Genomic DNA, 243,167 nt, shown 5'->3' on the forward strand with positions numbered 1-243,167 from the left:
GTACCATTTTCAGACCCAGTACATTTAAGAGTGTATATGTAGGAGGAAGGCTGGAGTAAATTAAGTCAAATCCACAAGAGGAAAGGTGCAACCTCACCTGCTAAACTGATCCAGCAGCTACCCAACATAATGATAAAATAAGGTCCACTCTTACATATTCTCCTTTCTTCATCATTTTTAGATATGCTGTGGTGATGTATCTAAATATGCCTGCCTGGAGTAAGCAGGAAGGCAGGCCTCTCCATATAACATGATATAAAGTGAAGCAGGACAGACCTTGTCTTTGTAAATTTAATTACTCCTCCAGGGAGCTCTGCCTGAGTGTTCCATGTTGCTGAAGGTATCATCTAATTTATTTTTTTAACTCATTCTTGCCCCCCAACAAGCTTCATACCACCCGACATTGTAAATAAGGAGTGAGAGCACACAGTGGAGCGGTGGGGTGATTTTTGGCTATTCTCATGAGACGGACTGTAAATGTGTTTTCATTGCTCATCTCCAATGACACATATCAACTCATTGTGTGTTTCAGATTATTATTCTACTATAAGATTACAGTTGCTGCATTAAACCTTCGATTATTATTAGCTAAATTTATTTATTCATTTATTTAAATAGCCAGCCCCTCCCTCAAATATGAACTTTTAAATTAAACGTTTTTGCATCTTAAAATATAGAACACCTGCTAGTCCAGAATGGAGATAAAAATGTTTATGATATCATAGAAGCCAATTGCGAACAATGCTATATGATGGCAAATGAATGAAAAACGTCCATGGAAAAAAGAAAAAAAAACGTGTGTACTTGTGTCAGATAACCCAGCTGTCAGTTATCCAGTCCTATGCTCAAAACATGCAAAATGCAGGCATTTTTTGCTAAAGTGTTATTAAAAAGATACTTCTGTTTTGAACTGAAAAGCTGCATCTCCCCCTTATTCATTGGTCAAGAGTCAAAAGACAATCCCATCTGATTTGCAATTTCTGTTTATGATGTGCTCTGATTTTTGTGGAAGTATTTATCAGCCTTAAAAGGATAAGTGCCTGTGTATCTTTAACACTTAATCCTTTGTTTTTTTTTAAACATACATATCCACACACAACTAATGCTGGCCTAAAATGAACATCTATTCATCTTTCATTAAAGCTAATTAAAAATAATAAAAACCCTCATGCTATATTAGGTTAATAAGGCAAGATAAAAAAAATCTGCAAATTCGTGTAACTTGGTTTTATTAGTGAGTGCCAAGCTGTAGTTTTCCCCAAACTTGAGACACCGAAAAAATGTTTCTATGCCTCAGTGATAGAAACTGCACAGCAGATCTGCATTAAAAGCTCATTTTTGCATTGAGTGTCTAATATTCTTTGCTTTAATGGCTCTCTGGGCTTCTCTGAGCTATGAAGTAACTCTTGCTGTGTAACATACTCCATTATTTTTACTTTTTTTTTCAATTCAATACCTTAAGCAAGGTCATCATATACATTGTTACAGTGCACTCTTGTTTCTTCAAGCTGAAAGGGCATGGCAGATGCTAGAGGCAGCAGGTGATGTCTCCATCCCATTGTAATAGACATGGCCAGGCAGGATGACCAGAAGAGGATGGGCAACAGCACTAGTCAAGAAGGACGTGGAGTAAAAAATGAGGGTTACACCTTCCACTAATACCAATAGAGCAAGAGAGAATATGGGGCACTTCACCTGTACTGTCTGAGAGTCTGCACTGGACATTTCAGAGAGAAAACTGAACTATGTGGGAGGCAGATAAATGTTATGATAAAAAGAAAGACTTCATTACACATGCCTGGACTAAAAATAAAGCTTGGTTGCTTTGACAATTTTGCTACCTTAAGAGATGAAGTCAAGCAAAAGCTCACTAACAGTGCTCATTTGCTAGAAATGCAAAACAAATTCAGCAAACATGCCCTCAGCAAGCAGCAAACAACCAACATAGAAAAGCAAAAAACACAGAGGGAGAAGAAGAGACAAAATGCGCACATTCCATCTACATCATCCAAAGTTGTAAATCACCACAAAAGAGTTCACAGTGTAGTGAATGAGAAAATGCCTGAACTCAGTGCAGAAGAGGATTCACTGCCATGCTGGAAGACAAATGACAAAACCTTACCTCATCCTCCTCGATTTGCAAGGGAGTATCTGTACCTTGCTTCATCCAGCTGTGCTTCCTGGTGTGTATTTAGTACGTCAGAGCTCATTTGCAGGCCAACAACGGCACACCTCACAGAACACCATGGTGACATGCTAAACATCCTTGCAAAAAACGTGTAAGTTACAAAGACATGGCACTCACTTTACAAAAGAATGGAATGTACACGGTTTGCATTTATGCAGAAACTTTAAGTGTGTTAGTCATCTGTTTGTGTTACTTTCTGAACAATTGCACTACCTCTGTAGGAGTATTTACTTTCATCAATGTAAAAGATTGTTCCAGCTGTTCAAAAGATTGCACTACTAGCAGTATGTGCATTTAATTATGAAAATGTATAGCATTTGTTTTCTATCAATGGCTTTAATGCATACAGAACTGCAATACTGTATGCAGAATTTATTTATTTTTTATTATTTTTTATTGAATTTATTAAAAGCAAGTAACATTCCATTCAAATAAGTCAAACTTAACAAAACTAGATTAAATTCAATCCCCACCCATGAGAAAGAGAAGAAGGCCAATAGCCAGAGTAAAACTTTAACCGTAGAAAAGAAGGAAGAGAATCCTTTTCGCCAATATAAAAGCTTATTCTAAAATGTTATTGATTAGATCCTGGCTGGTTTTAAAAAGTTTTGAACAGATACTCTGAGTGAGAATTTGATTTTTTCCAATTTCCAATAGTATATAACATCATTTATCCACTGACTTAAAAGAGGTGGGCTAGGATTCTTCCAGTTGAGCAAGAGAAGTCTACGTGTCAAAAGTGTAGTAAAGGCAATCACAGTTTGTTTGTCCTTCTCCACTTTGACCCCAGCTGGAAGTACCCCAAACACAGCTGTTAATAGATCAGGGGGTGATTGTGACACCAAGGCTGTCTGATAGGCATGCAAAGATTTTTGTTCAAAATTATGTTAATTTGGTACACACCCAAAACATGTGGCCTACTGAGGCTGGAGCTTGATTGTAATGTTCTCAGGTTGAATCTTGCCCTGGAAACATTTTGGACAATTATAACAAGACAGATGTGCTTGATATAAGATTTTAAGTTGAATAATTGTATGCTTTGCACATATGGAGCTAGAGTGAATTCTGCGCATGGCTGCCTTCCACTCTTCCACAACTTCTTTTTGCTGTTTTGAGTATTTTGCTGTATTTTTTAATTTTTTATTAAAATATTCTAATTTATACAGATTCTTTGTTGGATCTTTTGAGCACAAGCTGTGTGGTTTACAGTAATTCTTCTTCACTAGGGGCTTATTGCTTTATTTTTTGACTTTTGTAGGTATTTTCCAAGCTCTCCTTCTTTGGCTCCTGCTTGGTCATAAGCCAGCAGTTAGCAGGGAGGAATAGCTGGATTGGTGTGATCCTCTTCTGAGGTACCTATTGAAGGTCCTAGCCTGGGGTGTGGCTATATTTTGTAGGCCTCACACCCATTTTATTATGCTTGAGACTCTACAACAGAACAAAGATGACGGAGAGAGGGGTTTGGCCCACCTTCTTCTATGAAAACAAACTATTAATAGCCACTGGAGCACTACTGCTTGCGCTATCAACAGTCATTGAATAACCGTAGATGGTACTGGATACTGGCTATCATTCCATCCTGAAGTTTTAAGTAAGAGGAGAAATCATCTCAGCCCAGCCTCTGCTAAACAGATTGTATTTCTTAATAAAAAAATACCCAGTGATTCCCCAAACCCAGTTGCACAAGCACTCTCCCACATATCAAAATAAATGTATATACAGTGTATAAAACACACATACACATAACACATATACAATATATAGACAAACTATATAGCAATAAAAAGTTAAAAAGTCTGTGAATCTGTCACATGATTATTCATAAACTAATCAAGCTAGAGCTTTGTTCAAGGTCTTAATCAAAGGGTTATGATGAGATAGCTTCTGTAAATTAAAAAAAATGAAGTAGTGGCAACCTTGGTAAAGGAACCTCTGCTTGCAGATTTTTTTTTTCTGGCAAAGTGATCACAAAACCAAGTGACATGGCAGAAAGAGAAAGAAGAGTAGAGGCTGATTACATGATGAAGAAGAAGAAGAAAAAGAAGACAAGACATTGCATAGACAAACAAGTAGCAGTCTGGTGGCCACTTTACAGAAAAGTTTACTTTAATTAAAAACACGGTCCCTATAACCTTATCTACCGACAATTCCCCAGGACACAATATTTACATGCTCAGAATTCAATCAAGTGTAAGTATTGTCTTTATTGATCATTGAACATCAAACTTAATTAAAAGTAAATAAAGAAAGACAAAGTGACCTGTGTTTATGGCAAAGTGATCTAAAAACCATTGATAACCACCAGATAGATAGATAGATAGATAGATAGATAGATAGATAGATAGATAGATAGATACTTTATTAATCCCAATGGGAAATTCACATTCACATACCATAACAGCAGAAAGAAAATGAAGAGCAACAACACCTGCTGAGCATCAAGCACATCACAGAAAGCACTAAAACGATGAAGAATGAGAAAGAATAAGAAGACAAGATGCTGAATCACATTGACAAGTAAGACGTAATTCTGAATATTCAACAATTAATTAAGCAGCGGGCAAACGTGACGGTTAATGGGCATGCAAAGCAAACACCAGGGTACAGAATGCAGGAACACCTGAGAGACAGGAATGCACAGTGACAATCAAGAGGATTGTCAAGCAGTCAAAACTTCCCTTCATATGAAAGAATTGCTTTTATGTCCATACATCGAAGTTTCTTTGAAGACAACTACTTAGCAAAGTTATGTGATCAACATTAAGAAGTACCTGGATAAGATATTGAGACAGTTTAGCTGTTAGATAAACAAATGAACTAAAAGATCTCCTCTTGTTTGTCATATTTCTTACTGTATATTCTTAAGCTGTATTTTAATGGTTAAACAAAAGAATGTGCTGATAAAATAGAAAAGTTCCATTTGCTTTATATGACCCACCATAAATAAGACACAATATAACTTTTAGAGGAACAGATTTTTATTTGCATGTTATTTTAGGACTGTAGGTCAGCGTGTTTCACTAGTATAAGATAAGTCTCAGAATGAATGCAAACACAGTGCAGACATGTAAACATTGACTAAAGGAGTGCAATAGAAAAACAATTATAATGTGGCAAATCATGTAGTTGTTTTCCAAGGTGTACAGATATATGCAGACATCTCAAGACTCCCTTAAACTGCGTCTTCAGTCTCCTGGAAACTCTTATTGGAACCCATAAGGCTGAAAATGGTGCCAATTGGATTGGAAACCCCAAAGGGGTCCCCCTTCCCACAAGGGTGCCCATAATAATGGGCAACCCCACACACCCCAAAAGACTACCCATTAGACAAGGACAGCAATACAAGCAACTCCTCATCTAGAAATCCCGGTAATTAGTTCTAAATGGGAGAAATTTCAGTATATGTATTTGCCATATAAAGTTCAAATCAAGCAAAAAAAACATATTGGCTTGTCCAGAATATGACGTCAGCAAATGATTTTTATTAAATACTGAAAAACAAACATTGATTCTGATTTTTGCATACGTTTCTCCACACCACTTCCCTAACTAGTGCCTCTTTCATTCTGTCGATAAGATGTCGAATGTCTGACGGTTGGGTTTCTTTACTGACACCATCTGACCACCAGATGGCCCTGCAATGCAATGTTTCAAACGGTTCAAATGACGGAATCTTTTTTCCCCAAATCAATCGTTTAATTCGCTTCGGGATTTCTTTTTCCTGACTGTCTCCTTGGCTAGTGGCAGTGAGGCCGCTGCACTTCTGCCACCGACGCAGCTACGGTAGCGACTGACGCGACGCGCACTCCGAGGTGCAGCTGTCATTTTTTTCCGGCCGGCTCCTTTCCTGTTCCGCATTCATTGACACCCAAGGCTGCCGAGACTTCCGCTTGTAAAGTTGGTTCCGCGATATTCAAGTGCTGCCGCCGTTCCTCCGCTGTCAGCTCTCTCGACTTCTGATGGTGCCTTTCGCAGAGTTCGTTCACGGCTTCGAGAATGCAGGCCAAACCGGAGGCCGCTGACAGGATGGTCAGGGAGTTTCTGCGAACGGGTTCCACAGTCAGGTCAGAACATTAATTAGTAATAAAGTGACGGGAAAAAACCGAGTCTGTAACAGGACACGCGTTCGGGCAGGTAGTGAGTGCGAGGGGCGGGGGTCTTGCATCTGTCATGCGGATCAAAAAGGCCGTGTCTGCTTACCTGTCCAAGCCAGTCGAGCACTTCCAGCTGCGACAGGTCCCCTCTCTCTACGCTCCGTGTGCAACGCCTCGGCCGCGCCATTTTTCGCAGTTCGATCCCGGCAAATGCGAGAGGCTGCATCTGCCCGAGATCAAGAAGGGGACAAGAGCCGCGAGAAGTGCGGGACGGGCCTGCCAAAGCCGAGGGTGCCGGCTGGACTGAACAGAGCAGAACAGAACGGAGCAGAGCGAGGAAAGGCTTGTGTCAAAGCACCTGCTGGTGACCTTGTGTAGAGTTGCATTCTCTGTACTTAACATTTTCAGAGATTGTTTTGGTTTAATATGAATTGTAATCAAGAGGGAGCATAATCTGAAAATGAACAAAGTATCTAGACAAGTATCAGAGAGTATACCGTACATCAATACGAAAAATCCAATGCACTTAACACAGCGTACATTTAAACGATGACTTTATTATTACACGAATAAATAGGCTGCGATGAGCTCGAGTGAGCAGACCGATGCGCACGGGTGAGGTCCAGGCAGCTGACATCGGTGTGGCCCGTTGAGTATCGTACATTCTTAACCAGATTTAGAATTAAAAAAAAAAAAAACTAAGTTCTTATGACTAAATTTTAAAATGCTAAAATGAAAACAACGACACTAAAGGTAAACAATCTCATCTTTAAGGTAATTTATTCCAAACCAGGCGTACTCAACTCCCTGGATGTCCACAGTGGCTGCAGGTTTCAGTCGTTGCCTGTTTTTTTTTACTTAACCAGCCATCAGTTAATAATGAGATGCAAATGTATAAAAGTGTATACGCATCATGAAGTATATGTGTTAATACAGCGTTTTGAATTAATTGGGAGAGAGGGGGATGGACCAAGAGGTACAAATCGTCTCTGGATCACAAAATAAATAGATAACATTCTCAGAAAATGAAAAAATCTACAGTATGAAAAAGATTTGTCTTGAAAGCACTACCACATATGCCATATAATTAAATATCACTATCTGCTAGGCCTGCCTTCTAATTACAAAAGTGGTTGGAATGAAAATCTGCGCACACTACAGACCCCGAAGATGAGAACCCCATTGTAAATGATACCCGCAATTACAGCAGTCTGACGTGTCGCGTTTTAACAAAAAGATGTGCAGGTTAGGTGGATTGTTGGGTGTGTGAGTGTGTGTTCACTCTTCAATGTCCTGGGGTATTGTTCCTGCCTTGCGCTTTATGCTTGCTGGTTTAGGCTCCAGCCCCCAAAGACCATGCTCAGGATTAAGTGGATTTAGAAGATGGTATGGTAATCCCATGATATTGCAGTGAAATATTGTTAAGACACTGACTGGGGGGTGGGGGGGGTGGTAATGGGGATTAGTTTGATTTAGCGTAAATGCCCTTATTCGAGGTGTTCATAAGAAATGTAATGAGCTACTTCATAAGGTAAAAGTACATAATAAACAAGAATAGTTGGATATTTGACATATTAAAATGTGTGCTTCAGTTTAAATGTTTAAAGTCAAAATATTCTTGATTGTAATAGAAACTTGCCCATTTTTTTACTCTTTTGGTCTAGATTCCAAACAAAGGAAACCCCAAAATAACCCCATATTTGTCATACTAAAACAATACCCATGTGCTCATGTTTGAAATATGTCATTATTTTAACCTTCTGTGGGTGGCTTTTTAGAGGGCTGGGACCGCCAGTAAAGAATCCGATCTCAAATGATCACTTTCATGATCAGCAACCTCGAAATAGCATTAAAATGGTACTCTACGTGTCTATATTGCCAGTCCCCATTTTTCTGATGTTTTTCTTAAAAGAAGTAACTGACTCCTTGTATCCCACTGCCGTTGCACTGGTTTAACTCAGGCCTCTGTGCATGTCAGGGTTTGGTCGTCTCTCCTACTTGTGCCACCCTTGATTTCTCTTCTTTGCCCACCAGCTAGGCCTCCTCACTGCCTTTCTAGACATTTTAATCCACATTTGTCTGTTCATAAACTCGTTGTTCCATGGCACCATAGACCCCTCATCATACATACATTAACCTCTTAATCCCTGCCTCCCCCACCCAACATTCTCCTTTCCCAATGGCTTTTAATTCACAAAACAATTCTAACTTGGTCGTTTATTCTTTTGATTATTTCAAGCTGAGTAATGCTAAACATATATTTTATAATCTTTAAGCTGTTGTTGAATTCCATTTTAATTTTGGTAGTAGATTTTAATTATCAATAAATACCTGTCTACTATATAATAAAACACTAAGGTCTGTGTGTGTGTGTGTGCCCTGGCCCTTAGAGCAGTATGACTGGTCAGTTTGGCTTTGGTGACATGCTAGAAAGAGAAAATGCGACTGTAGCCACAGGTTGATGAGAAACAGCATAGGAGGCACCCAGAGAGAGTGACCTTCAAAGATAGTAAATATAAAAGCAGACAGGAGGCGAGAAAGGCATCTTGAAAATCATGGCCAAGTCTGAGAAGCAGACTTTATGCAGACACCCTTGAGACAGGGGGGTGCAAGTCAAGAAAGGTTGAAACACACGCAGATACCGAGGGAAGGCACTGGAGGTGCACCCATGGGTTACAGATAGCAGATATTTTTAAATTATTCCATTCCTGTCTTCAATGGGTAGCATGGCTAGTTTTAGATAAAGGGCTTCTTATACAAAGTCTGTTGGTGAACAATTGAAAATGTGGGATCTCATTTTGGTTATTAAAATATGATTATTGGTGACTCCCATCCTTGATTATAGTAGGATGGAATTACTGTTAGTGTTTTTTTTGGAAATCCCAAATAAGCAGGGGCTAAGGCCAGTAAAGCTTATTAGTTCATATGGTCATCAAGCTCCTACTCCCTTATGTGTTATTAATATGCCTCATCACATTTCATTCTAGTGTGGACATCTCTCCAAAATTCTTTTTCTCTTTTCCTATGCCATCAATCCTTAGTTTCACATCTAAAAATACATCATTTAAGAAACAAAAACTTTTTCAGCACTTTCATCCACACTGCCAGATTAGGAGTCATTGTTCATTGATTAAATGTTAAATTCAAGCCTCAACATTTTTAAAAAGCTTAAAAAAAGTAAATAGAAGTGATTTACAGTAACCATACACATAATGTAAAGATAATTGATTCTGCATAGATAAGTGAATATGTACACTGTTTAGCTCTTGTTCATATAGCCAACCACTTTGAGACATTTTTTCACTTCTCCAACTGTATCTTGTATCACTATACTTCATTCTTGTACCTTTACCCAGTGTAAGTTTCATATTTTACAACAGCTTTATGAGGCCGTAATATGTCTTGTATAACAGGGTGGGCATACACAGCCATGGACAGCTGGAGAGATTTTGTTATGACCAGATGGTAAAATAAACTCCTTGCTTCATTTAAATCTTTGTTTAGCCTGAATTGTGTACTTATTTTGGTCTTCTAACAAATCTGCAAATATACTTTTTACCTTTTCTGTTTGGCTCAGAATACTTCTTTTTCGTACTGCTTTCTTCACAGCAGCAGGTTTGTTCCATGCAGGCTGTGCTGTTTTTTTAGCGTCTGTGTCTAACGCTGGCATGTTGCTGTCTGAAACTGTGCCAAGTGAATTCAGTCATATGGCCATTACAATACAAACCTGCTTACTCCTGTTCAAGAACTGCTAAAATAGTGCAAAAGTAAAAAAATAAATAAATAAAGTGAAAACTCAACCTGCCCCAATTTTTAAAATGCAGAAATGGGTAATCAAGTACAACTGAATAAAGATGTTCCCACACAGGCTCACAGTAAACTCTGGTTGGTTGAAACAGACGCCCCACATTCTTGCAGGGCCACATTTGTCCATCCTTGGCCTGTTTCATGTTCAGTTCTGTATTAAGGATCAACTCCCAATGGTCCTTTTATACAATAAAAAATGTATTTCATGAATTCCTAATAATAATACGGTTATTCCTCACTTTTGTAGATATGCTTTTCACTAGATTTGTAGTCTGTATGCGTTATTGGTGTTGTTAACGAGACAATGACTCTCATAGTAATTGCCCATCTCTTCAATCCCTTGCTTAACTTGTTGAAGTATTAGAGACAGTTTGCTCAGTAGACAAAGTGCTAATTATTTAATGTTGTTGACATTTTCACTTCTACATTACAGCATTAGCACATGGCGAAATCTAGCTGTGGTCTTCACCGAAAGTAGCTTGTTGCAATATTTTTTTAAATGTTTTTAATGACAGTGGATAAACTGTCAGACATTTCCATTTGGTTGACAACTTTATTCAAGGCTAATCCCAATGTACACTTATGAGGACAGACGTCAATTGAATTTAAATTGTGATTGTCATATTGTGCTTTGGGCTGTTAAGTAGAAGTAGGCTTCACAGGAATAAGAGTAAATTGAGAAAATGTGTAGGGGACAAAGATAAATGAAACCTGACAAATGTGTATGATTTGTAATGAAAAGATCAGAGTAGTGGCTTCGGTGATGTCTGACTACAAAACAGCATGAACATTGACATGTAGCGATGCTAGTAAATAATAACATTTTCAAATGTAACCATTGGGGTGGTGGAGCAGCTTACAGAGCTTAGGGTTCAGATTCAGTTCTGGCTTGGATTACCAGCGCTTGGAGATAACATGTTACTCTGCAGCTGCGAAAATCAGAATAAACTCGGGTGAATGTCAAAGAAAATTACATGCTACGGTCTTTCCACAGTTTAAAAGAAGTGGAAGCCAGTGTGTTCTGCCTTTCGTCATGTTGGGAACGGTACAGAGGTCATCACCCTCATCGTTGTCATTGTCATCTGTGTTTCTGACATTACAGTACGTACTCTACGCTTTCGGTTGTGTGATTTCTTGTTGTAACTCATGTTAGGAAAAGAGCAAAGTGTATTTTTATTTGAATATGTTTTACATAACATGGAAAACACTTGGTTATGTAATCTTTGTAAGTCTGGGTTACCGTTAGGAATTCATTTCACTATTACATTTCCTGAAATCAGCTTTTCTTCTGAGTTTCATTGGCATTTCTGTTATAAAATATTAGGCAGGTTTAGATTTCCTGCAGAAACAGAAATAACCACTGCAGCCTGTGCATAAAGAGTTTTTAATTAAAAATCTCAAAAAGTGTTGGATCAGACATGTAAATGAACATTGATATTTAGCTACAACAGGGTTGAGTAGTTTCTGCATTTCGGGGGTCCTTACTTACCAGGATCTCCACTGTATATCGTAAGTCACAGTCCTGGTCAAATTATATGTTTTGTTTCATTTGCAACTGTGGTTTGGATCCGCTGCCTTTAGCATTCAGGGTGCAACCCAAGCAGTGCTAAGCAGATACTGAACATGCTTTGATGAGCCAAAGCGTTCTTTAACTCCAATTTTCAAATATTTTCTAGAAATAAAATGATGAAGAACTGGGGAGTGATTGGTGGAATCGCAGCTGCTTTGGCCGCAGGTGTGTATGTGCTTTGGGGACCAATCACTGAGAAGAAGAAACGGAAAAAAGGTACGTGTTAATGGGATGTTTGCTGCGCTTTTTTCTAAGTGTGACTGTTGTTCTTGAGCCTCTTAAATGTTTATTGAAAAGCCTGGATTATTGTTAGGAACATCTTTACTTAGAGTCAGTATAAATTTAACAGAAGCACATTCTTTGCCGTTTGTACAGTAAGGTCACTGTGAAAGTTGTTGGTTCTTTTAAACATCAGCTACCACGAGCAGCTAACCTTTTTGGATGGAAGAGGTCAGTTTATGATCACAAAGCACTGAGAGAATGGCGGCTATGTTTAACTGATGGCAAGTTGTTTGTCAAGAAAAGTATACGGTTAGCTTCAAACTAAAGAGACTCATCATAATCCTGTACTGCTAAATTCCAGGAAGTCATACAAATTTGCCATAACATATATTTGTAAGTTGTATCTGAACTTTAATGTGCAGTTCATCAAAAAAAAAGAAACAGAATATGGCTAAGGGCTCCCACATACTCCAGTGGACATGAAGTGAGCCCACTTAAGCATTTATGGAAGATGAACAGTTGTCTTTTCAGATTAGGTGGATGCCATTCAATTTACAAATTGCTAATTTCCAGGTGAATAGGATTGTGTGGGTGCCATTTGCGTGGAAAAAAAATGTGGAGGTGTACAAACAGCTCTCTGGACATTTGTGGTCGCCCAGATCAATGTCTGAGTGCACAAATGTAGTTTCAAATACATGGAAAGAATGATTTGAATTTGATTAAGAAAGGTGTTCCTTGACAGCTGCAATGACAAAATTTAACAATTGTCCTTCAGAATGAAATTTTGCTTATTTCTGGTACAGACAGCAAGGCAAAAAAAAAACCAAAACAATAGTAGCACTCATGTCACTATTTGTTTTTTTTATTGTTTTTTTGACAGGTCTGGTACCAGGTCTTCTGAATTTAGGAAATACGTGTTTTATGAACTCCCTCCTTCAGGGCTTAGCAGCATGTCCCTCCTTTATTTCTTGGTTGGAAGAGTATACTAACAGATCTAGCATGGATCAGAATCGGCAACAGCAACACCCCCAGCTGTCATCAACCCTCCTTCAACTTCTCAAAGGTATGTTTGGAGAAAGTCTGCAAGGAATCGTGTGTTGACTCTGCCATTACCACTTCATTCATGAGATGTACAATATTTATGACAAGGAAACCAGCAGTGGCACATGCTTCTCCATTTTGCTTGGGACAATGATGAATGACATTTGGAATTGTTTTTGTTGTTCAGTGGCTGGAGAGAATGCTGTAAATGTGGTGTCTTGCAAGCGGTCAATTCTTTTTCATCACTAATGTATCCTATGACAGCATTATCTAACCGGGAGGCAGTAGAAGACGATATCCTGGATGCAGGGAACCTTTTGGAGGTGTTGCGGATGAACCGGTGGCAAATCAGTTCTTTTGAAGAGCAGGTAAACACAGATATACTGGATTGTGTGTGTGTGTGTACGTGTGTGTGTGCACTTCCAGAGTGTTAGACATTATCATTATGATGTGAAGAAGTGGACAGCTGATGAACTGCTGTGATTAGCATCAGCCAACCATTATTCAGGGAAAGAGTTTCTTGATTGTATTGCAAGAAACATCTTTTATGCCTAAGGTGGAATTCTGGCTTCTGTTAAATCTGCTTGTGTTTTTTTTTTTTAACTTTGCATAGATTAACCTGAATTTATGAGGGGGTGCAGAAAACGTTAAGAGCAAAAGCAAGGTTGGGAATGAATGTTCAGAAACAGAACACAAAACAGGGCAAAATCATATTGACTAAGCAGAGTCTGGTTTTGCTTAAAAGCTTGATTGTAGTGAAACTCTGCTGGCCAGAAGTAAAAACAAGTTAGAAAAGATTACTCTAGCTATCAGGGGGTTACGCTGAGCTGTATGACAATGTGGAGAAGGCAAGTAGTGCAGCCAAGGCAACCTCTAGTGTGTGTTACGCTCCAGGTGTTTGTTGTAGATACTTTATTTAGAAACATGTAAATGTTATTTGAACATTTCAGCTTAGCTTTGCAGCAGTGGGCGTGTGTTTTAAAAAAAAAAAAGCTTTAAAATCTTCATTCACTCTTATGAATTTCCATATTTTAGGATGCTCACGAACTCTTCCATGTGCTCACATCATCACTTGAAGAAGAACGAGACCATCATCCTCACATCACACATTTGTTTGATGTCCAGTCACTGGAGGTAAGCAGGTACAGTCTGTTGAAACTGCTGTTTTGAAGCTTGCCTTCAGTGAATTAGTAAGCACACATCTTTTATAAATTTATCTCTGTAATGCTAATGAAATGTTACTGGGTAATCAATGTAATTTCAAGTTATCCACTCACATTAGACCTTTTTGTGTGGTGCAGTAAAGTGGCATGGAGGGTCATAGTTTGTGCAGATAAATTGCAGCAGGTCACTCAGTCTTTTTTATACTTGGAGATATCATGCTTTATAACATCTGTGAGAAATGAATCGCCTTCTCAGTCTTTCTGATATATTTTCTCCCCTATACTCTAAAAACAATGTTTTGTAAGCAACACAAGAAAGAACATATAATTATCTTGGAATGTCATCAGTGTCCGAAGGAAAACCAACTGTATCTGTTTTTTTTTCTTTCTTTTTTTTTTATACTAAAATTGGCAGGCCAAATAAGGAAATAGGAACATTAGTAAAACTAAGCATGGTATTTATAAACTAAGTGTTGTTTAACTGACAGTCGCCATCAGTGGACATTGGGTAGTTACATGCATTGGTGACAGAGCCTTATAAATAGGTTACATGAAACATGGTGTTGACCAACAGTGGGTGGGTGAATATTCATAACAAATGTAGTTGTTAACCTTCTTTCCTGTAAACTTTCAGTTCAGTTAAGCTCAGTATATTCTTGTAAAGAACACTTTCATTTAGAAGTCAAGCATGTTCAGTGCTAATTAGAAATGCAACACGGTAAAAATGCAGCATAAATCAATATGGGCAAAATTAAAAACACCAAATACATTTACCAAAAAATTCAGAATTAAAAATGCAGTATGAAGAACTATGTATGTGTACAGTTTTGCTTTTCTTTCTGTATTTAATAAGAGCTTTATGTAACAAAGTCCTTATTCCTAAATTAAATTGTGCTATCTTATGTCAGCCATAGTTTGTGAAGTACATCATGGCATAGGCAAACAATGAAAAATAAGGCAAAGTACCACAAACATCTCTGGTGATTAAATATCTACTCCATGGTACACCTCATGCCAGCACTGGATGTCAAGAAGAGGGAGACTTAATACAATGACATATTAAAGAATGACAGAGTAGTAAGACATGGCTTTAAAAAGTGTAACCATAAAGTATCACAGTATAGCGTTGTGCTTGAAATCAAAGGATGGCTTTCATTTTGAAAATCTTGAAAATGAAGAAACCATCTGAATTTTCCAATGGGTTTGAGAAACTGGCATAGTCAGTATTTGAATAAAAATTAATATTCTGTTAATGAAATATATAAAGAGAAAAAAAGGAGTTCTAGTATTGAATCTTGAGGGACACCATTTCAGAGTCCTCACAGGATGCCTGGATGTGGGTAGAAAACTTGGATTGGCAAAGCAAAGCCTCACAAACAAAGTGCCACATTGTAGGAGATGCAATGTACTGTAGAAAGGTTATAACTAGATTCTTAAAACACCATTATAAATTATTATACAATAATAATGTGTTCAGTAAATTTAAATGTTCATTTAATTAGCTAACAGTTTGCAGGTTGCTGTTATGGGCAGGGTGGTGGAGGCCACAATAATGTTTTATTTAGATATTATTGTAAGGGAGTATAATATCAAGCTTATTGTATCTTTTTATGGTTAACAAAAGAAGGTTTTAAACAGGCAGGAAAGTTATTGTCTGAGTATGCCATTTTAAAATGTAAAGAAGCAGGATAAACCAGCTATTGCTCTGGCACATTTATGACCCTATTAGATCAGATAAGAGTCTTTGTTAAGAGCTCCGTCTATCTGTGACAGGGAGGGGGGTAGTTGACCAGAGTGGGCCAGGTGTGCAGAACACTTTACATTCTATGAGCCATCCCTCCAGGAAGAAAGCCTGGACTGGAAGAGATAAGTACATTGGTTAGTCTGAGAGAGGCAGTTTGCAACTTAATTACCTACTGTATATATTCTTAATTGTTTGGCTGAAACTATATTTGTGCATCCTTTGATAAAATGCTGACAGGAACAAAAGATGGGCTAGACATTGGGGGGCGGTAACTACACTCACCCATTCTTGCAAGAGGCGTGTCAAGGATCATTAGAATTTGATGGATGCATGCTGTCTGTCTCTGCCATTTTCCATCCATGGAGAAAGCCTGGCCATCACATCTTCCATTCAAAAAACCAAGCTGGGCCAGAACATAAGACAGAGAATCACCTGGTTGCAAGCGTCTGCTTAGTTTGTAATAATATTTATGTCTCGCTCATTTTGCTTCCTTTATTATTTTGGCCATATTATCTATAATACATGAATACGTTTGTAACATTTCCCCTGCCTGTTCTAGTCCTCTGTCTAGGTGCATGGGGTTGTAGAATGTCCAAAAAGGGGGAGTGTTAAACTGTAGTAGCAGTCAGCCTTAACAGTGTGGTAAGAGTATGGGATATGGGGCATTCTGTTATGGTCTACGTAATAAGGAGTATAAAGGGGAAAAGGGTCACCCTAGGATCCTTCCATGACAAAAATACTTGTTCTGCAACTTTTTCAGAGTACTGAAAGCCAAGATCAAAAGAATCTCAGCTGCCGAAGTCGAGGTAACATAAGCTTTTCTCTTTTTATTTTCCTTCTTTGTAATTACTATACCTCAGAAGCATTTTTGTTAGTGGAATGTTTTTTTTAGAGTGGACACCTGTACAGTAATAAAAATATTTCATTGCTAAAGGCTATGTCACATTAGACAACTTTTCCAATGACTTTCAGTTTTAGCCTTCATTTATATAATCTTAACCAGTCAGAGGCAGTTGGCTGCATGTTCCCATAAGGTCAGTCGTGTAATGTGACATAGCCAACACCTGCGATCAACTAGTCTGCAACTGGCTAGGATTAAGTCAAAAGGGTTTGATTTTCTCTTTGGTCAGTCACCAAATCTGTCATAGTCCATGTCAAAATGTCGCGTAATGTAACATCAGCTTTAGGCGTCTCTTAACAGAAGGACACATGGCACTTTATTAGACTAGTCCAAAAAATCCGACTTTAAGTAATTTGCTTATGCTGACAGGTTTACAATTAATGCCCTTATCTTTTTTTAAACGATTTTATTTAACTTGACTCCTCTGTCTGTTGGTCTGGGTCAAATCTTGCAACTGATTTTAAATCCACTTTTGGAGAAGCGAATTTCTTCAAATTTTGCATACGTGTTCAGTATCGATGACAATACAATAATCCATCACAACCGATGCAATCATGTAACAAATTTCTCTGTAATTAATGGTTATGTAATTCTAATTAACGCACACACAACAATGACGGAGAGAGAATATCGCACAATATTACCCACTTGCCTCTTCCAGTGAGTGGAGTGGGTAAATATGTGTGCCGACTTGTTTACAATTGCGAAGTAGTAGCCGTGATGATCGTGGTGTGGAAGTACTGCCGTAAGCTTGCCGTTCTGTTGTCAATATTTTTTTTCTGCAGCGACCGAGCGCTAATCCCATAAGAGCCTGAACAGAAAACTAGAGACCAAAAAATATATATTTTTTTTAGTATGCAAATAATTCTGCAAAGAAGATATATTATGTAATACTTTTAAAGAAGCTTCCCGTTCATTAAAAATTATTAAAGAAAAATCATTTGCAAAATAAAGTAAAAAATAAAATATATAAAAAATATTTTTAAGTAAAATGATTTTATTTACTTTAGTTATAAATGCACTAAAAAGCAAAAAATGCATTTTTCTTTAACCACAATTTTCATAGCTGTATGTGGCAAAATAAAATTGTGGGGCGCACAAAAATTAATTAATTCAATCAATTAATAGAGTACTACTTTTAATGAACTAATTTCATCATAAAATATATAAAAAAAACAACAACATTATAATTCTCCACCATGCTGAACAAGTTTCAAAAATTGTTTGAATCAATTTATGAGCACCCCACGATTTTATTTAGACACATACAACCACGAAAATTGTGGTTGAAGAAAAATGTATTTCTTCTTTTTAGTGCATTTATAACTAAAGTAAATAAAATTGCTTTACTTAAAAAAAAAAAAATTTTTTTTACATACATATATGTATGTTTACATCTTTATTTTTTATGTTAACTCTTTCTTAGGTCAATTACCACCCATGCCAAATCCCTGGAAATCTCATCATCCCTTTCATGGGCGACTGACCAGTAATATGGTATGCAAACGATGTGAACATCAGGTGAGAGTTATAGCTTGCTTATTCATAAGCTCTTGTATTGAATTAATATTTTAAGGTGCTCATGAGGTAAATGAGCATACGGATAAGAGGACAACATACTTGTACAGCATTTCTACAAAGAGTGTTTTGTACTCTTTGTACACATTAAGAAGTCAAAGCAATAGTGCAAACAAGTTGTGTGATGGAACTAGACAATGGAGACATTTGACGAGGTCATTTCTCTGCAGTGGTGTGCATTAAAGACAAAACTGGTTACTGTCTGGGACAATTTGCATTCCCCTGGGAAAAAAAGAAGTAGTTACTGCCAAGGGGGCAACTCTATAATGTGGTATGGAGTTGGGAAGGATTTGAGGTAAGGATAGAAATGAAGATGGAGTAAATATTAACTGTGCTCTAAAGATGTTAGGGGACACACTGTGCTGTTCCTATGTTCAAATTGGCAGCTGGATAGTTGAGCAGTACAGAAACAAACGTTGTGTTCATGATACAAATATTGAGCCTCTGTTGACCATGAGGATGAAGCAGCCTCCTTCCCAGAGGGATATTGAGTGTGGAGTAAGTTTTAGCAAGCATTAGCCTGGCTGGAAGGAGGAAGAGAGAGAAAGAAGAAAGGTCCTAGGGAGCTTATGAGAGACATATTGGTGGTATGTGGATGCACCACCGACTCTGTTAGAAGGACAGGACCGACATAGGTGGGCTTAGGAAGGCAGTAGGGCTTTCTTTGTATTTCTTATTTTTTCTATATTGTGTTTCTCCAGTGGTAAACCAGATTTTAAGTTCAGTCAAATATCCTTTGTATATAAAGCCACTGCCAACAATATTTGGATAGAGGGTTACTATGAGCGTGCCCCCTAGTGGTTAACAAACTGATACAAATTCAGCAATGTATATCACAATTTAACATTACAGACTGCGCACAGTGCTCTCCATATTTTATTTCCTATTTTAGACAAGTTATATGTTGTAAAAAAAAGTATAATTAAACAACTGTATAGATTTTAACAGCAGATCTGTTCACTAGGAAGAAAAATAAAAGTAATGCAAAAAAGAAAATAAAAATTAGAGAAAAGTATTTTTTCTATATCATTTGGAAAGCAGGTTGTATTAACTATTTTTTCATTTACAAAAAGCTTATTATTTCAACACAATTTCTTAGTCTAATTTTTAGAGATGATAAATAAACAGGGTAATTTTCAGTGTGTATTCTGAGATATGTTTTTATTATTCTTTTTCTCACATGTAGAGCCCAATCCGGTACGACTCATTTGACAGCCTTTCTCTTTCTATTCCCACTGCAGTTTGGGTAAGCATTATCTACCACTTAATGAGCCGACTATGTGGAGGTTGACAAAATGTCAAAAGCTATGGCCCAGGGCTGACAATATGCTGTGTCATTTAAAACTGCAGCTTTATCCACTTAACATGTTTTTCTTTGACAGGGTCGACCTGTGACATTGGACCAGTGTCTCCAACATTTCATCTCCTCAGAGACTATTAAAGATGTGGAGTGTGAGAATTGCACTAAGGTGAGTGACAGAAAAGCCTGTATAAGATTCTGGTCTTTGGCATGTAAAAATAAATCTCATTCCCCTTTCACATATATACAGCAGGCCCTCCTAAGCCGGAAGCTCCCCAAGTCAAAGCCTAACATGAATCTCTAAATCTACAGTGTTAACTTATATATGAACAGAACTATAAAATTAGCAGTCACTACAACTTTATATAAGATACAAGACAGCTGGTTATAGGATAGTCAATAAATTCCATAGAAATCTGTGACTAGCTTTAGAGTCTAAGTTAAGAATTTAAGATTTATTTTGCAAGGTTAACTATTTGAACAAATGCAAATTTTATCAACTATGACATAAGGAATTTACTTGCCTTCTGTGCCAAATAAGACATTTGTTTATTATATAACATTCAGGAACAATTGAAAACATGATGATTCTTCTTTCGGCTGCTCCCGTTAGGGGTTGCCACAGTGGATCATCTTCTTCCATATCTTTCTGTCCTCTGCATCTTGTTCTGTTACACCCATCACCTGCATGTCCTCTCTCACCACATCCATAAACCTTCTCTTAGGCCTTCCTCTTTTCCTCTTTCCTGGCAGCTCTATCCTTAGTGCCCTTCTCCCAACATACCCAGCATCTCTCCTCTGCACATGTCCAAACCAACGTAATCTCACCTCTCTGACTTTGTCTCCCACTCGTCCAACTTGAGCTGACCCTTTAATGTACTCATTTCTAATCCTATCCATCCTCGTCACACCCAGTGTGAATCTTAGCATCTTTAACTCTGCTACCTCCAGCTCTGTCTCATGCTTTCTGGTCAGTGTCAGTGTCTCCATCCCATATAACATAGCTGGTCTCACTACCGTCCTGTAGACCTTCCCTTTCATTCTTACTGATATCCGTCTGTCAAAAATCACTCCTGACACTCTTCTCCACCCATTCCACCCGGCCTGCACTCTCTTCTTCACCTCTCTTCCACAATCCCCGTTACTCTGTACTGTTGATCCCAAGTATTTAAACTCCTCCACCTTCGCCAACTCTACTCCCTGCATCCTCACCATTCTACTGACCTCGCTCTCATTTACACACATGTACTCGGTCTTGTTCCTACTGATCTTCATTCCTCTCCTCTCTAGAGCATATCTCCACCTCTCCAGGGTCTCCTCAACCTGCTCCCTACTATCGCTACAAATCACAATGTCATCAGCAAACATTATAGTCCACGAGGACTCCTGTCTAATCTCGTCTGTCAACCTGTCCATCACCATTGCAAATAAGAAAGGGCTCAGAGCCGATCCCTGATGCAATCCCACCTCCAACTTGAATGCATTTGTCACTCCTACTGGTGATACACTGCTGAATTTAAAAAAAGGCCTGAATGTATGTGGTATAATGAAACAAAGTTTATACTGAAAACTGTTAGGATGTCACTTGCCACTGACTTTTTGCCAGAATTACGGCATTCGCAGCCCTTTGGCTCTGTGAACGATAATACACTTTGTAAATGGGAACAAATAAACAACACTAAATTCTAGGTGTGAGCAAACTAATTATATAATTGCATGATGTGTAAAATTAGCTTAATAAAAATTGATTAATTAAATGCTCTGTGCAATATATAGTAATTGTCCAGATTTGCAACTTAACCTTTATATGTTACAAGAATTAAATGGTATTGTTAGGCGTCACTGTAGTTCTCTCTGTTTACTTTTAATCAAAAAAGCAGGTACTTAAAATACTAAATCGACCAAAATCATGCCTATCTCTAACTGTAATAATAAAACACTGGAAAAAAGTGTATTTTTTTAATAATAGTCCCAAATGGCCATAAATAAAATGGATAAATGTGTAATTTGTAATCATCAATATGGCAAAATGTTTGCTCAGTATGAGAACAGTTTATTAGGCAATGCATCAGAGTATAAATCAAAAGGTATTTAATTACACAATTTTGTTCTTTCCAAAAAAACATTAGTCCAGTAACCCTTTATTTCTTTCCACTATTTATGCAGACAGACAGGATGATAAATGGCCAGATTGTTGGAAGCCAGAGGACAACTTTTATCAAGCATCTTAAGTTGGGAAAGGTATGATAATGATAATTGAAATGAAAGTATGAAAGTTAGAGAAGAAACAAGTTGCTTTTGAAACTGTTGATGTGAAATTTGGTGCCAACAAGTTGATATGTATTTTATTTTAAAAACCATTGAGGAAAGGTAAGGCAGATGATTTTAGCTTTTGACTGGCCAGCTCCACAATGGTTTACGTTTTACTTAATCATTAATGGCACCCTAAAAATGTGAACTCCTGTTCATTGATACAGTAACATTCAAAATTACTGGAATACTATCTCATTCTAAACCATTATAGTTCTACTCTTGTAAAAGGCATTATAATTATTTTTGTCTGTTGAAAAAATATATGTGGGATACAACATTTTGAATATTCACAGAAAAAAACACTGTAGTATGGTATACAATTTTATAAATGTCATAACTGCAGAGAAAGCGAAGTAATAATAAAATGAATATTCTTACAGCATTTCGGCAACGATGACACAGATTCACACCTTCAAGTAGATCTGTCTTTTTAATTTTCATTCTGCTTGTTTTAGAAATTTCTCCTCCATATTGTTCATGTCCTCCTACTTCCAAATTTTTGTCCCTCTTGGACGTTCCCACCTAGGATGATATGTCTTTTTTATAATTAACAGTTTATTTTTATGTCTAACAACCCATAACACATAATTAAAAACATTTCTTTGCACTAGTAATTAATATTAAGTAATATAAAGTAATATTTATCATAAATATTTCTAATTTTTATTTCTGCTTGCATGTATTATAAACTAAGCATAATTTGAATTAAATAGTCTTATTAACTACTAGTCGTCCCCTGTGGCTCCACCTGTATAGTAGTGAAACAGGACAAACTTTAAAAATGAGTAAACAAACAGGTATGGCTAGCTAAACAGAGGCAAGGTTTGCTCCAAAACATGGCCAGAGGTAGGCGGTTCAAACAGAGGCTGGCACGTGAGTGAGGAGGGCCCTGCCCGGCTCCCCTCTTCTGACATCACGCTTCCTGACATCACGCTTCCCCCTCCCCTCATCCTGCAGCCTCTCTCTTGGATTCACACGAATAAATTAGTACTGCAATCGATGAGAGAAGTTGCAAAATCAAATGGAATGTTCAAGCAAATTCTAGGAAAAGAACCCAATCTAAATCTGTTAAGTAGTTCTCTCGTGAAAAGCGGACATACAGACAGATGTTGGATTTTACATATATATATATAATATATATAGAGAGAGAAATTTGAGCAAATCTTTACAGAACAAAAAATTGAAAAACTTCTTACTCCGGAGGTTCAAATCTTTTAAGTAGATTTTGACACAACAACCACCTAAGTTCAAAAGTTCTGACCAAGAAAAAAAATGATTTGAAGAATAAGGTGTTAAAATTAACTGCAGCACAGCTATTTAGTCTCCCTTTTACATTTACTAACATACTGCCAAATTATCATTTCAGTGTATTTAAAAATACACATATGGTCTAATATACTGAGTGCTTTGTTTAAAGCGAATTACAGTATAAACCAAGTAGTATTAGTAAAATAATAGAAGTTTGTCAGATATTCCTTTTGTAGAACATGCAAAACGTTAATGATTATTCTGATTCAGTCAGGCAGTGTAAAGATTGTGTTTTGACGTGATGGCTTCTTTAAGCTGCTGATTTGTGTCATTAGAAGCACTGCTGCAGCACAGCTGTGTTTCTCAAAGGCTTGCTTTGCACCCTCAGCTTCCCCAGTGCCTCTGCATACACCTTCAGAGACTGACATGGTCTAACCAGGGCACACCAATCAAGCACCAAGAGCATGTGCAGTTCTCGGAGTTCTTGTCCATGGACTGCTATAAGCACCGGGTTTCAGGTCAAAAATCACAACAGAAACCTCCCATGTTGGGATCAGAGAAGCTGTCTTCCAGAACGTCAGGTAATGTTTGTCCAAATTCAGTTGTTAACTGTTATTTCATGATCCCAAAGAGTTTTGTGGGGGGAAAACAAACAACATTGTACAGTTGTATGTGTAATGACAGCCTCATTTGAATCTGCAGATCAGGATGCTCCAAAAAGCACTAAGAAGCCAATGACTAATGGAGCTTGTTCAGCCAGAATGTTGAACCTTCCAGGGGGAAGTCCAGGATTCAGCTTCTCTCACGATTTCAGGTGTCTTTTTTTTTCTTTCCATTTTTGAATACACACAGGTCTGTTTGTCAGCTAGCTAAATATTATGCAGTCATTTACAATTACCTGTCCAAATATGACTGACATATATAAACTTGCACCTGGAAGTCACCTGTTCCAGACAGAGGCTCTTTGCTGTCTCTCACTTGTTTTGAGGAACTCTCCCTCATGCTCACTCCCATAACCCATTTGTTTGGTTACTGCCCATAGAACAATTGCTTCTGTGTTACTTTCTAAACATTTTTGCTCCCTGAATGGTTGCATACCCATCCTGTGGGCTCCCTTGAACATAATTTCCACAGCCCTGCAGTGGCACTAATGAAGTTCAGACAACTCCTGATCTGTGCTGGTACCAGTTCTCAGTCTGCTTCGCTTTTCTAACTCTAGTACCACCTTCTCGTAACCCTGTATACTTACTGGACAATAGGTGTATTACCTTAACAAAGCCACATTTTCTGCTTTGTGAAACAGGATTGAACTAGAAATCCAACTGTGTAGTTAAATTGAAATTGCAGGAGTGAATGCGCTAGAAACACTTATTTTAAATTTTTCCATTCCATCCCTGAATAGCTGTGTTAGGCTTGATGTATAGAGTCATTACTGCCACATGTGCAGAATATTATGAAATTTTTTCTTGCATGTCATAATCTACATGCAGCATATCGTCACTATTTGGCACCATGATTACTAAGTATACTTTACCTAGCTTACCTCAAAGGTTCTTTATTCCTTTTGTGAAAAATCTCGGGATGTGTTTGTCATTAAGATGCAAACAGAATAAGAACATTTTTATCATATAATGGCCAACTGCAGTTGCTCTTGTAAAATATAACTTGCCGGAAAATTCTATCTTAAGAAATTCCTATTTACCAAATAAGACAGGTACACACATGTTGAAAACGGGACTAATCCTAAATGTCTTCTACTTACAGTTTATCTGTGTACTTATTCAAGCTGACAGCTGTACTGGTCCATCATGGAGATATGCACTCTGGACACTTTGTGACATACCGCCGATCTCCATCATCTTCCAGAAGCTCATCTGCTCTCAGCAGTCAGTGGCTATGGGTGTCTGATGACTCTGTGCGAAAAGCCACCCTCCAAGAGGTCCTGTCCTCTAACGCTTACCTGCTGTTTTACGAAAGAGTCCGGACAGCTGCACTGACACGTTTGCATTGCAGTCCAGGGCATGGCATAGAAGAGTGAGACATGTTTTCAATGAGTAGCAGCACCAAGACAATCTCTGTATTGGCTGACCTGCCCTCATCTCCCTCTCCCTGCATGTCAGTGTGAGCAGGATGCTTGTTAATAGCCAGTCTTTGGGCTCCACCATTAGTAAGCTATGCAGAAGGCCATCGTGTACAGCATGGATTTCTCTCACCATGTAGACAAGTATGACAGAGTTGCGAAGAGCGTTACTGCCCTTGTCTGCTTTAGCGGAGGCTAAATTTTAAACCTGTCTGTGGCTTTTTGCAATACTTTCTGGATATCAAGGTAAATCCAAATATTTGTGTACTGTTTAGGTATACAGTACCTACTTTTATGGTTTTATCTAGAGAAAAGTGCATCAATGCACATTTAGGTACAAACAGTTAATTTCCCTCTATATCGAAATACATTTAAATTCCCTAAACTCCTGGCGTTGCTCTCCATGAACAGAGTGCCAGCAGTTTCATACTGTAAATGTGTTACAATGTGCCAAAGGTTTGCTCAGTTACTTGTCTTTCCAGAGTATAAACATAAAGCTGACTACTATTTCCTCTGTTCCTGGCTTAAAACTCAAATTTCCAATCTTGGGCCCAAAGCTGAAAAAGGAAGACTACAATCCACCGTAAAAGTGCCTGTCAACCCCTCTCCTACAAAAGGGCAACTTCTGTTTTTTTCCCATAGAGCATTTGTCAAAAGGAGTAAGCTGTTTAATAATAAATTAGGAAGAGATGGAGGCTTAGATATTGCACTCATGTAAAAGAAAAATACAAGTAAGTTAAAAAGAGGACAAATGATTATATGAAATTTCTTTACATATGATATTTCATTTATTGCTCTATTTTATTTACTGACCAGTAAAGGTGAGTAAAGTACCTGTGATGACATTGGTTGAAGAACAGAAAGAAAATTAGCTATGTGGTGTAAAAATGATTCATTGTGCAACTGTACTGTACATAATTTGGCAAGAGTTTTTAAATTCAAGTCATGAGTGTGCATGTACAGGACTAATATTTCTTACTTATCTCCAGTATTATTTCTGGGGCTGTGTGTGCTTGGAATAAATGGAGGACGGGTTATTGTTTTATACAATCCAAATATTGGACAAATCTACAAAATGAGGAAAGTCTACAGAGAAAGTGGCCACAAAAACTGCCTAAGAGTTATTTTATTTTCAGATATAGTGAAAGTTTCATTGCCACTTTTTAACAAAATTGTTACTTCCATAATTCGGTTAAAGCCCACTGTACGGTTCTTTACCCACCATATTGAATGTTTTGTTTGGTTGCCTGTTAAATGAATCAGTGTTGTTGATCTTTGATACTGCAAAAAAATGATAATAAATCCTTATTTTTTATCCATTTGTACAATTGACTTGCACTAGATGTGTGTGTTAGGGATAAATGTGTCTGGAGTCTGTATGAATGTAAATATATAAATGTGATTGAACTGTAATAATGTTTTCATAGTTTAAAATGTGAAATCAAAAATAAAAGTAATTCAGCACCATCTCTGCCTGCTCAGTCCTATGTGACTTCAAATCTTGTATTTATATGTGCCTGTCGTACTGTATGTCAGACAGTTTGAGCTACATTGATCACAATGGTGGGGAGTAAGCTTGACTGAAGGCTTTTCATCCTCCACACGTACATCAGCTTATAAAGTTGCACATCATCAAATTGCTCTTTCCGATTGGACAGGGCTGCAACATATGATATGACATACAGTTATACAAAGTAATTGGTGGATGCTCTACACTCCTGAGAAGGTGCCCCTCTGGTATTCCTGTTAATAGTGTTACGTTAAGTTTGGCAGATTTACAAAGCATTACCAGTTTTAAAGAACCCAGGCCTAGTGCCCTCATTTCAAATATGATCATTTTTGTGATATATCACTTCAGTCTTATACAGTCTATTGTTTCCATTTGGCTTTTAGACCACTTACCGGACATATGTTCAGACTGGATTTTGGTTTTCCCGTAACTATAAAACAGTTACATAGTCAGTTGTCTTTGGTGTTGAGATGCGTCATTGTCTCTTTACAGTACATGCTGAAATACACAACTCACCAGCACTGTGTTATATTCCTTTTATGGTGGTATCCAGCTCTGTGTTAAGATTGTCACTAGAGAACCATTGGCCAGACACAAGCTCACAGCCTCTGTATTAGATCACGAAAGTCTGTCAACTTCCCAAACTTGCATACGAACAAAACTGAAGTGCTTCTTATGATAACTCATTCCCACCAATTTACTTTTTGTACAAAAATGTCCATATTTTAATTTGTCACTGGTTTTAAACCAATACTTAATGGCCCTCTGATATCATATGGTTGAAGTTAATGTTTATATCACCCACAAGACATTGCAGGACTCATAATTCTCACATGGATAACATTCATAAACTCTTTGGTTGGATTACCACAGTTGTCTTCACAAAACATGAATAGGTTCCAAATCCTGCTGTCAAAGCTGTGACTTTTCCTGAAGCAGGTTTCATTTGTGCCTAAAAACCCAACTTTTGTCTGTTACATTTAGATCACCTCCTTTTGGACATGTTCTACTGTCGGACTTTAGTGTTCTTATTGTACTAATATATTACTGTGTGTCATCAGTCAGCCTCTACTACTATTCTTCTGTTCTGTACATTCTGTTAAGTCTTGTCATTTTCATTGTTCTCTCAGTAATTAGTTGACCATGCTGTTTCAATTACCTTATAGTGTACTTCATCTTTAAAATGTTATCCTTTGAGAAATATGCTGTACTAAATAAAGATTTGACTGTTTACGCTTCCACATCGATGTGTTAGCAACAGTATTTAATTCAGCTTTTAAATTCTCTTTCTTCAGTTCAGATTGTGCATTACACGTGCATAAAAGATATTACTAATTTGCTGTACAGATCCTAACAATCCTGTCCTGAACTGGCTCATTTTTCCGCAAGATATTTTACAATTCTTTTTGCAGTGTACAGTCAAACTTTGTTTTTTTGAATTAGCAGTCTTGTTTGCAAGCAGCTTAAATGACTGATTAAGGCTGAAGCTTGGGAGAGAAACAGCCCAGTGCTTTAAAATGACGCAACAAATTTCTTTCATCTGTGTGAATAGAATTTTCCACGTGTCCCACTACTTATGTTTTGAAACTAAAGTTTAATGAATACAAAATCTCCACAGACAAAATCCATCAAGGCAGTAACAACATACAATGAAAAGGTTCTTCTCAGGAGGTTTTCTGTGTTTTGTTCAGCCCCACAATCTTACGGAAGGTTAGGTTAACCCTAGGCAAGAGGACCTTCTTCCTAACAGGCAGGCTGTGATACCAGTAGACATTGGTGGGCCAATTCATCAGAAGCAGACTGCCATGCTGTAGTTCTATACAGACAGGTTCAATTTTCCTAGAAGCTTTTTTACCCCGTGATGAGCAGTGGCGGAAGACAAATTCCCTGCTGGCCCCAAATGACACTGAGGCAATGGGAGATGCTGAATCCAGCTCTCTTTCATCATCCCGGTGTTCTCCAATATGGTCATTGCCATCTTGGTATCTAATGAGGAATGATAATTAGAGGTGTGTGAACTTAAATCAATGCAGATTTCTAACTTACCTCAAACTACAGAATCATAATTAAACAAAAAGAACAAATCCCTAAATATCCTGAAGGCACTGGATATATGCATTAAAGGGTAAAATAGACCTTATTAGTATCTTAAAAACTTTTCATACTGTAACACGCTAAAAAAGACAAATGACATACATACATTCTTAAACCTGCTCGATCTAATTGGTGTAGTTGGTTAAGGCTTTGGACTTCAAACCCTGAGGTTGTGGGTTCAAATCCTGCTACTGACAGTGTGACCATGGGCAAGTCACATGACCTGCCTGTGCTCCAAATGGAAAAACCAAAAAGAAATGTAACCAATTGTATCATAAATGTTTTAAGTTGCCTTGGATAAAGGTGTCAGCCAAATAAGTAAATGCAAATGTGAATGTGAATTCAAAATGTCAGGGGCTTAAGCATCTCCTAAAAACACAGGGCACACACGAGCGAGCCCTGGATGTGGCCTTGCAAGGCCCACTCACTCACACACAGCCAGTTTTGAATCAGCAGTTCAGCTACTTTGTATCTTTGAAGATGTGAAAGGAAATCCATTCAGATCAAAACTGGGCATGCGATTTGAATGCAAGGTGCCAGACTCCTACAAGAAGACCAGAGTTTAATAATATTTACAGTATATTGTAATTTGTGCATGTAGTTGATTGTCTGTAGTAAAAGCTGCTTACACATCACCATCAACCAATAAAATAGGTCCTTTATTTCTGCTGTGACAACTCTGGCAGGGTAAGTGCCTTCTTTAGGGTCATGTGGTGGTAGGAGTAGCAACTGGAGGCTTTATAGTCTATATATGCCTACCCATAAATAATCTGTGGTAATGCACTGGCTCTAAAGCTCCTCCTCAAGGGTTACAATTTATGTTTTTATTAAGGGCTTTTGAATTTCCTTGGACTTGTACATTCATACTTCTGAGACAGACAATGTTCTTGTTTGCTTTTGCTAATATTAAACAAAGACAGACATTCTCATTAGTGCTTTATACAGAGCTGGGTACGAATTGAGTGACAGCTGTTACTGCTCTCATGCTGACAATTGTTCACATGTAGGGTTTTTTGTCTGGGAGTCCATTGATAACAGCCATTTGCACTCTTGCCTCCCCAATGGCTGGTGGAGGACACATGACGTGGAAACTACTCTAGCAACACAGAGTGTCAGTGGCTGAACAGACTGCTGTGCAAAGCGGACTTTCTGCTCTAACGTTTATCACACAGCTAGGCTTCACATAACATGAGTATTAAATGACACTATGAATTGCCAATACCTGTTAATCAATACAAAGTTGAAGCTGTGCCCTGTTGCCTCTGTCACACGGTCTCTGATCATCACCAGCGTGGGTGTCCATGGCCTGGCAGACAGCTGTAGTCCTGAAAAAGTGTACTTTAACCCTTGGTCTCCATACGTGGCTTGCCTTCTAGGTATATTGTGAAGCTTTCCAAAAACATGAACCTTAGCTAGATCCCCTGCAAGAAAAAATGAAATAAAAAGACCAATTTCAGAGGCAATAATGTGGTAACTGCTCTAAAAATAAAGGCATAAAGTTAAATGACTTTTGGTGCAAAATGCATTTGAAATACCGCAATTCAAAACTCACCAAACAATATGAAGGGTTATTTGAGGGATTGGGTAAATCATGAAATACCCCATGTAAATTAAATAATACACTTAGTGATTGGGAGACATGCTGCCCATCACCAAACACAAGTTTACAGGCTCAGTCCTCACTACTGAAACTCTTTTAGACCCAAGTGAGTCATTTAGCCTGCCAGTGCTCATAGTTTTAAACAAACCCTTAAAGTAGTGGGATGGTCATTCAAAATATGAGGTGCATGCATAATACAATGCAGTAATAGGGCCTTTCAGCACCTTGTAATGCCAAAGGAAGCTGTTTTATTAAGGACTGGATGCGTTTCCTCGCCAGGGTCATATATGTACAGTATATTAAAAAAAAAATGTACTGGGGGGGCGCTGAAGCTTGTGTGTCCATATTTAGTAAAGAATGGTCCTACACCCCAAGAACTTCTAGATGGAGTTTAACCTGGTTATCCTGGACCAAATGTAAACTCCGCCCCAACCATAGAAGGGAAAACAGAGCAATCTCCACCTCAGAACCAAGTGAGCTTAGAGTCAGGGGGATAACTTTTGCTAAGGGTCACCAGACAACTTTCTGAGGTTTTCATGCACAATTGTGACATGTGTGCACTGAAAATTCTTCGGGCTTGGAAAAAGAATATTGATTAAAGGAGATGACAAAGGTTGTGGAGTAATAGACAGGCTTCAACAGTCAAGTAATGGCTGAACACAACTGAGATACTAAAAAGTACATATAATTCTCATTATTTTTTTTAAGTGTTATCTCTAGAGTTGTTTTAATAGAGAAAGACAGTATAATAACTGCTTGAACGGTGATGATACAAATGTGTGGGGAATTATTATTCTGTCTTTCATTATGTGTGTGCTGCACAAAACAGAAATGAGAACAAAGTGCCATAAATGGCCATTAATGACATTACAGCTTACAAGAGCATATGCATGTACATATGTCACTGGACTTAGGGTTCATTCAAAACCCAAAGTGTACTCTGTTTGTTACTTTCATAATTTTAAAACTAAAACAACAACCTCACAAGAGCATCACTTACTAATGTGCATTACCTGAAAAATATTCCACCTCCTTTTCCAGTTCTTTCAGGACTATGTCTGCCTCACTTCTTTGGAAAAGCAAAGTGTAGTCACAATCCAAACCCTCGGCTTCAATTTTCTTCCAGGTTAAGGCATGTGCAAAATCTTTGTCCTCCTCTTCTGTAGCAGACAGAGATGCTTCATCTTTGAAATTGCTCTCAAGCCGACGTCTTTTCACCTGCCCAGACTGGCAAGCCACTTCCACTATCTTCTTCTTTTCCTCATCAGGAGATTCTAATGTTTTTTTTCTTGTTTTGGTCACAAACCTATCCATTTCCAGGCCAGGGCAAAATTACCAAACTGACAAGAAAAACAAAAATAGTAATGTTTTGGAAAATTGATAATTAGTAGGTTGAAAGAGCAGTGTAGAGTAAAGATCAGCTATCTATAGAAGAAAAGGTGGTGTCTGACTAGTATGCAGGGTACAGAGAGCAGCCAGGATTGTAAGTAACTCAAACCGATGGTCTGCCAGATGCCTGTCGTAATAAACCAGCATCACATCAGGGCACACTAGGGCTCTGGGCAGTCATCTGGCAGAATAATGTTAATAGTATATTGTAAAAACATGCAGAAAGTATTTTTTTTTAATATGCTAATTATTAACCTGACTACATAAACATACTAAGATTTTTGACTTCAGCTTACTCTAAAATGATAAAGGTCTCAGAAATTCCAGTACAGTCATTCTTGAGCAGCCACTCCGAGTCACTACATATAGTAACGAAGACAAACATGTCATTTAGGTGAACTTTGGACTTGCTCTTTACCTGGTGATGGGGCCAAAGACACTTATACCAGATGTTCACAGATAGTTCAACATATAAACTTAAGTGTAAACCAATGTTTCTTTCTACTGACACCATTATCCCTGCTAGCTTACACACATCCTTGGTACTCTTTTTTTTTTTTCTCCCATCATAAAATGCACATATGAAATTACTTAGATTTTTGAAATTAAGCCTATGAAAATCTGGGCATGGCATCCCTTCTGGGAACGGTCTCTTACTTGTACCTACATAAGGCATTTAACAAACTAGAGGTGACCATTAAGTCCATCAATCTTGTTTGTTGAGCCTATACCTCATAGCTAACCTGTCCCAATATCTCATCCAGAGCCTTCTTAAAGGTGCTCAAGGTTTCTCCTTCAATTGCATGTCTTGGTAGTTTGTTCCCGTTTTGCATAAAGAAGCACTTTGTGGTTTAGACTTAAATGCACTTCCCACTGGTGTCCTAAAATATGTCACTCACTCTTAAGCTGCTAAGATAGGCTACAGCATCCACACCCTTGAACTGGGAGTAACTGGCTTGTTGAATTTTTGTGTTTATACTATCTCAACCTAGCAAATTGTTAGATGCCACCTCGGTGTCATTCACTTATCCATACCTATGATGCCACAAATTGAATTATATGGCCTCACAGTAGCTGCAACAACAATCATCAAAATGCTTTAAAAATGTGGTGGGACTGGGATTCAAAATTATCATTTATTATGCATCTCTTATGCAATAGCACGCCCTCATCTAAAAAAATACAATTTTATTTGGCTAGGAAAACATTTAAATACCTGTAATCAGTTATTAATAAATCGGTGCATGCATGGAAAAAATGTGTTTTTTATTGCTTTGATTTATTTAATGACAAATGTTGGACATCCTCTTAAAGCCATAGCCACGATTTCAGTCAGACCTTTATGAGAGATATTATTACATTTATGTCAGCATAATTTTAATATTCATTACACTAAATGTGGACGTTTGACTATTGATGACCTACTGTGATTCCTGCAACAAGGTCAAAGGTTCAATGAACTTACCTGTTTTAGGGCAACACTGAGCACGCTTAAAGTAACATTTATATCTGTGTGTCAAGGTGTGGCTCTGTGGAAATCACAAGTGAGTCGCTCAATTCGAATGACACTTGGCACCATTATTAATACTGTAAAATGCCAGAAGCCTAATGATTTGGAGTTAAAAAACAGTCCTTTAGCAAGGCAGAAACCATCCCTAGATGGCGCACCGGATATACTGTATGTACTAATGCTACAGAATTACAAGGTGTACTCACAGTGAACTCTTCATTTATATATCGCCTTTAGTGATGTACACCCACAAGAAACAATATATTCACAATCCATGTTAATGTCCGCTCTTCGCCACAAAAAGAATTAGGATTACAAATGCACGTACCTTGCTGAAAGTGGACAAATATACACAACCGGGCGCTCCATTCGGGGAGCAGCGCCATCGGGATTGGCCACTTGAAGCTCTTTTGCATTTTTTTTTTATTTTCCCTCTGCACTTGCGCAGATAAGTGGCGCGAAACACAGTCTCCAGGATTTTTATCACACTCGCACCCGGAGCAAGTTCGTCATCAAGCAAGCAGTAAAATAGCTTTTAGACATGATTGGGCAAAAAACTATCAACTCTTACTTCTCCCCAATAAACAAAAAGCGACTGTCGGAAAATGACGAAGAGACAAAAAATATTAGCATCCAAGAACCAGAAGAGGTAAGCAAAAAACATTTGTTTTTTTTTTCCTTCCGAGCACGCCAGTTTGCGTAGAACGCCGAGTGATTATTGGATTACTTTAACAGTTGGAACGACGTACTGTATTCTTTTGCTTGTAAATTAATGTTTTTACATAAACGTGCTTCGGGTTGTGAAAAATTTATATTTTCACGATTTAACTTTTAGGTGTCTGTGGCGTGCAGTTTTAACTATTTTATGTCACTTTAATATATAAAACAACAAATAATAATTCGACTGCATGTTGCTTCAGTTATTGCTTTAAAGGACTTTTGCTTACCGCCAGCGTCCCGCTTTTCAATTTTATGTTAAGTCCTCGTATATTTGTCGACATGTGTCGGTGTCCAATCCCATTGTAGGATTTAAAGGGGGTTGGCGATTAGCGTCAGTATTAGCCAATGGCTTTTGCAGGTCGAGGGTTAAAGAGGCGTGCAAATCCAATAATATTGTAGGATTAACCAAAAGGCGTGTGTTAGGAGGCGGGCGAAGCTGGCACTTTTCACATGGTGTTGGGGGTTGGTAGTACTTTTACACGATTGGCTGTAAAATGGAAAGTGTCGTTCTAGGAAGCCAATCGCTTCTTGTATAGTCTTTGCACGCTCTGATTTACCGCGAAAATCCTGCGTGCTACTGCTTTGTAACGACTACAAAAGAGCGCCGTAATGACGTGAAGGCGGAAGAACTTTAAATGCCGTGTTGTGGGTTGATGGAATGAGGCTTAACTGTACAGATACAGTTGCAGAAAAATATATGCTCGTGGAGGGAAAATGCATTAAGCAAAAAGAGTGTACTCCATGATTATTTGAATTTTATTTCGATTCCAATTTTTTCCCCACGTAGAGACTCCCTCATCCCCATATACTACTTAAAATCTTTTCAGCTCAGTAAATAATTTAAACATACAGATGCGCCCTATATACGGACTTACCCTCACTGCGTCTCGTTGTCTTTTTCGCTATAAGATCCTTACGCCAGTCAAAAGACGCAAGGTTGAAGAAAATGGCACCCCGATCTCGCCACCTCTCAGTCCGGAGCAACTTCAGCGGATGGAAAAAAATAAGCGTGCTGCCCTCGAAAAGCTGGCGTCGCGCGGCGTCCCGGAGGGCTTTGGGAATGGCTGGAAAGAGGAGCTGCAACCCGAATTCAACAAGTCTTACTTCACAAAAGTGAGTGATTGGCCTTGCGATTTTGTCAAGAAGCAAGCCCCGTAGCATTTCTATCACATCTCCTCTGTTTGGTATTTTCCCACGTTAACTACCTAATGCTTTTTACCTTAGTTCTGATATTCTTTATGTGTGAGCTCCCATTACATAAATGTTCCAGAATGAGGGAGAGCTCTCTTCCCTATTATTTTTACTAATACTCAGAATGTGCATCTGTTCATTACTAGAATTTATTCTGGATAATGAAATATGGCTTGTTTTGGCCATATACATTAATATATGCCGCCTTAACGGGTAGATTTTGAATTAATAAAATTGTGAAAACTTTTTATCAGATACAGAGCAATGAATTATGTAAAGTTGTACTATCTATCCCTTTTATTTATTTTTTTGGAACTGACGTGTTCAGCTCATGGCCTTTGTAGCAGAGGAAAGGAAGCGTCATACAGTGTATCCACCAGCCCATCAAGTATTCACCTGGACTCAGATGTGTGACATTTGGGATGTAAGTTGTCTTGCTGCAAAACTATCAAGCTATCAGTGGATCTAACATGTGGCCAAAGGGGAAATGTAGGTTAAGAATACATGTCCTCCATGTGGAGAAGGTTGATGTTTCAACATACAGTAAGCCTTTCTTTGAGGTTAAGTCAGTCAAATTTACTTTAACAAAAATTGAAGATATTCAGTAAAATAGTGTAGTTTTTCAATCATACTTTTAACTTTAGCATGTGATATATGTTACTGATGTGACTGCAGGTGAAAGTTGTGATCTTGGGTCAGGACCCTTATCATGGTCCCAGCCAGGCACATGGGTTGTGCTTCAGCGTCCAGAGACCTGTTCCACCTCCACCCAGGTAAGTGACACCTCAGATCCTTTACTTGGTCATTTTTGTTAGAATGCAAGTGGCTGTTAGTTGAACTTTTGTTATAGCTGTATTTTGGAGTTTTATTCTTTATTTTTGTCACTGTATATTGATAGTTTTTCCTTTCCCAGCCACTCTGTTGTTCATGTGGAATGAGGTAAAGAGGAAATCATCTTCCTTTTGGCACTGAGTTATGGATCACTGAGGCCCTTTCAATGCCATGGGTCATATACACTGTCATTGCTCGTATTACAGGCTTATATAGAACTTTCCTAAAGATGGCTATTACAGCCGAATCATTGTCTTTTAACCTTGTTTCCTTTTCGTCACAGAAAATCTTTTGGTATGCTGTTTCATTAGTTTCACTTTTATTTCAGAACTTCTGTAAAAACAATATTTGTAATCTTGCGAGTCCCAATATACTGAATCTTTTTAATGAGGTCAGGACAGGTGTCAGTGTTTGGAATTTCAGCACAGACAAAACGATCTACATCATCAGCAGTTAATTTTTTTTTTTTTTTACAAAGTCTGTAAAGTCGTGCTATTTTCCTCTCAAATTTCCAAAAGTACATGGGGTTACCAAGGTGATACCCCAGCTTTTGTCTAGGTTTTTGTACAAGAGCTAGACAGAATGTTTTTGACTCATGGGGTAAATTTAGCTTTTTAAATAAGCAGACAGATAAATATATATACATTAACAAAGTAACCGTATAGTAGAACGTAATAAATAAGTACAATTATGTGAATAAAGTAGAATTAAGTGTTAAGGTGCAATAGTGTAGTAATTATTGTGCAAAACCAAAGTTAGACTGGTGCATAGTTACATGAGGCAGTTTGTTTGTTTGTGCTACTGCGATCTTTACTTTTCTTTCTTTTTTTATATTTTCTAATTTTCCTACTTTCATATCCTTTAACTTTATCCACATGTGTACAGCGTTTTTTTTTGTTTTTTTTGAGCCTTTCTAATTTCACTGGTTTCATAGTCTCTAACCTGCTCTGCATGTGTTTAGTGCCAACGTTTGTAAACGTCTTTATGAAGTTCTACTTTGTCATTTTACTCATACTGCTCGTGTTGTGGCTGAACGTATGCTAAGGATATGCCTTTGGATCATTTGCTGTCTTTTTGCTGATTGCTAGCTGCCTCTTCTGCCTGTCGCATGTTGTTGTTTTAAGAGCTGGGAACACATGATGCTTGCCTGCCAAAAGCAATCCAACAACTGCTAGGTTAGAGGTCTGTTGACTTGTTTTAAATGATGGCTCACTGCCTGGTCTCACATGACGTTGTAAAAGCAATACCTGTCTTTTATTACTGGTGTGGTTGAATTCTTTCTTGCAGGATGTATAACGCTGCTCGCGTTTGGTTGGGGTAGCTGCTGTTGCGCTGCCTTTTGATCTTTTTAAAGCCTGTACAGCCACTGTCCTTTTTGCTACGGCCCTGGGACAATCTCTTGGCACCAAGTCTCATGTTTACGGTCCCTGCGAGACGCACCGTGGCAAGTCTCCTTGGTCTCGCGGGTCTTTAAAATGTATTTCGAGATTATCACGTATCATAGCCTTGCGTTTGTTTTCCATTCCAGGATTTTCTTTTATACAGTGCATCCGGAAAGTATTCACAGTGCATCACTTTTTCCACATTTTGTTATGTTACAGCCTTATTCCAAAATTGATTAAATTCATTTTTTTCCTCAGAATTCTACACACAACACCCCATAATGACAATGTGATAAAAGATTACTTGTGGTTTTTGCAAATTTATTAAAAAATAAACTGAGAAATCCCATGTACAAACAGTAAGTATTCACAGCCTTTGTTCAATACTTTGTCGATGCACCTTTGGCAGCAATTCCAGCCTCAAGTCTTTTTGAATATGATGCCACAAGCTTGGCACACCTATCCTTGGCCAGTTTCGCCCATTCCTCTTTGCAGCACCTCTCAAGCTCCATCAGGTTGGATGGGAAGCGTCGGTGCACAGCCATTTTAAGATCTCTCCAGAGATGTTCAATCGGATTCAAGTCTGGGCTCTGGCTGGGTCACTCAAGAACATTCACAGAGTTGTCCTGAAGCCACTCCTTTGATATCTTGGCTGTGTGCTTTGGGTTGTTGTCCTGCTGAAAGATGAACCGTCGCCCCAGTCTGAGGTCAAGAGTGCTCTGGAGCAGGTTTTCATCCACGATGTCTCTGTACATTGTTGCAGTCATCTTTCCCTTTATCCTAACTAGTCTCTCAGTCCCTGCCACTGAAAAACATCCCCACAGCATGATGCTGCCACCATCATGCTTCACTGTAGGGATGGTATTGGCCTGGTGATGAGCGGTGCCTGGTTTCCTCCAAACATGACGCCTGGCATTCACACCAAAGAGTTTAATCTCTTTTTTTAATCTAATTTTCTTTCTCATGGTCTGAGAGTCCTTCAGGTGCCTTTTGGCAAACTCCAGGCGGGCTGCCATGTGCCTTTTACTAAGGAGTGGTTTCCGTCTGGCCACACTACCATACAGGCCTGATTGGTCCATCGGGTTCTTGGTCACCTCCCTGACTAAGGCCCTTTTCCCCGATCGCTCAGTTTAGATGGCCGGCCAGCTCTAGGAAGAGTCCTGGTGGTTTTGAACTTCCTCCACTTATGGATGATGGAGGCCACTGTGCTCATTGGGACTTTCAAAGCAGCAGAAATTTTTCTGTAACCTTCCCCAGATTTGTGCCTCGAGACAATCCTGTCTCGGAGGTCTACAGACAATTCCTTTGACTTCATGCTTGGTTTGTGTTCTGACATGAACTATCAACTGTGGGACCTTATATAGACAGGTGTGTGCCTTTCCAAATCATGTCCAGTCAACTGAATTTACCACAGGTGGACTCGAATTAAGTGGACTCGAATTAACATCTCAAGGATGATCAGGGGAAACAGGATGCAGCTGAGCTCAATTTTGAGCTTCATGGCAAAGGCTGTGAATACTTATGTAAATGTGCTTTCTCAATTTTTTTATTTTTAATAAGTTAGCAAAAATCTCAAACTTTTTTCATGTTGTCATTATGGGGTGTTGTGTGTAGAATTCTGAGTTAAAAAATGGATTTAATGCATTTTGGAATAAGGCTGTAACATAACAAAATGTGGAAAAAGTGATGTGCTGTGAATACTTTCTGGATGCACTGTATATAAAGAGATTATTTAAATTCCTCCGTTTGTGTTTAATTTATATGGCACCATTCCTAATGACAAGTTTGATATGACATGGGTTACTAATGTCATTTAAACTAATTTCAAAATAACATTCAAATGTTTTTTACAATCTAGGTATTCTTTATTTATAGTGGTAATAATAAATAGTAATGAAAGAAATTTATGAAATTATGTTGTGCTCTTTGTGCCTTATTTTATTTGTGTTGAGCCCACTTTAGTGTCTTAGATTGTCCCTGAGAACATTTTTTTTTTTTTTCTTTCCTCCCAGTTTAGAAAATATGTACAAAGAACTGGAATCGGACATAGAAGGGTTTAAACATCCAGGACATGGCGACCTTACAGGATGGGCCAAACAAGGTACTGTGCAGCATTTTTGTAATTTGACCAGGTGAGGTGTCATTTCAGCACATAGAGCACCACAGTACAATTTAACTTGCACGACTGCATTGTTTTTCTGCACAGTCCTTCTCCTGACACTTAACAAGATGGATGCAGATTGCCTTTCTTTGTTTTTTTTTTTTTTTGTTTGTTTTTTTTTATAAAAATAACCTTGCCCAGAAGCATACTTTTGGTAGAATAGTAGTCACAACTGCCCTACTGTACATGCTGATTGTTTTACTTGTATATGTTTACTAATTGGGATTTTTTTTATTTTTCCCCTGCTATGACTGTCCTAAATCCAGGTGTTCTGCTTCTCAATGCGGTCCTTACCGTCCGAGCTCATCAAGCCAATTCTCACAAGGATCGAGGCTGGGAGCAGTTCACTGATGCAGTTATACAGTGGCTTAATAATAACCAGGAGGGTCTTGTCTTCATGCTTTGGGGAGCATATGCCCAGAAGAAAGGCTCTTGTATTGAACGGGTAGGCCACTGTCTATTTCAGACTTCAGTATAATCTAAACACTTGACATCACAGATAAAATAAATATGAAGAAGTTGCATGCACCCACACAGGTGGAGTAGCGCCATTACTGCTTGCACTGGAGTAATAATGTTTGCTGACTGTGATTTGTCATGCAGCAGTTGGGTGAAAAGTAATGCTGTGATAAAAGCATAGAAGTTTCTAAGGTTTGCACTTTGTTTTCTTGCAGAAGCGACATCATGTTCTCCAGGCCGTTCATCCATCTCCTCTCTCTGCCCATAGAGGATTTTTTGGTTGCAAGCATTTTTCCAAGACTAATGATTTCCTCAAGAAATTGGGAAAGAAGCCGATTAATTGGAGGGCTCTATGAACCCTTTCTTAGGTGGATGTTCTGAGTTTGTAGTTCCATGCACTGTGTTCTTTTTACCTCTGGGGGGGGAAGCAATTTTTTGTCGCTGCTACAGTACATTGATGTAAAAGGAAGAGATTTGTGTTGTTGCCTAGAACTGCATTTGGAATGATTACGGAGGAAAAATTTCAGGTGCAACCTTTGGGGAAAATTCTGAAATTTTCAACAGATTTGATCTTAACATTTTACGATTGGTTTGGATATTACTTTGTTAAACTATAAGAAACAGATGGACAGACCTGTTCTTGCAGAATCAACAAAAAATGAGAACTTTAGGCTAATTATGCAGTTTGAGATGGCTCTCTATACTGTCCTGTTTCTGCCAAATTTTGACTTTCTCTGTTGCCATCTTTAACTCGCCTGTTTTAGGATATTTGAATGTTTTACTTTTTTGCCCTGTTATTTAGGGAAGAACTTATTTTCTCAAAGAGAGAGTTTTGTTAGAATAGAATAAGCTTTTATTTTTTTCTGATCACTTGTATATTTAAAATAAATATTTTTTTTCAAAATTTTTTTTGTTTTGTTTTTTTGTTTCCCCCCTAGCTTTTCAAATGGTATACTAGTGCCCAGGTAGCCTGTCCTTTTGTATATTTCTCTAGCAGTTTTTGTAAAGTTTACTTTTAGGAAAGACTTTTTGGGATGAAACTAAAGTGAAGAAAACTATTCCCGGTAAGGTAAAAATATAAAAAGTATGGGTAAGTTGTACAAATATTTAGGATTGTGTGCTGTCAAGAATTTCAGGGATATTCCTTCTTTTTGTTTTTAAATATCAAGTTTAAGGATTGTCATAACTGAGAGAGAACTTGGAGGAGCAGTAAGTGGCCTAAAGAAATTCACTAAGATTGCATTTAAAACTAACTTTTGCACCAGTGAAAACCACACTACATAATGCCTGGGGTGCTGGTACAAGTTATGGGGAGCTGTAGCTTTGTAATGGGACCCAGGGAGTATACTGTTATTATTTTTTAAATATACTGACAAAATGGATTGATTCTTTTATTGAACCAGGTCAATCCAGGTTAGGGTTGCAGGAATCGTGCAGTTGTGGACTCCTCTCTGGCCAGTCCATCAGGGGCCAAATCTACACACCTGCATTAGTGGTCAATTTATTTGCCAATTAGATCTTTGGGTTGTTAAAGGGAAAATTAGCGTAGACATGAGAGACCATACTGCGAGTGATCCAGAAAGAATCTCTGTCCAGTCTCCTGGAGGTGTGACACAGCAGTACTGACCAGTAGACCTCATAAAGAATATTTTAGATTAATCTGTTCTTTGGTGACATCGTGGTAAAGTCAAGACAGGATCAACAATACAGCCAGTAGAGCACTTTAATATGGCCTGGGAGACAGGTTTAGAATTTCTTAAATAATTTGGCCATCCACGACTTTGTTCTGTTTGTTCAAATGGCAATCTTTCTAACATTAAGGTGAAAAGTTACCTTTTTTATTTTTTAATTTCAAATAGACAATTGCTCACAGTCTCTCTGAAAGTGTTGTAAAATTGAGTGCAGCTAAAAAGAGACTTATTTCATATTTTAACTAATCATGGATATCAAATATTGCACATAAAGCATTATGTTTTGAGATAGAATTGTAGTTTTTAAGGAGCATTGCAGCACAGATTTTTTCAACAAAGCGTTCAGTTTGCTTGTTTAAAATTGAACTTTATTACTTGTAGAAAAGGAAAGCAAGGTGCTTTAAATCTTGAAAGAACATCAATATTTGACAGTATTTCAGCCAGCAGCCTTTAACTAAAGACTGTGAAGGCAAATTTTGGCAACTTGCATATTTTGTATTTCTAAGGAATTCAGCGAATGTCTCTGCTTTTTTCCTCTGTCTCATTAAAAAGCAATTCGCTACCTATGCTCAAAACTTTTTTTGCTATTCTGAGTATAAATGTGTGTAAAGAGAAATCGGCTGTGGATATGCTGTTCCTCTTTAGGACAGACTGCTATAAGACCAAGGGTCTCCTGTTTGTTAAGCATCAGCTCAAAAATAAACTATTTTTAAACAAGGATTAAGGAAGAGGGCCTAGTCTGTCGTTGGTTTTAAGATCTCGTTCTACTACCTCAAAAAATATCTCCTACCTGAACTATGCCTACATACTGAAAATGGATATAGGTGTTGTTATCAAGGGAGTCGATTAAAACCGTATTGGATGAATAATGAGGCTGGCAGGATTATACAGGGAGTTTTAAACTATTCACACATCGGTCTATATTTCTTTAGAAAGTGTTATTCATAATACTACTTAGTGATTTCAGTAATAGAGATGCAGAGATTCTCAATAAATGGGATTCTGTTACAGAAAAAATGTTGGATGCTTAAGTGAAAACAAGAAACCGCCTAAGAATGGCCACAGCACAGGACTGAATGTTGAGCACGAGGTGTTTGTTATTTTCCATTAATGTGTTTCACAGGACACATTAAGCATTGGGATGAATGCCATGTATACACTTATTTGTCCAGTATGTAATGTACATTACAAAGAATGGTGTGTAAACTTGCTTTACTTAAGCATTGTAGCCAGCAGTGAAGAAGATGCTAACCAGCACAACATTAGTTTACTGTTCATTACTATTGCATTTTGTAAATTTGCATAAACAATTTACCTATCACTGTACACTTGTAGAAATATGGCAATGGTAGTGGCAAAATAATTTGGGATAAAATGCCTGTAGTGTGTAGTTTCTGTAGTGTGGATCCCTCACTAATGTTTAAGATGTTAGAAAACTTAAACGGCATGGTTTTCTTTTTTCTTTTATTGTAGATGAATGGTGGATGCACTAATTCTTCCAGTTCTACAATTTTAAAAATCTGAAAATATTAGTATTAATACAAAGAAACTCTGCATAACCTTGGATATACTAAGGTATTTTCTATAGGTTTGTGTTGGTGATCACTTCAATCCCACACAGTTATTAAGTAGTGGACAAATGTAGTGCACATTTGTATAAATCATGTGTGACCCCAATGTCAATCTACCATTGTCCTGAATTTGGAAAATAATTGTGATAGGCCACACTTTTCTGCAACATTAGCTCTAATTAAATAAATCTACATATACCTTCTTTTGCACAAAGACCGTTTAGAAATCCTAAGAAATGTACACTATACATTACTAATTGAACATTCATTGGAGAATGGCACAGGGCAGGAACTTATAATGTGGGGACCAGTCCATCACAAAGTGATGCACATTTACAGCTTTTCTTTTTATAAAATTATATGTAAAATACTATTTATATTCCTACACTCTTGTCAGTATAATCAGTTTTTATTTAAAAAAAAAAAAAAAGTGCAACCTCTAATGGAGGATGTAATTGATTAAAGTGGTAGGTGGTGAATATAACAAATATAGTTGTTGCTGTGAAGTCTGTGTGCTGTCCCTATATTCTGACTATCCTGCCACATTCATAAGGTTATCTGATAACTTTAGTCATCTGTGAGTATGAACATGTACGTGTGTTTGCCCAGCTATGGCTTGGCACCCTATTCAGGGCTGGTACATGTTTTGCCCTCAATGCCTCCCAGCACTCGTAGGTTTGAACTTCTTAACCTAAAGATGAAGGGATGCATGCGTGCCTACCAGAGGAGCAGCTTTTAATTATTCTCACCTGTGCCTGTCTCATGCAAAGTAACCTCTTTTATAAAGCCATTCAGGCACAATCTACAAGTAAAAAAGATTGTGCGGTATGTCGAGCAGTGAGATTTCACCAAGTCATCTGCATCCCATTGTTCCAGGATGAGTGCACAACAGTTCAATCTGATTTGTTTTTCTAGAAACTTTTAGGGTGAGCCCTACATAAGGCAGTGGGTCTCAAGTTCATTCCTCCAGTGCTTGCAGGTTTCTGCACCAATCAACGTCTGCTTTTAATTTGCTTTCTTTAAACAAGCAAACCGTTATTTTCCAGTTTATGCATTTTGGTGTCAATCTAAAAATTACAAACTAGATTGCTAAATTGTTTTTGTAATGGACCGAGCATTTATGTATGTTACATTGGGATAATTTAAGTCGTCCCCCCCCCCCCCCCCGATTTGTAAGCTCACTAGTTGCCCACTTGACTTTGTCTTTACTATGATACATTGAAGAAGCTAAACTCGAAAGAAAAAGGCGAATTAACAGGAAAAGTACGGATGAACGTTAAGCAGTCAAATTAGGTGAAACATGCAGATCTTTATGACTATTAATGTGAACTTTAAAGGGCATAAGAGGAGAGTAAAGCAGCTAGGTAAAAGCAAAATTAACTCCGAATTGCAGCAAAGTTTTACGGCCATTGGGGACTGTCTGAACTGAACTTGTAAAACACTGATCAAAGTCACTACAGCTCAAATAAAATACAACACGAGACATTTTGAGGGTATTTAAAAACAGACTTGCTTCTGGCTGTAGAATTCGCTGCCAGCACCAGAAGGCACATTGTAATGTTTTGTCTAGTAGTTATGTCTTTAATGTTCTGCTAATTATCTAATTGGCTAATAATATGCTGATTTCCGTAAACTTTTTTTTTTTATCTAGAAAATACAGATATACTTTTAGTAAAATTGATTACCAGATAAATGAGTGTTCGTGTTAAATGATATGATTAAATTTGGCGCTATAATAATATATTGAATAAAGGGGTGGAGAGAGAGATTTAAATATCGTACCTCTAATCATGTCGGTAATAGCATTAGGTAACGTCCTGCATTTCGTGCCGTTGTAGCCAGCGTCTCGTTGCTATGGCAATACTTGCCTCTCGCCCTAAGCTGCCTTAAGTCGCGCTCCCTGTTGAGTTTTTCGTCTCGGTGCCTCGAGCCTCCGCTTCACATTTCATTTATCACGACGTTGTATCCGAGGGCTTCTTCCGAGGAGCATCGCGTGCGTTGAACTTGTTACTACACCATTAATTCCGAATTTCCGGTATGTCTAATGCCGCACTTGGTTGATTAAAGCGCTGCTCGTTCTTTCCCGTGTCTGGCTTGAAGCGGGGCTCCTCCTGTAGCTCTTCAAGCGCAGATTGGATGAACTCAGTCAGATTTGCATATCACCGCCCCGTCCTCGGCGTAACAATTCCATCCAGCCTGTAGTAGGTTGTTTGACGCTTTGCACTGGATATGCTGCCAGTAAAGTCACCGGCTCCCTGCTGTCTTGAACGAAATTACGTAGATTCAGAAAATGGATAGATATCAACGAATTTTTATCCAGTTAAATTAAGGTTTGTGCAGACCCGTAGACTGTATCTCCAAGCTAAGTCCGGGCATTCTCCTTAGTCTGGCGATCTCCAAACACCTGCGTGCACCGCTTTTGTGTAATTTACAAGATTCTCGTTTTTTTGAGTTTTGCAGCCTACCGAGTTGTTTTCCGGCTCCTTCTTATTAAATTGCTTGTGTTGTTTCTGGTGTATATTCATCTTGTGATGTCTGTACGGTTTACATATTTCAGTGTACTGTTCATTTTTATTTTCTTCTAAAAGATGCGCTTCTTGTTCGGTCACTCTGAATTTTGCAGTGGACCGTTGTTCTCTGTCTTAGTTCTGATCCCGTACGTCTTCGTTAAGAACACGGAGATGTGTCCATGAAATTCTTGCCTATTGATTGACATTGAGTTGAAGGTGTATTGTCCGTTTTGACTGTTTAAAAGCCCTGGTTTTTTTCCTGAGGTGTGACATTATCCATCGTTAATATCGAGAAATCCTAAAGCACTTTTACTGAGCATGGTTGACTTATTTTAAATCTAAAGATACACGTCTTTGCTATGAGAAAGTGATTCAGAGCTCACTAGAATGCTGCAGAGACCGCCTTCTGTTAAGGTCAGATATAACACTTGCTGTCTTAGGTCACACGATGTATCATTAAAGATCTTAACCATCCTGCACATCGATTTTCTTGTTACTAGCTTTTCTGTCACACGTATAAGACCATTAGCGCTCGTAGCAGCAGCAGATTCACATGTAGCTTCTGTGTGCAGGTTGTATGATTGCTAATAATAACAAATAGTAAAGGTGTTTTTGAATGCAGGGTTATAAATGAATATATGTGTTTATCTTTTTGGTGTTCTTGTCTTACTGCCACTATTCTGTTGAGACATGAAAGTAAGAATTTCATCGTACTGCTGTATGCACACATGGCAGTGAATCTGAACCTGACACCAGCCTGGTGAGTCTAAGAAAGTTGTATGGACCACTACATCCCATCAGCCCTGAGCATGCCCTTTCTATATAAATGAAGAGGGTAATTTTTGAATTTATTTTTTTTTAATCTGTCTGTATAGGCCACAATGTGTTAGAATGCCATCACCAGTTTAATTTCGGGGCCTGTATTGGGATATTTATTTATAGAAATGTATCTTATGTAGTATAGTTGTTTCCATATTTCTGTCATTGAAATGACTTCTTGGAGACTCACAGTAAGGCCGTAATAGAGCTTTGCTTAGAACCTTTTGCTTTACAGTCCAATTTCTTGGCTGTTAGGTTACTCCACTTCTCAATTAAACAAGGAGCATGGAGCGCTATAACACTGATTAAGAGTAATTATTTTAATTATAACAATTCATAAGCTGTTCTCACTGGCTTTGTGTTTTAATCATGAAGTAGTTTTGCATTTCTTTTACATGACATGGACGCTTTCACCCTGCTGGCAGACACTTCTGTTCCCTTGCTGTGAAACTGGAACAGTCAATAGGTACTCGTGGCAATGTGGGTGAAAGGTTGCATTTGTGAAAGGAGGGAGCCAAAAGAGAGAGAGTGTGTGTAGGGGGGGTGGGATTAAAGCTGTTCATCTCTTGATTGTTAGCTCTGAATTAGAATGGCATGGTGTCACACATGTTCAGAGACGTAGGTTTGATATTTAGCACAGATGCTTTTGCACTGTCCATATCAAGGTTACTCTGGAGTCTTTTTTGTTTGTCCCTTCAGCTACTGATTATCTTGTGATGAATATGTAAAGTGACTAAAGTAACACTGATGAGCAACATATTCTAGCTAGACTCAATGTGCACATGAGAATGTAGTCAAAATAAGCTGAATATTTCAGGGCTCTCCCCTAGAAAAGTGCTAAATAAGATTAGGTGAGTTTTGCCCATAAGCACACATTTATTGATTCCTGTTTTTGAACTATGGTTTAGCAAACTGACCAATGGAAACCAACACTTAGTCTTTGTGTCTCTTTCCTATGCATATAAAATGTAAGGAATGCATAGGAAATACTAAGAAAACTCTTCAGTGTGTTAATAGTCAGCCTGGTATAGTGAGTACTGATCAGATAGAGCCAAACTGAAAAGTGGACTTAGACCTGGGAAGATTTTCTTAAAGACTAGAAGCACTGGATCTGAAAAAAGCATGCACCTTACGCCCTCTCAATCAGAGGACATCATTGCACAGGGTATTTTCTGTTGGATTTCATTTTTGTTTGGCTTAATGCTATCCAATGGTATTTTCAGTCTTGCCAGGGCAGTTCTTACAACCTACCGGCAATGAAAGGAATTAAGAGGTTTTGAGAATATAACCATATAATTCTTAAATGATTTATTTTCCTAGTCAACATCTATCCATCCATGTGGTGTCAGTTAATCCCCACTGTACTGGATAAAATATAGGAACACACTGTCAATGAGAATGTTAGTCCAGTTTGACCTTACATGTATGCCTTATAGTTTTAAAATTTTAACAATCTATGAACCCAGATGTGTTAAAGAACAGAACTCACTTTATCTTATTTGCTATATTTAGTGGGTAGCTGCTTTTGGTGAATGACATCATATTCAAGCACTGCACTTTGACCCAGTAAGACACTTACACCACCACAAGGAGGAAAGAGAAGAAATGGTGAACTTTGGAACAGGTAGGTCTATTAAACTTTCTTCCTTGCATTCATTTTTTTGACATTATGCTTCCTGTAGCTGGCATGCATACAAACACAGTTAATTCACCCATTTGTTTGCTTTCAAAGCCATGTTTTCAGCAGTTAAATAAATGTTCAGTAGTGGATTTCTGAAGGAGAATGCCAATCATCATTAATTATGTTGTGCACCAAGGGATGGTTCTGGTCATTGTTTGATGGAGTACAGACATTGAAACATCTCATTTTATTACAAATACTGTGCTCTGTTAGTGGCTTTATCAATTTGTGACTTAAACTCTAATGAAAATTAATGTATGATTATGGGTTGTGCAGAGCTAAAAAATCTCCACAGGTTAGACAGGAAACAACTCCATACACAGCACCAGTCCATTGCAAAGGTGTGTGTGTATATATGTGTATATATATATATATATATATATATATATACACACACACTGCTTAAGTAAAATCAAGTTATATTTATGAGTAAGCAATTATATAAGTGGGAAAGGCTCTATAACAATATTTTCTGTCACGTGAAACATTAAGTACTGTAATAGCAGACTCTTTCCAGGCAGAGTGCCAGTGTTTCCGAAGAGATGGGACTTTTAAAACACAAGGTATTTGTTTTGTGGTCCAGGATGAAGGCTTCCGAGTCATGGTAGTTTAAGGATCAGAGTTGTCTATGGGTAGCATTTTAAATCTCCCAATAGAGCAAATCTCTGTGTAGATCCCCCCCTATTTGGCTATTCATTCCCTCATTAAGATGAACACATTTACTGCTCTTGTTCTCCTATCAATTTACTCCTTAGTTTTCACAGATTTCCTGCCTGTCTTATGTCCTTTTTGAAGTATCTGACCTTGCCTGTTTGCCTTGAAGAGTTTTTTGTCTTTGGGGTGTGCTGAAGTGGATAGCACGCTCTTTTGCTTTTTGCTAGCATGCTGTTTACAGGCAGCAGAAGTGAATGTTTGTACTGTAGCTCTTAATTCTTGGCAAGTAACCTTGCAGCTGTTGGTGTCTTGAAAACTGCCTGACCTAACAGACATTCTGTGCTACTTGGTTTAGCCATGTGTGTTTCCACTCCCCCTTTCCCTCCTCCCCCTCTTGGATTACTTTCTATACTGTGAACTTTGTATACAGTGGCTGAAGATGTCTGTTTTTCATTTGCTGTGCCTGCTAATGAGAGGTAAAGTACTTTATAAATATGGCGGTATTTGTGTACTTTAAGACTTTGAGTAATTTTAAGGATTACAACATCCACCTTAAACAAGTACAACAGTAGTACTTGTCAGATGAACCAAGTATAGCAAAATTCTTACTTGCATGTCTGACTGTGTAAATTATAAATAGGATTATTTCAATAGATAAATTACTTTCAGTGTCAATTTAGGTCATTATTGTAAATTCAGAATTATGTATTATAGTTCAAGGCAGTGGGATCTAATGGTTTCTTAAATGTGCTTAGTTTATAAGAAAAGATGCATACACTTTATGTTAATGTAGTGTTATTAGTAAATTAATCTGTATACATGTTAAAATGTGTTCAGCTCAATGGCGACTTTTTTAGCTTCTGGGATAGTAAACTTGTAAGTGTGAATGCACTCTGCCATCCTACTTCTTGAATGTTACTTGGCCTACCAGTTGTTGGTCTGGTGTAATATGCTGTTTACCTTGGAGGCAAGAAGCTTTATTGGTTGTCTGGACAGCAAGATACCTCTGCCACAGTTCATAGAGCATACTTGTTTTGGGAGGGCAAAGGTGTTCCAAATAGCTTTTTCTTAATAGAGAAGAAAGATCTAGATCATTTAGGCAAGGGATGGGAAAAAAACATTAAAATCAGAAATAGGCAGATCCAGTTAAATGACGGTGGCCACTGTGACAACTGTGTTTTGTTGCATCCGTGTGTGAACATGGTAGGTCTGCTTGCTTCAGGAGGCATATGGCATCATATGACAGTATGAGATGGGCATGTCAATCAAAATCCCTGTGTTCAGTGAACTGTTTTGGCATTTTTAGATATAAAGATTCTGCTTGTAAGCACTGTGGCACAACAGGTACTCGTATTATTAGTGTTGTGGATATCTCCATCATGTTATGGAGTCATTCTGTAAAAGGTTTGGTGTAAATATATTTATTTTAAAATATCAATAGATCTTAAGGAGAGCAGCAAGTGAACTTTTTGTTCCTCTAGAGCCATTCTGATTAAACACAGACATGCACTCTGATTAGACAAAGACATTCCTAAGCCTATGAAGATATAGATTTGAAGGACCACTAAAATCCTGTAGATTTTAAAAAGGAAACTTAAAGTACACAAACTATCACATGATTACACCCACACCATCTTTTAGGCAGGGCTAAAGAAAATGCTTTGTTCTATAATAATACTAGGTGGCTCCGCCCCCTGCTCGCTTCGCTCGCCAACCCCTGGTGTTGGGAATGACAAAGAGCGTGATGTATGAATGAGATATAGAATAGTGTGAAGGTGTAGATGATGCAAATAGAAAGCAAACAATAAAGTGTGTGGCACAGTGTAAAGGTTTATTGGAAAATTTCTTTGTACACGCCGTTTAAGTGTAAAAGGTAATTCCAGGTCAGAACTTGTAATGTCAATGAAGATGGTTATTGTTGTGATCAGAGTCAAGTTTGTCAGAGCTTAGAAAGAGTTGTGTCTCTCCAGGAAGTAATGGAATGACTTGGGTATTTATGTTTTCCACATTAATATTTTTTGGATATAATATAGTGCGTTTTGTTAAAAGGGGCATTTGGTCTAATGAGATTGCTGTTCCAAATCTGTCTGTAACTAAGTCGTCGCGGATAAAGGCTTGAGGAATTGTAATAATATGTGGGTGAAGTCCATCTGTATTGGTGAGTGTACCATCTCCCAGTTGTAATAAGCAATTGTTATGATCTGGTTCTGGACATCGTATCTTTTTTACTAACTGTATCTTTTGAAAGCAATGCCAATTGTCTGCGTATTTTAAGGTGCACTGAACAATAGCTGAGCGCATGGCATGTGGAAGAATAGCTAAGCACTGTCTAAATTCTCCTCCTAATAAAAGTACCTTTACTCCAAAGCGAATATTATTATTCATAAACGTTTGTAGAAGTTTATGAATGGTGTTGAGTAAGTGACTGGATGCCATTGTACATTCATCAAGAATTAACATTTTTGCAAGACGGATGTCACGTGCAGTGCCACCGTTAATGTTCATAGTGGATACCGATTTGTAGGATCTAATGCAGTTGATAAAGATTTCACTTTCAGGTACATCGTTAGTTAGAAGCTTCTGTAGATATTCAGGATATGAATGTAAAGGAGGCAGTCTAATTTGAACCTTTTGACAACAACGTGTAAATGTATTACTTGTATTGCCAGTTGTTTCTTCAGGGAAGTGAACTGAATGACAATGATTGCAAATGACATTCATTAATCCGAATGAATTTTCCTGGTGTATGTTTTTGCTTGGGCCGTTTGAGAGGCGCGTTGTTGCATGTGTAGTATTTGGGACGTGTTGTTTTGGAGCTGTATTCGATTTGCTTGTGCTGTGTGAGAAGCCCGTTGTAGCCTTCCTTGCCGTTAACGTATGTCTGAGACGGGAGGTGTTTCGTTTTGAATCCGTGCCTGTTGCGATGCAGCACTTTGATTGATAGATTGCGTCATGTGGATCTAGGATGTAGATTTGTGCATATTTGCGTTGTTGATTTGTTTCAGGGTGCACTGTTCCAATGCGATGCAGTATTTGTGCACATATGCGAAAGCAGTTTGTTCCATTGTCTTTTGGTGGCCTGATATTTACTCCTTTAGATGCAAAAGCAAATGAACTATTGTAGGATCTAATGCAGTTCATAAAGTTTTTTACTTTTAGGTACATCGTTAGTTAGAAGCTTTAGTTGAGCTTTGCGTTTTTGGAGCCGAGACATTTTTTCTTCTAGAATTATGGATAAGTAATAAGGAGTATTGCACTCACTTTTAATATGGAGCCTTTTCTGCGGTTGAACGGTTAATAGTGCCTCATTGTAATGAGATCTACCTATGCTGCATATTGTGAATGTGTTGAGATGACGTATGTTTAATACGGATGGTTCATTTAGAAATGGGGCTTTGTGTGTCATTTGTTATTTATGTTACTGTGGTCGTGGGTCTGAATCGTCGTTTTTGTGTATGTTTCGTTTGCTATGTCGTTGCATGTGTAGTATTTGGGACGTGTTGTTTTGGAGCTGTATTCGATTTGCCTGTGCTGTGTGAGAAGCCCGTTGTAGCCTTTCTTGCCGTTAACGTGTGTCTGAGACGGGAGGTGTTTCGTTTTGAATCCGTGCCTGTTGCGATGCAGCACTTTGATTGATAGATTGCGTCATGTGGATCTAGGATGTAGATTTGTGCATATTTGCGTTGTTGATTTGTTTCAGGGTGCACTGTTCCAATGCGATGCAGTATTTGTGCACATATGCGAAAGCAGTATGGGCCATTGCCTTTTGTTGGCCTGATATTTACTCCGGTAGATGCAAAAGCAAATGAACTATTGTAGGATCTAATGCAGTTCATAAAGTTTTTACTTTTAGGTACATCGTCAGTTAGAAGCTTTAGTTGAGCTTTGCGTTTTTGGAGCCGAGACATTTTTTCTTCTAGAATTATGGATAAGTAATAAGGAGTATTGCACTCACTGTTAATATGGAGCCTTTTCTGCGGTTGAACGGTTAATAGTGCCTTATTTTAATGAGATCCACCTATGCTGCATAGTGTGAATTGTGTTTGGTCCCGTTATCCGAGCGGTATCGTTTTGTACCTGTGATCGTGAATTCATGACTTGTTTGTTCTTGAGCGTGAGAAATATGGATAAGTAATAAGGAGGATCGCACTCACTGTTAATATGGAGCTTTTTCTGCGGTTGAACGGTTAATAGTGCCTCATTGTAATGAGATCTACCTATGCTGCATATTGTGAACGTGTTGAGATGACGTATGTTTAATACGGACGGTTCATTTAGAAATGTGGCTTTGTGTGTCATTTGTTATTTATGTTACTGTGGTCATGGGTCTGAATCGTCGTTTTTGTGTACGTTTCGTTTGCTATGTCCGTAGTCTGTCCCGTTTCGTGTCCAATGGGCTTTGTGTGGTGCTCGCGGCTTCTTTTTTTTTGTGTGCTTGTGGCTTGTTGAATCCTCCTCTTTGTGTGCGTCCCGTTTCGTGTGCAATGGGATTAAATCCTCCTCTTTGTGTGTGTCCCGTCCGTTGCTTGTGTGTGTGTGTGGGGGGGGTTTCGGGCTCTTGTTTTTTGTGTGCCAGGGGCTTGTTGAATCGTCCTCTTTGTGTGTGTCCCGTCCGTTGTTTGTATGTGTGTGTTTGGGGGGGGGGGGGGGTTTTGCTCGTGCGGCGCTGTGTGCGTCGCCTGCGTTTGACTCCTTTTTTCTGTGCTCACTCCTTTTTTCTGTGGTCTTGTCCGCCTCTCGCGGCGCCTCATTTCTTGTTGCGCCTGCGCAGTACGTCTTTTTGCGGCTACGGCCCATGGCCGGATGTCCCTGCGTCCATCCGGTTTAGCATTCTCGGTTAGTAATATGGATATGGATTGTATATGAGTGTGCATATATACAACTGGTTATATAAAGATACAGGAAAAAATGCATAAAAATCCTTCCTTAGTACCCCCAAATTGCACTTCAACGGCTCTTAAAGCTAAAGTTTGAGTCAAACACTTCCTGAGTGTGCATGTTCACCCATTTTATTTTACAAGTTCCCTTTCGTAGTCTAAAGACTTGCTGGTTGACTGACTGGAACCTTAAAGTTTTGCACACTTGAATATGGCTATGTGATGTAATCCTGTTTATTCGCTTTTTACCACACTCCTTGTAGTGTAATGGGGTTGGAATTGCTTAAATAATGTTAAGGAGTTTTGTTGGCTGGCGTAATACAGCACATCACACCATCCTCATTTTTTTCCTGGAATATCAGATATTGGGGACATGTGCTGATAGCGTGTTGCTGCACCCAGCATATGACGAACCACCTGGATTGGGACCCGAGCATAAGGTATTACACTAGCTTAAACTTTTGGTTCTGAGTTAGTCATCCATTCATTTTATAGTCCTGCAATGCAGAGTGATGGCACTGGAGCCTGTCCTGACACACCATCATCCCCTTGTTTGGTGTTCCAGTCTATAACAGGCCACAAGTATACACATACTACACCCCACATGGGTCAATCCATGTACCACTCAACTTTTATTTTATAGCAATTCTCCCGTCACAAACAGCCTTGAACTGGATAAGCAAACTTGGAAAGGTTATGTTGCTTTTAAATTCAGCATTTTTAGAGGGCGTCATGAGGCGATTGATGTGATTGTATAAACCAAGCGCTACAGTGGAATGCATGCATGATGCTTTTGCCACATGGACTTCATTACAATATAACCAGTATTTTAGTCAGATACACAGTGCATCTGCCCAATGAAGATGCCAAGGCCTGGGGGAATCTTCCATTCCACTATCGAAGATTACTTTCCTGAATTTGAATGCATTCCTTATGCCTGCTGCTATGAACTTTTTAACTGACTTACTGATGATGACCTTCATTGCATTCTCTTCCATTGCTCCTTGTCCAGTGAGAATAAAAATTACATTGTTTCTACTGTGCAGGTTAACCTTTCCTCAGGTGGGATGTCTAACTTGCCTGAAAAAATTGTTTCAAAAAAACATCATAAAACAAAGCTGATACATTAGTGCTTGGGGATATTACTGTGTCCATTGACATGACATATTAATGGAACTTACGTGTGAGTTTGCCCACCAGCTAAGTGTAAATTATACTTTTAACTTATGTGGCTAAAGTGCATGCAGTATGTGTATAACTTCTTGTGTCTTCACAATGTCTTTATGAACTGCTTCTCTCCAGATTGGAGGTAAACAAGATGGCCAAAGAGGTGCTAGAATGCTGCATCAGACTGGGCAAAGTGTTTTGATGTAGAGTGGTTTGCTTTCTTATGCAGCATATCTGCTAATTCATGTCTGCAAGTGCTCTTCTTACTTGCCCAGTGTTTTAAATGACAAATAGGAGACTAAAACAAGACATTTGTATTTATGCTAATTTGAATTTCTTGTATTTCCAAGTATAGTAAGGCTGTCTTGAACAAGCGTTAGAGAGGTAGATTCCTATTGTTTTGTGTAATCAACTGTAGATACATTAATTTATCTGTCTGCCTATAATATGTTTTAGATAGAGACAACTACGCACATTTTTCTGCTCAACAATAGATAGTTGGATTTTGCAAGAAGTCCATCTGTCTAAGGCCATGCTGCTACCCAATGTACTGTGATATTTCCCTTTATGTAAGTAAGTGGTTCTGTGCTTTTTGATTACCACATCCCAGTAGCAGTTTTGCTGTAGTGTTTGGTGCTTCTGCCTTGCAGAGGCACCGTTTTTTTTGTAGAAATTTGCACCGAGTCACTGTCTTTCTTGATTTGACGTGTTCTCACAATTCCTATACAAGTTTTTCCTCAGGGTATGTAGTTTCAAAGATATGCTGGTTAATTTAACTGGCGACTCCATATTGGTCCTATGAATGTGCCTTGTGATTGACTAGCACGCCATTGAGGGTTGGTTCCTGAATTGTGCTCTGTGCTGCTGGGATAGGCTCTGGCTCACTGCAACCCTGCACTAAATAAGGTTAAAAAATGAAAGGATAGGTTGTGTTTATTGTGGGCAGAATGGTTGGCTTACACGGTTTAGATCCCTGTTCTGTTTCTAGCTCTTCATTGGGAATATTTTGTATTCATTTGGTTTTACCGCTGGGACTCTGGTTTCTTTCCAAGATAGAAGTACATATTGACAATCTACCATAAACTAGCCTGGTATTAAAATGCTGAGACATTCCAGCCATCCTGGGTTAAGTTCTTCCTTGTGGAACCCATATGTAAAAGTTAAAAAGGCACAATTGTATTATGATGCCTTACTGGTAAGGTCAGTTGTCTGATGATTTGAGTGTGCTGTCACTTATTTTATGCATCATTCTAGACTGAAAGTCGATTGACAGCATGGTAGTTCGCACTATTGCTTCACCAGTTCAATCAGTATGTCTATGACATTGACACGTTCTGCCAGTGCCTGTGTATGGTTGTTTACAGTGTGGCCTCATGAACCCAAAATAAAACCAAGAAGGTCCAATTATATGAAAGAGTGTTTATTACATCCAAAAGATGGTCCCTGGATTTGGACATAGTAGGTACGAAATAAATCTTGTAAATACAGTGGACCTAACTAAAAACACAAATTCAAACCCAATTACCCTCAAAGGGTAGCTATTTCACCTTCCTGTACCTTTTTAGTGTCCTGCTACCTTTTTTTTTACCCTTCCTGTGGTCTCTATTTCAGTTGAGCCATTGTTTACCTAAATTGTTCCAGTTCCAAACTCAATTGCCATATGGCCCACATAGGTTTTTGGGGTCTGGCAGACTCCTGTGGTTGTACACCTATAGGTCCCACAACCCTGAAATACCTAATCCACCATCCACTACCTGTGCAACTTTGACAAAGTGCTTAATATTTTTTAGAAACTGGATAAGTAAGTGGGAGACCCTAAGCAAGGAGTTCACTGACAGGCATGAATTAAAAAAAAAATGATAAAATTGAAATAATCTTGGCTATAATGAAATATCTGTGTATCTCTAAGATAGAGTGTTAGTTCCTGCTCCTTGGCTCTTAACTTCTGAGTTCTAATCTCCTTGTTCAAAAACATTTTTTCCTAGTAAAGAAAAATACGTTTTAGTATGAGTGACATGAGATGCTGTAGGTTTCCTCAGTTATGACAGTTTTCTAACTTTTATTTTTTTCATTATAGGTTTAAAAGTCAATTACGTGCCAATTCTGTTCTTTTAATGCCTTGCTTCCTTGGAATTATTGAAGATTAGCAAGAAGCCTTTAAGATCTTATGTAACTAGACAGGTTAAGAACATGGCTCAAGAGCCCCGCCAAGAACATTGCACAGAAGACTCTTCCGAACATACTGACTTTCCTTCATGTTCCTTGATGACTTTAAGTGAGTGTGCAGCACGTGAAGCTGCCCCTCCACTGGATGGATCTGTCCCACTTCCTGGAAATGCCCCTCTTTCTTCATCTCCATGGCAATCTCCAATATCTTCCAGTGTGGACCACCCATCAGATATTCAGCTTGTGGGTGACACATACAGGGTCCATTCCCAGGCCAGCAATCGAGGGAAGGAGCGTCTTAAGTTCATCATTGGTTCTTCAGAAGACAATTCCTCGGATGAAGAGCTGACTGCTCCTGAAAATGTGACATCTCACTTCCAATCTCTGGCACGGCCCACCATTTTGTTAGAGCAACATCCCATACCAAGTACCTCTAGCATGTGCAGCCAGTTGAGGTAGGAGCACATTCTCTTTCTATTTGCAAATGTGTATTATTTGGCTGATACCTTTTATCCAAGAAAACTTAACAACAGGTCAGGATACTTTACAACTATTTACAGATTTTAATAGTTGGAGCACAGGCAGGTTAACTGGCCCACTCCCAGTGTGTCAGAGGTGGCACTGAACTGTTTTTTTTTTTATTGAATTTGTTTAAAAATACCACAGCTCTCCAAAGTTCACATTTCTATCCTTATGGGGGTATTGTGGTTATGAAATAACCAGTGTAAATTGTGTAGCATCTTTATTTTCATTTTGGCTTTTAAGTTCAGTGCTTCCTTTTAAGGCTCACATGCAAATTACATCAAATATGTTGTGGCTGGACGTTTGCAAGACCTGACTTGCTGGACGTCAGCCACCTTGGAGGTGTGGTCATCTGTCACTGGGAAAGCCCAGAGGCTAATCCCTTCACTGGTGTAAAGATTCTAAATTTTTGCTGCATTCTTGAGGTGGCTTCACTTACAGTGAGAGGATAAGTGAATAATTGGCATTGACTGTAGTGCAGCAGAGGTAAGTGTAATTAAAATATACATATTGTTGGGCAGCATGCTATGGGAAAGCTTTAGTGAAATGTGCCTTTCGTGAGTGTGGTTGAGGATGTCTTGCCTTATTAGGAACTCTTTTCATTGTGTTTCTCTGACTCCTGTGGATTGTGTAGTGGTCTTTTGATTACTTATGCTCTTTGTTTATTTCAAGCTTCTGACAGTGACAGCAAAGTTGGGAAAACCTGAGTCCTAAGGAAAGCAAATGTATAGTAAGAAAACAACTTGACTTACTGTCTTCAGAATAAGAGTCTTTGTTTGTATGACAAATCAAAAACCAAAGAACTGAGTACTGAACAAGGGAGAAGCCTGTAAAGGCACATTCTCATCTTAAGCATAAACAGTACTAAAGAATGACAACTGCAGATCTGTGTTAGCAGAAGTTGCATTAGCCGGACTGCTAGGGCTGGCAGTGGAGCAAGTGCTGCACTATATCACTTCTCCAGGCACATCATACTCTACAAGGTGGCTGCTGGTTTCTTCACACTATATATAATTTATCAATGGCTTTACATTGATGTTTAAGTTTTAGGCGTCTTTTTACTACTCCGTCTGTCTGGTTGCATCAGTATCCTTGAGTGTGGGTACTGAAATGTAATTGAGGAGCTCCTTTACATAATTGGTCATTTAAGGACAAATCCAAGTGTTGCACTTTCCACCTCCTATTCTCAAGCAAGTCGTGAGTTGATGGAGTAAGACTGGATGTGCAGGTTATTGCCAAGTGTTGTTTTTTGCATTGCTAATTACTCCTTACCAGCTTTTCTGGTTGAGTGTGTACTACTGTTGTGCTTCCATTTGTTGTTCTTTCTTTGTTATTAACAAGATGTCAATAGCAAAACTTTACTAAGTAGTCAAGTATCTGCCTAGAAATATGGAAGAATGCTAAATGAAACTTGTACATTGAGATTCTGCAGTACATATTAGGTCAGTAAGATTGCCCTAATGGTTACTGTCTGCACCTTACATATTCTTCCTGTGTCCATTCTGTTATGTGCAACTTAGTGTAGTTACTTTATACATCCCAAAGATGATGTATATTTGAGAATTTTAGAATTTTTGCATTCTTTCAATTTGTATCCTCTTCACATCATCCATATGTTGTCTCCAAATTTCTGAGCATTTTATTGACAAGTGCAACATGACTAAAATGAGTATTGAGTCTCAATCTGACATTTTCTCCATTGTGATGTTTGGTAGAGTCGGGTCTTGTTAATTTGTACCCTACAGTTAGCATGGGAAAACCAGCATTTTGAGGGAATGTAATGTGGCTAAAGGTTAAGTAAGAAATCTGGTGAACTGTGTTCCATTCTTTGCCAACACAGCCTCTACTAGGACACATGGAGTAAATGGACAGGACACAAGGGGATGCATGGAGTAAATGGGTTGAAATTCTTTAGACCTGGATAGTGTCCATTTATTTGTCACTTAACACCAGATACAATCCTGGAGTGTAGATATTCCCAAAGAGGGGCAGATCAATAAGTTCATCATATTTAAATTCTTCTGTATTCCTGCTTATCTTGTTGTTGTACAGTCTTGACATGTTGTCAACTCCATTTTCTGTATATTTTTTGAGCTATGTGTTTTCACAGTGTTTTTTTTTTTTTTTTTTTTCAGTTTGGATGCGCTGTGCAGATTTCCTTGTAATTTCTTCCTTGACTGTAACTAACTTACTTTGCATTGTAGCAGTTACGCAGTCACATGGCTGAGTACAAATCTTGGGCCTTTAATTATCTGTGTGGAGTTTATACTTTTTCCTGGTGTTGGCATGGCCTTTGCATTGTGACAGTCTTGCTTTACCTCCAGAACAGAGACCCATATTAGTTTGATTGGCATCTGTAGTTTTGCAGAATGCATTTGTGTGAATGTGCCTAGCAGTGGACTGATGCTGTCTAGGTTTGTTGCTAATTTGTTGTGGATATTGCTGAAATAGGCCCCACAACCTTATAAATGCATAGATGGTAACTTTACAATTAAAAAGAAAGAAAGTTTAGCATTGCATACATAATTGAGATATAATGCTTTTTTTTATGTTTGTAATGAGATGCTGTATGCATGATGTTCATCCTACGACTATAAGACTTCAAGCTACAGATGAACCACTGTGTTGTGTTTTTACTTCATTGTCCTTCCAGCTCCAGATTCTTAAGTTCATTTGGTATTTTGTGTGTCATCTTACAAGGCAAATTCCCGTTTCTTTGTCTATGGGTAGTTGGGAGAAAGATACCATAATGTTTAGCCTATATCAGAACCATAAGCCATTGTATTGACCGCATTGTATTATTGTGTTACAAATATGCATGCAATTTGGGGTTACCTAATGAAAATGAGGGGAAACCTCTCATTGCCTGGAAAGCAAGCTCAATGTCCATACAGTGCATCCGGAAAGTATTCACAGCGCATCACTTTTTCCACATTTTGTTATGTTACAGCCTTATTCCAAAATGGATTAAATTAATTTTTTTCCCTCAGAATTCTACACACAACACCCCATAATGACAACGTGAAAAAAGTTTACTTGAGGTTTTTGCAAATTTATTAAAAATAAAAAAACTGACAAATCACATGTACATAAGTATTCACAGCCTTTGCTCAATACTTTCTCGATGCACCTTTGGCAGCAATTACAGCCTCAAGTCTTTTTGAATATGATGCCACAAGCTTGGCACACTTATCCTTGGCCAGTTTCGCCCATTCCTCTTTGCAGCACCTCTCTAGCTCCATCAGGCTGGATGGGAAGCGTCGGTGCACAGCCATTTTAAGATCTCTCCAGAGATGTTCAATCGGATTCAAGTCTGGGCTCTGGCTGGGCCACTCAAGGACATTCACAGAGTTGTCCTGAAGCCACTCCTTTGATATCTTGGCTGTGTGCTTAGGGTCGTTGTCCTGCTGAAAGATGAACCGTCACCCCAGTCTAAGGGCAAGAGCGCTCTGGTGCAGGTTTTCATCCAGGATGTCTCTGTACATTGCTAGTCATCTTTCCCTTTATCCTGACTAGTCTCCCAGTCCCTGCCGCAGAAAAACATCCCCACAGCATGATGCTACCACCACCATGCTTCACTGTAGGGATGGTATTAGCCTGGTGATGAGCGGTGCCTAGTTTCCTCCAAACGTGATGCCTGGCATTCACACCAAAGAGTTCAATCTTTGTCTCATCAGACCAGAGAATTTTCTTTCTCATGGTCTGAGAGTCCTTCATGTGCCTTTTGGCCAACTCCAGGCGGGCTGCCATGTGCCTTTTACTAAGGAGTGGTTTCCGTCTGGCCACACTACCATACAGGCCTGATTGGTGGATTGCTGCAGAGATGGTTGTCCTTTCTGGAAGGTTCTCCTCTCTCCACAGAGGACCTCTGGAGCTCTGACAGAGTGACCATCGGGTTCTTGGTCACCTCCCTGACTAAGGCCCTTCTTCCCCGATCGCTCAGTTTAGATGGCCAGCCAGCTCTAGGAAGAGTCGTCGTGGTTTCGAACTTCTTCCACTTATGGATGATGGAGGCCACTGTGCTCATTGGGACCTTCAAAGCAGCAGAAATTTTTCTGTAACCTTCCCCAGATTTGTGCTGCAAGACAATCCTGTCTCTGAGATCTACAGACAATTCCTTTGACTTCATGCTTGGTTTGTGCTCTGACATGAACTGTCCACTGTGGGACCTTATATAGACAGGTGTGTGCCTTTCCAAATCATGTCCAATCAACTGAATTTACCACAGATGGACTCCAATTAAGCTGCAGAAACATCTCAAGGATGATCAGGGGAAACAGGATGCACCTGCGCTCAATTTTGAGTTTCATGGCAAAGGCTGTGAATACTTATGTACATGTGCATTCTCAATTTTTTTATTTTTAATAAGTTTGCAAAAATATCAAGTAAACTTTTTTCACGTTGTCATTATGGGGTGTTGTGTGTAGAATTCTGAGGGAAAAAATGAATTTAATCCATTTTGGAATAAGGCTGTAACATAACAAAATGTGGAAAAAGTGATGCGCTGTGAATACTTTCCGGATGCACTCTATGTGCTTTTGTTAAGTCTGCATAATTATGTTCTGTCATTGACCTGAAAAATGAATAACAAAAGAGATAAAAGGCGTCTCAAAAACTATACTGGCTGCAGCTTGTGGTAATATTCTGGCAGGCTAGTTAGAGTACCCACAATGGGGATGAGCACTGCCATCTGTTCTAGATTGGTTGGCATGTTGAAGCATTTGTGGAGGTATGGGGATGTAGTAACACACATCAAGCTGCATTTTTTTATGTATAAGAAGTTCAACTCTTCCCTCAAGAAGACTGAAAGTTAGCATTAACCATTTTTAAACATTTGAAGAGATTTTATCCTCTCAGACATTCTCAATATGTAATTTGATATGACACAATAATGTTTCTTGTTGTTCTTTTGTATTTGATAACTTTTGTAGTGCTCCCAATGTTACAAGGTGATTTAAACAAAAAATAAGTCTGTGTAGAAAAACTGCTTCATTGTTTTGTTTTGTTTCCTGCCTCTGTGATCTCCTGATTCCCTCTGCTGGTGGCCTGCTGCCTTTTAAGCTTGTTTTGCATGCATTGACTGAATTTGTACCTAGCCAGGTTAGCACTTATTTTTTAACTATTGTTTTTGCAGATACAATGCTGCAGTCTGTTACACAAATTGTGGTATAGTTTAAGTTTAATTAAAAAAAAAAAACTATTTAGTGGTGTGAAACCAATGGCTTCATTTAAATGTGCTATTTGTTAAAGGGTAAACATCCATTAACTTAACTGGCAACTGAAGGTTATCCCAGCAGCATTATACATGCTAAGAATTTGCTTGGGGCAAGAACAGCAATTTTTTTAGCAACCCCTGCCCCCTCCTCTCTCACACACACTTAGTTTGCTTATAATCTACCCTAAAAAGACGCCAAAAAAAATAGTGAAGCAGTTAAATGGAGAGCCCCAGAGTTAGACCTGAAAAACAAAGGCGATGCATGACAGCTCACCATCTAAAACATCCCAGCCAACAAATAACTGGATCTGGAATGATTTGGTAACTGTTTTTTTCATACCTTTTCATTGTTGCAAAGCTGTTAGTGTTGTAAAGTAGTTTTGATGCTGTCACACAACTGTAGGGACCCCTTTTTCTTTGGGTGCTCCCGTTTCCTCCCATCTCCCAGTCATCAACGTGTTGTTAATGTCTGTCTTCTTTGTAAAGGCTTTGTATATGCAAGAGTACACTGTGATGGAGTGTCTTACAATATAAATCTCTTGTGTGAACTCCTAGGTTGAACTGAGCCCTTCCTCAAATTTGTAACAGAAGCCAGATTTTAAATATTGTTTTTAATGTCTTCTGTTGTATCCCTAAAATAATCTTGTAAATTGTTGGGCAGAAGGAGTGTGCAGCCTAAAAGTCAACACAACAGTTTTTGTCTGTTTTTCTAAATACCATCAATAAATCATTTTGCTCGGGAACTTTTTATTGTTCTTCCAAACTTTTTTTCCATACCCCCAAAAAACAACAGTGAGAAAGCCACATTTTTTTTTTTCTAGGTGAAAGTGCTAATTCATCACACTTCACTGTGAGGTAGCACACAGCCTTATGAGAACATCATCATCATCATCATCATCATCATCTGTAAGGATGCAGTTCTTGAGTTGTCAAATTAGACACACTCCTCAAACTGAAGCTCTACAGTTTATTGTTGAGATCAAGATAACGGAAGATGCATATAGACAAATATATGCAGATACACAGCAGTAACTAAACAACACGAAGCAGAAACCTACATTAGCTTACTTTGTTTACTATCCTATATATAAAAAAACAAACTTGCAAATTCTGTTCTTAATATTGTACTACTAAACCTGTACCTGATAGGTGTTGCTCAGTCTTTCTTTTAATAATTTTTTGATCAATTTACCTTGGATACTATTTTACCTATCCGTTAAGTCAAACAGATTTTAGGTAGGAAAGACAAAATTTAAGATTTTGAGGTAAGGTAGTTCTGCTCACTAGTCTTAGTGCTAGAAACGGGAGTCTTTATGATTGTTGTTAAGCATATAAAAGTAAGAATTTTACAGTACTCTTTATATGTGTGTCTGTTTGCACACTGTGTAATTCTTAGGGACTGGAAAATAGCAAATTTTATCCCTTGATTAGCAGACTATAGGCCAGTAAGATTAACATTCATCATAGGTCAATTAAAGGAGCAAATATATAGAGAAGATTGGAAATGTGCTTTTCTAGCCATGTCTTGCTCAGACTTCACTGCTTCCTATTCCATATTCAAGTACCTTTCTCTTGACTTGAAGTCTGCTGTTAAAATGGGGAGTGAGTTCTGAATAGGAAAGTGAAGGAGTGGGAAAAAAAAATTAATTCATACTGAAAAACTGGAGCCTTTCAATTGAGCACTGGGCATACAGAGGAAAACAGACCTAAAAAACATCCAGATAAGGTCAATTTAAAACTTCAGATTAATTTAACTAAAGGTGCATCTTTGAAAAAATGGAGGAATGCCCACATAAATTCAGGGTGAACATACTAGCCCCAATAAGACATCATTTATAAAATTTAAACCCTGTACTCTGGATCACAGAATTTCCCGCTGTACCTCCACAATATGAGATTAGTAACTGTAGTAGTTTTATCACATGTACAAAGTACAGTATAAAGAAATTCTTAATTGTGTGTCCAACCAACATGCAACAAATTGCCATTATCTGATGCCGTGATAAGATTTTGATAATTAAAGCTAAACCCAACCATGTAGTCACAGACGATTGCTCCCCCACTCCATTTTTTCCATTAATAGAAGAAATAATAGTCTGGGCATTTTAGGTATACACCTAATCCAGTAATTACAGCATGCAGTTTATCATGTGAGAAATTTTCAAAAAATTGAGACGCATAGCTAATGTTGCTGCCATCCAATCCAATTTGGGTTTAAATTGTGAGAAGAGGATTTCCGCAGCTTGGAACAAATCACTTCGTACTGGGTATTCTCATGGAATTTCTATAGAATTTTATATGCTTATCCATACACTTGTTTGCTCTGTAAAGTGGCACATAAAGCTGCATTACTCTCTCAGGGTGCCCCAGTTTTTGCTCTACATTACAAAGATTGTGTGTTAGGTTACTTGTCGAATGATTGTGTGATGGACTAGTGTTCTGACCTGGGTTTTTTTTTTTTTTCCTGCAAGTGCCCAGTGCTGCCAGAATAAGTTTTAACCCTTGTGGCTGAGTAAGTGGATTGCAAAGTGAATGAAAAAATTGATAGCAACAACAAGAAACACAAGAGCAGGACAAAGCAGAATGCTACCTCAGTCCGACAACACTCTGACACACAGTGTAGAGCCCTACACACTGGCAGATGCTGTGCCAGCTATGACTGAGCTAATGTTTCCTGATAATAGTGTGGGAAAAAACTGCCAAACGGATGCCCAGTAACTGACAGATGGAAAAGGAAAAGTGCTTCTTGCTGGGTCCCAACAGCAATAGTATTGGAAGGTCATTTCAGGTGAGGAAGTGATGGCATGCATTTTTGAGGATTTTTTTTTATAAATCATATATTTTAACTAAACTTGTGAGGTTGCGTATGTGTAAGTGGACGGACAGGTTCAGATTTGGGGATACTGTGGCACCTTCGGAGCCACTAAGTGACTCACATGACCACCAAAGCAATGTCGGAGCTTCCAGCACTAAGTCGAGCATTTACCAGACAAAACCACAGGTCTTATTTGGTGGCTGGGCGGTCTCTAGTGTGATTTCAGGACAGAGAATTGCCTGGGGACCGGCGAAGGGAAAGGGGCGGGGCTAAATAAGTGGAGCGCTCTGGAGGACAGGGCGTGGTTTAGTTGTCATGGGGCGGTGACATGGTTTCTTTATTTCCTTCCACTATTACAAAGGTTGATAGGTTCGCTTTTTGCCCCGATAATGGACGGGGACGAGAGGTTGAACTGGTTCCAATGCCTAAAGAGGTTAGTGCACAGCACTTTTAAACTCTATTATCATAACCTCCTTCACCCTCGGCATGCATTTCCTGATCGTGGTCTTGTCGTACCCATTTCTATAGAGCCCCCTTTCATAACAATGGTGTCCCGACCTGAGAGATCCGGGTTGCAGAAGTTCTCGTAGTCCGCCGAGCTCTCGATTGCACTTCCATAATGTACGTTACGCGGAGCGGCTGCTGGGCTGTTTTCGCTGGAGATGTGACCTTGTGGATCCCCTTTTCTTTCAATGCCAGTGTGGTACCGGGACTTGATTGCACCTAATTGTTTGTCTTTGAAATCGCTCTCCTAATCTCCCGGCGGCGGAGGGTCCGAAATACAAAATTGTGTCCCATAGCAACTGGTCATGTTCCTCAAGTCAAGTCATTCACCCCATTGCTGACAGCTTAATCGACCCGCATGTCGAGTTGTTCTAATTTAATTCGCGAGGGACTCTGGATAGCATTTAGTTTCAGCTGCCCGAAAAAACGTGGCTACGAATCCTATGCACGAAGTCCCGCTTTTCATGTTTTCATCGCCTCGTTTCATTTATCATGGCCACATTTTAAAATGCCACCCTCTCTGTTCAGGGGGAAGTCATGAGGCCGATTAGAAAAGTACATAAAAACTGAGTGTGACTGCAGGGCCGATGATAAGCACAGCCCAACAAACGGCTGCTGCCGAAATGTTTCGAATAGGAAGGAACCGCTGTTTTTGGGGGAAAAAGAAGCCCATGAAGAACGCTTTGCGGAATCCAGTGGTGCTTTGCAGGCCTGGAGAGATCAGATGTAGAGAACGCGTGTAAACGTCCAAAGATAACGGTAAAATGCGCCGAGGCCGTCGTTTGAAGTAATGTACATTCTTCGCTCTCTCATGCAGTCGTTGTCATAGTTTATACCAGAAAAAACGCTACATTACTAAGCGCTCTGTCTAGTGTGGGACTTGCTATAAATAGGAAATGCCTGCCTTGCACCAAGGACCCTTTGGTGTCCTATCCAGTGCTTAGTTTGGCTTTGCCATGGTGGGGAGCCATAGCTGGTTCAGAAAGTGGATGGACAGACATTTTGCCTTCCTAATTTTGTTACACATCCTTTTTGTTTTGACTTGTACAGCCCAGAGACACAATGTTTTTTAGTTAATTTGCAGGGAGTGTTTTGTGGTCACTGTTTCCTTCATGGGCACTTACAATAATGGGGCTTGCAACATTTTTTGAGCATGGTAATGCAGTTGTTTAAGTGCCTTGGAATGTCTTTGTGTAGTAAATGTGGTGACTTGTCACTTTACATAACAAAGTGCTTTAAACTACTCAGTCATCTAGCTAAAGCTATGATCCTGGCAACTTTCAGGAACTTTCTGAATATTAGCAAGTAAAACAGTAAGTCTGATTGACATCTCATCGTTTTTTGGAGAAAAAAAGTGTTTTTGTAGTAGTGTGTAAGATCTGCATTATTCATAACACTGGTCAACAAGCATTTTGCTACTGGGATTCTTTCATCTGTACTTTAACAAATTTCACTTGCTGACTCCCAATCTGAAAACCGTTTTCGTCCAGCACGTCCCATTTTTTAGTTATGATGTTCCAGGTCTTGGACAACTAGGTTGACTGGACAGTAAAGGCGATGCGTTTCAGCATTTAAGAAATACGGTTGGTCTCAAAGTGAAGCCAAAATTAAGGAAGGTGTTTTTGTTGTCCCTGAAATATATGAACTGATGCTTGATGATGAGTTCAAAAGGAAACTGAAGCCCACTGAATCAGCACCCTCATTCGTGCAGGTTGTCCAGAATTTTCTTGACAGTCACAGAGCAGAGAATTATACTGAGCTTGTGGAGAATATGCTGAAAACTATATTAGCTTATGGGAGCCAGAATGTCACTGAAGACACATTTTTTACATTCTCATCTTGACTTTTTTCCACCAAATCTAAGCGATGTCAGAGATGAGCATGGGGAAAGATTTCATCAAGATATAAAGGTAATGGAAAACTCATATCGGGGAAAAATGATGGGTGACTACTGTTGGTTCTTGCAAAGAGAGACGGATGTGCAGTACAAGCGCAAAAGCGAGTGCCTCCATCATTTTTGGGCACGCTGACCTCCCTTTTATACTGAGGTAAATTGACATAAATATGTTTTAATGTGTCTCTGGTATCGTCTTCTGGTTTGTTTTCAGAATAAACACATCAAAACAATTTTGGTGGGACATAGTCCAAACTCCAGATATCGTGTTGATATATTATATTGATATTCAAAAGTGTCAAAACGTCAATGATGTGTATTTCAAAAACCTGACGTGCTAGCTTAATTCCGATTTCATGTATGAAATCAGTGTAAAAAACTTAATAAAGAGCTGCTCTGAAGGTCCCAGAAGCAAACAAATATTTTTTTGTAGATCAGTGTAATGTGTTGTTGGACTGTCACACTGCAGCACTCGCAATTTTTGTTTCCTACCTTGCTCAAAAAAAAAAAAAAAGAATAAAAATATACAATGTTTGGATCCAGTTTTAATTCAAAATCACTCCCTTAGTTTTGGGTGTCATGTTGGCATAGTAGTTAGCGCCGTTTCGTCCCCCTGAGACACTCTGGTATGAAGTTTACTTCACCTCTCTTTGTCCCCATGGGTGTTTCTGTGGTTTTCCTTGAACATGACTTGCATGTTTGACCAGTTTAGAGTTGTCATTTAGCCTAGCCCTAGTGAGTGCATGTGTGTACCCCATTCAGAGATGGCTTCCATCTTGTACCCAGTGCTTTCTTCGAACAACCATGAATAAGACAGGAAGGTTAGAAAGTGATTAAGAAACTAAACCAATAACAAGTATAACTTGTGTAAAGTAGGCAAAGTTGGTCTTTTATCACTTTGGTTAAAAAGGTAAATTAGAAGCAGTTACTGTATTAATATTTTTGCAATCATGATTTAGCAATTTTTTAAAGTTCTGATAGTAATGGAACATTTCCTGTATTCCATTTTTCATTTCAGCCTAGTTTTAAATTGGAGAATATCTGCTACTTCTAAAATGTGACCTGACATGACACAGTTTAAATTGTTTTCTATTTCTCTATTCAATTCATTCATCCTTCCATCCTCTAAACCTGCTAGTTTCTACTACAGCATTTCTGAGAGCCAGCACTGTTTGCATGTCAGGAAACATCCCTTAGAATACCCTCTTGCACAGTGAATGCCTACAGTTGCTTACATCTGACCTGTTTTATGTTCAGTTTTAACCTGGTATCTTTGACATGAAAATTAAGTATCTGGAGAAAATATAGTCTCATATGGGAAGGTGCAGGTTACACTTAAACCCATTCTCTTTGGAATGTAGTAAGAAAATTAAGTATCTGAAGAAAATGCACCTCAAGTTGTACGTGAGCTGTCAGGTGTGATTGGAGTTTCAATCCAGTTAATGAAAAAGCAGGTACAGTATGTGAAGTTCCTGAGTGCTTTGCATAAAGATGCAGTTGATTGCTGTGGATGCTGTCCACATACATTCACTTTTGCTAGAGTGCTACCCTTCCAGAATACTGACAAAGTTAAAAGTCTGCTTTAAGATTCTCCAGTTCACCATCGCAGCAGCTGGTGCTTGTCACTGTGTGCCGGTTCACCACAGGGGATAATTGAGCACAAACCCATATGAGGTCTGTTAACCCATTCTGCATATCTGTGGGCATGTGGGAGGAAAAAACATCACCCACCCAGACACAGGGAGAATGTGCAAAAGTCACACTGGCAGTGAACTGAGACACAAGTTAAACCTTGGGTGCTGCACCTGTGAAAGCTAATTCCTAGACCATCCACTGGCCAGTCTCCCATCTGCCTTGTAGAAAACACTGCCTTCACTTGACACTAGTTTTATTAATTTCTTAAATACTTAACTCTTAATTCTTAACTTATAATTTTCTTTCTCACATATGAAAGTGTTTTCACAGTCAAAGTGACAAACTGTCATCCATTTTTTACTGTACCTCTAAAAGCCATTACCACTTAGTGTAACTAAACAAAAGTAACTGGGATTGAAACAACAAGGTGCAATGCAGTCATGACAATCTGTGTGCGTGTTTAGCATGCTGTTAAATGGAAATCACTGTTTAAAATGAAGGCTCTCATTGTTAATCACATTTCACCAGCTCTTTTATTCATCTGCTACTGATGTTTGCATATGTAGGTAAGTTACAGGCTACCTTCATACTATCCTATTTCAGACTGTCATTTACAGTTTGTTTGATTTCCTAGTGTGTATTCAAACTGTAGACCACATCACAAAGTGGTGTAAAAGGACAAAAAACAACGTGGGCTTCTGGTGCTTTTCTTATTCTGCTCCTCTCTTAGACTACAAAATTTTGTCAAAAGGATAGAAAGTACTACTTGACTGGCTAGAAGAAAGTTTTCTTTATTTTTGTTTTGCCAATGCATAACTTTGAAAGTTTAATCATTGACTTAACCTTGTTAAGTATGGGGGTTGAATGATCAAGGTGCTATTGGCTCTGTGACTTCAATAAAGCTTGTCCTGCAGACTCTCACCTTTTCATGTTTTTGTTTTCCTCTTTTGAGAAGCATGACACAGACCTCTTACTCTTTTTACTAGAGCTTGTTCTTGCCATTGTCCTACTTGCACTCCTCTCCCTCCATATTCCCATAATTATGCCAAGGTCATAAGTAAATTATATAATTTTGGTTGGTTGTACCCTTCTTATTTTTGTCTGTTGCTATACAACCATGAGGCAATTTTTATTACCCTGAAGACTGTATTGCTTCAAAATAATATCTTGTTTAGCTATATTATTGTCAGAAATGCATGGAGCTTTTCTCCTTGTTTTAGCAAAAGAACAGATGGTATAAATCCACCTACTGTAATTTGATTTTTGCTTAGAATGCAATGCTGAGACTATCCTAGATGGGCCGCCACTCTGTTGTAGAACTTGCATTGATATCCACCATTATTCACTCACTCCCACCAGGCCAGTCTAGAGTTGTTGATTTATTCATTTAACACTTGATATGTTTGGAATGCGAGTTCCAAACTGGAGTACTTTGTGAGGAGCTGTCATCTACATAGTCATGGGAGGTGCACAAATTCCACACAGATGCCACTTTGGTGGCCCCCAAGTTAAGGCAGCTGCATTAACTTTTGTGCCATTGTGCTGCATTCTTTATAACACAAAAATAATGAAATAATCCTATACTTGTTCACTTTAATACCACTGTGTGCCCTCATGAGCAAATAATCTGTAAATAAACATTAGCTTAAGCAGAGGTTGAAATGTATTTCTTTGACAGTGCTTTACAAACAAAGCTGCTTGCTTAAAAAAACATCCTCATCTTTTTTTTACAGGACGGCTTAGGGGTTTAATGGCGCCGCACAAATGTCTTTGCCTCCCTGTGATAACTTTGACAGTTGCTCCAGACACTAAAGATATACTTTTTTTGTGTGTATGTGTTATGAAATGTATAAAAATCAATACAATGTCTATCCAAATCAAGTTTACTGTGTGTGTGTATGTATATATATATATATATATATATATATATATATATATATATATATATATATATATATATATATATATATATATATATAATATATATACAGTGGAACCTCTAGATACGAGTTTAATTCGTTCCAGAACTGAGCTTGTATAGCGAATTTCTCGTATCTAGAACAAACTTCCCCATTGAAAATAATGGAAATCCAGTTAATCCGTTCTGCACCCCAAATATATTAACATAAAAATCAATTTTCCTAACAAATAACACTGGTAAATAATATAACTGATTATTAAAAGAATCAAAACAGGTGTCCAAAGTGCAGTAGAGCATTCAATAAATCTTTAAATAAATAATACTTAAAACAGTTGTGAAGTGGAGGTTTAAAATACACAAGAATAACAATCCTTTAACACGAGGTTAAAACGTCAAAAGGATGCCGTCTTTAAAAAACAGATGACAATCGCCGGTGCTTCTTCTCTGTTAGCGTCTCACCTGCGGGCTCTGCAACAGGCGAGACACTCTTAATGCAGCTGACCTTCTCTACACCGTCCTGCTTCAGCTGTTTGGCTCGCCTGTTCAGCTACACGCGAGCCTGCACTTGCCTGCCTGCCTGCCTGCCTGCCTTCTCTCTCTCTCTCTCTCTCTCTCTCTCTCTCTCTCTCTCTCTCTCTCTCTCTCTCTCTCTCTCTCTCTCTCTCTCTCTCTTTTCTTTTACTTTTTCTCCCCCTTAACCGGCTCGCGCTTCTCTATATATGCGGGGAGGACATGGCAGCTGCAGCCCATCAGCCACAGGAACAATCATGGATGTGGGCAGTTTCCCACCTGTGCATTTAAGTGAGAAACGCAGACACCGCAGATCGCGGCCCCCAACTGCTACCACGCCCCCTTGCTAAGCCACGAGCTATACCCACAGCCTGGCTCCTGGCTCGTTACGCGAACCAATGCTCGTATTTAGAGCTGAATTTTTTGCTCATACTTTCCTCGTATTTTGAATTTCTCGTATACAGAGGTGCTCGTATCTCGAGGTTCCACTGTATATAATATTTATCTGTAAAAATGAACATATTTTGTACTCTTTATTTCCATACTATGAACAGGGAGTAATTTCATCTGCTCAGTTTAGTAATTTTTATGATCATCTAAATCCTAGAAGCAAATATAGACAATTAATTGAAGCCATTGACATGGTGTATAGTCACAAATTGATTTATTTGTAGAAGAGCTCTATGATTTAAAGGTTTTAAATTCATAAGTTCATTTTAAGTGTGTCATTAAATTAATATTGTGCTGTGTTTTACTTTGGTGTTGCCATTTTGGCTCTGTTGCTACTTATTTGGTCCGCTGCCTTTTGATGTTATTGGGCCGATGCTGTTAATAGATGGTGGTATGCCATTCCCGATGTTCAAGTTTCTGAATTTTTTTTTTTTTGTTAGGAGTACTTATACTAGCAATTTTAAATTACTTTAAGTAGTGTGGATCTGCCAGTTTTTTTTACTTTACTCTTTAGACCAGTCTGCCTTTTCAAAATGAAGATTGAGTTATCTAGCTTGATATTTCTCATTTTTTTCATGTTTACTATTTTACTCTTTGAGGACTTGATTCTTTTATGAACAGATTTTTATTTGTATAAAACTGGGAAATTTTGGAAGCCTGTGACTTGACTACAATAAAAATGTCTAAAGATAAAAACGAAAGTGGTTTACAGTACTATACATTAATGAGGAAAGGGTAGAGGAGCAGTATTTTGTTTTAATTTCATGGTTTTGTTGGTTGCTGAATTGTGCCGAACTATAAGTATAAATAGAAGACAAAGGTTGTGTTTAATGACTGATTACAGTGGGCCTCTTTTACAAAGCCGGAGGAGTAATTTTGGGTGTGTATTTACTGTATGCAATATACTCATATTCAGCTTGTGTATTACTGGTAGTGACTGATTATAGAAGTATTGTCCTGGGAACAGAGTAGAGTGAAATTCTTGCTTGCCCACTACTCAACATGCGCACACTCTCTGGCTCCATAATCTGCTAGTAAAACTACACAACCGGTCAAACATTTTAGAACACCTCAGTTTTCCTTCATATGTAATCAGCTGAAATGCAATGAATGGCATAAAATGCTGAAAAGGTAAACAATAAACTGCCAGAGGTTTAAATTTAAAGTTTAGGTTAGCGAAAACTGAAAAATATTTCAAAACATTACAAATGGACTTTCTTCAGGGAACAACTAATAGGTTTCAACTTACAGATGTTCTGCAGCAATTAAAGTAAATGAAGCTATGCACGTTAAAGCAAACAATTTTCACAGGATTCCCAATTTCTGTTGATTACTTAAAAACCCTGTCTGTCTTAAAGCAGAGTTGGAACAGACTGTGTTACTACACCCTCTAAAGTGCTACTTGGAGAATATTTCAGTGATAATGACAAGAAAATGACAATTAACAAATGAAATGAGACCAAGCATTATTACACTTAGAAGTGTAGGCCTTTCATGAGAAACTGTAAAAAAAAATATATATATATCAAAGTGTCAGCGAGTCCGGTGGTGCCCAACACAATCCTAAAGCAGTTGGAAACTGGAAGATATCTGACAGACCCAAAGTTTCTGAGGGTTACCATTTTGTGTGATTACAGGCGCTTCACAGCACAAGAGCTTCAAGCAAAGCTTAACAGTGCAGGTTGAAAAAAGCAAGTGTCAGTTTCTACTGTGAAGAGGAGACTTTGTGCTGCTGGTCTGGCAGGGTGAATGGCATTAAGAAAGTCATTCCTTAAAAGATAGGGCCTTGAAATAACGGCTGTGGACTACTGAAGATGCCAAACAAGTTTTATGGACCGATTTAATCAAATTTTGAAATCTTCGGGTCATCAAGCAGGGTGTTTGTATGCCATCCAATTGGTGAAAGGATGGTTCTTCTGTGTGTGACTCCAACTATCAAACATGGAGGAGGAAGTGTGATGGTCTGGGGTTCTTTTTGCTGGAGGCAGAGTTGGTGACTTGCACAGAGTGACTGGCATTCTGAATCACAAGTGTTGCCACAGCATTTTGCAGCACCACTCAATAGATAGATAGATAGATACTTTATTAATCCCAATGGGAAATTCACATTCTTCAGCAGCAGCATACTGATACAATAAATAATATTAAATTAAAGAATGATAACAATGCAGGTGAAAAACAGACAATAACTATGTATAATGTTGAATGTTAACGTTTACCCCTCTGGGTGGAATTAAAGAGTCGCATAGTTTGGGGGAGAAACGATCTCCTCAATCTGTCAGTGGAGCAGGACAGTGACAGCAGTCTGTCGCTGAAGCTGCTCTTCTGTCTGGAGATGATACTATTAAGTGGATGCAGTGGATTCTCCATAATTGATAGGAGCCTGCTGAGCGCCCTTTGCTCTGCCACAGATGTTAAACTGTCCAGCTCCATGCCAACAATAGAGCTTGCCTTCCTCACCAGTTTGTCCAGACGTGAGGCGTCTTTCCTCTTAATAGCTTCTGGTCTGTGACTAGTAGGTCAGGGATAACTCCGGGCAATGTCAGAACTAGACATTAAACTGTGTGCATTTCCATTAAAACTGAGGCATTCTAAAACTTTTGACTGGTGGTGTACTGTACCTTACTACTACTACTTGTGATTTCCTTAACTTAAATAACTGAATGTTTATCTTACAGTATCTCACAAAGTGAGTACACCCCTAAGTGAAAACTGTCCAAATTCTGCTCAATTAGCCATTTTCCCTCCCTGGTGTCATGTGAATCGTTAGTGTTACAAGGTCTAAGGTGTGAATGGGGAGCAGGTGTGTTAAATTCGGTGTTATCGCTCTCACACTCTCTCATACTGGTCACTGGAAGTTCAACACGGCAAAGAACTCTCTGAGGATCTGAAAAAAAGAATTGTTGCTCTACATAAAGATGGCCTCGGGTATAAGAAGATTGCCAACACCCTGAAACTGAGCTGCAGCACAGTGGCCAAGACCATACAGTGGTTTAACAGGACAGGTTCCACTCAGAACATGCCTCACCATGGTCGACCAAAGAAGTTGAATGCGCATGCTCGGCGTCATATCCAGAGGTTGTCTTTTGAAAATAGACGTAGGAGTGCTGCCAGCATTGCTGCAGAGGTTGAAGGGGTGGGGTGGGGGTCAGCCTGTCAGTGCTCAGACCATGGGCCGCACACTGCATCAAACTGGTCTGCATGGTCATCCCAGAAGGAAGCCCCTTCTAAAGATGATGCACAAGAAAGCCCGCAAACAGTTTGTTGAAGACAAGCAGACTAAAGGACATGGATTACTGGAACCATGTCCTGTGGTCTGATGAGACCAAGATAAACTTATTTGGTTCAGATGGTGTTAAGCGTGTGTGGCGGCAACCAGGTGAGGAGTACAAAGACAAGTGTGTCTTGCCTATAGTCAAGCATGGTGGTGGGAGTGTCATGGTTTGGGGCTGCATGAGTGCTGCCGGCACTGGGGAGCTACAGTTCATTGAGGGAACCATGAACGCCAACATGTACTGTGACATACTGAAGCAGAGCATGATCCCCTCCCTTTGGAAACTGGACCGTAGGCCAGTATTCATAACATGATAATGACCCCAAACACACCTCCAAGACGGCCACTGCCTTGTTAAAGAAACTGAGGGTAAAAGTGCTGGACTGGCCAAGCATGTCTCCAGACCTAAACCCGATTGAGGATCTGTGGGGCATCCTAACTCGAAAGGTGGAGAAGCGCAAGGTCTCCAACATCCACCAGCTCTGTGATGTCGTCATGGAGGAGTGGAAGAGGATTCCAGTGGCAACCTGTGAAGCTCTAGTGAACTCCATGCCCAAGAGAGCTAAGGCAGTGCTGGAAAATAATGGCGGCCACACAAAATATTGACACTTTGGGCACAATTTGGACATTTTTCACTTAGGGGTGTACTCACTTTTGTTGCCAGCGGTTTAGACATTAATGGCTGTGTGTTGAGTTATTTTGAGGGGACAGCAAATTTACACTGTTAGACAAGCTGTACACTGACTACTTTACATTGTATCAAAGTGTCATATCTTCAGTGCTGTCCCATGAAAAGATATAATAAAATATTTACAAAAATGTGAGGGGTGTACTCACTTTTGTGAGATACTGTATAATGTCATTGCCAGACTAAAGGATGAATCTGTGGGCCTATGTGTTTTTCCCTTTATTCCGGCCTTGTCTTCAGCATAAGTTCAGAAGAGCTGCTATTGTACATGATGCTGCTGCTACTTTGACTAAACTACCATTCCTAGCCATGGGTCAAGATGTCAGCGAAAATGAGAAGTTTTAGCATCTGAATACATTTATACAGCCGCTTAATCCAATTAATGTTTGCAGGTGCCATTGCCTATCCTATACACACTACCCTGAATGGGGTTTCAGTCCAAGGAAGGAAGCCATTGAGTAGAGCAAAGCAGTGTGGGCATTGAAATGGGCTGAAAGACCATTTTGGCAGCAGCACTCAGGATGAGTTTGGAGAGAGAAGCTGGAAGTTGTAGGGATTCCTGGTGGCAGTTAGTTGAGCTAGTCCAAATGACAGACAACAAAAAACCTGAAGTTAAATGGCATAAAGAATGGGGATAGTTCTTCAGGTTCAAGTTGATTGTTGCACACTTCATTTAATTTTTTCCTGTTAGTGTAATTAAGGTGGCCCTGTGTTTCTGAGTTTTGGGTTACTTTTTAACAGTTCACTTTTCCAAAAGGAAGAATCCAGCAATTTCAATGTAAGTCTATGTTTTATCTTTATATATAATCTTCATTTGGATCTTGATCTTTGTTTGTTTGCGCGAATTCACTGCCTTGTGTGGTGTTCCTGCTGTGTTCAGTAGAGGGCAGTAGTGATGGAGGAGGAGAGGAAGTGAGGGGGAGGATCGTTGGATGAGGTTGGAGTGTGGTGATTAAAGAGGATTGAACTAAAGGAGACAACATGCTGTTTGTACTGGCTGAATACACAACACCTTGGTTGTTACTTTTATTTACAAACACTGTCGATACCATTCTTTGTGGTTAGATCTGGCGTCGACACCGTGCTTTCTGTTTAGATCTGGCGTCGACACCTGCTTCGTTGTCGAGATTGTGGTTTTTTGTGTTTCTATCGACCGTCATTGGCAGCACTTTGTCCAAATCGAATGTTCACCCACTTCTTGGAGTTGGCAGTCAGAGTATATAAGTTGGACACACTTCTGTGATTTTCTATCAGTCGGCGTTTGGAGCTCAAGAAAGAAGCATTGGTTCTTCCTTACTCTTTGGATTGCCACAAAGCAACCTGCGAGATTGGAGAAAGGTTGAGAAGAGATCGTGAGAGGAAATGACAGCGTCATGAAAACGAGACGGACTGTGAACGGAGAGAAGCAGAAATGCTCCTCCACCACCACATAATTACTATTCGGACAGTGATTCCGAGTAGGCCGTTCTTATCGAATCAATGTCCAAGGGTTTTGTTTTGTAATTTTGTTTCCCTTATAAAAAATCATAATGCTGTGCGACGAAGGGCCCAGTTCACAACTGGCAGCTGCGTTTAAACAGGGAGCCCTTCACAGACAACTTTAACACACGCAACGTAGTTGGGCGCACATGGCTAGTTAGTTATATTTTCTGATCATGGTGCCAGTGGGTTTCAATACATTGCATGTTGGTAATGATGGTTGGGAGCATGCGCAGATTTACACATGGATTTGGGACCCAAATGTGGCGTGTGACACCTCAGCACCACCCTGGAAGTCTGAGGTTTTTTTATGGTGACTGGAGTGCCAATCCTGCCACCAACCCTCAGGTTTTCCCTGTATGTTGGAGGACCTGCTTGTCATTCCCAACTGCAGGTTAAGGGTCTTGCTCTAGAGCCCAATGGAGTACAGTCACTTCTGCCATTTTTGGTATTCGAACCGGCAACCTTCTGAATGCCGGCACAGACCCCTAGCCTCAGAGTCACCACTCTGCCCCTAACGATGAATCTTGTGGCTGTTGTGATGTGTATTATCATCATTTGCCTACAAGATCATTTTCAAAATATTATGGCTGACCTGGGACATCTTGAATAACACACACACACGCACACATATATTGCAGGACATTTTTTATGTATATTTTGCATTTGATTTTTCATATTGCATTTATAATTGTATAGCACTTAGCTAATAAGCTGAAGTGCACTTAATAAGAATAATTTAAATTGAATTAAGTGAATTCATTAAAAATTGTGCTTATTAAAATGAAATTAACTATGATATAAATTACATGAGCACCCTCTTTTTGCATAGTGTCTTGCTACTCCAGCGTGAGAAACAAAATAGATTGTCCTTAATAGTTTTTCTATACGCAAGATCAAAGGCTTTATCTGAGCCTGTCAGCAGAGCTGCAGTGCTTTATTGCGGGACATAATGTTGCAAAGGTGGGGGACAGGTGAATAATGTTCATTGCATTTAAAAAAAATGTAAGAATGTAAATACACCCTTTCAGGGCTTTACCATGAAGAATTCAGTTTACTAGAAAACAGAGCATTCTAATAGTTTTACTAGCTTTCCCTAATGCTGTACCTTCAAACTGTTTTGAGAACTTAATCATTGTCAGAGCTGGCCACACCCCAGTAGATAACAGCATGTATATAAGCTGATTGTGAAGTACAAAAACATGGAACATGATCACAGGTAGAGTTGTGGCGTGTGTTATTTATTTATTTTTTTTCCTTTAAGGGGGTTGAGGGGATTTCAAACATAACACCTCTTAAGAATTTAATTATTTTATATTAAGCTTATTTACTTATTAAAAGTGAACTTTAAATGCCTACTGCAGCTCAATGTTCACTTTTCTTATCTCACAGGCCAAGTTCTCATTTAAAATGACTCATGGTAATTATGTAAACTTGACTGTCTCATAAATGATTCTTTCACTTACTTTGTATTGTTTTAATTCTTTATTCTATTATTTTTATGAATCCTCTTCTAGTTTCACTTGTTTCTTCTTTTTTAATATATATGTATAAAATATGTGCCCAGGCCCAGCATGTCAGGCCCTCATCTTATGAAAAAGGGACGAGAGTATAAGAAAATGGATCCACACAGGGACTTTGCGGTGGCCTCCCCTGCTGAGTTTGTTACACGATTTGGAGGAAATCGTGTTATTGAAAAGGTGAGTTAAATTGTTGATGCATTATTGATGAATTTAATGTGTAAAAAAAAATATATATATATTTTATATATATATATATATACACAAACGGCATCTTCTATAATTTATACTCTGATATTTTTTCTGAGGTGCTTAAGGATGTTAATCATTTCCACGTTAAGGTTTTTTTCAGGAGTCATTGGTGGTTGTTACATTTGTCCTGCTTCATTTTTTTGAAGATTAAGTTGATAAATGTTCAATTAAAATGGATCAGAAAAGTTAGTGTGTTTTTTACCTCAGAAACCATTCAATACATTTCTAGCCTAATTATTATTATTTTGTTTTTTACAATTATTCAGTATATCCTAATGATTTAATTTATTTAAATTGCCTTTCAAATTACTGAAGGATATTGTGATAATAAATGTAAATCATAAAGACTGGAAGACTGTAAATTTGGGGCCATAGTGTGAAAAGCTGATCAGGTGAAGTCAACCCTTGTAACAGCATTTTGTGCAAATTAAAGGAAACAAATATACAAGACAATATAAAGAGATGGCTTTCACAATCAGGTCTCTTAACAAACAGCATGAATGTTTCACAAATATGCTGAATTGTGATGAGGAAGCAACAAAATCATTTGAGTCAAGGTGAGCATGCAACATTATGTAACTTGATGCTCAGATAGTTAGATAAAATGCTCTTAATTAGGTGTGTCATCATATCGCAGGAGATAAGGATTCAGTGGCTAGTGTGCAAACAGGAGCAAGATAGACTTAAGCATAAAAAAACAACATGCTGTAGTAAATAGGAAGTTTTTTTCTTAAATGTTTCAGGTTAAAGCTGCAAATGCTGGAGCTACCTTATTTATTTTTTAATTTATATATAACAACTCTGTAATTGTTAAAGTTTCCTTTGACACAACATAATCTGGGTTATGAGATAATTCAGAATCAATATAAGAGCCCAGATGAAATGTAGACATGGGTTTCTAGGTGACAATTGAAGTTAATTGTAAATAGAAAATTTCTGCATATTGGAAACACATAATGTTCTACTTAATTGCATAATGCTTTGTGAGATTTGCAGCAAAGAAGTGTGACTTATAAAAAAGGCTTGGTGATCCTAGTGGATGTATCGGAGTCCTCAACCAGACAGTGTACACAAATGATTAAGAAGGACAGTAGGATAGTGGGTTATATTTGCAAGTAATAAGAAGCACTTATTAGGTGGAAGCCCAGAGAGGAACTGTTAAATTTGTTTTCATGATAATACTGTGTAAATTATGAGGAAAGATTAAGAGATGAATCGCTTCATCTTGCCTAAGCAGAGGTTAGGGAGTCACATTATAGGCTATCTAACCTTATGAAGGGTGGATGCCAGTTGTTACATAATTCAGTCTTTAACTAACAAGATACAGACTGTAGAGAAAAGCCAAGCAAAATGACATCTTTTATTGGCTAACTAAAAAGATTACAATATGCAAGCTTTTGAGGCAGCTCAGGCCCCTTCTTCAGGCAAGATGTAATCATCTTACATTACATCTTGCCTGAGTTGCCTCAAAAGCTTGCATATTGTAATCTTTTTAGTTAGCCAATAAAAGGTGTCATTTTGCTTGGCTTTTCTCTACATTCATAATGGCTAACACGGTACAACACCCTAGTATTACAAGATACAGACTGAAATTGGTTAAAGAGAGTTTTGCACAAAAGTTTTGAAATCTTTCATGTAAGCAAAAATATGACCCAAGTTCCCATCCTTCTTTATGTCCTTGTACATACATACTGTCAGAAATTGGTGTCCTCATTGTGTTTAACAAAGCAAGGTTTAAGATTTCCAACAAGAACATTCATAGAAAAGTCAGGTACATGAAAAGAGTAAAAAGAGACTGGCATAGAATGATAACAGATCTTGATTCAAATAAGGTTTGTCTTTCTGAGAAGGGAGTGTGGCTAAGTCGACACTGACAGACATTCACATAGAGAACTGGTATGCACTTATAACAGGAAAAAAAAAACAATTAGCTTTTTATGCTTGATTCGTTTGTTAAATTGGGGGCTTACTTTACATTTGAGCCTATATGTGATTTCAGAGCACTTCAACAATGTGTAATAGTTGATTTGTTTTTCGAAGCTATTTTTGTAAAACTTGACTTGTGTATGGAATGTTATTTGATTTTAATAAAATCCAAAAACAAAAAACAACAATGTGTATCAGTGAATAAAGCATCAGCATAGACAAAATAACCATAAGTCGTAGGACCCGCACTTTCATTGTATGATATTGCACTGTAGCCTTCTGTGGTTGCTGTGCTATTTAATCAATATAGTGCACTACCATGTGTTACATACATTTGTATATGTAAATATTTACATGCATATTTAAAATGTTTGTGTTATATGTATTTAGTGGTGAGGTTTTCCAGGTTTGTTCAGAATTTCAAGTGACTTGTGGCTGCATTGCCATACAACAAGTCTAGCAATCCTGGTTATACCCAACAAGACATACAGTATGTGCTGTATGCGACCTGTTGCGTTCTTACCAGTGTTCATTTTCTGGTAATAGAGGATAGATATGAAATTGAAACAATGGCCATCAAAGCAAGATTTGAGTTGTACAAGCATGAAGTTTATTGTTAATGTCATCACTGATTTGCCCCCCTTTTTTCAAGGTGCTGATTGCAAACAATGGCATTGCTGCTGTCAAGTGCATGCGCTCCATTCGCCGTTGGTCATATGAGATGTTTAGGAATGAGAGAGCCATCCGGTTTGTGGTGATGGTGACTCCTGAGGACCTGAAAGCCAATGCAGGTAATGCTTTCTTTTTTTAAATGCCGATTTAGTTTATAGCAGTGCTTAACATTTTTCTTGTGTCAACACATAGAACTAAACCATAATATTTTAAACTTAAGTGATGTTTTTGTACTTTTGAAAAAAGCACATTTTATAAAGACATACTGTAAGGGTTCTATATATGGAATGGCTTATACACTAAAACTGATAACTTGTCCCGCTCAAATTTGTTCTTTTGCAGAATATATTAAAATGGCAGACCATTATGTGCCTGTTCCAGGTGGACCTAACAACAATAACTATGCTAATGTGGAGTTGATTGTGGATGTGGCCAATAGGATTCCAGTACAGGTACTCCATCTGAAATGTTGTTTACTACATAATTATTCATTTCTTTTGCCTTTTCGCCATTAATACTATATTCATGCCACATGACTGCTTCACATCTACTATAGACTACAGACCTATTGGGCCTGCAGTGAACTGGTGCCTCTCTAAGGTTGTTTCCTGTCTTGCACTCAACACTGCCGCCATAGGCTTCATCCCCTGTGACCTGATTTGGATGAAATGGGTCTGAGACCATTATACCAATAATTTAAAATGTGATTAGCATCATTCAAATTCACATTGTGTTTAGCTTGTTAGCACCACCACTGTGTTCAAGGCAGTAAACCAACCCTGGATGAGGCCACACACTAACATGGGGCCAATTTAGAGTCTTCAGTTAACCTGCACATTTTTGAGGGAGGTGAGTGGAGGGCAGAAGATACCTTTCAATGGGTAAGCAAAAGTCAAAAACTTAAATTTATTTTAAAAAAGATTAAAACAAGTACTTTTCGTATTTCTACTATCTCCAAACTGGGTGCAGTGTAGCCTCCATAGTGTTATGTTTACCCCTAGAAAATCTAGTCAAAAGCATTGAATTTTTTTCAGCAATAAAAATAGTTACTGTGTGTAACAGAAACTTGTAAATTCCAAAACGTCAACATCAGTACAGTGAGAAAGGTATGTTTAGTGTTTACTGATGCAGATTTAGTACACATTCTTCATGTGATATGTTTTTAGACAGTCACCAATGCACAGCCCAATGTTGCAGTAGAAGTGTGTTTCTTTTCGCGCTTATTTTTTTTCAGTTGCTTGTGCACGAATGGGTAGATTGTCAGAACCTAAAGTGTAAGATCGACGTGCTCCTTGGGTTATTGTAGGCTATCTCGCAGCATATGTCTTAGTGACTTTGCTGCATTGTGAATAGCGCATAAGAGTTAAGGTCTTTCTTGTCCTTCCACTTGATCACAATCATATTGCCACGTTGATAATGCACCCTGAATCATTGCATGACTAAAGACAAAAAGCATATCTCAGCGGTTCGGTTGCTCAATGCTGAATGTGTCAGTTTCAGTACCCGTGTTATTATCTGAAGACCAGTTCACATTGTCATCACTATCACTTGATTCAACAAATGGTTCAGTTTAAATCTGTTTTAAAACTGGCTTTACAGCTTCTAGGTCACGGGTGTCAAACTCCAGTCCTCAACGGCTGCAGTGGCTGCAGGTTTTCATTCTAACCATCTTCTTAATTAGTGACCAGTTTTTGCTGCTAATTAACTTCTTTTCCCTTAATTTTAATTAATTTGACTCAAGCCCCTTTGTTGTTTCTTTTACCTTAATTAGCAGCCAAATAATTGTGAGACACAAAATAAGCCTCCACATGACCAGGTCACCTGTGACTATCACACAATATCTGAAAATAAAGAAAGGTGAAGGTCTCAGTAAGGTTTATCTCTTGGGTCGCCACAATATTTTGACGGTGCTCTTTGAAAGAACAGAAAAACAAGTTTTCGAAATGTATGCTGTGGCAGAATGAGAGCAGCAACAAGCCATCGAATTAAATAACAGGTTTAATTAACCGCAAGAATCGGCTTCTCATTAAGAAAGTGATTGGAGTGAAATTGGTTGGAGTTTGAAACCCCAATTTAGCTGGTCATCTATTGGCTTGTTTCATGTCTTATTTCTGTTTGGCTGTCATTTAATGAAGAAAAGAATCATTTCAGAGCACTGAATCCTTAAAAGCAGGGCTATTAAAATGAAGGGGAAAATAATTTAATTAGCAGTGAAAACTAGTCAATGATTAGGAAAAGTGTTAGAATGATAACCTGCAACCACTGCGACCCTCTAGGCCTGGAGTTTGACACCCCTGTTCTAGGTTATACTCCAGTAGTTTTGGCTGAAGGCTCTGCCCAACTCATCAATATTGATGAGTTACCATTCATTAATTTTTGCAGAACGAGGTTATTTCATCCACTAGATGGTAGACGCTAACTGTCCAAACTTTTATTCAGGCTTAACAGTCTAAAGTGGATCATTACATGTCGCTCTGAGTCTGACTTGGTAATAGCCATATTTACATACAGTTCTGAGTTCTACTCATGCTTGGGGTTAATAGCCTTGGGATTCTATTTCAAAGTGTGTATATATATATATATATATATATATATATATATATATATATATATTGTGGGGAACAGCGCGGACACAGACAGGCAGAAATGATGGTTTTACCACACACGTGTTTATTCACAGTATATACAGTGCACATACCCAGTGCCTCGGCACCAATCACCCCTTTTAAGTCCTGGCCACCACACAATGCCTTATCAGTCTCTGGTCCGCCTCCACTCCTCTCCACCAAGCTTCGTCCTCTTCCACCCGACTCTCGCTCCTGACTGTAGGGAGGCGGCCCCTTTTATTCCCCCCGGTAGGACTCCAGGTGGATCCCGAGGGCTCATAGCCACACCCCTGTGTGGCGGAAGCTCCCATGGTGAAGCCGGAAGTCCACCGGGTGTCTTCAAGTCTCTTCCCCCCAGTACTTCCCGGTGTGGCGGAAGTACTGAGGGCCAACAATCCCAAGGCATTGGGGCGCCCCCTGGCGGTGACCACGTGCCCCTACAGGGTTGAGCTTCCAAGCTCCGTACCCGTGGTCCCCAAAGCCACCAGGGAGGACGCCCTCTCGTGTCCTGGAGGAGGCACAAGCCCTCCTCCACTCCTCCTGGGTATCCCGGCCGGGCATGGACGCCTGCCGGGCACCACAATATATATATAAAACTATTTGTCTTATTTGAATACAACTAAGTAGCGTGTGAAAACCCAATATGTTGTACCATTGACTTTGAAGTTTTTTTTTTAAGCTACATTTTTTTTGGGGGTGGGAATTAAATGTTGATATTCTTCACATTTAGCTATTAAGTGTGCAGACATCTTCTGTATTTGTTAATAATAATGAAGTTGCCTCTCACAAGCAGTAAAAGTAACCAATTCATGTGAACCTTATTCACAACTGCATTGAGGAGTTTTCACTCCAGCATTAAGCCATACATTTTACGGGTTCCATAAGACCAGGCACCAAGGTGTTAACAGTAGTAGTGTTAAATAAATCAATAAAGTTTATACCTCTGAAATGGAGGACATTGTATATCAGATGACTATTCTTTTGATCCCACCCACAGTTAAAAGGGAGTTACTGTATACTGTAGTTAACATAACTTGAGATCGGTGTTCTTGTATATGAAGACACCATATACCCTGTAAACACCATCTCTATCTCTCTGTCACAGGCAGTCTGGGCTGGATGGGGACATGCTTCTGAGAATCCCAAACTTCCTGAACTACTGCAGAAAAATGGAATAGCTTTTCTTGGTAAGACAAAAACATAAGCATGAACATTTTGGATCTGTTCTTCATTTTCCTGGATTGGATTTGTAGTTTTAAAAATACTGCTTGTACTATAAAGGACAATGTGCAGAAAACTGAACATACTTGCTTTGAACAAAAGCTTTATGTGACCTTGCAGAAGAAGTTGAAATTGATTGATTTTATATTCCTTATGTGAATATCAACCTATTGACCCATAGGAAATGTTTGCATTTGGGTTTTATGCAAATTTATTGCAGGTCCTCCAAGCAAGGCCATGTGGGCACTGGGTGACAAAGTGGCATCATCAATTGTTGCTCAGAGTGCAGATATCCCAACTCTGCCCTGGAGTGGCTCAGGTGAGTTTTTAATATTGGTTTGCTTACCTTGGCTGATTTAAGCAATTTCTTTAAAAAGATGACATTAGCTTAATGTGTTTAACATGAGTTGCCAAATTTGACAAAAAAAAACAAATCTTCTCAAACATGCTTAATCCAATTCAGCTTTGCAGGGGTCAAGTGTCTGTCCTGGCAATAATGGGCTCAAACCCAGGAACAGTCTTGGATAGGGCACTAGTCTATCGTAGGTCCTGCTTATGCTCACAATCCACTCACAATGGCTCAGAGTTCTCTGTTAACGTAACACATACATTTCTGAGTATGTGAGAGGAATATTAAGAGTACCCAGAAGATAAACCAATCGCATGGATCCACACATTGCATTATCTCCAGGTGGCCATGAAACCGGTATTTCCTTATAGCAGCCCTGAGACTGACTTTTCCAGTCCAAGTTCTCCAGTTTCTTTTGCTGCTTAATGCTCCTTCAAATGGAATATGAATTCTGGAAACAAATGATTGTTTATGTATGGTTTTTACTTGCAGAACTCAGAGTGGAATGGTCCGAACGCAACCAGCAACTTGGGCAAGTAATCAGTGTTCCTCCAGATATTTATGCCAAAGGCTGTGTCAAGGATTTTGAAGAAGGACTTTTGGTAACTTTTCTGTCATCAATACTGTAATATCTTTTTTTTTTTTTCCCCCCCAATTTCATTTTCAATTTCGATCCTTTGGAAATTTCTCTGATTTCTTAGTCAGTGCTATATGAGCTAAAATTTTACAGTAGATTCACTTGCACATTCTCCCAGTTTCGTATGTTTTCAAAAATGGAGTATTAACATGTTTAACTTTGTGGTATTTACTTTGATGTTGTTCTTGTGTTGATCACTGGCAAAATACAAATTCGATGCATTGAGCTTGTTAAAAAATTAAATATGGAAAAGTATATTTGGGGTGAATAATAGTCTCATCTAAAGTACAAGTGAGCCTCAAAACCTTACGCTGTAAATGCTGACCCTCTAGAATCTCTTCCTGAAAAGATTGATCAATGGCTGTATCTCATCATTTTCAGAGTGCAGAGAAAATTGGATATCCAGTCATGGTAAAAGCTTCAGAAGGTGGAGGTGGAAAAGGTATCAGAAAGGCTGACAATGCCGTGGATTTTGCCAATTTTTTCCGCCAGGTATTAAAATACAAAGTACATCCATTTACCAAAAAACAGTCCTAGTATGGTCACTGAGCCAGCATTTAGTTGTATAAATTACATTGAAAATATATGGTGAATGCCTACCAAGAAGCTAATTAAAATCCCGTCATTGTTGAATTCTAAGACTCCCACTCTCCCCATGCCTCTTTCTATGAACGGGGGTAACATTTTGACAGTGTAGCAGTATATATGTTGAACCTGACCCAGCAGTGCCAAGTACCACAACAGGATGCAAAGAAAAGAAACAAAATAGATGGGAGTCACTAACAGTTCATTGTTCATTTCAATTTCTTACTAAAGTAATGAATGTTTGGCTTGGAATCAAATACTTTTAAATGGATTTGAGAAGTCTTATTTTACCAAAGCTTTTCTCTGTTTTACAGGTCCAAGCAGAAGTTCCCGGCTCTCCAATCTTTGTCATGCAAGTTGCAGAACATGCACGGCACTTAGAAGTGCAGATCCTTGCTGACCAGTATGGGAATGCCATTTCTTTGTTTGGCCGAGACTGTTCCATTCAAAGACGCCACCAGAAGATCATTGAGGAGGCTCCAGCAACCATAGCTGCTCCAGCTGTGTTTGAGTTCATGGAGCAGGTTAGAATTTCCCAATTCCTCTGATTCCAAGGTGGCCATTCAGTTCTATCTTGACTCTTTATTTGCTTTGCTATCTTTTATAGGTTAGTCATACAGAACATGTATGTATGAGGTCTTTATTAGAATCAAATAACTTGAGACTTGGCCTTAGAAGCCTCAACCAGAAACATGTAGGGCAGGATTACCTTGTGCTTTTTAAACTTTAAACTACATGATTAATTCCTCTGTTTAGATTCCTGCTCTGATTTTTGTAAAATACTTTGTGTTTTCCATATCATTGCCACATTTGTGTTGCTTGGCTTGTTCTTATGGAAAAGGATGGCCAGCATGGTGTGAACTTCTAACCTCAATGTTGATGGCTTGCTTCCCTTCAGTGTGCAGTGCGAATGGCTAAGATGGTAGGCTATGTGAGTGCTGGGACAGTGGAGTACCTCTACTGTGAAGATGGCAGTTTCCATTTCCTAGAGTTGAACCCACGACTACAAGTGGAGCACCCTTGTACGGAGATGATTGCAGATGTCAACCTCCCTGCAGCACAGCTTCAGGTAATGATAAACTCTTACAATGTATTTTGTGTGTAACAGCGCTGTGATCATTTGCTCTTTTCTTTCATGATGATCTCCTCTCCTTCAGATTGCAATGGGAATTCCTCTGAACAGGATCAAAGACATTCGAGTTCTTTATGGAGAGACACCCTGGGGTGATTCACTCATTGATTTTCAGAACCCTGGTAGTACCCCCTGCCCACGTGGCCATGTCATCGCTGTGAGAATTACCAGTGAGAACCCTGATGAGGTACTAGAATACCGGTGCATTAAATGCTAAGACATGCAGTGTATAAACTAGCACTTCTGCAGACCGTATGACATCTTGTCTGCACAGGCTTTCTCCATCAGTCAAATGTCAGGTGGTCAGCATGATTAGACACTGCAAACAGGTGCAGTATGAATGAATGTGTGAACTTGTCAGTAGGCTGTGTGATTGTCTATTTACTGTTCGTTTGTAGTTAAATCAGTGATTAAATTAAATGGTTGGATGAGTTCATATTTGTTTCACAGACCTGAGCAATAGGTATTGTTTCTGTTGTTCCATGATGTTGCAGACTCCCTACATTTTCTTAATATTTTTAAAGCAAAACCTTCTTGAAACTCTGAACTAACAATTTTTTTCTCAAAACTGTGTTTTAAACTTGATGACTGAACTATGCAGATTTTTAGACCAAATTGATGCCTTCACCTCCTAATTTCTGTGTTTTCTAATATATAGGGCTTCAAACCAAGTTCAGGCACTGTGCAGGAACTGAATTTTCGCAGTAACAAAAATGTCTGGGGATATTTCAGTGTCGGCGCTGCTGGGGGTTTGCACGAATTTGCTGACTCTCAGTTTGGCCACTGCTTCTCCTGGGGAGAAAATAGGGAGGAAGCCATTTCGTAAGTGAACATTTTCAGTTATGCTTCTTAGCGGCCTTCACCAGTAAGATAACTTACCTTATAAGGATATATGAAAAGTTTGGACGAGAAAAGGATATAAGGTCAAATAAAGTTAGTCAATCCCTTCTTTACCAAAATAAAAGTTAAGATTTGATGGCCCACAAAGTACTACTATCATAAACTCTACTTGGTTACTTGTTCAGATACTGTATATGGTTACTACATATTAATAGAGTCAAGAAGTTGAGCAGGAAAAGATGAAATAATCGGGCACAAGTTGAATGTTCTTATCCCGTCTCATACCTCAAACTACTATTAGTATTGCTGCAAATTAAGAAGAAGAGAATAGGGTCAGAGAACTTTACTTTTTCTGAATGACATTATTGGTATTGATTCTGATTTAGTTAGAATATTGTAAAATGCATACTCTAAATTATGCCACATATTTTCTATTTAGCTAATTTTATGTGATTATGCCCTCTTTTAAGCTACCTGATCTGGAATTCCCTAGCATTTTAATTAGTGCTGGAACAGGTATAGAAAGACATAATCAGGATTTTGTTTCTTCAAATATATTTATTTCTAAATACTAAGCAGCAATGATATATTTTTTGAAAACAATTCTGTGGAATTCAAAAAGGGTGCAGTTTAAATTGAGAAAGGAATAAAGATGTGACCTACACCAGTATGCTTAACTGTTGCCTTTCAGTTTTATTTTCTTAACTTTTTTCCTGAGCAATATTTGCACTGTTGGTTTATTCTATATCACAAATTATCCCACTGGATGACAGGTATGTGCCTAAAGGCACAGGTTAAATGTAACCAAAAGAAAAATTGAAAATGCAGGTTGCTAATGTATCTTAAGCTAATAAACATATATTTTGAAACCCAACATTTTTCTACATCTTACATTGCTTAGTTTGTTTGCTGGATTAAACCTACATATGTCAATTCAACTTCATGCAGACTGGCAGTGAAACGTAAAAAAAGTATAATACAAAAATGGGTATGGTGCGTGAAGGACCGGGGTGCACACCTCTTACAGCAACCCTCTCACACTCATGCATGTCAAATGGTGGTGCTAGGCAGAGCGTGATGCGCTCCTTCTATACTATTGCTATATCTCACTTACTGTTTGTATTTTCTTCTGTAGATATTAGCTGGCTGACTTTTTTTTTTAATCTTCTACCATAGTATATTTGTATTAGACTTCTACAAGGTGCAGTGCTTGCCTTTACTATACAGTAGCTTTTATGTTACTGATGTACTTACATACTTCACATATTGATAGGTAGGAGAGAAACCAAGTTTGCTGTACCTTTGGAGCAGCATAAGGGGTCATCTAGGGACATTTCACTGTGTTCAGTTCTCTGCTATTAATTGAACATAGGAACACATCCTTTGTGTATGACTAAGGTTCTGTTGTAACAATTAATATTTTTTAACTTATTAATTACAAACATTATAGCCACTGCTCCTAGGCTTCCTAATAATAGGCTAAAGACATGACCTTGTCTTTAGGGCAAACATAACCACCTATTTCGCATAGCTGGATGGTCAGCCTTGTAGTGTGGCTCACTGTGGTTTTTTTTTTTTTTTGCTTTTTATATTAGAAACATGGTGGTTGCAATGAAAGAACTGTCCATCCGTGGGGATTTCCGAACAACAGTGGAATATTTGATCAAACTGTTGGAGACTGAGAGCTTCCTAAATAATGATATTGACACGGGTTGGCTTGATCACTTGATAGCAGAAAAGGTTCAGGTAAGGCGTCATGTTGTTTATATTGGTACTCAAGGAAGACACTACTGTTCTTCTTTAGAAGCCTTTTAAAGTCTCAGAAAGTGTTTCAAGAATTGTTTTGTAGTATGCATGTTTCCTAAAATGTTTTAATGTAACAAAGGAGATATCCAAAAATAAGCTTGCAGTTTTCTGACTTGGGAGACACTGCAATCAAAAGCAGTTTGTATTGAAAAATGGCCAATATTGAAATGTGGCCTCATGCTGAGTTGACCATGTAATACATCTACTATCTCTATCTATATGTGTGTATAAAGTAATAAATAGGTAATTTCTTTACAGTTAATCTAAGATAACATATTACTGCTTTCTCTTCTCTTTCAGGTTGAGCGACCTGATACTATGCTTGGAGTGGTCTGTGGAGCACTACATGTGGCTGACGCCACATTCAGAAAAAGCATGTCCGATTTCCTGCATTCACTTGAGCGGTACAGTGCATTTATAGCATTGCTCTGTATTGGTGGTGTTTTCAATGGTGGTATGGTGTTGTACAGTCACATTTTACTACCAACATGCACAAAGTCATCCAGCACCATTAGGCTCGTGGAATATGTATATTTTGACATGGTTTTAGATATATTTTGTCCTGCTCAGTTACTGTAGTGGGTTTTCTGCACATTTACAATGAGTAAAATATTCAGTTTTTTTAGTTGCTGACACCCCCTGTGCATGTAGAAGTGCATACTTTATCCACTGCATAGCACATTCACGTACACCCCCTCTACCACTCTTTCCAGGCTAAAGTAGAGTTGACAATTAATTTGACAATGCAAGTCTCTGGAATGTAGAAGGGACTTAGGAGTTTTTAGGCAAGGTGCCAATGTGCTGTCTAGATATATTACTAATATTTTAAAATATTAGTCAATCATGTCTAAGCATTTCATGAATTTAAATGCATGTTATATAGAAATTTCTTTTGACTTAGACAGCCTAGCATATTAGAGGAAAAATGGACTTGTGCCGCTGTCTCGACAGCTTACCTAGATAATCTATGTTTTGGCAGGGGCCAGGTCCTTCCTGCTGACTCCTTGGTGAACACTGTCAGTGTCAATCTGATTTATGAAAGTGTCAAGTACAATTTACAGGTAAGTAACTTGTCTATTTCCACTTTTATTTTTGACTTTTATCATATACCAAAAGACTAGACTTAACTTTGTATCTTGTAGTCCACAGAAATATTTAATCTTCATAGTTATTAAAACTGATGAAAAATAAAAAGTCCGGTTTCTCCACCTTTCATAATCTAGCTTAATGATGGATATAGATTTAAGTAGTACAAGTGTCAAGAGTTTATGGACCTGTCTTAACAATCATCACAGTGGTCTTTTGTGTTTAGTTGGGCACACTAAAGACTTGGGAATTCTCCAGTGCTTTTTACAGTCAATGATTTCTTCCTCCTGTTTAACCTTCTTTTTGCAGGTGGCTCGTCAGTCTCCCACCACATATGTGATAATCATGAATGGATCTCATATTGAGATTGATGTACACATTCTGAGTGATGGTGGTCTCCTCCTGTCCTATGATGGCAATAGCTACACCACATACATGAAGGAAGAAATAGACAAGTAGGTGCAGATTATATATATTTATATAGTAGATGTTCTGTAGTCATGGAAATGACACAAATACTGAGTGGCATTCTTCAACTATATTACACCAGTAATGCTGCTATAACTCACCTATTTGTTAATTCTGGCTTTACGGACATACTGGAGTGTGGGTCAATATTAAAAACCAAAACACATCTTTTAAGCTAAATGGAAAGTTAAGAAGGTAGCTTTGTTTAGTTCTGATTCAGAGCATAGGGACTCTTTTTTTTTTTTTTTTTCTAATTGTCATATTCTGTTCTTTTAACCCAAAATGCTTGATTATAGGTATCGCATTATCATTGGCAACAAAACCTGTGTATTTGAAAAGGAGAAAGATCCCACAATTCTCAGGGCACCCTCTGCTGGCAAACTTCTGCAGTACATGGTAGAAGATGGAGGGCATGTTTTTTCCAAGCAGTGCTATGCAGAGATTGAAGTAAATTGATATTTCTACTTGTTAAATGAATGATATTTATTTATATTTATATTAAATGAATCTTATTGTGTGGTTTTCTGTTCCCCAATGAATGCCTGAAGTGTTTTTTAGTATACTATCTACCTGCTCCAGCTTGCATTGCCTCGCTACTTTGCTTTTCCAAGGCAGCAGCCTTAATTTTACTAAATAACTCTGCAGTAGGCTTTTCATTATGAATTGTCTCAAATGTATTAACCTAATGAATGGCAAAACAAATTAATGCTAATATATAGTATCTATCCACAGGTGATGAAGATGGTGATGACCCTGACAGTTGAGGAATCAGGCTGTGTTCACTATGTTAAGAGACCTGGGGCGGTGCTGGAGGCTGGTTGTATTGTGGCTCGCATGGAGCTGGATGATCCTTCTTCTGTTCACCCAGTACGTTTTTCGTATTTTTAGTGTTTTCCTTCCAGACTTGGCAGAAGCATAATTCCCATTTAAGTGTATAAAAGCCCATTTCTGTCTTGCTACCCTGTATTTCTTTTCTAATAATTGTCAGTTTTGCAGATCTCAAAGAGCATCTGGGAGTTCAAATGGCACCAACATTAAAGGCCACTACCTGAATTCTTCAAGTAAATTGCATGATCAGGCAAAATGGTGCATTTAACCCAAGATCTGACTTCACTACTCTCCCTGCACTGTCATTGCACATTGCCCACAAAAATTACCTTGTGCACCACTGTCATGACTGGCAGCTGCCTTACTTAGTCATTGCATGCTTCAAATTTTGTCATGTGGTATGTTGGGATTCTCTTCTTTAAGCTCCTTTCTGCCCTAGCACTGTATAACCTTGTTATCTCCTTCCTATACTTGTTGTAAACAACAAGTCATCTGTGGGTCACTGTCATAAATGTCACCCATGCTGCCATTGTCTATAACTAGTCATTCTGTTGTGCTGGTAGTCCCCATATGGAGGGATTTCCCATTTGCAGGAATAGAAAACCTGCTTACACCTTTTATTTGGGACTCCTTAGACTCCATGCTGGGATTACCAAGAAATCTGCAGCATTAAGAACAGACATATCTGGGCTTTTATATACTTTATTTTAAATATGGTTAGCCAGTGATGAAAAAGATAGCTTTGTTAACTTGCAGTACTCGGACACTAGCTTAACACAAGGTTGTTTTGCCTTCCAAGTGTGTTATGTTATTATGTCTAGTAGCTTTCCTCCAGCAGTCCAAATACATACTGCATGATATAGTTTTGTCCAATTTGCCCACTTGGTATATGTGTAGTATAGGCTAACACAAGGTTTGAACAGTAATCTACAGTTTTGTGGTCACCTACTAACTTCCACTATTTCCAGGCCAGGCTTGACACAGAGACACGTCTGCTCCAGCAGCCTCCGCCAGTGCTTGGGGAGAAGCTTCATCAGGTTTTCCACAGTGTCCTGGAAAATCTCATTAAAGTTATGGATGGATACTGCTTGCCAGAGCCTTTTTTCAGCAGTAAGGTACAACTTTCTCTTTGTTTTGTGACAAATTTGCAGAACAAAATGCATGAAACTGCTTAAATTTGTGCTTTCAGAATTTTCTGCTCAAGTTTAATGGTTGATTTTTCTAGTTCCTTTTCTACTTCTCTTTCAGTAAGCATTACTATAGGAGTTGAACACTATTTTTTGGGTAAAATGATTTTTTGTTTTTAATTTCTTGCTTCAGTTCAAGGGGAATACACAATGTAAGGTTATTATTTCTATTATTTCGCTATTGTAACCTCCGTTAAAACTGCTAATCATTTATTTTTATACTTTGCATAGAAATTAAAGGCTGGCTGGCTGAAAATCTTCTAGTCTATAGAATGATTAATTTGTGGCAGTGATTTTTCCTCACTAGTAGGAAAGAAGAGTTAGTTACCCAGAAAGAGGTAGGTAGGGTGCAGTGACAGATTCAAGTGGCAGCAGGCTCATGAACATGGCATCATGTGAAGCTCCTACAGTGCACTGTGCTCTCTGACACCTTCCTCTTCAGGCCAGCATTAAGTTGTTAATTAATTTGTGATACAGTAGCTCTTCTGTGGGATCAGACCAGATTGGTTAACCTTTCCCTCCCCAAACGCATCAATGAGCCTTGGGCACCCATATGAACCCTGTCATCTATTTACTAGTTGACCTTCCTTGGACCGTTTTGGTAGGTACTAACCACTGCATACCGGCAACACCCAATAAGAACGCCGTTTTGCGCTGACCCAGTCGCCTAGCCGTTTCAATTTGGCACTTGTCAAATTACCTCAGACCCTTATGCTTCCCCATTTTTCCTGCTTCCAACACATCACCTTCAAGAACTGAGTATGCACTTGCTGCCTAATCTATCCCAGCAATTTACAGGTGCCACTGTAATTAGATCATCAATAATATTCATGTCAGCTGGCAGTGCTTTTACTGTTGTGGCTGTTCAGTGTATTTTATTTTGTTTAAACTTGAAAATGTGTAAGGAAGCAGTAGTTTAAGAAATTGCTGCAAATTCAAATCTTAAGTATCTTTAGTTTGCAACTCTGCTAAAATATAGCAACAAGTATTACTGTGTAATCTTCAATGACCTGGCTGCCTTGTCCATTAACTCTGAGTGGTCATTGATGTGACCTGCAGAGTCTGTGCTTTTTCAAAGACGAATGTCAGTGTCTAGCAAGATTAGTCAGAATATCTGAAAGGTGAACAATGTTATAATTACCATAAATGACAACTATGAGCAGCTGGTGCAGAGTCTGCCTCTTGCCCTTTTCCTTAAGATTCACTACTATTAGTCCCACCTCATCTCTTTAGTTTTAATTTTGCTCTAATGTATGTTATTTCTGTGCTTGTTAAGAGAGAATTCCTTGTTTTGCACTTTGTTGAAACACTTCAGTAGACCATTTGTCGGCACGTCTACTATCTCAGTATACTGTAGACACTAACATTTTAACTATGTGTATCTTTATACAGTATATTCTCTTGAATGATGCTAAAGCATTATATCACAAAATAGATAATTGGGTGTTGATTTGTGGATCGTCATTACAGACTGATATTAATCTTTTCATCCTTCAAAATGTAAACATGATTGTTTTTTTCGGCCTCAGGTGAAAGAGTGGGTTGGCAAGCTGATGAAAACCCTAAGGGACCCTTCTCTCCCTCTGCTAGAACTGCAGGAAATCATGACCAGCATCTCGGGTAGGATACCTGTGACTGTGGAGAAAGCAGTACGCAAAGTCATGGCGCAGTATGCCAGTAATATCACCTCAGTGCTTTGTCAGTTTCCAAGTCAGCTGGTGAGTACTCTGCTGTGGTTACTCATATTTTTGTTCAGATTGTGTTGAGAGGGTCAAGACTGTTGAAAGGTGGGGGGAAAATGCCAACAAAATGTTTCCTTCCCCACAGATAGCCAATATTCTGGATAGTCATGCTGCTACTCTCCAAAGGAAAGCTGACAGAGAGGTCTTCTTCATGAACACTCAAAGCATTGTGCAGCTTGTACAGAAGTAGGTATTAGTAGGTTTGAATCTAAGAGTCATATTTACCTTTAATATACACAAAAGCTACTTTTATACAACCTGGAAGGTATAAATTAGTATGCCTGCTACTGGAGAACCTTCTTTTCAGTTCCGTCATCCTAACTTGTTTCTGCATTCGTGTATATGTATATTTTAAGCAACAGCAGCCAATGGAAGATGCTTCTAAAGGAGTCTATAAAATAGATATTAAATGTACTAAGGACATGAACAGGACTTTTGGATCTTGACAAACATAGCCATTGTTGAAGTTGTAGGATTGGATTACTGAATAAAAGCAGTAATTAAAAAAAAAAAAAAAAAAAAAAAAACTGATCTACACTATTGCACCATTGCATTTTGCAGGGAACACATAATCCTTTATTTTTTAAGTGATTGCTACCCTAAACACACATCTCGAAACAGAAAAGTACAAAACGCTCCAACATTTGAAAAAAATAGCAGGTAGCTTGACTTTTAACGCCCTCTAGTACTTGGAAGTAATATAACAGTTTACAGGTGATTTGTGATAGCCGGCAAAATGGGTGTGTTATACTTTATTTATTGGATTCTAAATTGGAGTATTTTACATTTATGTACATAATGTTCTTTCTTGTGTGCTTATCCAGGAAAGAAGTTTGTTAAGACGTTAACAGATATATAGGCAACAGTAGTCTCGATAAGCAAAGTCTCCATAGGTCACATTTTCTGTCTTCCCATCAGGTACCGCAGTGGAATTCGTGGCTATATGAAGTCGGTGGTACTGGACCTGCTTCGACGTTACTTGCAGGTGGAAATGCAGTTCCAGCAAGGTAGTGATTTATTTTGTTCTACTACAAACAAGCCAAAGTACACTGGATGACTAACAGACCATAAGTGAACGATTTTTTTTTTTATTCTTTAAAATTAATCTTACTCATTGGGTGGTGGTTGATTTGTTTCTAACCTAATTTTGTTAAATTTGACTTGCTTGTATGGAATGTTATTTGATTTTAACAAAAATCAATAAAATGGTAAAAAAAAACAAAACAAATAAATAAAGTTAATCGCATTAAAGCATAATACTAATTTTTTTCTTCTTCTCAACTTTTTAGCACACTATGACAAATGTGTTATCAATCTACGGGAGCAGTACAAGCCAGACATGACGCCGGTTTTGGAGTGCATCTTCTCTCACTCACAAGTTGCCAAGAAGAACTTCTTGGTCATTTTGCTCATTGTGAGTGTTAGTGATAATGCTGACCTGAAAGAAATCATTGTACAGATAAGGGGCATGCAAATAGAAGAGCAGGGATTTAAAAATTTAAGCTTTTTGAATGAGCAAAACAGAGACAAAGGTCATTGGAATGGCTGACCCCTAACAGTTGTGAAGTGGTTTTATGTATAAGAAAATACAAAAAAGAGACAGACTATGTTAAGTTTATAAACTTAAGTTAGATATTTATCACAGGTTATCTCTTTAAAAATGTAGGGAAGTCCAGCTATCTTATATTCTACAGCTGAGGTTAGTCTTCATTTTACAATTCCGAGCATCAATTCCATCTTTCTACAATATTTGTAAAAAAAAAATATATATATATATATATGTTATAATTTTGTTTTTGTTTTGGCAGTCAGTGCTTTTCTCCTGAGTGCTTTGTCCTTGCTTTATATGACAGGACCAGCTCTGTGGCCGAGACCCAACTCTGGCAGATGAGCTAATGGTAATTTTGAATGAACTCACTCAGCTTAGCAAGACTGAAAACTCCAAAGTAGCTCTTCGTGCTAGACAGGTGAGCTGGCTGTCATTAATGAGATCTGAAGCATGCTCACATCACCACTTTGATTGGACAACTTTTTCTTTCCTTTAACAGGCCCTAATTGCATCCCACATGCCCTCTTATGAGTTGAGGCATAATCAGGTGGAATCCATATTCCTTTCTGCCATTGATATGTATGGTCATCAGTTTTGCCCTGAAAATCTCAAGGTGAGCTGCTTCATTGAAGTGAAAATTTGTTTGATTTAAACTTTTAATGCTTATTCAAAGTGCAGTAAGCAAGGTTATTAGCGATGTCACTACTGTTAAAGTAATATAATGTGCTTGTTTGCCTGTTGTGATATTTGCCTGGACACCACCAGTCTGAGACCACATCTTTATCAAAAGACTTCTTTTATTTGTCTTCTCCACACAACAGCACTACTCGATTCACAGTCCCGCACAACTCACAGTGCCTTCAGCCCCAGTCACCTCTCTCCTGGGCTTTCTCTCTCCTCGTCCCTGGGCCACCTGTCCTCTCTCTCCAGGAGCTTCGTCCTGCTCCTGCTCCCGACTCCAGCTCAATGACAGGAGGGAGGCGGCCCCATTTATCCTCACCTGGATGAGCTCCAGGTGCTCTACCTGATGTCACGTCCTGGTGTGGCGGAAGCGTCCGGAGATCACCCGGAAGTGTGACCCTGGAAGGATCGTCCTCCATCTGTGTGGCGGAAGTACATAAGTCCTGGACTCCATGAGGCTCGGGGCGCCCCCTGGCGGTGAACAGAGGCCCCAACGGTCCTGAGCCTTCCTGCTCCCCTTCCGTGGGCCTCTTCTACTCCAGGGCGGTTGCCCCCTCGTGGCCCGGAGGACAAATGTGCCCCGTCCTGGTCCTTCCAGGCGTCCCAGCCGAGTCTGACCCCCAGCCATGTACGACACTGTACATGCCCATTTAGTTATCAAACATTTTGTTCTATTCTGTTTTACAGAAAATTGTTAATATGATTTTTTAATTTACTTATTTTATGTTGGTGCTAATGATGAATTAGTTTTAAAAGAGGCTTACAAATATAACAAGGTACGTTTCTTCTGAGTGGTACATTGCTCACAGCTTTAAGGACCTGGGTTAGATTCCCAGATGAGTGAGTGTTTGTCTTTTTTCCTAAGTCTGCCTGTTTTTTCTGTTGGTTATCTGGTTTCCTCCTCTTTCCCAAAGACAGACCTGTTAGCTTAATTGGTGACTCTAAATGGACCCAAAATGAGTGAGCGTGAAGCTGTATTATAGGAATGCCCTGAAATGGACTTGTATATTGCAGAAGGTGATTCCTGCTTTGATATTGGAAACCTGAATGGATCTTTCTTGTTTCCACTTCTAAATAACATAATCTTCACAAAGCCACTTAATCAAAATCACCAACACTGTTGTCTGAGCCAAACAGGGTGCCAGTCCATTAAAGAACCCATCCATTCACACACCCTCACTTATTCACACATTTGATAATCAACCTGACAGCTACTTTTGGGATGAAGGAGGAAAACTAATCCAGACACAGAGCGTGCAACACTGACAGCAAACCCAGATTTCTGGATTCATGAGGCTATAATATTGGTCACTGTGCCACTTTATAAATATTCCACCACAAGACTCTACTCACTTTTTTTTTCTTTTTTCTTCAGAAACTGATACTGTCAGAGACCTCTATTTTTGATGTTCTGCCAAATTTTTTCTACCACAGTAACCAGGTTGTGTGCATGGCTGCCCTAGAGGTAAGCTGTTCCTTCTGGGAGTGTGGCTCATAAGGTGGATATGGTTGTTCTGCAGTTTCTGTGGAACATGAGCAATGCATAAATTACAGGGACTACATGTTTTTCAGTTCCCATTTGACATTTGGTGAGAGTGGGTCTTGGGTGAGATGTTTTTCTTGCAGTAAGCAATGGAACAGGAGAGATGACATCAACAGATGTATCTGGGAACTATAACTATATGCTCTTAATGATTTCACCAAAAAAAAGAGAAATGTTTTTTATTCTGTTACTGCTATACTTGTTTGAATTTGATTGTCCTTCTTTCATGAAATGTAGGTTTACGTGCGAAGAGCCTACATTGCATATGAATTAAACAGCTTGCAGCACCACCAATTGCAGGATGGCACCTGTGTTGTGGATTTTCAGTTCATGTTACCCTCATCCCATCCCAACAGGTACTGTTTATGCTCCTTGTTCCATGGTCATGATTTAAAGATCAGAGGAGGTAAACAAAGTCACGCAAGAGTTGAGTGTGCAAATTAAGGACATTTGGTGAAATTAGAAGCTCCACTGTAACTGGTCATTATTTTTTTTTTGGTTTAAGAACACCACCAAGAAGTGCTTTAAGAAATAAATAACTGAATCTCAAGTTAAATTCAACAGTCAGTGCATTGGAGGAATATTCACCCCAATTTCAAAATGTTTTCTTATGCTGAACAAAATTGAAAAGCAAGGAGCAATCAGTGCTTGCAGTCTGGTTTAGATTTCAATAATATTACTTTAACCTGCCAAGTTGTGCAGATTAATAAAGTTATAAAACAAAAGCACATTTTAGAATTGGGGGGGGGGGATCAAACCTAGACTTGTCACTTTAATTTTTATTTTTAATAGTGCCATAACTTATGTCACATATTGGATATATGTTTGTGTAATGTATGCAGCTACTTTGTGTCTTGAGGTTTAGGTTCCCTTATTACATAGCTATTTTAGCATTGAGTTGCAATTTCCAAATCTCAGCACTATTTTTTTTTTTTTTCTACTGGTCCTGCATTTCCATGTTAATTTTCTCACAAATTAATATGCAGTAGCCTAACAGCTTTACTAAAATTTATTCAGATTTGTATCCTATCAGCCAGTTTCCCTACTACACACCAATGTTAATATTTTGGCCAGAATCTTGTATCACAACATCAAGCTACATGTTTTAACAGAAATTATCAAAACGTCAGTATATGCTTCATCTAATACATACCCAGCAGCAACAGAATTTCCTGAGGTTTTGATATCTTTGGATACAAAAAAGCTTTTGATAAACTTGAATGGTGCTGCTTACTGGCCATACTACCCAACTGTGGGTTTGAATCGGCTTTAGTCCCTATGTATCTGCTTAAATTAAACTATTATATTCCAGGACATAAGTTTAATTTAGTATAAACAGAATAAGTTCTGGTCATTTCAGTTTAGTAAGTGGAATCAGCTAGTGGTGTTCTTTTTTGCAGATATCATTTGCCTTGTCTATTAAACTCCTCACTATCTGCTTATATATACAGCCAGATATTTGGGTAATTGTAAGTGCAAAATTATAAGGAACAATCCAAAACTACTTAAGATTGGGGCAGGCATTTAGTAATTTTGCCATTGATTCATCCCTCCTGCTAAATAACTAAAAATTATTTTAGTGATTACTTCATAATTATTATTTTTTTATTTCCTTGCTGTTTTAGATGGATGTTGGAAAGGGGGTATTTGTTCTGATTTCAAAAGGATCTACAATTTCACATCTCATTGATTTGTAATGAAATCCTTAAACTTGGTAAAATTTTTTTTTAAAAAAGCAGCAAGTTCTTTTGAATTATCTTGTCAAAGGAACATTGCTTTTGTGTACTCTAGTTTGTTTATTTGGTAGCCATAGTACTTGGGGGAACAAAAAATACTGAGGAAAATTCTTACATGTCTGAAGTGCACCACCTAAAGTCTAGCCTTGCAAATAAAAAATGGCTAGTTTTGTCTTAAATATTGCACAAAATATTGAATTCTTGGTTAACCAATACTTGAATGAACCTGTTGGCTGAGTACGCAATTTTAATATTAATAATTATTTAACATTATTCCATTATAGACTTGAGATCATTTTTTCCTAGTATTGAATTGTCTTTTTTTTTTTCTTTTTTTTTTTTGGGCCATTCACACTATGCTCTGTAATTTATTCTGCATCACCCTCAAGTTAGTTACTATGTTGTTGTTAAATGATAAAATTCCAAACTAACATACTTGTATTGACTGATTCAATTTCAGAGGTTGCAACCTCCCTCTGAGCAGGTAGAGTACACTTTCCAACTCTCCATAGCATATAACTGATTACATGTAATAAGAAAAGCATGCCAACATGGTGTCCGTGTGGCTGTAATATATCTAGTTTTCACATTTTCTTGTCTTAACCTGAACCCCTTAATTTAGTAAATAGCAATTCCTGTTAGAAAATCAAGGGTTGGTATTTGGAAATCTTTGCATACTTAAAACTGCTTTGGTCATCTGAAAAATTGCCTTTAACACCCTCTACTCAGACATTTGTCATCGTGCTTGCTTTAGTGTATGTTCAAACAGGCTTGTACAAGGGAAGTATATTCTTTTTTTTAGCAGAAAACAGACAATATGTTCTGCTGGAACGAGAAGAACACTGGTGTTCTGCATAATTATTCTAATGTTGTTAAATGTATTGTACATTATTTCTTTATTGTCTCGCTTTAGCTTCTGTTCATTTGCTGATTTTCATCTTGGTGAGGAAGCCACCTTAGATCTTCAGTCTTCCCACTAAGAAGCAAATGATTATCCTACAATAGAGTTATAAGCCCCTTACCTCCCCTTAAAAAAGTATGATCTCCCCTAAAGTTGGAAGAGCAAATGCGAATTGAGCTGCACTGGCCTTAAAATTGGTATTTTGAAGGACAAAGATCCATTGAATGACTGGGCCTGACACTGCAAATCACAGTAAATGGAGGTTAAGTAACAAGTTCACCCACACATTGTTTTGCGGTCTAATTTTTCCTGACCTACTGAATTTTAAATCTATAGTAAATGATAACTCATTAAAGCACAATCTTTAAATGACATTGACCAGGTTTTTTATCCATTACATAGATAAATCAGAAAGACACTATATATAATACATAAATTAGAAAGACCCAATAAAAGAGACAGTCATGGATCAATGTGTATGAATGGCACTGCCTCTGTGGCTGTCTGCCACTTTCCATTTCAATGTGCTGTTTATATTAGTGCACTTCCTGTTTTTATGGTCCGGGCAACGTACACATTTACAAATGTGAAATAATTAAAATAAAATGCAAACAAGCACAGAAACTCCTCTCTATACACACCTTTTACATTTGTACCCCAACCTCAGGGCTCCAGTGTGGTGCCTGAACCTTTATCTAACAAGTATACTTTTATCATTTTTCTTCTTTGTACAATGTTGCTTTTTGTGATTTAATGGCCAGTATGTGTGTATTTTCTTTTGCCAAAAAAAAAAAAAATCAAACATTTCAGAGTTTTGTCAAAAAAAAAAAAAAAAACTTGTTTGTTATATGTTGAAGTTAAATAAAAAATGTTCAGAGGTTTCCTTACAAACATGATTATGACCAACTCCCTGTCTTTGTCTTTGCAGGATGTCTGTACCTGTTAGTGCGGATCACTTTGATCTAAATCGCCAGGGAAGTGATCTCTTCATGGAAGGTGCCTTCTCTCCTCCCTGCCAACGGATGGGTGCTATGGTTGCTTTCGAACGCTTGGAAGATCTCACAAGGTACAACACCTTTTTCTTTAAAGAAAACGGACTAGAGTGTTTAACCCATCAGGAAATGATGTTGTGTGCCATCTGTCTTTTGTAGAGCTTAATTACTCCAAACAACTTAGTGGCCTGATACCCTATTGTGAAATACATTATATGAGCATCTGAAGATATGGTACGTGAAATGAATGTAGTGTGTAAAGCAAATCACCCAAGCCTGGAATCCACCAAGGGCATAGTATAAGACCATGATGCCCCCAGGTGCTTGACATGCCACCCTGGTTTAAATTCAGTTGCGCTTATATTTTTTTAAATTTAACCATTGCTGTGTAATTATGGCATTTTGGATCTTTTATATGAGTGTGTATTGCTTTTTCATATAGGGTCCTATGTAAACATATTTTCCCCTTTTTTTCTTTATTATGTAGACTTTGCCAAAATGCCTCAAATCCCATACACTTGCCACTCTGTGGTCAGGTACCATACTTTAGTGCTTTCTCCTCTCTTCCTTCTTTACCTATAAAAAAAGCCAATTAGATAGAGAGAAAAAATAAGCAGGAGAAGGAGCTACAAATTTAATCAATTATTTATTACAGGTATCATGCCCAAAATGATTGTGACAAAAATACCATTATTGCTTAAGTAGCGGTGCATCTTGTGTCCATTGGCGCTATCAGCTTATCTTTAGTGTGGCTAACAGTTCATGCTAGCTCAGCCTCGAGTCTAGCATTTTTTAGTTCCAAGTAAAGAGGGAAAAAAAAGAAAACAATTCAACCATGAACCTGGCCCAGTTGGTGTTTTCCTCATCAGTGAAACTCTGGGGGTAGAAACTGGTTTGTTCATCTTATTGACTCTAACATTACAAATAAATCCGTACATATATGTATCAGCTGATAATATCATCTTATATGCTGGATATCACTAATTGTACACTTCACTACATTTATAGTCATGCTTGTTTTGCAAAGTACCTTTTGGTAGTCCCTCAATTTTCCAACTTTCTTGTCTAGCTTAGTGTCATGGGGAGCTGTTGAGTATCCCAACAGCAAGGAGTGCATATTTGACTAAAACAGGTGGGTGATGATGCTGCAGTATGTACAATTTGCTTGACTTAGGCAGTCATCTCTTACATTGAAGTGTGATTTTATTATTTCACTACAATTGTGGTAAAGTTACAACTGCTTAGCCATATGTGCCTCATGAGGATGGTGGCATTGTGTATAGAATTTTTGTAGGACTACAAAAGAGAAAGTCGGGAGAGTATGCATGAAGCAAATTAACTTTTGCAGAGGAATTCAGTTACTCCACAGCAGCACAATGTATTCTGTGGTGCTCGCCTCCATATCTCTCACAACTCTTACCTTGCTAATATAAAAATACTTTTTGGATTTATTGCTGTAAGAGAAATTTTATTTGAAACTTTATATTTACAAGGCGCTTATGTTTTTGGCTGCGGTTATTTGTAGGGTAGTGTGGAGCAGCATTTTTTAATGCTGCCACCTTGTAGTTCCTACAGTCGAGTTTAATTCCCTGACCAATTGTTGTTGTTTGTATGGAATTTACGTGTCCGGGCATTCTTTTTGTATACCATAGATCTGCATATACTCTAGATTATAAAGAGATTGTACATAAGACAGTCTGGGTGTCTGTCTGAGTTAGTGATTCCTGCCTGGGGTGGATGGGATCTCCTTGAAATCCTGTAATAAACAGAATTCAGATGGACAGACCCCCACTTTTTAATAATGGGTATAACATTAACATACTGTATAGAATTAATATCCAAGCAAATTGATTATTTTATTGAGACAGATGCTTCCTCGGCGGCACGGTGGCGCAGTGGGTAGCGCTGCTGCCTCGCAGTTGGGAGATCTGGGGACCTGGGTTCGATTCCCGGGTCCTCCCTGCGTGGAGGTTGCATGTTCTCCCCGTGTCTGCGTGGGTTTCCTCCGGGCACTCCGGTTTCCTCCCACAGTCCAAAGACATGCAGGTTAGGTGGATTGGAGATTCTAAATTGGCCCTAGTGTGTGCTTGGTGTGTGGGTGCGTTTGTGTGTGTCCTGCGGTGGGTTGGCACCCTGCCCAGGATTGTTTCCTGCCTTGTGCCCTGTGTTGGCTGGGATTGGCTCCAGCAGACCCCCGTGACCCTGTGTTCGGATTCAGCGGGTTGGAAAATGGATGGATGGATGGATGCTTCCTCTGAGATCTCAGCATGTACACTCTGGGAAATTCTGAAGGCATTTTTAAGAGGACAGATTATTTCATATCTTTCTCACAGAAAAAAGTAAGAAACCAAGAAAAGGCGTCTTGATTTAATCAGCGAAATTACCAGAATAGATCTGGATTACATCAGGTCTCCAAATGAGGCACTTTATCGGAAAAGACAGGTTTTACAATTATAATTTAACCTCTTGACTACTAAAGAAATGGAACAGCTTATCTATAAATTGCAACAACATTATTATGAACACAAAGATGAGGCCAATAAGATCTTAGCCCAACAAATCCACAAGCACAAGTCCGTAATGCAATAACAGCAGTTAACAACACAGACGGAGAAAAAATTGACTACAAAAATATAACCTATACATTCAGAGAATACTACAAGTCCTTATATTCTACTCCGTTTAAAGAAGATAAGACACAATCTAATCAGTTTCTTGATTCATTACAGATACCACAGCTAGATATTCTTAGTGGAAATGGATAAACCTCTGACACTTACAGAATTACTAGATGCTATAAACTCGCTTCAAAGTGGGGAAATCAGCCGGCCCTGATGGCTACCCAGTGGAATTGTATAAAAACTTTTCAAATAAGTTATCTCCACTATTATTAGCAACATTTATAGAAGTTAGACAACACAGTTCTACCTCAAACCTTTTTCCAAGCTTTAATTACCATCTTTCCTAAGAAAAATAAGAACTTATTGCGATGTGCATCATACAGACCAATCTCTCTTCTGAATAAGAAAGTTAAGATGCTCTCCAACGTTATAGCCAGAAAGACTGAGAAAGTGCTTCCTTCTGTAATATCACAAAGGCAGACACTTCTAACCTTCAATATTTGTTTAATGTAATATATTCACCCGTTAAGTCTAACAACCTAGAGATCTTATTATCTTCAGATGCAGAAAAAGCATTTGATATGGCTGAATGGGACTACCTATTCATCACACTGCACAAATTTGGGTTTGGTCTAAACATAAGTGCATGGATCAAACTACTTTGTACTAGTCCAGAAGCCTCAGTTTGTGTTGACAACATTATTTCTGACTACTTCAAACTAGAATGTGGTGCTTGACAAGGATGCCCCTTATCACCTTTACTTTTTGTGTTCGCCATTAAACCATTGGCTGTCTGCTTTTGAAATGCACCAGAGATAAAGGGGATTCTCAGAGAAGGATTTGAACAGAAAATATCACTATATACTAATGATAAAGTACTGTATATATCTGACCAACCGAATTCTGTGCCCACAGACCTAAAAGCATTAGCAGATTATCAAAAGTTATCTGAACTCAAAATCAATTTGAATAAAAATGTACTCTTTCCAGGTAATTCTCTAGCTCACAATGTCGGACTGGATACTTTCCCATTTATTTTAGCAGATCAGTTTAAATATCTAGGGGGTAAATATCTCAAGCAAATATAAAGCTCTTTTTCAACAAACATTTTCTGTCTGCATGTAAAAAATTAAATAAGGCATGAATAGATAGTCTACCCACCATCTTGCATTAGGGAGAATGAATATTGTTAAGATGACCATCCTTCCCAAGCTTCTCTTATTTCAAAGCATCCCCATATACATTAACAAATCAATTTTTAAGACATTAAGCTCAATCATAACTTAATTTATTTAGAATTCAAAACATCCGTGCATCCAAAGGGCAACTCTACAACAACCTAAAGCAGAAGGGGGTTTGGCACTACCTAACTTTTAATTGTATTACTGGGCAGCAGTTGTACAAGCTATAAAGCCCTGGGGCCTCATGTATAAACGGTGCGTATGCACAAAAATGTTGTGTAAGCCCATTTCCACGCTCAAATCGTGATGTATAAAACCTAAACTTGGTGTAAAGCCACACACACTTTCACGGTAGCTCAAACCCTGGCGTACACAAGTTCTCCACTCGGTTTTGCAAACTGGCAGCACCCAGCGTCAAAGCAGTGTTACTGTTCCCATGTGGTTTCTCTTTCTTTTTCAGATTCTCATCCCTGACACGGCTTTATAAATACACAGAAATTAACTGCATATTGCTTATTAGTTTAAGGCATCTGATTGTAACAATATAATGGTCCACGGAATGGCCAAACTATTCCAAATACCATAGCTGCTTTAGCGTTGTTACTCTCACTGCACCTTCTTCTTCTACGTTCAGCTGCTCCCGTTAGGGGTTGCCACAGCGGATCATCTTTTTCCATATTACTCTCACTGCACCACTCGGAGCAGCTGATCGGAAGGAGAATTATTGGTATACAGCATCAAGCACACGCTGCCTATTTGAACTGCTCTCATTCAACAAACACCTCCGAGCCTTTCCTGTATGGACCTTGCGGTTCAGAAATGGTTTCATCCCAAGACGTATAAACGCACTCAATCAATCCATCAAGTGCTCCTTATAGAACTGTTTGTACTTACAATTACCTTACTGTAAACCTGCGATACATTTATAATATTGCACAACCTGCACCACTTTATAAAGCGCGTATTTACATATGATGCCGATATAATTTTTAAGATGAAATGCAGCAAAATATGTTTATTACATTATACAGATAAAATGTTAACGTCATTTAAATAATCAATATTGTTAATAATTAAACGTGAGGACACGGTGTATTGCAGCACTAGCAAGGAGCTGGCGCCCTGATTATTCCTGCCTCGCACTGTATTCTGTAAACATGTACTACGAAGAAATATTTCAATGTTCCTTAAAAGTTTTGAAGAATCGGCGTTCTAAGCTTACAGATGGCTTAACATCTATTACAGAGCTGATTGTGTGGCGCTTGGTTACTTGGAGAAAGAAAAGGAAGGACAGGAATTGGGGGTTAGTATGTTTGAAAGAGACAGTACTGCTGCAATAAATTATTTAATCAAAGGTTGCGAATGGCGCAGCAAGCATCTTGCGGGAAGCAGGAACAATCACTGCTCCACCGTGTTCCGATGTTTAATAACATGCTTTAACTCCTGTCATCATGAAAATGACATCACGTATACATCTCAGTATTTTAATTATTTAGAGAGCTGTAATATTACGAATGTAATGGATTCTGTGTCCTGTCGGAGGAAGAGAAAGCCTGTTTAAGAAGCAGGTAGTGCACATAGAAGATCAAATACAAAACAAAGCATTTAACATGCTACTTTAGTTACGATGGGATTTGAGAAACTAGTAAATTAAATGATTTTAAGATGAAGTTTATGATGTTCTACTTTAATGACAAAATAAACTACGTGATTAAAGTGGAAATTTCAAGATTAAAGTTGACATTTCGTGCTTTTTCCCCACTGTGTGCCTTTTTTTTTTTTCTCTGTACCCTAATAAGCTTTCGTATGACACTCGGACGGTGGGCTATGACTCGCCTTTACACGACGACTTCTTTTTTTATTTTGGGCACTGTGCGACTTTGTGAACTTGAGCATTCATGTTTCTCCGACACACTATGTCACTCGATCAACTTCCTTTTGTTGACTATATCACTGTTTAAACCAACAAATAGTATGTTTTTCCTTGCCTCCACTTGGTATTCGCTGAAATTCTTCTATTTTCCCCTGTGCTTTTGCCATTGTCTTTTCACAGAAGGCTGAGCTTAAGGGCTATTTATATTGATTTGCATATTCAAAGAGGCATAATTCTGGGAGGAGTTGGGGCGGGACAGCAGGCACGTGCATGTGCGTTACTTTTCATGCTGACTGGGATTTATGTAGCGGAAGAACGTGGAAGTTGACGTTTACACAGATTTATGCATCTGGATTTGTTTGTGCGTAAGCACATTTCCGCTTTTGTCTGTACGCCATGTTATAGTGTGAATTCTACGCACGGCGTTATACATGAGGCCCCTGGATATTGACACAAATCAATGAATTTACACAAGTCTGGTCTGCAATACTTCTTTATATTCCCTGCTCTGTGACCCAGTCAATAAAAATTACCATCAATACACTAATAATCCAGTTGCCCTTCATATTCTCAGAATATGGAACCAATGTAGGAAGCACTTTAAGACAGAAGTTTTTTATCAATTGCACCTCTACATGACAACCACCTTCTTCAACCCTCTCAGACTCATATGCTATTTAATGTCTGGAAAATGTCCAGGATTAAAACACTTAGAGACTTGTATGTAGATAATTTCTTAGATAATTACGCTTCAGAGTAAACTCTCATCAATACATTTCTATCACTACTTTTCAGCTTGCAATTTTGCTAAACAGACCCTGCCAAATTTTTTTCAACGCCCACCTTGTTCTATTCTAGAAGAAATACCGATCAGTCTTGAACAATAAGATAGCATTACTACAATTTATAAAAATAAAGTCCCTTCCTTTCAAATACCCCAAAATACATTGGGGAAAGCATGTGTTGCTTAATATTGCAGAAAAGGAGTGGAAGGCAGCCATTCACAGAATACACTCTAGGTCCAAATGTGCAAAGCACTCAATCATTCAACTTAAAATCTTTTATCAAGCGCATGAATCTTGTTTAAAATTGTCTAAAATGTTTCCAGAACAACATTCAATCTTTGAACTTTGCAGTCTAGCTCCAGTCTCACTGGGCCACATGTTCTGGGCATGCACCAAATTAACAACATTTTGGACAAAAGCCTATTCGACAGCCTCGGTGTCACAACCACTCTGAACCCATTAACAGCTGTGTTTGGTGGACTTCCGGACGGGGTTAAAATGAAGAAGGACAAACAAACTAATTACCTTTACTGCACTCCTAGCATGTAGACTTGTCTTGCTCACTACTTTTAAGTCAGTGGGTAACTAATATTCTATGCCAGTTGAAATTGGAAAAAATCTAATTTTCACTTAGATGATATGTTCAAAACTTTTTAAAAACATGGCAGGATCTAATCAATAACATTTTAGAATAAACTTCCACTTTGGACTCTTCCACTCTTCCTTTCTTGTTTCCTTTTATAGAGTAGCCCTGGATGCTAGCTCTCCTCTCTTTCTCTTGGGTGGGGGTTGAATTTTTAAATAAAAAAATTAATAACGATAATAATGGGAACCAGATAATGCAGTTGTCCATGTCCTCTCTTTGCAGAAACTTTGATAAATTGATTTCCTGCTTTGCTGACCCTCTACTAGAAAGCCCCCTGTTCACAGAGGCTCGCACCACTGTTTATGATGAGGAAGACTGTAAGGTAAGTTGGGAAGATTGGATGTCATTGTAATCCTGGAGAAATTTTATCTGATAACTCGCTAAATGATTTTATAAGTTATGCACGTTGATGTCCATACATCTCAATATGCACTTTGTGGATTTGATGCTTTCTTTATCTGAAATGGGATCTTGGTGACTGGGATTGCTATAGTTATAGTTAGGTCCATAAATATTTGGACAGAGACAACTTTTTTCTAATTTTGGTTCTGTACATTATCACAATGAATTTTAAATGAAACAACTCAGATGCAGTTGAAGTGCAGACTTTCAGCTTTAATTCAGTGGGGTGAACAAAACGATTGCATAAAAATGTGAGGCAACTAAAGCATATTTTTTAAACACAATCCCTTCATTTCAGGGGCTCAAAATTAATTGGACAATTGACTCAAAGGCTATTTCATGGGCAGGTGTGGGCAAATCCATTGTTATGTCATTATCAATTAGGCAGATAAAAGGCCTGGAGTTGATTTGAGGTGTGGTGCTTGCATGATGGAAGATTTTGCTGTAAACAGACAACATGCGGTCAAAGGAACTCTCCATGCAGGTGAAAGAAGCCATCCTTAAACTGTGAAAACAGAAAAAACCCATCCGAGAAATTGCTACAATATTACGAGTGGCAAAATCTACAGTTTGGTACATCCTGAGAAAGAAAGCAAGCACTGGTGGACTCAGCAATGCAAAAAGACCTGGACGTCCACGGAAGACAACAGTGGTGGGTGATCGCAGAATCATTTCCATGGTGAAGAGAAACCCCTTCACAACAGCCAACTAAGTGAACAAGACTCTCCAGGGTGTAGGCGTATCGATATCCAAGTCTACCATAAAGAGAAGACTGCATGAAAGTAAATACAGAGGGTGCACTGCAAGGTGCAAGCCACTGATAAGCCTCAAGAATAGAAAGGCTAGATTGGACTTTGCTAAAGAACATCTAAAAAAGCCAGCACAGTTCTGGAAAAACATTCTTTGGACAGATGAGACCAAGATCAACCTATACCACAATGATGGCGAGAAAAAAGTATGGAGAAGACGTGGAACAGCTCATTATCCAAAGCATACCACATCATCTGTAAAGCACGGTGGAGGCAGTGTGATGGCTTGGGCGTGCATGGCTGCCAGTGGCACTGGGACACTAGTGTTTATTGATGATGTGACACAGGACAGAAGCAGACGAATGAATTCCGAGGTGTTCAGAGACATACTGTCTGCTCAAATCCAGCTAAATGCAGTCAAATTGATTGGGCGGCGTTTCATGATACAGATGGACAATGACCCAAAACATACAGCCAAAGCAACCCAGGAGTTTATTAAAGCAAAGAAGTGGAAAATTCTTGAATGGCCAAATCAGTCACCTGCTCTTAACCCAGTTGAGCATGCATTTCACTTGTTGAAGACTAAACTTCGGACAGAAAGGCCCACAAACAAACAGCAACTGAAAGCCGCTGCAGTAAAGGCCTGGCGGAGCATTAAAAAGGAGGAAACCCAGCATCTGGTGATGTCCATGAGTTCAAGACTTCAGGCTGTCATTGCCAGCTAAGGGTTTTCAACCAAGTATTAGAAATGAACATTTTATTTCCAGTTATTTAATTTGTCCAATTACTTTTGAGCCCCTGAAATGAAGGGATTGTGTTCAAAAAATGTTTTAGTTGCCTCACATTTTTATGCAATCATTTTGTTCACCCCACTGAATTAAAGCTGAAAGTCTGCACTTCAACTGCATCTGAGTTGTTTCATTTAAAATTCATTGTGGTAATGTACAGAACCAAAATTAGAAAAAAGTTGTCTCTGTCCAAATATGTATGGACCTAACTGTATATCATTTTGACACCCTCTACATCAGCAAAGCTAAAGAACTGGCAGTGTCAAAGGGATTTACTCAACAAAGTATTTACATTTTTCTTCACTATGTCAGAGTGCTCCTTTGTAACTTTAATCATTATCATACCTATTAATGTATTATGCAAAGAAGTGATTGTTCCCTACAGTACATAATACTCTATGCCATTTTATTTTATTTCCTCATCTCTCAGAGTTTAAAGGACGACCCAATACACATCATCAATGTATCCATAAGGACGGCTGATGAGCAGAATGATGATGATTTAGTTAAAGCCTTGGGTACATACGCCCAGTCCAAGGTATTTTTTTTTTCTGTTTACCCTCTAAACAAGAAGAGATCTTAAGAAAGAGACTGAAAAACAATATTTATAAAATTAGAAAGGATGGCCCTATTAAATGATAATTAACACTGCTACCCCATCCTGTGGCCCTAAACTAGAATGAAAGAATTTGATAATGTATATATATAAAAAGGCATGTGGCCTCAGTGCTTCACAGTCCTATTTTCAAATATGCCACCTAGCACTTTCTGTGTGGAGTCTGTGTATTCTTCCTATTTCCATGTGGGTTTTGTGCAGGTACTGCAGTTTCATCCCCACATCTCAAAGATGTACAAGTTAGCCTTTATTGGTAATGCTATAATGAGTCTGAGTGTTTTTCATGAGTGGAACCAATGCTTCTGGGATAGGCACAGGTTTCGTGCATACCAATATTAAAATAAAATTGGCTTGGAAAGTGATTGAGTATTGTGTCATTCTGTAAGAGTTAAAACACCACCTTCCAAAGGAAGTTACTCATGGATGGGAATAGTCATATGTTTACATACTGCTATGGAGTGTGAAACTCTCTCCCAACTAATCATGTCGGGAAATATTGTCATGTTGGTGTCTTTCCTTGTACAAATGCAGAGCTCTAACACTCAGTGAAGGAAATGACAAGTGGCTTTCTAATGGGATGCTGTAATCTGCCAGTTTAGTGTCAAATTCTTAAATATTTGTTTTCTTCCTTTTCAGAAATCTGTCCTTTTTGAATATGGAATTCGAAGAATCACATTTCTGATTGTGCAGAAGGTAAAATCATAATTTGTCCAAATGTATATTTATATTCTATATGTATGTCTCTGTGTATTTAACATATTATACATGTGCATGTTTTCAGTTTCACAATCTCCAAATCAAGTTGGACTGTTGGAATGGGTGTTTAGTTGGGGATACCTTTTCATGTCTTCCTACTAGAATATTCCTTGCAAATTTAAAACAAAAAGGCAATCACTCACTTTTATCACATAGTTAATTGGTGTTTGCAATTGCTGGTAATCTTCTGTGTCAACTTTAATAATGTGCCTCTCTCATCTCTAATCCCTTTGCTTCTTTTCTTTGTCAGAGAGAGTTTCCTAAGTACTTTACTTTTAGAGCTAGAGACCAGGTAAGAATCTCTCTTTAATATTTCTGTCATTTCTCTTTTTTGTGTGTATAAAGCAACATTTCTTGTGCTGAATACCTCTCCTAGTTGCAGGGATCTGTCATATTTAATTTAGAGGTGTCTGCTAAATATTGACTTCACTCTAATCTTGTATACAGTAGCGATTTGTACCAATCAAAATTAGCAGTACCATCCCAATTAAGCAGCTTTACATTCCTTGTTTTGCAACAATAAACTCGGAGAGTCAACGGGATGGAAATATTTTTATAACCATTATAGCTCAAGCTGATATGCTCCAAAAGGAAGGCAATGTGGCAAAGAGAAGCTTTTCTTACGATTTGATTATCCAGGAGCTTTCATGTGTTTTTCTTTTTTTTTATTAGTTTGAAGAGGACCGTATTTACCGAAATCTTGAGCCTGCCTTAGCTTTCCAGCTTGAGCTGAACCGAATGCGAAACTTTGACTTGACAGCAGTTCCCTGTGCTAATCACAAGATGCATCTCTACCTTGGTGCAGCTCGAGTTGAGGAAGGGGCAGAGGTCACAGACTACCGTTTTTTTGTGCGGGCTATCATCCGTCATTCTGATCTCATTACCAAGGTTTGCTGCTAATTTGTCTGTTAGTTGTTTCTCCAAGCATAGAGAAGGTAAACAGAAAGTAACCTTGGTGGTGATATATAAAAAGTATTGTCTAAATATGTCCGTGTCCTTCGCCAGGAGGCATCATTTGAGTACTTGCAGAATGAAGGTGAGCGACTGCTGCTAGAAGCCATGGATGAGCTGGAGGTGGCCTTTAACAATACAACCGTTCGCACAGATTGTAATCACATCTTCCTCAATTTTGTTCCTACTGTCATTATGGACCCTTCTAAGGTTAGATCATCATCCAGGATTTCCTTTGTTGCACATTTTGGTTGTAGATAATTATATTTTGCATGTATTTAATTACTTAAATATTGTTCTTTTCTGTCATATTGTCCCACCCAGCATTTATATCCTAGATGACTCTTCTCCTACCCTCGTTTTTCACCTACTTTTATTTTCCTAGCCCACTTGTCCCAGACTTTTTCTGTACTATTTTAATTATTAAAGCTGATACTGTGCTTAAATGGCTTCCTGTCTAATGCTGATCCCTGCCTAATACTGCTGTTGAAAGAGACTCCAGCTCCATGATAAATTGGGCCCAGAAAAGTGATGAATGAACGCCACGTAATAACAGCTTAAATGATTAAAGCCTTTTTTCCTTTATGGATAAGATAAATCTTCAGTTCCAAAAATCTTCACCATCAATATGATTTTTATAATTATTTTTACTTAATTATTAAGGGAATTTATTTTAATGCTGTTTAAACGTGGGCAGCATGTTGTCTTGCAGCATATGCACCCTGGACTGATTTGCTCCATAAATGTGGAATTTGCCTTTTCGTGCAAAGTTAACGTAGTATACCATCAGGGACTGTGTTTTTCCCCAAAAAGGTAACGCTTTTGAGTTAATAAATTCCAATAAATTGCACTGTTGTGATTTGGGTGGTGTTTTCCACATAAATTTACCACGTTATAGCCTGGTACCTCATGCAGGGTTCACTAATGTGGTGTTCTCTATACTAACAGGAATGGCTCTGGATCATTCATGTTTAAAGAAGATATTATCAAATAAATATCCTTTTTCACAGTTTTAAGTTAAAACTCATGTGGAAAAGAAACACTGACACTTAAGCAGGAATCACATGGGCATTAATCAGCACCCAGGGAAGTGCTACTTATCATGGTGACTGTGTAAATCTGATCACTTGCACCTTCCACTGGCTTTTAGAGACCCTCTGTAGTAGCACCTTTTGGTACCTGCTCCATTTAATGCTATAACAACCTGACATTGACAGCAGTGAGTGAAAAGAGCATCTAATGTTACATCATACGTGTTTCTGCCATTAACATGACAGTATCACATGAAGACCTATGGCTTCTCTTGGAATCATAATATTTAGGGGAAATAGCACAAAGGGAAATCATGACATTTGCAAGAATGACATCAATTGGGCATTGATGATCAGATTATCCCACGCACTATTTGTTAAGGATCTTGTGCACCTTGGTAGAACATTTATGGCCTAGTAGATGTGTTAAGTCATGCTGCATTCTTTTAACACTAGAATTACCAGAGTCTACGAAAAAACTCGTAGATCCGGCCCACCTTAAAACCATTCTCACCTCTCCACCAGCGTCTTTTGTCTTCTAAATGTACCGATTAAGACGAGCAGCCGGCTATTCCATCCCCCACCGTCGCAGAACGTTCACTAAGTTTTCCCAGCTCATGCCTTGTTTGATTATCTGGGAGTGACTGAACTGCTAGAGTTTTAGAGTGGAAATAATAGATCGTTACTTGGAACACATGCATTTCATGTGTGTTCCATTTCTACAGTAATCTGTGTAAACACATTGTTAAAACAGAAACCTTTTCATATTTTAGTAATAAATGTTACAAAATGTAGGCATAAACTATAGAATGTGTGAAGCCTGAAGTCCAAAGATCAAATAAACACTTTCACAAAAGGTTCAAGAACGATACAACACCTTCCGTGACGTAACGTTAAGATTTACTGACTCGGAGCGCAGCAACCCTACCGTGCCTCAGAGACCCGTGTTCGATTCCCAGCTTTTTAATCTCAAACAGACATAAAATCGTTAAGTTTAAAATGTCGATCGCGGTTATTTCTGTTGATTAATTCATTCTTTTTACATAGAGTCAGAACAGGAGCTTATTCAGCTTCTGATCTGACTCTAACAGTGGCAGTATAAATTCACACCCGATCTGACACTGTTCAATTAAAAAATAATATTGCATAATAGTGCATCTTTATGTGAAAACAGCAGTGTCAGATGGGGAGTGTCTGATGATTTCATATAGCGCTGAAGTTACTGCTCTTTACTATGCTTTCCTCTGGATGTCCTGGAGTACAAAAGAAACAGCGGTAGTATGTATCGTGATACACTGCAGAGCTATAGCGCGTCTTTATGTGAAAACAGCAGTGTCAGATGGGGGAGGGGAGGGGAAGGATCCTGAATGCGACTGAGAGAATGAAAAGTGAATAAAAAAAAAAAAAAAAGACAAAGCTAACCTTTACAAGTATCATAAATTACAGCGGCTGTTACAGACTGAAATCAAACGTATGTTTTTATTCTAAAATAGTAAGAATAAGAGCAGTTCACTTCTCAAAAGGGAGTCATGCAGGATCAAACTTGTGACCTTTCGATTCCTAGTCAGCAGCTGATACTGTTGTGCCACGGTGGCAATGTCGCATGCGTGCATGCTTCCTGCAGTTATATTTTTGAATAAAAGCGCACTTGTTCTATTATATTTGTACCTTTAGTGAAAGCATTTCTTTGATATTTGGACTTCAGGCTTCATTCATTATATAGTTTATGCCTACATTTTGTCATTTACTACCAGAATATGAAAAGCATTTCTGTTTTAAAAATGTGTTTACACAGATTACTGTAGAAACGGAACACACATGAAATGCGTGTGTTCCAAATAACAATCTATTATTTCCACTCTAAAACTCCACTTCGCTCCCAGATAATCAATCAAGGCATGAGCTGGGAGAAGTTTGTGCATGTTCTAAGTCGGTGGTGGGATGGAATAGCCGGCTGCTTGCAGCTTGTCTTTATCTGCACATTTAGAAGACAAAAGACGCTGGCAGAGAACTGCGAACGGATTTAAGAAGCGATTTAAGGTGGGACGGATCTACAAGTTTTTTTCGTAGGCTCTGGTAATTCTAGTGTTAACCATCAATGATCTCCCCTCTACAGATTGAAGAGTCAGTGCGTTCAATGGTTATGCGTTATGGCAGCCGGCTGTGGAAACTGAGGGTCCTTCAAGCAGAACTCAAGATCAACATCCGTCTGACACCCACAGGCAAGGCCGTTCCCATTCGCCTTTTCCTGACCAACGAATCTGGGTACTATTTAGACATTAGTCTGTATAAGGAAGTTACTGACCCTCGCACAGGACAGGTGAGATTTTGACAACTACTGTCTGGAAAACAAAATTTAGAATTTAATCAGAGAGGGGTTTGTTTTCAAAGTTTCCTCTTTTTACTCTGAGAAATACCATTTATACTGTCAAGGATTTTGCTTGTAGCAGCACCTTAAAATGCCCTACACTGTATGATTTTGGCCCTCTTGAGGAACAGATGATTTTATTATTTAGACTTCAAAATGTTAGTATGTCACTTATGTTTATTAAATCTACTGAAAAATGTAACTTATTTTTGATGTTGTGTGCTTATTTTTGTAGAAGTCATTCAGTGCAATTGAAAAGAGAGGAGAAGAGTTTCAGTAGCCTCCCAAATTAAGCCATTTGAATCCCTATTTTTGCCCTCCAAAAAAGAACACTGGTTTGGCTTGTTGGCTTTCAAAATCTAAATGCTGTTTTTGATTAATTCTAAGAACATCTTTTTCTGAAGTTTGTTACCCGTTTAAAACACATGTTGCTGTGTTATTTTGGCCATTCCTCCCAAGATGAGGCTGTCTTGTACCCAGGAGACAGGCCATAAGATTAAAATAGCTTTGTTTACTTTTATCTGGCCCTTGGAAAGCGTGCAGAACCTCTGACCTGGTAACCCGGAGGGCATTTGCTAGGATTTAGTTGCATGTGTCCACCCCGCCACGCAGTCCAAGTGACAGTTTGGTGTGTAGTGTTTAAATCTTTGTCACTGCTCTTGTACACTTCACCATATTCATTTTCTGTCTGAGTAAACAGTGTGTCTTAACACATGCTTATTTTTTTAGATCATGTTCCAGTCCTACGGCGATAAACAAGGCCTGCTGCATGGGATGCTCATCAATACCCCATATGTCACTAAAGACTTATTGCAGTCAAAGAGGTTCCAGGCACAGTCTCTGGGTACAACATATGTGTATGACTTCCCAGAAATGTTCCGGCAGGTAAATATTGGTCATTCAGGTGCTGTTGTGTCCATATTTTAATAATATTTACCACAGCAAGTTCACTAGGTCTGTATTACTGTTTCTGTTAATTGTTTGACCACAGCATGGACGACTCGTTTTGCTTTACATTTTCTGTGATTTTAAGCTATTGGTGCTTTAATTATGATTTGGCTACATTTGTAAACGTTGTTGGTCTCGCATTTAGGCTCTGTTCAAACTTTGGGCATCAGAGGTGGATTCCCCAAAAGATGTCCTGATGTGTACAGAGTTGGTCCTGGACAATCAAGGCCAGTTGGTGCAGATGAATAGACTTCCAGGAGGCAACGATGTAAGATGAGCTCTGATAATAGTCACAGTATATTCTTAAGCAGAAATTAGTCTAGTTTGATTTTGACTGCCTTTTCACTTTTTCTTTTTGCCTTTCCTCATGTAGGTGGGAATGGTGGCCTTCCGGATGAGGATAAATACTCCAGAGTACCCTCAGGGTCGTGACCTTATTGTCATCTGCAATGACATCACTTTTAAAATTGGATCCTTTGGGCCTCAGGAAGATCTGCTGTTCCTGCGTGCCTCTGAACTGGCGAGAGCTGAGGGCATTCCACGCATCTACATTTCCGCCAACAGTGGTGCACGAATTGGTTTGGCAGAGGAGGTCAAACATATGTTCAAAATTGCCTGGATTGATCCAGGAGATCCTTACAAGGTATTCTGCAGCATATGCCATTTTGTACATTTACCTTTACTAATCAATATTATATAGGGTGGTCCAGATCTAATTATGCAATTTTCATTACGCTATAACTTATTACGTTTATTACATAGAGAGTTCACAAAAAATTATTTTTGTTGCCGATAGATGGCAGCACCTGCCCTGCATTCCAAAATGTCGGGGAGATAGTTGTCAGTCGAACAGCGGGTGCTTTCCTGCATTGCATTAAAAGTTGCATAAGTAGATCTGGACCACCCTGATACAATTTGCCACCAGTTACCAAATAGATTTAAATACTATTGCTCTGGAACCATCTGGCAATTCTCCTTTATTGAGTTTTTACCTAAAAAAAAGTATTTAATTATAATGCTGTCTTTGAATTTAAACTGATTTTTTTATGTCTGCTAATTCAGAAAATCCCACAGCTGGAGCCTCTCTTTTAATGTGTTCTTTTGAATGCTATCTCATGTTCAGGGTTTCAAATATTTGTACTTGACACCTCAAGACTACACTCGAATTAGCTCCTTGAACTCTGTGCACTGTGAGCATGTGGAGGAAGGTGGCGAATCCCGGTATGTATAAGATATTTGTTAAGCTTTTGTTTCCTCTTTTTTATAGTCAAAGTTGAAAAGTATTATTAAACAGTTTTAGTTTGCAGAAATGTGCACCATGAAGAAGTTTGAGGTGCTAGTCGGGGGGGGGTGGGGGTGGAGAAATACATTTTAATTTATGAACAAAATTCGTCACTTCAAGCATAGGATCACATCAACTCCTATGCTTTCTTGCCAGTAACAGTCTTGGAGGGCGATAGACTTGAACTTCAGTAAATGACCCAAGCACACCCTTGTGGATAGAGAGATATGCAAGTTATTCATAACATATGGGTTATAGAAGATTGATATATGCATGTATACGCAGACACTGGACAATACTTTTAAATGGCCTTGTGCCAGACTACATCAGTGATCTTCTCCATCGCTATGCACCTCTTCACCCACTAAGGTCCTCTGATTCTGGTAATCTTGTTGTGCCCCACACTAACCTGCACACTATGGGTGACAGGGTCTTCAGCTGTGTAGTGCCCAGACTTTAGAATGACCTCCCTAAATTAATTAGATCAGCTGACTCAATTCATTCATTTAAAAAACAACTTAAAACTCATCTGTTCAGAAAAGCATTTAAGTTAACATTCTGCCACTTCTTTTAGTTTTACCTCTCTGTCGAAATGCTCAGGATAATTTGTGTTTGCGTGTGCTACAGTCGTATGAAAAGTTTGGGAAACCCTCTCAGCCTGCGTAATAATTTACTCTCCTTTCAACAAAAAAGATAACAGTGGTCTGTCTTTCATTTCCTAGGAACATCTGAGTACTGGGGTGTTTTCCGAACAAAGATTTTTAGTGAAGCAGTATTTTGTTGTGTGAAATTTAATCAAATGTGAAAAACTGGCTGTGCAAAAATTTGGGTACCCTTGTAATTTTGCTGATTTGAATGCATGTAACTGCTCAATACTGATTACTTGCAACACCAAATTGTTTGGATCAGTTTCTGAAGCCTTGAACTTCATAGACATGTGTGTCCAATCACGAGAAAAGGTATTTAAGGTGGTCAATTGCAAGTTGTGCTTCCCTTTGACTCTCTTCTGAAGAGTGACAGCATGGGATCCTCAAAGCTACTTTCAAAAGATCTGAAAACAAAGATTATTCAGTCTCATGGTTTAGGGGAAGGCTACAAAAAGCTATCTCAGAGGTTTAAACTGTCAGTTTCAACTGTAAGTAATGTAATCAGGAAATGGAAGGCCACAGGCACAGTTGCTGTTAAACCCAGCAGGTCTGGCAGGCCAAGAAAAATACAGGAGTGGCATATGTGCAGGATTGTGAGAATGGTTACAGACAACCCACAGATCACCTCCAAAGACCTGCAAGAACATCTTGCTGCAGATGGTGTATCTGTACATCATTCTACAATTCAGCGCAATTTGCACAAAGAACATCTGTATGGCAGGGTGATGAGAAAGAAGCCCTTTCTGCACTCACGCCACAAACAGAGTTGCTTGTTGTATGCAAATGCTCATTTAGACAAGCCAGATTCATTTTGGAACAAAATGCTTTGGACTGATGAGACACAAATGGAGTTATTTGGTCATAACAAAAAGCACTTTGCATAGCAGAAGAAGAACACCGCATTCCAAGAAAATCACCTGCTACCTACTGTCAAATTTGGTGGAGGTTCCATCATGCTGTGGGGCTGTGTGGCTAGTTCAGGGACTGGGGCCCTTGTTAAAGTTGATGGTCGGATGAATTCAACCCAATATGAATGAATTCTTCAGGATAATGTTCTAGCATCAGTCACAAAGTTTAAGTTACGCAGGGGTTGGATATTCCAACAAGACAATGACCCAAAACACAGTTCAAAATCTACAAAGGCATTCTTACAGAGGGAGAAGTACAATATTCTGGAATGGCTATCACAGTCCCCTGACTTGAATATCATCGCAAATGTATGGGATGATTTGAAGCAGGCTGTCTATGCTTGGCAGCCATCAAATTTAACTGAACTGGAGAGATTTTGTATGGAAGAATGGTCAAAAATACCTCCATCCAGACACTCATCAAAGGCATCTAGAGGCTGTTAGTTGAGCCTTCTTTTGCAAATATAAGTATTTATGTAATATCTGTATTAAATACACTAATATCTGTGGGCACAAATTCTCTCCCACCTAGGTACATCATAACTGATATAATTGGGAAGGAGGAAGGCCTGGGAGTGGAGAATCTGAGAGGTTCTGGGACCATTGCTGGAGAATCATCCCTTGCTTATGAGGAGGTTATCACAATTAGCATGGTGAGTGTCTGTGAAGAGGGCATCACCATTTTTGATTTTAATTATGTGCCTATGGAGAAGTTGGAAGTGTATGTGCTGTGTGTATAAGGTGAGCTAAAGCTGACATTTGTGCTCATAAAGAAACGTATGATGTCAGCATTTCAGGGTCAATGTAGGTTGCAATTGGTGCTGCACTTCTGCACAACTCGGCTTTGGCACATATTTTCTGTGTAGCACAGAGATAAATCACAAGGGTCAGTCTGTACTGGAGAATAGGGGTTTAAGCCAAAAATCATAAAGTTGAGTTACTGCCCCTTGTGTTATCTCTGGCTGTGCACTCCATACAACTACAGGTAATCTGAAGTAAACACCTTTCCTCGCTGGTCCTGATGTCTTCTTCTTTAGCTGAAAAACATTGATTAACCAACTAGATCCATACACACACTGATTTCTGCACCTACTTACACCTGGCCAGGGCTATGAAACGGTTGATATCAACCCTGTCAACAATAGCTTCAACACATGTACACTGGCCTCATTGAAAGTACACAGCTGATGTATCAAAGTGCAAGTCCAATGGATTATAATGATCTATGACCATCATTTATCCTATTTTGTTTTCATACACGTCTAAGAATTATTATATTAGCCATTCTTTTATAGCTAGCAGGCTGGAAACAATTTTATTATGAAGGCGCATAAGCATTTTTAAAGTGCCCGAGATCCATGAAAAACTAATGCCATTCCTGCTCTTTAGTATCTACAACCCATGGGTAAAAGTATATGTTTTTCTTCAGTGGTCTTCATTGTTTGCCCTCAGGTGACCTGCCGAGCAATTGGAATCGGTGCCTACCTGGTCAGACTTGGGCAACGCGTCATCCAGGTAGAAAACTCCCACATCATTCTGACTGGAGCCAATGCACTCAATAAGGTACACAATCATTTAACTGTCTCTTCTTTGGTTAGTGTCTGCGTCTGCATGTGCATCACCTTCATCTTTGAAATCCCAAAAATGTGTCTTATTAAAAAAAAAAAAAAAAAAAAAAAAAAATGCTGGTCTTCAGATGTGAGCGTGCTGTAGGAATGTTAATATCGCTGGTGTTCAAGTATCCAAGATAGTAAGTATCTCAATCTGGATGTCCTGAGGACTGATGTATTTATGGTGGTCTGGATTCCTTGACAGGTTCTTGGCAGGGACGTCTACACATCAAACAATCAGCTGGGTGGAGTTCAGATCATGCACAACAATGGGGTGTCTCACGTCACTGTCCCAGATGATTTTGAAGGTGTCTTCACTATTTTGCAGTGGCTTTCTTACATGCCCAAGGTAAGTTTTTGTTTCATTGAGGGATAGCAGTAAAATGTAAAGACATTTTTTTTGTTTATGTCTGATTAAAGCTACATCAAGTCTCCAGCATGGCATCTACTAAAGTGGATGTCATGTAAATCAAACAAATTAAAAACTACATACATTTGAGTTGAGTTTACCTAACACTGCCAAATGTAATTTGTACTTGAACCGCACTAGAAAGATGGCAAGGGGTGACTGGCCCCCTTCCTCATATTTAGCCGTCTTTGTCAACCATTTGGCTTCACATTCACCATTGCCATCACAAGGACAGAATGCATTTAATGCTAAAGTTATAATATTTCTAACTGGCTTCTTTTTATGTAGCTGTTAAGGAAGAAGTTTGATATTTAAAACTAGTGTAAGTGCACCCTTTTTGTTGCAATGTCATTCTTTGGTTTTGCCTAATTCTTTAATCAATTGACTGGACTTAAGAAATTCCATAAATTAGAATTTGTTCTATGCTAAATGGGAGCTAATCAGTTTACTCCTCATTCTTTCCTATGCTCAAAAGCTCTGGACTGTGACCAGAAGAGTAGCCTTGTGGCAGAAGTGAGGCTCCTGTGCAGTATGCCATGGTAAAGCGAGGAGCTTGGCAATATGGGAGGACCTCAGAGTAAAACTATAGCTTATTTGTATTTAGACAAGCCAGTTTAGATCATTTGGGTATGTTGTTAGGTACCCCGGGTTGCCTGCTATGGGAGTTATACCAGATATGGCACACTGGAAGTATTATACCTCTTGAAAGGCTGGAAATGTTACCCAAGAAGCTGGGAGCAGGTAGAGTGGTCTGGTCTGTCAAGTTCCATAAACCTAACCATTGAAATCAGATCAATAATGACAAGCCAGTAAGTAAAGTAATGGCCTTTGGGAGTTCAGGATTTAATCTGTGTTTCCCTTTTCCGACTGACCTGCTCTTCGAAAAGAGGCAAAATGTGGAGAACCTAGCTTGGTTTCTCACATGCTAGTGGCCCAATACTGGACTGATGTAAATTTTGGCTCCCTCAATCATGTAAAAATGGTCCTTGATACTAGAAATTGCTGCTTTCTTTCAGGACAAGAAAAGTCCCCTCCCAGTGATTAAGCCAAAGGACCCAGTTGAGCGAGAGATAGAGTTCACACCAATCAAAGGACCCTATGACCCTCGATGGCTTCTGGCTGGAAGAGCTCACCCTAGTAGGCTGATAATTGTTGCCCTTAGTTTGATGTATTTGGATGGCTTAATTTTTCTAGACTTCAAGATAATTATTATGCAATGTGTGATTATGTGCTGAGTGAAAGCATTGTTCTCTGAAACACACACTGACATATTTCACATTACTTGTTTGTATTATAGATATTAGGGGCAGCTGGCAGAGTGGCTTCTTTGACCATGGTTCTTTCATGGAAGTGATGACATCTTGGGCGCGAACAGTTGTGGTAGGCAGAGCCAGGTAGGTGTGTGGACTAAAACTAAACTCTCTCAGACCCACTTCATCCAATTGAGGGTGAGAGTGTCCGAGCCTATCCCAGCTGCACTGGGCACATGGCAGAAAACAGCCCTGGAAAGGTGCCCAACCATCACAGGGCGTGTGGAACTAGTTCTGTTTTAACACCTCCCCACACTAATGACGATTAGTGAGAGTGACAAGCTGCCATTGCACCCCAATTGTCAAAATATGGGTAAACATGAAACCACAAGGTAACGAGTTCCAGTCTTACTGTTGGCTTGTTTTGTGACCTTGATCGAGTCCATCACCAATCTTGGACTGTGCCTGCAGAAGTATTTATCTTGGCAGTGTAGGTGTTTATTTTTGACATTAGCAGTATGAGCTGATGGCTGCCATGCAATGCAAATTATTAAATAAAGTTTGACCGCTCAGCCAACTGTGATCCTGAATTGCATTGAGTTCGTTTGAGATCTGTGCATGTGTAAGTAACAGTTTTATATTCATACATTAGCTATAAAGCAACAGAGCTTGCAATCATCATGAAAGGTACAAAGTAAAACTGAACTGGATTAGTTGAATTATCCGACTTTATATACAGTATGTATTGTTACATTGCCATGCAAAGGTATCACCAGCCAACACTGGGTTCTTCCTCCTTATGTATTCAGTTTTGCCCTCTTGTGGATCAGTTTGAATTATATGGACTCAAAAGGCTTTAGGCTATAACTTATAAGTTGCTAAGGACTATTTGTTAAAATGAATCAGAGTTTCACGTTGGGTGGCTACACAAACTCAGGTCATTAATTAGCAAAGGAGATGGTTTTTCGGGCTGTTAGGGTCTGTAAATGGAGCAAGATCGAAGAAGCAGGCAAAGAACATGAATCCAGATTTATTTAACAATTTTTTTTTGTCAAAGCCTTTAACAGCTCAGACATGAAACACATAAAATCCTTAAAAGAATGATTAACTTGGTTTGACCAGGAATTCTGGGAGAGTTAATGTCAGTTACAGTAATGTTGGGACTATGTTCATCTTGGTGCTGGATGTTGGTGAATCTAAACAGCTCATGTGACAAGATTAAATTTACCACTAGTATTAAACATTTGTCTGTCATGGTTTGGTTTTTTTCTCAGCTGTTGACGTCTCTTTCTTGGACTTGGGTTGTCACAGCACTGCCTAATAATGCCTACAAACCAAACCAGACATTATGATAATTTGCTTTATACAGCAACGGCATGTAACCCATTAATGGTGTTCAGGCCTCTGGCCCTGCTGCTTTCTCAGGTGGCATTAATATCATAATAGCTTGGAATGACACTTGTGGGTTTTGGTCCCATTTCCTTAGTCATTATCTCTTGATGTGTCTTATTGATCTAATTGTTACTTCCCTTTGTGAGGCTGTAACTCCACTCTACTCCACATTTTTTGCTCTTGAGAAAACTCACCAAGAAGCCATATTTGAACGGGTTTTGTGCCTGTATTGCAGGTTGGGGGGAATCCCTGTTGGTGTAATTGCAGTTGAAACACGGACAGTTGAAGTGACTATACCAGCTGATCCTGCCAACCCAGAATCAGAAGCACATGTAAGTTTGGAGAAACATTTGATAGCGTCCATACAAGTGAGCCTCCCCGAGGAGCAGAGGATAGCGGGATGGACGCTACATGTGTAGTTTACCAGCTGCAGTTGTGACCGAGTCGATGAAAATCTGCCTGTTGTAGTTACAACAAATGAACTTGCACATTTGTTTCAGAGGGTACACATAAGATGGTTGCCTCTTTCACAATTTCCCACTTCTTTTTAAAAATTTCCCCAGATTTTACAACAGGCCGGACAGGTGTGGTTTCCGGACTCTGCCTTCAAGACTGCTCAAGCTATCCGAGATTTCAACCGCGAGGGGCTGCCTCTCCTTGTATTTGCCAACTGGAGAGGATTTTCTGGAGGAATGAAAGGTAAATGTTCTCTATCTGTGATGAGTCTCATCTCGTACATTCCTCATGCTTATATGATCTATGCCCACTTCGACAGTGATACAAGGGTAGCCAGCGTGCAGCACCTAGTGATGCTTCTGAAAGAAGAAAGAGTTGTTCTTTTATTAACTTTAATCAAGATATATACCTGTTTTTGACTTCACCGCCTCTTGCTCTCACCTTCCCACACAGATATGTATGATCAAGTCCTCAAGTTTGGTGCCTACATAGTAGACAGTTTGAGGGAGTTCTTCCAGCCCGTTCTCATTTACATCCCCCCTCATGCTGAACTCCGGGGGGGCTCCTGGGTAGTAATTGATCCTACTATCAACCCACTGTGCATGGAGCTGTATGCTGACCAGGAGAGCAGGTACTCAAGCTACTGTTTTCATTTTGATAAAACGTTTTTCTTTTATTTTTCTCAAATTGGCATCTTCCTCCATTTTGTATTAAGTTTCACAGGAGCAGGTTCAAGTCAATGAAAATCTGTCACTTGTAAGTGACTTCAAATTGATATGCACATTTTTTTTCAGTGGATATACATTAAGATGATTGCATTCTTCAGAATATTCCATTTCTTTTTTAAGTGTGTGTTTTTAGCTGCAATGCCATATGCCATCACATGATCTGTGTCATGTTTTGAATGACATCAGTTATAGCTGACTCTTTACGATGCTGTTGTGATATCCTTGCTATCATAGTATTGGGCTGAACAAAGAATCCAATGAATTATCTGGTGTTATCTTTCAAATTTGGGACTTTGACTTGTTTGTGCTAGTTTTGAAATATTAGATATGTTTAATTGACAACACCTTTTGCCTTGTGTTTTGGCCTTTGGCGAGAGTTGAGTGTTTCTTGGTTATTCTGACCATTCCTTTGTCTTGGCCCCATTATTTTTGTTCCTGATCTCTGCAGTCAGTTGTTCACCTTGGTAAGACTGCTGTCACCTGTTTAGTTTTTCAAAATAAGGTTAAGAAGTGTAGCACCAAAGAATGAATACCCCTTCGCTGCTCTTGTGTACAGCCTTCTTAAAAATGTGTTAGATGCTGATTGGTTCAGGTGATGAAGTTTTGAAGGTGCCATTTTTCTTTGCAAGGTAAAGGGGCCTTCACACTTCCTACGGACAGTAAAGAGTAATGGAATAATCCAAAAGAATTCCAGCATTAGGTTTGCCACCAGGACCCTATACCTGGTTGGAGTATGGTGCATGCTCTCCCCTTTGGTAGTGATGATTTTACTCTTCAGAGTCCTAGACTCCACTGAACCTCCATAGTGGTACTTCTAGTCTATTAAGTCCAACGGGTCTGTAAAGCCCAAACATATGCTGTTAGTTGGATTAGTGATGCTAGCTTGAGTGAATGTGATTGCTTTACAGTACCATGGATTTGGCTGCTGACCTGTGTGAGGTTTCGGGTTCATGTCTTGAACCCATTGCTGTCCAAAAAGTGGCACATATAGTGAATGGAGAAGACTGGCATATTCACTAGGAGTGGCACAGTACTAGGCCAGCCAAACAGGAGAGCTGAAGGCAACTGAGAGTCTGGAGAATGGGGAAAGGGATTTAAAGAGTGAGATCTGTCTTGGTGTCAGCTCTGCACCTACTGGCCATCTTGGGCAGATGATGGCTTAGATATCATGTCTGCTTGGTTTTCAGAGGAGGGGTACTGGAAGCAGAGGGCACTGTGGAGATCCGATTCAGGAAGAAGGATTTGGTGAAGACCATGAGGCGAATTGATCCTCTCTACGCACGACTGGCTGAGCAGTTAGGTAAAGAGAGATGTGCTGAGAAGATGAATAGTGTTGATATAGTGTTGGAATTTTCCACATGAAAAGAATGGATGAGAAAATGGCTCAGAGAGGTACTCTTTAACATCAAGCCAATATTTAAAGGTCTCAAAAAAGCAGCTCTTGTTTGAAAAAAAAAAATGATTATTCAGCCTGCTTGTTGTCTGACATGAGCCAAGTGTCTTTATGTTTAACGTCCAAAATTCCAGGCATGCCTCTTTTTGACTAAAGGCCTTGATCCACTACTACCTGTCATCCTCTCATTCCTGATGAAGAGAGGACTAAGCTAAAAGCAGATTGTCTACTCTTGTTGTACCTGGAAGGTGGAGCATGGTGCCCATCAAACTAAAACAGCATGACCAATAATGAATCAGCCTTAGGGTGGAGAACATATTTTTATACTTCTCATGCAGAATATATGGTACTGCTGAACTGAGGGTCGGATGACAGGGCTAAAATGGCAGCCGCATTCTCTTTCCTTGGCTAGGCACACCAGAGCTCTCAGAGGAAGAACGCAAAAACCTAGAAAAACAACAGAAAGCACGAGAGGAGTTCTTGCTGCCCATCTACCACCAGGTTGCTGTGCACTTTGTGGATCTTCATGACACCCCAGGGCGCATGCAAGAGAAAGGTGCCATAACAGTAAGGCGCAGATGCTTTCTCCTCAATGATGACGTTTGTTTTGTATAGAAACAAGTCTGCAGGATTTCCATTTTTGCTGTAGGATATCCTCGAGTGGAAGAATGTGCGGGTCTTCTTTTATTGGCGGCTGCGGCGCCTTCTCCTGGAAGACGTGGTGAAGCGGGAGATCCTCCAAGCCAACAGCGAGCTGAGTGATGGACACATCCAGTCCATGCTGAGGCGCTGGTTTGTGGAAACAGAAGGGCCAGTCAAGGTGACGTTGTCTGCTTGGAGTTTCCTTGTTCTCTGGTTTCAGAACATTAGCCCTTCCTGTTGTGTTGTTTTATTAATAGTCAGTGCAGGGTTAAGGAGATGTATGTCTAACCAAGATGGTGGACTAGATGCAGTACGTACAGGGGTACAACTTGCTACAGAATACTTGAGACCCCTAGCTCAGTTTGTAATGACACATTTAGCCAGCCAGGACTGTTGCTTATAGTTATGACTTCTAGTGGACTCGCAAATCAAAGCCAATAATGTATGTATTGGCTTTTCCACATGGATGACCCTGGAGAATTTGTGATGGTGTCCACAGTGTGCACTGTGTCCCAGATGGCCACCTAGCCCTTTCAAGAGTGGGTAATTTCCCCCAAATGTTCAAGTTTTCAGTGAGTTTGTGCTGCTGTGTTGTAGGCATACCTCTGGGATAATAACAAGTCTATGGTGGAGTGGCTAGAGAGGCATCTGACGGAAGAAGACGGCACTCGCTCAGTCATCCGAGAGAACATCAAGTATCTGAAGAGGGATTATGCTCTGAAGCACATTCGCAGGTTAGTGTCACAAACCATACTTTCAACTAATCTAGAAGGCAGACTCCAATTGAACAGATCAGTAAGTAGCTGATTTAGGTGTCCGTAATCCTAGGCAGGTGGTGTTTAGAAAGTCAGGGACCACCAAAAGCATGAAGTAGACCAAATAAAAATAACAAAAACCTGTAAGTATCGTGGCTCATCCACTTTGAGTACCTCATACTACCACAAAGCACTTCTTTTAACTTCACGAGGCTTCTGCTTAGCCTGGCACCCCTACTTTCTGCCACAACTCATCCTTGAATTTGCAGTCCGAGGGTTGCTGGCATCTGGAAACATTAAATACCACTCTAGTTAAGTCACCAATCCCTTTTGGGGTCGGTTATGACTATAAAGTCTTGTAGAGGGGTGTCATCTGCTGCACCCTGAGCCATCAAAAAACCCATAAGAGGCCAGAAGTTGCTAAGGCTGCTTTACATAATTCTTGCTAGCACTGTATGGTTGACCATCTCTATTTCCAACAAGTGTGACATCTGCTGAGTGGCCTGCCTTTAGCAGTCCTAAGGTAGCCTTGCACATTTCTGCCCAGGTTGCACTTTCAGTGTTTCATTTATAAGGACCTTAACAGGCTATGTGACTGTTGTGTGCCACACTTTCACAGATGGCCACCTCTCACAAGTTATGCACTGATATGTGGGCTTTGTGTGATGGACATGATAAACAATAGTGATCGTCAGAAAAGGAAAACAGGTGGGTGAGCTATAAAAAGTATGGTTACTTACCCTTACTAACCTCCTGCTTCACATTTGTACAACTGTCATTTCATATTTAGCTGTACAATCTTGTTGACATTATGAAGTATACCACTAAAGGAACTGTGTGCCAGTTACTCTGTGATGCCACTAAAGATCACATTCACAAATTTAAATCCATAAAAAGAATGGGAAGCTGTGGCAGATGAGATCCAGCTTTTAAAATGTTACCCACTACATCTTTTTCTTTTGTTGCCAGCTTGGTGCAGGCCAATCCTGAAGTTGCCATGGACTGCATTATACACATGACCCAGAACATCAGTCCATCCCAGAGGGCTCAGATCAGCCGCCTGTTGGCCACAATGGACTGCACACCTTCCAGCTGAGGCCTCCAAGTAGCAATTGCCAAGTTCTGGAACACACCAAGTTGGGAGGTGCAGTCAGTCCACCTGAATACAGCAAGCTTACATATTCTTTATGGTTTGTTAGAGCCAGTGGGCCTTGTTGAACTTTTAGGCCTTTTTAATTCTGGACTGAACCTCAGTAGCTCATCTGCTCTGTGGTGTGTAAAACCTGTTTGAACTTGGAACCCTTGCCTAGTGGAATTCTGCAGGTGAAAGCTGGACCACTACTGGAGAAGGTCCAGGGAAAAAAGTATTGGAATATACATAAATATTCCGACTGCTACTCTGAGTTCAGCCTTTGGGCATTATTGTGTGACCTTAGCGAGATGTTGGAAAGGACTGTCTCAAGGACAGAAGGGAGTTCTGGTATTAAGCAGCAGTGACGCAGCTTGTTGACCTCCTCAGGGATGAATGTAACCTCTTTATGAAATTGTTGCTGGAGCCAGTTCTTTAGGATGCTGTCCCCTTTCCAGTGATGGGGGGAGTCAATGGATTGGAGGGCCCAGTTTAAGTATTTGCAGCAGGGCTGCTATGTGAAAAAAAATGGCTCGGTTATTGGAGATGAGCACTTTATTTTATTTTTGTTTTTCTTTCTGTTAATACAAGTGTAAGTGCCTACAGTTTGGTCTTCTTTTTAACAAAGGTTATATCTACAAGCCTAATATAGGTTTCCAGAAGTGACGAGATGTGTGTGTGCGTTTCTTTTTAATGGGGATCTCTCTCCATCCATTCATCCATTTTCAAATCTGTGCAGTTCAGGGAGAGTGTGTGAGTGATTGTCTCAACAAGTGGAGATTAAACTGCAGATGACAAACATGGCAGTACCATCATAGAGTAGTAGAAATTCTGTTGTGATGGCACTGTATCTCCAGGACTGGGATTGGAAACCATAGTTGAAGAGCATGAGAGTGGGGAGATGAACACAATCGAAGGCCAAATTATTGGTCACAAGTTTCTCTGAACAAATAAAGTCTGACACTGAAAGAGAAGAATCTGCTTGAGCATAGCAAAGGAGCTGTTGGAACCAAGTCTGAAGTTTCGGTGGCTTGTGAAAGGAAGCTGTGAAAGAGTGCGAGAGCCACTGTGCAGCCCAGTGAACAGCTAAGATTAACCTCCACAAATTGAGGGTGACAACTGCAGGAAGCAAACCTGAGTGAGACACCTGTCTGTCACTGGGGGAGTGACCTCCAGTGCTGACCCTCAGATGTGCACATACTGAATGTACTTCACTTCTTTGTGGTGTTCAGAAGAAGAAACAAGTGGTAAGAAGGCAACAGTCTCCAGCATGGTCACTAATGTCCCCAGGACCGTTCTTTTATCTTTATGGCTTTCCTCAAGTCACACTAACTCATTGAAAGATGTGGTAATCACTTACCAGAAGTGAAACAGGTGACATCTGTGGTGCGGGCCTAAAGGGATCCTGGACATCCCTAGACTCACCAAGCCAAAGTGATTAAATAGGAGCTATGAGTCCATTTAAGAAAACCACACACATCTCCATTTAAATATTTATTCCTAATGTCTGTACATAATTTACTATTAATGGTTCAAACCGTTTCATAACCCTAAAAATGATCTGCAAAGAAGCTGGTGGGCTGAGATAAAGACGTTCAATAGACTGCATTCATTTGTTTGTTTTTCCTGCTCCGATTTGTTGCATGAGGCCATTGTTTATGTCCTTTTGTTGTGTCCATCAAACCTGCTTAAAAGATTGAATAATAAACCGGAATCGGCATAGCCTGTAAATTTCATGTGTACTTCAGGGTTAATTCAGCAGTGTAAATAGTGCTTGATTCTCTTCCTCTCATACAAGCTCTCATATGAAGTCAATAAATATAAATAAACAAATACACAAACGTAATACTGAGCATCACGAATACAAAAGGAAAAAGAAAACAAAATCACAAAATGTGAATTGCTAACCTAATTTTTTTTTTTTTTCTTTTTGGGGAAGCTTGGTGTGCCAGTTCACTAGGGCTTGTATGTGCCCAAACCCACATGACATGATTCTTGACCTCCCCCCTTTGCCCATCCCTCCACATGCACACTTGCTTTTGTTTGTCTCACCCACACTTGGTAATACAGTCTGTGTCCCACCATTGCCCTTTCTTTTTGCTCGTCTCAGTCCTTAAAGAGTTTAAGTCATTTGGCACATGTCACTCCGTACTGATAAGCAACCTGCTGGTGGTAGAAACAGCACAGCGGCATGGTGGCCTATTGAGCATTTGCTCGGGGGTGTCTCCCACAAGTCCTGTAACCAAAAGCTTTAGATGGTAGGCTGCTGTGCAAACCTGTGGGCTGGCTGTCCTTTGTGTTTGCAAAGTCCCACAGTGTCCCTTGTCTCTTGTGATCCTTTCCGGCCATTCAGGCTACAGCAGAGCAATCGGCTTATTCCCTTGAGTGTTCATGTACTGGGGTGACACAGTATCCAGCGTTGTGTATGTGGTGTACATACCGGTGACCTGCAGGTCTGGAAAGGAGAGCTCGCTGCTGCCCGACACGGGCGTCACACCTGCCATACCCAGGTCATAGTCCGAGAGCCGCAAAGGGGAGTTGCTAAAGGCGCCTAAAGTGTCCAGATTAAAGCTCTCATCTTTCATCTCCTCCCAGAGGTTGCCTAGATTTGTAGGAAATGGAGAGAAAAAAAGTAAATGGCAGAGGTTGGTGTTGTAGTACAATGCACAAGTGCATCTGCTGTGTCGTCCTGGGCAGAACTTGGGCCGTAAATATAGCCACTGGTCGGCCATATTGTGCTTGTTGTTGTTGCAACCTTGTTAATTCTGCCATCTAATGAAACCCTTTCCCTTTAGTTGTCTTCATGCTATTAATTTGACATGTCAGTTTATTGGGAAGGTTCCCAAGTCCATTCAAGGGCTTTGGGTTGTCTGCTTGTAGTCACTTGAGTCACTCCCTCTTACACCACTTATTGACGTGCTTCCTTCATGGGCACCCCCCAGTCCATTTTTTCATGTTGGTGACTACAGAAATATTTATCAGCTTTCCGTTACTACTTAATTTTAGAAAGATGCACTTTGGAATCTTTAAAACCCCTGCTCAAGGCATTTACAATTCTTTTACTTCCTTTATAGTTAAGGGTGGCATTGTGGTTAGCAATACTGCCTCAAAATTCAAAAATCAAGGGTTCAACTCCCTGATCCTGTTAGTAGACACCCCCCCCCCAAATATGTGATATCTCCTTTCGTATGTTTGGTGATTCAAGCTTGGCCTATGTTAGTAGCAGTAACAGTGTCACATGTTTTTACTTGCATGTTTGACCATCACGTTGATGGGTTGAGAGTGTCCTCTAGTGGACTAGTGCCTAATCAAGACCTGTCTCCTGCTCTGTGTTTGATGTTGCCATAATAGACCAAGGATTACGTTAAGTGGATAACAAGGATTCCTTTAAGTTGAAATGTTTATGAGAAGTCAGCTAGTTCATCAGGCAGAAACACATTGTTATATTACCAGCTGCTGATCAGTCTATCCTATCACGTGCACCCATGTTTATATTTTGGAGAAGGCCCAGTTTGGGAGGTCCTAAGATTAAGTGCAGTACACTTTGCTGCAGCCCTGAAAAGGCACACCACATATCGGAGCTGAAATGAAATTTGGTCAAGCAGCATGTTGCACTCTTTATCTAAACCCACCGAATGAGTTTAGAAATGGGGTTAACGAGAAGGATGGATGGATGTCAGTCAGGTGACAGAATTAGCCACTTGGCTTGACTGAAGAGCTGGACTGGAATGTCCAAGGGCACATTCACATGCTATCTCTGCCAGTTTGCTTATAACACCTGTTAAAATGGTGCTTTACATTGAAAAGCTCTGAATAAAGTAAAAACTTAATGTGTAAAAATAAATGTTGGGCTGGCGTCTTGAGTGGAGACCCACTGATAACCTCCATTATTAGTGATGTGCAGTTCAAACTTTATCAGCAGCAACAAAAGTGTCAGGGACCCATTCAAATGTTACAGCATTGTGCACAAATTCCCATGTCTGCTGTGTTAGGTTTTTCTTGTCTCTTCTTTCTAAAACACTTGTCTGGGTGATGTATTTTGTATATGCCAGGCGAGTAATGTGACTTCCAGAGAGTCACATAAGGAGCCAGCCCATAAGAGGGTGGAGGTCATCATGCCCTCTGAGTGCCTAAAACACACCACCAGGTGCTACCCAGGAGGAGCTCAAGGTAAGATTTGGGGTTTCAACCAGTGTTTCTACAATGGCTGAGGTTTACATTACTTTTTTTATTCTTTTGTTTATGTTAATATTGTTGTCTGTTTATTGTATAATTAGGTATTCTTAATCAGTATTGCTGATCATTTAGTGTATATATGTCAGTTTTCTATTATGTTCCTTGTGTTTTTTTGATAGTTGCCAAAGAGACAGAGCCACCTGTCCTGTCCATCACCATCAACAGACTATGAAACCCACAGTCCCTTGTGGTTCATTGAATGCACTACAGTTGGTGAGTTTCTCTTGTGATTATACTGTGCTTTCTTCTGAATGTACTAGATTTTTGAACTTACGCTTTGAGGGGATTTTCTTACACCTTTGCATGTTTAACTGAGCCTCCAGTGTTTAATTACATTTGTTTAGACTGCAGTGCTGAATTATGTCCATCTTCTGAACATGGTGGAAAGTAGAAACCGATTGTGGTTGGACAGTACAGCTGGTATGCTGTTATGTTACATACAGGATTTTTAAAGAGTAATTGAGATAAGAAAACAGAAATACGCATATCTAGCACACAGTACAGTACATAACACTTTTTCTAGATAACGCATAATCCATAACTATTAATGCATGATATGTGAAACAACTACAGTAGTGTCTCTTATTACCCATTAAGTTCATTGATGCTCTATGTTTATATCATTAAAGTGGAAAAATTAAAACTCCTGCATCATCAGAAATGGCTCCAAAACTGTTCAAGGTTACAAAAATAATCCCATAATTTACATCCTTGTGATACCCCCCCCACACACACACACACACACACACATAAGGATCCTTGATTACCCGTTAAACTGTCCCCATCACATTTTTAGTGTCCTCTTACCTTGTAGGGCAAAGTCCATGATGCTTGGGTCAAGGGTGTCCACCTCAGTGCTCATATCAGTATTCATACTGAAGAAGTCGTGCCCATGTTTAGCATGCTGCTGCTGTTGTTCCAGGGGACTGTGGGAGAGGTCCGGTACAGAGTGCTGTGGTGGGGTCTGAGCAGGTGCTGGGGAGCCAGGAGCCAAGCGGACCTGTGTCTGGAGTTGATGGTGAAGAGGCAGCGACTGCAGGGAGAGTGACATCACAGATTGAGCCTGTGGCCGTACTGCCAATGTCAAACCCATTTGTGAGGTGGGTAGGGGAGTTGGGCCTGGCTCACAGGTTTTTCGTCTGCAAGTCTCTGGCCGGTCCGTGATTAACTTGTCCAGTTCATCTAAAGAAGGAAAAAACACACCGAAGTTACCAAAATAAATTGACATTTTAGTTTGTGGTAAAAGAAGGATCCAAATTATGCTATTAGCTGGCAACATACATGATGGAATTATACAAGTAAGAGGAGCTCTGCAGGGGACAGTCTAGCAGACCAAAGCTAAAACACCTCAGTCACACCTAAACTTTTCTGAGACAGTCTAGAGAGGAAATTTTTTTTGGTAATATGGTTCTATTTATGGATAAACAGCTCAGTCTGTCGGAGGGGAGGAGATAAGGCTCCCATTTAACATAGACTGACCATGGGGAAACAGCTGCTAAGAAGGGGGTAGTGGCCCTAAATTTACTACTCACCTGGGTTGGCCATGCTGCGCCTGATGGAGGGTAGATCCTTGCGTTTCCATTTCTGCATTTCTTCCTCCATCTTGTCAATCTTAGCTGGGTTCAGCGCCCACAAGCAGCCTTTCCGTGATGAGCTGCTCATCTTGTTCTCGACTTTCTCAAAACACTTGTTCAAGGATAGGTTATGCCGTACTGAGTTTTTCCAGCCATCAGGAGCCGTCTACAAAGACAAAAGATTGAAGGTGGCATTACTGCGGTGGTCTTGTATATTAATTTTTATACTTTTTACATTCAGAGCTTTAGGCCCCAGCAGCAGTTAAGTATTTCCTGGCTTACCTTAAAGTAGGGAAAGTGTTCCTTCATGAAGCTGTAAATCTCACTGACCGGGAGGCTGCCCGTCTTGCTGTTCTTTAGTGCCATGGCAATCAGACAGCTGCAATTCAGATGAGGTCAATGTTAAATAACTATGTGATGTAAAAAGACCTGAAAGCAAGTTTTACTCAGGGCTGTCTTATATTACTGTTTATCTACAATATATAAAAGAAATATGCAATATTTCAGAAAATTTAATTTATATTTAATATTAAGATAATTCACAAAATAGTTCTGACACGTCTTTCAAAGTAAAACAATTTAGCCAAACTTTTCAAAATAATAATTAGGTTTATCACCACTCTTAAGCAGAAGTACACTATAATAAATATATATATATACATACACACACACACACACACACTCGCTGAAACAATATGCACAGAAAATTGATAGGTAAAATTTTATTGGTGGAGTGTCTTTGAAACAGGGGTGATCCGCAGAAACTGCTGTGTTACTGTTAATATTGTATGCTTTTATTATGAAATTATTACCTTAAGTCGGTGGAATATGGCACTGCCTGCAGGCCAGATGAAGCCTGTCACATTAGGCCCACAAGTGGTATGACAGCCACATTCCTTTTAGAATTTATCATGGCTTTCTGTCCCAATAGTAAATTAAGGCTGCAATTCAGCCATGTCAGGTGTTACAACAGACATGATGTGCTTGTATGACCAGTAATGTGACCAAAGGTTCAAAAACTAGCATTGCTACAGTTTTAGTGACTGGACCCCAGTGAGCGCAGATGCAGACGGGAATCAATTTTGTGCACACCCTTAATGATAAACAAAGATTACCTGACAATTTAAGATGACGCTTTTTATTTTGTATTGTGAATGGCTATAAAATGTACAATTTCAAGTGTATGACTTTTTTTTTTTTTACATACCTGTAAGAGTAAATGGGCTTGGGGTAGGATTTGGGCTGTAGGTCCTGATTGCCATGAGGAGCGAGGCGTGGCTGGCTGAATGACGTCTGACTGGCAAAAGTGTTGCTGTAGACTGCTGCAGAAGAGCACTAATTATGGGGGAAATAAATGAGAATTTAGGACATTTCTTTAAAAATACTGTTGAACTGTTCAATGTATAAAACCACACATGTACTGCTTCCCCAACCAAACATTCACACACACACACACACACACACACACACACAGATCCAATCAAAATGAAAGTGCCAACTGAGACTGGCAGACATTTAGTGATTAGCTCTGCCTTGCTCAGATTTTTCCTAACAACAGAATAATATCACGCCCCAATGGTTTTAAAAAAAATAAATAAATTACAAAATAGAGTATTTAGAATGGAAGTCAAGAATGCTCCACAAATGTACCTGTTGGCTGGCCTGAGAGATGGCATAAACCTGCTGAGAGGCAGGCTGGTACAGGGTTTGCTGTGCCTGGTATCCTGGGGAAGGCTGCCCACTCATGGCATACTGCGTCATCTGAACACAGGGTTTAAAGAGAGACGGTGAGAGTTAGGGTTGCCTCATTAAAATAAGAATTATATGTAAACCAGTAATAATAAGTGACAAGATACTAACATTTGCTCCCTGAGCTGGGAAGGAGCTCATTCCCAACAGGCCTGTTTGCATGCTGCCTTGGATATGGATCATGGTCCCCCGTGTTCCAGCAATGCTCATGCTGCCCACTTGGGCTGAAAGAAGAAGGTGATTGAGAAAGTTAACACAATACCCAGCATCTGATTTAGTCCCCACACTGTGTTGCATACATGTACGAGGGTGCACTTGTATATACAATGCATAAGTACAGTATGTCATGTAATTTCTTCACGCCGGTACAATGAAAAAAGGAGTCTTAAAATGATCAACACCAAATAAATTGTTATGCCCCACTGGCCATCTTTGCATAGATCTTTCCCCATCACTTGGGTGTGACTTCTCGACTACCACAAGTCAAGTTTATTGTCATGTCTGTTCAGTACAGTGAACGTTTGTACTTGCACTGTACTGTCTCCTCAGACAGTTAATCAAAATGCAATACAAAAATGCAAGTATGGTAAGCATGCAACATCAGTACAAAGTGTATTTCCTTTATATATTTATACACAATGTTTGTTGAGTTATAATATTTACATTGTTATGATTGACTACAAAGTACTCTTCTGTCTTGCCTCCCTTTTTCAGGTGTCACATCACATATACAGTCCACTTGCCACTCATCCTTTACACACCTCACATACCAGTACTAAACTGAAGTGTCACGCTCACAGTAGTCGGCATTTAAAACTCTGCACAGGATGTCCCAAATTACATATGCAGCATACTGTCGATCAGCACTAGTTCACAGTGACATCTAGTGTTCACTGCTGGAAACTACACTCTCCACCCCAAGTCACTTTGGTATAAACCTGGTGTGCACTGCAAGTTCAAGCGTCCCGCTCTGTCCTTTGAGCAGCAGTGTCCTGGCACCATCCCAGCTGCCATCTGTGTGCTGGGAGGACTTAATGGGTCAGACAATCATTGCCTATGTTAGTTTGTTATTCCTGAAGTATCCTCAAGTTTATGCATGTATATGCATAAAGGCACGGACATGCATATTTATATTGACAAACTCTTGTCCGGTGCACTTCTAGAAACGTACTGTTTGCAGTGTTTAATATAAATTTAATGCTAATTATAAAGCATGCTAAATGAATAATATATTTAATTCACCATGATCAAAATAATATACTGCATCCTGTATTCTGTAGTATACTGTATATGACTTGTGTGAATGTAATAATCTAATCTTAAATACATAATCTAATTATTATTTATATATTTTTAATTAACTTACCTGTCTGCTGCTCTAGCTGTGAATTTTGGGAGTTCATGCTGAAATCCAGGCGCCCTGTTGCCATCTGCTGCAGTCGGGGGACATCCACAGAGGTAAGCCAGGACAGGGACTGTAAATCGCTGGGAATGTCATCCTCACTCAGCTGAGACGGGTCAGAGGTCATTAGCCTGCAGATATGAGATAATAAAATGTATAAAGCTGCTTTTTTGTGTCTTTTGCAGCAGACAGAGCAGGTAGAGTTTGACTGATGTAGTGTCTTAGTCTTGAGCACCTTATAAAACAGAGAGTAATGTGAATTTGATTGTGGGAGAACCTTAGAAGAGATCCCTTAGAAGCACTGTTAAAAATGTGGACAAGTGAACAATTGATTTATTGTGTTATAGTTAAAGGCATTATGCTACAATTAATTTTTTACAGTTTATGAAAAATGTAAAAATAAAATAATGCAAAATAAAGCACAGCCACAGAAAAGTTTAAGATTGTTTTAGCGCAGACACCTCATTGCAGCTTTGGATTGAACATCCGCCTCCTCCAAAGTATATTAGTCAAAGAAACTGGTGTATCGGTGACTAAAGGTTAAATGTGTCCAAAAAGAAGGAATGAGCAGGCTAAGTAATGCTAACTGATGAACAGTTTTTCTTGCTATCAGAGAACTGTGTCTTCAGAGAGGTAAGCTTGGATAAGTTCAGTACATACATTAATATGCGTGTAAACATAAATTTCCAGTGGAATAATGGGCCACATTTTCGGGAATGAAATGAGCAGCAGTTACATTCATGCAGCAGCCCCTGGCTATCTTACTTATAATTATATGATCAACAGTGAAGCACAAACAGAACTATCAACCACAAACTCAAATCTTCTTCATTTCTTGAGGTCATTGCTTTTCATTTTTCCCCCATAAGGTCACAAAGGAAAGCGTCTAATCTGTTGTGCCTCATTAATATGCCTTAAGCAGTCACACAGGTTGTATATATGTGATTCTAAGGGGATGAATTTTATTTTGTACACCTCTCTACATAATGTGACTAAACTCCAAGTTTTTGTTTTTTGAGTGATGAACATGAATGTGTGCCTCAGTGAATAAGTCTAATTTCTGTTGGGGGATATTAAGAGCCAATCCATTCACAGTCTCTGCCTTGACATCCTCTGTGAATATTTTTATGAGGTATAGCAGGTTGCTTGTAGAGAAAAAGCCATGGCTTTCCTTTTCTGTAGCTGTATCTTTTTATGTCGGTAGTTGAAATGAGCTTTCAAATTAAAAAGGAAAAAAAAAACAAAAAACAGGCTTTTAATCCTGGTCCCCCACAACAGCAGTTAGAAGTTCGGGGCGGTGGGGGGGTTAAAAAAAAAAAAACTACTGAAAATTAAGTAAACAAAAGCTAGTCTCTTGAATCCCTGCCTCTCCTCCTCTGTCTCGACTGTAGTTGCAGTACGATAATTAGAGTTGCCATAGCGACCTTTACTATTCAGTTATTTTGTGAGACTAGGCACTTGTAAAGACATCCACCCCCCAAAAAAGAAGGAGCTGTCAGGTGACCACTCTCTCCTCTTTACCATTGGCTAAATCATAAATAAACAAGAGCATGAAATAATTTGAAAACTGGGTAGGCCCCTGTCGTTTGCAACAGTTGGCTTGTCTATTGATAGATGATAACCTATTGTGTCTCAAACGACTGTTGCCCAGTGGCACGTGGCCTCATTGTTATCCTCTGCCTCTGGTCTAATTGTGTTACTGGGTTCCCCCCCCCCCCCCCTTTTTTTTTTAACCTCTTGAATTAATCTAGCGGAATGACGGCCAACACACATGGGATAAAAAAATGCCATCTGCTTTTCTGATGCTTCCCTATTCTCTTCCAACACACCCTACACCCCCACTCAACTACTAGTGCAACAGAGCCAAGGGGACAGTGGGGGTCAGGTCATACTGCACACGCCTCTTGTCACCAAATAAATCCAAAAGCTTTTACTCCACCCCAAGCGTACTGGCCCACACCACAGCGTGTGTTTATATAGAAACCGCAGGCCTTCACCTGCACGTTCGGGTGTGCATGCATGCATGTACAGTATGTGACTTTTGAACACTTACACATTCCACACCCAACAGGTATGCGTGGTACTAGTGTTACAGGGAAATGCTGAGGATTATTTTGATGCCAGTTTTACATACACACATTGGAATGGTGTGACGTGATGAATTAACCACCGTGTATTGAGTATCAAGTTATACTGAACTTGGGGATGCATGAATAGATGTTTAAGAATTAGCCATCACAGTCCTGCCTTTAAGCACTAAGAGTGATGTCTCCAACAAAAAAAAGTTTGAATTAACCTAAACTGCCCTAATTCAGGGTGTTCATAAGAAATGTGAGGATTTACTTCATGAGGTAAAGTACATAACAAGAACACTTGCATCAGTTAAAGTATTAAAATGTGTGCTTCAATTTAATGTTTAAAGTCTAAATATTCTTAATTGTTAAAGAAATTTGTCATTTTTCAGGTAGCCTAGACCCCTAGTAAAGGATCAAAAATGACATCCTATTTATAATTACTGACCTTGAAATAGTCTAAAATGATACCATCACAAGCTTATGTTTGAACAATGTCAGTTTTAACCTTCTGGGAGTGGCTCTTAGTGAGCTAGGACAACTGGTAAAGAATAAATTATCAAAAATATTACCATATTCATTGTCAGCAACCTCGGAATAGCATAAAATGGCACTTTACATGTCTATATTACCGATCTCAGTTTTTTTTTTTTGCTTATTCAGGGCAAGGCATGAGGCAGCTGGAGCCTTTACCGGCAATCAAAGGGTGCACAGTATTTTTCTCTTAATTTTATCAAATATATATTTTCTTTTTAAAGGTTTTCATAGTAAATTATGTTATAAGTGTTATAAAGCATTTGGTGGTGTATGCACAATAAAGATGTATGGAAAAAAATGATTTTAATGGGACATATGAATATGTTTGAAGCAGGAAAGCACTGTATATTTAAATGAACATCTACGACTGAGAGAATTAAAAAAAAAAAAAGTTTTTCAAATACATATTAATGATTGTCAGGATTGTGTGTTTTTTTTGACGTTCTCCACAACACCATCCCCCTCCCCCCAAATGTAAATATGACCTTGCCCAGTGACACAAGTAAATATTATACCTGAAATAATTTGGTATTTACATCTGCACCTGAATTATCAAGTAGAATGTGGACAGGTGAGTTTTGTTGATGTATTCAGGTTAGGAGCTGGGGGATGAGAGTCAGACCACTATGTGGTGATAGATAATTAGTCATATTTGTAGCTTATATTTTGTGGTTTCCTAGAAATGTGTGTGTATGTACTGTATAATGTAAATATTAAAATATAGGTTGTGTATTAACCATTTGAATCCTCTAACAGCAGAAAACCTTTGAACAAAGGTAAGAAATTCATATCCTCAGGAGACCAAATATTTTTGGTATTGCAGTTTGTGTGAAATTTGAAATATCTAATAGATACTTGGAAAATGAAATAAGATGGTAAATGCTTGATTGTGTGTATGCCTGTCTATTTACAGCAGCTTTCATTGTTGTGTAATGCCTTTCATATTTGTCTAGCATAAAGATACAAGAACAGTATGCAAGAGCGTATTGAAGAGTTAAATATTTAGCTTTATTTAGCCACTTATAACATCTGTAAAAATGTAAGTATACAATCTTGGAGTGCATAAATGTACTGCATTGCTCAGATGAAATGTTCTTACTGCTGTTTAGAGGAGGAGAGGTAGAGCCATATGATTTTTATTTCTATTAGATCACTCAAAGTGTGCAATTTAAAAAAGAATTGTTGTGTGAAAATGATTTAGCACTTCACTTTAAAGTATTTTTATTCTCTATATATTTATATTGCAAGTATAAATTATTTAACTTTGCTATATTTTGTTTACTTTGGATATTCATTTAAATCAGAGATGTGGTGGAAGAACATGGAAAGTATCTCCTTGCAGACCACAGGGCACTATAAATGTTCATGGCTGAACTAAAACTCTGACAGGTCTTGGCACAAGGTGTCCCTCTCGGCGTAAATGGGGCCCATTTTAATTCTAAGGGCAAAGAGTGCGTTCAAATGAGACAACTACTTTTTGAAGGAATTACTTTTATATTCGGTAATGGCTTGGAGGAGCTGACCAAGAGAACAGCCCCCTTCTCCTTGTTCTTTTATTTCAATATGCAGATAACGTTTTCTTGTGTTTCACCCTACTTATTATTTGGTATATAATTTTATTTTATTTTTACAAAAGGGTCATTTTTTTATGCTCATTCATTGACCAAAATAGGTTTTATTGATTAGACTATACCAAAACTTTAATTTAGCTATTGCTTATACCTCTGTTAATAGCATGTGTGATTTACATGCATCTGTTAAATATCAGAGCACAATAATTATTAATAAAAAACAAATTTAAACCAAATGCAGATGGCGGGTCCCTTTTTTCCCCCTTCTATCATAATAATTTCTTATCATGTTTGACTGGCCTCAAATTCAGCAAAAGCGGCTCAATATTTTGTAGGTGCGAATAATTCCTACATTTCTCTGATGGCCTTCTCAGGTGCATGTTTGAACAGCCACTACCACTATTATTGTTTTAATAGTAACACAACACTGGCCAGTAATGCTGAATCAGTACAAATCTTACCAAAAATGTCAGCAGTGACACTAATGCACTCCTTGTACTGTGTCAAAAGCACAGCACGGCTAGCAGAGCTGCTCTGAGGCCAATTGAAATACTTGAAGAATACAGAGAGCGGAATTCATTTGGTCTATGTGTTGTTGTTAAATCCATTTACACCCATACTGCCAACTAAGATCAGCAGGAAATACTAGTAGGAATTGTGAACTTTAACAAGTACCAACAGAAGTGATCTTATACTGTAACTGTTACGGTGTTGTTATTCCTAGCACCACTGGCAGTAATTCATGTTCTGCTGTTAGTAATACTAACAGATGCATTGTGAAAGAAGTAATATTATTATTAATAGCATCCTAGAGGTGTAATTAAGCATTGTAACAGTAGTAACACTGTAATATTGGAAATATCTAAAGAAGCAGTACTAGTAACATTACAGTTTGTGAAAATAACTAATGTGAGCAGCACTCATAGAAGTGATATCATTATAACTGTAGAAGCATTCATACCACAAACAGAAACCATAATAAGTTTTTATTAATTATGTAAAAAAAAAACATCTGTGAAGTATTAAATGTGGAAGTATTATTAGTGTCATGTGAAAATATATTAATAATACAATAAGTAGTATTCTATTAACATTATTGGTAGGACTACTGGCTGTAAAGTGTGGTGGTGATTAGAGCAATGTAGATGACAATAAGCCATTCAGCCCAACATAGCTACTCGGTTCTTGCAACCTAATTTCTCCAAAGTAACCTCAAGTCAAACTCCTCCTGTCTGCCAGGCTACTTGGTATTTCATCCCATTCTGTTTATGCTTCTGTCTGTGGCAGTTGTAGTTGGGATATGATTTGTGCTGGTAACAGCATTAAGACTTCTACTAACCAGCAACAGTATTATTTACACAATTATTAACCGTGAAGTATTATTAAGAGAAGGAGCAGCAGTTAGGTATTCTATGGGGTAGGATTAATGATACCAGCAGTAGCACGATGATGAACACAACTGTTACATTTACTAGCATTAGATTGGTGATGTTCATTATTATAAAATTAATTCTAAAAATACAGCAATGATATTAGTATGAACAAAAATATTAGTAGTATGAATGTAATCTAATTAATAACAATTGTTTATTGTGAAGGGCTGGAGTTTAAGTGGAATTGGGAATAATTTTATGTTATCGTATTAGTACAGATACAATAAATGGGAGCAGTAAACTAGTATTAACTTTATTATTAATAAATAGCCCTAAGGTATTTGCAAAAGGAGGAACATTAAGACTGTTACTTGTGATTGTAGAACTACCTGCACTACAAGTAGTTAGGAGTATTATTGTCATCATCAGAAATATATAATATAATGGCATAATTAGTTTGGCTTTGTCATGAACAAAATTAATGCAGAATTCATATTATTATTTGTGAACTCAATTATTAACCTGTGCATTGTCATTCATAGCAGTATAATGATTAATGCTGCTAGGAAGTGAAGTTGATTCAAATGATATTATTATTAAATGCAGTAAAAATAAAAACGTCGGCACTTTCATTAGTACTGCCTGTGGTATGCTCATATATAATTCACACTCATAGAGATATTGCTGGCAATGATATAACTTGGATATATCAGAGTTACAGTACAAGTTTTACTAAATACAAATAAAAGTGTACTGTGGGTTTAGCAGTAACTGTACAATGGTCTGTCCAATATTTTTTTTTTGGGATAACAGAATTCTTAAAAGCTAAAAGCACATGAAAAACACAACCAAAGTAAAGATTAAACTAAACATTGAAATATAAACAGATTTTCACACAAGTTTCAGAAGTGTGTCTCAGTCTGGTAAAACACAAGCAAGTGGTTGGACACAGTGACCGTACGCTCAAGGTCCAGTACGTATGTGTGAACTGTGGATGGGCCCAGTGGACAAAAAGATCTGTGCTCTTCAGTGGGACGTCTGACTTTTCAATTGTCTTACTGTCCGTTAATCAGAAAGCTTCAGAACAAAATGACCGTGTTGGCCATTAGTCATATCAGAACCTACGACTGTACCATGTATCTGTCCGTCTCCCAGTTTATGCTTTGCCTTTGAAGTCGACAAAGAACTGACTACTCTGGAATTCGATTAGCAGAGAAGCTTGTCTTTGCTTTTCTTCTGCCTCTTTGTGTTCACATAACTGAGGTCATTTGATGAAAAGCCGACTCACTTCTCAAATGTATCTCAACTAAATATGAAATGTCATCTTCAGTGAGACTTTTCTTGTTCCTACTGCTACAACTGCACCCCGATTTGATTTACTCTAGAAAATGGGATTGTTCAGGTGGCTTTAGCTACTCTACATTTATGGAGTATGAGTTACTTTGGATATAATAAATACTGGTAAATTTTTGTTGATTTAATTCCAAAAAATCGGCCACTTCTGATGTATTTGTGCCCCTTATAACTTTTCTTAGAACATCATAAGTAGTGCTTGTCAGGCTGCTTGTGAAGTGGGATGACTGAGGGGGGATTTTCATGCTTAATTGCATATGTACAGTGCCATTGTATTTTTCCAGCAGACTATAATGACACATCCAAAGAAAACCTAAGATATGAGTCGAGCACTCGAGAAAGTTAGGAAGAGGGAACTTTTTTTTTCCCAGCAGTTCAAGTCCTTTTTTCCAACACCAACCCCCACCTTCTCCTCCACCATAAGGAGGCCACTTCCCCTCCTTGTGACCCCGTGGGTTTTTTTTAACCCTCTAGAAATCAGCCCATCCAAAGCCAAAGACCCCTCCTTATGCTGACAACAGGAGTGTAAACAGACCTGATGGGATCTGACACATCCATTCAGACTTGAAAATCATTTACACTTTGAGAGTTTTCACCACTATATGAGGAAGGTGCTCACCAGAAAGTGAATTGTCCTGTCAAAAAGTTTTTATTCTCTGCATTTCAGCTTAATAAATGAGTGAGAGTGACATGTCAGACCCTTACTAAAACATTTATGCTTAAATATCAGACAGACAAAAGTATTCTGTATTTAATGATTTCTTTATAGTAGATAAGAAAATGCCTGTCTTCAATCCAATGCAGAGATAAAGTAAAAATAAACTAAATTATAAAAAGTAACTTGAACCTGCATTTTTCTGGAGAGGCATCTTCACAAGAAGGTAGATATGGGATTTCACTTTGTCTCAATTAAAGAAGTGGGACATGTTGAAATGAACATACAGAATGGGAGAGAAGGCATAGAAAAGGGAAACCATCCATTTTCTAACCTGTCTCTCCAAATCAGGGTCATGGAGAACTTGTGTTTACCCCAGCAGCACTGAACACAAGGTAGGAAGCGGCCCTTTAATGGTATGCCAATCCATCAGAGTGTGCTCTCTGAGCAAGCCAAGGAAACATGTGGGAAGGAGGGTCAGAATGTGCAATGGGTTCATGTCGTCCCACCTGACACATGCAGCCTCTCAGTGGTGGGGAATTTGTTTTTACTGCCCTGCACTTCCCCTCAGTGGGTACCACACAGCTCCTCCGACATGCCCTCTGGGCACTGAAAAGGATGCTGTTTAAGTTAACTGAAGTTGTATATGTTAACATAAAGCATTTAGTTTTATATTACATTTTATAACAAATGCTACTGATTAATAAAGTGGTCAACTTTAATGTAACGGTATGAGGATATAAAATCATCTCACTGATTTGTGAATGCTTGCTTAAATAAACCTTTACTGGGACATTTTCTATTCTTTTGTGGACAGTTGACACAATTTTTCCTATTTTGACAACAGTAAGATTAAAGTGGGCTGCTTGTTAGATCTAACTCATGAGGAAACAAAAAAAGGCCCACCTGTAGTCCTGCGTGGAGGGATGATGGCTTTGTCCTGGATTTCCAAGAATTCCTGACATTCTGGAAGTGAGGCCACTTTCTATCATCTCCTGTAATAGAAATATTGGTATGTTTTAGAAATCACCTTTATCCAAAAGAGCTTACAAAAGTAAGCCATAATATGAACAACTATCAGGTAGAAATTTAAGAAGTTATTAAGAGTAAAGCTCAAAGTTGGTGACAAAAAGTGCAATATCAAAGTTAGTCCAGATGAAACTAGAACTCCAGCATTATAAAAGTTGCTTGAAGTTTATTTAGTGCCATGCTGATTATTTAAACCCATGCTTGTGTGCATAAATTAATGACTACATAAATATGTATCTGTATGTGCATATAAAATTACCAATGTATGCTAATCAAACCTGTATGTAATAACTAAAGTCTTGATATGTTTCCATAAAAAGAATGCATAAACTTGTGTTTAAATAATAAAGCTTACACCCATAGGTCAATATGTACATAAACGCAAAAGCACTGCTCATAAATCTATGCGCGCAGAGACATAACATTTACATACATGTTAATAAATGCGTGCTTAAAGAAATCAGTAAAGCATACATTGTAAAATAGTTTGAGGGAACTAATATCAAAACAAAGCAGCTGTCCCAACATTCAGAGTAATCACCAAAAGTTTTTGAAAGCGTTAATTTTGGAAACCCTTCACTCATTTTACGTCTGGTTGAAATGCCAAGCCTATATATATCAGCAATAAGCGGAGGTGATAGAAGAAACCCGACTTGGTTAGCTATTTAAATAAATAATTTTTAACCCACTCCTTCATTGTCTCAGTATATTCGTTATGTGTTTTTAACAATCGGTCAGGATGAGCCGATGAGCACGCACCGGATGGCACTGCGATGCCAATGTCTGTCGCCGTCACTGAGGAGAATTGCCGGCCGTTCGCTGTCAGCGCTCCGCTCTGGACCACCTTGCACTTATACGGCTAGCATTTCGTAAACAAAAATAACACATAAAAAAGAACACCACTACTGTACAAGACACTATAATTGTCATCCACAGTATTTTGTAACTAATACTAAGTGGTACCTATAAGACGGGGCTGTATGAGACTTTTTTAAATGTAAGACCACTCAGAATTCCGTATTGGTTCCTTTCGGGTCGGCACGACAATGATGGGTGTGGGGTAAAAAATGGCACAAGTCCTACCTGTCCTGCGATGGCTAGGTGTTCCGGTGCTCTGGTAAGTCCTTGTAATTGGTTTGCCCCCTTCTTGTCTTCACGGACCGTTTTTAAATTTCCCTCTTCGGCGCTGTCCAGCCCCGACACATGCGCACTGATCGGCCCCGTTCGGAGCTCCTATGAGATCAGTAGTTGAGTGAGGGGTGTGCGTTAGTGGGAGGGGGGGTGAAGCACACGAACAGCAAGCTAGAGAGAATGACGGGTCAGGGTAATTGACTCGTTTCCACTCGGCAAAACGCACCGTCTATCAGCATGTGAGGCTGAGTGGTCAGTTGAACGGACTTCTCTGTCCTTGTCCGTCCTGCTCCGCAGCACTCAATCAACACGAATGCCGGTCCGTAGTACAGTTGTATGGCGCACTCATTGTTTCTTCTCCCTTTGGAAGGAACATATAGTACACCATAGATGGAATTTAATGGAGAAGCCCGACTTGTTGAAATCCCCAAAGCCTCAGACGTTGGCAGCGACTTAAATAAACATTTGTAAAAATGCACTTGGCAGCTCTGAACTCGAAGACCCGTTCCTGGTACAAATCCAAGAGGTTGACAGGTGCGACATTAATAAGAAGTAAACGCGAGTGAACTCCTCCGCTTCACAGATGCACACCAAATCGCTAAGTATCCGTCCAAGAGAACAAGCCAACCTGTATACGATCTGGCGTCTACCAGAACAACGCCACAAAGTTTGGGAAGTCGTGCGCCTTCTTCAGCCGCCCTCTCCCAGTCAGTGACTCGCTGAGCAGAGCAGAACCTCCTCCTTGTCTGCTGTGTGCCTCTCCAAATGAAACCGTTGGCCCCTCGTCCCACCAGACCCGGTCTCCCTCCTTCCCCGCCGCTCCGCCCGCGCCTCTGCCCGGCGGCTGCCGCGGGAAAGACGGCCAGGGTGGCGCGGCCGGGGGAGGGGGCGAGCAGGCGGGCAAAGGATCCCCTACAGGACCTGAATTCAAAGGAAGGAGGGACGTAGAAACGGCCGAATTCAGACGAGGGCAATTAGCTGCCTCGCATTTCGAGCACTTAATGAGTATTTGCTAGTGCTACTTTTGCTTTCTTTCTTTCTTTAGGAGTTTTTATTAATGCGCTCCAGTGTAACTTTACCGTGCCCCGTCGTTGCACTGAGCTCGTTCAGTTGCTATAGTGCCGTCCCCTCCCACCAACTGCAAACACACCGCGGTGCGTGGCGGCTGACTGACTGAGTGAGCTAATGTGCCACGAGCCGCGTGTGCAAACATGAACTGCGGGGCCCATTCACGCCCACACTCATGGCACCGGAGTGCCAGCGATATTCCTGGAAGGAAGCACTTCGTGTGGTGATGCCACATACTGAATTGTGTGTACGTATGCGTGTGTTGGGGGAATCGTTATATGAACAAAATCACAAATCCGAAGAAAGAACAACCTCCTCAATCACTTATACAACATCCACTGACACTTTTTTTAAACATAACTTACATATTTTCACGAGTGCTATCCAAGGTGTAAAGGAGCGCACTAGACAATGCAGGGGTCCTGTGCGTTTTGTACTGAGCCAGGCTAACTAGAAAACAAAGTCCGACTAACGCCTTTATCCAAGGCGACATTCAACATTTGAGATCCAAGTGGTTGCATTTCTTTTTCTTTTTCCAATTGCAGTTCATGTAGGTGAAGTGATCTGGTAAGGGTCACACGGCGTCAATAGCGAGGTCTGAAGTCCAAAGCCTCAACCACTACGCAACACTAAACAGCCAAGAATCTTGACAGTAGAGCGACATGGGCTTATAAGTGGGATTTTTACAATTCGTATATGCAGTCATATGCGGATGCGTATCGTGAAGTTTTTTTTAAACACACTAACGTGCTCATACACTACAACCCCAATACTCGCTCATACCAGACCGGCTCTATAAACCGAACTGGGAGGAATCCCACGGGGACACAGGAAGAATGTAACAGATCACCCAAAAGAAAATACTATAACCGTCAAAGCAATGCGTGAAAGAAACGGGAATACTGTCATGTGTACAGACTATGTGCTGCCTGTAAGTGGATGGTGTCACTAATGTTCGTGGCCCTGTATCATTAATTATCTGAACAGAAGAATATGAGATGACCTTGTTTGATTGTCAGGGCACATTATAGCGCAGTTATGATATTAAAGGGTCCAGTTTTGTGACATTGATCTGTCCAACTTCAAGTTAGTTTACTCGCGAGACAGAGCGTATGTGTGTGTGTGTGTGAGTGAGATGCTACAACAACTAAAGGTTACTTCAACATGTGATCGTTAATCGCATTACCAGAATTTATAGTCAACACTTAATGAGATTTATGGATACACATACATATAGCAAAGGTAGGAGACGGAAATGCTAACAGTTTATTACTAATAGAAAAATGAAAGAAAATGATAAAGCCACTTGCTCTGCCCGTTGCTTATAGTTTCAATCTGTCCAACCTTCGATTCAGATTTGTCGAAAGACGTCCAGAACGATCTGTACAAATATTATCTTATTTTACTGTTAATCTGTTTTGTAAAATACAATGTTGAAAATATACCCTATAATACATTTTTGTAGGATTGCATACTGTATATGTATGCGTGTGTGCAGCAAAGGTTCGTGAAACATCGCCCAGTGTAATGTACAAGCTAGGAATTGCTGCACCCCGAAGTGGTCACTATGGGCCAGCTTGTTCCGCTCTCCTTTGGTGTCAGCTGCCGGATAAAAGAAGGTCGCACATTGTCATCTTCTTGGCGCACCCAAACCGGTTCTACAAGTGCTCTGCTGTTGTGTATTAACGATATTGTCCAAATAGTTAAAAGAAATGCACGTTGCAGGGTCCGACAGTCGTCAATGCCCGGTCAATTCTCTTTATTAAGTCGCACCAGCTCCGTGTCACTAATGTCGGTTACAGTCGCTCGGTCGCATCGACAGCCAGGCGGATCTTCGTGTAAAGCGACTGTTGGGAACTGAGCGCACGAGGAAATACGCGGCGGCAAGCACGGATACTTCCCAATAGCCGTTCCTCTTAAGATTAGTCGTATCACTGTTTAAATCTCCCTGTTACGTAATATTGATTACTTTAAAATTACTTTGTGTTTCTAGCTGATGTGAAAGGCACTATATAATGTGAAAGAAATAGAATTTGGTAAAGTTTGAACATTTTGTCTGTTCTATTCATTTTTTAGTGGTCAATTTCAATAAAAGTGCCTGTGAAACCATCCAGCTATGCACTGATTTTTTGCGACAACTGCGACATTTTTTCGAAACTATATATAAACGAACTAGGCCTACTACTGGGTAGCTATCAGTTTAAGATCAGGTTTCAGACGTAGCAAATAAGCCTGTTACTTTGAATCGTCGATTGTTTTTCACGTCTCTAAGTGGTCCAATATACCACATCCAGCGACTTCTCCCGTCTGCTCTGAAGCTATGCTCGATTTCTACGTACAAACGGTCTGATTGTCTTTTGTAAGAAGCTCGGGCACATGCTCTAAGGCCAGTTTATTTATTTATTTATTTATTTATTTTTTATCATACGAGCATTTCCGTGTGTCAGGATCTTTTCTGAGGGTAATAGTTACCACACCAGGGTCCACATCTGCACTTTTTGAGTGGAGGTGGCCTGACCTCCCCGTATTTGTGAGGCGTTCTCCTACATGCCCATGACGCGCAGATCAGCCTTACACCCTGGAAACTGTCCCCTTCATGAACCCATCCTGAATATTATATATTTATATATATATATATATATATATTATAGAAAAAATTACAAGTGAATGTACATCCCATATGTTTTAAAAAATTTGACTATACGATTAAGGCAGTGAATTGGGGATATATTTTAATTAAGAGGTTACATTTTTTAAGCAGAATTTCTAGACTATTCAATAAGAAACGTGTCACAAATACGGGGGCAAACGCTTGGTGGATCGGACCGTTGCTCTCTATGCTGAAATCCCCCACCGTAATGCCCGCTTATTTAAGTTAGGGATCGTAGAGTTAATTTCTGCGTGTTTCTGTAAGTTGAGGTTAAAAAATCTTTAATGCCATTAGTTCTATTTGCGGCACTTTTTATCTTTCCGTTTTATTTCCGTAATTATTTAATTCTGAACAGCAATTCAACAAAATAACCAGACTGTCCCCTCTGTTTGACTATCACCGGCAGTGTCAGCAGTCGCACCCACAGCAGAGTGGTCTGGCATGCCAGCTCTAATGTCCTCCTTGAAGCCGACCAAAATATTCCCATTGAGTAATTACACAGTTTGTAAATTAGACGGTTATTAAAAAAGATGAAAATAAACTTGATGTTTGTTTCAAAACCCCCACCCTACCCCACAAAAAGAGGAAATACTGTATCCTTTCAATAATTTGCACCGATAAGTCGTTAAGTGTGAAATTGCAGATTAGTCCTATAGGGAGTGCCCAGATCAGCCCCATGGGACAGTACAGATGGTGAATCCCAGCTTCACAATGGGCACAATCAATGATTACATGCATGGATGTAACGGACAAAAAGGGCCGCCTCTGTGGCTCACAGGGTCCTAGCGCCTGCCAGGCTACCGTCTCGTGTGCGCCTCGGCGCGCCAGTTCGATGAACTTGAAGCCACAGGTCGAACGAAACTCCAAAAACCGCGTGGCTTCATGGGCTATGGGGGTTGGGTTGTTGAAGGCTGTGTCTGCAAATGAGATGTCCATGTCGGACTGGTGGGCTTGAAACCCCTGGGGTACCACTCTGTATACTCAAGTACAGAGAACCAATGCAGAGTCACAGCTTCATGAGGTCGCATATGCAACTTCTAAAGTCTAATATTATTCAGGAAAACATGGTGGCAATGTAAACAATCTAGGCAACCGTTTCTTAAATTTCAACATGATTTAGTTCTGCTTAACAAAAGAAAAACAAACAATATTCGTCTAAGTACAGGCCACAAGATTAAAATAAAAAAGTGATAAACCTATAAATAAATAAATGAACCGCCTGAATAATATCTGTAAAAAAAATCATAAAATTAATTATTACATAAATACTCCATAAAACAAACCAGAGAACAGCTAGCTCATTGAGATGAGAGGACAACCTACCAGATTTATAAACAAAAGTGGGCGGCTAGTAAGTAACCATGTCAGTTCAACACATATGTCCAGTTAGTGGGAAAATCGGTTATGTCAGGAATAGCAGTAAAGCTGGCACATTCTTTATGAGTTTTGTTAGGAAGTGTGTAACAAATTGGTCCCGTCCATGCTGACCTCGGGACACCAAAAGTGGACATTGGCTCATTTTATAAATTCTCAGTTGTAGTCAGACAGGCTAGGCTGCTCAGCTTGAATATGTCATGTCCCATGTTCGAAGACGGTAAAGTGATATTTGCAGCAATGACCACATGGAACCTCTCAAGGCCTTTGAGAAGGACTTGGAAAAGCCTGAAGAACAACACCATGGGATGAACAGGCAGATAATGGGATAGGCCTGCAAAGTGCATACCTCCACTAACTGTACAATCTACACATTATGGTTGAACTTTGAAAACATATTTCTCTGCAAATCATTTTTTCCTTCTAGTTTTTGAAGGTAGGTTTTGGGGTTTTTTTATATTATGGAGATTTAAATTTCATTATTATCTCCTGCCTAGGATCTGTATTTAACGGTCACTTTAATTTTTGTTACATTTTGTTGTTTAGTGCAACACCATTTTGTTTTTTCTTGGACACTGCCATTTTGTGGTGCCAGGAACGGCCAAGCTCGCATATATAGCGTGTAAAAGTGTAAAAATCGATCAAGAAATAACAGAGTTATAGTTGAAAATAATTAAGGTGGCGCCATTGCTGCAGCTTGCACTTTATCAGTCAACAGCTTTGAACAGCAACTTGAAATTGCAATGCGTCAGTCTGTTGCATCCGGATTATCTGTGGTAAGAAACTTGCCATCACAGAATGATGACAAGAAATTGGATGCATCAGTAAAAGCTGAAATGGCGCTGTTTCAGGTGCTTCAGAGCAACGGCAAGCGCGGGCGTTGTTTAGAACAAGTGTATGAGTATGTGATGATTGTGCGTGTTTTCTTAGCGGCTGGTGTACTCTGCATGAAGGTGCGCTCTAGCATGGACGACCACACGCTGGAAAAGTTAATAATAATTCATTACATTTATATAGCACTTTTCTCAGTACTCATTCCACACAGGGAGGTACCGGGAAGTGAACCCACAATTTTCCACAGTCTTCTTAATGCAAAGCAGCAGCACTACCACTGCGCCACCTGTGAGGACGTTGTGCTTTCTATGCTCTTATTACCACAACTAAAGATACATGTACTTATATGACAGCATGAACTGCTTGTAGATAAGGTTAGTCTTATATTTGTGTCAACATATTGTCGGTCGTTCTTAAACCGTTCACATGTGATATTTTTATTGTTCTTTCTTTCATAATGGTAAATTCAGTCATTATGATAGTACAACATGCCTTCAAAGTATCTGTTTGAAGCTCAAGTGCTTTTCAATAGAGGCTTCTGGTTCTCAGGCATGATGCATTTGTGTTGAGCCCACTAGGCTGTGAATTACTGAGCCGATGTTGTCTGGACACTTGCTGGGAGCAGCCAACCTGAACAGACCCCATTCTAATAAGGGAATGGCCATCGTTTGGCATCTTAGAGTCAATTAAGTCATGTCTTTTTCTGTCAAAAATAGCAAATGTTTCTATGCAAGATGTTGGGAAGGGTTATTTGAAAGGTAGGACACTGGGATCCTGCTTGACTGGTCTAAATTGGGGGATTAGGGTGATGGCAGACATATGAGGGGTAATGTTTGGATGTTTTTACATTATTGGTACAATTTGGGGTGCCTCCGCTGCCGCCGCCTTGATATTATTAAAGCATCTGGGGACCATTCCATGGCACCTTCTGTCTGTATATAGCGCTGTGCCAATACAACAGTGATGTTAAGACATGAGACATTAAGCAAAAACACATCTTGTATTACATATAAATCTGCCTTTGAAACTTAATGTTTATCATAGATGTAAAAATGAGAAAAAACAATGAAAATCACATATGAAACAGCAATTCATACTGCACATCAAAAGGTCAATGTTCCTACCTCAAGGTTCCAGGGAGCTGGGTTCAGTGCCCAGCCAGATCATTCGCCATGTGTTTTTATGTTCTCTGCTTTCTCAAACATCTCAAAGCTGCACACTTTAGGTTTTTTTGTTTTTTCTAAATGAATCCATGATCATGTGAGTTTGACTTGTGATGTACTGGTTTCCTGTACCTGGTTTGCACCTAATTATTTCAGCATTTAGCGCCACGCAATCCTGTAATGGAAAAAAATGTGTTTTAAAAAATGGATAGCTAAAAGTCTTGAAATCAGAAAGTTTCTGTAATACTTAAGAGTATGAAGCAGTTAAGATTGTACATTTTCTGCATTGAGAGGCCAATGTAAGTCTGCTACACTGAAAATGTCACATTTATCATCCTTTTGTCTCTCTGGTAAAAATATTGTGAAGTCATTGTTCAAGTTATTGACAGATCTCTGTACAGTAACTTATTGAAATCAGTGAAGTGGCTCATTTGGGGGGAAAAAAAGGAAAATAACATTATGTAACACATTTAATCGAATTCAAGGTTACAGGGGGCCGGAGCCTAACCCAGCAGCTATTGTGCCCGATGAAGCTGGCTGGTCAAAGTCCAAGAAAAGACAGATGATGACAATGGAACACCCAAGAACAGACATTTAAATGGAAGGGGCCTAAACTGTGAGATGTTTGAAATACCAAAGCAACCAAAAATCAAAATATAATTCCAAAAATCTGAGCCCAGAAAGATACAGGAAAGCATTCACATTGGTAACTAAAAGTTCCTATTCCTGACTATAAAAAAATCAAAGTAAATTTGCAGAAAGTTTTGTATTTAGCATTTGTTTAAGAGCTTGGATATTAAATAATGTGCAGCTCCATTTTAAATAGAATTTACATGCTGATATCACAGGTAGTGTCGATATCAAATTACATGCATGGCAAACAACACCATGTCCATAAATATCATCAAATATCACCAGCACGGCCATAGAAAAACAATGTACAAATCGTGTCAGAGAAAGTAAACGTAAAAGAACAACAATCATTTAAATTATAACATGCATTAGTTTCTCCCAAAATTTAGATTCATAAAAGAAGGCATGACAGATCCCTGAACGTGGCACCAGTCCACCCAGGCTCTGGAATCTCCAATCAAGCTGATTTAGAGATCTGTGGGGATAGTGCAAAAATATTGTCACATATACGGAGTCCACTGAAATTCTTACATGTACGTCCAACCATCTTGCAACATGTTGCTGGTCTTTGGCAGATTTGGGAAGAAAACCCATGCCAACGCAGGTCACCGATGACCAGGTGTGTGAAAAGCATAGGAGCCATGAAGCAGCAGCACTGACCACTGCACTATCATGCTGTCTGTGAAAATCTAAATAATCTGAAAAATAAATAATAATAATAATAATAAAGCACTAGTGCTCCTGGTTTTTGCTTCTTCTTCCCTAGCTTGTGTGGTCAGGCCCAGTGCACTACTGAGTAGGCCTGGCCAGGCAGTGTGGCACAGATGTTAGGACATTGAACTTGAACCCACCAGGCTGCCAGTTCAATCCCCACTTCTGTGTTGCTGTGTGGTCCTGGTCACTCAAACTTTAATAAAATATACACCCACATGTAAACAGCTGAACTACAGATCTATACGTAAAGGATGGCAAAGTCACTCAATAGATAAAATATGTTTAATAATTTGTACATAAACCAATCTGCTCCATTTTGTAGCTCTTGTTTGAAATGATTCAAAGCTCCCACTTGAGTGCTGTTATGTAAGTCTTTGCTGTTTTGCTTGGACAACATTTGCCAGTTGAACTATCCTCCAAAATTATTGCAGAACGGTTTTGTGATTTTTGGTAACTACTGACTTTTTAAGAAGCTTGCCAAAGAGATGGCGAAGTTCACTGCCCCTCCTCTGGTTAAGCAAAGCCTTTATTGGCTTGTGTGCCTCAACCTTGTGACCCTAAACCATTGAATTAGGTCACTTCTCTGAGCCATCCTGGGCTGGTGTGCACATTCATGTGCAGATAATTGCAGCTTGCTGTTCACCCAGCACAAGGGCCACCGATCTGGGACAAAATGGGGAAAGGGAGGAGACACAAGGCCTGGCCCTTTACCCCCAATTAAAGGATTAGCTGGGGCTTGTACAAGTGAGTGATGAGTGAGTAGCTGGACTGCAGAGTGACAATCTGTCTTGCTGTAGTCCCCCTGGCCTTCTACAGAGTCTGAGGAGGTGCTGGGGGTCACCTTTGGACTTTTCCTGTACTCTAATCCCAGATACCAGGTTTCTGTGGGCACCAATGTCCTAGCCAAGGTGACCAGTTCTGGCTGATATGATATGTTACACTTCTCAGTACTGTAGCTGCTGTGTTAGTCTTTCTGAAGAGAAAAGAAAAATCAATACCCTCATTAGAAAAATGCTGCCTCTGCCAAGAGAGACAAATAAATTTTAATTTTGAAACTTTTTTTTTTTTTTTTTTTTTTATCACTGCAATGAGAAATCACTAACACTGTCCTGCTGAAATATAGAAAGCGGATGTCTTCCGTCTTGTGTAAAACATTTAGGAATGATGCTCGAAGGTGGAAAATAAAAAGTAGGCCACCTTCCTAGTTTTTTCAGCTACTAACGCAGACCAACTGGAGTCACTGCATAGCGGGGGAGCTGTAAATTTAGGTGACCAATATAGATCAGCAGCCTCCTGGCTACCTTTTACTACATATATTTTTTTAATCGTCCTCAGTGCAGCATCTCTCCATTCAGAGGCAGCCTTAGCTGTTGCAACACACTGCAGCTTCAAAACCAGCATTCTTTCAGAAGACCACTGAAAAATAAACATCATGTACAGTCAGGTTTGAAACCTCTTTATATTTTTATCTTTTTTTACGTTTTGTTTTACGCAAGAGTTGTGCAAGAGAAAAGATCTTAAAACTGCCAGACAGGGTTTCTTCACTAGTTCGAAGAGTGCTGTCGGAGTAAGTGAATGTCTGCACTTTGTGGAAAGGCAGCTGCAGATAATCTTGACAGGCACCAAGGGCATGGGCGCAAGTTCCTAATTAGCAGAAGTGCCCCTGCTGGGCTGGTATTATGGAGCAGGCTCACTTCTAATGTCTCAGTCCAGCACTGGACGTCATCAGCATGGGGAGGAGGAGACTGTGTACCTTCTGGCTCTGGCTTGACTAGTTGTGAGTTGGCTCGTATTTAAAATGACCATTTTTGACTTGTTTGGTGAGGTGTGCTCAAAGTGGGAAGCTTTAAATCTGAGGTAATGTCCAATGGGGGCCCTGGAAATCAAGTCAGAATTAGAGGATGTGGGATGCTGAATAAAACCTCCTAGGTCCTGCTTATAGCCCCCTGTGAGTGTTTTATTTATGCATTTATTTATTATTATTTATTCAATGGGGGGATTTCCCCACAGCAACGTTAGAAGATGCACTTAGCAGTGGATACAAAGTGTCAGCCATGCATAAGGTATTCTTTTATACTTTATTCTTCCTTAAGCAATCTCACTTTTTATCAGGATTTGAGTGTTGTTCCAGTGTTAGGTAATGCCATGTGCCTGATATTTATGGGCAAGGCAAAGATTTCCCATGATCGTGTACTGGAAGAAGCAGACTTGGAAAATTAGTAGATGGATGACTGACTGTTTACCTTTTACTGGAATTGCTCATTTATACTAATCTCTAGTTATGCATGTTTGTGTACATATAATGGATATGATGCTTGCGATTGTGCACATACATTCTGTACCCTGTACAAAAGAGCGTACAAATGCAGGTAACATAAATAAGAATATATGTAATATTGAGAAGTTTTAATGCAATTTTTGCAATGCTGTGTTGGTTTTCAGCAGTGTTTGGTAATTTTCTCAAAGAATTTAACTGCTGCCTCAGGTTGGTAACAGTAAACATACAACATATACAATTTTATTAGTAATCTCATAGTTGTCATACAAGTAATTCAACAAAAATATGTTAGAAGTCTATTGGATGTGTTTACGTCAGCACTGTTGTCTCATAGCTCCAAAAGACTGGGCTCAGATCCCAGGCTGGTCACTGAGCCTGCATGACCGGCAAATACCAATTGACCCCATATAAGTGAGAGTGTGGTTGTGAGCAGGAGAGGGCTTCATGATGGGTTGTTGACTGTCTGCAGCCAATGCTGGGGTAAGTAAGGTTCATAAGCCTGGGATGGGTTAACTGAGTCTAAAGATGGATGGACACATGATGTATTAATTCATAATGACTTTTATGTCACTGCTAGTAAATGTGGTTGTTGTAATAATGAATGTACTGCAATTTTTTACGGTATATTAATTTTTTGATACCTTGCATTGCATATGTATATAATAAATGGGCATAGTGTGATAGTAGTGGCAGTAGTAGTCATAGTATTGTCATGTATATAGAGTACAGAAAATTCTTATTTGCATCTCCAACAAACACTCAATACGTTGCCAGTCTCTAGTAAAATTTGAAGGTAATAGCAAGGTGAGCCCACTTGGATTGCTTCCTTTGGTTTTGCCAGGTAAGTCACTATGTTCAGTCTACAGTGAGTCTGGTTTCACCCAATGGAAAGGTTGTCAAGGACAAACCCAGTGTTTTGGCAACAGAAAACATGTTCAACATGTGAGACTGCTCTGTTGTATTGGTGGCACTGCCCCAACTACAGATAGTGTTCTTTAGATAGTTAGATTGATTTATGTGTTCAGTCTTTCCTGATTTTTTGAATACTAGAGCTGAGGGTTTGGGAAAACCATGAGAGGTGCATGTGATGAATTTAATCTTAATTACAGTATATTGTTGACTTACGTCTTGCCATACATTTCAAATGTGACTACTTCTTGGGCTTGCCTCTTACTTCCTGGTGTTTAATAGCCTTGTGTGATGAGAGTGACTGTATATGTTCAGACCCTTCTGGCCAAATCTTGCCCTCTAAGGGCCTCTGGGAACGACTGTCTCAATTCTCCTACCAATTATCTAATCCAGTTGCCAAAAAGTTTTTTTTTTTTTTTCCAATGATTTAAATTTTCTTGTGTTTACTTAAAACAAAATGTTCAAATACTCAATTTTGTTGATGGTCAGTAGATTCTCAAACAGTCAGTACTGGAGACCATAGTTCGAGCCCCTTAAATAACTCAAAATTAAGACCATTGGTCCTGTCTGGGTAGAGTTTCATTGAATTAGTGACATAATAAAATGATTGAACATGGAAGAAAACTTCTGGGCCCAGAACATAATCTGGCCATGCACACACTGAGGCTTACCGCAACACGTCTGCTGTTTCTGACATTCTTTCTGTCTGTCTCTCCATCTTTGCTTCCATCTTTCATCCCAACTCCATGGATAAGACTCTTCAGCTCCTGATGTCAGAGCTCTTTAATGTGGGCAAGTCCAGTTTTGAATGAGGAGACATTTTTATCTGCTTACTGCCAGCTAAAAGAACAAAAAGTTTTTAAATTGATAATACTAATCTCAAAAACACGCTTATTTAAACTAACTGGGTCCTCTTCAAACCTTTTTGGATTTCCTCTTTAACCCTGGTATAACAAATACAAGAAAATGTTTTGTTATCCATCACTATTTGATCTTTATAAATTTGGAAATGGATACCAAAGAGTACATGAAAATATAATATACCACTTAACACTGTCAGGGCAAAATCACGATAATTAGCATTGGTTATGTTACACAGAAGAGGATGCAAGGAAGTCTTGTCCACGTACACCAAGAAGGAGGCAACACAACCAATGAAATTATGAAGGACAAAGTCAGTGGCCTTCTCAGTCTCCAGGCTTGCATCTAACAGCAAACCTGTGGCCTGAATTGATTGGGATAGTTAATAGAAACAGATCTAGGACATTACAGATCTAGGGGGAAAAAAGATGTTATGACCTGATCCACTTTCATGTAATTCTGCATTGGCAACATTTTGTACAGCTTTATCACAAACTCTTGATTGTTCAGAAGATGCCCTTTAGCAGGGATACTCTTCCTCAATAATCCTATGGCATGGCAGGCTTTCTGTTATAACTGTGATGTCCTTGTAAATGAGCTTTTTATAACTTCTAGTCTGGTGAGATCAAACATTTGTTTCTTCATGCTTGCAAATCCAAGCTTAGGCTTGGATCTGTGTTTTACCTCTTCTGGTTTAGTCATGTCATTTTAGGTAAGTTCTTAATTCATATGTCATTCACTCAAACATGACACAATTCTAAAGGCATAATGAACTCTCCAACCTCTATCATTATGAGTCCATTCTTTAATGGATATTCATTTCAAGCAGTCAGTGTTCCCCACACAAACATACATTGGTTCACTTTTATAGGCAGGTGTCTAAACAGTCCATCAAAACCGTTTGTTTCATATCCACCAATCATTAGATTTTCTAGTTAAGCCCACGAGATTTTGGTGAGAAAAGTGGCATGGAATTATTGCATTTGTCCCATGATATGTACAGTACATTATACTTAGGAAGAATTTACAGTTTCCCTTTTTCATGTTCTTCAGTTCCAAACTAGGCTGTCCCAGCCAGGACCAAATGTCCTTTATACACAGAACATAGTCGCATCATGACCCTACTGGATAGCTTCCTTTCCAGCCTGCAATTCACCCACTCGCCACACCACAATTTAGTGTACATAAATATGGTAAAGTTTATAAGGTTCACTTGTCTAGTGTCAGACAGGTCTCCAAATTCTTTTTTTCTCTCTCCCTCTTTCCAGAACTCTTTATATCACTTTATTGAACCCCTGCCTCAAACACTGTTTAGGAATTTTGGTCCAGCTTCACTCAATAGCATTGTGTAGGATTCTCCACATCCAAAAGGTACTCTTATTCAATTGAGAAATGAAGACTTGTAGAGTCTACTTGTATAAATTGAAGGTCACTGTTATCTCCATAGTATTGGCTCAAGACAACACGATTTGTGACCATGTTTATTATCCTGCTGGACATATCCATCCAAAGAGGACAGTCTATGACCAAAAAAGGATGAACATTGTTGGCTTGGTGCTTAAAGTGTGCTATGGCATTCAAATTACGTTCAATTAGTGTTAAAAAGCCTAACGTGTGCCAGGAAAGGCATTCCCCAATCTATAACACTGACCTGTCTTCATGCTGTATAGACTGAGTAGGAGCCACATGATTTGCTACTTGGGGTAATATTTTACTTGAATAAACTTTACAGTTTTTAAATAATTTTTCTTACATGAAGTAGAAAACTTGGAAATAGCTGGTAATGTATTATTTATTTTTATATAAAATCAGATCACATCCTTTTTTTTTTTTATTCTTCCTATGTGGAGGTTGCAATTCTTGTATTTCTGTGGGTATCCTAATCATACTCAATGTCCTACTACATCTTAAAGACATATGTATTATGAATACTGGTGACTCTACATTGACCTGCTGTGGGTTTATTCATGACCTAGTGGTGCTGGAAAAAACGTTAGTTTCTCTTAGTGATTTTTTAAGTTATGGAGTTTCCAGAAATAGATGCCTGGACATTTACTGTACTGCTTGTAGGTTTCTAGGTGCCTCTTTAGTTCTTAGTTCCACCTTCCTTTTCCATTTGTACAGGTTGCCCCGCTCAAAGCTGTGTTTACATTCACCTGTGCAAAATTCTGCATTTGTGTTTCCCGCCTTTTTGTTTTGCATTTCTTTTTTTATATTTTTTTTTTCCTAAACCTTCATACCTTTATATACCTTTACACCTTTATGCTTTGCACAATTTTTATCTACCTTTTCCTACTCACATGATTCTCACTTATATTTCAAGAGTACACTGTTTTCCCTTCTATAAAATATAAAGGATAAAACACCCACAAAGTGCAAAACACTACCTGGAACATAAGTGTCATCTAAAACCCCTTCCCACCACTACTGTGTGTGTGTGCGTACATACTGTATATATGGATGCATATCATATATGAGTTGTCCTGTCCCCAGAGTTTTTCATTGAGAAGATCTGAAACCTCAGGAAGCCAAGAAACGTGAGGTCAAGGAAGGGAATCTGTGACAGCTATCTTAAGTGCTGCAGTATCACAGGGTGGACTTGCACCAAGCCAAGCTAGGGATGGTCACTGGAGGGCAGTAGACCCAAGACAAGCTGGCAACCTGTCAGTCATGTGTGTGCATGGGGTATTACAACGTGCAAGAGGTTTGGAGGGTCTCACAGGTAACCAGCCCTATTAACAGTTATGGTACCCAGCACCTTTAAATATAAGCTGGTTATCCTAATTGGTATTCTTGTTTTGTTTTGTGTGTTTACACCCCCCCCCCCCCCCCCCATTCTACTTTAATATAAGCTCTTTAAGGCACTTTTTCGAAGTCTGACACCACTTTATTTCTTGTTACAGTGGCAAACCATGTACAATATGGTATATTGCAGTGTATAAATTTGGATGTTCAAGTGTATGCTTAAAGCTAATGTCTCACAGCTGTAGAAAATTGGTTTTGAATCTCAGATCTTAAATCTGCTATAGTCAACCAAAGCCAATGCTTGCAGTCCTGGACACAAGGTCAAGAACAGTCCTGGACAGGGTGCCCAGTCCATCACAAGGAAAATACTTAATTTTAAGGGTTTAAACCTAAACTGGGTAGAAACAAAAAGAAAAACAGTTATCTTAAGATTCTGTTTTAGCACTTAATAATCAAATTTGCACTGTGTACAGTATGTTTAAGCTGTTTAATGAAAGACAACAAGAACTGTAAAGCATTTACTAGATCAAAAACGAATGACATTTCGCTGAAAATTTTGAATTTTTTCTATAGATTGCTGTAAATGGGGTTTTCTTATTGACAGATACTTTTGTCATTTATTAGTAACCTATATGACCAAATGAATTTCCATACTGACAGAGAACAGCAGATAAGGCAAACATGGTCACATCTCAGGAGTGGGACCATGGTGCCCTTTAAATAAAAAAGATATGGACAGAGTCTGACTGTCCATGGTTCCCCAAATGGATGGAGTGGGAAGAAGCATATTATCTGGTTGAGAAGCTTTGCTTGGAAGTTTAGTGTTCTCCTTTGCTACCAGACAACACTGAGGCTTGGTGGCCCTTAATAATATATACATCTACCTAGGTTTCTTCCCATAGTCCAAAGACATGCAGGTTATATGAATTGGTGATCCTAAATTGGCCCTAATGTGTGGGTGGGTTTTGGATGTGTGTGTGTGTTCACCCTGCAATGGACTGGTGCCCCGTCAAAGATCTGTTCCCGTTTTGTGCCCTATGCTAGCTGGGATAGGCTCCAGAAGACCCCCACAACCCACTTCAGGACTAAGCGGATTAGAACATGACTGACTGACATCTACCTCTGATCTGGAATTAATTCTGGGTTTAGCTGAAAAAAGAACATTAAGGATGATTTAAAATAATCTTAGATAAGGGGAGATTGGTCGGCATTTGAGAGGCAAGTTGGGATAAAGGCTCACTGACCTGGAGAGGAGAAGCCAGGCCAGTGAGAGACAGAGAGAGAGAATGAAAGATGGGACAGGGAAGACAGGAGTGTTTTGTGGGGATGGTTGAGGTACCCACCTATCAGACAGAAATCAGTGCTTGCAAGGATAAGCCAAGAGAGCCTACAGGATTGTTGTTGTTTTTGGTTCATTTTTTATTTGTACTATTCTCCCTTTGTTCACTCATTCCTTACTTTTATTTGTTTGTCCTTCTTAATATTACTTGGGAGATGGAAGGTGGCTATAACGCTGTTTGCCCTGTAAGAATGTATGAGTAGTTATTTGAATATAGTGTTTTTGCTTTTAACTACATGTTTTTACTGTATTTCAGTTGTTCAAAAACTTGGTCCTGGGGACCCACTGTGGCTGAAGGTTTTTGCTCCAACCAGATTCACAATTGACAATAATTGATAAAAATTTATCTTATTTATTTAGCTGTTCTTTTTTTCTTATACTGCATTCAGAAAAAGCACAGTAGTATAATGTTTGCATGTATAAAACATCTAGAAATATTTCTGTTTTTGCTATAGCTTTAAATGCTTAACTCTCTTTTGTTTTTTTTTCCTATTATTTTGCTCTTTCTCTGTGTAGCTTGCTCCCTTCAATGTATTCTAACAATGAAAGTTAAAAACAATTAAAGCAGACACCTGGGAAAACAAGACTGAATGATGAAATGCTGCAACTACTTCAGCATGAGACCCACTAATTAGTCAATAATAGATTAAATGACCACAACACCTAGAAAAGCAGAATGAAAATCAGAATAAAATATTGTTAAAAAGTTACAAATATATATACACACTAGGGGGCTTTGCTCGCCAACCCCCGTGTTTGGTTTTCCAGATACACACCTTTAAGATTTTTTTTTTCTTTGAATTGTTGCTATTTCATTAGTTTCACTTTTATTTCAGAACTTATGTAAAAACAATATTTGTAATCTTGCGAGTCTCAATATGCTGAATCTTTCTAATGAGGTCAGTATAGGTTTCTCTGTTTGGAATTTCAGCACAGACAAAATGATCTACATCATCAGCAGTTAATAATTTTTTTTTACAAAGTAAAAAAGTAAGTAGAGTCCTGCATTGGACTCCTGTTTGTAAAGTCGTGCTATTTTCCTCTCACAGTTCCAAAAGTACATGGGGTTACCAAGGTGATACCCCAGCTTTTGTCTAGGTTTTTGTACAAGGGCTAGACAGAACGTTTTTGACTCCTCGGGTAAATTTAGCTTTTTAAATAAGCAGACAGATAAATATATATATATATATATATAAACAAAGTAACCAATAAATGCATGTGCGGTAAACTCTGTTTTTGAAATTCTCAAGATTCTTTATTTGTCACATGCATAGTTATACAGGACAACACGCAGTGAAATGCATCCTGATCCGCTTATCAAAAACTGTGCAAAGTTAGAATATCAGTTAGATTAACAAAAAGTCATAGATTGAAAGATAACAGTATAGTAGAACATAATAAATAAGTAAAATTATGTGAATAAAGGAAGTGTTAAGGTGCAATAGTGTAGTAATTATTGTGCAAAACTAAAGTTAGACTGGTGCATAGTTAAATGAGGCAGTTTTTTTGTTTGCGCTACTGCGATCTTTACTTTCTTTTTTTATATTTTCTAATTTTCCTACTTTCATATCCTTTAACTTTCTCCACATGTGTATAGCGCCAACGTTTTTTTTTTTTTTTTTTTTTTTTTTTTTTTTTTTTTTTTTTGAGCCTTTCTAATTTCACTGGTTTCATAGTCTCTAACCTGCTCTGCATGTGTTTAGCGGCAACATTTGTAAATGTCTTTATGAAGTTCTACTTTGTCTTTTACTCATTGTCTTTTAATTCTGAGCCGGACTGGACGTGCTTTTTTTTCAATTCCACTTGTTCCGGGCTGATAATTACTTTCCTTATTTTCTGAATTTGCACCTCGATTATTCTTTTTTGCTCTTTTTTCTCTCCAACGCATTTGACTCTCTTTTCTCCGCGCTGCTTTCTTCTTCACTTAGATGTCGACATTTCATTTATAACGTACTGTCCTTATACGCTTTATATGCACTGAGAGCCCTGGATCTGTGTGTGCTCAAATCCTTGACAAGACTGAATGTTTTGCTGCCTATTGTCCTATTTGATAGATTGTAAATAGGGCGTGTCTATGGTCTCGCAGGTAGATTGTAAGTAGGGCGTGTCTTTGGTCTCGTGGGTGTTTAAAATGTCTTCTGAGAAGATCACGTATTGTAGCTTTGCTTTTCCATTCCAGGATTTTCTTTTATAATCTGATACATTTTAATACAAAATTACAAAACTTAGTTTTATACTTTCTACATTGTCCCCAAAGCACAAAAAACTGGGAAATAAAAGATCACTTAATTAAGCTAGGAAACCAATTAAAAACAGAAGATTGGAACAAAAACTGGCAGCCTGAGTGGGTCCCCAAGACAGAGTTTTGGAACCACTGCTCTATTTTATTAGTAACTGTATACAGCAATGAAATGAAGTATAAAGCTAAACCATATAAACACTTCTAACACAGGGACATATGGAGCCAGATCTTGACCAATGAAGTAACCAACTTTGTACGGAATGCCATATCATCAGTAGAAGTAACCACTGTGCCACCTTAAATATAACTAAATATCACACATATTAAATATTAACTAATAAAGTCAAGCTGGACACCAGTTAATAAAAAGTGAGTATAATCCTTGTCAACAGAGGGCATCCACTGTGCACATTATACAAATTCCCACTGTAGGAGTAAAAAGATGAAGGGCACAAATAATTTTCTTTTCATATCATTTTTAAATTCCTTAAAATAAATCCTATAAAATGGCTTGTAATAGATCATTGATTTAGAACTGGCTGATCACCTCCAAGGTCTTTGTTTTTATTAAAACTTAAAGGAAAAAAAAAACTTTATAAATAATTATATTAAAAATATTTAGAAATGTATAAATAGCTGCACAACATTTTGTGTCACCTTAAGCTTAAGTCACGAACTGGCATCACCTATCCGGCAAGGGTTGCTCCTCTTATTTCTACTGTGAGCTCTGACCCTTCAGTTACATTGAGTGTATTCGAGAATCAATAAATCAATGGATGGTCTACTTCATTTGCCTTCCAAAAAACCTCTGGTTATTCCATAAGGCTTTTCTGGCTTTCTCTAAGTTTTGTAAAGGACAGTGCACCCAAACACAATTTCCCAACTAGTACTGAAACTTCTGGGGTGGAAACTTGAAGTGGCAGCCCCATAGCTTCTAAAAACATATATAGCATCTGCATTTTAGTGAGGTGACTGTGAGCAGGAACCAGCATCATGAAAACAGTTGCCAAAGGTAATGCTGTTGACCTTGCTGTTATGACTTGAATTGAAAATCAATGAGACAGTGATAGCCCTCCTGTTCTACTGCCTTCGCATTAAAATGAAAGATGAGCAAACCTGATGGGAACTGCTTGATCTGAGGTTATGATATTATACTCTGCACGAAATCTGCCAAAAAAAAAAAAACCCTTAACCCTATGACTTTTGCGTAATTGGATTTGCTTGAAGTTGTGCTAAATCAACACACACTGGGCAGAGCAAAGCTTGTTAAATGCTGGACAGCCATGGCTTATTTGGGGTGAAGGCTGCTGAGTCAGAGATATCACGGACATTTTATGGCAGGGGCACAGGTTGGGGCCATTCTACACTGTGGGCTACAGATGCATATCCAAATAACACAGTCATGTCAGAGGTTGCTGTGCTTTCATAATGTAGATATTGACCAAGTTAGTCTCCTAAAGAGACAACTAAAGCCTTTGCCAGTCCAGGAATGTGATAATGTTTTTGAACATGTTTTATATGCCTGTCAATCTGGTTATCCAGATTGTTCTTGTGGTGGCTAACAGGAGTCTACTCCTTTGAGTCCGTGCATAGACGGTCATAGTGGGTCTCTTAATGAGAGGCTAGATTGTGTGTCTTACTGAATTTATTGTTCAGCTCAACTTCTGTTTTCCAATTTCTGAGCTCAGCAGTTCTGATTGACCACTTAGTTCATGGTAACTCAGCTTGGCCCAATGGCTGCTGGGTGCCATTGCAAACAATCTCTAAATGCTGATTTTATTTCTAAACTGCCAGGCACCATGAGAGGCACAAAATAAGCAAGGCTACTGAAATTAACTAATTTTACAGTGGAGGAAGACTAAGCAGTGGGTCTAATAGGCATACTGTAGAGGTAGATCTGCAAGTTAAAATTCTCAGAGTTCTGATATATGAAATATCAACTGTAAATAAAGGCCAAATAGGAGATCAGCTAGACTCCTCATTCTGAACGTACAAACTGGGAAACAAGAAGTCAAATTAAGTAACAAGTTCATTAAGAGACACAATGTAGCCTCTTATTAAGAGACTGCTCACAATAAAAACTTACTCCACTGCTAGTGTAATAGGTCCATAAATTATCTTTACTTAATTCATCTAATTTCGGGTCAAAAGTGGCTGGAGGATAACCCAGCAGTACTTGGCAGAAAACAGGAACCAACACTGTATGGGGTGCCAGCACCATTGTAGAGTCTCACATTAACATTCATGTGGAAGGCAAACTGGAGTACCCAGAGAAAACCCACACAGACATAAGGAGAGCATGTAAAGTCTACACAAAACCTAGCCTCAACAAATTGATAGTCCTTAATCACTTCCCACCCAGATGCCCAGTCCCAGGAATTGTAAACTTTTTATATTTGTAAGTATTACAGATACCTATTAGTAATAACAGTTTATTAAAAATAAGTAGCAATAAGCTGTTAAGTACTGACCTTTATAATAAAGTAGCAAAAAGGTCACCAAGCTTTGCACGTACATTAACGTTGCTGATCTGGTATTAATGTGCAGGCAGGACTGTCACTCCTCAGCGTGGCAGCATTCTCGAGAATTCATGACATGCTTTAATTATTGTTTGCCTCTCTTCGATTGATGTTTGGTTCTTTAGTTGTAATTTGCAGATTTTGCATTTGTCGATCTTTGCCCCACTCTGATTCAGCCCTTTGTGATTGTGTGATGACTCAGTCTGCTTAAAAACATAATGTACAATCATTGAAATTGCCAAAAGTTGACAATGTGTCAGAAACTGCTGAAACAATCAAAGCAGCACATTTTATTAAAACAAATATAAGTAGATAAAAGAATGAAGATGGCAAGGTAGCATATAATAGGAGAAAGAAAAATATAACCCACCACTCCCATTAACCTGGGTTTCATAGACTTTGCCCAACTTTCAGTTGGAGTGTTGTCTTGGCCTCCTATCTGACATCACTCCTCTCTGTGGTGCCCTGCGGCCCTGGGTTAAACAGATGCCATGCCAAGATGTTTTGCATGTAGTATGGCCTTGACAGAGCACAGGTAGAAGTTGGTGAGTATAAACAGAGGTACCTAGGCTTTCCTTATACTTCTATGGAAGTGATGTCCTTGGTGAGCCTTGTTTATGATACCGGAGATGTGTTCTTCGCTAGTTTAGGTCGTCTGTAATGGCCTCTCTAAGTAAGTTAAAGCTTGTTTCCCTCTGAACAGCATTAACTCTGACTTGTATAGATGTGTGATGCTTCCAAAAGCCCATAACCTGCTCCTAGGCTTTGCTGACATTCAGAAAGAAACTGCTGTCTTAACATCTCTGTATCAAAAGTTTCAAATTAGTTAATTTAAATATAATACACTGCTATAATATTAGGTAATGTAGCACACATTGTAGTGGGTAGGGTTATTGTAGATTAAAAAAAAACTAAAATGAATAAAGCCTTCTTCCATCAGTGTGTTTGGGAAAATGTGTACACCCTGTGATTCACTAAAAGTCCACATCACAGTGATTTTAGAGACAAACAGCACTGGTCTGAAGGGGAATATCTATTACAATATTAAAAAGGTACATAAATGGCAGGTAGTTACAGCAGGTATTTTTGAAAACTGATGAGAAGTGAAGTTCCAAAGTTTGCTGACTTCATTGACATATTTGGGGATGCTGTTTTGCTGAAATGCAAAACTCTTAATCTAAGTGTCAGAAACTGAATAAGTCCACTTTTTGTGTGTAATAACGGTACCCTGTTGGTAGTAGGACTCATTTCAAGCAAAGCATGGTGTTGCTCTAAGCTCTTCTTGAGGATATGGCCACTTATTTTCTAGATCTCGGTGATCAGTTATATAAGGACTAGAGGACATTAGTCAGTAGTTTGTAATTAGCCGGTAATGCATCTGCCTAATCAAAGATCAGTAATATGATGCTGCAGCCAGCTCATGTTTCTCGTTCCTTGTGTTACTCAGAGAAATTGTGGGCACACAGGTAAGCACTCAACAAGATCTCCCTGACTGCCTTAGTGAATCATTGATGATGCACAGTCCAAGCCAGAGGAAGCGGACTAACAAACCTGCACTCCGGATGCACAGCGCTGTAGGCGTCTGGCTGGTCAGTTGCTGGCTGCCCTGTGATGGAGGTATTTGCCTGCTCTAAGCATTTGTAGAGCATTTTGGGGGTGTGGAATTGCAAAAAAAAACAAAAAGAAAAAACATGCCCAGGAAAATGGATGGCGTCATTGTATCTTAGAAGAAATCAACCATTTCATTTGACAGCTGGTCAAGACTTTACATTTCTTTACTTTGGTTCCTACAAACAGCTCTGGCCATGGACTCGCAGGTAAGTGCTTTCCTGTTTGTTTTCAGTTTGACATGTTGCTAACATTACTTAATTAAAGTGTGCAGAACTGTATGAAATAATATGCAAGTGACTAATGATGACAGTTTAACATCTTGTGGCAACTGCTCCGATTTCTAATTCTCTTCATGAGCTGCTAATACATGTTACTTCTAATGACACCTGTGGGCATGTTGCTTATCTCTGTGAAACTTAACACTGACGAACACCCTACCCCTCCCAACAAAATGTTCAGCAGAAATCTGGAAAGTGTGATTTTAATGTTCTTTACTGCTCCACTATTACCAATATTCTTGTTTATTCAGCCATGATGGATGGGTGTCCCAGCCAGGTTCTGGTTACACCTTGTTTTAGCTTTTGCTAGGACAGGCTGTACTTCCATGATGCGGATCAAACAAGTGGGTAATAAAAACAGAGGTGCTGAGGCCCCAGGAGGGGACCCAGGGGGTTAGGGGGGAAGGGGGCCTGTCTTCACATGGACACATGAATTTCCTACTCCTATAATTTGTGTGAAACCTTACACCATTCAGCCCTGGTTGCTTAACTTTGTGGGATTTTCATCCCTCTCTAGCTTTACTGTGACAGGAGGTAGAAGTGCCAGTAGTTCATATCCTTAGCCCAGGAGAAAAGAAATTTCAGGAAACCCTTTTTAAAGATGGGTAACTTATGTAATTCATAACAGTGTCAGGTGTGTACCCCTTCTGTAAGTCTTTTCAGTCAATGTGTATAGTGGCTTGTATAGAAGAATCCGTCACAATAAGCATAACAAGATTATGAGAGAACAACGCTGATAAGGACAAATTCTTCTATTTGCACCACAGACATAGGCAATTCAGAATATTGTTTGTTTTTAGTTTGACATTTAGTAATGAGAGTGGTGAAGCACCCTCCATGCCCTGCAATGCTCACTGTCAGTTAGTGAGACGCTAATGCTGTTGTGCGAGTGGTAGTGTAACACTTATGTGTTCTCAATTTGTCTTTGTAGGGAATACCCACCTACATACAGCACCAGAAATGGGGTTAAGGGGTACATTAGGTACAGTAATGTTTTCAAGTCAATAACATGGATTTCTATATTTTAATACATTTTGTTTATCATGGCGCTGGAGAGTGGTAACATTTTGCATGTTGGTCAGACATACAAGTAAGAATTTCACTGTACTCTGTACACATGGTAGCATTATGGTTGGACAATGACTGACTGACTGACAACTGATGACTAACTAGCACCTTTCATACATGTTTATTATACACTGTAGTGCCTTATATTTATCTTTCTTTTCAGTAAAATTAAGTTCTCTATTTTAGTGTTTTCTTTTTAGTGGCATGTTGGATGCTGGTTAGACTTGTAAGTAAAAACTGCATTGTAGATTGTACATGTGACAATAAGACTATTGCTACATTCCAGATATGTGCTCTTGTTTAATCAGTAATTCAAAACTGGTCCAGTGTGAGTGTGTACACGAATGAGTCTGGCACCCTGTCCATGGCTGGGGTCGACCTTGTGCCCGACCCTGTCCAGTGACCCTGAATTGCATTAGCAGAGTTGCATTTCTCTTCACTAAACCCTTTGTAATGGTCACTGTGCAATGCGTTTCTTCTGTATCCCTCTCAGGCTGACTTGCATTTGAATGATTCGGGTGACATACACACACCCATACATACATATGCCAGCTTATTTCCCATGCAGTGATGGATGGACTTTGTGTAGTTCACAGGGGTTCACAAACCCCGGCACCCTTTTGTTGACCATACTCGATGCTTCAGATGGATCTCCTTTAAGGACATTGTTCACCTGTCTTGCTGGCTTACAGCCACGATAGGCTGAAATGACGTGGCTAGGAATGTCGAGGAGGCCTGACAGGTGGAAGAAAACCCTGTCGCTGGCAGGACCTCGGTCAGTTCTTCGAGGGCCGCCGTAATGAAGTCCAAATTACGAGAGGGGTTTGCTAAGAACAAGTCTCTATTGTTCACTGTCCCCTGGAATGAGTGTCGACAGTGGGTAGGGGGGCAGTGACCGTTAACTGCACAATTTAGTCTGCCCGCTGTCTCAAGCATGTCCCACCTTCTTAGACTTTCTCAGATTAGACAGGCAGACCCCCCCCCACCACTCTATTCTCCACCCCCCCTAAATAGGCCAAATCCTCTCCTTTGTGTGTAGACTGCACAGTGTGAAATCCACTGTGACGTTAAATGTTTTCTAATGAATAATTAGTGAAAGGACATGCAGAAGAATATGTGTAATGGATTGTAGCCTCCGCTTTAAAACTTTTTTTTTGTTATTTTACAGGACAAAAAAAAAGAAGTTGCCTTTCACACAAGTGCTAACAATTGTTCATGAAAGTGAAAAAAAAGAAAGCTTTGTGTCAATTTGATCCTATGGATTATCTTTTAAGGGTCTCTTTTTTATTAGAAAATAGAAAATCAAAGCATGCCTGGCCCTTAAAAAAATTTAAATAAAAGGGGTTTCACTTTAAAATTGACAGCCATGAAACCTATCAACTAACTTGGGGTGGATTCTTAAAAAAAAAAAGAAAAAAATAAGACAACCTGAGTCGTGGGATTTTTTCTCACTGCTTTTGTGCGCCTTTTGATTTTGGGTCCCCCTGAAAGGTGGGGTTGTCCTGGCGCGTCGCCCCTGTAACCCTCAGAGTGAAAATTCCCACATGAGGATAATGTGGAGACTTGAGGAACCTTGCAGGGCGCTAACCTGTGGGCTTCTCTGCTGCCTTAGCCTTCGCTTATTGTCAGCAAGTTTTGGTGAACCTCCTTTATGTCGCCTCTCCGTTTGTTAGTGTTTATGCGCAAATAAGTCACCCTGGGCAAGCAACACAACCAAAACCGTAAATGTCATCTGGAGAGAATGAATTGCAATAGAGCGGCAAACCAAAGTCTGGGCGGCTACACATCCAAACATGCTGCACCAGGATGCTGTGAAGTTCAGCGCATTGTTTTATGAGACCATTCATCCATTTTGCTTAAACTTGAATCCACGTTTGGAATTCAAGGAGCTTAAGCCTATAATAAAAAAAAAATGTGTGTGCAGGGTCTATCAAATTAAGTATTTCAGTGTACAAAATAAACATATGTGGGTGCTTTCATTGATTATATAGTACCTTCCTTTCATACCAATTTATCCACAGTAAAATTCATCCATAATCTATTATTATAGTGCCTTTTATACCTGTTTTCTTCTGTAGTGCATTTCATATTTTATACAGCAAATTTCATCCTCCTTCTACAGTGCCTTTCTACCTGTTCTATGGCATATTTCATCCATGTTCTATTACATAGTACCTTTCAGGCATATTTTAATATAGCAAATCTCATCAACTACCTGTTATATTGTGACTTTTATTTCTAATTTTATATATTAAATTTAATTCATCTTTTATTATATTGTGAATGCTTTGTCTATTTTTATATATACTGGCAGGTAGTCCACTGTAGTGGTTAAGGATTAGAACTTCAAACTCGAAGAAGGTTGTAGGTTGAAATCCCACTACTGAGACTGTGTGACCATGAATAGTTTACTTTCCCTTTCCAATTTGAAACAAAAAATATGCAACCAATTGTATCTCAAATCTTGTAAGTCACCTTGGATAAAGGCATCAACCAAATAAGTAGTAATACAGCGGGGAAAATAAGTATTGAACACATCAACATTTTTCTCAGTAAATATATTTCTAATGGGGCTATTGACATGAATTTTACACCAGATGCCGGTAAATCTCATTTGCCACCCATTTTACGGTGTCTTTCATACTTGTTTTAACATGCATAATCGGAACCACTTTAACTTCACCTATTATACAGTGCCTTCACACCTGTTTTTAATAGAACAAATTTTAGCCATCATTTTGTAGAGCTTTTCTTTTTTATAAAAAGAAAAAAAATGTATATAGTGTCTTTCATGTCTATTTTCATATGGCAAAATTGCATCTGCCAGTGCTTTTAACATCTATTTTTATATTTTATATATCTGATATAGCAAATGTATAATCTAATATATACTACCTTTCATACCCATTTTATATAGCATATTTTCCTTGTAATCTTTTTATTCCCTCTTCTCCATTAAGATATGCACTTTTTGAAATACAATCAAGGCAGGTGCAATACTGGACTAAAATGTCTTCCACATCATCTCTCATGTAGTGCAGCACACAGTCACAGTGGCCCTTGGGATGGTGTATGATGGGAGTTCTAGGATGAGAACAGATTTGGTTTCCCTTATCTTGAACCACATCTTTGAAAGTTCCTCTCTGTGGCTATGGTCAGAGATTCGGCTCTGCTAAATTGTGGATTTTAAAGAAAGGGTGTGATTCAGGCAGGGGAGATCAAAGATGTGAAGCGGTCAGGTTCTGAACCGTTAGGAAGCCAGAGACCGTTTCTGCATGGAGTGAGAACCAGCCCTGGCTGGGACATTAGCCCATTGCAGCCCACTTACACCATCAACCACACGGGGAGAATGGGATGACCAAACATAAGAGGTTAAAGTGTCAAAGGAGCACTTAGGCCAACCACATGCCCTACAGTATATTGGACATGATACCAGTTTATAGCACTGCACACTCAGTCTCTTCAGAACTAATGCCAAATCTTCACATTTCATTATCCAACAGTCTTAATCCAGCAGTGATTACAACTGGAGCCCCTGTGGTCATAAGAGAACATGCAAGCATCAAGCAAAAGCAGTAGGATCAGTGCCCGCAATCTTTGTGACAGCTTTATGTGCTATGTCACCTGGCCAGTCTTTTCCACATGTACTTAAAACATTGACATTAGTCTTATCAAACTAGTTAGGTGCAACTATTAATATTTTTTTTGTTTAAAACTGTTACAAAGGCGAGTTTCTTTAATTTCTGCATGTATTGGTTGGTTGTATCCTTTCATTATGGTGCTGCTTCAACTTCAAAATGGGTATGATGAATCCCTCGTATGTTCTATTTGACTATTTTCCTTTATTTTGTTGTGTTGCAAAAGTAGGTAATAAGAGGTTGGGTTTAATTATCTTCGTTAATTAAAAAAGCAACAGGAGAATCGTGCAATAATTTCTATGTGACATCATTTTCACCAATCCGTTGGTTTTCCCCAAGCAGTCAGCTTGCAATGCCCTTTTCAGCCACTTGGGGGACCAAAACATACTTTGGAAGGCGACTTCTCTGCAAGGCTCACTGTAACTGCGAATGGTGGGTGACAGGCGGGCTGTGATTTATATTTTCTGAGTTGTTCGAGACTGAAGGCAGCATCGAGAGTAGTGGGCTGCTCCATTGGCACAATAGTCTACCTGCAGACGGCCATTTGGGTTGCGTCCAGGGGCCGGGGAAACACCCTGGCTCTGGGAAACCGGTGCAATAGCACTTAAGGATAACCTGCCATTCTCAAGCTAGTGCCTATACTGACAACATTTGGAGCAAGTCAAGAACCAGCCCTGGGCGGGGCGCCAGTGGCCCTTTCGTTAATAATTCGCCTTAAAATCGCAATGACGCAGTCATTACTTAGGAAATATAGCCTGCAATGAAACCGAATTGCAGATGGGAGGCACAGCTTTCACCAAAACAAAGGGCGTGCAAAATATCCTCAGCTCAACTTTTTAGAAGGTTAACGATCCGATAAACACAGGAGTGCCCTTCAGCACGGCTTCGATATAGCTTACTAGTAAAAAAAAAAACAAAAAACTGCACAAACACATAAATCTGTACATTATATCATAAGACGTGAAACTGTCTAAAGAAATGTTTATGTACTTTGCCTTACTTCTTTATCCAGACCCTGAAACCTTATTGGAAAAGAGAAGAGAGAAACCAGAGGCAATCAGTACGCGATTTGTGCTACCAAGGATAAGCTGTTTTTGTGTATTTTTCTAACAAAATTAAGTTCTATGTTTTAATACACTTGTTTAAAATTACGCCGGTGTGTAGGAAAGGATTGATCGGACACTCAAAGTCAGAATTTTATTGTACTTTATAAAATTAACACGTATTAATAAAGTTAGGTTACTGCTGCTACGCGAGCGTTTGTGCGTATGTCTGTCTGCCCCAAGTAACGATTTGAGACTCCGTGCCGGATTTGTCCGCTAGAGGGCGTGTGACGCTTCCACTAGTGATACTTTACTTATATTCCGCACCCCGTTGTTTGTTCATCAGGAGATCGGCAGCTCGCTGTGTTTTCGTGCTCCACGCTTTACCGAGTGTTGCAGGTCTATTTCTCCTGCCTCTGTGCCGCTATAGTCCTAGACATGCACACACACACAGACACGCACAATCTCTTTATCCTTGTCCTGTGTAATTAATCGTTTCCCGTTGTCCCAGCTGTTAACGTTTCCTGAAAATGATAATCCCTATTTTAAGAACGAGTTCCTTACCGGGTAGTTTTATTCAGGGAGAGATTGGCCACATCCGCAAGAAATGCTCGCATGAGGTAGGAAATGTTATGTGTTCTTCGTTAGGGTGCACTGTTAGATGCGCTATACTGTATAACGTATGAGTTGAGTTTACCATACATTTGTTTTTTCTTTCAAACGGCAGAAAACGTGTTAATACAAATCAGATTTTTTTTTTATCATTTTAGAGTTTGGTTTGAGTAACTGTTATATAAATGGACCTTTTTGAAATATCTTTATTATTGGGGTGGTGTGCATCAAAAGCTCAAAGAGGGCCACAACTTACACGTCTAAATTTTGTTTCTTTCCAACCCGTTTCACCAGCCGGGGGGCGCGGTAGCAATTAGTAAAGCGGTGTGCCAAACCCGGACGGGACAGCAACCCCAATGCGACGCAAACTTACGAGCACTCGCGCCAGGTTAAGTAAGAGTCCCCAGTTTTAATACAAATTAAACAATAATACCGTAATACCGTAAGGTGTCAGATGTGACCTACATGGTGGAGGAGCTGGCTCTTCGTTAAAATGCTTCATAAAATTGTATTTTATATGACGGCATTCATAGCAAACACCAACAGAACTCTTCGGGGTCAGTGACCGTTTCAGCAAAATGTGGCAACATGATTCTTTCTCCAACCTACTTAATCAGGGCAGGGAGCCTATGCTGTTGAACCATTGCTGGAGGCCCCTTCCCATACTGGGCTAATTTTAAAGCAACCTGATGATGTCAGAGGGTACCACAACGAGATGGACCGGGTACTAGCATCCTACAGTCTGTGAAAGCACGAATGTACTGATGTAATTAATAATTGCTGTACATTAGAATGCCCAGCTAGCAGCTGGGTGTTCTTTTGACTTTGGAATTTACTCCAGCATCCTCACTGGTCGAAATGTTTGCTTTTTTGTCCTGTTCTTTAGTTTTTCATTTTCTTTTTTGCCATATGAATGCTGCTGTCCTCATATCTATCTATAGAGTATACAGTGTGTGTGTATATATATATATATATATATATATATATATATATATACACACACAGTATATTGTATGTATATATATATATATATATATATATATAGTATATATAGTTCCATGTATTTGCCTATGCCCAATTGAAAAAGTAATTACCCCCTCAGACACTCAATCAACTGATGTACCAAATTTAAAAGATAACAGGTTAAACAAGACTAGGCACACCCAAGCTTGATTGCTTCACTTCAGTTGAACCTTTCCAGTAATGTAAAAGTAGCTGAAAGGATTAAACAAGCAGCTCACCACTGCTCAATTAAAAGAAATTCTAGAAGACCAGAGAAAGGAAGTTATTGCAAAATATCAGCTGGGAAGGTGTTACAAAGCACTAAAACACTGCAACTCCAGCAAACCACCGTGATATCCATTTGCATATGGAGAAAACTTGGAATACTTGGAATGGTAAGTCTGCCTAGGAGAGGCCAGACTAGCAGCATTACTCCACAAGCACATAGAAACCTCTTCTGGGAATTCACAGAAGAACTCGGACAACCATCTAAAGGAACTGCAGGGCTCTCTCATTTCAGTTAATGTCAGTGCTCATAGCTCCATCATTAGAAAGACACTGGGTAAAAATGTTATCCATGGAAGAATTGCAAGACAAAAACTCCTGCTTTAACAATAGGAATATAAAGGTTTGTTTAGCATTTGCCCAAAACACCGCAATTACCCCCAAAACGTTTGGGATAATGTTCTGTGGACTGAGGAGTCAAAAGTGGAACTTTTAGGAAGACAGCATCACTCCAACCTTCAAACATTCTGGTGGCAATAGGATGGTATTTGGATGCTTGGCTGTTCATGACCTGGGCAAATTGCCATAACTGAGGATAGCATGAATTCAGCTCTCTACCAGAAAGAACTGAAAAAGAACACCCCCCACTTGAGCCCCATTGAGATATAGTGGAAGGACTTTAAATGGGGAGTTCAGAGTTGAAAACTCTCCAATGCAATTGAATTGAAACCAGTCTGTAGAGAAGAGTGGGTCAGAATTTCTCCACAGTAATACCAAAGTCTGATCTCATGTGACTAGAAATGTATGATTGCAGCTGTTGGTGTTAAAGGTGGCACAACCAAGAATTAAATGGAAAGTGGGGAATGAGTACGTTTTCAAACAGGTGACACAGGTATTCGTGAACTTGTTTCCTTCAATAGGTCAAATGTTCATTTAAAAACTGTGTATTGTATTTACTCCGATTTGTCTTTTGAATTAGAGTAAATGTGTTATGAATAAGCAAAAATAAAGAAAATCAGGAAGGAGTCATACTTTTTTCATGGAAAGGTGCACACATACAGACTAAACATAACAGAATGTAGGCATTCTGAATCATGACAGATATTGAAAGACATGTTGACCTTTTTCATAAAACTCAAGATGCATTTTTCTGTTATAACTTGCACCTTGAAGGTTTCACCATTTTGTAAAGTTGTGACATCAAAGCAAGGCTCCAATTCATTGTCTTGTCAGTCATGTTGGTTGTGATGGTTGCTTTGGCTTCAAAGATTGTCTCTTGTTCATGTCTCAGCGTTGACCCTTTTTTTTTTTTTCTTTCAAGCTTTTCAGCCTGACTTAATTCAGCCATGTTAGATATTTACATATCATAAGTAGGTGGTGTATTGCTTTGCTGGCTGTTATGCACAAATACTGTATATACTGGTAATCTGTACTATAAGCTGAGAAAAATGTTCACCTTTATTCTACATTCCCACTACAGCATTTGGTTTAGTATGTAGTGAGCTGTAACACTTTAACATGGTCCCGTTCTTATATGAGCACCTTGTGTGGGTTTTGCTGTACTGTGCATCTCTGGTTTAACATTAAAGTGTTGATTTTGTAGCACGCTGCTATCCAGACACCCATTACCTGTTGAATTAACTAACTGTATGGCATCTTGAGACAGCTTTATTTAGGATATGACACTGTACATGCAGGCCACAAACCTCCTTCTGAGATTTTAAGTGAAGGGCCCTCTAAAATATTATGTGGACAGTGTGGCTTTCCAGTTCCACATGTCATGTGGGAATCACGTGAATATCTGACTGTCCATGAAAAATGCGGGCTCCCAATTTCAAATGTTGAAATTTTCCTCTTATCTCTGCGATAACAGAACATAATAGAAGGATGGGCCGTCCTGCAGAAAATACATTTTGGTTCAGGCTGAACTTTGGACTGCAGGCTCCTGGTTGTATCCTTCACTTGAATGAAATATGACAGACAATCCGGGACTGGGAAGCGAGATTAGATAGCAGCTCTGGGGATTTTTGCAACTGTCTCTTGGATGATATTCTGCATAAAAATATATAAGAGCCTATCTGAATGGCTGCATGGATTTTCAGTACATGCATGTCATGTTCCAAGTATATGCAGGTGTGTGAGTGAGAGTGCCCTGTGACAATCTATTATGCCATTAAAGGAGTGGCTTTCACCATTGTGACTAAGAATCCGTAAAATTATAGGCCAATGTGCTGTATTGTAATGGAACAAAAAGCATAAAAGAAACAAAAAGGGTCTGAACTGGCATAAGCCACCCTAATGAAATGAAATGTAATGATTTACTTCATGCGATAGAAGTGCATAATAAATAAGAATAGTTGCATCAAATATTTGAAATATTAAAACGTGTCAAAGTTAAATGTTTAGATTTTAAATATTTTCAATTGTAAAAGAAATTTGTCATTTTTCACCCTGTCACAGAGTAAAGGATTAAAAAAGCTTTATATTCATAATCACCGACATAGAAATATAGTCTAAAACAATACCCCACATGCTTATGTCTGAAACAACTCATTTCAACCTTTGTTGAATGGCTTTTAGAGGGCTAAGACCATCAATAAAGAATCAAATATTAATATTATGATAATATTCATGATTGGCAACCTCAAAATAGCATAATACGACACTCCCCTTGCCTATATTACTGATCCTTTAACTTTGACCCCATTAGTAGGTGAACCCCTAGAATCAGTTGATGTGGCTTGAACAACTTCCAAGTACTTCTGATCATTTCTGGTGAAGACACTTGCTGGTTTACTCTTTATCATAAGAGAGTAATTCCTTTCACAAATAATGGTCCTAATATGAAGGGTTTTCAGGTCCAGAGGGCCAAAAATAGGGGGAAACCCAAAAAGCTTAATATCTTGCATAACTAGATGTCAAGAGATGTTAAACACTATTTCATATGTGGAGGTTTTCTTGTGAGTCAGGAAGTGCCGGGAAAAAAAAAAACCTTCAAAGTGTTCATAAGTAATTCCTAGAAACAGAAAAATTAATACATTGGTGTTGTGGATGTTAAAGATTAGATAAAGTGGTTATGTGTAGAACTCATGAGTCTTGACTATTTTCACAAGAATGAGTGAACTGGAAACTGTCTATTTTGTCATTAAAGTGAACCTACTTTGGCAAGTTCAAACATAACAGATTTTCAGTATTATCCATTAACATAATAGTTCAAAAGTGTTGGAAGAGTAACATCAGCATTGCATGTTTGGTGAGTGTGGAGTGAGGCAGCTCCAAACATGTTTGTACCCAGGGGTCTCTCAGTACCATGGTCTGTCCCTGGCTCCTGGGATTCGCTCCAGCTCCCCATAATCCTGAATTTGGTGTGTTTGAGAATGTTTATATAGGGGAAGTATTGTGATGAGGTCAAAATTACAACATGGACCTTTTAAAGTATCCATATATTCTGGCACCCCTGAACATAATTTGACCACTGTGGGGAACAGCCTGGACACAGACAGGTAGACATGATGGTTTCACCATACACACGTTTATTTACAATATTTACAGTGCACATACCCAGTGCCGCAGCACCAATCACCCCTCAAGTCCTTGGCCACAACACAATGCCTTCTCACAGTCTCTGGTCCGCCTCCACTCCTCTCCACCAAGCTTCGTCCATTTCCACCCGACTCTTGCCCCTGACTGGAGGGAGGAGGCCCCTTTTATACACTCCGGATGGATTCCAGGTGCATCCGGAGGAGCTTCTGTAGCCACACCCCTGTGTGGCAGAAGCTCTGGCGGTGTATCCGGAAGTCCTCTGGGTGTCCCCAATCCTCTTCCCCCCAGCACTTCCGGGTGTGGCAGAAGTGCTGAGGTCCAGGGCTCCCAAGGCATCGGGACGCCCCCTGGCGGTGACCACGGGCCCCTACAGGGTTGAGCTTCCAAGCTCTGTACCCATGGCCCCCAAAGCAACTAGGGCAGGCGCCCCTCGTGTTCTGGAGGAGGCACAAGCCGTCCTCCGGTCCTCCTGGGCATCCCGGCCGGGCATGAACCCCAGCCGGGTACCACACCGCCTTTGGTGAAAAATAAATTACAAACACATCACTTGATCTGAAAGAATCTTAAAGCAATGATAGCATTGGAAAATGCTAGAATTCTTAATCACTCCAGCAAATTTTGCTCTTCAGGGATGATCTGTCTCCTCTGTGTACATTAACTTTCAATATTTTACTGCTAAAATAATTTTTTTCTGTATAGGATCTATACACATCAGTTTTTTTTTTTTTTTTTTTAAATAGTGATTGTTGAATAATGTCATTTGATCTTATTGTACTCATGTGTGGTTAGTTGAGTAACAGTCATTTTGCTGAAGGTCAAGTATGTGAGATGTTTAGTCAAGAGGCTTTGTGAAGTGGTGCCAGCCCAGTGAATTTTAAAATGTGGTTTTTCCTGTTTGTGCAGTTGCTCCTCTTCTTCCTGTGCTGTATACTGGCAGAATGTCAGAGAATGAAATATGTTAAGACTATAAACTCTAAAGATGCTGGTTTAGTGGCTAACTCCTCCTGACCTGCTGTTCAATCTTGAATGTGTCACTTTTCCAGAGTGCTACCAGCTGTAAAGATAGACTGGGACAATAGTGGTAAAGAACCGTGGGATGGTTTTCATTGTAGAAAGATGCAAAACTTTGAATCGTAAACAAGGTACAACCAGACAGTCCTCCAAATTATAACTTGAACCCACATCTACTATGGTCTTTTTTTACAAAGAGCTTAAGAAATTCAGAGTGCTTAATATGTGCCAATGCTGCAAATTATTAATGCTGAGTTCTGAAATTTTTGCCCATTACGGGAGCTACATACTAAAGTACACCTTGAGTAAAGTCGCAGATTCTTGTAATGTATATCTTCTGATGCTTTGCATGACTTAATGCATGTGATAACTTAGAATACAGATTCTTTACCATGACATTAGTTAATTGTAGAAAGCTGGACAGTGGAAAGTTGCATGGCACATAGGAATAGAGTACTCTGCATCAGAAAGAAAAAAAAAGTAGCATACTTCTGATCAATCACTTAATCCGATTGTGTTTGTATGGTGTAATACTTACTCTGAAAAATTCTGCCATCATTTACATTACTAACTTTGTTAAATATGGCCCCTTTAATAATAAATAAAACTTCAAACTGTTTTATACCCCAATTTCTAATAAGATACATAGTGATACAAGTTTAGCAATGGAAGCCCAAATGACCTACTTAGGATCACTTTTGATGTCCGATTAGGTCAAACTGTACTCTTTGGCAGAAAGGCAAACTCCTTTGGCTGTTTTAGGCACAGAGATCTGGTCCATGAGGGCTTGTACAAGTAGTGGCTTTAGACTTTTGCCCCAGCTAGAACTTTCACTCAAGGTCAGTCCTTATTTGTTATTTGGCAGCCTTGGTTTTTAGTGTGTAGGAGTTGACGGTTTTGAAATTTTGCTATTTGTGCCATTTTAATTAGCTTGCTTATTTAGTGTTTTAAGTACCTTCCTGCTCATTTTTTCTTAGCTTACAGACTATTTATTCACAATGAGCAAAAAATAAGGTTGTTTTGATAGTGGACAAATTTTTGTAATGTGCGTAAGTTCATTTTTAAGTACCATTTTCAAACTTGCTTCATAATTACCAGCACTAATCCCAGTAGAATCAAACACGTGGCAGGGTCCAGTCCATCCTAGGGATTACTTCAGAACACAGCCATTGTTCTACCTGAGTAAGGCTAAAGCACAGACATTCCCCACACCCACACTAACTCATATCATTTTTGTATTAAAGTCCTGATTTATTACATGTAATTACTGGATGTGTTGCTTTTGATGTTTTTGTTGTTATTCATTTTTATTGTTAATTTTGTAACATTATATTGCCACTTTGTACAGGGATTGTCTATGGGCATCACCGTTTTCTGCTGTATTTTACACTGGCAATACCATACTAACCCTACCACTAGTCACATGGTTCATGACTTTATGATTTATTTTGCCCATCTGACACTCTGCTTGTGTAATGGAGGTTTCTGCTCAACTGCTTTCATTACTCTGGCACTGTGTACACTTTAAAAGACACTACATAAGAAGAGACAGCATGATTATGAGTTTCCATCTAGTTGTTATTTGGCAATTCTAGATTAGTGAGACACAAATATGACAGTTCACATATTTTCATTTGTAGTAAAATAAAAAATACAAATGTTTCTGGAATAAAGACATTATTGATTATCAGATTCACCTGAAAGGTTTAGAAATGGGATGATGAGAAAATGCTGTGTATAGACAATGTTTTCTGTAAAAGAAACACACGATTATTGAGGTAATTATTGACTGCTTTCCTGTCTCTGATAAAGAATGTATATTGCTTTTTTAAACCAATTATCAGTTGTATAAGGTGGGCACACATTTTCTCGTGTGCATCTGCAGACAGAATAGTATTTAATAATAGCAGTAGTTTTCGTATTATTCATGCACCACTTGCCTCCCTCAACAGTCCTGGAAAGGTATCTATAAAAACTTTTTAATGTCAGATGATTATTCTTCAAAATTCAAAAATTCACATTACCTGTTATTAAAGAATGAGCAAAGGCTTCACTTCACCAGCTGATGAGTGAACAGCTTTTGGAATCAACTGTATTTTATGTCGTCTCTTCTGAAACTACTTGTTTTGTAATAAAGGTTATGCCTTTCAGAGTCCAGAGGTACGGGGGAGCAGAATCCAGCTGAACATGGAGGGAGCCCTAACAGCCAGGGATCGGGTTGGAATCCAGGATTTTGTGTTGCTTGATTCTTTCACCAGTGAGACTGCCTTCCTGGACAACTTGCGCAAACGATTCCGCGAGAATCTCATCTATGTAAATATACACCCTATTCTATACAGATCACATACTAGAGAATAGCCCTCCTGAGGAATACAGCATAGTCTATACTTATTTAAGTCAGTGGGTGCACAAAAATGATCAGTTATTTTAAACATCCATCTTATTCAAACAGGGACTTTAAAAAATAAAAACAGTTAAAATGTGGTTGTATTTATAATGTAACGATTTTTAATACTGGATTTTTTTTGCCTTTTCAAATTTAATTTTTACTGCCAGGGTAGCAGGTGGCACTTTGATTAGCCCCTTTGCTTCACACCTTGGGGGACCTGCCTTCGATTCTCTGCCTGACCATTGCCTGTAGAGTTTGCATGTTTTTGCTGTGTCTGCATGGGTTTTCTCTGGGTACACTGGTTTACTCCCATACCTTACACATATGTGATTTAGGCTACTTTGCAGCTCAAAATTGGCCTGGTATGACTGATGTATGTGCTATGCATTGGACTGACATATGCTATCCAGGACTGGCAGCTGTATGCAGCCGACCATTGACTTTGGGCTCCTGTGACAGCAACACAAGTTTAGTAACGCAAGTTCAGAAAATAAATGGGTTAAATTCACACTAATCGAAATAATCCTGAAAGCAGGGTAATTACTTTACTCAAAGCCACACTGGTTTAACCTCCTGGTTTTTGAAATTTGTGTGAAAGAGCCTAGTTTAGTTTTAAAACAACAATGATGTTTAAGTTAATACAGGTGTTTCCACTGTCAGACATTTTTGAGAAGTAAAGGAACAAGAAATGTGGCATATTCTATCTTCATTTCTCTTTATCTTTCAACTTGGCAGACCTATATTGGCACACTCTTGGTATCTATGAATCCTTACAAGGACCTGGAAATCTACAATTTGAAACAGATGGAGCTTTACATGGGAGTCAATTTCTTTGAGTTGCCTCCTCATCTGTAAGCAGGAAGTATCAACTTATTTGTATTTTCACCAGTCATTACAGTCGCTGTGTGTGTGTGTGTGTGTGTGTATGTGTGTGTGTTTATATGCAGCATTTCTGAGGAAAGTTTACTTGATTTTTGGCATGAATAGTGCTATAAACTTATAAAAAAAAAACCAAAAAAAAAAACCTGAATGACTGTTTTGCAATTGTCTGATTTTTTACTCCCTTAAAGTCTCCCTCTCCAGCCTTCCAGACATGTATTAATTGTTCATGCATTTATTACTCTCTACAATTGGTCTGAAAGGCCACCAGGATGTGAATGGCCACACTTTTAAAGGTGATATTTTTGTCTGTGTTTTGCTGCAGCTATGCCCTTGCAGACAATGCTTACCGGACAATGCTCACAGAGTACAACAACCACTTCATCCTCATTTCAGGGGAAAGTGGTGCTGGAAAAACCGTGGCATCCAAAAAAATTTTGCAGTATTATGCTGTAACTTGCCCTAGTAGTGACCAGCTGCAGAGTGTGCGTGATCGTCTTCTCCATTCTAACCCAGTCCTAGAGGTGAGTGCAGGCAGTAGGAGCACACAGGAGTCAATTGTTACAGCCAAGTGTTACAATAGCATTAGGACCTAAAGGATGAGTGATTCACTATACTCATGAAGCATGTGTGATTTTGAGTTTGGTTCATTCTAATTGAGGACCTCTGAACTGACACTGTCAGCCAATTTTCATTCCAACAGAGCCCTTTATCATGGATTCATAACTTCAACTGGTTTGCATTGTACTCTTCTTCCCCAAAACATTCACATCCAATTACAGTCAAATGCAAATGACAAGCACAAAGTTACTAAAAGCAGGTTCTGTGAAATGCTGGGACATCTAATAGAATATAGTATAACTTTATTATTCCTGAATGAAATCTTATATGGAAAAAGCAGTAGGATGAACACTTGCTTGCTTCAAGCAGAACTGGTGTGTCCCAAGATACAAGAAATCTATGTATGGTGCCTTACCTGAAGTCTGAGTCGACAACATCCAATGAAATACATTAACCTTTTCACTGTCTGTTAGATGTACAGTAAGAATGTGAGTAGAATGAGAAAGATAAAAAGGGAGGGCCTACCTTATGAAAGTAGACAGTTGATGAACAAAAAATGGCAATATGACACCAAGTGCGAAATTGTAGTTTTTCTGTCCTCAATCTCCCCACAGATTTTTAATCCTCATTTTTTGCAGTACTCCTGATTAATAAAAAAAAATGTAATTAAAACTCTTACTAAAAACTGGTACAGAAATATAGAGAATACTGTATACAATCAAAGTTTCAAAGTATCTGGCTTATGATAAACTAATCTGAGACCCCAGCTATTTGTAACCTGTGGCATTTCATAACGTAACTCTTGCATTATGTAGCCCTCTCATAATCACAGAGATGATAGCATTGGATTGAAATTGAATGAGTATTCCCATTTTCTGGTTTATTCTCCTTATTGCTTCATTGGTCCTTATGGTTTTAGCTTCAGGATTACCAGATTTGTAAGTCTATCAGTACCAACATGGCTGAAAATGGGGACCATTGGGTCATAGTAACTGATCTCATTTCTAATTTGTCTGAATTATTTAAAATATAGGCAGCTTTCATAATGAAATAAACTGTATCAGTGTGTGTTCTTATCCATCAAGAATTATATAGTTTGGTCTTCCTTGCAGGCTTTTGGAAATGCCAAGACCCTCCGGAATGATAACTCAAGTCGCTTTGGAAAATACATGGACATTCAGTTTGATTTCAAGGTAGGAAGAATAAAGCACTATGGTCAGATGAAAATGAATGAAAATAGTGTTGTACATAAATTTTAGAGGCACTTCAGAAACTTTTCATCAACAAAACCTATGGTATTAACTTCTAGCATTTCAAACCTTGGGCAGTGTGATTACAACTCCATGTAATACCAACATAAGGAGATGTTCTTTCCATGGTTCAGTTGGTTATATGACTCTCCATCTGCCTACTTTACAGCCAGTGCATGTCTTTCATTCATTAGGGGGAAGCAGTGGGTGGGCACATTCTGAGCTACCTGCTTGAGAAATCCCGAGTTGTCCACCAGAATCATGGAGAAAGGAACTTTCACATCTTCTATCAGCTGCTGTCGGGTGGTGATGATGAGTTGCTGCGCTGGCTGGGGCTTGAACGCAATGCCCAGAAGTATTGTTACTTGGTACAGGTGAGGATACCTCCTGCTGTAGGACTGTACTTGCTTGATAATGAATGATGCCCCGAAAGAGGATTATTTCCATTTGCACAGTTATATTAGCAAACAATAAAAAATCAATGTAATCTAATTTATATATTTTAGATTAATCTTTTTTTTTTTTTTTTTTACTTGTGTAATGTGATGTTTAATTCTTGGTGAGAAAGCTGTAGTATATGTCACTATTTTTAATGATTTGTTGTGAAATGACAGTATTCTTTGACATCCACCACCACAACACAATGCAGTCAATTGAGTTCTGTTTTTTCTTTTTCACCCTATGAACAGGGAGAATGTGCAAAAGTAAGCTCAATCAATGACAAGCTTGACTGGCGAACTGTCCGCAAAGCTCTTTCCATCATCAGCTTTGGGGAAAATGATATTGAGGTAAGCCAGACAAATTGGAATTAAAGAAAAGTCCCAACACCACCAAAACAACAACCTAATTAGTACCGAGTGAAAATCACACCATTTAGCTTCAATAAACACACAAGGTTTCACATGTTCACAGAGACTAACATTTTTTGTCTTTATGCTTCCTGTTAAAGCATCTATTTGGAATCATTGCCAGTGTATTACACCTAGGAAATATTCAATATGAAGGCGACGGCAAAAGTGGGAATGCCATGTTGAGTGGTAATGCAGAACTCCGATGGATTTCAAAGGTATGTACGGCTATGACTAGAGAGAGAGAAGCTAGTGAACATGGAGCTGTAAAATTTACAGTTCTCATCAAAAAGTAATGTGGCAGGCCAACACATACCCAAATCTGAAGTGCTCCTGATCCTTGTATCCACTGTTCCAACCTTAATCCATTTATGGTTTTAAAATGTTAACTTGTTTAGTGAAGGCTTCAGTTGATTAAATATTATAGCTGTAAAGCTTTCATGACCATAATGCTGCAATCTGGATGAAAGCTAAAGTGAATATTAGCTATTTTTACGAACAGAGAATTTTACATGACAGTTTTGATTATACTATAGAGATAAAAAGTGAATGAGTCTATGAATGCTGCAGGGACATACAATATAATATGTAGATTTCCTTACTCTGTATGATAAAAAGTGCCAGTACAGCCAGCCACCGCATTCATCAAGTGACACCCTATTGGCAGCCTACTGCCACCTGCTGGTAGAAAGGAACATTAGCTGTAAGATAGCAGTTCTAAAACTGCATTGCACAAACATTTTTTTTCAGCTTTGCCATAGTTTTTAGATAGACAACAAAACATTTTCTTCATTTTGTGCGGCATGTGTTATATATGAGAAGGAATGGAGTGGGGTTTTTTTTCAGCTGTAGTATTTGTCAAAATTGTATATGCCTCATTTGCAAAGAAATGTAGGATGCATGGTGGCACACTGATCATTATAGCTACAGGTATGCTTTTGAGATAATTACATTTAAAGTCAGAAGTTTACATACACTTATGGTGAATTCTTTAAAACTTATTTTATAACCCCTCCACAGATTTTGTACTAATGACAAAATTGGCATATAGTTCAAGACATCTACTTTGTGCAGGGCAGAGCATTTAACTTTTTATTGATTATATCACAATTCTAGTGGGTCAGAAATTTACATACACTTTGTTAACTGTGCCTTTAAACAGCTTGAAAAATTGCAGAAAATGATGTCAAGCCTTTGGGCAATTAGATAATTAGTAACTGCACTCAAGGAAAATGTCAGAAATGTTAGCAATTGAAATGTGACTTTTTTTGTTCCAATATTTTTTTATCATTTTTTATTTCTTATTTTGGTAAATAACTGTTCGTCTTCATTTAGTATCCTATCCATGTTTTCCTATGAGCCCCATGGTTAAAATCACTTAACGGTAATCCGCAAAAAAATAAAATAAAGAATAAATGAATGAGAATAGTCTTTTGATTTTGTCCTAATAATAGTAAAGGATCAAAGATGAGTGTAATGACTGCGTTAATGACAGTGATGATTCTACTGCCTAGCTCCAAAAGAATGTGTTTGCAGTGAAGTCAGCACAAATCTTTTATGACTGAAAAACACCATGTGTCTTTATTATTATTATTTATCTTTTGTTGCTCATCATTCAAATATTTAAAGGCTCTACATCAAGATCTTAGTTAGAAACAGATGTATCTAACAGGGCATTTGTGCAGAGTTTTTCCTTTTTTTGGTTTAGTTGCTGGGAGTCCCCTTGGTGGCACTACAAGAAGCTCTTACTCACAGGAAAATAGAAACAAGTACAGAAGAGGTAAGGGATGAGTGATGCTCTGTCTTTTATAACAATACAAAGAGGGGGGATTTTATCAAGAAATTGTGGTTTACTAAGTCCACTTTTGCTCAACTGTACATGTTTTGAGATATGAGTTTACCACAGTTGATGGCCTGGTACAGCTTTGTGATAGCGAATCTAGTGTCCATAATGCTCCAATTTTTAAAGATATCTATACGTCCAATGCTTCTTTGGAATAAGAATGTGTTAATCCAACTATTTTCTTATTAAAAGAAATGGCAGAATGTGAACATATAGGATAGCAATAGACATAATCAGGACTTTAGTAGTAGTATTGTTGTTAAACATAAGGTGTACTTTCCATGCAACATGTTGCCACAGACAACTTGATAAACAAGAATGTACTAATTGCACTTAAGTGTTCCCTTCTTAAATTCTTATAACATAGACCATTCTGTTTCATGTGAAATAACATAATGGCCAACTCCTTCTTTATCTCAGCATATCAAAAAGGCTGAACTGCATAATTTCCTAAACACAGTAACCACACCCTTATTTTTCTATGAACACTTGGGAAAGGAGACCCAAACCTCAAGAGTACCTTTCTTGATTGTGTTATCTGGCTCTTCTGCATATCAAATCCCTTGCACCATGTAACATGTAATAAATAGACCACAATAAGCAAGGATCAAATGTTAAATTCTAACCAAATTTGTAAACACAAGATGCAATTGTTATGTGTTTTATGTGCTTTACCAAAAAAAAAAAAAATCTGCCCCATGAGAGACACATCTTTCACCATTCTCTGATCACTGGCAACTGTCCTCCATGGCCTGTATTTTATAAATCAAAAGACCAATTGACTGATGTAAACACTGTCTAAATATCTGTTAGAAACAGAAGATGGAGTGGGTATGACATCAATGACTACATGAATTCTTAGATTACAATAAAAATTTGAGAATTCCAAAAAAAAACCATTTTAATCAAATAATGTAAATACATATTGTTTTTAGGCATATCCAAGAAACATGACCTCACAGTGCCATGCATGGGAAAAGCTTTCCCTGAGGAAAGTATAACAGATTGGAAACAGGTCAAAATTTTTACAAATTCTGTCCAAAGCATTTTTACACTTTCTACAAATTTCAAATGGGAAAAAAAAAGAATTTGAAAAGGGGACTTCTTATAGTCATTCTGGTGGAGGGAAAAAGGGAAATCATACTCTTTAAAATTGAAGTACACACAAGACAGTTTTGATCAGAATCAATACGTTATTCTAGCATTTTAGGACAGTAATATACCAAACTGTACCAATTAAATATGGAATTTTCTGGTTTCTCCCAGGTTGACCAATTGTCCCCAGATCTTTGGTGTATTAGTGCAGTGATTTTTAGCAACCAGATGCCCTTCCTGGCACGAAACCCCCTTAAGCCACCTTCTGTGACATACAATTGAACAATGAAAGTTACAATTTTGCTTAGCTGGTGTATGGAGAAGATAAATTATCTTTCTGATGGTTGTGGGGATTTTGATGTGATAACAAGTGTGTTTTGGTTAATTAAGACCGATTTCAATCTGGCAGTGCAGTAAAGGAGGCTAACCAGGTTATTTAGTATAGTGACAGTTTGTTTGCCAACCTGGTCCTTTGGTTGGCATCAAAGCAGAGGCAATGATGTGTAACAATTGAAAATGGAAGAAAATTGCATCACATGCCTTGGGAGGAGAGCCTTTTAATGTAATTTAATCATTGTTTTATGTTTTGTGCATGCATTCCCATCTACAGGTGCTTAGCCCTTTAGATGTGGACCAGGCATATTACGCCAGAGATGCACTGGCCAAAGCAATCTATGGGCGTACATTTACATGGTTGGTGAAGAAGATCAATGAGTCTTTGGAAAATCAGGTGAATTCTGACCTCATCTTGGAGGGGAACTGGGGCACCGTTGATATTTTACAAATATTGTGTTATCAGAAATAGACATTTTAACATTACTTATTTTGTGTGCAGTGCAGTCCTTGATGTAACATTCCTATCAATCAATGTTTAATTGTAAAAACACTTTTTTCCCAGAAAATTACAATTTTACATAATCATTATTCCATTTACTTTAAATGAGCTCTCACATTTTAAGTGTAAATACAGTATTACTTGACACTTCTGCAGCATATAGAAGTAAATACTGATGATAATTAGGCCTATTATAACAGCCTTGTGCAGTTAAAATAGTACTAATGTTTGGTGTATAAGACCTAAACTAGTCTTTTTTTGTTCTTTTATTCTACACTTAGAAAAGAGCCATAGTGTGAGATCATATATAAGACATTTCGAAATATTTGTATTTTTGCCACAGTTTTAAGTTTTTACTTGCTTTTTGTATTTTCTTTTCAATTTGCTTTTTTTCTGATTAGTTTGCACCATTAACTGTATCCTATTATTGACAGTTCAACAACAAATGAAGCAAACAGTAGGGCAAATGATACCTTAATAATTGCAGAGGCAGTTCTGACCTAAGAGAGTACCTTTGCAAACAACTTCATAGTATAAAGAATCTCTGTTTAAGTCAAGTCACAAATTGGGCTTGGATTAAGAAACCAATAAGAATAAAAAGCATTAGCTACTGGACTAGATGCTTGGTAACCCTAACCCTAACCCTAACCCAAGCCAAGCCAATTTACCTCAATCATTTCCCTTTTTACATTTCCATTATGCTAAGTGTGAGTCAGCTTAAGAAGAAGCCCTATACAAGAATAAACTGAACTAAATGACAAGCCAGACAGTGGATATGTAACAAAAATAGTCATATTCACTAAGTGTAAGGCACTTGATATTTGATGAAGCTGAAAATTTAGACAAAAAAAATAAGCAATTCCAGGCTTGAGTCTAACTACTGCAAGAAGTGTGCTCGGTTGCAAGACCAGCTAAACAGTACATCATATGCAACCATTTCAGCTTACCTCAGTGTGTGACCCACAGCAAACCTCTTGAATTGCTTATTCTCTAATTGGTTAATTTTATGCTTGTAATTAAACTTGTGACAGTGTTCATTTAGGAAGCATACTACATAATTCCACAAGGATTATATTTTGGAATAATTTTCTTTTGTTGCATTTTGTCATGTAATTAGAAAATGGTTAATGCAGTGAAACATTTAGGCTGTTCAGTCCCTGTGTGTTTAATTTCTTTACATAAGCTAGCAGTCAGGACATTCCAGCTCCTATGAAGTCTAGACAGAGGAGTATATTAGAAGATGCTGATGTAAAGCAATGCAGGGAAGGAAGCGACAGATGTTTAAGACATTTTATTTGCTCTGCTGATTTCCCTTTTCATTACCCTTTTTCCTCAGGATGCCACCCGTAAAACCGTGATTGGCTTGTTAGACATCTATGGCTTTGAAGTCTTCTCCATTAACAGGTACACAATATTTGCAAAGGCTCTCTGCAAATTTTCCATAGGAATTTCACTCTTGAAGTTGTAATAAATACTACATGCTAGGATGAGATCAAGTAACTTTTATGAATGCTCCACAGTCCAGCTGGCATACCAGATAATGGTAACTGTATATGACAGTAAGCATGACTATGACTTTACGTCTCATCTGAAATGAGTTGAAACAAAATTTAACAATGTGCAGCAAAATTTGCATTGAAATTAGCGTGTAAGACATGTCTATGATACTTCTCGGCTGCAAAGTTTCTTCTGAACCCCACCATGCATTATGTCTCTTCTGTGTGTTATGCTGAACAAGCATAACATCACCAGCATCTCTGAACGAGCAAAATCACAATTGGTTAATATTGCTGTGTAAAATTATTTGTGAGCGCCAGCATTCATTACTTCAAACATTCTGGACCCATTGCTGTCTGGGATTTTTCTATCTAAATTCCATTTTTACTTGATGAGCATTTTCCACCAGTGAAACTAAACACATTTTAGGAGTCCACTTTCAGAATGCTGCAATCTATGAAGGTTTAGCTAACACCATAAAATTAGTCTGCTACCTCCCAATTTCACAGAAGCTTCCTCTGTTGTCAATACTCACGTGTTGCTGGGATTGCACCCAGTCTGTCAATTTCAAATAACATAAAATACTGTAATATTCTCCAAACCACTAGGGAGCCAGGGCCTATAATGGCAATAGTAGTCACAAGTGAAGTAACAGCCCTGGTCAGTGTGAGCACCTGTCTATCACAGGGCCTATAAAACTACACTGTACCAATTTATAGATACCAAAATACCTAACACACAAGTCGTTGAGAATCTGGAAGGAAAACAGGAGTACCTAAAATAAAACATGCACCGTCCAGCTGGATTCATGATGGAACATCACCAATCACTGTGTAACTGTGTTGTCTCAATTATAAATAGCAATTTCATTTATAGACTAACTGTCCAGTTCCCCATGATCGATCCATCAGTTTCCTAAAACATTTGATCAGTTTGGAATCATAAGGACCCAATCCCTATCCTTACAGCACTAGACAGAAGACAACAATTAGTCCTGGACATGATGCCAGCTCGTCATAGGAAACACTAATGCACACATCCTCTGGGCCAATTTAAAGTACACAAGTAAGCTAATGTGCACATTTCTGGACAAGAGAGAAAATATTTAAGTACACAGAAGATGTAGACTAGACACGAACAAGACAGAATTCACACCCAGAACTCTGGAGCTTTGTGGCAGAAGACATATTATTTGTAATTGAAAATAAATAGAGGGATGGACTATTTAGTTGCCTGGAAATTTTAGCTGAAGCAAAAGATAGTTAATTCAAGGAACATAACTGTGTCATGTTTACATTTCTGAAATTCACATTTAACGGTAGCCTGCTTCCACACAATAGGGAGATTTTGGATCATGCTATACTCTGCTATATGAAGTGAACAAAGCAAGAACTGATAAAAGTCTTGTGGGTCTGGGCATTATGTATTCTTCTGGCTGTTTTACTGTACCCAATTCAGAATGAATCACTGATATTGGCAGGGACTGATCTCTCTCTCTCTCACTTTTCAGTTTTGAACAATTCTGTATCAACTATTGCAATGAGAAGCTCCAGCAGCTCTTCATTCAGCTTACCTTAAAATCTGAGCAGGAGGAATATGACCTTGAAGGGATTGAGGTAAACTGATGTCTACTCTTCCCCGTGATTTTTGCACATTTACTTCATGTGTAGACTACAAGTGCCTAGGTGATTACTCCTTCCCAAATGTCATCTCCTGTTATATGGACACTTTTCAGTGGGAACCTGTGCAGTTCTTTAACAATAGGATCATTTGTGACCTGGTGGAACAGAAGCACAAAGGCGTCATTTCAATTTTGGTAAGGATGAACCTACTACACTTCAGTACCACATGTCTAAGCATGACGCACATAAATGTTAGAGACTACTTTAAATGGAAAACATTGTATGTATACTGACCCCTGCAGCATTCATGAGATACATGAGACTTTTTATGTAGCAATATTAAAACTGCAGCTGTTTTAAGGATGCAAGGTGTAGACAGAATAATAATAGGACAACACAACAGCCAAGTCAGCCATTTCAGCATCCTGGCCACATCTGTTTCCCCTCCAAGGAAATAACATCAAATGAAAAGCGCATCAAGAGAAGTGATACAGGAGCTATAGTAAGCTAAGTTATAGTATGCTTAGTTTGTAGTAAGTTTGCTATAGTATGACATACATAGACTGTTAATAAGATAATGACTGACATGGCACATTGTAAACATGATTTAATCATTCACTGTGGGATTTTTACTTTTTGCTCAAGGATGAAGAGTGCATGCGACCAGGAGAAGCCACAGATTTGACTTTCTTGGATAAAATGGAGGAGAAGATAGGAAATCACCCTCACTTTGTAACGTGAGATTCCAATATCTGTTGAGTTAAGGGCCTAAATTCTAGTGTAGAGAATCAGGAGTGGAACACAAGGTAAAATCTTTAACAATAATCAAGAGTAAAAAACAATTGAGAGAGTTGGACAAATTATTTAGTACACACAACTATTATTAAATATTTTTTAAAAATTATTTAATAACATAAGTGCACTGCAACAACTGCGCTGACTAAAGTAGAATGATGTACAAAATGACCCCTGCACAATGCCCTCTGGACCAAAGGCATCATCAACACAGAAATGGCATTAACTGTATTCTGTTTAATTTCCATGTAGGAAACCTTGTGATAGAATTCACTATAGAAGGAGGACAATATATTTTGTTTTACAAACTTATATTGCCAATGGCACAGTATTATATTACAATAGATCACACAAAGATAAATGTTAATGACAACAAACTTTAGGATGACCTACAAAATCAGTACTCTTAAACATTGCAGTCTCTTAAAATAACTGCCATTTTCAAATGCATTGATTTAATATTTAGAATCAGTTTTATTTGCCAGTACTTAATGTACAAGAATTTCACGTCGTAGAATATTGCTCTAACACTATTCTAAACATTTTCTAGAGCACACTGGTGCTGTAAATATAAATCATTATAATAAAAAGAGAAGGACCCCGTAACATGTTGAACAGGATACATTGTTGAGCTTCATTCCAAACTTATTTCTTGCTTTTCTGAATTGTATGTGTTTTGTTACATTTCTTAAGATTAGAGATTAGATTAGATGATGTGTTCTGTAAAGTTTGCTGTATAAAACAAGGTCTAATTGATTTAACAAATAAAACCCTAGCACCAGCTGTTTAGACATCCACATATATATATAATGTGTTATTTACTTTGAGGCATTAGCTACTCCATCCCATTTTTATATTTCATACTACAGATCAACTATATTTTCCCATATTTGCATTTTCCAGTGCAGGGTCACTGGGTTCCAGAGCCCATACTAGCAGAACTTGGTGCAATGAAGGACTAATCCTGAATGGATCATCCTTCCACTTACACAATTATATACTTGCTCTTACTTATCTTAACATATCTGTCCTTGTGAAATGAGAGAAAAGTAGAAAAACCAGAGAAAAGCCTTCAGTAGACCGGCAAAACATATAAACTCTAAGCAGAGAGTGGCCATGCTCTATGAGGCAGCAGCAAGTACAAATAATTCAAGTAAAAACAATACAGTTTCTCCAAATACGTTTCAAAATGCATTAGTGAAGATTTTGGGGCTAACCACCAAAAGACTCTGTATGGCACATTAGTTTGTTTTATTGTAGCCCAATAAAAAGGAATGATTTACGCATTAATTCTTAAAAAAAAAACAAAAAAAAAAAAAAAAAAACACTCACTTTACTTTTTTTGTCTTTCAATAAATAGGCACCGACTGGGAGATCAGAAGACCCGTAAGACCATGGAAAGAATGGATTTTAGATTGTTACATTATGCTGGGGAAGTCACCTACTGTGTCATTGGTGAGGAATAGCTCTTCCCTTATGAATGTACAGTTTATACTCTGATCGTATTTCATAAAACTTTTCAAATGAATACTTTTATCAGAATAGAAAGATATCATCTTTACATCATTATATATTATAAGCATACATCAAATATATACACACTAGCATTCCCCCACGGCTCTACCTGTAGTAGTGAAACAGGACAAACTTTCAAAATCAATAAAAAAAAAAAAATAATTCTGGCCAAGCGGAAGGTAGGTACGCTGCAACGTCAACACTGTATCTGATCATGTTTAGCTCTGACGGGAGAGCGTCCCCCGCGTGGGGAGAAAAGCATGTGGCCGTGATATCTTTAGCAATCAGTAAGTACCCTCTAAAACACATGTAGCTCTCTCTCAAATGTTACTCCTTAACAATCTGTAGATGACAATGTCTGTTGAACAAACAGGTATCGCTAGATAAGTAGAGGCAAGGTATGCTCCAATACGTGGCGAGAGGTAGACTGATTCGAACAAAAGCTGACGCGCGAGTCAAGACGGCCTCACTCCCCTTGGCCCACAGCTGCTCTCTTGGATTCACGCTAATAAATCGGTACCACAAGTGAACTATGGTACTTAGCGCAATGAGAGAAGTTGCAAAAATCAGCCGGAATGTTCAAGCAAATTACAGAGAAAAACCCAATCTAAATCCGTAAAGTACTTCTCTTGTGAAAAGCGGACATACAAACAGAAAGACAGTCGTTTGATTTTATATATATATATATATATATATATATATATATATATATATATATATACACACACACACACTGCCTGTCACTCGTGGCTCCGCCCACGTAGTAGTGAAACAGGACAGTGAGGAGGTCCCTGCCCTTCTCCCTATTCCTGACGTCACGCTTCCTCCTCCCTCTGTCTCGGATTAGTGTGAATACATCGCTCTTGCAAGCGAACTATGATTCTTACTGCGAAGATAGAAGGCGTAAAATCAACCGGACTGTTCAAGCAAATTATAGAAAAAACCAAATCTAAATACATTAAGTACTTCTCTTGTTCGCTAGCTAAGCGGAGGTAAGGTACATGCCCTGAGGCTGGCGTGTGAGTGAGAAGGTCCCCACTGCATGTGTCTCGGATTCGCGCAAATAAAATTCTGTACCACAAGCAAACTATGATACATAGCACAATGAGAGATGTTGCAAAATCAACCGGAATATTCAAGCAAATAATAGAAAAAACCTGATCTAAATCCGTAAAGTAGTTCTCTCGTGAAAAGCACGCAGACATAGAGACAGACAGATGTTGGATTTTATATTATTTATATATAAATATATATGTATATATATAGATAGATATACTGTATATGATATCATTATGATGTCATCCTAGAGATGATTGAGCCCTTGAGTTTAGACTAGCCTTGAATAGCCAGTTAACAATGGAATTTTTGCTGAAAAACTCAGCCTCAACTCCATGACAAATTCAGCTTAGGGCTGTGTGGAGCCACAGTCATCAGGGAAGTGATCAAATATGATCCAAATTTGTTGAATGTTGCATTTTTGTGTTTTTACGGTTTGTTACATAAGGTATAGAATTTAATACATTTTGTATTCCATCCCAAATTTCACTAGGCCAACACTTATGTAGGACACTAACATATACACACACACACACACACACATACTGTATATAAAAGTGTGCTAATAAAACATCTCGATCAAAAAAAAATAAAAATAAAAATAAAATGCTGGAGACCATAAAGACTAAATGCCATAACATTCTTCAAAAAGAGTCATTCAATGTCTGGAATCTTTGACCTGTATAGACAGATGGTCAGAAAGATGGGGGAATGCCAGAACTGTTATTTTTATGACTTTATATCCAAACCCCTTCTCCTAACTTATAAAGTTGTTAATTTCAATAAGCCAAGCTATCTGTCATCATTGCTTAAATCATACTAACCAGCCACACAAATTGTGTACTCTGCTGTCAATCCTCCTGCCATTTTAAAGACCCATTTAACATCTTTTTTTTTTGATGTTCTATTAGTTTTACAGCTCATAATATCTGTATCTTGCTCCCTCAGTCTGTTCATGAGGTTCAATTGGTGGTCTTATTCAAATCTCACTGAAAATTGCATCCTTTCTCACATGTATTTGAATCTTCTATCTGGAACTACTTCTATTGAGTCTGCACTGATCCTTTTTTTACTAACTTTGTATTCATTCCAGTTGACAGTTCATATTTTCTTATATACACTTAAGTTTGTATTAAATGGTTTTGAATTAATGTTTCAATTTTAAAATGTGTTTTATTTACTTTGTATTTGCTTTCTACAGAGGGCACTCTATAAACATTATTTTTCTTAATTTGTATTTTTATGGCTTTATAGCTGAAAAATTGTGCAGGTGCCCTGAGCCTCTATTTGGTGAAGAGCGCTATTATAGACATAAACTGAATTGAACTGAACTGGTTAATACTAAAGATGGGGAAAAAACAGTTGTTTTCATTCTGCTTTAGGGTTTTTGGATAAAAACAATGATCTCTTGTATAGAAATCTCAAAGAGGTAAGAAGAAACAGTTCTATTCCTTCCTGGGTATTTGGCTTGATGGGTGGTTGCTACACAGGGAGGTTTATGCCTTACCACTTTTGCTGTTCTTTTGAACACTACAGGTTATGTGTCAAACCAGGAATAGTATTATTAAGGTGTGCTTTGAGTTCTTGGAGCTGGACAACAGGAAGAGACCGGAGACGGTAGGGAAAACTGCAGTAGCAGAGAGAGCAATTATTGATGTAGTACATTTTTCCATGAATTGATTTCAGAATGTGCTAGCACATACAGTGTTGCAAATGTATATTGAAGGCAAACCCCTTTACCAGTACAAATTGAAAGGTGGTGGGATATGAGGTTCTTCCAAGGTGTAGGAGCAAAGCTGTAATCAATTTTAAAGAACAGAAAATAAAAAAATGTGGTATTTAGGTTTACATTAGACTCACACTGCTAATAGCCCAAAATAGAGTGGAGTGCTTAATGAAACTTTGTATACTAATTTACAAGATCTTTAAATACCAGTAGTTATATAACCCAAGCATATACAAGGGTATAGCAAGTAACTGGGAGGCCAGCTAACATATGATAGAAATTACGCATGTGGGCAAGTATGAATATTTTTGAGCATGTTACTTTAGGACACTGGAAAAAAATTAATGGGAAGTTCTTATAAGATGAAAAATGGGAAGAACCTCTTCAAACAGATATGTGGAAATGTATTTTAAACGGAGACCCTGTCCAGCTAATCGTTAAATCTAATACTGCTGACAAGCTTGATGGACTCAAAAGACTCCTCTCATTTGTCATCATTCTTGTTTTCTAGCTACCATACAATGTAACACACTTGTCTCATCATTACTCCAATTTGAGTTGTCTAGAATAAAAAATTCTAAATGCATCTCCACACTTGCTATCTTGTTCAAAGGTAGGCTCATTAGTAGAAAGCTATGCCTTGAAGTAAAATATGATGCATTGTGTCATACTGAATGGCAGATTTCATTTTTTTTCTTAATAGTGAAGTTCAAGCTTTTTGACAAATTAAATCATTATAACACAAACTAGACCTAGTGTCTGTCAATATTCCCAAATATTTTAAATAATTTTCATGTTCACTGTTTTAATTTTGAATAGTTGTATTTTTCCATCAAAATACCCTCTTTCACAGTGAGGTTAAACAAAAACTTTAATGATCTTGTCTGAACATTTTTGTTTATACTTGGAAGAGGTGGGAGGACACACCTTCATCTTCAAGGCATGAAATAAACTGGTTACAAGAGTACGTCACAATAAATTCTTCACCCTCATCCACCTGACATCACATTTTGATGTTTTGTTAAATTTCTTTGCACCAAATGAGAAGTTGTGATTTTTTTGAGTCTACTAATATAAATTTATGAGAAAATGTCACATCAATCCTTGAATTACAAGGAATGATGAAGCAACATGAAGGTGAACCAAGTTTAAAGGATATAGCAGTTTTGTAGTTGAATGGATGTCTTTAGGAAACAGAAGGGTATCTTGAAGAGTTCCTATGTCAAGAAGGGAGTTGAATGTTCCATTTAAAAGTGCAGCTAAGATGCATCTCAAGTGTTTGAAATGTTTCTACTCAAAAATGGTCAATGTGTCATAGAATTTATATAGTCTACATAATTAGTCTGCAGTGACTCATTGGCCCAGTCTTTAAGTTGTTAGGCTAGAAAAACTGCGTACAAAACAGTGGCTGAAATATGCTATATGTGTTGGAAGGTGGCCACCCAGTTTAAGAACAGCTTGATGGAGCTAATAGAAATCCTCACCTCTAAGGAACCATCCTACGTAAGATGTCTAAAACCCAATGATGCCAAACAAGCAGGTAAGATGCAATGTTTTTTTTCTTTGATTAGTCTGTCATGAAGAAAATAGGGACCTGTAACTAAACAAAATTCAATAAGGAATACTATAATCAAATATAAACAATGTGAATCAAGCATTGCAAGGGGTCAGATATATTTTGCCAAGATTATTATAGTGTAAATACAAACATGTTTAATTGGAAATTTTTTCAGTGATCAAAAAACAAAACTAAAAAAACCATTTAGATGCATGGAAGACATGTCCACAGATAATTTTTTGAATTAATTGTAAATAAGCAGGAAGAGAAGCAATTCCAGATATTCACAGAAATCTTATTTCAGTTATTATATGACACAGGCACCCCACATTTACTTAGTAGATGCAATTTCTACCAAATTCTGTATCCACTCTGTTCATCTGAACTGTTTAACTTCTATTCATTCTTCCTTGTAAAATCACTCGGTAGTTCAATTCTTCTCAACCAGTATTCTGAGTTGACTTGGTCATATGTTTTACATTCTTTTGCATGACGAATTTTGATTACCATGATTTCCCAGTAATTTGATGCATTGCTTCATCTACTTTTCTTAGCATGCTGCAGTTGCCACCACACTTCATGGTGAGATGATGTTTTCAGGTAGAAATAAATGTAACTCTTACTGCTATGTCCAAAATGTTTAGTATAGGCATCCATCAGATACCTGCCTTTGCCTAACCTTCATATTATCCTTTCACACTTTACCTCCGCTTTCTCTTCTTTGGTTGTTAAGCTGTCTTACTTATGAGGGCAATGTTTATACTTTGGCAGGACAGACCCATTCCGAAGGGCTAAGTCAATTGTATATTTCGGCCCTTGGCACATCCCTTTTTTTGATTTTGTGCCCCTGCATTTGTTTATATTTTTTGTTTTTTGCCTATTGGATGTTTGTGACAGTGCACTTACTTTTATTTTTAACATTTGTATTTGTTTGTCTGGCTTTCACTGCTGGAAGCACACCTATCCAAACTGGACCTTTACATATGTGGTTTGCCCCTCAAGCTTACACAAGAACACCAACCTTGTAGGCTGGCGAGACCCCAGCTTAATGCAATGTCTTCCAAAACCATTCCTACTTGATGAGGTCCAGTTACTCCCAGTCACTCTTGGTCATGCAGCTATGGCTGGGAAACAAATAAAATTAGTCCTGTTTCCCATTTAGAAATCAGTTAGAAAAACGTACTGAATTTTGTTTATACTTTGACAATAGTTTTTTTGTTGATTATTGGCAAAAAAAATCCCATTCAACTAAACTATGATTCTATATTACAACATTGTAAAAGAAAAAAGGTCAAGTTTTTTGATGTGATCACTTTTATAATTGCAGTAAATAATTTTAATTAAGTTTCTGCATTGCAGCCCTGATTGCCATTTTCTGGGTATACAAATGAAATGGCAGGAAACTGTTAACTGTTTGTATTACACAAATAAGAGTGTGAAATTCACAGTCTCACTGTTTTACTCTTAAAAATGTATAGGTCTATGGTAATATGCACATAGTGTACTTCTTAAAAGTATTATTTCTATCTTACATTTTAAACCGGACTAGTATTCAATAAAAACTGCATCATTTTATAAATTGTTACATAAAACAATTTCAACAAAGTGTGATCTGCCCACACTTAACGCTTCAAGGTGTCCTAATAATGCTATATCAGGTGCTTTTCTTTGGTTTCCATCCTGACGTGATGCAGTTCAGTTTTAAGCAGGTTATGTCTCTTTTGCAGGTCATTTCGATGATGTGCTGGTTCGACACCAGGTCAAGTACCTGGGCTTAATGGAGCACTTACGGGTGAGACGTGCTGGCTTTGCATACAGACGCCGATACGAGATCTTTCTACAGAGGTAACAGTTCAGTTTTCTTGTGCTCACTGTTTAGGGCAGTGGCTCATTTATTTTTGATAACCAATGAAATGCATACAAAATCCATTCGTTCATTTTTGAACGTGATAATCCAGTTCAATGTCACAGAGAGCCATTGCTGAGGAGCCAGTCCACTAAAGGGCACTCGCATTAACACATTCATACCAAGGCAGCTTAGTTTCCAGCTGACCTAACCATTTAGATGTGGGAGAAAATCCTAATACTGAGAGAAAAGTCTCCCAAGATCCACAGAAAATAAACTTTACACTGACAATATACAGTATAATGTATAAGATTATATATTAACCATCTGTCTGTGCAGCAATCTGATTTCTTAGCTAAGCCTTACTGTTTTTACAGCCAACAGTGAGGCCTTAGACCTTAAGCCACAAGGCTGTGGTTCAATCATCAGCACTTGCACACTGTATGATTCTGAGCCACCAAATCCACTTTTAGTCCAACTTAAAAAAATATATATATACTTGTACTCAGAAATAGCATCCAAATCTAAATGAAAATAAGCAGAAGAGCTCAGCCTGAATAAGCCTCAAATAGCTTCTCTTCAAGGTTGTCATAATATGGCAGTAACCTGATAGGAGCTTAATCATGGTCACACTGAAGCCTTTATACTGACCAAAATAGAGATAATGCACAGGTAATCCAGACAGCTGATTTTGTGGTGTGGGAAGACCATTTGCTATGATAGACAGTTGCAGCTTCTCTTTTTTAGGGTCATTTTGACTCTATGTCCTTGGGTCATGGGAATCCCAGCATCAACTTTTGTGAATGGCCTGCCTTCTGTTATTATCTACCAGGACTGTGCCTGCTAAGAAACAGCCCTATTCAGATTGCCAGTCCATTGCAGGGTCCACTCACTTACACAGGATTAGTTTTGAGATGGAAGAAAAATCCACACTGACAGCAGTCGGGTTTGGCATACAAACCCAAGATGCTGGATCCATGAAGCAGTAGTGCTAACCACAATTATTCCATAAATTTTACATTGGGATAAAGTCTGTTTAACTTAACTAAACAATGGCACCAACCACCATGACACCCACTATATAATTGCTGTTGCTACATATAAATAGTGACATCTTGTCTCTCGATTCTTCTCTCTCACTAGATACAAACCCTTGTGCCCAGCTACTTGGCCTCACTGGCATGGTCCACCAGCTCAGGGAGTTGAGACACTGGTGAAGTACATTGGTTACAAGCCTGAAGAGTACAAACTTGGCAGGTAAAAATCAAACATGGTGGATATGTCAAGATATGGTATATGCCTGATATTAATGGACTAGACACTTACACCCTCCACATGATGTATCTCTATTGGCACAAAAAGGGTTCTTTGGACTAAAACAGTTTATGCACAACTGGTATGAATTTTCATTATATTTTTTGCTTAAATCACAGATTAGTTATTATGTAAATGGAAACATTAACCATTGTATAAAATGCCTTGTTTGTTTCACATGTCACAGAGCTTTGCATTCCCTTTCAGAACGAAGATCTTCATCCGGCACCCAAAAACACTTTTTGCAACGGAAGATGCATTTCAAATATGCAAAAATGAACTAGGTAAGACAACCTTTCTTGGTTTGTAAAATATATCTTTCCTTGATGCAATCCTCCTCTGGGATCAGTTTATAATGGACAGATGACCTAAAATGTATTTTATACTCCACAATTTGACGAAGCTTGACACACGTTACTTATGAATTGTAGATTATACAGTTAAATCATTGTCTTATTAACACTAAATTTTATCATTGGGTACTTAAGAGTTCAACTACAGTAACAGAGTGGCAGACATGGCTTCCTAACAAAAGCTGTTTACCACATCCATGCCATCAAGGTAACAGGGAAACAATGAAGTGGATCTGGCTAATGCCTTCAAACATACCCAAGAATTTCTTGAGTATGACTCTAAAGTAAAACAAACAAAAAAAATACAAAAAAACCCAACTAAATAGTTAAAAAAATAAGTCATTAGACACTTGCCATTAATTAAGGTTATCTTACCTTAACAAACAGATATGTTTAACTATAATAGTTGTGCCATCACACACCTAAGTAAACCTTTACAAAGTGTATCTTGTGTCTAATGTTTTCGTTTTGTGCAATATGTTAAAACTGATTTAAGTCTAACCATGAATAGAAACATAAGTTCCTGTTGGTTAAAAGTATTATTTATAGACACTAACATGCATTTATTTATTTATTTTTTTATAGCAACTAAAGTTCAAGCCAAATATAAAGGGTACAAGGTCAAAGGAGAATACCAGAGGCAGAAGCAAGCAGGTGAGAATGGTACAAAAGAGATGACAACACTATGCATTTGTTTCCTTCAGCCATTAAATGTTATAGTAATATAAAATCATCAGTTGTTTATGGTTCATTTATGCAACTATCTTTTAAATTTTAAACATTTTAAAACACTATATTTAGAGCTTCAACTTGGCCAGTTTAAATAACCTTTTTCAAGATCATGTTGCAAGCCAGTAATGGGATATGAGCCAATGGCTTTAAAATGCAATACTAATATTTGAGTAGGTTTGATTTTAGGCTCATTAGTGAGCTTTTCTCAACTTCTGTCTATTCAGATGCTATAAAGAATTCCACATCTGTGACTTAGTACAAGACTCTCTCCAGATTCTGTTATAACTAGTGTAACCAAGAGGTTGGTCAACTTTTCTTCATTCAAGTATTTTGTCACTCCATTACACAGCTATAAAGATTGAGACATGCTGGAGAGGGGTGAAGGCCAGGAAGGACCGCAGAAAGAGGGAATGGGCAGTAAAAGTTATTAAAAAGTAAGTAGGAAGTGGGTGTCATTATTATTTTAAAGTCACACTACAGTAAGTAGTTTGTCTTTTCTCTTTTCCCACACAAATGCATAACTCTGGTCAGCAGGAAATGACATTCACAATTATACATATCCAAAAGAAAATAATTAGATGTGAACACTTAACTGCAACAACTGAACAACAACTGCAAAATAAAAAAAAGGCTGCTCAATGCCACATTGTGGTATAACAAAGTAGCAGTGAAGGAGGATCATATTTGAAATTAAAAATGTTCAGGATTAGACCTTTTTTGTTTTGTTGGCTTCTTGTAAACTATCCATCTTGGACCCTCATTGTACATTACTTTCCCCAGGTTTATTAAAGGTTTTATGTACAGAAACCAGCCCCTTTGCAAAGAGAATGAAGAGTACTTGACCTTTGTCCGTCACAACTACCTCACTAAATTGAAAGATCACCTGCCTAAAAACCTGCTGGACAAGTCCTGGCTCAAACCTCCAGCCATGCTAGAAAAGGTACTAAATATACAAGGTTGTGTATAGCATATTATTTTTAGTAGCAGGACATCACTTATATTCAGTTTGTCAATTTTTGGGGGAACAAAATACTCTACAGACAATCATAGCTAGCCCAACCAGTCTATGTGCGAGGTCCTATTACACTTTGGAAAGGGCTGGAATATTTGTATCAAAGCGTATTTTTGGGGAGTCTTGTGCATCAATAAAAGGTTTCAGGTACTGATGTGGAATTACAATGGTGAATCTAGCTAGAAATCTATCTAGAAAATGTTAGCTATGCCAGTTGATGAATGGTCAGACCTTTGCAATACTTTGTACGTGAAAATTCTGTTCCATTTAGACTTTCTAGCGTCAATGATCACTTCACTTTTCTTTGCATTAGAATTCAGCCATCACGTCACTTAGCCAACTTCCAAAGGCAAGTAGGAAACAAAATATAACAAAGTATCAAAAAGCTCTCAAAATATAGCAGTTTAAATCTTCCAAGTATTAATTTCCAGATAATTGGGGAGGACTGTTAGAACCCTCACTTGGGGTTCTGTGACATGTTACTGATTGTTAAGAACAAATTATAATTTGGCATAATTTTAATAAAACTATAATGAACAGATGACCAACTATTTTGGTGCTTGTCTCCACAGACATCTGAACTTCTCCACAAGATTTGCCTTCGAAATATGGTGAGGAAGTACATTAAAGGGATCGGTGCTCCAAGGAAAGCCCAGGTAAGTATGAGTCTGAGCAAACATTTATCATTCAGTGCCACAATTGTCAGCTGAAATATTTTTTAAACTGGAACAATTTCCATCTATTTTTTTAAACAGCCAATAACTAGTAGGAGTGATGTTCATTTATTAAAATAAAGAATAGTGATTATAATAGCTGTCATTTTTCAAACAGTTTATATAAAGAACATTTGTAGGGGTGACGCAGTGACAAACTGGGAAATTATACAGCACTTTGTAGTGTGGTCTGTATACCGTATAGTCAGTGACCTGAACTAACCAGAATTTAGCCAGGTATGATACAGTATTTGCTGTTACTGGGGGGGGGGGAAAAATCTCTCCTTGCTTCTTTTTTCTGCTATACTAAATTGACCATATTTCATTTCAGATGCAGCTCAAAGTTGTGGCCAGCACATTATTCAAAGGAAAGAAGGAAGGTTATTCACAGACTCTACCCAAACCATTTGCTGACACTAGGCTAAGTGAGGACATAATGTGTGTTGTTGCTTTTAGTTAACTGTATGGAAAAACAACCTTAAATGGTCTACATTGATGTTGGGTAAAATAAGTTCTTGTGATAAGCTGAAAATCAACTTCAATCTATTTCAGTGAAAATGAATTTTTTCAAAAGAATCATTAAAATTGAATTGAGCAGTAAATACAACAAAAGACCATCTCCTACCATATTTGAAGTAAAAAGTCTATCTAAAAGGGCACACACTTTAACACTTACTCTGTAATCTTCAGTGGATTTCTAGAATTCATGACATCAGCTTCCTCATTTACTTCGGTAAATCTGTGGAGTCATCACGAAACACTTAATTCACAAATTAAAAAGTAGATAAGCACTCACACTTAAGAGAACACAATGATTCACTGAAATACCAAGGGAAACTAAAAATGCATTAACCCAACCACTGAAGGTAATTTTCTTCACCCTGTGAACATATTTTAGCATCACTTAATGTCCAGTGGGGTATTTTCATGTTTCCTCTGATCTTTTGCCTTTAGGTGAACAAGAGATAAATATGAAAGTACTACAAATGATTCGGAATGAGAGAATCAAGGTAGGTATGGTAAAATCCGAGATCAATGGCCACAGCCTCATTTAGCAAATGTAAGAAATCCCTCACAAAGTCTACACCACCCTCCTTCGCTCAGACTTTTTGATAGTTTCCTTACATACTTTGCATAGTGTGTGTATGTTTAATATGACTAATAACATTTATTTTTTGTTGGTCAATAATGCATCCTAAGCACCCCAGAAGTCATGCGAAAAGACAATTTCTCCTAAGCCGTCACTGTCGGGGCCACCATTACACATAGTATAAATTTAAAATGTGATGCTTCCTCTGTCAGATAGGTGGCAAGCAAGCTTTTGTGTTTTATGTGCTTCCCACTGGTCCTTTATTACAGCACTTGGGCTCAAGGCTTAGAAATCCATGTTGCTAGGGGGGAGATGTTGAAAGACAGCCCTGGGATTCCTGAACCTCAGACCTGGTTAATAATAGTTCCTGGCCTAAATAAAACCCCCTTCGGTCCAGCTTGTTAGTTAGTGAAAAGAGTTCCAGGGTAACTGAAAGTCAGATATTTCAAGTGACAGTAAAAGAGAAAGAGCTATAAACCATTCACCAATTAGCAAATATTGCTTACCAAGACCCATTGAAGGCAGAAGATGATTTGTTTTCATTTCTTTTGGTATGTTCTCTTGCACACCACCTTTGCCCTACTACACTGACTGTTAAAATGCCTTTTTAATATTACATTGGGTCAAGTGGCATTGGGAGTGACATGAACAAACCCTTCCTACATCCCCTAATGCTGCACTTTCTCTTTCAACAGTATGGCACTCAGGTGGTGAAATATGATCGAAATGGATTCAAGCCCCGCTCGCGGCAGCTCATTCTCACACAGGTGGCAGCCTATGTTGTTGAAGATGCAAAGATCAAACAGAAGGTGGAATATTCCACATTAAAGGGTAAACACATCTTATTAAAGAGTGGTTACATTTTTCTTAATTACTACCACTTACCAGCCTTTAGTAACACTATTGATCAAACCACTAGGATATCAACACGTATTGAGCTACAGCATATACTATCCTCTTTTGCTATATGGGTTTGTATGACTTTTCCTACGGCTATAAACTCACTGTATCTAGTAATGACAGCTCTTCTTTACAGGGGTATCTGTCAGCAGTCTGAGCGATGGTGTGTTTGTTATTCACGTTCCTTGCACAGACAACAAACAAAAAGTAAGCAATTTCCTAGCATTTCTTCTGATGGTAACTGCTAATATATTTACATATATATAAAATATATATATTTTGAAAAGCAATTAGAGATCTTAAATGAGCATTGCACATCAAAGTTGAATCACTGACATGAAGCACATGATGGTGTTATTTCTTGAAATGCTAATCGTTTACCTTGTATTTTAGGGTGACCTCATCCTGCAGTGTGATTACGTGTTTGAGACAGTGATCAAGCTGTGCACGCTAGCCAACAAACAAGGTGTTGTCAAAGTAGTGCAAGGCAGGTAAGCACCTACCCCCAAACTATTAGCTTCCTAGGGCATAAGCAGAGCAGTATTTTAATCAGACCTACAGTATTTAACACAATATCCATCTTCTTATGGTGAGTGTACTAAAGCAATTGTTTACCTGGAAAGTTAAACATTTACTATATGCAACTTACTGAAAATGTACCAAATTCTGGCAAAAACAACTTCTAAGTGACTATCATCCTAAGCTAGTAAGAAAACATAACGTGAACAAGGCTGGAAAAACCAGAGTATTTCTAGAAGCCATTCCAGCAGCCCTCTTTTTCGGTTAAGTGCGGTGGTAAAAAATCTGCTGCTGCTGAAGTTGCCATCTTATTGAATAGTGGCTGGAAACGGGGCTTCAACCCAACCTATGGCATACTAGAAGTGCATTCATAATGTTGGCTACAGAATCAATATCATGAAAAATGAGTATTGAAATAAGTGTAAAATGTTAAAAATCAATACTTAATATTTCAATACCTTTGGCAACCCTAACTGCTTTAAACATAGCCCTGTCCGTATGATCAAAACATTCTTACTGGGCCAAAACAGTAGCCACTCTGGCCATACCATGGTCTGTTTAAGAGTTTGTTTGGACCATTTAATATTTCTGCATAACAGAAATAGGATTAGAAAAACTGACATGTGGGTGGTTTATGGCTTTGTAAGAGTTTATAAAAACAAGGTCCAGGTTGCACTCCTCCGTGCTTAAAAAGTTAATGTGTTGGGGGGGGGGGGGGGGGGGGGGGGGATAAATAAAAGACTATTCTCACCAACTTAAATTCAACAGATTAAAATTCCTAACCAAAAAATAAATAAAACACCCTGATGCACGGTTTGCAGCTCTAACAATTCTGTAATGTTACTTTCTTTAGGGTAAATCCCTAGAGGAATGCACATAGTCAGAACAAAAATACCAATAAACTCCAGCAGTATGTAAGAAGGATGGCTCTTTACAGTTAGACATTCCAGCATTGGAGAACAGTGGTACGTATGTACAATTCTACAACAGTGCTTCTGTACCATGCACTGTTACAATAACACACAGACTGTCTCCATGAATCTTACCAGTTGCTGAAGCACATTTGTCCTTTCGGAAAATGGTCAGTACATCCAGCTGAATGGCTACATCAGTAAAGATAAAACTGGAACGGTACCTCATCTCTCACTAGGTTATCTGTTGAAGTTTGAGGTGATCCAGCTTGTTGTCTAGTGAGCAAACATTTGAAAACACGACAGAAGGGAGAGATCAGATTTTTCTCTATCCTGATGTGGACAACAGCTCATTTACATCTCTTTTGTATACGTTCACATTGGTTACAGTGGCAGCAGGTCTTTCTTCCAATAGCCAGTTGATGTAAAGTGGTTTGTCGTCTTGCAGCCTGATCTTCACAGGATGCCAAGGCTGCTCAACTGCTCCCTTAATGCCTGGGTGATGTCATACACAGAGCAGTGATCACTGTTGTAAAAGTGGTGAATGCTGGCGTGAGGTTTTCTGACTAATATGTGCAGCACGATTCACACGAGAGGCAATTTAACACACTTTCCACCATGTTTTTCGGACCCAAAGCAGTTTTGCAGACACTGTCATCTGTTACAGTATTTGCATGCTTTTCTACACTGGTCAATCAGTATGACTGTGCATATGCACAAGTGTGCCCACTAATAATCTATGTAATGAGATCCTGGTGGTTTCTGAAGAGGTTTTGGAAGTATAAGAATGCTTGCCTTCATTTGGACATGCTGTATCACTTCTCACATGGGAACAGGTAAAGAAATTGACTCCGAGTAGTAGCAGTAGATAGACACAGTTAATCCAGATTTCATAACAATGGAAACTGCTTGACTGAATGATGTGAAATTTTTCTGGGAAATGAAAATGTATTCTTCTGTACTTCCACTAGCAAAATTAGCATTAACTGTTTTTACAGATTCAGTAACATTAAAATGTTTAAAAATCAATTTTAGTTTATGACACCAAAGTAAGTAGGTTTAAATGTTGTAAATATTAAAAATTCAGTATACAGGTTTTCTTGTTATTTTGCATGTAGACCTTGTACCTGTTTCATACCATGTTACAGCATCAAAATACTAGCCATCCATTTCTACTTTGATAGCAAACATTACCAGTTAAATAGGACACACCACCAGAGTGCTTCACATGGGCCCCCGTAAGCATCTCTAACATTCTATTTGTTCTCAATTCAAAGTAAGTGGTGTGGGAGGAAACATACAAAACAAAGTATCCTTCCTGCAATAATATTTCATAATAGTTTTGCTGCTACAAACATTTGGGGAAATTTTATTTTTTAACATTACACCTAAGTGTTTTTTAAATAAAGAAACTGCAAATAAATTTTTCTGTTGCAATGAGGTCTCAAATTTTAGACACAAGGCATTCAAACCCTTATTCAGCTTACCAAAAAGACAACTAGCAAATAGCATGTTAAGTTAGAAAGAGGTAGCAGCTGATAATTACAATATTTTTGCTTGCAGTGTGAAGTTTATGATTAATTCTGGGAAGGAAGGCATAATTGATTTTAGCACTGGGCAAGATTGTGCAATCTACAAGGCAAACAATGGACATCTAATGGTGGTAAGTCTATCCAACACTTTATTATGTGGCATAAAACATTTTAAATAAGTTTACTGTTACCTGTGTCATTGTTTTCCCTTCTCTGACTTTATTTTCTGTTTCCAACATAGGTATCTCCTAGACTGAAATCTCGGTGACCATTCTAAAAACTGAAGATTAAAAACTGCAATTAAGAAAAATGTCCAACCTTCTTAACGATGAGAGAAAATAAAGCCATACTCAACTTCCAGTACATTATCTGCCTTTACTCTTATTTATCAGATGACACAGTTAACATTTTGCAATAATAGTATGATACTGTAGTCCCTGTTTGTACCTTGTACCCTTTAGATTCAGAATGTTTTAACCTTTTGATGTGATTTTATTTTACTTTGATCAAAATTGCTAACGCCTCCATGCTATTTACCAACCACTGTATTTTAGTTCCGTCTTTGATCGTCAGTTACCAAAGAGGTAAAAAAAAAAACCATTTACTTGATTTCATAGACTTCTGCAAAAGATTCCCTTATTTTTTCAGAATACTTTCTTCATTGGCCAGGATACTGCATCTCTTCCTGATACTTTCCTTAAGCAAAATTATTAGATGCTAAAGCCATATATATATGTACCATACCAATTTTATAAAAGAAAATTTAAATAAAAGAATGTTAAACAAAATTGAGTTTAATGTCATACTATATGATCAAAGATACATGAAATAGACACAATTATAAATATAGTTAAGTTTTTCTTTGTGCATAGCTATATAAAGTGACATTTTTATGATTGTAAAAAATACAGACTTGTACATAATAAAATACAAACATGTTCCATTTGGATAAGCTGGAATGAAATACAGTATTTGATACTAATGTTTGTTAATACAGTGTTATTGCAGCACAACATACATTACTTTTGTTTGTTTTTTTTTTTTGTTTTTTTTTTTTTAAACCTTTAAATATGGAGACACAGCCACATACTCAAGTTATCCTTGCTAGATAGCTAACAATATCCTTGAACTGTTCTTATTCCTGCAGGTTGTAGACATGTCTCTAGTGCTCTCCAATCACTGAACCTACTTACTCCAGACCAACAGAGGAGATCCTTTTCCCTTGTGAGCCATGCTGCTGTCTGACTAGTGTTGCTACAGCCACTGAATAATAAACTTTATTTTAAAATGCTACTAAAAAATTTCTTGCCAACTGTCTGACATGAACCAAAGCATGATTATGAAGCAGAGTGTCAATTTATACAGATAATAAAGACCAATGTACTAAATTTGATAAATTATTTTCTTAAAGATACAATCCTGGTGTCAGTTTAAATTTTTAATTAATTTACAACAATAATTATGTGAATATTCACCTTCTGCATCTTCTGCATTTGTGTTCACTTTTCCCCAACAAGATAACTCTTTCCATACTCAGGATTTTAATAGCTGTACTCAGGCTATGTTGATAGTGAAAATAGCTTTGTCTTAAATATCTTTAGTAATTTACTTAATTTCCACGTTAATGATGTAAAGCGCTAAGCTGCAATTTAAAAACAAAAAATACTCCATGTTACTACAGATATATTCATCTCATTCAACAGAAGCAAACTTCCTAAGGAATTTATCATTCATTCCACAAGCTTAGTATATTACAGCTTACAATGAAATGTCAAATCAGAAGGGTTATTTGTTTTAATGTGCATTGAGCTGGAATGAAAAATTGAAACAGATTGAAATGTTGTTTAAGTTAACAGAAATATTACTGGTCCCAATTTATAATCATTTAGATTAAAAAAAAAATACACAATTGATGAAATCAAATTTCATAATCAGACTCAAAATACAAGGAATCAATGTGAGCAACAGACATGATTATAAATGGCTGCTTCCAGGGATTTGCGCTCCAGGTTTGCAACACAGTCAATATGCTAAATTTGCTCTGTAGAAGACAGCAGAAGGCTGAATTAGAAAAAACATTGAAACTAAGAAATCAGCTGCCTTGCAAGTGCATTACTTGTTGAAAAACCAAATATTTCAGATTCATAAATTTCAGGCTATATACAGTACATAATGACTATGAAGATAGATTTATTTTATTACTGAAGTGTTAAAACTGGCAAAAAACAGGGAAATTGTTCTGTACACCTTGTTTAAATAAATATAAAAGCATAGGGCTGGGGCTGCTGATAACAGACTACCATCAAAGAAACTTCTCTAAATCAACTCCTAATCTGAAATTTGAGACTATATTATTTGTATAAATAACAGTATAAAAATGAATACTGGTCACAGAATAGCAATGTGTGACAGCAGAACAGGTTCCCGAATCTAACTCTTTAAACATACTGTTTGCTTTGTCTGTCTACGTAGTATTCTAAAAGCTGAGACACTGATCTCCTTGAAATAATAGGGACTGGGCAAAGACTCACTCTGTTGACCATCATTTAACTAGATTTGTGTACTTTATTTATTTTTTTAATCTAAAGAGAAGTGGCCCATACAGAAAACACTAAGGTATCACAAAAGCTGCCAATAAACAGAGTAAAAGTATTATTGGGTGAAGGACTGAAAACTAACATATATAAATACAACAGTTACCACTTCCCCACAATCTTTGTGCAGGGTACACAAACAAAACGTTCCATCTTTTAAAGAATGAAATAGCATTCTCCACCCCTGGGGGAGGTGAAACATGATGATACAACTAGTGCTGGATTTACAAACTCAGATAAAAACCCTTTGTATGTAACACATGCTCAACTACATAAGCACATTCTTGGGTCCTAACTGCAGTCTGCCAATGCCTAACCCCCTTTTCATACATTACTTCATTGCTACATAAAAAGTGGACAGGCATCTCAGCACACTTGAAATGAATCAATATAAAACAAAATTAGTAATATAAAGTACTCAAAGACAAAACAATCACTTGTTTCTCAAATGCAAAATATTTAAGGCTTTTTTCTGAATCCAACACATTACAATTTCTCCCTTTAAATAGCAAATGCTTTCTCCTTGTACTTTAAGCCTTTAGGGTATTTATAGAAATATAAAATAGACTCTTTACTCTGATTTAGATTACTAAATACAAGGCTTTCCAAAGGCACGACATTTAGCAGAAAAATATACTACCATCAACCTCTCTCCTCAAACCGCTCCCTAAGCATGCTGCAAAAGTACAGATGACGAAGGCTACCTGAAAGTCTTGAATAGTTTTAAGAGCACTCGAAAGTACATTTCTGTAACAGACGTAACTACACATACAAACTTGATAGCTTTCTACCTTCCCAAATCTGCAAGATGTGCAGCCTTCATTTCCTCTTTCCCCACCAACATGATAAATATAACGAGCTAAAGTGAATCACAGTGGTAGATTCAATTGTCCACTGTGGCCTCACTGGTGGTGGTGTGTTCGGTCATCAGGCCGTTTCACATGAATTCTCCTCACACGTTCAATGCGTTCTCTCTCTTCATCTTCATCAAGATGATGTGACCGTCCAGCAGCACCCCCCGTGGCCTCCAGTAAGGCATTGTCAGGTCCTCGCCCATCCTGAGCTTCATACAGCAGGATATTCAGGGTCTCCTCGTATATGCGTGCTTCTGGGAACTCAACCTGTAGATAGGGTTTAACATTATAGCCATACAGAGATAAATAATATATTTTATACTGCATACATACTAAACAAATCACAAGAGCATCATGCCCTCTAAACTCTTAATGTTTATGTTTAGAACCAATATAAGAAAATGTTGCCTATACAGGTATTTTTTTGAAAACAGTACATCATAACACTGGAATAATAGTGTTGGCTTCTATCCAACAATAAAATTATAATTTTGACTAGATTACTTCAGCCTAAAAGAAGTGTAGTTGGATATTCAAACACAATGTTTCCTCTTTGGATTATGACAGACTAACCTTGGTCTGCTTCTTTTCTGTGGCATAAACAATGGATGTACAGCAGACTTCTGCAATTTTGCGACCTTGTCCATAAAAAGACCAGCAGCAGATTTCATCTCCTAAGACATCTTTGATGAAAAGTACCCTACCATTGAATCGCAGGGAAAGCTTGTCAAATAGTTCAATATTCTTCAGCATATTGTCATCTGAGTTGCTGCACAAAAGACAAAAGAAACATTAAAGGGCAATGCTCTACAGTATGTCTTCAAAATTTTTCTAAACAAGAATAAAAGAAAAATTTTACCTAGTGTAAGAATATTTATTGTTGCTTCTGTTGTATAGCAGTTTTACAGCAGGCTGTTAGGAAAAAAAGCAAAACCACAAACAAATATTAGCCCAGAGACTTGGAGGGTAGCAGGGACTACATGCTATTGAACAGCTTAGTAGCACCCTTACATTAATTAAGGCAACTGACATGTTATTAATTTAGCCCTGCACCTTTGGTTTTGTGTAAGCTCGGACAGGTTTAACAAGGTGTGCTAGTGCTGGATTAGCACTAAAATTTTGACTTCTGTGCCAATACCACCTTTCAGACCTCAATACTGCTCTCAAAATAGTTCTGATGCAACTAACTGATTACTTCCACACATAGTGCGAGTCAAAGCAGTGGGGTTGGGGGATGTTCCCCCTGCAAGATCGATTGTGTCAAGCAAGTGGTCTGCTGTGTCAATTGTTTCAAAGCATTTGGTGTTGTGGAGTCTTCAACATATCTAAACGTTTGAGTGAAAAACTGAAATTTACTTCTAGCACCGAAAAAAAAAAATTTTCAAAATATTAGTAACCCCTTTTTAAATTTAGGGTTTTTTTTTTTTTTTGCACTTTTCCCCAGTACCAGTATACTGCACAACTCCATATTGCACACACAACCTATGAATTGCATTTTTATAACAGTGGTGCTAGAATTTTTTTGTACTTTTAAAAAACAAAATTCTCTATAAATATGATCAGAAAATCATGTCATAGAAATAGATGGAGAGCACTACAAAACAGACATAAAATGTTATACTTTTTTCATTAATTTATTGAAAAATAAAAATGTAAATGTCTTTGCAGGAAAACTATATGGGAAGCCCATGCTTTCAGTAACCAGTGTGATCCCATGAGCAGTAATGACTTCAAACATCTGCTCTGCCTAGTTGTTATTCAGACCTGGACGAATTTTAGCCCACTGCATTAGCCTGTGTAAGAGCCCACTGCATTAGCCTGTGTAAGAGACAGTTGCAGACCACTACATGTTTAGTCTGGAGTTCTTGCTGAACATTACATGCTTCCTTTGCTCTTGGAGTAATTTTCATTTGACGTCTACTTCTAGGAAAAGCAAAGGTCGTCTTCTTCTTTTGGCTGCTTCCGTTAGAGGTCAACACAGCGGATCATCTTTTCCCGTATCTTCCTGTCCTTTGCATCTTACTCTGTTTCACCCACCACCTGCATGTCCTCTCACACCAAAATCCATAAACATCCTCTTTGGCCTTCCTCTTACTTGGCAGCTCTATCCTCCGCATCCTTCTCCTAATATACTCCGCATCTCTCCTCTGCACATGTCCAAACCAACACAATCTTGCCTCTCTTGACTTTGTCTCCCAGCTGCCCAACCTGAGCGGACTCTCTAATGTACTCCTTTCTAGTTCTGTCCATTCTTGTCACACCCACTGCAAAGTCTAAATTTAACTCTGCCCCCTCTTTTTTGGTCAGTGCCACCATCTCCAACCCATATAACACAGCTGGTCTCACTACCGTCCTGTAGACCTTCCCTTTCACTCTTGCTGATACCGGTCTGTCACAAATCACTCCTGCCACTCTTCTCCACCCACTCCATCCTGCCTGTACTCTCTTCTTCACTTCTCTTCCACACTCCCTATTACTCAGTATTGTTGATCCCAAGTATTTAAACTCATCTACCTTCGCCAGCTCTACTTCCTGCATCCCTCTGACATCCCTCTTATTCACACACATGTATTTTGTTTTGTTCCTACTGACCTTCATTTCTCTGCTCTATAGAGCATAACTGCACCTCTCCAGGGTCTCCTCAAACTGCTCCCTACTCTCGCTACAGATACATACTCTGGGAAGAGCAACAGTGGTACTGAATTTTCTCCATTTGTACATTATCTGCATAGCAGAGGACTGGTGAGGCCCAAAGTCTTTAGAAAGCGTTAGAAACCATTTCCTGAGCACAGACTTCCTAGGATCTTCAAAAATCTCATTTAATTGAGGTATGGACTATGTTCACAAGCCTGTGAGGTGAAGGCATGACTTTGGTAGTGAAGACTCAGTATTATGTTTCTTTCTTTTTTTTTTTTAAACTGTTATTTTCTTTTAATAGGCCTGAGCCACTCAAGCTCACACATGACTGTCACCCCATTGATTGACACTCCAGAATATAGCTATCCCATTAACTGAAGTAATAATTGGAGATGTTCACATACTCTTTCGGAAGTAGACATTTAATGATGTATCATCTTAATCAACAAAAACATTGTGTTTTGTTTTCTTTTATAACATAGATGAAGATCTAAAGAGTTCATAAACTTTATGGTAAATATTAAAAAAAAACATCCACTTTGTACTGTCAATAACTGCAGGCCTGTTACCTTGACATATTTTAGAATGATGTTATCTAAATGATTCACAGCCTATTTCCTGTGTAGTATGTACTTAGAATTGCTGAGCAAACAGATCAATGGTAGACTTAGCCTCCCTGCGGTTTCATAATATACTTTGATAGCTTGAATCACCAGGCACATACTCTAGATTCAGTTAATCCAACTACAACAGTTCCATTTTTAACATATCACCACTATCTTGTGTTACTGGCTGTTTACCTCTGATAGCATGCAGGTAGTGTAGGAGTACTCTTCAGTGTGAAATCTTATCAACACTCCCCCCCCCCATAGTGTACGAATGATACTCTTAATAGAATCCTAATATAAAAGACTGATATTAAGTCTCCATATAGGAGCAAGGCAACTGAAATGGTTACAAGGTGAAACTTAAATAACTAAGAACAAAATCACAATGAAAAGTAACAGCTGGACTTTAAATGAGGCAAAACAACACTCAAATTGAAATGGTGTACACAGAAGCCAACACTGTCATTACACTCCAGATATGACAAGTCTTTAGCCTGCCCAACAAGTACAAGATCTATTATGACAAAACCTAATGTCTACAGTCTTAGCAGTGCTGGCTTACCTTGTTTGAAGTGGCAATCAGCCTTTGTTCTTCCTTGGAGGATGTAATAACAGGGACTTTGCAGCAAGGCTTATATGCAACTTTATTCTAAAATGCACAAAAAGAAGTAATAAACACATAATTAATTTGAAAAGATGTCAAGCGCTCAAGAACACAACCTAATGAGATATATACTAAAAATCTGCTATTCAATGAAAACTCAGATTCAGCAATGGAAAACAAAACAGGAAACAACTACTCTAAATCTAGGAAACAATATCTAATTTTTTGCTAAAACTTCATTTTTTGCCCTCCTTGATTAATTGCCACAGTAAGATATATATATTATATATATATATATATATATATATATATAATATTATACACACATACATACATACAAGGTGTGATCAAAAAGTATGGTGAATGTTGATGCAGAGCACCATCCAAACAATTCAATGCAGGTTCTGACAGGTGCATCCTAGAGCCAAGTTTGTGACAAGTTTCAACTTGTTTGATACTCTCAATCGTTTGTCAGCCACTGTTGAGTTCAAATGTGTTTTTCAAGTTTGTAGTAAATAATGGATATCGAGCAACGCATTAACATGAAATTTTGTTTCAAATTGCAAAAAGTTCAGGAAACCCATCAGATGTTAAAATCAGTTTATGGTCACACTGCACCTACAATTAATTACAAGTGGTTTGATCGATTTTGTAATGGATCTGACTCGGCTGAAGACGATAAAAAATCAGGACGTCCTTCAACATCAATAACCGAGGAAAATGTTGAAATGGTTTAATTCTTCATCATGACAACGCTCCTTGTTACACATCCCTTCTAGTACAACAATTACTGTTGAATAAAAACATTACGCTGTGTCCACACCATCCTGCTAATGGGTTAAGGACCTACTACGGCCCTGTCCAGCTCTCCTAGAGTAACTGCCTGTCTCCTGGAATCTCCTCCATGTCCTTGAGACTGTGCTGGGAGACACAGCAAACCTTCCAGGAATGGCACGTATTGATGTGCCATCCTGGAGAAGTTGAACTACCTGTGCAAACTCTGCAGGGTCCAGGTATCGCCTCATGCTACCAGAAGTAACACTGACCACAGCCAAATGCAAAAAGAGTGAAAAAAATAGACAGAAAAGATGGAAGGAAAAATGTCAGTGGGCTCCACCTGTTAAACAATTCCTGTTTTGGGGGTTGCCTCATTGTTGCCCCTCTAGTGCAACCGTTGTTCATTTCATTAACACCAAAGCAGCTGAAACTGATTAACAACCCCCTCTGCTACTTAATTGAGCAGCTCAATATCCCAGACGTTTCATTGACTTGATGCTATACTCTGATTAAAAAGTGTTCCTTTATTAATTTTTTGAGATGCACACACGCAGTGATGTGTGGGTCACAGACTTGCAAAAGAGCGGAGGGGAGTCTAGGTTTCTGATAAAAATTTGTGTAATTTTTGTAAAGACAGCTCCCATTTGAATAAATGCTTTGAGAACGTTCTTGTCACTCAAACACAAACAGCATACATGCAGAGGCGATGATGTCGCCCTGCATTCACTCCCTTCTTAGATCAAAAAAACAAATAGCCTTCCTGCACAAGTGAGCACAAGGTCAAGTCAGTGGCTGGGTTTACAAATCCCCACATCAACCATCAGGTGACAGACAGGTTACGCAGCTAGCTTGTGAACTTGTGGTTGCACCAGCAGCAGACAACTAATCCTCGTTTGCCTTAAAAGAGTTTCAGTGCATCGCATAGTTGAGGGGTTGTCAGGGTCTCAAATTTCACAACATTAATACAAACACATGCACAACTGGTCAAATGTTTTAGAACATCTCAGTTTCTCTTCCAAAGTTGAAATGCAATAAATGACCTACAGTGGTGAAAACGTTAGTAAACTCCCAAAAGTTTAAATTTAAAGTTTATGTTTGCAAAAACTGAAAAAGTTTCTGAATGTTACAAATGGGCCTCTCAGGTAACAACTAATAGGTTACAACCTATATACAGTATGTTCTGCATTTGAGGCAAGTCATTGTACACCCTATGCTTCATGCCACTACTATCACACCATTGTCAAAGAATTCACCAGCATCAACACTCTATGACCATCACCCTATGGCGCTCACTCCCAATATGATGAAGTGCTTTAAAAAACGTTGGTAAAGGACTATAACACATCCAAACTTCCTGCAATGTTTGACACGCTTCTGTTTGCACACCATCCTAACCACTCTACCGATGATGCCATATCGGCAGCACTAAATCCTGACTATGGCCCATCTACATAATAAGAACAGTTGTGTGGCTGCTCTTTATTGACTTCAGCTCCACATTACTGCAGGATGCTGTGCAAGATTGCCAGACTCAGTAGGAGTTTCTTCCCACAGTCCAAACTACTCGGCTCCCTCTAATAACACAACATGCTGAATTATTGGGACTGTTGGATTCCTGAATACACACACACACACACACACACACACACACACACACACACAGACTGTTTGAACACATATATTCGGAATCCCATCTCTCTTAAAATGCTGTTATTTCTGTGCATTATTTTAATGTTTTACATCATTGAAGCACTTACCACTATTTTTTTTCACATTAATATTCCTTAGAATGTGAAATATTCTTATATAAAACATGCAACTTTTTTTTTAAGTTTGTCTATTGGACTATTCATGTATTTTGTCTCTTTATGCCGTCTATTATATTGCATGATGAGCGCTTGTATTTGTTTATGTTCGCACAATGAGCCTGAGGAAATGCAATTTCATTCAGCTGTGCACTCGTTGTATGTTCTAACTGACTATAAAGTAAATTCATTCATTCATTCATACACACACACATACTATATTTGTATATACACACACAGCTCAAAAAATTAGGGGAACACAAATCGCACCTGTATGGATGTGCCATCCTGGGAGGACCTGGAATACCTGTGCAACCTGAATTGGCAGCAGGTACTACACCATGATACCAGATGAGTGACAAGGACATTAGCAAAATGCAAAACTAGAGAAGAATCAGTCAAAAAGGATAAGGAGACAGCAATTGTCTGTGGCAACCACTTGCAAAACCATTCCCTTTTTGGGGGGTTACCTTGCGGTTGCCTCTCCCGTGCAACTGTTGTCACTTTCATTTGCACCAAAGCAGATGAAGTTGATTTACAATCGCTTCTGCTTCCTAACTGGACAGAACTGATGTTCCTGAAGCTTCACTGACTTGTGTTAGACTGAGATGATTAAGTGTTCCCTTCATTTTTTTTTGAGCAGCTTATTTATTTTTTGCAAGAACATTTCTGAACCAAATGACATGCCTTACAATTATATATGTTATCATTTAAAGGACTATACAATACTTAAAAAGATTCAATAATGGAACCTGTAGCGCTGCTTGACATTCATCTGCCAGGCCTTGAACAAGGTAGTATTTGGCTTCCGCAAGTAACTCCTCTATCTCTTGACGGCTTTCTGGTAGAGGCACTGCGCCATCTCTTAGGTAATTGAGAATTGTTCCAAAGTGTTTCCCACAGCGATCTATGAGGATCCAGCCTGCAAACAAGAAGGGTGATGGCGATAAATCAAAGTTTGGAAAGAACATGTTTTATATATTTTCTCTAAACTTGAGGAACAAAAATTGCACCTAATATCAAATCAAAATTGTAAACTACACCTGCTCTAATCCACCGTACCAGCAGTCAGTGTGTTTAAGTTGGAGTATGCTTCCTAACAGTAAACGACTTCTACCTAACGACACAGCCACAGAACAACAAAGACGAGACCGCATGGTTAAAAACAGTACACGGAGGCTCCTACGACGTGCTTCAGACACACCAGAAGCAAAGACGTCACAGCTCCACAATGAAAGAGCTTAACTAACAGAAATACAAAACGAGCCCATATGGATAAACAACACAATGAAGGAACGCGCCCACAATGCGCTTCTGACACAGCATAGGCAAAGGAGTCACGGCTCCAAATGGAAGGAGCTCAACGATTAGTAATACAAACACGAGCCCGTATGGCTACGACCTGTAAACGAGCCCGTATGGATAAAAACAATGAACGAAGGCGCCCACACAAAGGAACCACTTTAGTACAAATATGTTTATTTAATTAAATGAAAACTTTACCATGGCTACGAACTGTAAACTAAACCCAAGGTAAAGCGTGCATGCCAGGTTGTACAGCCACCCGAACACGACCGCCCACACCACCGCATATACCACGTTCGTTTAGTAATGTAGCCCTCCATGCCCGGATCCGCCTCCATGGTCACTTCAACACGCGAATCCGCCGCCGTCAGCAAACGACTTCTCGCTGACGACACAGCCATAGAAAAACAAAAAAAAGAGACTGTGTGGATAAAAACAATAAACGAAGGCGCCTACAACGCGCTTCTGAAACACCAGAACCAGATGAGTCACAGCTCCAAAAAGAAACCGCTTTAGTACAAATATGTTTATTTAATTAAATGAACTTTCCCAGGACGCACCCACCCTCCATGATATTTCATCCCTCCAAGTATCGGAGGGAACAGAAAGTGATTGCCATTCTTGGATTTGCGATTCTTTCGAGAATCGCGGGCTTGCTGGTATTAAACAGAACTGAAATATAATCTTCCTTTAGTGTTACTGATTCTTTCTTCCTTTTAGAATCACTGCCGTACCACTAGGGAATTTTATATATTTTTATGTATAGGGTGGTCCAGATCTAATTATGCAATTTTCATTACGCTATAACTTAAGTTTATTACATAGAGAATTCATAGCACCTGCCCTGCACATAGAGATTTCACTTAAAATTCTTTTTGTTGCCATTCCAAAATGGCAGGGAGACGGTTGTCAGTCGAACAGTTGCATAATTAGATCTGGACCACCCTGTATATTAGTGGTATAGTAATGGCTGAAATCTCTAATGAACCTCTTCCTAGGGGACATGTGTTGCCTACGGGATACAATATCACAAATTTCAGATACCCCCTAAAAATTTGTCGTTTCTTTCATATGTTCAAAGTTGTTCAAACTGATGACAAAACAAGATTTTTCACCAAAACCTTGACAGAGGTATTCATTCAAATGATAACATGTGATAGCAACCAAAAATATCCAATAATATTGCATGAAGTCACACTGAAATTCTCAAATTAATGCAAGGTAAAGAAAGTAAAAGTTCTTACACATCCACACTGCTCAGTTTTTGTTCACAGTTTTATACTAAAGTAATCCATTGAGTGGTCTGCTTTAAATGATACTCTTTCTTCATACATAAAGTAGATTTGGACCTTCAGTAATCATGCTGTTTAATGATAAAATGTAACTCAAAAAATGACTAAGGCATATTAAATTGAGTGTTTAATTTTATAGTATCATTTCTGTTATTCAATTTTAGCACCTATGACCAAATGAATTTTCTGTTCAGTAATAATAAAGTTCATCTAGACAAATGTCCATTCCAAAGTCCTGCTTTAATTCATTTATATTATGGTGTGCAATAGTAACATTCAAGAAACTAAAGAGCACTAGTCCAAGCTGTGTACAAGTGTTCACAAAGATTATGAAAAATGTTTCCCTCATTTCTGCAATGCATTATTTCCTCCTACAACAATAACAATAGGTGTGCAATAATAATAAGTTCAACAGCACAGTCAAATCTGCATTATTCCTCAACACACAAAAGGGTATTAAAATTACATCAATTAAAACTTTCACAATAGTAAAATCAATATCATATTCAATAGCATATCCTATGAATGTCTAAAATTGTACAGTTTGCACTTGAGAAATATTTGGGCTCAGGACAACATACCTTCACTATCTGTGAGCACCTCCATTCTTCCACTGAACATTGCTTTTAACATTGTATCTTGTTTGGTTAAGGTCTGCATGGTGGTGTAATAAAGAGCACCACCAACATTTAGCTTGACATACTTCGAGCTTGGGCTTGACCCTTTAAATGATGTGGTTCGTGTTGTAGCTGCTGGCACTGCCGTGCTCACCACACTTTCACCCGACATCTCTTCCTGTAAAAGAAACAGCTGTGCTTTAAAAATTTACCAAAATCATTTTTAGCTCTTTAGGACATTACATAATTAACACAGGCTTTAAAGCAATGGTTTATAATCTCAGTGATATTTTAGGCTGCAAATTTTATTCCAACCAGTTTTTCAATCAGTGACTATTTTATCTCTAACTGATCTCATCTGAGTTTTTTTTCCCCATTTTATTCTAACTTTACTAAAGAGCAGTTTTGGAAGATTTACATTCGTAAGAAATATAGACAAATGCGTTTTCCTTAGCTTGAAGCTCTTATTGTGTCATTTTCCTAATCGCCCTTTACTATAATGTTTGCTCCATTAACTGAATGCTAATAATGACAATTAACAATAAACAGTACAGACAGTAGAGCAAACAAGATTGAATGATGAAAGGCTGCAGCTATTTCAGTGTTGGATCCACTGGTCATTAGCAGTAACAGAACACCCAAAAACATCTGGAAAAGTAGAATTATTATTAACAAAATCTTAAAAACTAAGACAAAAAAACAGTTATCCCCTTAAAACATACATTAATGTTCTCTATATTTGAAAGAAAATTAGCAGCTACAGTTTTGACAACTTTGGTAATAAGCCTTTCATCAATCTGCAACATTTGCTTTAAAGTAAAACATTAAACATAAAAGAGAAAGTGGAATTGTAACCTGTACAATAATGTTGGATTTGGTTACATACAAAGCCATCGTCCACCATGCTTAAAATTTCATTATACTATATTTAGTGGGTTCTGCCTTAGTAACATACAGCCTCTAACAGCTGCATGTTTAATACAAATTCTCTCTATACCTATCACACATACTCATACATACACAAGTTGATCGAGCGACTAATCAACAAAAAACACAATTTTTACTTAAAATACTGAAATGTAACATGATGGTATGCCAAGGAAAGTAGGTATCCATTTAAAAAGTGCATTTCAATATTTAGGGAAAGTTTGCTGAAGCTTAAATAAGAAGCTCACCAGGACCGTAACTGAGGATCCGGGGCTCAAGGTGTGCAAAATATCCTTGACTATCAGGGTCAGTTCCAAATCCAACCACCCTACCACCAACTGCAAGCATTTGTCAGAATGCCAGAGTAAGGCCATGTATGGTAGTAGCTAGGCTTAATGATTTCCTGAGCTTGAACGGAGAGGAGTTATTTTATACAATATTAATCCATTAGTGCTGGGCGGTATACCGGTTCATACCGAAAACCGTTTATTTTTTTTATGATATGGATTTTTCTTATACCGCAACACCGGTTTAAATTGCCTAAACGATGTTCGGAACGTGGCGCAGCGGGAAACTGTTCAAGTGGGGACCTTTTTCACTGCTACACCGCTAAACACAGATTTGTTGCACTAGGGCTCTTTTTCACTGCTACACCACCAAATAGTGGGCGGTAGCATAGGTATATGGAGGACTATTTCGGACAAAATTAAATAAATGCGCAAATAAATTAAAGTTCTGTGAAATGTGAAAAATGGACAGAGAGCATTCCGAAACTGAAGCCGACGATAAAGTTGAACATAATGAACAGAAGAACTTTTGCCAAAAAAAAGGAGTCACGTCCGACGCCTGGAGATACTTTAGTTTTAAAAGGTCAGATGTGTAAATACTGTTTCTATACTACTGGATAATACTGCAAGCCAAGTTGTACTTGTTTTTGTACTTGCTAGTGTATGTTTTGCTTATATTCATCCTGCGATGTGCTGGCGACTCGTTCAGAGATGGGCGCAACTCTGAATGGATGGCATAATTAAACATGTATAACGAAGATATTTTTGAAGTTCTGAACACTCTGTTGGCTAAGTTAATAACTAGTTTTAATTTCACAAAGACGTTTATCGTGTGGTGATTGGTAATGTGGAGAAAGAAAAAGGAAAGATAGGAACTGGGGTTTTGGTAGAGAGCAGGAATATCATTAAGTGAACGGATTCTGTGCAGTAATTGCTGCAGGCGCCTGCTCTTAGTGCGGAAGAAGTCAGTTTAAGAAGCGTAGTGATTAACGACTGGGTCGGGGAACACTTAACACAAAGTATTTGATGTGCTGCATTAACTTATGACGGGGTTTGAGAAAATCTAGCAAATTAAACATTGATTTTAGGATGAAGTTTAGTTTACAACATTCTACTTTAATTATAAAATAAACTATGAGAATAAAGTGGAAATGTCGACTTTAATCTTGACATAAGCGTCAACATTAAAGTGGAAATGTCGAGAATAAAGTCAACATGTCGAATTTATTCTCGACATATAGTTTGTTTTTTTCTTCCGTGTCCATTTTTTTTTTTTCTTCACAGTGGCCCTAATGCGCTTCCATAGGGCTAAACCACAAACAGCATTATAAATGCAACTTGCAGTTTTATTATTTATGTATATAGCTTAGCTTGAAGCAAGTCCATATTAATGCAGTTTGCCTAAATAATGGTACAGTTGGTAAGATGTCATCACCAAGTCGCACATGTTTTATTTTATTTTAATTTGGTGAATACTGTGTAATGCACCTGGGCTTGAAGTAATAGTGCAACTATCAGTAATACTATTATGTATTTTATTGTTATTATTAGTTTAAATATTACGCAGTTTAATGATGGTAAAATTGTTAAAAAAGTCACTTTAACGTGTCAGTGGACAGAGATTGTTAACATTAACGGAAAGTGTAGTTGTTTTACAAAAAATATTTACTATTTATTCCTTTTCTAAGACGTGTTCAGTGCAATCCAACTTTTGACAAACACCTCTGGATATTTTACTAAGTCTAAATGCCTCTTTGGATGGTTGAAAATATGTTGTCAAAATCATAGTTTAAGCTTTTGCAAAATTTGTTCAATTAAAAGGTTCTATATTTTGACTACATCTGTCATGCAATGTGATTCCTTCTCTTTAGTGCCACCCCCTTGAAAACTATCACTTTATGGGGCCATGCAAACCTGTATTAATACTTGTGTGCACATTAAAATGTCTTTTTGTACGATGTACAATTCTCATAACAGTTGAATAGGTTATTCTTAGCCAGTCTACTGCAGTAATTGCAGTGGAAAATGTGGTTAACATCCACTCATGCATGGGGGAAAAAATACCGTCGAATACCGTGAAACCGGCAGAATTTAGAAAAATACAGTGATATAGAATTTTGGTCATACCGCCCACCTCTATAATCCATACACCTTTCAAACAGTTAGCTTAGAAAACAAACATCAGTAAAATGAGGTTAATCAAAGACATACAGTCAGTGGATCCCTTAATTTTACAAACAGCCATTTTGACATTTTGCACGCTTAAATTTTCTATCTTTGTTCACAAATAATCTAAAACTTTCTGAGATTCACGCGAAGTATTAAACTGGAAAAATAATGGGTAAAAAGTTTCCCAGTATTCTTGAGTTTGCTAACAAGTATGGGACCTAGGGACAGTTTGCCTATGTGAAAAGGGCTAAAGAGTAAAAGTACAAATAAAGCAAACTAATTAACTAATATATGTTAAAAATTAGACAATCAGTATAATAAGTTATTCTCTCCTAAATTTCCTATTTTTTTTTTTTTTAAACACTACAATATTGTGATACAGCATCAACTTTAAAAATGTCATATATCATTTATTAAAGGGGGTGCGAGAGCTACTTTGGAGACCTTGAGCTTTAAAGTCTACAAAATACTCAAACTACTACACACTATGGTGTTCCAGGAGAAAATTAAAATGCCATTCCTGAAACCACTACTTGGCCAGAAGCGATCTTGGAGCAAGGTTTACAGTCATATGCTTGCTAGTTACGTGGATGGATTGTGAACAAGCACTTCAGTAGAAGGAAGACAAACTATGCACATATTATCTAAAGTTGACAACACCTCCATTTAATTATCTTTTGCATTTTCACATATAATCCCAAATAAAGAGCACAAAAATCTGTGCAATATTTAGACTTCTTTGAGAGGTATTCATTACCACAGAATGAAAAAATAATTCAGCTTGACTTTAATGTTACTTTTCTGCTGTCCCACATACTGTATTTAAATAATAGGAAAAAAGCCTGCACAAATTTATTTATAATAAAAGCACAAAAATGAATGAGGTGTATGAAAAAGTGCATACTGATCAGTTTTAGATCATTGGCTAATCAATATAAACTGGTGTAGTACTCTGTGAATGAAGTCTCAGTATAGACAACCTACACAGAGATGATCACAGCATGTACCCATCACATCGCTAATGATACATTTTAAGGATAGAGTCCTAATAAGTGACCCACTGGTTGATTTTTAAGATAATGTGCATGAACTTGTACATATTTCTATTTTGGAGTAGTCACTAATCACATTAATTACTTAAGTACACTAACATGTTCTGTGGTTTTTCAAGTTAGAAATAGAGAAACTAAGGTAGTGACTGTATTTTAGTTGGTATAGCAGATGTCTCAAGGTGAGGCAGGTCTACTCTGGAGAATGGTGTTGTGTTGCATATTGACCAACATATGCAAATAAGAATTTCACTGTACTCCAGAGAAAAGCCAAGCAAAATGACACCTTTTATTGGCTAACTAGAAAGATTACAATATGCAAGCTTTCGAGGCAACTCAGGCCCCTTCTTCAGGCAAGATGTAATCACAGATAATCACAGATAATAGTAACGACCCTAATAAAACTATAATAAAGGACTTGTTCCTATTACATCAATACCTAACATGAATCACTGAAGCAGTAAATTATTTGAATTGTGTATTTTTCCCTATACTTCAAAATAAATTCACCAAAAGTATTCAAATAGTTCTTAAAACATTAGAAACTGAGATTTTCATTTGATAGAAGTATTTTTTTTGTATATTGGGCATTTCACAAAGAAGTCCCTGATATTTCTTAAAAAGAAAAACAATAATTGCTTTAAACATATATATAGGTTTTAAAACAGAATCATAGAAATGTCTTAACAGTGTTTCTAGATAGCATAAATGTAACAAACTTGCTACTTATGATGACTGTATTGGTCAGAAAAATATACCTAATTTAATTGGAATAGAATAGGAACTTAAGACCTGGGGAAATGAGGTAAACAAAAATTGTCTCATTACGTTACTATTTTTTCATAATCTCACACTAAAATAAAAGTTAGTATCTAGATTTTCATATCAGAAACGTGCTCATGTGGTCAGTTTTCATATTAAGATATTTATTGGCTTAATCTGCAGGAGTTTCAAGACAGCATTAGAGACAACGCAGGAACACTGGATGTGGTGCAAGTCCAGTGCAGAGCTTACACATGGGAAGAATTTCTTTTTGCATTTTACTATAACTTTTAGTGACAGTATAAAACCCAGTTTCAAAGCAACGCTTTAAAACTGAGCTTGTTGTACTGAAGTACTGAATTCTAATAGCCAAAACAAAATCATTTTCCCCAAACAAATGTTTCTAAAACCATCCAAGTAGCAATAAAATAAATAGCAACAGAAGTGAAAAGTAAAATGCAAACTTCAAATTACAAATCCCATTGTCCAAATGGTGTGAGTTGGCTACTTTATTGTTGGTTATTCTATTTCTAATTTAGTAGACTCCATCAGAAAAGATTTTTTCTCGTAAAATAAGATTTGACATTTTATTTGCTGTTGTTATTTTTAATCATTCTTATTCAGTTGTGTATACTTTTGCCGTTACTTGGACTGGCGCCCTTGTCCTGCCTTGTATCGGGTGCTTACTAGGATAGGCTCCAGTTGTCCCACGACCCTGTCCAGGTTAAGCGGGTTTGAAAATAGACCGATGCACTGATAACTAAAATATATTGTGACAAACACATTCGATTTATAAAGAAAACACTTTTTCTTTTAATACTGATGGAGTTGTACATTCAAGTAACACGATCGCTACAAAACGGCAATATTCAAACTAAGCCTTCCTCTTTAGTGCCGATACCCGGACTCGTACAACCAGGCAGCATCGGTTAGTGTTGGTAGGTAAACTCCCACCCACCCACCTCCCCTTTAAACTTTAATAAAACAATCCCGTTGACAAAAGCTATACACCAACATTAAAAACAACGGCTTGAAACCCAACATGAAATAAATCATAAGTTTAATTTTAGGTGCAGCGCCGCAAAGCCACCATCGCTACGATATAGAAAAAGCGCAGTATTTTGATAATTTAAAAGATTTTTGCCGCTGATATGGCCCCAGATTCTGTACACGTAATTGTTCGAGTCGATTTCTGTGAAATGTCCAACTGATGCAGGCTATTACATAAATGCAACAAGTCTTCCCGGTTTCGTATCTTCCCCAGCTCCACCTACCAACCATCATTTCTGATTTAAGAAAATCCAAAATGAAAACGTTACAGTAAACGCGCCCGTCAGAGGTGAAGCTAATCTTCACTCCGTATTGATCTGGGTATTTGCAGCCCACTGGATAAATAAATAAAAAGAGAATCAAACACAGCCTGTCAGTGACCACACTACCTTTACATTTAAAGCCCATTCCAATTAGCTTTTGACATTTCAAACGTTTGTTACCCAATAACTAAATCCACCAAGTGCTGTCCCTGCGCGAGACTAAGCGGCGTTTTCCTAAGAGTAATTGTGTAAGGGGACGCTGGGTGTGGTCGAATGTGTCCACAGATGACGGCGTCCCCGTACACGCCAAACGTAGTCAGGAGACACTTGGGCTGCCGGTGTCTCAAGACGGAATCAAGCACATTCAGAAAATTAAAAATGACAGTTTACTGTCATAAATATAAATGGGAAAATACTTTGGCAATATACTTACTGTTGCCTTTAAATGTTAACTGCGTATACTCCTGAACTATCATCTTGCTAGAACTCCAACACTGTTGTTCCCTTTTTAATTTTTTCCCCTTTATAACGCGAGTGTCCGTAGTGTTTGCGTTCTGTAATTCTAAAAATACACCGTACATCAGACCTAAACGCAAGTATAAACATTGCAGAATTAATGTACGAGTCCTAGATAATTGTTTGTTTGCAGATAAAGAGTGTATATCAAAGTTGTTCGCAAAATTAAGACGAGCTTCCTACGACACCCAGTCCGAGCCAACATTTAAAAATGTCGAAGTCCAAGATTGTTTATCACGCATGCATTTGCTTCGCGCTGTACACTCTACAAAAACCAAACCTTTTTTTTAAGACGAGAAAAATAAATCATTCAGAACTATAATTGTTAAATAAAGAAGGTGGCCCCTAAATTAGAACATAACAACAACTGAATAAACATAAATCCTTCTTACCATCAATACAAATCCTCGAACTAATCAGGAAAGAAGACTAATTCCGGTAAGCGGAGCACGGCCGCGCAACTACTTCCGGGTGTTCTCGCCTAAGGCGGCGCCCTTTGACATACGTAAGTTCCCGCCCTTCTACGTCGGTGTTTGTAGTAAGCAGACGGGTGTACTAAGTTTACCGTGAAGATTTGCTTTATTTTGTTGTTTTTCCATTGTTGTAGTTAACAAGGGAATGACAATTATGTGTTGCTACAACATTCATAATATAATAACAATAATGATTTGGAACAGGGGTTCCCAAATGATGTCCTGGGGTACTATTGTGGCTGCAGGTTTTAATTCCAACCAGTTGCACAAAAAACGGTTCAGTCTTAATTCTAAATGTTTGATTATTTCTTCTCTTATTTGTCATCCAGAAATATATGCTAGTATATCTATATGTAAAAAAATGTTTTTTTGCTATGTCTTGTAACTTTTTTGTTTTGATTTATTCTTTTTAATTCACCTTTTAATGTGAAGTTAACTCCGTTACCTCAATCCAAATACTGATTAGTGATGAGCAGTACGGCCACAAATGGGGAAGCAGCTACTTCAGTTTAAAATTAACTTGTAAGAATAAGCTTAAATGATCAGAACATAAACCAGAACAAAATCTTAAAAATGCAAGACAAAGAACAATAATGTCACACACACAAATGCTTGCTACATTCGCCTAAAATTTAATCAAGCCCATTTTGTAATTTCTGGATTATCACAAAAAAGGCAGAAACTGTGAAATAACTGCTTGTTTAATAAAGGCAGGAGTCCAGCTAAAAGCAGACAGTGGCTGGGATGAACACCTGTAGGACTGAGCTTTAGGACCACTTACTTTAAGCCCTTTATCACTAATTAGCACATACATGAATGTAGCACTGAAAGGTCTGCTTTTACATTCAGTGTCATTTGCACCTGTGTCTGCACTTCTCATTATTTGTCAGTAAGGGAGTAAACCCCACAGGAAAAAAATGAATAAAACATATCTTGTAAAAAAAAAATTCACATTTAAAGATAGGCAAATCTTTGAATCTTGTTTACCTATAAATATACCAGCACATATTTCTGAATGCAAAATATGAGAACAGACCAATCAATTAGATCATTCAAAAGTTAAGACTGAACTGTTTATTTGTGAAACTGGATGGAATGAAACCTACAGTCACATTGAGACCCCAGGACTGAACTTGGGCACCCCTGATTTACTGTAGAACATACAACAGAGAACATGTTCACTAGGAGTAATAAATCACAGACTAACGCCTGCACATTTTTCCTGATTGAACTGTGGAAATACACACCCTTTCCTGTTTTCAGATCTTCCTGCACTCAGCTTTAAAAATTTGAACCTGTTTTTATATTTCCTTACTTATGGCCTTTCTATCCTATTTCTTTGTAATGTTGTGCAAATGCTGAAGGAGTTATCCTGATTAAATTAGCAAAAATCTGAATTTGATATCGATTTGGTGTGCTGACTGTAAAGATCAATGTACAGCTGGCCTCACAACTGAGCATGCCATTTTACTCCAAATGGTTAACATTTTTAAGCCCTGTTAGCAACAAGTGCAATCACAAGGTTTTTGACAAAACAAGCAGTAGTGCGCTAGGAAAGTGAAAAACCCAAGAGTACAAGTAAAATGTATAATGCATGGTAAGCCACAGACCCAAGGTCTCCTTTATCACCTTGCCTGCCAATGTGTTACCGCTTGAACTCTGAGTTGTGCTTTACAAAATGGATCACACTAATCAGATATAAGATGTAAAATGCCATGTTCAGACATCACTACAGCTTTCATGTGCACCATTAACATTTGGCTTAATATATGCCCCCTTGGTCATATGGTACAGCTGGCATATACTTGTTTACACAGTAATGCTCACATTGAGCTCTTCCTGGCATATTTATTCTCCATCCTTCCATTTTATCTTCTTCTTCTTTCGGCTGTTCCCGTTAGGGGTTGCCACAGCGGATCATCTTCTTCCATATCTTTCTGTCCTCTGCATCTTGTTCTGTCACCCCCATCACCTGCATGTCTTCTCTCACCATATCCATAAACCTTCTCTTAGGCCTTCCTCTTTTCCTCTCCCCTGGCAGCTCTATCCTTAGCATCCTTCTCCCAGTATACCCCTCATCTCTCCTCTGCACATGTCCAAACCAATGCAATCTCGCCTCTCTGACTTTGTCTCCCAACCGTCCAACTTGAGCTGACCCTTTAATGTCCTCATTTCTAGTCCTATCCATCCTGGTCACACCCAGTGCGAATCTTAGCATCTTTAACTCTGCTACCTCCAGCTCTGTCTCCTGCTTTCTGCTCAGTGCCACAGTCTCTAACCCATATAACATAGCTGGTCTCACTACCGTCCTGTAGAGTCCTGTAGACCTTCCCTTTCACTCTTGCTGATACCCGTCTGTCACAAATTACTCCGGAAACTCTTCTAACCTCTTCTCCTAACCAAGAGAAAGGAACTCAGTGTTGTGGCTGATGGACCATGCCTGTTTTGCCCAAAAACACTGTTCTTCTAGGTTATTAGGAATTCTGCTTATAAAAAACACAAAATAACATTTTCAAACCTGCCTAATTCTATTTTAGGATCAAGGAGGTTGGAACCTATCCAATCAGCACTAGACACACACTACTACACAGAAAACAGGGTACTAGCCCATAATAGTGACCATTTATGCAGACCCAAACAGGAACCAAATTGAAGTCACAAATTAATCTAACCCACATGTGTTTGAGGACATGTGCAAAAAATGCATATAAATATGGTGAGAACGTCCAAACCCCAAAGAGACAACATCTGGGCACAGGAGTCACACCCAAGATGCTGGATCTATGAGGTGGTAGTGCTATCCATTGTGCCACCATGTCACCCATCTTTTGATTGTGCTTTCAAAATAAACTTCACACCTGTCACATTACAAGTGACTGAATACAACACAGTACAGTAAATAAGATGTTTAATGTAAAATAATTGCATTATTCTTATTCATGTTATGACCCTACCATGCCAATGACAATGCCTGATCTATTTTTCTATAGAAAGCTCCAGCCTCACTGGGCCACATGTTTTGGACTTGCACCAAATTAACATCATTCTGGACGAAAATATTTAAATCCCTATCAGATAGCCTTGGTGTCACAATTACTCCTAAACCATTAATAGCTGTGTTTGGTGGACTCCCAGAGGAGAAGGACAAACAAACTGTAATTGCCTTTACTTCACTATTAGCACATAGGCTTATCTTGCTCAACTGGAAGAACCTAGCCCACCTCTTTTAAGTCAGTGGGTAACTGATGTTACATACTATTTGATACTGGAAAAAATCAAATTCTCACTTAGAGGATCTGTTCAAAACTTTTTAAAAACCTGGCAGGATCTAATCAATAACATTTTAGGATAAACAATTATATTGGGGAGAAGGACTTCTTTACCTCTTTACTAATCTTAAAGTTTTATTCCGGCTGTTGGCCTTCCCCTCTTTCTCATGGCCAGGGGTGGAATCGAATCTAGTTTTGTTAAGTTTGACTTGAATGTATGGAACATTACGTGCTTTTAATAAATTCAATAAAAGATAAAATATATATCAATATATTTTCTATAGAAAAATATTTCATTTTCATGAAAGGGTTGCTCTGAACTGAAGAATATCTTGACAGCAAGTTGGGAATTGAAACCACCTATTTGTGTAACAGTACTGTACAAATAATTTGTATTAGGATATAATCAGAATGTAGTTTTTTCTGGCTAGTATAAAATGTAGTTCATTATATGAGCTGTATTCTAACCATCTTGGTCATTGGTGCAGGTATTCTTGATTAAATGTAATTTCATCCATCCAATACAAACATTGATATTATATATATATATATATATATATATATATATATACACACACACGGTATATATGTCTCTCTATTTCAATAAAAAAATCTTGGGATGAGACAAGACTTTTCAGCATGGGACAAGATGTGAGTTTTTCAGAGAGAAACTTTCATGTCCCGCGAGACGAGACTTTGTGCCAAGAGATTTAACCACGCCCGGGGACGGAAATAAAAGACAAAGAGTAGATGATGACAAAGGAGAAAGTCGTAAAGAATTGAAAAATAGTTAGAGATAATGAAAGTATTAAAATTCAAAAGTCTCAAAAAATGATAATAAAGATCACATTATCGCAAACAAATGGAAATTATTACTATGTGAAATAACATAACAGCAAACAGATTAAATATATTGTTCGGATTTAAACTCTAAGTTGGGGGCTTGTAGATCGTCTAATTCATGTTGCCATCAGGGAAAAGTAGTGTTTCTTCCCAATGAAGAGGCATATCCGAGAGAATGAAAAGATTTGCCGTTTGGTGAAAGTGAAATCCACATACACAAGCGGCAGAGACACAAAGTGGCTGGCACGTGGTGCAGGCCAGGGCGGTTGGCGAGTGAAGCAAGCAGGGGGCAAAGCCCCCTAGTATGTGCAGTATACATAAATACATTGCGAAAGATTACTTTGACTAACAACTCTAAATGGCCTTCTGTGTTTGTATGAGTATGCACCACTGCGCCCTCTGATGGGCTGACACCCTGTTCAGGGCTGTTTCCTACCTTGCGCCTGGTGCTGCCATGATTGGTGCACCTGTGTTTCTTTATATATGCACTCACTGAGGAATTTGTTAGGAGCACTGTATAAACACTGGATATGGTCTCCTTTTGCTCTCAAAACAACCTCAATTCTTAGTGGCATGGATTCTTCAAGATGTTAGAAACATTTCTTTGAGATTTTGGTCTATTTTATCATCATGCTGTTTCTGTATATTGGTCAGCTGTGGAAATGGGTTGATAACCTCCTGTTCTACTATATCCAAAAGATATTTTATTGGACTCAAGTCCAGTGACTGGGTAGGCCATTGAGAACTCTGAACTCATATTCATGAAATCATTTTGAGATGACTTTTGTTTTGTGATGTGGTGCATTATCATGCTGGTAATAGCCCTTAGAAGATGGGTACTTTGGGGCCATTAAAGGATTCACATGGTCTGCAACAGTACTCAGATAGGTTGTGGCATTTAAGCGATGATTGATTGGTATTAACCAGCCCAAAGTGTTTTTAAGAAAACGTTCTCCATACCCTTACAACACCAACACCAGCCTTGACTGTTAACAAAATGCAGGTTGGGGGCATGGATTCATGCTGCTGTCATCAAAATTCTGACCTTATGGTCTGTGTGTCATGGCAGAAATCAAGATTCATCAGACCAAGATATGTTTTCCGGCCTTCAGCTGTCCAGGTTTGGTGTGCCCTTGCTCACTGCACCCTTTGCTTTTTGTTCTTGGTTGAAAGGAGTAGAACCTGACATGGTCTTCTGGTATTTTAGCCAATTCGCCTCAAGGTTTGATGTGTTGTGCATTCTGAGATGCTTTTTTGCTGATCACATTTGGTTGTTACCATAACCCTTCTGTCAGCTTGAAACAGTCTGGCCATTCTCC

General features: G+C 38.5%; 7 protein-coding genes across 12 annotated transcripts; 4 read left to right on the plus strand and 3 right to left on the minus strand.

Moving 5' to 3' along the window:
* The first annotated feature begins 6,069 nt into the window (after positions 1-6,069).
* On the plus strand, positions 6,070-26,716 carry LOC114668907 (ubiquitin carboxyl-terminal hydrolase 30). Of its 2 annotated transcripts, XM_028824929.2 has the most exons (14): positions 6,075-6,252; positions 11,084-11,190; positions 11,766-11,875; positions 12,762-12,944; positions 13,187-13,290; positions 13,958-14,056; positions 16,590-16,635; positions 18,157-18,251; positions 19,495-19,554; positions 19,691-19,777; positions 21,775-21,849; positions 23,558-23,750; positions 23,872-23,983; positions 24,934-26,716. In XM_028824929.2, exons 2-14 carry the CDS (start codon positions 11,123-11,125, stop codon positions 25,205-25,207), a joined length of 1,506 nt encoding a protein of 501 aa, XP_028680762.1. In that variant the 5' UTR covers positions 6,075-6,252; positions 11,084-11,122; the 3' UTR covers positions 25,208-26,716. The 2 variants fall into 2 exon arrangements, with proteins under 2 accessions (XP_028680761.1, XP_028680762.1); XM_028824928.2 differs by lacking the exon at positions 11,084-11,190 and having other exon boundaries at positions 6,070-6,252.
* Positions 26,717-27,980: 1,264 nt separating this feature from the next.
* On the minus strand, positions 27,981-34,507 carry alkbh2 (alkB homolog 2, alpha-ketoglutarate dependent dioxygenase). The gene is made up of 4 exons (XM_028824933.2): positions 34,300-34,507; positions 31,467-31,793; positions 30,076-30,274; positions 27,981-28,745 (listed from the first exon to the last, which is right to left on the minus strand). The coding sequence occupies exons 2-4, from the start codon at positions 31,765-31,767 to the stop codon at positions 28,424-28,426; spliced, it is 822 nt and encodes a 273-aa protein (XP_028680766.1). The 5' UTR covers positions 31,768-31,793; positions 34,300-34,507; the 3' UTR covers positions 27,981-28,423.
* unga (uracil DNA glycosylase a) lies at positions 33,799-40,922 on the plus strand. The gene is made up of 7 exons (XM_028824932.2): positions 33,799-34,001; positions 34,982-35,185; positions 35,592-35,687; positions 35,939-36,036; positions 39,489-39,577; positions 39,904-40,082; positions 40,312-40,922. The coding sequence occupies exons 1-7, from the start codon at positions 33,894-33,896 to the stop codon at positions 40,450-40,452; spliced, it is 915 nt and encodes a 304-aa protein (XP_028680765.1). The 5' UTR covers positions 33,799-33,893; the 3' UTR covers positions 40,453-40,922.
* Positions 40,923-45,570: 4,648 nt separating this feature from the next.
* Positions 45,571-133,380, plus strand: acacb (acetyl-CoA carboxylase beta). 3 transcript variants are annotated; one of them, XM_028824923.2, is made up of 54 exons: positions 45,571-45,688; positions 48,200-48,311; positions 57,144-57,687; positions 79,707-79,839; positions 82,490-82,628; positions 82,852-82,961; positions 86,221-86,302; positions 86,557-86,655; positions 87,178-87,287; positions 87,704-87,814; positions 88,222-88,431; positions 88,806-88,976; positions 89,065-89,226; positions 89,698-89,861; positions 91,475-91,625; positions 91,986-92,089; positions 92,665-92,746; positions 93,081-93,226; positions 93,536-93,686; positions 93,972-94,106; positions 95,036-95,182; positions 96,784-96,972; positions 97,082-97,182; positions 97,915-98,003; positions 98,286-98,410; positions 98,850-98,963; positions 99,045-99,158; positions 100,602-100,691; positions 101,007-101,125; positions 104,335-104,472; positions 111,727-111,826; positions 113,874-113,981; positions 114,696-114,752; positions 115,066-115,107; positions 115,488-115,703; positions 115,821-115,976; positions 118,914-119,117; positions 119,895-120,050; positions 120,259-120,381; positions 120,487-120,756; positions 121,237-121,334; positions 123,483-123,603; positions 124,403-124,513; positions 124,766-124,909; positions 125,986-126,106; positions 126,267-126,363; positions 127,847-127,943; positions 128,175-128,310; positions 128,521-128,698; positions 129,983-130,095; positions 130,601-130,755; positions 130,838-131,008; positions 131,428-131,564; positions 132,555-133,380. In XM_028824923.2, the coding sequence occupies exons 3-54, from the start codon at positions 57,257-57,259 to the stop codon at positions 132,679-132,681; spliced, it is 7,155 nt and encodes a 2,384-aa protein (XP_028680756.1). In that variant the 5' UTR covers positions 45,571-45,688; positions 48,200-48,311; positions 57,144-57,256; the 3' UTR covers positions 132,682-133,380. The 3 variants fall into 3 exon arrangements, with proteins under 3 accessions (XP_028680756.1, XP_051776924.1, XP_051776926.1); XM_051920964.1 differs by lacking the exons at positions 45,571-45,688; positions 48,200-48,311 and adding an exon at positions 49,467-49,498; XM_051920966.1 differs by lacking the exons at positions 45,571-45,688; positions 48,200-48,311; positions 57,144-57,687 and adding an exon at positions 66,084-66,217.
* An 815-nt stretch (positions 133,381-134,195) lies between these two features.
* On the minus strand, positions 134,196-152,506 carry foxn4 (forkhead box N4). 3 transcript variants are annotated; one of them, XM_051920968.1, is made up of 11 exons: positions 152,025-152,506; positions 151,349-151,757; positions 150,143-150,231; positions 141,640-141,806; positions 140,385-140,497; positions 140,175-140,285; positions 139,732-139,859; positions 138,807-138,903; positions 138,483-138,690; positions 137,758-138,132; positions 134,196-135,316 (listed from the first exon to the last, which is right to left on the minus strand). In XM_051920968.1, exons 3-11 carry the CDS (start codon positions 150,226-150,228, stop codon positions 135,069-135,071), a joined length of 1,533 nt encoding a protein of 510 aa, XP_051776928.1. In that variant the 5' UTR covers positions 150,229-150,231; positions 151,349-151,757; positions 152,025-152,506; the 3' UTR covers positions 134,196-135,068. The 3 variants fall into 3 exon arrangements, with proteins under 3 accessions (XP_051776928.1, XP_051776929.1, XP_051776927.1); XM_051920969.1 differs by having other exon boundaries at positions 151,623-152,506; XM_051920967.1 differs by having other exon boundaries at positions 151,349-152,506.
* A 28,406-nt stretch (positions 152,507-180,912) lies between these two features.
* On the plus strand, positions 180,913-217,777 carry myo1ha (myosin IHa). Its single transcript, XM_028825255.2, has 32 exons — positions 180,913-180,983; positions 188,908-189,069; positions 189,881-189,996; positions 190,350-190,548; positions 191,698-191,778; positions 192,030-192,209; positions 192,525-192,623; positions 192,785-192,901; positions 194,392-194,463; positions 196,232-196,351; positions 197,793-197,860; positions 199,464-199,569; positions 199,689-199,769; positions 200,221-200,312; positions 201,731-201,825; positions 204,324-204,370; positions 204,478-204,558; positions 206,102-206,207; positions 207,953-208,070; positions 209,215-209,328; positions 209,593-209,669; positions 210,324-210,392; positions 210,820-210,904; positions 211,251-211,410; positions 212,055-212,138; positions 212,527-212,620; positions 213,150-213,205; positions 213,981-214,116; positions 214,322-214,392; positions 214,579-214,676; positions 217,179-217,278; positions 217,389-217,777. The coding sequence occupies exons 2-32, from the start codon at positions 188,944-188,946 to the stop codon at positions 217,413-217,415; spliced, it is 3,075 nt and encodes a 1,024-aa protein (XP_028681088.1). The 5' UTR covers positions 180,913-180,983; positions 188,908-188,943; the 3' UTR covers positions 217,416-217,777.
* A 1,935-nt stretch (positions 217,778-219,712) lies between these two features.
* On the minus strand, positions 219,713-237,748 carry kctd10 (potassium channel tetramerization domain containing 10). The gene is made up of 7 exons (XM_028825256.2): positions 237,656-237,748; positions 230,205-230,418; positions 227,779-227,948; positions 224,403-224,489; positions 221,455-221,507; positions 221,169-221,364; positions 219,713-220,862 (listed from the first exon to the last, which is right to left on the minus strand). The coding sequence occupies exons 1-7, from the start codon at positions 237,656-237,658 to the stop codon at positions 220,644-220,646; spliced, it is 942 nt and encodes a 313-aa protein (XP_028681089.1). The 5' UTR covers positions 237,659-237,748; the 3' UTR covers positions 219,713-220,643.
* Between the last annotated feature and the right edge of the window lie 5,419 nt (positions 237,749-243,167).

This window comes from Erpetoichthys calabaricus, chromosome 18 (genome assembly GCF_900747795.2).
Source record: "Erpetoichthys calabaricus chromosome 18, fErpCal1.3, whole genome shotgun sequence".
NCBI lineage: Eukaryota > Metazoa > Chordata > Cladistia > Polypteriformes > Polypteridae > Erpetoichthys > Erpetoichthys calabaricus.

Coding starts and splice junctions, on each gene's coding strand:
- unga (XM_028824932.2), top strand. CDS start 33,894: ATGATTGGGCAAAAAACTATCAACTCTTACTTCTCCCCAATAAACAAA. Junction 36,037..39,488: donor CCTGTTCCACCTCCACCCAG/GTAAGTGACACC, acceptor CTTTCCTCCCAG/TTTAGAAAATATGTACAAAG. Junction 39,578..39,903: donor TACAGGATGGGCCAAACAAG/GTACTGTGCAGC, acceptor TCCTAAATCCAG/GTGTTCTGCTTCTCAATGCG.
- myo1ha (XM_028825255.2), top strand. CDS start 188,944: ATGGAGGGAGCCCTAACAGCCAGGGATCGGGTTGGAATCCAGGATTTT. Junction 208,071..209,214: donor TACGAGATCTTTCTACAGAG/GTAACAGTTCAG, acceptor CTCTCTCACTAG/ATACAAACCCTTGTGCCCAG. Junction 217,279..217,388: donor ACAATGGACATCTAATGGTG/GTAAGTCTATCC, acceptor TTTCCAACATAG/GTATCTCCTAGACTGAAATC.
- LOC114668907 (XM_028824928.2), top strand. CDS start 6,185: ATGCAGGCCAAACCGGAGGCCGCTGACAGGATGGTCAGGGAGTTTCTG. Junction 11,876..12,761: donor GAAGAAGAAACGGAAAAAAG/GTACGTGTTAAT, acceptor TTTTTTTGACAG/GTCTGGTACCAGGTCTTCTG. Junction 19,778..21,774: donor AGTGTGAGAATTGCACTAAG/GTGAGTGACAGA, acceptor CTATTTATGCAG/ACAGACAGGATGATAAATGG.
- alkbh2 (XM_028824933.2), bottom strand. CDS start 31,767: ATGGATAGGTTTGTGACCAAAACAAGAAAAAAAACATTAGAATCTCCT. Junction 30,275..31,466: donor GGAGGTGGAATATTTTTCAG/GTAATGCACATT, acceptor TTTTTCTTGCAG/GGGATCTAGCTAAGGTTCAT. Junction 28,746..30,075: donor AACTTTGTATTGATTAACAG/GTATTGGCAATT, acceptor ATTCCTCATTAG/ATACCAAGATGGCAATGACC.
- foxn4 (XM_051920968.1), bottom strand. CDS start 150,228: ATGATAGAAAGTGGCCTCACTTCCAGAATGTCAGGAATTCTTGGAAAT. Junction 140,286..140,384: donor TCCCAGCTCAGGGAGCAAAT/GTTAGTATCTTG, acceptor CCCTGTGTTCAG/ATGACGCAGTATGCCATGAG. Junction 138,691..138,806: donor AACACTTTCCCTACTTTAAG/GTAAGCCAGGAA, acceptor TTGTCTTTGTAG/ACGGCTCCTGATGGCTGGAA.
- acacb (XM_028824923.2), top strand. CDS start 57,257: ATGGCTCAAGAGCCCCGCCAAGAACATTGCACAGAAGACTCTTCCGAA. Junction 86,656..87,177: donor TCTGCCCTGGAGTGGCTCAG/GTGAGTTTTTAA, acceptor TTTTACTTGCAG/AACTCAGAGTGGAATGGTCC. Junction 115,704..115,820: donor ATTCTGATCTCATTACCAAG/GTTTGCTGCTAA, acceptor GTCCTTCGCCAG/GAGGCATCATTTGAGTACTT.
- kctd10 (XM_028825256.2), bottom strand. Junction 227,949..230,204: donor GGTGCTCACAGATAGTGAAG/GTATGTTGTCCT, acceptor TCTTGTTTGCAG/GCTGGATCCTCATAGATCGC. Junction 224,490..227,778: donor AATGTCAAGCAGCGCTACAG/GTTCCATTATTG, acceptor TGTGCATTTTAG/AATAAAGTTGCATATAAGCC.